Below are 206,724 nucleotides of genomic sequence, written 5' to 3'. Positions count from 1 at the left end.
AGCGTGCCGTGACTGCAAGTTCTTTAGACTGTTAAGCTTAGGCACTCTTTCAAAGTTGGTTGAATGAATGAATGAATGAATGAATGAAAACTTTATTAACAGATTGCAGAATGGGTACAGTGCAGTACAGCTCAATACATACAATTGTTAAGGGGATGCAGACCAGAGAAAGACTTTCGTCTTGTTTCCACCAGGGTCCCCCATTTCCAATTCATCGTAACATATATGACATACATGACATACAGATAGACAGTACTGCTACATCTATACATTTATGACATACCAGATTTGCAATTACAGTACTGTATTTGTGATACAAAAAGAGTCCAGAAAGAAAAGAGTATATACATTAGGCGTAGAAACTGTACATTGGATTGGGTAGGTGGGGGTGGGACTGTACATTGGAGGTGGTTGGGGGGGGGGGGGGGGGGGGGGGGGTAGGAGTGGGGGGGGGGGGGTGTTGGCGGGGGTTGTGTTCGGACATTTACAGGGGCCAGTTTCGAGTTGCAGTCTCCCTTAGGTGTTTTTTGAGAGTGTTTTTGAAAGTGGGTAGTGATTCACATTCCTTTACAGCTTTGGGTAGGGCGTTCCACATTGATGTGGCATAATTGCTAAACGTGTTTAGTCCCTTGTTTGAGCCGAATCTGGGTTTAACATGATTTGTGGAGCTCCCTCTGGTGTTGTGATCGTGGTATTCACTGACCTTTGGGAAGTATTTAGTCATGTACATGGGTACCTTGGTCGTGTAGTGTATCTTGTAGACCAGGCCCATTGCAAGTTGCTGTACTCTGTCGTCTACTCTAAGCCATCCTAGGTTGTCAAAGTGGGCAGGGGTGAGGTGGGTTCTAGGAGTAAGGTCAAGCAGTAGTCTGACCAGTTTGTTTTGAGATGTTTGTAATTTTGTTTTTAGCGCCTTTGAGGTGCTTTGGTACCATGAGGTGCAAGCATAGTCGTAGTACCCTTGAATGAGTGCTCCTGCTAGAGTCTTCAGGGTATTCTTGTTTACCAGTGAGGAGATCCGGTACAAGAAACGAGTTCGTTGGTTGACTTTTTTTATTACATTGGATGCCATTTTGTCACAGGAAAGATTTGCCTCTAGGATGGAACCCAGGTAGGTAATATCTTCTTTCCTTGTGACAATATTGTCACCCACTGTAACTGAGAAGCCGTCGGTCTTGCTGAGTTTGTTATTTGAACCGAAGAGAATGGACTCTGTTTTGCCCATGTGTAATGATAGTTTGTTATCAGCGAGCCATATGCAGATTTTGCTTAGTTCTGAGCTGAGGGTTTTTTCAACCTGTAATTTGTTCTTGTCAGAGACCAGCAGGGCTGAGTCGTCCGCAAACAGGAACAAGTTGCAGTCACAAGCTGACGACATGTCATTTGCATAAATTAGGAACAGTAGCGGACCTAGTATGCTTCCTTGTGGAACACCACAGTTTACTGTGAGGGGGGGGGATAGGGTACCGTTTACCTCCACCATCTGCTCTCTCCCCTCCAGGTAGGATTGCATCCAGCTCACTGATAGACTATCAAAACCAATTGCTTTTAGCTTGTCAATCAGAATGGTGTGATTGACAGTGTCGAAGGCCTTTTGTAGGTCCAGCATGACCATGCCGCAGTATTTGCCCGCGTCCACCTCTTGTTTGATGTGGTCGTTTAAATAGAGAAGGCATGTGTCAGTGGAGTGGGATGTTCTGAAGCCAGATTGGAATTCGTAGATTAGATTTTTTTCCGCAAGGTATTTTTCGACCTGTTCGTATACAATTTTTTCCATGACTTTCGAGATGGAGGTAAGGATAGAAACAGGGCGGTAGTTGCCTGGGTCTAATTTACTGCCTTTTTTGTGCAGAGGGGTCACTCTCGCTATTTTGAAGTCCTTGGGGACGTGTCCCTGTTTTATAGAGAGGTTTATTATGTGTGTGATGACTGGGGTGATGGCGGCTGCTGAGTCTCTGAGGAATTTGGAGGGGATGTTGTCATGGCCAGTGGCCTTGTTAGGTTGGAGGGCGCTCAGTTTTTTGAGTACCTCATCTGTTGTTACCATTTCCAGTTTGAAGTCGTCTTTGTGGACCCCTAGGTTTTTGTAGTAAGCTACTATGTGTTCTACCCCATAATGCCCTGAGTGGGAGGGTAGTTTGTTTACCAGTGTTGTGGCTATGTTTGTGAAGAAACTATTTAAGTAATTGGCTACATCCAGCTTTTCTGTGATGAGCGTGTTGTCCGTCTTTATGTTTATGTTTGAGAATCTGGTTTTAAGTTTTTTACTGCAGCCTAGTTGGTTATTGAGTAATTTCCAAAGTTCACGCGGTTTGTTTTTGTTTTCCTCGGTTTTGTCATTGATGAATTTTTTCTTTGCTGTTTTGATCATGGAGTTTACATCATTTCTTAGTCTGTTTCTTTGCAGTTTGAGTTCAGTCACGTGGGCTTGGAGTTCACTGCTCGTGCTTATGTTAAGCTTTGACTGACTTTTACGAAACTCAGAGCATTTTTTGTCTCTGGTTTTCATAGCGGTCAGTATTTCAGCGTGCATCCACGGCTCAGCGCGATTTTTTACCCTGGTGGTTCTTAGGGGGGCCATGTTGTTTAGTATCGTTGAAAATTTGGTTTTGAAGCCAAGCCATGTTTCTTCAACCAGTGTACCATTGAGCTCATCTGACCAGTCCAGACCCTCCAGTTCAAGGTTAAAGGCCTCGCTAGAGTAGGTTTTTAGGTCTCTAGATGTGACTGTTTTGTGACAGCCAGCCTTTTGTTTTAGCTTTTTGCGGGTACAGAATATCATATAATGATCACTTAACCCGCATGCTATAACCCCTTTATTGGCGATCTTGGACTTGTCAGAGGTCAGGATGAGGTCAATGGTAGTCTGAGTTGACTCACACACACGTGTGGGTTGTGTGATTAGTTGGCTGAGGCCGTGCAGATCACAAAACCTATTGTAGGATTTGAAGACGGGTGCATCTTTTTGTTGCATATCCGTGTTCCAATCCCCAATAAGAATCATTTCTGTATCCTCAACTCCAGCTAAGCACTCATCCAACACGTCATAAAAGCCATTTTGGTCTGGCGGTCTGTAAATTGTGCCGACTAGAACAGATTTAGCCCTTTCAAATAGAATTTCTACAAAAACAGTTTCAATAGCCTCATGATCTAGGTCTGTACGGTTAATAAATTTGGTGTCTTGATGGATGTACATACAGACACCTCCTCCATGCCTGTTCCTGTCATTGCGGACTAAAGAATAGTTCTCTAATTCAATTTCCGGGTCTGTTACTGATGGGTCCAGTTTGGTTTCTGAGAAACATAGTATGTTTACCTTTCCGCTACTGAAATGATTTCTTATTTCTGCCAGTTTGTGCCTGAGGCTATTTACATTAAGATGAAAGATATGTAGTCCGTTTTTATCTGCTGTGTCGTCTATATCATTGAGATAAAGGTAGGATTCTTCTTCTGTGGGAAGGGGGGGGGGCTCTGTGATGTCCGGAGGGGGGGTGGGGGATCCTAGTCCGTGTGGTTGATCTTGTGGCGGTAGGTGGGGAGGGGGGGATGGGGTCCTGTGTTCATTGATGTTAGGAGGGGGGGTGGGGATGATCCTTTGTCCTCTGCTGGTGAAAGGAGGGGGGGTGGGGGATCCTTTGATCAAGGTGGGTGTCCCGCGACGGGAGGGGGGTGGGGCTGTGTTGTTATTATTTGGTCCGTGTGTGGGAGGGGGGGGGTGTGAGATTCTTTGTCCTGTTCATCTGCTGGCGTCGCCTGGTGGTGGAATTCCGTGGGGAGGGGGCATGAGCCAGGGGCTGTGTTGATTCCATCCCGCCGGCTCCCTGCTGTGGAGACTATGATAGCATGCACAATAATGCTGCATGTACTGCATATATATTTATACTTACCATATGTATATATTTACTGTCTGTACATACGCATATATAATAATTGTTACATATCTGTAGATACTATCTATCTGTACATATCTCTTACCCACTCTTACTATAGTTGTGCTGCTCATCAGTATGACTTACTACCATAGTGTCTTTGTACCTGTATCACTGTACATATTAATACTACAACTCTGTACATACTTCTGATTAGCACTATTACTACCTGTAAGTAGTACTAATTTATATATTTTATACCCAGTTTAATCACCTGTACATTATATATTACAATTGCACTTTACTGTTACATCTGCACTCTGGTTAGATGCCAAACTTATTTTCGTTGTACTGTACCTACTTGTGCTGTATGATGACAATACATTTGAATCTGATCTAATATAATACTAGGTTCCTGCAGTAAGTGTAATATAAGTAACAGAGGTTGCAGTTGGAGATTAAGATTGCTCTGCCCCCTCCCCCTCCCCCTCCCCCCACCAGCTCCACGTCACGCGGAAGTTCAGTGGGTCAGCAGGTTGCCGTCTCTCGACACTGTTGGTCTCAGGACTAAAGTTACTTGTTAACATGTAGACCGTCACTCTGAAACAGTCGACGAGAGGGAGAAGGTAAGAAACTCTCATTTTCGTGAACAATATGTTTTACAGACTCAACGAATAAGTAGATATATATCTTTAAAAAAAATAGTTTTACATTTTCAGAAAACATTGAGCTATACTGAGCTATATTGAGGTAATGTGTACTGTAATGTGTACTATATGTGTGTACTGTAATGTGTACTATATGTATGTATGTAAATAAAACAAATTAAAATAAAAAACTTAACGTCTTCAGGGGTGGGGCCCGACCGACTAGCCGCTTCCGTGACTGCGATGTGCAAGCAGTTGTAAAAGCTCGGGGTGGGTCCGAAATATATCAGATATACATTTCAAAGGTAGCCAGCGTTCAATTAGGGTTTCAGACACGCACACGGCGGGGTTTGAAAGCTCGGCGTTGCTAATAAACATTTTAAATCATTTTTATAAACTGGTCAACACTGCTCAAAACTGCTGTATTTCCGTATTTGGCTGTCTGGCGCGCCTTCATGAGGGGTGGGGCCCGACAAGCCTGTGCTTGAATGAATGAATGAATGAAAACTTTATTTAACAGATTGCAGAATGGGTACAATACAGTACGGCTCAATACATACAATTGTTAAGGGGATGCAGACCTGAGAAAGACGTTTGTCTTGTTTACATCAGGGTCCCCCATTTTCAATTCATATAGACATTTATGACATACACAACATACATGACATTTATGGCATAGGGACATATAGGTATTTAGTACTGATACATTTGTGACATAGGCGGTATTCAAATATACAGTACTGTTACCCCTAGATCCTGACAGAGTATATACATATGATGGGGAGGGGACTGTACATTAGGAGGGGGTGGGTGGGTGGGAGGGAAATATACATACGGCGGGGAGGGAATATATACATGCGGTGGGGAGGAGACTGTCTATTAGGAGGTGGTGGGGGTTTTGGGCATTTACGGTGGCCAGTTTCGAATTGCAGCCTCCCGTAGGTGCTCTTTAAGGGCGGTTTTGAATGTGGGCAGGGATTCACATTCCTTTACAGCTTTGGGTAGGGCGTTCCACATTCTCCCTTCAGCCCTTTCGGACAGTTGGACAATGTTGCAATAGCAGCTGGTAACACTTTGGTGATTTATGGAATGACCGTTGTTATGTGTCCAAAGCCCGAAATAAAAAATAACTGAACTGAACTGAGCTGAGCTGCTGGGGAACAAACCCGGACGTGGCACGTACCTTTACCTCAAGAGAGACACACTTTTCTGATGGCCTCGCCCAAACCCTAACACTAACTTTAAAGTGGAAATGAAGCAGTGCGATAAATGCATATTCATAGCATCACATTAGAATTTAGATAAGCCACAGAAGAAGTCACGTTATAAAAATAAGCAGTTTCTAAGAAAAAACGATTTGTTGTGTACATTTCTGAAGCATTTAGCATTATGGGCGCGGCCATTTTGTTGCTGACGTCATGCCACTGGTTGGGTTTATACACTGCTGGTTAGCTGCCTATAGTGAATGGGTCAGTCAGTAAATAAAATGTTGCCTACAAAACAACGGGACCGCGGTGGTTCTGTTTGTATTGCTCCTGGCTGTTCAAACTAATTTTACCATGTGAGAGAGAGGAAAGTTGGTTAATTTCCACAAACTACCAGTGAAAAAAACAGTGTTGTTGACATGTTGGCTCGGGCTGGCTGCACTCAGGCGGCGCGACCAGCCTGTTGGACAGGGAATGAGGATCTGCAGAGAACACTTCATTGCCTCGGATTATGTTGTTGGGGGTGGAAGGTTTGTCCAGAAGACCACTAATCAGCTGAAGCCGGACGCGGTTCCCTCGGTCTTCGACAGACAGACCGGCGTTAGCTCTCAGGAGCGATCGCTAGCTAGTTGGCACCAGCCGGGGACCGGCGTTAGCTCTCGGGAGCGATGGCTAGCTAGTTAGCACCAGCCGGCGACCGGCGTTAGCAACCGGAGCGTCGCGGAGCATTCAGCCTGCTGGCTACCTAGACCCACTTCAACCAGCGTCGCGGAGCATTCAGCCTGCTGGCTACACAGCTTGTCGGTGTGCTGGAGCCTGGAGCCAGCTACCGTTAGCTTGCAGAGGCTCCAGCACACAGACAAGCTGTGTAGCCAGCTACCGTTAGCTTGCAGAGGCTCCAGCACACCGACAAGCTGTGTAGCCAGCTACCGTTAGCTTGCAGAGGCTCCAGCACACCGACAAGCTGTGTAGCCAGCAGGCTGAATGCTCCGCGACGCTGGTTGAAGTGGGTCTAGGTAGCCAGCAGGCTGAATGCTCCGCGATGCTCCGGTTGCTAACGCCGGTCGCCGGCTGGTGCTAACTAGCTAGCCATCGCTCCCGAGAGCTAACGCCGGTCCCCGGCTGGTGCCAACTAGCTAGCGATCGCTCCCGAGAGCTAACGCCGGTCTGTCTGTCGAAGACCGAGGGAACCGCGTCCGGCTTCAGCTGATTAGTGGTCTTCTGGACAAACATCCCACCCCAACAACATAATCCGAGGCAATGAAGTGTTCTCTGCAGATCCTCCTTCCCTGTCCAACAGGCTGGTCGCGCCGCCTGAGTGCAGCCAGCCCGAGCCAACATGTCAACAACACTGTTTTTTTCACTGGTAGTTTGTGGAAATTAACCAACTTTCCTCTCTCACATGGTAAAATTAGTTTGAACAGCCAGGAGCAATACAAACGGAACCACCGCGGTCCCGTTGTTTTGTAGGCAACATTTTATTTGCTGACTGACCCATTCACTATAGGCAGCTAACCAGAGTGTATACACCCAACCAGCGGTATGACGTCAGCCATGACGTCAGCAACAAAATGGCGGCGCCCATGTTGAAAACAGGGATATTATATTATATTTTTCAGACAAATAAGATAGATTTCACATTTGATTATAGAACCCTGTCTTACACAAGGTACACAACAAACAAACTAGGATCACATTGCTCACTGCTTCATTTCCACTTTAACCACACTGTTACCTTAAACTAACCCTAACCTGTTACCATAAACAAATAATATGCAGGTACTATTGTGAGTAACATAGAGTCACAATACCTCTTCAACCTCCACACCTTGTTAGGACTAGTGCAGTCACCACCCCAGTTTCTCTACGTTAGCGAACGTTAATTGAACGTCAAAAGCAAGTACGTCTGCGCTGACGTGCGGTTGTTGAGAGTGATTGATTGAAGAGTTCCTTGTTTCGTTATCAACGTGAGAGGGGGGGGGGGGGGGCGAAGTTACCGAACGTATATCGATCAGGTAGGAATATCTTGTATTGATCAGGTTAGTAGATATTGTACTGATCAGGTATTACAGATCATATCCGCATGAAATAAACTAAAATGTTAAAACCCATTTAGACTGTTTCTCATTCCTGTACTGTTTATACTCTGCTCCTGTGTTGTAACCCAACCCCCTCCAATGTACAGTAAATGACCAAGTATGGTTTTGTCAATATTCCAATGTACAGTTTTGCTTGTACAGTTGTACAGTGTCCCCCCCCCTCCCCCAATGTACAGTCCCCCCCCCCCCCCCCCCCACCTACCCAACCTCCTCCAATGTACAGTTTCTACGTCAAATGTATATACTCTCTTTTCTGGACTCTTTTTGTATCACAAACAGTACTGTATTTGCAAATCTGGTATGTCATAAATGTATAGATGTAGCAGTACTGTCTATCTGTATGTCGTGTATGTCATATATGTTATGATGAATTGAAAATGGGGGACCCTGATGTAAACAAGACTAAAGTCTTTCTCTGGTCTGCATCCCCTTAACAATTGTATGTATTGAGCTGTACTGTACTGTACCCATTCTGCAATCTGTTAATAAAGTTTTCAATCAATCAATCAATCAATTTATTTATCCTTTATTTATCCAGGAATGTCCCATTGAGATACAAGATCTCTTCTTCTAGGGAGTCCTGTCAATCAGACAGCGTTTGCTCTGTACCTACCTGTATTCCAATAATGGATTTGTCCATACCTGAGATCCATAGATGTCCCTAGATAAAAGGTCAAAATACTGAGGATAAGGTGTAACAAATACAAACATAGTTCAGTTATTGGGTTGTAATGCTAAAATGCGTTTCAAATCTAATGGCATTACATAACTATTTACAGCTTTTAGGTAACACAAGTGTTATTGATCTAAGCGATGGTTATTTCAACATGTAAATGCAATAATAAACTGCAGAAGAAATCAGTCGACAGTGTTTTTAGCAATTTGTAAAAAAAAAAAAATTATTTCCATTGCCGAGAACCAGTCCCATGGCCAAATGATGGTTGAAGGCGTTATCTAGAAGAAAGCACAAACATAATTTCTGTTAGGCCAGTACAGCTCTTGTGCATGAATCTCTTCAAATAAGGGACAATAATAGGACAAGTAATATTTCTGTTGCACACAAGAAATTGGCCGCTCATCACCACGGATCAAACTGAGGTTGAGAAAGGGCAGGGACATCTCCACATTCTTAAAAGGTTATCATAAATCTGAAGTGGACCCAACACACAACTTGGCACGCATTACGCATAACAACATGGCCTAAGCTGATATTCAAACCTATGATTGTGAAGGAAGTAGGCAAAAGCACTACCTACCAAATGGTCCAAATGGTACCAGTGTGTGTGTCATGGTTCCTGCCAGGCAGCGCTTCCTCCCTCTCTCTCCATCTCTCTATATCCAAACACAACCGTGATAATTAGATAATTTAGGATTAGATTTAGACTATAGATTATATATTCCAACTATATTTATTGTAGGGCAAAATAACTGATATACATACCCTCATCTCGCACCTTGTTGCTCATATGCACATGTCCAGAGTTAATAATATTGTATATTGTTTACACTGCCTTTTTATTCTATTTTTACTTCTCCACTGTACTATAAGGCCTAACAAAATTAATTGTTGGTTTCAGGTTGGTTGTCAGTTTGGCCATGGGTAGGTAGGGAATTTATTTTATTTTATTTTATTTTTTTATTTTATTCTTTCCCACGGCGACTATGGATAGGGAATTTCTTTATTTAATTAAAATGTTCACAACAACATGGATGCATGTACTCTGCCAGCATGTTTAATATCCATAATACTAAATGTTTGACTAAGATTTCTATGAAACTTTATTATAAAAAAAAAAAAAATCAGATTTTTTTTTTTTTTTTTTTATATAATTTTTTTTTTTAAACTCATAAAATATATTGGGTCGCACCTAAATCGGCAGGGTCGGTCGGCAACCTGAAACCAACTATTAATTTTATTAGGCCCAATTATGTGACCTGTACCTCTATGTCTTCTACTACCTGTACCTCCCCTCCCCCCTCCCCAATCCATGCTGCTGAATTTATCTTATCTTATGAATACAAGGTAATAATAAGGCGTACCTTGTAATTGCATTTCTCCATCTTTGTTAAAGTTGTTTGCTGCGTGCTAACTAACTGCATCTGCTTTTGACGTTCAATTACCGTTCGCTAACGTAGAGAAACATCAGACGTACTTCGAGATACGTCAGACGTACTTCGAGATACTTCCGTACTTTCCGCCAATCAGCGCGTGTCCTGTCAGCGGCAGAAGTGTGGTGTGGCTGGCGGAAGTTGCCCGTGAGCGGATATCTCCGGGGAGCGTCTATATTAATCCCAGCCGAAGAGTGCAAGAGCGCTTCCGCATTTTGCCCTCATTGGCCCCGGTAATGCCCTCCAAATGCGCATTTTCTTTTTCGCCGCTCAGACGCCGAAATGGAAATGGAATACATGTATATTATCGCGACGCGGACCAGATTCACTCGCAACGCCATAACGTTATTTCCCTGTACATTGCAACGTTAACACAACGCAGCTGTCAACTGTACTTTACATATTATCCAAACAAGGACCACATAACGCCATAACACACCATAACGTTATTTCCCTGTACATTGTAACGTTAACACAACGCACGCCATAACGTTATTTCGCTGTACATTGTAACGTTACATATTATCCAAACGAGGACCACATAACGCCATAACGTTATTTCGCTGTACATTGTAACGTTAACACAACGCAGCTGTCAACTGTACTTTCATAACGCCATAACGTTATTTCGCTGTACATTAACAACGCAGCTGTCAACTGTACTTTCATAACGCCATAACGTTATTTCGCTGTACATTAACACAACACAGCTGTCAACTGTACTTTGTAATGTTATGTTATTTCGGGCATTCATAACGTTATTTCTCGCGACTGTACATTGTAGCCCAGCTGTCAACTGTACATTGTAACGTGCAACTGTACTTTGTAACAATGAGTCAGTAAATAGTTGACAAGGATTAAAAGCAGTCAAATGTACAATAGGAGTTCCAAGTACATTGATGCTACGTACTATAGCAGTGTGACATATACGCCTATGGAAACCTGTGTGACTGACTGTGTTGCAATTAGTCTAATGTCGCAGCAGAGAGCATCACACCTGCTATTACCCACCTAATCAATCTCTCCATTGAGCATGGGAAGGTACCAGCAGATCTAAAGAGTGCTAGAGTAATCCCACTCTATAAGAAAGGTAATAAGTCAGACAAGGGTAACTATAGACCAATTAGCATTTTAAGTATACTATCAAAAGTCATGGAAAAAATCATTCATGAACAGATCAATACATATTTAGTGAGTAACAATATCCTATTTGAGCATCAGTCAGGCTTTAGACAATCTCATTCCACTGAGACTTGTCTGGTGTATTTGACTGACTGCATCAGAAAGGAGATTGATGCAAAGAAATTCTGTGGAATGATCATGTTCGACCTACAAAAGGCCTTTGATACGGTTGACCATAGTGTCCTTTTATTTAAATTGAAGGCGATTGGGTTTAGTTGGTCAGCGTTGAACTGGGTCACCTCATATCTATCAGGCAGGTCTCAGATGGTAGATGTAAACGGGACCTACTCCTCAGCCAAGGCGATCACCTGCGGGGTGCCTCAAGGGAGTGTCCTGGGGCCGCTCTTCTTTCTCATTTACATAAATGATATGAAGAATGCCTGTTCATCAGACCTTTTTCTTTATGCGGATGACTCAGCTATTCTGGTCTCCCATAAGGACTTGGCAGTAGTGGAGAGGACCCTTAGTGAGGAGCTATCAAATGTGCAGACATGGCTGTCAGATAACAAACTATCTCCATCTAGGAAAAACAGAGGCCATCCTGTTTGGATCAAAGAAACGGCTTGGTAAAGATATTGAAATGAAGGTAAGAGTAGGTGAGAAGCAAATAACAAACAAGGATTCTGTTGTATATCTAGGCTGCATACTGGACAAACACCTTACAGGAGAGGCCATGGCTAAAAAAGCCCACACTAAAATCTGCCAGAAAACGAAATTCCTAGCTAGACAAGGGAAACTACTGGACCAGGCAACACTAAAAATGCTAGCGGGCGCATTAGTACAGAGTCACTTTGACTATGCTGCCACCTCCTGGTTCAGTGGCGCTCCACAGGTCCTGAAAAATAAACTTTAGACAGCTCAAAACAAATTAATTAGAGTAGTCCTTAAACTACCTCCACGCACTCACCTAGGGCCAACTTTCTTTAGGCAACTAAACTGGCTTCCGGTCAATAAAAGGGTAATTCACATCAAATTAGGTCTCACACACAAGATAGTTCAAAATACAGGTCTGAAATATCTATCTAATTATTTTAATCGATTCCGTGACAATCATTCATACTCCACTAGAAGGAGCAGTACGGATTTTATTCTGCCAAGATTTAACTCCCTAATGGGCACAAATACATTTTTATATTCTGCAGCACTGGAGTGGAACAAGCTTCCAGTGGCCCTGAAAAACATCGAAGAGGGGGGAAGTTTTAGACGTGCCACAAAGAAATGGCTAGCCAGTGAAGTATAGAATAGCCATAGGAAGGAGAGGGTAGGAAGTGCTTTTTTTGTATGGGGTTGCTATTATGTTTTATTCTGTTTTTTATTATGATGCTCTATGTTTTATTATGATGCTCTATGTTTTATTATGATGCTCTGTTTTAGTATGTTTTATTATGATGCTCTATGTTTTATGATGTCTGTCCATGTCCAAAATCAGGGACCACGATGGAAATAAGTGCTTGCACTTTCTCATGTTTTTATCCCTTGGATGCTGTCTTTTACTCCACAATAAAAATCAATCAATCAATCTACCCACAGCCATAAAAAAAATGTAATCCCTACCCACCTTCAAAACCGCTCTCAAAGAGCACCTACGGGAGGCTGCAATTCGAAACTGGCCACCGTAAATGTCCCCCCCCCACCCCCTCCTAATGGACAGTCTCCTCTCCCACCGTATGTATATATTTTCTCCCACCCACCCAACCCCTCCCAATGTACAGTCTCCTCCCCCTCATATGTATATATTTTCTATTAGGATCTCTGTTTAACAGTACTGTATATTTGCATATCGTGTATGTCACAAATGTAACAGTACAGTATATCTGTATGTCATATACAAGGACTTTGGACTACTTAAAATAGACTCCCCCTTCCACCTGATGGACACATATCACCTGTACTACTATTATTTATTATTTATATACATATAGAACTGCTCAACATGGATTTTAATATATCATGCTTTAAGTACTGTAGTTTAAATGTATTTTTTTTTAATATATATATAGTGGTCTTTTTACTGTAGTTTTAATGAAGCTGGTGTTTTTTTTATAGTGGTGAGTGTCTATGTATTGTGACTGTATGTTTGTCTTTTAACCACTGCGCAAATGAAGTTCCGAAAGGAAAATAAAGTAATTTGAAGTTGAAGTATAATGTGAACATGTCATAAATGTCATGATATATATATCTGTATATCTGTATGTTTTGTATGTCATAAATGTCATTATGAATTGAAAATGGGGGACCCTGATGTAAACAAGATGAACGTCTTTCTCTGGTCTGCATCCCCTTGACAATTGTTTGTGTGTATTGAGCCGTACTGTATTGTACCCAATCTACAATCTGTTAATAAAGTTTTCAATCAATTCAATTTCAAAACAAAACAAAGGCTTCGATGGCGTCCTATAATTCCAACCCATTATGCGGTATTATGCCGCCTCCTGCTGGGCTTTCTATGGCATTACATAGAAAACCTGAACTGAATTATAAACTTTCTTGGACCCTAATGAATGAATGAATGAATGAATGAATGAATGAATGAATGAAAACTTTATTTAACAGATTGCAGAATGGGTTCAACACCTTGTCACTGGTCAAGAAGGCTCAACACTGTCTCTTCTTCCTGAGGATCTGTCTCCTCAGATTCTTGTGAACTTCTACCGGTGCTTCTTTCCCTCAGCTGTCATCTCCCTGAACTCTGTGCCACGATGGCAGCCCCCCCCCCCCCCCCCCCCCCAACTATATAAACTCTGACTCCATATGTGCCAATACCACAATGTACAGTTTCTTCCCCCTCAAATGTATATACTCTTTTTTTAGAAACTCTGTCTCTTAAACAGTACTGTATATTTGTATATTGAAAATGGGGGACCCTGGTGTAAACAAGACGAAAGTCTTTCTCTGGTCTGCAACCCCTTAACAATTGTGTGTATTGAGCCGTACTGTATTGTACCCATTCTGCAATCTGTTAATACAATTTTCAATCAATCAATAGGCTCTGTTACTCATACTGTGCAAACTGTAAACTCTTGTCTATACTCAATTTATACCTGCCTACTGCTTTCACTGTCTACAACTGCCTTACACTGTAATCATAACTACCTACCTCAAACTATAGTCTACCCATATAACTCTGTATGATAGCATGTAGAATAATGCTGTATGTACTGCATATATATATATAACTGAATATACCTGCTATATATATACCTTTCTATATACAGTACCTACTTATACACCTGCATATAACCTATAACTCTGTATGATAGAATGCACAATAATGCTGTGTATACCGCATATATATATATTTATACTTACCATATGTATATATTTACTGTCTGTACATACGCATATATAATATTTTTTACATATCTGTAGATACTATCTATCTGTACATATCTCTTACCCACTCTTACTAGTTGTGCTGCTCATCAGTACGACTTACTACCATAGTGTATTTGTACCTGTATCACTGTACATATTAATACTACAACTCTGTACATACTTCTGATTAGCACTATTACTACCTGTAAGTAGTACTAATTTATATATTTTATACCCAGTTTAATCACCTGTACATTATATATTACAATTGCACTTTACTGTTACATTTGCACTCTGGTTGGATGCCAAACTTATTTTCGTTGTACTGTACTTGTGCTGTATGATTACAATACATTTGAATCTGATCTAATATAATACTAGGTTCCTGCAGTAAGTGTAATATAAGTAACAGAGGTTGCAGTTGGAGATTAAGTTTGCTCTGCCCCCTCCCCCTCCCCCCTCCCTCCCCCCACCAGCTCCACGTTACGCGGAAGTTCAGTGGGTCAGCAGGTTGCCGTCTCTCGACACTGTTGGTCTCAGGACTAAACTTGTTAACATGTAGACCGTCACTCTGAAACAGTCGACGAGAGGGAGAAGGTAAGAAACTCATTTTCGTGAACAATATGTTTTACAGACTCAACGAATAAGTAGATATATATCTTTAAATTTTTTTTTTTACATTTTCAGAAAACATTGAGCTATACTGAGCTATATTGAGGTAATGTGTACTGTAATGTGTACTATATGTGTGTACTGTAATGTGTACTATATGTATGTACTATGTATGTATGTAAATAAAACAAATTAAAATAAAAAACTTAACGTCTTCAGGGGTGGGGCCCGACCGACTAGCCGCTTCCGTGACTGCGATGTGCAAGCACTCCTTAAAAGCTCGGGGTGGGTCCGAAATATATCAGATATACATTTCAAAGGTAGCCAGCGTTCAATTAGGGTTTCAGACACGCACACGGCGGGGTTTGAAAGCTCGGCGTTGCTAATAAACATTTTAAATCATTTTTATAAACTGGTCAACACTGCTCAAAACTGCTGTATTTCCGTATTTGGCTGTCTGGCGCGCCTTCATGAGGGGTGGGGCCCGACAAGCCTGTGCTTGAATGAATGAATGAATGAAAACTTTATTTAACAGATTGCAGAATGGGTACAATACAGTACGGCTCAATACATACAATTGTTAAGGGGATGCAGACCTGAGAAAGACGTTTGTCTTGTTTCCATCAGGGTCCCCCATTTTCAATTCATATAGACATTTATGACATACACAACATGCATGACATTTATGGCATAGGGACATATAGGTATTTAGTACTGATACATTTGTGACATAGGCGGTATTCAAATATACAGTACTGTTACCCCTAGATCCTGACAGAGTATATACATATGATGGGGAGGGGACTGTACATTAGGAGGGGGTGGGTGGGTGGGAGGGAAATATACATACGGCGGGGAGGGAATATATACATGCGGTGGGGAGGAGACTGTCTATTAGGAGGTGGTGGGGGTTTTGGGCATTTACGGTGGCCAGTTTCGAATTGCAGCCTCCCGTAGGTGCTCTTTAAGGGCGGTTTTGAATGTGGGCAGGGATTCACATTCCTTTACAGCTTTGGGTAGGGCGTTCCACATTCTCCCTTCAGCCCTTTCGGACAGTTGGACAATGTTGCAATAGCAGCTGGTAACACTTTGGTGATTTATGGAATGACCGTTGTTATGTGTCCAAAGCCCGAAATAAAAAATAACTGAACTGAACTGAGCTGAGCTGCTGGGGAACAAACCCGGACGTGGCACGTACCTTTACCTCAAGAGAGACACACTTTTCTGATGGCCTCGCCCAAACCCTAACACTAACTTTAAAGTGGAAATGAAGCAGTGCGATAAATGCATATTCATAGCATCACATTAGTATTTAGATAAGCCACAGAAGAAGTCACGTTATAAAAATAAGCAGTTTCTAAGAAAAAACGATTTGTTGTGTACATTTCTGAAGCATTTAGCATTATGGGCGCGGCCATTTTGTTGCTGACGTCATGCCACTGGTTGGGTTTATACACTGCTGGTTAGCTGCCTATAGTGAATGGGTCAGTCAGTAAATAAAATGTTGCCTACAAAACAACGGGACCGCGGTGGTTCTGTTTGTATTGCTCCTGGCTGTTCAAACTAATTTTACCATGTGAGAGAGAGGAAAGTTGGTTAATTTCCACAAACTACCAGTGAAAAAAACAGTGTTGTTGACATGTTGGCTCGGGCTGGCTGCACTCAGGCGGCGCGACCAGCCTGTTGGACAGGGAATGAGGATCTGCAGAGAACACTTCATTGCCTCGGATTATGTTGTTGGGGGTGGAAGGTTTGTCCAGAAGACCACTAATCAGCTGAAGCCGGACGCGGTTCCCTCGGTCTTCGACAGACAGACCGGCGTTAGCTCTCAGGAGCGATCGCTAGCTAGTTGGCACCAGCCGGGGACCGGCGTTAGCTCTCGGGAGCGATGGCTAGCTAGTTAGCACCAGCCGGCGACCGGCGTTAGCAACCGGAGCGTCGCGGAGCATTCAGCCTGCTGGCTACCTAGACCCACTTCAACCAGCGTCGCGGAGCATTCAGCCTGCTGGCTACACAGCTTGTCGGTGTGCTGGAGCCTGGAGCCAGCTACCGTTAGCTTGCAGAGGCTCCAGCACACAGACAAGCTGTGTAGCCAGCTACCGTTAGCTTGCAGAGGCTCCAGCACACCGACAAGCTGTGTAGCCAGCTACCGTTAGCTTGCAGAGGCTCCAGCACACCGACAAGCTGTGTAGCCAGCAGGCTGAATGCTCCGCGACGCTGGTTGAAGTGGGTCTAGGTAGCCAGCAGGCTGAATGCTCCGCGATGCTCCGGTTGCTAACGCCGGTCGCCGGCTGGTGCTAACTAGCTAGCCATCGCTCCCGAGAGCTAACGCCGGTCCCCGGCTGGTGCCAACTAGCTAGCGATCGCTCCCGAGAGCTAACGCCGGTCTGTCTGTCGAAGACCGAGGGAACCGCGTCCGGCTTCAGCTGATTAGTGGTCTTCTGGACAAACATCCCACCCCAACAACATAATCCGAGGCAATGAAGTGTTCTCTGCAGATCCTCCTTCCCTGTCCAACAGGCTGGTCGCGCCGCCTGAGTGCAGCCAGCCCGAGCCAACATGTCAACAACACTGTTTTTTTCACTGGTAGTTTGTGGAAATTAACCAACTTTCCTCTCTCACATGGTAAAATTAGTTTGAACAGCCAGGAGCAATACAAACGGAACCACCGCGGTCCCGTTGTTTTGTAGGCAACATTTTATTTGCTGACTGACCCATTCACTATAGGCAGCTAACCAGAGTGTATACACCCAACCAGCGGTATGACGTCAGCCATGACGTCAGCAACAAAATGGCGGCGCCCATGTTGAAAACAGGGATATTATATTATATTTTTCAGACAAATAAGATAGATTTCACATTTGATTATAGAACCCTGTCTTACACAAGGTACACAACAAACAAACTAGGATCACATTGCTCACTGCTTCATTTCCACTTTAACCACACTGTTACCTTAAACTAACCCTAACCTGTTACCATAAACAAATAATATGCAGGTACTATTGTGAGTAACATAGAGTCACAATACCTCTTCAACCTCCACACCTTGTTAGGACTAGTGCAGTCACCACCCCAGTTTCTCTACGTTAGCGAACGTTAATTGAACGTCAAAAGCAAGTACGTCTGCGCTGACGTGCGGTTGTTGAGAGTGATTGATTGAAGAGTTCCTTGTTTCGTTATCAACGTGAGAGGGGGGGGGGGGGGGGCGAAGTTACCGAACGTATATCGATCAGGTAGGAATATCTTGTATTGATCAGGTTAGTAGATATTGTACTGATCAGGTATTACAGATCATATCCGCATGAAATAAACTAAAATGTTAAAACCCATTTAGACTGTTTCTCATTCCTGTACTGTTTATACTCTGCTCCTGTGTTGTAACCCAACCCCCTCCAATGTACAGTAAATGACCAAGTATGGTTTTGTCAATATTCCAATGTACAGTTTTGCTTGTACAGTTGTACAGTGTCCCCCCCCTCCCCCAATGTACAGTCCCCCCCCCCCCCCCCACCTACCCAACCTCCTCCAATGTACAGTTTCTACGTCAAATGTATATACTCTCTTTTCTGGACTCTTTTTGTATCACAAACAGTACTGTATTTGCAAATCTGGTATGTCATAAATGTATAGATGTAGCAGTACTGTCTATCTGTATGTCGTGTATGTCATATATGTTATGATGAATTGAAAATGGGGGACCCTGATGTAAACAAGACTAAAGTCTTTCTCTGGTCTGCATCCCCTTAACAATTGTATGTATTGAGCTGTACTGTACTGTACCCATTCTGCAATCTGTTAATAAAGTTTTCAATCAATCAATCAATCAATTTATTTATCCTTTATTTATCCAGGAATGTCCCATTGAGATACAAGATCTCTTCTTCTAGGGAGTCCTGTCAATCAGACAGCGTTTGCTCTGTACCTACCTGTATTCCAATAATGGATTTGTCCATACCTGAGATCCATAGATGTCCCTAGATAAGAGGTCAAAATACTGAGGATAAGGTGTAACAAATACAAACATAGTTCAGTTATTGGGTTGTAATGCTAAAATGCGTTTCAAATCTAATGGCATTACATAACTATTTACAGCTTTTAGGTAACACAAGTGTTATTGATCTAAGCGATGGTTATTTCAACATGTAAATGCAATAATAAACTGCAGAAGAAATCAGTCGACAGTGTTTTTAGCAATTTGTAAAAAAAAAAAAATTATTTCCATTGCCGAGAACCAGTCCCATGGCCAAATGATGGTTGAAGGCGTTATCTAGAAGAAAGCACAAACATAATTTCTGTTAGGCCAGTACAGCTCTTGTGCATGAATCTCTTCAAATAAGGGACAATAATAGGACAAGTAATATTTCTGTTGCACACAAGAAATTGGCCGCTCATCACCACGGATCAAACTGAGGTTGAGAAAGGGCAGGGACATCTCCACATTCTTAAAAGGTTATCATAAATCTGAAGTGGACCCAACACACAACTTGGCACGCATTACGCATAACAACATGGCCTAAGCTGATATTCAAACCTATGATTGTGAAGGAAGTAGGCAAAAGCACTACCTACCAAATGGTCCAAATGGTACCAGTGTGTGTGTCATGGTTCCTGCCAGGCAGCGCTTCCTCCCTCTCTCTCCATCTCTCTATATCCAAACACAACCGTGATAATTAGATAATTTAGGATTAGATTTAGACTATAGATTATATATTCCAACTATATTTATTGTAGGGCAAAATAACTGATATACATACCCTCATCTCGCACCTTGTTGCTCATATGCACATGTCCAGAGTTAATAATATTGTATATTGTTTACACTGCCTTTTTATTCTATTTTTACTTCTCCACTGTACTATAAGGCCTAACAAAATTAATTGTTGGTTTCAGGTTGGTTGTCAGTTTGGCCATGGGTAGGTAGGGAATTTATTTTATTTTATTTTATTTTTTTATTTTATTCTTTCCCACGGCGACTATGGATAGGGAATTTCTTTATTTAATTAAAATGTTCACAACAACATGGATGCATGTACTCTGCCAGCATGTTTAATATCCATAATACTAAATGTTTGACTAAGATTTCTATGAAACTTTATTATAAAAAAAAAAAAAAATCAGATTTTTTTTTTTTTTTTTATATAATTTTTTTTTTTTAAACTCATAAAATATATTGGGTCGCACCTAAATCGGCAGGGTCGGTCGGCAACCTGAAACCAACTATTAATTTTATTAGGCCCAATTATGTGACCTGTACCTCTATGTCTTTACTACCTGTACCTCCCCTCCCCCCTCCCCAATCCATGCTGCTGAATTTATCTTATCTTATGAATACAAGGTAATAATAAGGCGTACCTTGTAATTGCATTTCTCCATCTTTGTTAAAGTTGTTTGCTGCGTGCTAACTAACTGCATCTGCTTTTGACGTTCAATTACCGTTCGCTAACGTAGAGAAACATCAGACGTACTTCGAGATACGTCAGACGTACTTCGAGATACTTCCGTACTTTCCGCCAATCAGCGCGTGTCCTGTCAGCGGCAGAAGTGTGGTGTGGCTGGCGGAAGTTGCCCGTGAGCGGATATCTCCGGGGAGCGTCTATATTAATCCCAGCCGAAGAGTGCAAGAGCGCTTCCGCATTTTGCCCTCATTGGCCCCGGTAATGCCCTCCAAATGCGCATTTTCTTTTTCGCCGCTCAGACGCCGAAATGGAAATGGAATACATGTATATTATCGCGACGCGGACCAGATTCACTCGCAACGCCATAACGTTATTTCCCTGTACATTGCAACGTTAACACAACGCAGCTGTCAACTGTACTTTACATATTATCCAAACAAGGACCACATAACGCCATAACACACCATAACGTTATTTCCCTGTACATTGTAACGTTAACACAACGCACGCCATAACGTTATTTCGCTGTACATTGTAACGTTACATATTATCCAAACGAGGACCACATAACGCCATAACGTTATTTCGCTGTACATTGTAACGTTAACACAACGCAGCTGTCAACTGTACTTTCATAACGCCATAACGTTATTTCGCTGTACATTAACACAACGCAGCTGTCAACTGTACTTTGTAATGTTATGTTATTTCGGGCATTCATAACGTTATTTCTCACGACTGTACATTGTAGCCCAGCTGTCAACTGTACATTGTAACGTGCAACTGTACTTTGTAACAATGAGTCAGTAAATAGTTGACAAGGATTAAAAGCAGTCAAATGTACAATAGGAGTTCCAAGTACATTGATGCTACTTACTATAGCAGTGTGACATATACGCCTATGGAAACCTGTGTGACTGACTGTGTTGCAATTAGTCTAATGTCTCCTTCCTGTACTTGAAGCTTTCCCTTGAACTCACTAGCGAGATGAGAGACCGGTGAGAAGATGCAGGAGATATATCACAGTTGTTGTTTTAATAGAGCGAATGTTATGGCGTTATGTGGTCCTCGTTTGGATAATATGTAAAGTACAGTTGACAGCTGCGTTGTGTTAACGTTGCAATGTACAGGGAAATAACGTTATGGCGTTGCGAGTGAATCTGGTAGCGCTTTAATATGGCGTGTTCTGTGATTAATGTGATTGACCAGCGTTAATGTGATTGACCAGCGTTGCGACCAGCGTTGCTAATATGAACCAAAGGCTTTAATATGGCGCGTTCTGGCATCTGTGATTAACCGTGTTGAATGGGGGTCTGAACCAAGCGAGGACCTCATGCGCGGCGAGCACCTGGGCAAAGGAAAAGGAAATGCGCATTGCTTACCGGCGAATGGGGAAGAATGCGGAAGCGCTCTTGCACTCTTCGGCTGGGATTAATATAGACTCCTCCGGCGATGCAGCTGGACCCTATTGGCACGCAGGGCTCTGTGGCTCTGCAGATATACCCTACTATGGGCAAAGACACAGCTCGTCCCGCGATTGGCCACTGACGCGTTTGCCCAATCAGAGAGCGTCTGCCAGAAATGCGGATAGGTTTAGAAATAACGCGGTTGGCGTCTCCCGACACTGTTGGTCTCAGGAGTAAACTTGTTAACACGTAGACCGTCACTCTGAAACAGTCGACGAGAGGGAGAAGGTAAGAAACTCATTTTCGTGAACAATGTTTTACAGACTCAACGAATAGGTAGATATATATCATTAAAAAAATGTGTTTTACATTTTCAGAAAACATTGAGCTATACTGAGCTTTATTGAGGTAATGTGTACTGTAATGTGTACTATATGTAGGTTATGGAAGGCTGTAATTGTAACGTAGCTTGCGCGAAGTGCGAAACATTTTACCTTTTAGTTTTGGTTGCACGCAAACTGTCCAGGTTCTGATTTCATATACAAATAAAGAAGTTCGATGAAAAGGAACGTTTCTGTTTCCCAAAATATGTTTTAGGATATTCTGGCAGGACTGGCTGAGAGGGGCCAGTGTTTTTTTCTCCCAAATCAGTGTGGGGTGGATTACCTGAAGCCTCAGGTGATCGGGTCACGTTGTTATGCCCAGGGGCAGGGCTCGCTGTGGCTTCACGGATGCGATCTTCCAGAGCTTCTGAATGACTGTTATCTTCTTCCTGCTCCTTTGCCTCCGTCGGACCCCCCCCCCCCCCCCCCCACACACACACACACAGGCTGCCTATAGGAATAATTCTGCATATGCCCACATATATTATTTATATATAAATGCTAAATATTTACATCAGACATGTACAGACAATGTACAAACAAACAATAATTCTACATATTAGGTACAGGCAAGCATATGGTGTTAGAGTTCTGCAGGGATGTTGTTCACAAGTTATTTCTTAACCATGTTTTGAAGTGGGGGTGGGTGGGGGCGGCTACAAGCATAGTCGTAGTATGAGTGCTCCTGCCAGAGTCTTCTTCAGGCCGTCTGGAATGTTAAGTGTCACCACACCTATCCATTGACGGTCGGCCGACCCCAGCCCCCCCAGCCCCCCACACACACACTCAATACATACAATTGTTAAGGGACTGCAGACCAGAGAAAGACTTTCGTCTTGTTTACATCAGGGTCCCCCATTTTCAATTCATCATAACATATATATATGACACGCACAACATACAGATAGACAGTACTACATCTATACATTTATGACATACCAGATTTGCAAATACAGTACTGTTTGTGATTGCTTTGGGTAGGGCGTTCCACATTGATGTGGCATAATTGCAAAACGTTTTAGTCCCTTGTTAGAGACGAATCTGGGTTTAACATGATTTGTGGAGCTCCCTCTGGTGTCGTGGTATTCACTGACCTTTGGGAAGTATTTTGACATGTACATGGGTACCTTGGTTATGTAGTGTATCTTGTAGACCAGGCCCATTGCAAGTTGCTGTACTCTGTCGTCTACTCCAAGCCATCCTAGGTTGTCAAAGTGGGCAGGGGTGAGGTGGGTTCTAGGAGTCAGGTCAAGCAGTAGTCTGACCAGTTTGTTTTGTGATATTTGTAATTTGGTTTTTAGTGCCTTTGAGGTTTATTGTTGTTGTTTATTGTTTAAAAGGATCCCCATTAGCTGTCACCTAAGTGGCGAGCTAGTCTTCCTGGGGTCCACACAGAAAGACAACAGAAAACACAAAACATAACAACATGAGATACATATGACAATCACAATTAATAATGATAATCTAAAAACAGTAAAACACATATTTAAGTAGTGCATTCTCAGGTGGTATTTGAAAGACACTTTACTATTCAATTTACTTATGTTCAGTGGGCAGTTATTCCAATGATTGATGGCACGATAAACAACAGTCCTCTTTAAAGCATTTGATTTTGGCCGTGGTAACATAATCTGTCCATCATCAGCTGACCTAGTAAAATAAGAATGAACCTGACTGCATCTGACAATTTGTTTGTATAAGAAAACAGGTTGAGATGAAAAGACAGTGTTCCTGAAAAATGTAACTGTGTTGAAAACCAGCCTAATCTCTACCGTTAACCATGAGAGTTGCCGGTGCATTTGGTCTTTAGTGCCTTTGAGGTGCTTTGGTACCATGAGGTGCAAGCATAGTAGTACCCTTGTATGAGTGCTCCTGCCAGAGTCTTCTTCAGGCTGTCTGGAATGTTAAGTGTCACCACACCTATCCATTGACGGTCGGCCGACCCCAGCCCCCCCACACACACACAGGTACACAGGGAAAAAAATAAAGTAAGGGATAATGTATAGCTACGAGGTCATTGTCGCAAAATAATTGACCGACACGGAGTTTAAAATACCGAGCCGCCTCGGCGTGAGTATAGCTATCAGGGATGCACCGATATGAAAATTGGCCACCGATACCGATACCGATTGTTCAACTAACACTATCGGCCGATACCGATACCGATACTTGTGGCAAAAAATAAGTATTTGTAATTTTTTTTTTTTTTTTTTTTTTTTTTTTTTTAATGAAACTACTGTATATTTGTATGTTTGTATTTGTAGGCCTCTTTACTTACTTAAAAAAAGGAAACATCAAGAAATATGTTTATGGTATCACTATCCCTCTCCCAGTATCCTCTGGCGGCCTGCAGCGGGATACTATTTTCTCAACCAGAGCTTTCAACCAATGCAATGGAACCATTCTGGCGGCCTGCAGCGGGATACTATTCTCTCAACCAGAGCTTTCAACCAATGCAATGGAACCATTTTGATTGACAGTCGATTCGGCCAATTACGCCACACCGCTAGCACCCACCTCCTGCTGTTCTTACCACCAATCGGCAAGCGTTTATTCATTTTCTACTTTCGGGGCATGCCGCCATTGATCTGCTTGCGACTCGAGAGCACAACAAACTTAACGTAGCTAATACCTTAGCTGCCCGGCCCGCCGACCAGCGCTCCACAGCATGACCAAATGAGACATAATGATTTTACTGCAACAAATGTTATAATAAAACAAAGCCTTTCTATACATTTGTCTGGTTGAAAACTTTATTAACAGATTGCAGAATGGGTAGTTTGGTACGGAATGAGCAACGGAATGGAACTGAGCTATGAACGGAATAATGCCTTGCTTACTTGTTGTGTTCGGGTAAATAATATGCTGATGTTATATTGAACGTGTAACACTAACTATATAACGTTATTAACTAACTAGCTACCGTACCGGGAGCTCACGTTGATGCCTGGATGGTGCTAACTAACTAGCTACCGTACCGGGAGCTCACGTTGATGCCTGGATGGTGCTAACTAACTAGCTACCGTACCGGGAGCTCACGTTGATGCCTGGATGGTGCTAACTAACTAGCTACCGTACCGGGAGCTCACGTTGATGCCTGGATGGTGCTAACTAACTAGCTACCGTACCGGGAGCTCACGTTGATGCCTGGATGGTGCTAACTAACTAGCTACCGTACCGGGAGCTAGGGCTGGGCGATATGGCCTAAATATGATATCACGATATTTTCTGACCTTTCGGCGATACACGATACGCATCACGATGTTTTTCTTTTTTTCCCCAAACAATTCATTTTGAGGCTTACCAAGACAGTATTTGAGTTTGCAAGCTAACATTAAAGACAAAATAAAATACCCATGCATTTAGCATTTTTATATTATATATTAGATTTAGATTATTGGATTATTAGATTATATATTGCATATATTTAGCAATGAGATATTATATGATTTAGATATGAAATATGATGAATTGAAAATGGGGGACCCTGATGTAAACAAGACGAAAGTCTTTCTCTGGTCTGCATCCCCTTAACAATTGTATGTATTGAGCTGTACTGTACCCATTCTGCAATATGTTAATAAAGTTTTAAATCAATCAATCAATCAATAGGATTTTAGCATTTTTATGAAACTACTGTATATTTGTATGTCTCTAAATGTTTTGATGAATTGAAAATGGAGGACCCTTATGTAAAAAAGCCGAAAGTCTTTTTCTGGTCTTCATCCTCCAGTCAGTCCACTGTTGTTGTATTGAGCTGTACTGTATTGTACCCATTCTGCAATCGTTAATAACGTTCATTCATTCAATCATTCAGCCGGCAACAGAATAATTTTGATTGACAGTCGAGTCTGCCAATTACGTCACACCGCTTGTACCCGCCCTGCTGTTCTTAGCACCAATCGGCAAGCAGCGCTATTCTTTTTTTACATTCCTGAATGCCCTCCTTTGATTTTAACGAGAGCTCAGCTCAACGACAACAACAACAGCTCACCGCAGCCGACGAGTGATTACTAGCGCACCGCAGCATAACAACGAGGCATAATGATTTTACTGCAACAAATGTTATAATAAAAGCCTTTCCATACATCTGTCTGATTGAAAACTTTATTAACAGACAGCAGAATGGGCACGCACAACTCGGCACGGACTGAGATATGAACAGTAACGCTTGCTATCTATGTCGTCATCGGACGTTGCTATGTTTGGGTAAATACGCTGATGTGTAACTATATAACGTGTAACTATATAATGTTGATGCCACAAAACGAATGCCTTTGTTAATCATAAGTACTAACTTTGATGCAGTAATGTGTGTGTGGGAGCGGCGTTGTTCAAAAGTTTGAACGGGGTGGACCAGATTGACGCGACACAATCCTCTTGGGCAAAACATCACGATATCCACGATACGTTAAAAAAGTGTATCGTTAATGAACTGTACCCGATATTTATATAATATCGTCATATCGCCCAGCCCTACCGGGAGCTCACGTTGATGCCTGGATGGTGCTAACTAACTAGTAGTGGGTAGTTGGGTACGGAATGAGCAACGGAATGGAACTGAGCTATGAACGGACTCGGAGTAATGCCTTGCTGCTATGGGTAATAATAATATGCTGATGTTATTGTCCGTGTAACACTAACTATATAACGTTAATGCCACAAAACGAATGCCTTGTTAATCATAAGTAGTAACTTTGATGCAGTAGCTTGTGTGTGTGTGTGGGGGACGGCGGGCGTTGTGCAGGTAGGTCGCGAGTGAATTATTTTTTTTTGCCTTTTGACGCTACACAAATTGATGGTTATTTATCGGCGACTGCTATCGGCACATTTGAGCTTATCGGCCGATAGGCCGATAGCAGTCAACAAGGCACTTATCGGCCGATACCGATACCCGACCGATATATCGGTGCACCCCTAATAGCTATACATTATCCCGCTTATTACATGGCTAACTTACTAACAATATACCTAATTCATTTGACAAATCGCAGTTCTGTGGCTCGGTCAGCCCAAATAAAGTTATTATTATTATCGCGGGCAGCCCGGCAGGTGTGTCTGATTGGCTGCACTGAAACAGTGTGTGTCAGTGGGGCTTGATTACTCCAGCTGCGAAAAACAATAATCACCGGTGGTTATCGAAAAATAATAAATTCACCGCTGTCGGGGGCTATTGACCAATCACAAGCAAGCATTTCGGCGAATGTGAAAACGCCATGTAATAAATAAAAATAATGTGTCGACTGGTCTGGGAAGGCACAGCCTACCCGTGCCTTACACACCCGCCGCCTATGACTATATGTGTGTACTGTAATGTGTACTATATGTATGTACTATGTATGTATGTAAATAAAAAATTATTAAAATTAAAAACGAGACGTAAGTCTTCAGGGGTGGGGCCCGACTAGCCGCTTCCGTGACTGCGATGTGCAAGCACTGCTTAAAAGCTCGGGGTGGATGGGCGGCTACGTGGCGTAGTGGGCAAGGCGCTCGCCATGAATGACTGAGACGCTGGGCTTGCCTGTTCGAGCCCAGCGCTCCACATTGCTTTCAGTTTAGCTGGTCGTTCATACTAATACACATTGGCCGTATTAGGGGGTGGGAAACTGATGGGTGGGGATCGGGCGTTGTGGACAGCGACTCCTACAGGTCGGTTGGTGCGCCTGCGCAGTTGAATCAGGAAGTGTCGGGGGCAGCGTGAGCCTCCCACGCGTTACTCCTCGCCACTGAGAGATCGAGCTGCGCAGGTGAAAAGATGCGACTGCTGTTACCTCAAGTACCGGAGGGGACTTGTGCTATGTATGACTTAGTCCACATTGCAGCCGGCTTGTGGGAGGCAAGAAACAGCGTTCGTGACAGGGGAGGGTTGAATTGGATGATACGAAATTGGGATGGGAGAAAATATAGAAAATGGGAGAAAAAGTGAAAAAAAAAAAAAAAGCTTGGGGTGGGTCCGAAATATATCAGATATACATTTCAAAGGTAGCCAGCGTTCAATTAGGGTTTCAGACACACACACACGGCGGGGTTTGAAAGCTCGGCGTTGCTAATAAACATTTTAAATAATTTTTATAAACTGGTCAACACTGCTCAAAACGGCTGTATTTCCGTATTTGGCTGTCTGGCGCGCCTTCATGAGGGGTGGGGCCCGACAAGCCTGTGCTTCTCCCTTCAGCCCTTTTGGACAGTTGGACAATGTTGCAATAGCAGCTGGTAACACTTTGGTGATTTATGGAATGACCGTTGTTATGTGTCCAAACCCCGAAATAAAAAAGAACTGAACTGAACTGAACTGAGCTGCTGGGGAACAAACCCGGACGTGGCACGTACCTTTACTTCAAGAGAGCAGTGGCGGCTCGTGAATTCTTCACGGGGGGGCGGAATTAATTAGTATCCCCCTCTATCTCTCCTTCTCTCTCTCACACACAGCGCGACGTGGAATCGATTCGTTACACAATCAGACCAGTGGCGTAACTTTGTTCCTAGCGGTGGGGGGGACATATTAGGGGGCGTGGTCAGTGACGTCGCAGGGGGGGGGGGCGCCCCCCCTTCGGCAATTTTTTTTTCTAATACCAGGTGTGCAATACGCATTTTCCCAGGCGGTGGCGCCTCTTGTAAGAGGTGGTCATCGTGGAGCCAGGGCTTGTCCAGCTGCACGTCCGCTAATTTAATATAATGATACTAGTGAAAAATGTTTAACTCTGTCAAAATAAACGAGCTGCATAGGCATAATAAACTGTAAGCGACATATACATGTTTGCACTGTCTTTTTTCTATTATAAAGTGCCTCTCGAGACTCGGGTGCATAACACATAACAGATCAGTCATTTGATTGTAATGCAGGTGCTCGCATTATAAATCGAATGTATTATTATTATTATAACACATGAACAGATCAGTAGGGTGGGCATTTGATTTGCAATGAGTTTGTATCTTGTTTGCAAATCTTGCAAATGATTATGTCTTGCTGATGGACTCTGTAAACACGCATTTGTCATGTCTTATGAACCACGATTATTTTCAAGAGAAACAAACCGGAAACACACCTCGGCTCGTCTGACGACCCAAGCTATTATTATGCAAAGACTATACTGTAGCGAGTGGGTACTTGGCCCGTGCAGGGCAAGAATGCGACCCCCATCTACTAGAGCCATATGAAATCCGTTTTATTTTTTTCCAAATTCCATTTAATTTTTTTCCAAATTCCGTTTTTTCCGTTTTAATATTTCAGAATTCTGTATTTTGCTTTGTACGCTCATTTTACCATCAGAAATAGTGTCTAATAAGTGGGAATGAATAAATGTCCACAATTTAATAAGATATAACAGTCCATTTAATAGGGCTGTCTTAAATACTTCGAAGCTTCGTTCGATGGGCATGGGATTCGAATATGAAAATAAAATTTGAGTATTAAAAAAAAAAAAAAAAAATTATATATTTTTGCAAAATCAACTCTGCCTCTCTTTGTTAACTACAACAAGCAATGCTGTTTGTTATTTAAGATGAGGTCGGACTCTGCACTGACAGATGTGTTCATTGTGCTGATTTTATAAACCCTCCAATGACGGCTTACAATATTTCATGAAAGCAAAGTGTTTTGTTTGTCTAAGATTTAAAAAGGTTTAAACTTTACAGCACTGACCAAGTTGAACAAAGTGCTGTACAAGTCCCACAACATAAAAAAAAAAAAGATTTAATTTGATTTTTTTTTATAGTTGATTCCATTTTTATTACTCAATTCCGCGATTCCGTCCGCGATTCCGTGATTGCGGATTCCATATGGCTCTACCATCTACTGCTCTTTGCATAATAATAGGACAGGTAGTCAGAGACTCAGCTCAGAGACAATCAGCAATTTTCTGTGTGTGGTCCTAGTGCTGGGCGTGCGGTCGCCGCGGTCGTCCGTTTATTATCCATGTATTTGGACGGTAAAACGTGGGGGGTACAATAACTGCATTCTGAAAACATGCCGGGGACACTTTCCGATGTCCCCGGCGTAAGTTACGCCCCTGAATCAGACCTAGTATGTGTAGTATTATATACCAAGAATAACTTCAGTATGAGTACAGGGCTGTACACATATTTTGCATATTGTTAAACGAGCCAAGGCTAGCTATTAAACTATCGATATGAATCGAAAACGTGGGACCCTGATGTAAACAAGACGAAAGTCTTTCTCTGGTCTGCATCCCCTTAACAATTGTATGTATTGAGCCGTACTGTATTGTACCCATTCTGCAATCTGTTAAATAAAGTTTTCATTCATTCATTCAAACATAGACGATATTGAACAAGCCATAATCCACTTATTTTCAATCCAAAAGAAACTCCACTCTCTCTGATCAAGTCAATAATGAACACATTTGTATAACTTGTCATTTTAAACAAGTTACCATTCATTGTCTGGTTGATTATGATCCACCCGCGACGAAATTAATGACTTAGTTCAACAAAAACACAGCATAAAGAGAGTGAGAGAGAGAGAGAGAGAGAGAGAGAGAGAGAGACCGAATTAACTCACTGTTTACGTGGTCGAGGAGGGCTTGATAAAGTGTATAATTATGTCCACTGTTGTCCCCAGACTGTTGATGTATATCCACTCTGTCCAGACTGCATCCAGCAGCTATTAGCTTGTTGTTAGCACAACACAACAGTACTGTGATGAATGAATGAATGAGTCTGTCTTTGCCCATTTCCGCGTCGAACAAACAAAAAACTGACGTCGGCCAATCAGAGAGCGTCTCCGAGAAATGCGGCTACAGAAATTATAGACGCTGCTTGCTTTAGACCGCTTCAAAACGCGCCCGTCTTCCATCATAATACATCATATTTCAACGCACAGCGCGTTACGCACTGATTGGCTGCGACGGATACAGCGATGAAACAGTGCACGGCGTGCACGCGCACTCAAATCGTTATTGCGTCTAGCCCGAGAGAAATGCGGCTAGGAGAAATGCGGCTACGGTAACGGAACGTATTCTCTATCAGACAGTAAGTCACTTCCTGTTCAGGAAAACGATTATTTATATTTGATATATTAACGTTATATTGTGCATTGGAAACACAAACATACTTAAAATGAGTAAATATTATTCATTTTAAACATGTTTATATTATTTATAGGGCTATAAAACAAAAAAAAAATGTCTTATTCTTCTCTCTTTTAACCAGGGTTAACCAGGGGGGGCGGCGCCCGAGCGCCCCTAGTGGCGAGCCGCCACTGCAAGAGAGACACACTTTTCTGATGGCCTCGCCCAAACCCTAACACTAACTTTAACCACACTGTTACCTTAAACTAACCCTAACCTGTTACCATAAACAAATATGCAGGTACTATTGTGAGTAACATATAGTCACAATACCTCTTCAACCTCCACACCTTGTTAGGACTAGTGCAGTCACCACCCCAATCCCTCCCCTTATGCTACTACATTTCAAGAATCGGAAGGGCCTTGGATTAATCCATCAAAATATTAGAAATCTACCTAAAAACTATTCTAGTTGAACAGACAACCCCAGATATTTTGGTTTTGGGTGACACTTGGCTTGGAGAGAATATTGATAACTCAGATTTGGCTCTTTGTAATTATAATGGACCGTATATAGTTTCATGTCCTATCTACACAGAAACGCGTTTTTTGGCGTTTTGTTTGTGGATACGGCTGAAACGCAAAATTGTGTTTGCGTTTGGAGATACGCAAAAAAACGAGTCGACAAACAGCGTGTAGTCAGCACGCTAGCCGTTGTTGCGAAAACGCCCATGCGCAGTAGATACCATCTGCGTGCCCTTCCGGTGACAGCAGAGTGTGTGTGTGTGTGTGTTTGGGACAGAGCTCCGTGTCCCAAATAGCTTCAGCTACCATGTGTTGTCAAGTTATTGTTATAAGGACCCCAGTCCAAGCTACAACAGTCTGCATTCCCTTAACAATTGTTTGTATTGAGCCGTATTGTATTGTACCCATATGCAATATGTTAAATAAAGTTTACATCCATTCATTCTGCTAGCATTACCGATGGCATGAGCAGCTGGCTAACGTGAGCTATCAGGATTCAGACCCTGTTAGCTCAGAGTTCCTCTTTCAACTTAAGAAGCATTAAACAAAATGGCCCAGTCATCTATTCACCTTTGTTTAATACACACAGCGTTGTCTCTAATGTTATCTAACTACTGATAGCTCGCGATATCATCAGTTTTGATGCTGGCTAAGTAGCGTGAGCTAACGTTAGCTTCTAGCCACAATGCTATATTGTTATAATGGCATACTCCATTGACGTTAGCATGCAGCTAACAATGCTACAATGCTACCGATCGTTTTTTTGCCTAAACTATCCGCTCTTGGTGGTCACTTGTGTTGATGTTAGTTTTGTTTCATCAACAAATGACAGGCAGAACACACAGTGAATGTATCCGTTTTGTTTATTGCACTTTTATTAGGCTTTGCTGAAAAAAGAATTGCTGCATTGAGCAAGATGGTGGCGCGGCATAGGCGCCTGCCTTATTGACATTTTGCTGGAGCTTCCAGGAAGTGTATTGGCACATTCGTTCTGATTGGTTGAAATTGCCTTCATGTTTGCCACCTACTGCCACCTACTGCTTTGGCAGTGTACTACATCAGTGTGCTCTGGTGACAAAAACGAAAAAAAAACGAAAGTGTGACTCGAGGCGCATGACGTCGCGGCGATACGCGGCGATGCGTATAAGAAAACAATACGAAGATGATACGAAAGGTGTAACCTCAGCCTTAGTGACATCGTCACTATATCCCAAAATGGCCACTAAGGGGCAGGGTTCCCACTGTTTATTAAAAGCTTTTGAATAAAAGTCAAATATATCAGACCAGAATGTGTGTAAGTTGGGACAAGACCAGAGTTGATGTGTAAGGGTACCATCTTGATTTTTACATTTGTTACACAGTGGTGATACGCTAGGATACATCTTATTCACTTTCACCTTTGAGTAGTGCAACCTGTGTATCACTTTAAATTGAATCAAGTTGATTCTAACATTTACAGAGCACCGGTGAATATTTGTAAGACATGTTTCCCAGAATTCCTCATTGAGGGGTATCCCCAGTTCTGACTCCCACTCAGTCCTATATCTTTCTGTGCTAACTATTACCTGATTGAAAAGTGTCTGGTATATTATTGTCACCGCCCCTTTACTACCTGGTCTAACATTAATTATATTTTCCAGTGCTTGATGCTGAGGAATGTCTGACCATGTATCTACATGAGTCCTTACGAAGTTCCGTATCTGTAGATAGCGGAAAAAATGTGTTGACGGTAAATCGTGTTTGACCTTCAGTTGCTCGAATGATAGGAACTGGCCCTCTTGGTACAAGTCCTTCAAGCTCCCTATACCCTTCGCCTTCCACTGAGCAAACCCTTGGTCCATAGTGGATGGCTTAAAGGCATGGTTATTACAGATTGGAGTGTCTGTATACATATTTGGAGCTTTCAAGTATGTTTTAATCTGTTTCCATACCTTCAAGGAGCTATGTACTATATAATTCCCTTCATATAGTGACTTGTTTATCTTGACAGGGCTATTCAAAAGGGCTAGGAGAGAGGTTCCCTGACAGGCTGCTCGCTCCATTGAGAGCCATGCAGGAGTGACCTCCTCCATGCCCTCCGTAAGGTTAGCACTTCTCCAGAAAGCCATATTGTTTAAATGTGCAGACCAGTAGTAACATTTGAAATCTGGAAGACCAAAGCCACCCTAATTTTTTGTTTTACATAAGTGTTTTTTGCTAATACGTGCAGCTTTATTCTGCCAAATAAAGGGGATTATAATCGAGTCTAATTTTTTGAAATACCGCTGTGGTATGAATACTGGAATTGACTGAAAGATGTATGTAAATCTCGGAAGAACCACCATTTTAACAGTGGGAGGGTCTCCAAAAATCAGGACAGTGGGAGGGTCTTCCAAAAATCTATATTCTGTTTCAACTGTTTTATTTTTACTTTCCAATTCTCTTCCAGTAAGAGTTCAGGTTTTTTAGTAACGGTCACTCCTAGGTAAGTAAATCTATCTTTGGTAATCTTAAAGGGGATAGAGTTCAATGAGGAGCTATCCTTATTTATTTGTATTGGCATTAATTCACTTTTATCCCAATTAATTTGAAAACCTGAAAGAGAGCCAAAATAATTAAACACTTCCATAATTGGAGGAAGGGACTCCTGTGGGTTAGATGCGTATAACAAAATGTCATCTGCATACATTGATAAATGATGCTTTTGCCCTTTTATGGAGACAGGTGATATTCTAGGATGTTGTCGAATTTTTGTAGCTAGTGTTTCTATGACTAAATCAAAAAGATAAGGAGAGCATGGATCTCCTTGCCTTGTCCCACGGTATAGTGGAAACTGAGAGGAAATATCCTGGTTAGTAACTACACTTGCTGTGGGATGAGCATACAAAATCCGTATCCAGTCAATAAATACCTTCCCGAAACCAAATGCCTCTAGGGTCACATACATATATGGCCACTCGACCTGATCGAAGGCCTTCTGAGCATCCACTGAAATCACCACTGTCTCTGTATTGTGTTTCGTATAAAGTATATTGAATAACCGTCTTAAATTGTAATAAATATGTCTATTAGGAATAAAGCCTGTTTGATCGCTGAGTTGAACAGACAACCCCAGATATTTTGGTTTTGGGTGAAACTTGGCTTGGAGAGAATATTGATAACTCAGATTTGGCTCTTTGTAATTATAATGGACCGTATAGGTATAGGCAAGGGTGGGGGAGTAGGAATTGATGTCATGTCTAGTCTTCCAGTGACGATTTTAAATGCTGTCTCTCTCCCAAAGTGCTTTGAGTTTCTTGCTTTAAAGGTTCAAGGTGGTCTTGATTCTATGACTGTGGTAGGAGTGTACCCTCCTCCATCAGCACATCCAGATACTAAGCTGCTTTAGTGAACATGCTTTCTGAATACTCTGCTGATGAGTTGCTTGTAATGGGCGACCTACATTTGAATTGGCTGAGTGATGTTTCTTTGCAGCTTAAACATTTAATGTGTGGCCTAAACTTAAGCCAATTGATAGTAGCACCAACTAGGCCAAACCTCAAAGATCACTAAGTCCACTCTGATATACCTTATTTTCACTAATAAGGTTGATAAATATCCTTCTAGAGGTGTTTTTGAGCTAGGTGTAAGGAAGTCAGGGTCTCAAGTGGTGTCAAAGAGGATTTTTTTTAAACTTTGATACAGAGAGGTTTATGGGTGACATAAATGTCATGTCTGAGCCTGAGGTTCAGGTAGTCTTGTACTCACGTATAGACTAATTTAATGCTGTAGTAAATAGACACGCTCCATTCAAGAGGGTTCGCATTAAGGACAGAGTCACACCATGGTTCAGCCCTGGGTTCTCTCCATTGTTTAGGGATAGGAATGAATGAATTAATGAAAACTTTATTTAACAGATTGCAGAATGGGTACAATACAGTACGGCTCAATACACACAATTGTTAAGGGGATGCAGACCAGAGAAAGACGTTTGTCTTGTTTACATCAGGGTCTTGTGCTCGGCGCTCTGGTGACTCAACACTGGCTTGCCTTTCATCTCACTATATGTCTTGTGTGTGTATGTATGTGATGAATAAACCTCTTGAATCCTTTCGTCAGATTAGGAACAAGTGTACAAATGCTGTAAGAAAAGCAAAAACAGACTATTACATTATTCTAGTTACAAATGCATATTCTAATCCTGCAATATTTTGGAATGCAGTAAATGTAAACAAAAACAAATCCTCCAATTCCCCTCCCACCCATATTTAATTCAACAACCATGAGATCTCTGATAAGAATGCCATCTGTCAGTTATTTAACCAGCATTTTGCTGAGACAGGACTTCTTTTTGGCAGACATATAACTGGGTCTCTTTCAGCTGCTGCAACTGATAGTCGGGGTCAAATGTCTCCTCATTGAAATTTTTCTCTCATCCCATTTACACTTGATGAGGTTTATCACGTAGTAGTAGCATTAGACAACTGGTGAAGATGGCCTGGAGCAGTGGTCACCAACCTTTTTAAGCCCAAGATCACTTTTTTTTTTGGTGGAGGCAAGATCTACCTATTGAAGCGTTGAGAGAAAAACTCAGCCAAGATTGTACTTTAAACTAAATTACTTTTATTTGCCTGTATTCTAATTACATGCAATGCTTTGGTCCAACATTAAAACGTCAAAGTAGAACTGTAATATGTACTTTCTCAGTCAGTGCTAAGTGCAGTCCTCTTATGCAGCATCACTTTTCACATCAAAACAAAAGTAGAACTGTAATGTGGACTCATATTATTAACATTAGAACATGCTAATTGTAAATATGTTTGTCAAAGTAGAACTGTAATATGTACTTTCTCAGTCAGTGCTAAGTGCAGTAATCTTATGCAGCATCACTTTTCACATCAAAACAAAAGTAGAACTGTAATGTGGACTCTCAGGGAAAGATTTTTTTTTTTTTTCATTTTTTTTCCGGGAAATATCTACAGGGAAGGTCTCAAAGATCGACCAGTCGATCGCGATCGACGGGTTGGTGAATGGTGACCACTGGCCTGGAGGCTTACTTGATCAAACTGGCTGCTCTAGTTATTACTGAGCAGTTGACTTGCATATTTAATATCTCTGTTGCCTCTGGTAAGCTTCCTCCTTGAGTGGAAATCGGCTAGCGTACTCCCACTACATAAGGGCGGTGAGAGAGTTAATTTAGTATAGACCCATCTCTGCCCTTTTTGGCAAAAGTATTGAGTCACTAGTAAACAATCAGTTCAAACATTTTCTTTCAATTAACTCAGTGCTTAGTAGGGGCAGGCACGTGCACACATAGAGGCCAAGGGGTGCTTGAGCACCTGCCTTTTTGAGCCTCATCAAAAAAGTGCCCCTTTTTATTTTTTTTTATTTTTTATTTTTTTTATCGTTACGCATATAGACTGCCCTTCCAACTGAAAAATGTCAGGATAGAATCAAAATATTAGGTAAAGAGGGAGAGATGCCCCATATTCCATTGCAGTTTGCACGGCCTCCTCAGCGTGCCTCTCCGTGGATCTATATATTTTATGCATAGCGTGGGTGGTGATGATGATGATGATAGAAACCGCTGTGGCGCATACAGTTGAATGCTGGTATTACACTCATTGAGGGACACGAAGAAGTCAAGTCCGATGGGATTTGGGAATCTCAAATACAAATCGGGATTGGAATAAAAAATGCATTTATATTAAACAATACAGAATATACAGCACTATTTTATCACCAAAACCCCCCAAAAAGCATAAAAAGGGGGCCCCCCACCCGAAAAGGGCCCTTAAAAATCGTGCTTGCGCGCTCGGATAATATATACACACAAGTGTAGTGCCCTTTTCAGCCTTTGAGCACCTGCCCCTCTAAAGTCCTGTGCACGTCCCTGAGTAGGGGTGTAACGATTCCACCTCACAACGATTCGATTCGATTACGATTCTTCAGGCAACGATTCAATGCATCATGAAATCTCTTCATTTGATCACGATTTGATTCGATACATTTTCTATCAGTTAATTCCCCAAAACATTTTGAATACACAAATGTGGCTGGGGGAACTGATTCACTCAGCATGAATGGACTATAGGTCAATAAAAACAATACACACAAAAAACCATTAAAAAAAATAATCTTTTAATTTTGATTAATTTAGATTATAATCGATTCTAACATATTCAAATCGATGCATCGAATCGAACACATTAGAATCGATGCATTTCGATTAATCGATGCATCGTTACATAGTGCTTAGTCCTCATCAGTCTGGTTTTAGAGGGTTAAAAGCCTAATTGTATTTTTTATTTAGTTAATAAATGTCTTGTTGTAATTCCTTATATACCTAATGTAGCGCATCTTCTTGAAGCAGATTCAGCTTTTTTTGCTCTGATTTGACTTCAGTTTAATTGCATTGTTATACTGTTCACATGTGTGGTGCCATCAGTCATATATAAGTAAAGATAAAGTTTGAATGACTTACTGAACTGGTTTAATTTCACACCACACTGCTTGTTTGTTATTTCAGCACCAGGCACTGTCCACCGACTTTTTTCATGTTGAGCAAGCGCTACATTGCACCTCGCTGCCTACCTGTTATTCACTCTCAACACGGATAAAACAAAGTATAATAAGCATTCTTTAGGTTGTGGTAGTTTCTCTATTTGGACATTATAGCTAACATCTAGCCTAGTTGGCCAGAATAATTTTTTATTTAATTCTTTTGAAAATAATCTGAGGGGCCAGATATTATTGCTGGCGGGCCAATTTCGGCCTGCGGGCCGCCTATTGCTGACCTGACTCTAGTGCATCTAGGTTTTGGCAGTAAAGACAATGGTGTAACGGTCAGGAGGACACAGGAATGGATTCCTGAACTGTATTCGTGGTCCAGCAGGATGTATTTGCACAGTTCAATATTCGGTACACATTCCTTTAGCGGTTGTTGAGAGTAAATTAGTTTGATTATGGCCCCTATGATGTCATCTATACCTGCATCACTGTACATATTAATACTATAACTCTTTTAGACTATCACAACTGCAAGCAGGCAGGCTACACAGTATATGACTATATACTGACGGACAATCTATATACTGAAAAGACACTTTTTATGCCACTGTGCATGGGAATTAATATGAAATGCTGATGTGAATGTCTCTTTCCTCTGAATAAAAAAATACTATAACTCTGTACATGCATCTAATTGGCACTATTACTCAGTACAAATTTATATAATATAGACTCAGTTTAATCACCTGTACATTGTATATTACTATTGCACTTTACTGTTATTTTTGCACTCTGGTTGGATGCCAAACGTCTTTTTGTTGTACTGTACTGACGATACATTTTTATCTAAATCTCATAGTTAAGCCCCGGGGGGGGGGGGGGGGGTGTACAGGCATGGGCAGGGTAATAGAATGTAGTAAATACATGTAGGCAATAGAATGTAGGCAATAGAATTATAGTACAACTAAAAATAAGCAGTGTAATAAACGGTATAATTAACTCTGAATATGAGAATATGAGCAAGTAAACAGTGTAATCAAAGGTGCAGATGAGGGTCTGTATGCCCTATCTGTTATATTATATGTTATAATAAATAAGGTTGTCATGGGGCTATCCCATGCCCTATAAGTAGGATGCGTCATTCACACACCACTCTATGTATAATAACATCTTGCTGGCAAAGAATTGTGGATTGTGTTCTCTGAGTTGTAATGGTTGCCCTGGCATTTCATGCTAGCCAAACATTTAGCTTAGGCTTTTGGCATTGTTTGTATCTTACATGCTGGTATGCTGGTAAACCCCATGCACAGCAGACAAACACATTCTGTTGAATAATAACATGTTATGTTTATTTAAATTGTTTAGCAAATACCCTGTTTTGTCTCTGTGCTCACACTTGGTTCATTGTAGAATCTCTGGCTGCCCAACCAGAACTGGGAGAGGCCAAAGCCTTTTCTGGAGGGGGGATCCGGAAGGTACCAAGTGTGGTACAGAGGGGGGTTTTCATAATGAGAAGGGAATAGACTTATGAAGTGCCCTAAACACCTTTAGTGTTTTGTGATGGTAGGTCAGTATGGAGTGATGTATCCATGTTGTACAGAATTATTTAAGGTGTAAAATAATGTCTGTATTGCTTAGGGGTGTAAAGATACTCGTATCCGTACTAGGGGTGGGGAAGAAAATCGATACGTAGTAGTATCGCGATACTTTGCGATACAGGGACGCCAAGTATCGATATTTAATTATTTATTAATTTCGTTTTTTTCTTTTTTGTATAAGGAAGTTGCATTCAGATTGGAATATGACTGTAATACAAACAGTTCAGTTTGTCAGGTACATGCAACACAGATTACAGTGTTTACATCTGTCTGCTTGAGAAAATACCAATAAAGATGATTGAAGTGAGATAAACAGACTGAACTTTATTTGATTAGATAAAACATGTTGACAAAGTTTTACTTTGCAGTTGAAAAAAGGTAATAAATCTCAATATATTAGGGATGTCCGATATTATCGGCCTACCGATATTGGCATTAAAATGTGATATCGGAAAATATCGGTATCGGTTTTCATACTTTTTTTTTATTTATTTTTTTAAACATTTCTATAACCTTTATTTACCCAGGCAAGCAAGTAAGAACAAATTCTGATTTTATTTATTGTCAAAAGTATGCATAATGTTATGTTAATTCCACAACAAGACATATGTAATGTTAATTACCTGAAATTATTACATTTTGGGGGGGGGGACCCTGCATATATCGGTATCGGTTGATATCGGTATCGGAAATTAAGAGTTGGACAATATCGGTATATCGGTATCGGTAAAAAAGCCAATATCGAGCATCCCTACAATATATCGCAATATTAACACTTTAACTGCCAGAAGACGAGTTTAGGCGTCCTTCCCCGCCATGCTCAAGTTGCCGAAGACGCCGTAACTCGTCTTTGATATCAATATTTCAAAAATCTGTGATCGGATTCATATTTCCCATCCGCTGGCCTGAGACCCACCAAAAAGCCCCACTGAACCCTCTAGCGGTTCAAGAGCGCCATCTGGTGGCCGATCGGCGCAATCGCCAAACAGGAAGTTACTTGGACGATGTGCTGTTCACCCATATTACTTCCGGGCACTCGGTATAGGTTCCGGCACTCTAGCTCGTCACAATACATAGCGATCCGTTGCCAATAACTCGATAAACAACATGATTTGGACGTATATACTATTATACAAGCTGGAAATGGACCGGATATTTTTACATCCCATAATGGAAAACTGTCTACCCCACGCTGATCGCCCAACGGCCCGCGGAGACTGGGGTGAGTTTTAGCGTGTAATATTTCCGTGTTCGACACTAACTGCTATGATGAACATTTGACCCACATTAGATGAATGGTATAACGCTGCCCACGGAATTATAAACGCCCCCTCGCCCATCCGGTCAACATTAGATGACGTGTAGTAACTTCCAGAAGTCCGTCCAGTTGGATTTTCTTATATCGCGCAGATTGCTATCAAACTGTATTTGATCATCAATATAATGCATTTGGGGCTATAAATCACGTTCTGGAGAAAGCTGCAGAAAGAGATGAAAACATACTTATACTTTAGATCATATTTTAGTATGAATATGTGAATGAAAAAGTTTAACGTTCATACACCCTGAACAATACATATAGGACATTGAATGGGCCCTAATAATGGCAATTTAGCAATAGAATTTAAAAAGTTATAGCCCTGCAAAGAAGGGGAACTTCTCCATAGACAAATAGAGCTGGCAACCTATGGTATATCATGAATTTAGCCTTAGGCAATCAAAGTGTTAATATCGCAATCCATACCGAATCCGTTTCAGTGTGTACCGTACCGTACCGAACGGTTGTGTAGTGTACCGAACAAATACAACGGTATGTTAACCACTAACGACTGCCCACTGGGGGCTGTTTTTTTCACAATCTAATATAATTATTATTATATATATATTTTTTACAAGTCTATTATTTTTTCCCCTTTATTACAGGAAAAAAATTATTTAACATTTCTATTGTACATTTTCCATCTTTTTTTCTTTTTTTCCCTTCATTTCCCCTTCCCCTCCCTGATTCCCACCCCATCCCCCCCACACCGAGGTTGTTGACAAACGCATCTGCAAAACATACAAACACATAGCATAGATGTTGCTGGGAAAGACACCAACAACAATATCAATCCGACCCATCTGCATTATGCACAATTGTTTAGATAAAAAGAGATAAAGAAAAAACGATACAAGTCTATTATTAATTTCAATATAGAATATTTGTTAACAGCCCTACAAGTAAAATTAGTTACTGCACACTACATCACCCGTGAGTGGAACATGGAAAGCCAAACTTTCCCCCACTGTACCGAAAACCCGTACCGAACCTTGACTTCAAAACCGAGGTACGTACCGAACTGTGGTTTTTGTGAACCGTTACACCCCTAGTATTGCTTAATTGATTGATTGTAATTTGGGTTTGTCTCTGTAGGAGGAGCTTCCAGGATAAAGCCTGGGATAGAAGATCCTCTCAGGGGGAAGAGAAAGTAGAAGGAGAAGTAGAAGCAGGCTTGGAAGAGAGACACAGCCTTGCTGGAACTAGTTCTCATAGCCAAGGGCCTAGTTGTTGTGTGATATTTAGTTTGTATGTAAAGTTGAATAGTTTTGTATTTTTGCTCTTATTTTCAAATGGAATTTCTTTATATGTAAATGCTATGTTATTGTAATTAGTTTGGCTGCAGCCTGTTTTTCCACTGGTGAACAAAAGAAGAGAAAATAAAAACAAACCACCGGGTGTTGACGACCTTCCTCAGACTCTATTGTTCCACCGCTTGGCCACATCCTAACAATGGTCAATAACAAATAAATATACAGTGATATAAACAGTTACCATCCAACAATCTAAATATACCGTGATAAACATTTTATATCCATACCCACCGGGTGGCACCCCCCCCATATTGTATCACTTGTGCTATAAGCTTTGAATAAACTATTTTTCTTTTTCTTTTTATATATTTGTACAGAAAGACGGCAGACACTGAAGTCAAACGCCTGATGGAAGAAGAAGCTGAGGACAAGGTGCAGGAGAGGAGGACAGAAGAGAGGGATGATAACATGGAAGGTCCTCCTACTAAAGAAAACACGGATGAGTCAGCAGAAGGGTGAGAACGCTCTTTCATCTCAAGATAATCTGTTGATATCCTAGAGTTCCATAGTAAGTACCTTTTTATTCCTAAAGCACATTTTAAACAAAGTGATGGCACTATAAATAAAACACAGTAAAAACATGGTAAAAAAGAAAGCAATACATATACGACAAATACGATTAAACAAGTACGTTTACAAGTAAATATACAACATGAAACCGAGTAGGTGTGAGATCAGACTATCCAGGCTAAAAAAGCCCAGTTTAAAAGCTAAAAGGCCTGGCAAACAGGTCTGCGATCAGGTAGGTTTATACCATCAGACCGGGGGAGGACCGAGCCCTCCGACCCTCCCTAATGGAGGGATACCCTCCCTATTGGAGGACGGGAGGGAGACGGATCCGACCGTGCGAAGAGGAACTCAAGCAACTCAACGCACAGGGTGAGCAGATCGTGGCTTGACCCCACGACTACGCACACGCACAACCCGCATGCCACCAGGGAACGAACGGAAGGAACAACCCTTGTTACTGCCCCCAAAATCACGGGGTCAAGAGCAACTCAACCCCGTGGCAAGGCCGTAGCAGCGGAGCGCGAAGGAAGACCCAGACCCACTGAAGGGACTGGATCCCCTGGAAAAAGGGGGGCCCGGAGAGGTCAATGACGCCAGGCATCAAGACCCCACCAGGCGGTCACTTAGTGACACCGCCCCCCACATCGCCAGCGTATTCGGACAGGGCCCCTCCAAGAGCGGGCCCTTTCCCCCAATAGTACACCGCCTGGCACACTGACCCTGCAACACAGGCAGTCAGCATGGCCGTAAACCATTCAAAAGGTTAACCAACGGAAGCAGGCAGCGCACCGGGGAAACCAGGCAACAGGCTGTAGACCCGAGCCTGGAGCACTGCGGACGAGACAGGCGCCAAAGGGGTCAACTGAAAACAGCCCCCCCGGCGGAAGGGGCGTATGCTGGCGTTGTTGCGCACCATGACAAAGCCTCCATCAAAAAAAACCCACCCAGAGGGGTCGAGGCAGAGAAGGCTGACACGATTGGCAGACGTCATGAACGTGCAGGGGCACACTCAACCGGGTAACCCGGGAGTTGACTCTGCTCCAACACACCAGGGAATCAACCACCATCTTGGTACCACATACGGTGATTGTTCCTATAACCCCTCAAGAAAAAAGGGTTATCCCAGGCCTACGGTTTCAACGAAACATTACTTCGGACCGGGCCCGGCGGCTCGGGAAGCACACAGGGTTACCAGAGGAGGTCCAGAAGACCACCCCAACAGCCCCCTCTTCGCCATGCATGAGAGGAGCGAAAGAAGGAGAACCAGACCCTTATAATAGTGCCAGGTACAACGTGTACCCAACAAAGGGTCTCCATAACGCCTAACCCCGTGACACCCGGGCCGACCCGGCATTTTTCCCCCCGAAAAAAGCACAAGTCCCTCAGGGTACCAGAACAGCACATCCCCGGCGGACAACGGGTTAACTAACCTGGACCAGCGCGACCAGAACCAGTCCCGTGTCCTAACCACGCCGACATGCCCACTCCAGGAGAGGGGGCAGGTATGCGTGTTGATCTAAAACATGAAAAGAGGGCGCCACCCAGACGGTCCTATTTATACCGCGCTCAGTGGCCCACCCCAAGGGCGTGAGACCCCTCTACTATGTTCTGATCTATTCCGTTAACATCCCCCAGATATGAATGAGAATCCGTCGAGACCCAGTAACAGGCTCTCGGAAGAGGAAATAATCCCACATCCCAGTTGCCCTATAAAAACGCTGTTTTAACAACAAGCAACCAAGGCGTACTAGCCTCCCGCATGATTCTTAACAGAAACACCCCGAGCCAGCACTATGTATGCGTCGGGACCCAAAACATATCAATGGACAGTCTAACCAGACCCCACATTGATCCTTCAAGGCGCCTGGGAGAACGACAAGAAGGTTGTCGTGCTTCATATTCTCCACTCTTTTTTATTAAAAAAGAAAAACACCGACTGACATGAATCCCACGTGACGCAGCCGAGGGTAAAAATTGTTTACATTTTTACATCCCGCCACCTTCACCACAGAGGAGAGACGGAACTCCTCAGAGAGACTTCCCACGTGAGCCATAGATTGAAAAGTCACGGTAACATTGAGTCATGTGACCAACCGACTCAAGTTACACGTATATCGAGCGTAGTAGAACAGTAAGTTCCTACGCTCTGCCCCGACAACTTGACAACAATAGACCGTACATATGGGTCTAAACTCACGGAAGCCGGCGTCTAATAGAAACGAGCCTAGTGACGTTTGTTATGACGGGGGGAAACCCAAGACTCAATCGCCTGTGATAGGTGCGGAGTCTGGGAAACCCTTCCCCCCCCCCCCCCTGTGCCAAGCTGCCTAACAGCTTGACCCTGACCGAATGAAAAGAGAGTCCCAGAAACCCCCTGACCAATCAGAAGAGGGAAGGAGGGGTTTATCCGGTACCCCCTCGCAAGCCCAACCCTCGCATATGACAACAACAGCCATATGATACCTTCAGTAGCAATGCCAATGGATAGCGCAAGCTAATCCAATGCACGCTAGCCACAGACGCATCTGTGAACAGGGTTTATAGCAAGGCCAAGTTGTGTGTGTGTGAACCCGACACCCGTATCTATGTTGTAAGACACAGAAAATCTGATAGAGAGAGAGCGGCTGAGCTGTGATACGTTTTCATAAGAGCATTACTGCAAACCAACACAATAGTGTTGCATCTCAATATCACTGTTTAAGCAACAGAGCACACAACTAACCTCTACCTTTATGTGAAGATTCAGGTCGAGGCAGAAAAAACCCTTTTTCAACCGAGTGTAGGCTGCAGCCCTTGCTTAAGCTCTAACATGAAGTAACGTCTAGCCCTCCTATCAAACCCATACTAGCGAAAGATTCACACGTTGCATCCCCATCATATGTTTGGTGAATAAACACACAGTTTGTTAACAAAAAATACAGTCCCTCCTTAGGAGGGACTCTTTATTTTTCAACAAATCATAGTGGGGCCGGGAAGGGAACAGGGGGGGACCACACAGGGAAAAAGTCAACTGAACTTTAGCAACGCCTGCCACGAGCCGCGTGGAGCCCCGGAGGGACGGTAAACGATCGGCGGCTGGTCTCGACGATCCCTACCGTCACCTCCGGGTGTAGATGGGCCGGCTGCAGTGGCGGAGGCGCCCTCTCTCCTCCTGGCCTTCTTCGCCGAAGGTCCAGCAGTGGCGGTGGTACTGTAGCAGCGGCGGCCATGGCGGAGGAACCGCAACGACGCGGCGGCCGTCTGACTCCACCGGCAACATCGGGCGGGGGGAAATGAGGCTGGAGCACGGAACGCTCCTCCTGCATCTCCCTGCAGGTTGAGGTCATCAGCTGCAGTGCCGACCCGAATAGTCCAGCCTCGGAGAGGGGTGCCGTCAGAAGGGGAGTCCTCTTCTTCTCCAGCACACGCGCCTGCTCCAGCCAAAGGTGGCGCTGGATCAGAGTGGCCAGGGCGCGCACTTTCCCAGTGGCTATAGCCTGCGGCTGAATCAGATGCAGGATGGCTCCTGCCGACTGGGCGAGCTGATCATGCTGTAAATCAGTCAGCTCCGTGCCGCCCGTCAATATCCCGGACATGAATCTCGCCAGCTGCGCAATGTTGGAAGTGGCAGCTAGAGATTGTGTCCCGGAGATAAATGACTGGTCACTCCAATACACCAACCGCCTCGCCGATTTCCCTTGGGGAACCGGCTTCCGTAACGGCTCCCACACCACCTCAGGACAAAGGAGCGCCGCCATCGGCCTATCAAGCCCTCCTTCATGCCGTCTACCAAACCCGCCACCCGCGTGACTTGCACGTAGGCGGGAGTAAGGCCCATGATGTCGGAGACCACCTGTCCCTGACGGACGTAGGCCGCCATTGAAGGGAAAAATGGGTAGACAACGTCCACCCCTCTCACCGGGCGATGTTGCCATAGATGACCTATGAGATCATCAGGGACAGGAACAGGCTGCGGCAGCGGCACGCCGTTTGTGACTGCCGCCGCCGCCATGAGCTCGGGGAACAAAGCACGCAGTTCCCCCTGCATACTTTCCCCCTCCGAGCCCGCGTCCCTCACATGCAGCAGACTACTGGTTAAGGAGCCACATTCTGATGTGGTTGATGGCAGGGCATCCCGCCGCCGAGTCGTAGGTTCTAACCCAACATCTGCGGACGAGGAACCCCAAGGAGACATCTCACCCCCCTCCAGTGTTACCTGGACGGGCGGGAGACATGTCTCCACCGGGCCTTCAAACAAGAACCCGTCCGCCTCTATCATGTAGTCCTCTGTTTCCATCGGCCATGTAGAGACAGACGCATCCTCATCCGGCTCCAGAAACTCACCAAAACCAGGCCGTTCGTGTCTGCAAGCCACCATCTTGCGACGGGAGCGAGCTGACGCAAAAAGTTTGCGTCTCAAATCCCCCGCAACCAAAGGCACCGGCCGCCCAACAGCGGACGACTCCCCGGAAGCAAAGGAACCAGAGCCGGAACCAGGCCATCGCACAGGAGACGGCACTGGTGCACCAGCTCCTTGGAGAGGCAAACTACCCATTGGACGCCTACCGGGCGTGGCTGCGGACCACGAGAGAGGCCTCAACCCCGCTCCAAGACGCACGACAGAGGCGGCAATGGAGAACCGCTGGTGAAGAGTGGCGTTGCGAGCGCGACCCTCCGAGGTAGACATTATGACTTAGCTTTTTTCTTATGAATATATGAGCGAAGAAAAAAGCAAGAAAAATTTAAACCGTATCAACTTTCTTCAACTAACAACCTTGTCAAGTGTGGGTATCTACCGAAGGCACTTCCTTGTGGTGAAAGTGAAGAAGGAGGCGAGTAGGTGACCACACACCTGCTTATGAAGGTAAGCAGATAGGGGTGTGGCCAGACAAATGTTGGTATGTAAAGGTACATTGTGGAATTTTTTATTCAGTGCTCGTGCACGAAGTGAAGTGCGTGCAGACTGACGCTGAGCGGAGCCAGAATGAAATAGAACCTGGTAAAAAGGTAGGTTATTAACCTGGTAAACAGGTAGGTTATTAACCTGGTAAACATGTAGGTGTCATGGTTTTTGCCTTATTTCACCTTTCTGTGAGGGACAGCTGTCTATTTTTGCTTTATTTCACCTCTCTGTGAGGGATAGTTGTCAATCCCTGTTCCCTGTGGTTAATTGCCTCATGCGTCGGCAGGTGTGTGGGCTTGATTGCACCTGATGCAGTGCAGCTGTGCCTATGGCCATGTGGAGTCTATTTAAGTTTGGAGATCGCAGTGTCAACTGCTTTTTCATTTACTAGTGTTGGCTGTCCTTTTGGTCACGCTCATTATATTGAAGTGTAGTCTGATCTCTGATTCAGAATTGAGCTTTATGGTAGTCATTCTTATTTTAGGCTACTCATGTGATTCTACACATAAACTCCCTTAGTGGAGGTTTATTGTTTAACTTTTTCCAATATAAACTCCTTTATTAGGAGGTGTCCTTGTGGCTTATTTACTTTTATACTATACCTCTTTATTTACTGTTTTTTGGGACTTGATTTATTTTCTTAATTACTCACTTTGAGATTTCCACCTGTAAAGGTTGTTTTCGGTTGTTGAATTTTTTCCCTCTCCTAAGATATCTGCGTAAGCAGTCTAGTGGTTGTCCATTTTACGGATAACTTTAAGAGTCTGTTATCTGCTCATGACCCACACACACACAGCCCTTGATTGATTGATTGATTGATTGAAAACTTTATGAACAGATTGCAGAATGGGTACAGTACAGCTCAATACACACAATTGTTAAGGGGATGCAGACCAGAGAAAGACTTTCGTCTTGTTTACATCAGGGTCCCCCATTTTCAATTCATCAGGACATATATGACATACATGACATACAGATAGACAGTACTGCTACATCTATACATTTATGACATACCAGATTTGCAAATACAGTACTGTTTGTGATACAAAAATTGTCGAGAAAAGGGAGTATATACATTTGACGTAAAAACTGTACATTGGAGGAGGTGGGGTTGGGTGGGGGGGGGTTGGGTAGGAGGTGTTGGGGGGGGAAACACTGTACACCTGTACAAGCAAAACTGTACATTGGAATATTGACAACCATACTAGGTAATTTACTGTACATTGGAGGGGGTTGGGTTAGGATATTTACAGGGGCCAGTTTCTAATTGCAGTCACCCGTAGGTGTTCCTTGAGAGTGGTTTTGAAAGTGGGTAGTGATTCACATTCCTTTACAGCTTTAGGTAGGGCGTTCCACATTGATGTGGCATAATTGCGAAACGTGTTTAGTCCCTTGTTTGAGCCGAATCTGGGTTTAACATGATTTGTGGAGCTCCCTCTGGTGTTGTGATCGTGGTATTCACTGACCTTTGTGACCTTTGGGAAGTATTTTGACATGTACATGGGTACCTTGGTCGTGTAGTGTATCTTGTAGACCAGGCCCATTGCAAGTTGCTGTACTCTGTTGTCTACTCTAAGCCATCCTAGGTTGTCAAAGTGGGCAGGGGTGAGGTGGGTTCTAGGAGTAAGGTCAAGCAGTAGTCTGACCAGTTTGTTTTGAGATGTTTGTAATTAACAGGTAGGTTATTAACGTGGTAAACAGGTAGATTATTAACGTGGTAAACAGGTAGGTTATTAACCTGGTAAACAGGTAGATTATTAACCTGGTAAACAGGTAGGTTATTAACCTGGTAAACAGGTAGGTTATTACTATTAACCTGGTAAACAGGTAGGTTATTAACCTGGTAAACAGGTATATTATTAACCTGGTAAACAGGTAGGTTTTTACAGGGAGCACCTCACGGTCGCCCGTAGTCTTCAGTCTTGACTTGTATTCATGGTTATGTTTCAACTAACTGAGCGTCCCGCTCGAGCCTATTGGGAGATATTCGTCTTCCGAGCGCTTATTGCGCATGCCTTGAAAAAAATCCAGTTGCACCTGCATTCGCCCGTGGCCACGCCTGCTCCTGTGTTTCCTTAAAACACAGGGTGGGGCCACTCCTATGCCCATCTCGTTTTTTTCACGCGTGATTCTTGCTAGATGCACCTATCAGTCAGTGGAAACATTATGAAGAGGAAAGAGAAACTAAAGAACGTTGGACTACCGCCGGAATTCCCCCAGCCCCCGGGTTTTCCCCAGCGCGTCCGGATGGGATTTCGGCCCTACGCTGGACTTTCTTCAGATTCCCGCAGTGGACTGGCGAACGTCGCACGTTTTGCCCAGACATGGTAGAGTGGCACCCCGACCGGAAGCCGACGCCGAGGGGCGGTGTGGATGGAGAGAACGTTGAGAGCGGGGCTCGTGTTGCAATTTGCACACCCCCACCCTCCGTTTTTTGGGTTCTGAAACACTCTATTATCAGAGTCCACGGCAGCGGCAGCCCTGGCCGACGAGATTCAATCTCTGTTGGCGAAGCAGGCCATCTTTGCGGTCCCACGGAAGGACGCGATGAGTGGTGTTTACTCCCGATATTTTCTGGTGCCCAAGAAAACGGGGGGTATCAAACCCATACTGGACCTGTCCACGTTCAATCGCTTGATTGCGGTGAAAAGGTTTAGAATGTTGACCATCAAACACCTGTTATGCGCTGTCAGAGTGGGAGACTGGTTCACCTCCATAGACCTCAAGGATGCGTATTTTCACATCCCGATCTTCCCTCCTCACAGGAAATACCTGCGCTTCCTGTTTTAGGGAATAGCGTAGGAGTACCAGAGACTGCCATTCAGCTACTCTCTGGCCCCTCGCACTTTCACCAAGTGCTTGGAGACCGTGCTGGGACCAATGCGTCGTCAGGGAATACAAATTCTATTCTACCTGGACGACATTCTGGTCCTCAGCCGGTCGGAGGAGGTCGCCAGGTCTCACACCAGGCAGGTGGTCGAACACCTCACCAGCCTCGGTTTTGCTGTGAACTGGGAGAAGAGTACTCCTCTTCCCAGCCAACAGGTGGAGTACTTGGGCTTGATTCTAAGCTCAAGGTCTATGAGGGCAACCCTCTCAGAGCGGCGTCGAGAGGATATTCTCGGTGCGCTCAGGGGGTTCCCTCCTGGCAGGACAGTTACGGCGTGGTTCGTGATGCGCCTGCTCGGCCTGATGGCATCTGCTCACTCTGTGGTCCCGCTGGGCTCTTTACGAGGAGGATACAGGGGTGGTTTTTCAGTATGAAAATAGACCCTGTGAGAGGCAAGTGGAAGCGGCTGAAAGTCCCCGCTTCAGTGCTGGGGGACCTCGACCACTGGGGGGCGGGGGCCCTCACCGGCAGGGTCCCCATGGGCAGCAGGACATCGCACGTGACAGTCTTCTCCGACGCCTCCCTCACAGGATGGGTGGGGGACATGTCTGACCAAGGCGGTAGGAGGCAGCTGGCCTGCTCGGTCTGCCCTACATATCAATGTGTTGGAATTGAAGGCAGTGCTTTTAGTCCTCAAACGGCTCCGCCCTCATGTGGTGGGCGAGCACGTTCTAGTCAGGATGGACAGCACGACGTCGGCGTCATATATCAACAGACAGGGGGGAGTGCGCTCTCGCAATCTGCGCAGCCTGAGGGCTCTCCACATCCCCGGCAAGGAGAATGTGGGTGCAGATTTGATGTCACAGGGAGGTCCCCACCCAGACGAGTGGGGACTACATCGAGGCATAGTCAGACAGATCTGGTGCCAATTCGGGGAGGCCGTGGTGGACCTGTTTGCGAGCAGTCAGTCCTACCAGTGCCCCCTGTGGTTCTCAGTCAGTCGGAAGGACAACCCCCCTCTGGGAGTGGATGCTATCTATCTGATAGCCCAGCTGTTGGAGCGGGTATGTCAGGAGTGCAGGACTTTGATCCTGGTTGCGCCGGACAGGGGGTCAGCCGTGTGGTTCCCGGCCTTGATTCAACTCCTGGTGGCCCCGCCGTTGCCTGTCCCCTGGTCGCCACGGGCGCTCTCTCAGGCACGCAGCACGTTGTTTCGGCTGCCTGTCTTGGGGCAGCCTCTAATGGCTTGGCTGCTGAGAGGTTGCATTTAGAGGGGATGCGTCTTAACACAACTGTGATTAACACCATCCAGAATGTGTGCGCTCTGTCCACTACCGCGGTTTACGCAGGGAAGTGGCGTATGTTTCAGGAGTGGCGTGAGGCTGAGAGCCTGGACCCGGTATCATGTCCCCTGAACTCTGTTCTGTCCATCCTCCAGTCTATCCTGGATAGGCTGTCGGCCTCGACAGTGAAGGTGTATACCGCGGCTATATCTTCTTGTCATGTGGGCTTTGAGGGCAGAACGCTGTTCAGCCACCCTCTCATGAGACGGTTCCTGCTGGGTGCTTCAAGCCTGTTGAACGCGCTCTGTCCCCAAGCTGGGACCTCCAACTGGTCCTGGGGGGACTGTCCGTCCGCTGACGGTGTACCTTAGGCACACACAGGACCTCAGGGCTACCAGTCAACTGCTTGTCTGTTACGGTGACCTCAACACGGGTAAGGCGCTGTCCAAGCAACGCCTGTCACATTGGTTGTGCGAGGGCATTGCCCTCTGCTACACTTTGGCCGGACAGGTTCCCCCCGCAGGTGTCAGGGCACACTCCACTCGTGGAGTGGCAGCCTCTGCTGCCCTGCTTGGGGGGGCCTCAGTGGAGGACATCTGCGCTGTGGCCTCCTGGTCCTCCCTGGCCCCTTTTGTCAGGTTTTACCTCATGGACATGACTGGGGGTCTCCCAGACAGTCCTGAGTACCGGGACTTCTCCTGCACCCAGGCATCAGGTGGGCTAGCAGGAGTGTGTGGGTGTGGACCGCAGAGTGCGTTTTTCACACGCGGTCCCACTCACGTTGTGCGTCCTAGGGTGACTGATCCCTATTTCGCATTTTGGTCGGAGTTGACTGCGCCCCCCCCCCCCCCCCCCCCCCCCTCGTTAGGACGGGCGGGGGGACGGGACTCCCACTCCTCCCTGTTCGATACGGGGTCCTCAGGTGGTGCATTTGTCGTGGCTGCGCATCCACTCTCCCCTTTTGATCCCAATAGGCTAGAGCGGGACGCTCAGTTAGTTGAAACATAACGAAGGTTATCCTATAACCCTAGTTATGTGAATACTGACTGAGCGTCCCGCTCTTCACGCCCTGAGGACCCTTGACTGTTTTTTTTACGCGAGAAATTCAGACTCGGAAGGGCATAGGAGTGGCCCCACCCTGTGTTTTAAGGAAACACAGGAGCAGGCATGGCCACGGGCGAATGCAGGTACAACTGGAGGTGTAGTCTGACGTCACTGGTTGTTCCACCCGTATAGGGATTTAGCATTGGGAAAATGGATTATCGGCTATTGTAACAATTCTGCCGCATGAACATTGGCAAGCTTTCCATTTTTGCACAAAATGAGTTCCCTTCTACCACTAACATGATTGTTTAAGCATTTTTGGTTGAAACAAAGGTAGTTATAAGCTTTTTAATTTGTCGTAAAAAAAGAACTACAATTACCATTAGGCAGCCTGTTGTTCAGTACGCAGCCGCTATTGGCTGTCACCTTATCCCTGTCACGGGTCATAGTACCAAGCTAGCTAGCTAACGTTAACGTTACCCTGCTAAATGCGATTATGTAGCATTATGTCTACTGTCGTGAACCATTTTAAATCGGGGCATGTAGAGGAGTTTCGGGAACGAGTAAAATGTGCAGGTCCTCTTCTCAGACCTGTGGGGCAAAGCACTGCACGCATAATGCCGGCTAGCAAGCTAGCTAGCTACACGCCACGGCATGTTGATACGATAGTAGCCCCTTTCGTGACTGTGATGCACTCGGTGCATCACAGTCACGAAAGGGGCTACCACGATAGCTAACTAACGTTAACGTTACAAGCTCAAACACCTTATAACTACTACTACTGTCGTGTCCATAAGTTCCCTGGCAGAATACTTTGTTTGTGAGGACAAACGTATACAAAGAGGAGAGAACCATTTTAAATCGGGGCATGTTAGGAGTTTCGAGAATGCCGGCTAGCAAGCTAGCTAGCTACTAACGTTATAAACTATACACAATATGTACAACGACACAATGATTTACATTAGTATTTACAGTGATTTAATATGCAGCGAAATAACGTTATACGATTGAAATTATAAATACAAATATGGTAACGTGGTTGTGGCTTTTACAAATAGTGGTTAGCTTTAGAGATAAATGGCTATGATCACGGAGCACTAGTGTTGGGTGAAACAGATACTAGCCACAGATTCAGGGTCAGTTATTTTCCCATTGTACGAATTGTTAAGCTTATGGAATGTAAGGGACATCTGATCCTAGGTCTGTGACTGACTACAGGCAAGAGGCAGGCTAAGCTGTGGTGACGTCAGTCAGCAGCGCGAAATGGTAGTGTAGTTTCTCAGTGAACGAAAACATTAACCTTGTTATTTTGCTACCTTTACGATTAATTGCGAATATTTTCACGTTGAGCTATAGATTGTGGATGAATACGCACAGAAAGGTACACCATGCCAACGTTAATGCTTTATTTATTGTGTGTTGAGAATGTGTTGTGTGTTGAGAATGTGTTGTGTGTTGAGAATGTATTGTGTGTTGAGAATGTGTTGTGTGTTGAGAATGTGTTGAGATTAGAATGTATTGTGTGATGGATTGTGTGTTTAGAATGTGTGTGAACTTGTGTGTTGAGAATGTGTGTTGTGATGTGAATGTGTTGTGTTGAGAATGTGTTTTGTGTTGAATGTGTTGTGTATTGAGAATGTGTTGAGAATGTGTAGTGTGACGAGAATGTGAGAATGTGTTGTGTTGAATGTATTGTGTGTTGAGAATGTGTAGTGAATGTGTTGTGTGTTGGGAACAGTGTTGTAGTACTCGAGTCCTGCACAGATTTTCAGGACTCGTGACTCGACTTGAGCACTGATGACTCAGACTTGGACTTGAGCATTGACTGCATTCGGACTCAGAAGGTGCCGGCAAGGACTCGGACTTGTTAATTGATAAATAGTTATTATTATTATTATATTTCTTTTGTAATGGGTCCTAATCATTTGGCATAAGATATTGATGGCTATATTAATACCATAACATTATTTAATTGTGTGCAAGGGCAGACACGTGTGTTCCACCTAGGGCTGACCTTCGAATTTTTTTCGGCATTCGTAGCTTTGCGGCCGAGATTCGATTTTAATTCGAAGCTTCGAGATTAAGAAAATAAAATAAAAATAAAAATATATATAATGTTATTTTTTTTACTTTAATATTTTTTTTTTATGTTGTGGACTTGTACAGCACTTTGCTCAACGTTGTTGTTGTTGTTGTTTTTAAATGTGCTATAAATAAAGTGGATTGGATTGGATTGGATTAATTAATTAATTAAATGAATAATGAGTCAGGAGCTGCGCTGCCTGGGCGGCTGCTCTCCGTTACACAGCCAACGACATTACATTACATAATTATGTTGCAACCTTCATCTACAAAGCAAATCAAATCAAATCAAATTTATTTGTAAGGCCCGACAACACACGTTAATGTCCCCATGGGCCGGACATGTCTTCTTTAAACAAGTCAAGAAGAAAACATCTCAATAAGTCAAGAACAAAACAAGAACACCATGAAGTCCAAACATTTCAAATAAATGCAAAATAAATAAATGCAACACTCTCAGACATATACCCCACGCGAAGGTAAGGAAAAACTCACTAGAACCTAGCAGTAGGAAAAAAATGCACCACAGGCAGTGTGGAGGAGAGAAACCTTAGAAGGGCCATTCAAGGGGTGATCTCCCTTCTTAGATGTCAGTGATAGTAGTGTTGCTATAAAACAGGCAGACAGTTCGAAGGCATGCACTCATATGTAGTGAAACACAGATAAGTGCATGTGATACCAACTGAACATTTTGAAAGATTAAAGATAGAGCTGATAGCGATAGCAACTGAACATTTTGAAAGATTAAAGATAGAGCTGATAGCGGATCTATTTGAGGCAGATAGGGTCGCATCCTCCTGGTCTTCATCACAGGACGTCCAACACTCCGGTCATCACTCTGAGACGGCCACTCACAGGGAGACAGGGAGATGGGACAGACAGTTCGCATGATTGTGATGGGCGGACATAGCTATAGATACAAGTGGTAGGCATATATGTGAATAGAATAGATATATGTAGTAGGCATATTATGTGAATAGAATAGAAGTACTTAACCCAGTGATGAACGTCTGAACCACGTTGACAGACCACGGACAGAAGACGGTAAGAAGCTGATCCATGGCCTCGGTGGTGCACGTAGAACAGTCACTGCAATCTTGGCCAAGACCCAGAGACATCCACCACCTTGGTCAGCACTACGAGCAGGGACGTGCACAGGACTTTAGAGGGGCAGGTGCTCAAAGGCTGAAAAGGGCACCTGTGTGTGTTTTAACCGAGCGCGTTATGCGCGCAAGCCCGATTTTTCAGGGCCCTTTTGTGGCGGGAGCGCCCCCTTTTTATGTTTTTTGGGGGGTTTTGGTGATCAAATATTGAATATTGAACTATAATAATCAGTGCAGGAGCTCACTTATCCTTGAAAGACACTTTTATCACTGACTTAAAAGGCCCATACATCTCCATAAATGTTCAGGGGGGAGGGAATAAGTGCTTACCCTACAGACCCCAAGAAGTGCTGTATATTCTGTATTGTTTAATATAAATGCATTTTTTATTCCAATCCCGATTTGTATTTGAGATTCCCAAATCCCATCGGACTTGACTTCTTTGTGTCCCTCAATGAGTGTAATACCAGCATTCAACTGTATGCGCCACAGCGGTTTCTATCATTCTATGCATAAAATATATAGGTCCGCGGAGAGGCACGCTGAGGAGGCTGTGCAAACTGCAATGGAATATGGGGCATCTCTCTCTCTTTACCTAATATTTTGATTCTATCCTGAAATGTTTCAGTTGGAAGGGCAGTCTATATGCGTAACGATAAAAAAATAAATAAAATAAAATTTAATAAATTCTTCAAAAAGGCAACTTTTTATGAGGCTCAAAAGGGCAGGTGCTCAAGCACCCCTTGGGCTCTATGTGTGCACGTGCCTGACTACGAGACAACGACTCAGAGAGAGGGGGGGGGTTGGGACAGGGGTTTGAGAGTTCCCATGTTTGTAGTGGGCGGAGATGGAGCAATAAATACATGTAGTGAGCATAAGCAATTAAGCATACATGGTGACAGTGGAATCATAGTATATAAGAAAATTGTGAAATTGTGTAATAGATAGAACTACTGCAAGCGTATGGATACAGGATGAGATACAAGACAATAGCTCAGGGCCGTATGCCCCGGGGGGCAGGAGAAGCCGCTCAGAAGGTTCAGCACTGCAGGCCAGACAGAAGGCAGTATGAAGCTGTTCCATGGGACCGGTTGAGACAGAGACAGAGGTTAAAAAGGTTCTCCCATGTCTGCAGAAAAGCAGACATGGGAGCAAATAGACATCCTAACTAAACTAGACAGATTAATCTAAGGGTCAGTCCCCGACCAGGTGAGATCAGGGTAGGTTGAAGTAGAGCAGGCGTCTCAAACTCACGGCCCGCGGGCCATTTGCGGCCCGCAGGATGATATTTTGCGGCCCCCTACTTGACATCAAAGTTTAGTGTTAGTGCGGCCCGCGCGCAACCTTTTGCCGACCCGTTGCGCGAGTTGGGCGTTTTATTTATTTTATCACTTGTAGCGCAGGCTCATGGCAGCAACGTTAGTGGTACTGTAGCTAGTAGCATAGTTTTGCCAGCAGGCAGCTAGTAGAAAAATATGGCATGTTCAAAGATGGCCAGTAAAATAAAAGTCAACAGTGAAAATCGCTGCAATTCAAAGGTGAATGGTCAATGGACTGAAAAATATGCGTTCATCCTCCCTCCAACCAGCACAATGTGCCAAGAAACGGTAGCTCTTGTGAAGAGTGGCAATTTGAAACGCAATTTGAAACGCCAATACGAAACAAAACACAGTTATTTTGATGCAACCTTTCAGCACTAAGAACCACAAAAATAAATGGAATGAAATCATCATATCAAGCTGCAAGCAGAATTATTGTTAAAGTTATGTCACACCGTTATTGAAATCATCTGGGGTGACACGCACCACGTGCACGCGCGCTCCCGGCGCGTGCGCGCGCTCCCGCAAATGCGCATTTAATGTCCCCTCGCTAGGGCACAGACTAAAGACAGTGCCTAATTGCCTCTACGAATGGAATGTAACACGTCTTCACAACAAGTTAGGTGTGAATGTGTCTGAGAACGTATTTAACACACCTGACGACCGGCGCTATTGATATGCAAATAGCGAGTACTTATCATGGGGTGGCACACCGTGCTACCCCGTCCCATGAACAACGCATGCCTGGTCACAACGATAAAAAGCAACCAAGTCCTCACTCAGTGGCATGGGTGTTGGCTAAACACAAGAAGCCATTCTCTGATGCATACATAATAAAATAATGTATGACTGAAGTGATGGAGACCATGTTTGAAGGCAAACAAAAGCAAATCCTCCTCAGATAGCACAGCAACCAGAATAACTGAAATACTGGCTGATGATTTCATTAAACAGCTTTGTGATAGAATAAACAAAAATGCACAGTGCATTTCCATAGCTGTGGATGAGTCCACTGACACCACTGAGAATGCTCAGTTGCTGGTGTTTGTGAGGTTTTATGATGAGGCAAAAGGGTAGTTTGTTGATGTATTAATACATTTTTGGAATACTTGAAACCCTTTTTTTGTGGAATATTTGATGCGGCCCAGCCTCACCCAGACTCTACCTCCAGCGGCCCCCAGGTAAATTGAGTTTGAGATCCCTGATAAGATGGGTCTTAAGCAGGGATTTAAAAGCTTCGACGGCAGGTAATTTGTTCCACAGGTAGGGAGCATGGAAGACGAGGGCTCTGTGGCCGGCGGATTTCTTTTTAACCCTAGGAATCGATAGAAGCCCCGCATTTTGTGAGCGCAGAGCACGAGCGGGCGAGTATCGAGAGATGAGATTGGATATAGATAGAGCGGTGCAAGCCCATTTAAAATGTTGTAGGTGAGGAGTAGCACTTTAAAGTCAGATCGGGCTTGAATAGGAAGCCAGTGTAGGGCGGACAAAACTGGTGTGATGTGATCAAATTTTCTAGTTTTAGTTGGTATCCGTGCAGCCGCATTTTGCACGAGTTGAAGATTTTTGATGCTTGAATTAGGTAGGCCTGAAAAAAGTGCATTACAGTAGTCTAGACGAGATGAGACAAAATCATGAATTATGGTTTCAGCATCAGCCAGAGTTAAAATGGGGCGAATCTTTGCGATATTACGAAGATGGAAGGAGGCAATTTTGGTGACATTTTTTATATGTGCATTAAATGAGAGTGAGGAATAAAAAATGACTGAGGTTTTTTATGGTGGAGCTCTGGGATACGTGACAAGTATCAAACAATTATATAAATATTTATATGTTATTTATAAGTTAATAGAGACAATGGCAGAATTCGACTTCATTTTTTACTAAGACATGTTTTTATATACTAGAATACTAGAATTGTCAGTGCTGTAAAGTTTATACAGGTGGGTTTTGAGGCGAGCTTTGAAGGTGGAGAGTGTAGGGGAGTCTCTGATGGACTGGGGGAGGGAGTTCCAGAGTCGGGGTGCAGTGCGAGAGAAGGCCCGATCTCCAAAGTTTTTAAGCTTGGATGTCGGGACAGTGAGGGAGGCAGTGGAGGAGGACCGGAGGGAACGGGTGGGGCGGTAGGGAAGAAGGAGATCAGTCGGGTAGGGGGGGGGCAGGCTGTGGAGGGCTTTGAAGGTGAGGAGTAGTGTTTTAAAGTTTATGCTGTGTTTGATCGGGAGCCAGTGGAGGGAGTGGAGGACAGGAGTGATGTGTTCGCGGGACCGGGTGTTAGTGAGGAGGTGGGCGGCTGAATTTTGGACCATCTGCAGTTTATGGAGGGAGCGGGAGGTGATGCCAGTGAGGAGGGAGTTGCAATAGTCCAGGCGGGAGGAGATGAAGGCGTGAATGAGGGATTCAGCAGCAGGGGGGGAGAGGCAGTGACGGATTTTTGCAATGTTGCAAAGGTGAAAGTAGGATATTTTTACGATGGAGCGGACGTGGGGGTCAAATGAGAGGGTGGGGTCAAGGAGGACACCAAGGTTTCGGACTAGGGGGGAGGGGGTGATGGTGGAGTCGTTGATGGTGAGTGTGATGGGTCCGGATCTGGTGAGGGTGGTTTTGGTGCCAATAATGAGAAGTTCAGTCTTGTCACTGTTAAATTTGAGGAAGTTGTGAGTCATCCAAGTTTGGAGTTCGGTAATGCAGGATTCGATGTGACTGAGGGGTGGGCTGTGGGGGGATTGTGTACTGATGTAGATTTGGGTGTCATCAGCGTAGCAGTGGAAGTTGAGGTGGTATTTACGGATGATGTGACCGAGGGGGAGAATGTAGCAGATGAAGAGCAGGGGGCCAAGCCTGAGCCTTGGGGGACCCCCTGTGTGACTGGGGGTCACACAAGGGGTCACAACATTTTATTTTCCCATTCGAATCCTATGCCCATCGAACGAAGCTTCGAAGTATTTAAGACAGCCCTAGTTCCACCTACATGCGGATTCATGTCGACACCCTCATGTTCAGTACTTCAGATGCCTAAAGAGTTGCCCTGAATCCTGCGCTTTGTCATTTATGTTTAATGGAGACCTTTTTTATTTGTACGTCAGCTCTTTGACTGCCAGAGTGGAGTGGACTCAACCTTGATGACTTGGACTCGGACTCGGGTAATGCGGACTCGACTCGGCTCTGGCTCTTCTTTGGTGACGTGGACTCGGACCCGAATACTGGGGACTCGAGACTCGACTCAGGCTTGAGATTTGCCTTTCTTTTTCCTGTTGTGAAGCACTTTTAGCTGCAGTTTCTGTATGAAAGGTGCTATACAAATAAAGGTTATTATTTAGTGACTCGACTACAACACTGGTTGGGAATGAGTTGTGTGTTGAGAATGTGTTGTGTGTTGAGAATGTGTTGTGTGTTGAGAATGTGTTGTGTGTAGAGAATGAGTTGTGTGTTGAGAATGTGTTGTGTGTTGAGAATGTGTTGTGTGTTGAGAATGTGTTGTGTGTTGAGAATGAGTTGTGTGTTGAGAATGTGTTGTGTGTTGAGAATGTGTTGTGTGTTAAGAATGTATTGTGTGTTGAGAATGTGTTGTGTGTTGAGAATGTATTGTGTGTTGAGAATGTGTTGTGTGTAGGGCTGTCAGTTTATCACGTTAATCAGATTAATTAATTACACAGCAAATTATCGCGTTATGAAAATTAACTCAAAATCTATTACAAACAATAAATAAAAATAAAATTAATTTATAATCTTTTTTTTATCTCATTCATTCCATAAGAACGTAGAATACACATTTACAGACTTTTTTTAATATGGTCCATTTGCATGTTCTTGGTATCTGATTCTATAGGGACATCTATGGATCTCAGTGAATGTATTCCCATTGTCAGAAATACTGTGTCTGTTACTAGGCTTGAGTAAATTGTAATGAACCAAATGACAATATCAATAAATATTTTTTTTATCTTTGACTGTGAATAACACCATGCTCACATTGACCAGACCTGAAAAATGACTTGGGGTCACACAAGGGGTCACAACATTTTATTTTCCCATTCGAATCCTATGCCCATCGATCGAAGCTTCGAAGTATTTAAGACAGCCCTAGTTCCACCTACATGCGGATTCACGTCGACACCCTCATGTTCAGTACTTCAGATGCCTAAAGAGATGCCCTGAATCCTGCACTTTGTCATTTATGTTTAATGGAGACCTTTTTTATTTGTACGTCAGCTCTTTGACTGCCAGAGTGGAGTGGACTCAACCTTGATGACTTGGACTCGGACTCGGGTAATGCGGACTCGACTCGACTCTGGCTCTTCTTTGGTGACGTGGACTCAGACCCGAATACTGGGGACTCGAGACTCGACTCAGGCTTGAGATTTGCCTTTCTTTTTCCTGTTGTGAAGCACTTTTAGCTGCAGTTTCTGTATGAAAGGTGCTATACAAATAAAGGTTATTATTTAGTGACTCGACTACAACACTGGTTGGGAATGAGTTGTGTGTTGAGAATGTGTTGTCGTGTGTTGAGAATGTGTTGTGTGTTGAGAATGTGTTGTGTGTTGAGAATGTGATGAGTATGTGTTGAGAATGTGTTGTGTGTTGAGAATGTGTTGTGTGTAGAGAATGTGTTGTGTGTAGAGAATGTGTTGTGTTAAGAATGTGTTGTGTGTTGAGAATGAGTTGAGAATGTGTGTGTTGAGAATGTGTTGTGTTGAGAATGTGTTGTGTGTTGAGAATGTGTTGTGTTGAGAATGTGTTGTGTGTTGAGAATGTGTTGTGTGTTGAGAATGAGTTGTGTTGAGAATGAGTTGTGTTGAGAATGTGTTGTGTGTTGAGAATGAGTTGTGTTGAGAATGTGTTGTGTGTTGAGAATATGTTGTGTGTTGAGAATGTGTTGAGAATGAGTTGTGTTGAGAATGTGTTGTGTTTTGAGAATGTGTTGTGTGTTGAGAATGTGTTGTGTGTTGAGAATGTGTTGTGTGTTGAGAATATGTTGTGTGTTGAGAATGTGTTGAGAATGAGTTGTGTTGAGAATGTGTTGTGTGTTGAGAATGTGTTGTGTGTTGAGAATGTGTTGTGTGTAGGGCTGTCAGTTTATCGCGTTAATCAGATTAATTAATTACACAGCAAATTATCGCGTTATGAAAATTAACTCAAAATGTATTACAAAAAATAAATAAAAATAAAATTAATTTATAATCTTTTTTTTATCTCATTCATTCCATAAGAACGTAGAATACACATTTACAGACTTTTTTTTAATATGGTCCATTTGCATGTTCTTGGTATCTGATTCTATAGGGACATCTATGGATCTCAGTGAATGTATTCCCAGTGTCAGAAATACTGTGTCTGTTACTAGGCTTGAGTAAATTGTAATGAACCAAATGAGAATATCAATAAATATTTTTTTATCTTTGACTGTGAATAACACCATGCTCAAATTGACCAGACCTGAAAAATCTAAGCAAATTAATAGATGGAAGATGATTAAACAGAAGGTTTTGTAGATACAGTACTGAATTCTGCCATCCGGACACATGCAATTTGAAATATGATTATAGAATATAGAATATCGGGCATAAAATGGTAATGCGATTAAAATGTGATTAATTAGATTAATTAATTACAAATCCTGTAATTAATTAGATAGATTTGTTTAATTGGCTGACAGCACTAGTTGTGTGTTGAGAATGTGTTGTGTGTTGAGAATGTGTTGTGTGTTGAAAATGTGGTGAGAATGAGTTGAGAATAGGGATGTCCGATATTATCGGCCGATATCGGCATTCAAATGTGATATCGGAAAATATCTATCTATCGTTTTTTATTTTTTTTTTTTTTTTTTTTTTTTTTTTTTTACATTTCTATAACCTTTATTTACCCAGGCAAGCAAGTAAGAACAAATTCTGATTTTATTTATTGTCAAAAGTATGCATAATGTTGTGTTAATTCCACAACAAGAGATATGTAATGTTAATTACCTGAAATTATTCCATTTTTTGGTGGGGGAAACCCTGCATATATCGGTATCGGTTGATATCGGTATCGGAAATTAAGAGTTGGACAATATCGGTATCGGTAAAAAAGCCAATATCGAGCATCCCTAGTTGAGAATGATCCAGATGTCTCTAAATATTATATAAAATATTAGATTAGATTAAAATGTATGGTCATCATACAGCACAACTACAGTAATAGTAATATACAATAATAATAATAATATGATATAAGCTATGAATAAACCTTTTATTTTTTTAATGTATTTGTACAGAATGATGGCAGACACTGAACGCCTGATGGAAGAAGAAGCTGAGGACAAGCTGGAGGAGAGGACAGAAGAGAGGGATGATAACATGGAAGGTCCTCCACTAAAGAAAACACGGAACGAGTCAGCAGAAGGGTGAGAACGCTCTTTCATCTCAAGATAATCTGTTGATATCCTAGAGTTCCATAGTAAGTACCTTTTTATTCCTAAAGCACATTTTAAACTGTAGTTGCACCAAAGTGATGTATGGCACTATAAATAAAACACAGTAAAACATGGTAAGAAACAAAGCAATACAAATACGACAAATACAATTAAACAGGTACATTTACAAGTAGGTAAATGAAACAGAGTAGGTGTGAGATCAGACTATCCAGGCTAAAAAAGCCCATTTTAAAAGCTAAAAGGCCTGGCAAACAGGTCAGACATCAGGTAGGTTTATAACCTGGTAAACAGGTAGGTTTATAACCTGGTAAACAGGTAGGTTATTAACCTGGTAAACAGGTAGGTTTTTAACCTGGTAAACAGGTAGGTTATTAACCTGGTAAACAGGTAGGTTTATAACCTGGTAAACGGGTAGGTTTCTAACCTGGTAAACAGGAAGGTTATTAACCTGATACATAAAGTAGCTATAATGAGTCAATAGATAAAAAGCAGTAATGGCATGTAGGTTACTCACCCTACTCATGTAGGCCGCCACACTACACAGCATTTATAGACATAAATAAACTGCATGGCTCATCTCCCACTCTGGGTATTCAGTAGGTGGTGTCAACTACCCATGTGACCTGAGGATACTAGTAAAATATTTTGAAATATTCAATTGCAAATAGAATCAATTGTTGTTGATTTTTCTATAATTTAGATTCATTGACGAATTGATAACATAAGACAGATTATTCAATAACAAAATAATCGTTAGTTGCAGTATACAGGTATACTATATACCAGGGGTCAGCAACCTTTTTGACATGGAGTGCCTGTTTGAAATATAGTTGTAACTAGTGTGCCTCAACAATATTCCATGCATCGTAATTTTTTCTCTCATAATCAGGTCTTTTTAATGATAATTTTTACATTATTACATCATTATTGTTATTGTTATTATTAACAATATTATTATGATGGTTGTATCAACCCTAAATCTGAGTTGGGGGGGGGGGAATGCAATGCAGACAAACAGCTGCATACAGTGCGACCATTTCACTCACATTTGCATTTGCCCATTCATTTTTGGACACATCACACACCATCGGTGTGTGTACTGTACGTGTGCTGTCATAGCTCCACCTACAGGCCTAATGGAGAACACCAGGAGAACACCAGGATGTGAATGGAGGGTGAATGTGAGGTATATCGTGTAAATAAGTTTTTATTGATCGCAAGACTACACTGTAAAAAAAAAATTATTAGTTACCAGAACTTAAAAATATTGAGTTCAGTTACTGTGCATTAAGGTTTTCAGTTTTCAATCCATAATAAGTTAACAGAAAAATAAGTACACAACCACATTATTTCAACCTAATAAAACTATGTTTATTGTCATTGTTTTAAGAACACAAGTTGACTTGGTAATACTCACATTTTGAGTAAAAAAAATGGCTTTTAACATGTGCAATGTTCAATGAAATAGAAAAATAAATAATACAATTTGTTGATTAATCCCACTGGTCACAATGGTGACGTAATAATGTTTTTGTTATAAGGCTCTGCAAATGTTACTGAATGATGTAGCAATGTATTTCCAGCTAAATTGAAATAATAAACAAATAAAGGGTCTCAATTAAATATGTGGAAGTAAAAAGAACCTGTGGGAGGAAAATAGTTCACTATAATATTTCAAAGCAAAAAAAAAAAAAAAAAAAAAAAAATTAAATAATTTTTTTTTTTTTTTTTTTTTTAGTGCTGCCCCCTGTGCCTATGCAAATGCCCCCGCGTGCCTATGCAGGCACGCGTGCCTAGGGTTGCCTACCCCTGCTATATACAGACAAATGTAAATAAATATACGGTAAGTATAAATACGGTATACAGCATTATTGTACGTGCTATCACACAGAGTTATATGGGTTATATGCAGGTGTATAAATTGGCATATTGAAAGGATTATATGCAGGTATAATATATTAAATAAAATCGTATATATATATATATAACAGGGGTGTAAAGTACTTGAGTAATTGTACTTCATTACAATACTTAAGTACTGTTTTTTGTGATTTGTAGGGGAGAACGGGGATGGTTGTCACATGGGTAGGTTGTCACATTCATTATATTTCGCTACCAAAGGGTGCTTTCTCCCATATTTTGGTATGGAAATGTCCAGAATTGGGATCAGAGCTCACCTACATAGTCTTCTTTGGAGTAAGACAGCTGAACTTTAGGTGAGAGGACTTTTTGTGTTTTTCATGTGGAATTGTAAATATTCAGCTCCTCAATATTTTTCTTCTAGGCATTTACACAACCACCTCAAACTGAACCTAAGCAAAACAGAATTGCTCCACCTGCCGGCCAAATCATCCCCCCTGACTGACCTTTCCATCACAGTCGAGAATGCAGCTGTGACCGCGTCCCCGACCGCCAAGAACCTTGGTGTTGTCCTCGACGACCAGTTGAACTTCTCTGCTCACATCGCAGCGACAACCAGAACCTGCCGATTCCTCCTGAGCAACGTCAGAGAAAAGACAAAAGAAGCCACCCAACTCCTCGTCCAATCAACAGTCATCTCCCGCCTCGACTACTGCAACGCCCTGCTCGCTGGCCTACCGGCCACTGCCACTAAGCCTCTTCAACTCATTCAGAACGCAGCGGCCCGCCTGATCTCAAACCTACCGAAGTCGGCCCATGTCACCCCACTTCTTAGGGACCTGCACTGGCTCCCCATTGCTGCACGAATCCGCTTCAAGGTCCTCGACCTAGCATACCGTGCGGCAAAGGGAACCGCTCCCGCCTACCTCCGGTCAATGGTCTCTAACTACACACCCTCAAGACCCCTACGCTCTGCATCTTCTGGCCGCCTCAGACCTACTCCTATCCAAGCTCCGGGAGGGTCATCAAAGAGAAGCCGCCTATTCTCAGTCCTTGCCCCACAATGGTGGAATGAACTACCCACCCCAGTTAGGACAGCCGAATCTCGTCCAACCTTTCGCCGTCGACTAAAGACTCACTTCTTCAACCATTATTTGAATTTAAAAAAAAAATCTAACCCTAACTAACCGTACTGTCATGCACTTGTCCTAATAAACTAACCTACACTGTAGCACTCAACACTTTGATCAACATTGTTGCTCAGCTGATAGAGTTGTGCCCTTCCTGATGGCTTGTCGTACAGAACTTGTAAGTCGCTTTGGATAAAAGCGTCAGCTAAATGACTAAATGTAAATGTAAAATGTAATTGGTTTATAATGAAACAATTGTTACCCTTAAAATGTGTGAAGGGAAAACTATAGTTTAGATTGTTGTTGGCTAACTAACAAATTTTTAGATGGTTGTTAGCCTTGATACTAGCAAGACATTCCAGTTGGGGTTAGTCGTCACATTTTCTTTGGGGTTGGTTGTCACATGTGACAAGCACATGACAGTGCTTTTAATGAGCACAAGACCGTTTCTTCACCAACTTGGAGGTGATGGATGAGCTGAGGACAGGCAGAGCAGAGCCCAATGCACCCCAGCCCACCTACCAAGCCTAGTACATCCCAGCCTAGACCACCTGCCAAGCCTAGTACATCCCAGCCTAGACCACCTGCTAAGCCTAGTACATCCCAGCCTAGACCACCTGCCAAGCCTAGTACATCCCAGCCTAGACCACCTGCCAAGCCTAGTACATCCCAGCCGAGACCACCTGCCAAGCCTAGTACATCCCAGCCTAGACCACCTGCCAAGCCTAGTACACCCAGTGTACTCCACCCCAGCTGGAAAAGGCAGCCAGCAAGAAGAAGAAACGGAAAAGAAAGAGACAGGAGGAGTCTTCATCAGATGAAGATGATTGTTTTTGTTTGGTTTGTATGGAAATGTTCTCCAACAGCCGTTCAGGGGAGTTATGGGAGAAGTGTTGGACAAGCTCTGCTTAGTTGGAGTGCCCAGACCCTACATTTGCCATCACTGTAACTCAGATAGTGAATGAGTGTAGCCTAGTTGTGTTGGCTATTATTGTTAGGCCTATTTATTTTGTTCTTATTTTATTATATATGATGGCCTAAAGATATCTTTCCTGTTTATGTTCATGTTAAGATGCATTAAGTTGTGTATTTGTCAACTTGTCAATGCAATTCAACTATCAAATTTAGTTCTTCCTTCTAGCCTTCTTTTTAAGATTTTTCCCATTAAAACACATAGTGACAACCAACCCCATAGTGTGTGACAACCATCCCTGTGATGGGGTTGATTGTCACAATGTGTCAGAGTGTCTTTAATAGGTAATTTCCTCTTTGTTACAATATGTTGGAAAATGCGAGGGATACATACTTCAAGCCAACATCTTAAGCTTCAATTTAATGTAGGAATGACTATTGAAAGATGTTTTGATGATGAGCAATTCACACTAGAGTAAAAAGTGACAACCATGCCCGTTCTCCCCTATTTTACTCAAGTATTATTAGGTTTGTATACTTGTACTTTTACTCAATTACATTTCAGAGAAAAAAACTTAACTTTTTACTCCTTACATTTAAAATGCACACCTACAAAGTACAAAGTACAAATCTCGCAGGTCCAACCATTTTAATTAGTATATTTGTTTCTCTGGCCGAACTAACGTTAACGTTATTAATCCTGCGGCCACACTTTATTTAAAAACAGCCAATCAAATCCGCATCAATGGAAAATGAACCCGCCCATACCCATGCTTATTGGTCCTTGTGCAAGACTAGAAAGCGGGGATATTTGATTAAACACCTGCTATCAGAAGAATAGACAGTCAGAAAAAAAGTTTTTTCTTTTTACTACTAAAGTAGATTTTTTAAATCTTTTCCACCCTTTTTTTTTCTCCATTTTTCTCCCATCCCAATGTTAGTCGTTATGCCAATTCCCAATCCCCTTCCTGGTCGTTGCGCACTCTACCCCCTACAGTCGGTCTGGGAGAGTGGAGGCTATCACATGCTTCCTCCGACACATGTGTAGCCAATCAACCATTCACACTACCTCCCTTAGATCCTTTCCTTGCTGAGGAGGCGCCCCGACCGAACTGTAGGAGTCGCTGTTTACAACAACCAGGACCCACCCACCGGCTTTCCCACCCTCTAACACTGCCAATTGTGTTAGTATGATGGCCGGCCAAGCCGGAAGCAACACAGAGAGCTGGGCTCGATACCAGTATCTCCTGCGTTAGTGACGAGCGCCTTGCCAGCTGCGCCACCCAGCCGCACCTAAAGTAGAAACTTTTAAACTTTTACTCAAGTGTGTTTTTAGCCAGATACTCTGACTTTTACTTGAGTACGATTTTGAGATGGTACCCATAAGGGGCGCAGTGGGCAAGGCGCTCGCCACTAATGCAGGAGACGCTGGGTTCGAGCCCAGCTCTCGGCGTTGCTACCGGCTGGCAGGTCGTTCATACTACCACAATTGGCAAGTGTTAGAGGGTGGGAAAGCCGGTGGGTGGGGATTGGACGTTGTGGACAGCGACTCCTACAGGTCGGTTTGGTGACGCCGGTGCAGCGGAAGCAGGAAGTAGCGGGGGCAGCGTGAGCCTCCCACGCGTTACTCCTCGCCACAGAGTTCGAGCTGCTGCGGTGAAAAGATGCAACAGGCTGCCTCCTCGTGTACCGGAGGGGACACGTGATGCAAGGCTTCTGTCCTCACTACAACCGACCAGTGGGAGGCATAGTCTAGCAACGTTCAAGACAGGGGAGGGAAGAATTGGATAATACAAAATTGGGATGGGAGAAAAATAGAAAAAATGGGGAGAAAAAGTGGATAAAAAAAAAAAGATGGTACCCATACTTTCACATAAGTATAATTTCTGGGTACTTTTTACACCTATACAAATATAATCCTGGATGATGCAGACTATGGGAAACACCTCCAGAGTTTAGAGCAGAGGTTGATCCAAAGGTTGATTATTGAGGAATATAACGAGTAGGGATTAGCTTCTTAGGTCTTATGTCATCATGGTGTTTGTTAATATGCATTCTAATAATAATAATAATTAACATTGTTGACAGAACCTGGCTATGGGGCGACAATAATGTGGTCAAGAGGCATGGTTTCTATCTTTAGCCTTTGCCGTGGTTTATTCAGTCACATGTTAAACAGCAGCAGTACTAGAGTTCTCCTCTCTCTGAGAGGCAGGTGGGAAAGAGGTAGAGGGGGAGGAGACATCTCTTTATATACTCGCCACCTGGTGGTAGCATGAGTGGCTCCGCCTAGAGCGCCCTCTAGTGGAAACAGATATAAATATGCAGTTAGACAGTTACTTACAATCCTACATATAACCTCTAACTTTTACACTCCCACTTAGGGTTGTATAGCACACTGTATAACGTCTCCAAAAACAATTTACAAAGAAAATAATACAATCCAGAACATCAAAAAGAATATGGCAGTCAATATTTACACACCAAACATGACCTCTGCAAATCTCTTCAATTTCAATTTGGAAACAGGTTTTCTCAGTGTCTGCTACCATGTCGTCCGTTGGACAATAAATCAATGTCATTCTTTCTTCTCTGATGACAGATCTGATGAAATTATATTTTATATTGACATGTTTACATCTATGTCGGCACACTGGGTTCCTAGCAATCACAATGGTTCCCTAGTTGTCCTCATAAACAACAGTCTTCATATATACATAGTGTCCATCACTTCGAGCAGTTGTTCTAGATAAACACATTTCTGCATTGTCATAGCTAGAAACATTTACTCGGCTTCACAAGTTGACAGTGTCACTATGGGTTTTAAGCCCTAAACCCTCACTGCCCTTTCTGAAACACAGCTGTTCGTCTGCTGTACCTTTGGGATAACGAAAAACATGTTTTTGACATAGTTCAATGCTTCTCTGTGGGGTCAGCAAAATGCTGTGATTATTTTTTTTACTCACTACAAAACATAGGTCAGGGCAAGTACAGGTTGTCAAACAACTGAGGCTACCCACAGCTTCTCTATACATCTCTTACATCAGTCAAAACATTTCAGGATCTTTTCCACATAATTAAATCATTTAGAACTTGGTAAATTATCCACCTCTGTATTTAAACATGGGATCCATTTCTGTATTTAAACATGGAATCCATTTCTGTATTTAAACATGGAATCCACTCAGGTATTTAAACCTGGAATATCCTCCTCCTGCATTTAAGCAGTGTAGCCACCCTCCTTCCGTATTTAAACATGGAGTACCCTCCTTCAGCATTTAAGCAATTAGCTACGAACCTTACTTTGTACTTGTCGTGGCCAGGGGTGGATTTAGGATTGTAGGAGATCCGGGGCTTAGCCCAGATCTTTTTTACTTCGACACCACAACCTTTAACTTATACCACCACCTTAAAGCAGACAAAAGGCACTAGAGAACACTTAAATTCACACCCTTTAATTAATGAAGCAAACTATAATAATTTATAATAATAATAATAATAATAATAATAATAATAATAATAATAAATAATAATAATAATAATAATAATAATAATAATAATAATAATAATAATAATAATAATAATAATAATACACTGTTTGTATAGCACCTTTCATACAAGAATTGCAGCTCAGTGCTTCACAGCAGTACAAAAAGACAGGCATAAAATGAGCACAACATTGGCAGATCAAGAGCAATGCATAAAGTGCAGACATAAAGCATAAAATAGATAGCAGTAAAATAGACAAAGTCAAGGTAAGACATAGAACATTAAATCACATCGTTTTTCATATTAGGATCTAAGATCTAGGGTTAACTCGCCGAACGTTGAGCGCCAGGACCCCCGAAAACCAGAGTATAGTCGGGTTTTCATCGTTGTTTCTTTTATTCGATATTTCCATTCATAAAGACATGCCGGCAGCCTGTGTTATCATTGGGGATGGGTCTGAGGCTACGTTTAGACGAGCGTTTTGGGATGGAAGTCTGAACAGAAACCGCAAAAGTCGTCTTGCGGTTGCACTTTTAATTTTGCGTTTAGACGAGCGTTTTGGGGTGAAATTCTCCGTGCAGACGACGCTGTAACGACGGAGCCCCGCTGTCACACGATTGGCGCATATGTCACATGACGTGCTGTGAAGACCCGCCCTACTCTGCCTCTGATTCGCAGACTGTGGATGGGGAATGTGATTGGACCAAAGCAGAGTCACTCACAGACAGTGGGTCCACTCACGCCGCGGGACAGATTCTTGTGTATTTAACCCTTTCACTGCCACACGACAGCCGGTTGTGTGATAGTAAAGGGTTAACCTTCTGTCGTGTGGCAGTGAAAGGGTTAAAAGTACTGCCAATGTAGCCTCCAGGTGATCGCCATGGATAGAATCAGACATGCTTTGTTTACGCTTCTAGGCTACTGGCGGCGCTGGCGCATGCCTGTGATGTAAGCAGTACGTGCGACCAGAGCCGTGACAACCCTTTAGTCATCGTTTTATGCGGTTTTGACAGTTTAGACGAGAGCGCAAAGGTTTAGCGTTTCTAGGAATTCCACCCTGGAAGGTAGTCTCACTTTTTTGCGGTTTCACCCCGTAAAAACGCCGTTTCCGTATAAACGAAAGGCACATCCGAAAAAATATTTTTGCGGATTCACCTGCTAGCGTTTCCGTCTAAACGGGGCCTGAGATCTCAAAAGCTATGTTTCTAAGGTGGAAGAATTATGTTTTTGTCAACTTGTTGATTGTGATTTAAAGCTTAGGTCTGAGTCTACCATAACACCAAGACTTAACTCACTTAAATACAGTTAGCAGCTGGATAGACTACAGATGAAAATTAGCTTCTGCTAAATCTGGTGCAAACATATTTTCATGTAACAATGATTAATTGTCCAAAAATAAAAAATAAAAGAAGTTTAATATTTTATTTTTATTTTTGAAAATAGATTCAGGGCTTTTCAGAAAACATTCGGGGCTTGAGCCCAAGTAGCCACCCCCTAGCCCCGCCCCTGGTCGTGGCCTTCAATACCCTCCTTGATTGAATACACCCATTCCCCTCCCACTGTCTGTCTGCCCTCTGGTAACTTGGTTAGAGTAAAGGTGTGGTTGTCCTCTAGGGACCTCATCTCCTCATCCATTGCTCTCTCCCATTTACTTGATTCAGGGGACACTATGGCCTCTTTAAAGGTCGGAGGTAACCCACTGACTACCCTGTAACAGTAATCAATGGTGGTAAGTGTACTGTCATCCTCGTCACTTTCTCTCCGGGCATAGTCTGTCAGATACTTTGGGGGTTTGTGTTCCCTTGAGGGATACCTCCCACTGCTTGGGGCACTTGACGTCACCCTCGGGTGCTCCTCGTCATCGACTTCTGGGGGTGGCTGACTGTCTGTCTGCACGACCGTGCTAAGTACCCTGGGTTGATGTGTCTCTGTTTCTTCACACCTTACTCTGGAGTCCAGCTCTGGCTCCTCTGTCTGTGTCTCGTTCTCACATGTTGTCTTTGTGACAAACTTGACTAGCATGTGTTTCTGCACTCTCCCTTTACCGGGATGATAAACTAGGAAAGCGGGGCTTCCCTTGTCGTGCCCTACAAAGAGTCCTTTTTCACATCTGGACTTGAGCTTTCCCCTGTCCTGCAGGTAAGCATGACACACTGATCCAAATTGGTTTCTGGTGTAAGCGGCTTCTTGCACCGCATAATGCCATAGGCTCTTAGGTAAGTTACTGTCTACTAGCTTACACCTAGCCATTTCGAAAAGGGTGCGCCATTTCCTCTCTGCCACTCCGTTCTGGTGTGGGGGATATGGACATGACGTCTCGTGTCTTATCTTGTACCTTCTCAACAGTGATTGGAACTCTCTGTTTGTAAACTCGGTTCCGTTGTCGGACCTCAAGCATCTTACGTTACCATAAGGGGCTACGTCTGCCAGGAATTTCTCCGTGGCCTGGAGTGTGTCACTCTTTGCTTTGAGAAAGTAAACAAACACTGCTCCTGTGCACACATCTGTAAAAGACTGTACATATCTAAAGCCTCCTATGGACTCGTTGCTTACTGGACCGGCTAGGTCCGTGTCAACTAATGCAAGTGGTACCTTTACTTTTTCTGTGGGATTTCTGTTTCTCGATTGAGTAAACTTCCCCATTTTGCACACTACACATTCTTTGTCAGGTCTACGCTTTTCACCTTCAATGTGCATGCCTTCTGTCACTGCTTGCAGTTTCAGTAAATCCTCGTAATTACAATGACCCATAATCTCATGCCATGTCTGAATATCGTGACTGACCGTCACGCTACACATATCATTATTATCATTACACTTGTCGTTGTCATTACACTCTGTTTGCAGATAATACATTCTCTGGTACATCTTTATGTTAAACCGTGTACCGTCAGGCTCTACAAGAAAATGTTTACCTTTAACGAAGAATACTTTGGCACCGCTTGCAGTAGCAGCTATTACAGAGAATAGTCCTTGTGGGAACGATGGTACGTAGAGAGCGTTCTTTAATGTCACTGTAAGCCGGCGCCCCCCACTGTCCGTGAGGCATACCTGTGCGTCTCCTCTTTCTTGCGCCAACCCGTAGGTGCGCTTCCCGTCTGCCAGCTCCATGCTGTGTCTCTCCGGGTGGAAAGTGTTGTCAAAGTTCTTGAACCGACTCCTGTCGTTGATGACGTGGGACGACGCTGCACCTGTGTCCACGATCAGTCTCTTCCTCTGGGCCCGCTGCAGCTGCGCCGGCCTGGCGACGCACGCTGTCCGCTCCCCGAAAGCGAAGTCTTCTTGTCCCGTTATTCTCCGGGCGTCATCTCGATCCGTCTCACGTCGACCGTCGCCGCCATCTTGTCCACAGCCGCCATCTTGTCCGTAGCCGCCGTCTCGTCCATGCGCCATGGTCGTGTTTCTTCATGCACGCTCTGTCTGTGTGCCCCTGTGGATTTGCAGAAGTTACACCAGACAGTCTTTGTGCAGTCGCCAATCCGATGGCCTTTCTCTCTGCATCGCCAACACACCAGCTCCGCCGTGGGCCTGGTCCTCTCCCTTGGCGTCGCTCGGCACCCCCTCCGCGGCGGCTGGGTGGGTATCTTCTGAGGCCTCGAAGTTTCTTAACTTGGCCTTGAACTTTCCCAGCGTCATGTCCGCTGAACCGTGTGTTACCAGGAGTGTGAACGGTTTGTACAGCTCCGGTAGTCCTCATCACCATCGCCATCATTAGCCCATCGCTTGGTGCTTCTCCTGCACTCTTCAATGCCGTCATGGCCTGCTCAGCTCTGATGACGTATTCGGTCACCGTCTCGGTGTGCCCCTTCCTCAGTCCTGTTAGTGTTATGTAAAGGGCCACGACTCGGGGTCTTCCTTGCCCGATATAATGCTCTCTCAACACCCCCAGGCTTTCTCGGCCTTTGTCTTTAGTGTCGCGGAATATAAGCCCCAAGCTTGTGTCGTCGAGCAGTGGCGCTAACTCACAGTATATGTCGGCGTTCTGCTTGTCGTCCACGGCTTGTGCTTCCGCCGTCAGGTCTCCCGTGGGGGCCGTCAAGATCATCGTCTTCAGTCCCACACCGTGCATGCAGCATAACATGCGCTCTTCCCAGAGCTCGTAGTCCTCTGCCTTTCCATTGAATGAGGGCCATTTGCTTCTTCCCTTGGTCGCCATCCTCTTGGTTGATGGTAGGTGTAGCTTTAGCTCTTGTTGGCCTAGCGTCTAGCCACGCGGTGCTCCCGGCGCTAACCTAGCCTATACTTCAGCTAAACTTGCTACCCTTATTTCGCCCCTGCGTGATCTGGGCCCATAACCTGTTGACAGAACCTGGCTATGGGGCGACAATAATGTGGTCAAGAGGCATGGTTTCTATCTTTAGCCTTTGCCGTGGTTTATTCATTCACATGTTAAACAGCAGCAGTACTAGAGTTCTCTCTCTGAGAGGCAGGTGGGAAAGAGGTAGAGGTAGAGGGGGAGGAGACATCTCTTTATATACTCGCCACCTGGTGGTAGCATGAGTGGCTCCGCCTAGAGCGCCCTCTAGTGGAAATAGTTATATATGCAGTTACTTACAATCCTACATAGAACCTCTAACTTTAACAAACATGCATAAAATCCACAAGGTAGATTGTGGAGGACCACATTTAGCCGGCTGGCTCTTCTTAGGTTTAGCCTGTTTCAAAGTCAGACATGGCCTTATATTTACCTCCACACTACCCTCCAAAGTTGTTCCATTTAAACTAATGTGTTTCTACCAGGGCATGCTATGTATACATAAAGAGTGACCCGTTTCCAGACGCTCCAACGGCCATCAGGTACATAACACTGGACCACTCTGTCAAGTCATGGTATTATGGTCAAGTTACTGGTTGTTATGGTGATGATGGTTGTTGTCATAGTGATGCTGGTTGTCAAGTCAAGTGTTCCTTTATTAATCCCCTTGGGGAAATTCAGGGTGACGTTACGTAAACTGATTGGTATAGACCACTGCAACACTTCCGGGATTCTGAAATCAGGGAGGAGATAGCGGGGGGAGCAAATTAATGAATGTGGATGAGAGCCTTGATGTAAGTGGTTGCAGCTACGGCTGTGGGGGCGCTAGAGACATGATCGGATAGACTTTTATGCGCCTGAGTCTCCTGAACACGGCGCGACCAATTCCAAATCGATCAGAACTAAATCGGCCGAGCTAAAGTCCCCTTTTCAGCACCTACTCCCCATACGCATGCGCAGATTGCCAACGGATTCTGAAGGCACTCGGCGTGAATGAATGTAGAATGTTCCATCAGAGGGGGGGAGCTTGTGCCTGCTTCGGTGGTCAGTGTCCTTTCAGCCAAACAGGATCATGGAAAAATTATCCCACTCAATGGCCAGACGCGTCTTATGGCGACATCTACAATTACCTCATTGAGTCTCCAGGTAGACTAATGTTTATATTTAAGTGCAGTGGTCTATAGCCGCTCACACTACCACCACAAGCTCCCCCCTTGAAGTTAACTGGTTGTTAGAGCTGCCGCGGTATTGATATTTTCCTTACCGCACGAATTTGCGAAATATTTTCTACCGCCGCGGTATTACCGCACAGTGCGCACAAAAAAAAAAAGTTTGAATGCATTTTTTTTTTTTTTTAGTAGTCTACTCTTATAGCCTGCCTCTAGTCTAATGGCGCTTTTCCACTGCATAGTACCTACTCGACTCGACCCGCTTTAGGCACCTGGTACTTCGTTCCTTTTCCACTGCAGCCAGGTACTAACTTACTCCGTTTGTCTCCGTGTGGGGACGCAGGCGGCGCCGCTTGTGTACACTGAAAGCTCCGTGGGCATAGATGTCCGAGGGCTTGCAGCAAGCCAGAGTTTAACACAGTTTCAATCATCAATCAATAACAACATTAACCAGACTCTCGTTGCGTCTATTCTGCCAAAGCTAACGTTACCTCTCATTGTGTATTCTACCAAGCAAACCCGGGTTTAACGTTACCTCTCCTCTCGTGTATATCGGCTGACGGTAGCATTAGGCTAATAACAACAACAAACTTAACACATCAGCGATCTTGTTGTGACACTAAACTCTGCGCTCGGTGGTAAATTGGGTTGATGTCGGTTTTGTTTCATCAATAAATAAGGCAGAATACACAGTGAATCCATTCTTTTTTGGTTTATTGCAATTGGTTCTGTCGCAAACAAATCCTGAATGAAATGCATCCTTAGCGAGGCAGTAAAGATGGCGGCGCGGCGTTCTGTTTTCGTTCAGAGGCTACAAAGTGTGACACGTCTCTCTTCTGACCAGTCAGTGGTCTGCAATGTTTCACATGCCTTTTCTGGTACCACTTCTACCCAATAGGGTCGCTTGGAACCGAGTAGGGTATATCTGCAGAGCCGCAAGCCAACTTTATTATTATGATAAAAAACAGCGGTGACGCGGTATTCAGCCTAACTCTGCGGTGAGCGTGATGCAACAGCGATACCGCGGTAATGCGGTTATCGCGGCAGCTCTACTGGTTGTTATGGTGAAGTGAACTGGTTGTCATGGTGAAGTTAACTGGTTGTTATGGTGAAGTTAACTGCATGGTTGTCATGGTGAAGTTAACTGGTTGTTATGGTGAAGTTAACTGGTTGCTGTGGTGAAGTAAACTGGTTGTTATGGTGAAGTTAACTGGTTGTTATGGTGAAGTTAACTGGTTGTTGTGGTGAAGTTAACTGGTTTTTGTGGTGAAGTTAACTGGTTGTCGTGGTGAAGTTAACTGGTTGTCGTGGTGAAGTTAACTGGTTGTCATGGTGAAGTTAACTGGTTGTTATGGTGAAGTTAACTGGTTGTTGTGGTGAAGTTAACTGGTTGTTGTGGTGAAGTTAACTGGTTGTCATGGTGATCAGATTCTCAAGGGTGTATCACAACACCTCCCTGTAGATCAAACAAAGGGAATTTGTTGGTTTCTCACAGGAACATTGGTGTGTGTGTACTATAGGCTGACACAGGAGTGGGTTTTGACTCCTGCTCCCTGCCACAGAAATAATCCCATCCCAATCCCAACTGAGTTTAAAAAAAAATCCCACTCACTCCCACAGAAGACTGACCCTGAGGCAAACTTTTATAGAATCCCACTCCCATCCCTGTTTACTCCCACCCAATCCTGCTCAGTTTTTCTTCCTCAGTATAAAATATGCAGAACTTGGGTCACATCATGTCTGCCTTAGTTAAACATAAAACCACCAGACATTTACATCTAACATTGCACTGTATTTATTGAAGAATAATACTTTCACTCTCATCAGCGGCACATTTGAACATGAACACTGTCCAGATATTTAGTGCAAAGTCACATTCACAAAGTAAGATCAATGTAACATTTGAGTTTGTGTGTGTGTGTATTGGAGAACTCAAAGTCACACAAGAACAATGTAACATTTGAGTGTGTGTGTGTGTGTGTTGGAGAACTCAAAGTCACACAAGAACAATGTAACATTTGAGTGAGTGAGTGTGTGTGTGTGTGTTGGAGAACTCAAAGTCGCACAAGAACAATGTAACATTTGTGTGTGTGTATTGGAGAACTCAAAGTCACACAAGAACAATGTAACATTTGAGTGTGTGTGTGTTGGAGAACTCAAAGTCACACAAGAACAATGTAACATTTGAGTGAGTGAGTGAGTGTGTGTGTGTGTTGGAGAACTCAAAGTCGCACAAGAACAATGTAACATTTGAGTGTGTGTGTTGAACTCAAAGTCACACAAGAACAATGTAACATTTGAGTGCGTGTGTGTGTTGAACTCAAAGTCACACAAGAACAATGTAACATTTGAGTGTGTGTGTGTTGAACTCAAAGTCACACAAGAACAATGTAACATTTGAGTGTGTGTGTTGAACTCAAAGTCGCACAAGAACAATGTAACATTTGTGCGTGTGTGTTGAACTCAAAGTCACACAAGAACAATGTAACATTTGAGTGTGTGTGTGTTGAACTCAAAGTCACACAAGAACAATGTAACATTTGAGTGTGTGTGTGTTGAACTCAAAGTCACACAAGAACAATGTAACATTTGAGTGTGTGTTGAACTCAAAGTCACACAAGAACAATGTAACATTTGAGTGTGTGTTGAACTCAAAGTCACACAAGAACAATGTAACATTTGAGTGTGTGTGTGTTGAACTCAAAGTCACACAAGAACAATGTAACATTTGAGTGTGTGTGTGTTGAACTCAAAGTCACACAAGAACAATGTAACATTTGAGTGTGTGTGTGTGTTGAACTCAAAGTCGCACAAGAACAATGTAACATTTGAGTGTGTGTGTGTTGAACTCAAAGTCACACAAGAACAATGTAACATTTGAGTGTGTGTTGAACTCAAAGTCACACAAGAACAATGTAACATTTGAGTGTGTGTGTGTTGAACTCAAAGTCACACAAGAACAATGTAACATTTGAGTGTGTGTGTGTTGAACTCAAAGTCACACAAGAACAATGTAACATTTGAGTGTGTGTGTGTGTTGAACTCAAAGTCGCACAAGAACAATGTAACATTTGAGTGTGTGTTGGAAAACATGAGTCCAGGAAGTCTATATGTTGCTATGAAGAAATAACAAAGCATCAACATTTTCTGGCTTAAGGGCGGTGCGCCTCTCTTCAATGAGTCTCACTAAACACTAAAGCACCGTTCAGATGGAGTGCTTTTTGCTGGGATTGCCATTAATCTCTTAGCAACTGGCACCAGCCCATCTGACCTGTCCTTCCAGAAGTCGTTTGGCAAACGCAGTCATCTTTGGTTGATTGTCGGCTTTTGTGCCTTTTGAGGCCACTCGTACCTGACTCACTCGCGTATTTCACTAAGACCTCGTACGTATCACAAGCAGCATATTCCGTGTCGACACCGTCACACTCGACTCTCGCAAACTTTTCACAAAGTGCCGATTTCCCGGAAATCTCTTTAAGTTTGACAAACGGGTCCTTGTTTTTACCTTTACGTGACAATTCGGACTTTAACCGCTCTTGGCCAGCCATGGAAGTGTTTGCAATACGCGCCTCCATTTCTCTTGCTCTGCTCAACCTAACAGGCTTGAGGTCACACACATGCAGCACGTTGCATGCCGGATGCAGTACTAGACTTCCGGTATAGTTCGCTTAGCTTGTGATGCAGTGTTGGGTGACTGAATGAAAACTACAAGGGTGATCAATGCAATGTTTAACTCAATGCTGGGGAGAAATGTTCAAATATCGATTTGATTTGAAATAAAATATAACTGCATCATGGTTCCTGCTCCCGTTGACTTTTACTCCCGGTCCTGCCCAATCACGTGATTAAAAGTGAGTGAAAAAAATGTCATCCTCTAGTGCAGGGGTCGGCAATCTTTCTGACATGAAGTGCCAGTTTGAAATGTTCTTGTTAACTAGTGTGCCATAACAACAATATTCCATCCATATAGGCTACATGCATCGTAACAGCATTTTAAAGACACATTTTCTCTCATAATCAGAGCATGTACTTCATGTGTGATAAGATCTGCTCACAGAGGTACGTTGACCCGAAGACCGTCAGCAAAACCATTGCAACGTTCCGTAATCCGTAGACAGCTGACCTTCTTTACTTTAGCTTTCTCAGCTAGCGTGGTTGCCATCATGACATCTACAACTATACAGAATTGATTATCATGGGAAATGCGAGCAGGAGGCCGTAGTCTACCTTCAATCAAACTAAATAAAATAAAAAAAGCCGTGCAACAGCCAATGGCTGTTCAATAGGTAATTTGACATGCTAGCTGTTACAGGGGTGTGCAAAAAAGTCGACTTACAAAAAATAACCTGTGGGAGGATTTCAACAAGATAAATGCGACAACAGTCCACTAAGTCCAGTGCAAAATATGAAAAGCGAAGTTTGTAAAAATAAATAGATATGAAAATGCTGCCACGTGCCTAGGGTTGCCGACCCCTGCTCTAGTGTGTACTTCTGTACTCATCACTCTATGTTTTGTGGTCCTTTCCATTCTGACAGGCTGAATCTGAGCGGCTCCACTACAGAGAAGAGAGGTGAGAACAGCAGAAGGGGTCGAGGGGAACAGATGAAAACCATGAGAATGAAGTGGTTTTAAAAGTACAAGTAAACTAAATGACTTGGTTAGAAACTGTGTGCTGAAAACTGTGTTGCATCTTTTCCTCCAGCGCCTGACGACATGGAGAGAGCTCAAGAGAAAACTAAAGTCCGTCTGAAGAACAAGTACGCGTTTATCTATGAGGACACAGCAACCAGTTCGTCCTGCTTGGAAAAGGTCTACACGCAACTCGACATTATACCAGACATCGACAAAAGGGATTTGGTTATACACGAGATTCTGCACAAGTTCAGTATCAAAGGGACAACCCCATCGTCAAACAACAGACTCGACTGCCTTGACCTCTTCAAGCAACAACTTCTCAACGGTCGGTTGGTCAAAAGGGTAATGACGAAGGGCATCGCCGGAATCGGGAAGACGGTCGTCGTCCAGTGGTTCTCCTATCAGTGGGCAGAGGGGAAATCCAACCAGCATATTGATTTCATCTTTGACTTAACTTTTCGGGAGCTGAACATGCTGAACAAGACCGTGTACTCTCTGTTTGAACTTCTCTGTCACTTCGCCCCTGAGCTGAGGGAGCTAGAAGACCCACAGAGACTTGTTGACAAGCAAGTGCTCTTCATCCTCGATGGTTTGGATGAATGTAGATTTCCACTGGATTTTGTTGGGAACAAGTCTGTTCACGATCTAGCTGAAACATCGACCGTGGACGTGCTGCTGACGAACCTCATCAAGGGGAACATGTTTCCCAATGCTCTGCTCTGGATAACCTCCCGACCTACAGCAGTCAATCGGATTCGTCCCAAAGACATCGACCAGATGACAGGAATCCATGGCTTCACTCACCAACAGACAGAAGAGTACTTCAGGAAGAGATTCAATGATGATCGGGCCAAAGAAATCCTCTCTCGCATCGAAGGAATGATGAGCTTCTCCTTCATGAGCCACATACCGATCTTCTGTTGGATCATTGCTGAGGTGTTCCAGAAAGGGCAGGGTGACCAGAAGAGAGAAACCATCACAACGATCACTGAGTTGTACAGTCATTATCTGCTGATTCAAACACAACGGTCAGTAATGAGATACGAGGAGTACAAGACAGAGGAGATGGATCTAAAGGAGATTTTGGAATATAGGCCCTTTGCCATATTCCTCAAACTGGCCCAGTTGGCATTCGAACAGCTGGAGAAAGGGAACATCATTTTCTACAAAGAGGACCTGAGACGATGTGGACTTGATGTTGACAATGCGTCAGTGTTTTGTGGACTGTGCTCAGAGATCCTGAAGCAGGAGTGCGGCCTCTATGAGGAGAAGGTCTTCAGCTTTGTGCACCTGAGCTTTCAAGAGTTCCTTGCTGCTGTTCACGTGTTCTACTGCTGTATGACCAAGAACATCGGTGCTCTGAAGTCTGTCCTGGGGAATGTGTCTGCAGATCTGACCTGCCATGAACTGATGAAGAGGGTTGTGGATGAAGCCTTGAGGAGGAAGAACGGACAGCTGGACATGTTGCTCTGCTTCTTTCTCGGGATCTCTCTGGAGTCCAATCAGACCCTCCTACAAGGCTTTCTGCCACAGACCGAGAACGGCTCCAAGACGGCTGAGGAGATGAGAAGATACATCAGAGAGCCACACGTAGGGGACATCTCGCCCGAGAGGCAGATGAACCTGTTCCTCTGCATGTATGAGATGAAGGCACAAAGAGTTCAGAATGAAATCCAAACATTCCTGAAGTCTGGCGCAGATCTGTCACCCATTGACTGTGCAGTGCTGTCCTCCATGTTGCTGATGTCAGAGGAGGTGGCTGAGATCAACCTAGTTGCAATATGTCACTGGGTTGAGGAGGAGAAGCATCAGGGGCTTCTGCCAGCTGTGAAGAACTGCAGGAAGGCCACGTAAGTATCAACGGGAAGTAACACTTATTTAAAATGCATACATAAAAAGAAAACATTCATAACATCTCAATAAGAGATTTGTAACAGCCTGTGAACTTCCACCTCAATGTTTACTCTCAGTAAAATAGTCTATTACACAAACTAGAAGTCACGAGTCCAGTAATGCCTGAGTTGATTTACACTTAAAACAACATCCCCTTTTTCACTCTATGAAATGGTACTGAAATGGTCTCATTTAAGCTCTTATTCATCACCATTATGGCTTCACCAAGACTGCCAGAGTTCCAAAAGAGGTCTTGTGCGTCTGCAAAGGTGCATTCAGTACTATTTGTGATAGTTTGGAATGAAGACCATGTAGACTCAACCATAAATTATGTAATTGGTTCGTAATTGAGTGCACCTTTTTAAAGGCCCAATCAGTGATCCAAACGTAAACACACCCACAGCACACAAACAAACAAGAAATAGGAATCGAGACATTTTTTCATTCTCTAGCTGATTGACTGAGCTCTTGATAACGCTAGCCAACAGGTAAATATGAGTTTTTAATTGTATTCATTGTATTATATGGCTGTAAAATGTTTTGTTAACGTTGGTTATGTTTGTAAACACATGAGTGAATCAAATCTATATACAGTACCCATATTTACAAGGTTAAGAAAGTTGAAAGTAGCATATCTACACATCGAACTCTACAAGAATGAAGGAGAATATACCCAACATTATATGGTGAAAATCACAGATTGGGGCTTTAATGTATTTTTTCTTCTGCTACTACAGACTATACGCATACGAAGACATGGACATTCTGAAGTCCATTGTTCAGGCAGAAGACTCCTCCCTGAGAGAGCTGCACCTGGTTGCCAATCCAAAAGGAGCCACAAAAGGTCTTTGGCCTGTCCTCGCTGCTCTTCCAGCTCCCGGCTGTAAACTGGAGACGCTCAGGTCAGACGTAGATCTTAAACAAACCGTTTCTCTTGACACTCATGACTACACGTCGTAATCGCCGTCAGGCTTTGTTTCATTCACATTGCGCCCAGTTCTTGGTGAATGACGCCGCGTCATCCTGTTTCCACAGATTGTCTGGGTTTCTTCTAGGCCACAAGGAATGCAAGTTGCTGACAGGTGTCATCCAATCAACACACTCTCTCCTGAGAGAGCTGGACTTGAGATGCAGTTTCCTGCCCCATGACGATGATGAGAGCCCTTCGATTGCTCTTTCTACTGCGCTGATGGATCCAACCTGTAAACTGGAGAAATTCAGGTAAGTGTCTTTAGTGGTGGGTTTCTGTTTTGTGGGGGGAAGGGGGTCCTCTTCAGTCTTCTCCAAATCGATGGCCGAAGAACAAAGAAGAACAACAAAGAACTCTTCGGCCATCGAAATATTACTCAGCAGTTAACAATGTAATTTCTGTTACTTTTAGGATGAGCGGTTCCCACCTAACAAGTGAAGTCTGCAAGGCGTTCACCTCAGTTCTCTGTTCGAAGTCCCGCCTGAGAGAGTTTGATCTGAGTTACAACGACTTGCAGGATTCAGGAGTGAAGCATCTCTCTGCTGGACTGGGGAGTCCAGACTGTAGACTGGAGATACTGAGGTATTAACATACGATCACGCTCACGGTACAATCTTTACTTATTTATTGCATTGTATAATTGATTGATTGATCTTTATTTATCTTACATACAAATCGCAGTAAAGACAAAATGCAAACGTAAACAAATGAGTCCGTCTTCATCCGTAGAAAAACAAACAAGGAAGAGTTGGAGAAGAGTCTGAAGGAAGCACAGTTCTAGTTCTGCCCCTTTCTTACAATATCATAACATTTAAAATACAACTGTCTTTACTAAGAGAGAGAAAAAAAATTAAGGTTAAAAAACAAGACCACCATTTTTAGTTTTGAAGAAATCAAAACATTCCTTGAGAGCAACTATCTATAGTTCCTCAGTTCTGTATTGTGTCTATCAGTGCTTTTTTGTATCTATTTTTGAACTGTGCAACGTTACAGTTTCTATTTTTCTCCCATCCCCCAATTTTAGTCGTTATGCCAATTCCCTTCCTGGTCGTTGTGTGCATTGCCCCACTGTCGGTCTGGGGAGGGTGTAGACCAGTGGTTCCCTTAGTGTGGAGCAGAGGTACTGCAGGTGGGGCGTGAAAAATAAATGAAGAATAATATTAATTTAGCACCAAAACTGATAAACACCAATGTCAACAAAAATGTACTGACTGTCATGGGTTATTGTTTATACGGAGCACATTCAGAAGCCTAAATATGTTTTGCCACAAAAGGTGTTATTGTAAGTTTGTGTTTCAGGGCAGGCTAGCTAGCTATTGTCCAATTGAATGAGTGAATGAATGGGAATCGAAGAGAGAGTGAGACGTAACGTTATGCTAGTCTGCATGAGAGGAATTTGTGAGGAATCGAACAAAAATGGAGACGTTTCTGGTAACAGCTAAAAGATAAGCAGCGGAGCCCACAAGTACTTCAGCTACACAATCTGAACTCATTGGACAGAGAGCTGTGGGCATACGGCTGCCTTTTGCAACATCCTACCTGTGTGAGGTCGGCTTTTCTGCAGTGGCCTCCATCAAATCAAAATACAGATCGAAGTTGAACATTGAGAATGAACTGAGTCTCAAAACAACTACCCCGCTTTGAGAAGATTTGCAAGGGAAAGCAAGCACACACAAGTCACTACATGTGGAGTCACCAGCTGCTTCTTTTCACCTGACAGCGAGGAGTTTCACTGGGAGAACGTAACGCGTGCAGAGGTTCACGCTATTTCCCCCAGATCCGCTCCCTGCTGAACAGGTGCCCTGACCGACCAGTAGGAATTGCTGTTTGCAACGACCAGGACTCCCCCACCGGCTTCCCACCCGCTAACACTGAACACTGCCAATATTGTGTTAGTAGGGACGACTGACCAAGCTGGAGGTACCGCTGACAGCTGGATTCGATCCCAGAACTGTGCTACGTTATTGCTCTGGTTCGCAAAAGGCTACCCCACAAACTGACATGCACATGCTTTTAAGAACGGTGCGGACAGCTGGATATTTTAAGTTAAGTTTCCCCCTTAAATCATAACTTCCCCCTTAAATATAAGACAGTGTTTTATTTCTGCAAACTACACCAGAAGAAGTGGGGTTGTCTTATATTGGCTGGTTGTCATGGTGATGATGGGGGGTGACTCGATACGGGGGGTGACTAGAGAAGTGGGGGGGGGGGGGTGACTCTAGAAACGGGGGGTGACTAGAGAAGTGGGGGGGGTGACTAGAGAGGGGGGTGACTAGAGACGGGGTGACTAGAGAAGAAGGGGGTGACTAGAGAGGGGAGTGACTAGAGGGGGGTGACTAGAGAGGGGGGGTGACTAGAGAAGAAGGGGGTGACTAGAGAGGGGGGGCGACTAGAGGGGGGCGACTAGAGAGGGGGGGTGACTAGAGAAGAAGGGGGTGACTAGAGAAGTGGGGGGGTGACTAGAGAGGGGGGGTGACTAGAGAAGTGGGGGTGACTAGAGAGGGGGGTGACTAGAGAGGGGGGTGACTAGAGAGGGGGGTGACTAGAGAAGTGGGGGGTGACTAGAGAAGTGGGGGTGACTAGAGAGGGGGGTGACTCTAGAGAAGTGGGGGGTGACTAGAGAGGGGGGTGCCTCTAGAGAAGTGGGGGGTGACTCTAGAGACGGGGGGTGACTAGAGAGGGGGGTGACTCTAGAGACGGGGGGTGACTCTAGAGAGGGGGGTGACTCTAGAGAAGTGGGGGGTGACTCTAGAGACGGGGGGGTGACTAGAGAGGGGGCAGCGTTGCCTAATGGTTAGAGAAGCGGGTTTGTGACCGGAAGGTCGCCGGTTCGATCCCCGGGACCGGCAGGAAAAACCTGCCGCTGAAGTGCCCTTGAGCAAGGCACTTAACCCTCAACTGCTCCAGTGGAGTTGCTCAGGCCAATAGTGTCGGACTGTGGTTGTACTGGGCAGCTCCCAGGTATGAATGGAACTGTGTGAATGTGAAACAGGGCGTAGCTGAAAAAGAGCATCTGTGCTCAGCGAACCTACCCTGGGTAAATAAAGGTTAAACAAAAACAAAGAGGGGGGTGAGGCGGTAAATAAAGTTTGCTTTTGGAGACATTTAGCACATTTCCCGGTAAGCTAATATGACATGTTTGGTATCAATGCAAGATTCATACGATTGATAGATGAGAATTAGGCTGTAGAGTCACAGAGGAAGGCTGTGCTTCTCTTTTAAATCATTCTGCAGGCTGTAGTCACAGAGGAAGGCTGTGCTTCTCTTTTAAATCATTCTGCAGGCTGGCAGGCTGTAAAGTCACAGAGGAAGGCTGTGCTTCTCTGGCCTCAGCTCTGGGCTCCAACCCCTCCCACCTGAGAGAGCTGGACCTGAGCTTCAATCACCCAGGAGACTTGGGAACAAAGCTGCTCTCCGATAGACTGAACGACCCGAATTGTACACTGGAGAAACTCAAGTTAGTGCAGTGCACATACTGTTATGCATGGGGAATTATTACTTTGAGCAATATTATTAATCTAGTTACTTTCATAGCCACGCTGAAGGTCCCTGGTTCAACATCTGTTCTTCTCTCTTCACAGTTTGGACCATGATGAGGAGCACTGGATCAACCCACAGCTGCTGAAGAAATGTAAGGATTTGACATGTTTGATCATTTTACTCATCAACATTTTTTATTGTTTTGACAGAACAATGGTGGACCGTATAAAGAGCAGCTACACACATGATCATTTTGGTGGCATGTTGCTGCGCTAGTGCTTGATAATAGGCTTGTTTGAGATGACTGATTGCTCACCGCGAAAATAGCAACACGTTCTCATCAGAAAACGTAAAAAAAGTACTAATTTACCACAGGAAAAAAGGTACATGTACATTATGTTATAACCACAAGTAATAAAATAAGTATCGGCGAAAGTCCATAACAAACAACTCGACCAGGAGTCGAACAAACAATGATTATGATCACGGGCGAGTTCTCTCACCACTAGACACCCACGCTGATACAAACACAGCAATACTATGATGAAGATTCATTTGAACCTTTAACGGTTATGCTTAAGATAGAAAATTAGTGTAAAGGTTATGGTTAATTTAAGGTAATAGTGTGGCTATGTTTTTGAATTTTTTATTTTATTCGATTTTATTAGGAAAAAGTATCATACAGGGCTCGAAATTAACTTTTTTACTTGGTAGCACTGGTGCTCCCAACTTCAAAAGGTTTGGAGCACCAGCAAAAATTTAGGAGCACCAGCAAAGATTTAGGACCACCCACCAAAATGTAAGGAGCACCAACAATATAAAATTATATGTAATCAGGGCCTGGAATTAACTTTTTGACTCACCGGCCAGTGGTAGATGGGGAAAATCTACCCGCCAAGTATATTTCTTACCGGCCCAAGAAAAAACACATTTTTGTGTCACATATATATCAAATGTAAAGACTAACTCAAAAGATAACACACATATACTGTACATATGACACATATAACGATATATAATAATAATAATAATAATAATAATAATAATAATAATAATAATAATAATAATAATAATAATAATAATAATAATAATAATAATAATAATAATAATAATAATAATAATAATAATAATGCAGGACCTCTTTAGGGGTCTTTATTCGGCATGCAACGAACTGGACATGCAATGGGAGCGGCACACACACACTGGGATACACACACACACACACGTGCATTGTCTTTTTCTCAGTCGCCGATGCGATTGAGTCTCTGCACTTGACCCATCCCGTCTATGTGTACATGTAAGTAAGTACCGATAACTTAATATAACGTTCAGAAACAGCAGCAGTCTTTCAAGTGTATTTAAAGGTATGTGCTTGTTTGTCAGGTATATGTACAGAGATCAGTACAGTACAGGTAGTGCAGGAATACTTGCATGATTGACGGCCTTTATGGTGGTTGTATTCCATTGGATGTCCTTTTCTGTACAGTTGCACATTGCTGTACTCCACCCAGTAGGTATGGGAGTTTTCCGTTATTTGTCATGTTTTCAAACTCTCTTTGGGTGTTTGCAATTCATGGGAAGTCTCTAATATCTTGGTACAGTGGGCAGGTTGTTAGAAAGTGTAGCTCTGACATGGCTGTTAGCCTAGCCACAGAGGGTCTTGAGGAGAGGCGCCGATTTAATCCGGGATACAGAGATGCAGCCAATGTGACAATGGCTCTGTTCATGGTCACGAATGGATTCCAGCTTCATTGATTTACTACCGATGACAAACGTGTTGTTTCTGTTTTTCCTTTTGACATACTTGCGGCACACAGAACAACTCATCACTACAGCCCAGCGTCATACTGTAGCCAGTCTCTTGAAACACCGCTATCTCCAAACTACCACTCCTCTCGAAACTTTCTTTTGTTAGGTGGTCTCGCTCTCGCTGCCGCGGTGGGTTTTCTTTTTAGCCGTCGGCTTACTCCTTCCATAGTTCCACATATTTGTAACCCATTTAACGTTATAGCAGCCAACGCTAGCTCCCTACAGTGCAAGCAGGCGCCACGGGCAGTCAGGACAGAAGAGTAGCGGATGTGACGTCGGTAAACAAGCCACAAATTAGGCCTGTCGTAAGACCAAAACACACCACAGTTTTAATTATTTTACATTACTATTTTGTTACCCGCCACATGGCGGACAGCAGTGGTGCGTTATTGAAATCAACTGGGATTGCACGCACCTAATGGCGCCACGTGCACGCGCGCTCCTGGCGCGTGCGCGCGATCCCGCGAATGCGCATTTAATGTCCCCTCGCTTGAGCACAGACTACAGACAGTGCCTAATTGCCTCTACGAATGGAATGTAACACATGTCATTCACAACAAGTTAGGTGTGAATGTATCTGAGAACGTATTTAACACACCTGACGACCGGCGCTATTGATATGCAAATAGCGAGTACTTATCTGGGCTTGCACGTAGTGCACCCCCGTCCCATGAAGAACGCATGCCTGGCGGACAGACCACGAAAGGGAGTGATTGAAGGCTAATCTTAACTAATCTAAAATCAGCATTAAAGGTAAGAACGTCAAGCTCATGTTTGATTGGTTAGAATGGTCACTGTCAACTCACAAGGCACATACTGAGTGTACAAACTAGCAAATGTACAGAGAAAGGGACGTTCGGGGAGGGGGGGAGGAGGTCGCACCAGAACAATTATTTGCACTCGCACAAATGCTCCCAATTATTATCTTAGTCTGACATAATCGTAATAGTCTTGTTGTGATTTGTTCTTTTGAACCTGATAAGGGCTCTGTCTCTACTCCTGATGGACTCCAATATCTCCTGAGTAATTTAGTTTGGCAGTGTTCTGCTTTACCCCAATGTGTTTAATTGGAGCCAGTAAATCCAGCACTGATAGAAATGTCTCTTTAAAGAGATTCCATGCCTCATCTTCGTCTTTACTGCTCAGTATGTCCATCCAATTTATCTCACTCAGTGATTCAATAAAGTGGTCTTTTGAATAGTGTTTCATTGTCCTTGTTTTTACATAATCCCTTTGAGCGTGGGGAGCTTTAGTGCGTTTGCGGGTACAATATAACCATATGCTCACTGAGGCCATAGGCTAACACTCCTGACTGGCTAATCTTCTCTGAATCAGATACCACGATCAGATCTAAAGTTGTTCTACTGCTGACACAAATACGCGTTGGTTCTTTTATCAGTTAGGATTAGGGTTAAGTTATAGTTAGTTTAAGGTAACAGTGTGGTTAAGGTAACAGTGTGGTTAGGGTTAAGGTTAGTTTAAGGTAACAGTGTGGTTAAGGTTAGTTTAAGGTAATAGTGTGGTTAGGGTTATGGTTAGTTTACAGTGACAGTGTGGTTAAGGTTAGGGTTTGGGTGAGGCTATCAGAAAAGTGTGTCTCTGTAGTCTTGAGGTAAAGGCATGCGAGTGTCCAGGGTTCATCTTAGTTTCCCGTTGTTCATCTTAGTCTGAAGCCTAGTAAGCCTGATATCTCCCTTAGTCTGAAGCCTAGTAAGCCTGATATCTCCCTTAGTCTGAAGCCTAGTAAGACTAATATCTCCCTTAGTCTGAAGCCTAGTAATCCTGATATCTCCCTTAGTCTGAAGCCTAGTAAGACTAATATCTCCCTTAGTCTGAAGCCTAGTAAGACTAATATCTCCCTTAGTCTGAAGCCTAGTAATCCTGATATCTCCCTTAGTCTGAAGCCTAGTAAGACTAATATCTCCCTTAGTCTGAAGCCTAGTAAGCCTGATATCTCCCTTAGTCTGAAGCCTAGTAATCCTGATATCTCCCTTAGTCTGAAGCCTAGTAAGACTAATATCTCCCTTAGTCTGAAGCCTAATCCTGATATCTCCCTTAGTCTGAAGCCTAGTAAGACTAATATCTCCCTTAGTCTGAAGCCTAGTAAGACTAATATCTCCCTTAGTCTGAAGCCTAGTAAGACTAATATCTCCCTTAGTCTGAAGCCTAGTAAGCCTGATATCTCCCTTAGTCTGAAGCCTAGTAATCCTGATATCCCTTAGTCTGAAGCCTAGTAAGACTAATATCTCCCTTAGTCTGAAGCCTAATCCTGATATCTCCCTTAGTCTGAAGCCTAGTAAGACTAATATATCCCTTAGTCTGAAGTCTAGTAAGCCTGATATCTCCCTTAGTCTGAAGCCTAGTAATCCTGATATCTCCCTTAGTCTGAAGCCTAGTAAGACTAATATCTCCCTTAGTCTGAAGCCTAGTAAGCCTGATATATCCCTTAGTCTGAAGCCTAATCCTGATATCTCCCTTAGTCTGAAGCCTAGTAAGACTAATATCTCCCTTAGTCTGAAGCCTAGTAAGACTAATATCTCCCTTAGTCTGAAGCCTAGTAAGACTAATATCTCCCTTGGTCTGAAGCCTAATCCTGATATCTCCCTTAGTCTGAAGCCTAGTACGACTAATATCTCCCTTAGTCTGAAGCCTAGTAAGCCTGATGGCTCCCTTAGTCTGAAGCCTAGTAAGACGAATATCTCCCATTAGTCTGAAGCCTAGTAAGACTAATATCTCCCTTAGTCTGAAGCCTAGTAAGCCTGATATCTCCCTTAGTCTGAAGCCTAGTAAGACTAATATCTCTGGTTAATAACATCTGGTTGATGTGCGGTTTCCCATGTGGGGGACCAGGTTCAGATCCATGTTGTTACACACAGACCCACAGCAATTGTATGAAGTGTAATATTTCTATCTGATTTAACAGGATTAAAAAAGTAGAGTTTTAGTCACCAAACATGTGTGTGAGCTTGTAAACTTGTGTGGATGAAAACACAGAGACTCAAACACTGGATGCTTCACACACACACACACACACACACACACACACACACACACACACACACACACGCAAAGAGACTCTCACACCGGATGCTTCACACACACACGCACACACACAAAGAGACTCACACCGGAAGCTACACACACAGACACACACCGGATGCTACACACACACACACACACACACACACACACACACACACACACACACGCAAAGAGACTCTCACACCGGAAGCTACCCACATAGACACACCAGATGCTTCACACACACACACACACACACACACACAGACACAGACACAGACACACACAGACACACGCCACACACACACACACACACTTTGTTACATGTCTGGCTGTGTGACGTCAACTTGTCAGCATGAAATAACCGCACCAGGATAGCTTAGCAAGTAGATAATCAGACGTTGTCGCTTTTGGAATTTACTCCACACCCATTTATTATTAAAAACATTGAATCAGGGCTATGAAATTACAATGCCTGGTCATACAGCATTCATTCAATGTACATAATCAACAAATAGTTTTCACAGACACAAGCCACATCGTTGAGAAGCATCCAGCTGCACAGCCGGAGAGCAAGGCTCCCAGGGCCGCGCTTTGGGGGCCGCGCTGTGAGGTCCGCGCTGTGGTTGGAGTATTGCGGCTTGGTCTCTGTGCACGAGACTGTGAGGAACGTGCGAAAACAATCGAAAGTAAGTAACGTTAGTGCATAACTAACACTTTAATAACTAAAAAGGAATATAAATATAGGAGAATTTGACAACCAAATTAACTATGATGGCGCAAGGGATTGAGATATAATAATTATTGTGTCTAATGGCACTGACTTCAACGACCGTAGCCTAAGTATTAACCTGCAAAACTAATCGTTAGTCCAACATTAGTTTAACGTTCTGTTATATTTCAATTGCCTTACTTACTTACTGCCTAAATATATGGTAACGGTATACTCTTGCTATACAGTATGTGGATATGATAAGTAAATGTATGATAAGATATGATGAAGTAAATAAGGAATGGTGAATATTACATGTATGTGTATACTGGATATTAACAGCAGTATTATAGGCATACAGCAGTATTGTACAGCAGTATTGTACAGCCAGCAATATTATACATTATTATACATGACTATTCTATGCAAGTAGGCTATGTCTAAGCTATTTTACAGTATTATACACGACCTATGTGCAATATGCATAAGACTATGAGCTATATGTGGGTATGTCAGGTTGTCTTGTGGTCAAAGTTATGTATGTGGAATCGTATAAGAATGTTCAATTTGACCAATTAGGCCCTTTCTTTTTCTAGATGCATATCACCATTAAAAATGGTGAATCTTGATGCACCACATGCTGCCAGCACTTTCATTGCCCTTTCTGCAATACATCCTTATTCAAACGAACAAGGTTGAGAGGTCCATTTTAAGCAGGCAGTTTCCTATGAAGGTAAAGTTGGCCAACATTCTCTGGGAAATGCAAATGGGTTTACAGTAGAGACCATTAGAGAAATTAATCAAAACTAACCCTTCTGTGATGTCTGTGGCAGGTAATAGGTATATGATTCAGATGTTGTAGCATATTCAATTGACAAATGATCTCTCTCTCTCTCTCTCTCTCTCTCTCTCTCTCTCTCTCTCTCTCTCTCTCTCTCTCTCTCTCTCTCTCTCTCTCTCTCTCTCTCTCTCTCTCTCTCTCTCTCTCTCTCTCTCTCTCTCTCTCTCTCTCAGGGGAAGGAGTCCAGCTGGCACTGCATAGCTGTTCCTCCATCCATCCACCTATCTATTCTTCCCTACCTCCTTGTCAATAAAAAAATATAAACAAATAAAGCCGTTCCGTCCTCTGAGCTTTTAAAATTGACAAACTGGTTTAGGCAACTTAGATCACAAGTCAGTTTTGGGAAAGTTATGTGAACACAGAAGAGCTTGTGATAACGGCTGCAGTGGCTACTTTTGTGTTATATTGTTAAGATATTGTGTGAGCAAATACAAATAAAAATACATTTTATGAAGTATAGTTAATATAACTATATATTAATTTGAATGTAATGTATTAATGTATACTAACTATACATAATATTTTTAATTAATGTATAGTTAATTTACTCATACAGTATGCACATCCTCTGGCCTGTTTGTAGAACTTCCCTGTGTTGTTGACAAAGCTAAACCCTATTGATATGAAGTCGAATGGGAACATGAGAGGATTCAAGATTCAAGATTGTTTATTGTCATGTGCACAGTTAAACAGACAGTTTGCCATACAATGAAAATCTTACTTTGCTAGTCTCTGTTCAGTATTGCACTACTGAGTTATTTGCTGCTATGTTTCAATATAATAATAATAAGAAGAAGAAGAATTATAATTAATACTTTTGAGTTTTTATTTGTTAGCATGGAAAAGCAAAGAAACGTGATTGTCAGTTGTGTATACAGAGCTCCAGATTCAGCATTGAAGGACTGCATGGAGGTGTTATTTGCCCAGACTCAGAAGGTTACATTCATCTGCGGGGATAAATCACTGTACATTCTATATTGCTCACTAATAAATACTACCATATCTGAACTACTGTGTGGAGATTTGGGGTAACACTTATAAAAGTAACTTAAAACCATTATGCACACTACAAAAAAGAGCAATTGGGATTATCAATAAGGTAGGATATCTGGAACACACAAACACACTGTTTTTAAAATCACATGCCATGAAACTCAGGGACCTGGCTGAATTTAAGACTGCACAAATCATGTTTAAAGCACGAAACAATTCACTCCCGGGTTACTTTTCGATCGCGTGACATTGTTCAGAAAGTTTGGTGCACTTGACAAATCGCTGTGTGAAAGCAAACCGAACCAAATTAAGAATGCAACCTAACTGCACCCCCCCCCCCCCAGTGACAAACATGGCACTCTGCACCTAAATAATAATGTAATAAAAACGTGGGTTATATCATTAGCAGGGAAAACTGCTGTTTGTCAAAATGCCCTTCAATAACCAACTGCACAGCCGGGGTACAAAAGAGTAACAACTGTATTAGATAAAAGCACCAATGATGATCAGATCATAGTTACAGGGGACACGGGGTTAATAATCAGGCACCGTAAAGTGCTTCTGTTATAAGTAACTGATCACAGTCGATATACAACAATATGGAACACACAATAGTGGATACAATGTAAAATGGGTTAGGGTCATTACAGGGTTAATGCCCAATCGCCTCTACGAGCGGAACGTAACACATTTCATTCACCAGTTTCGCAGAATGTATCTGAGAAGAAGGTATTTGAACACGTGACGACCGGCCGCGTTGTTATGCAAAGTGGTGCGCGTGCAGCGCGTTCCTGTGTGCACGCGCGCGCGCACCAATAATGACCCGCGTGGGTCCCTGGCTGCTGCTCCTCCTGACGTCATCACCCGCGCTCACTCACTCGCGTCACAATAACAACACAAATATAATAATGCGCACATGTTGTGTGTGTGTGACTGTTACAACTTCTGATTAGTCATCATCACTTTTATTTGTTATTTCTTGTTTAGATGACCGTCGACTCACAATGGATCCCAACACAGTAAGTGAGTGGATCTTACTGTCCGAGGGGAACAGAAGAGCGAGGGCGACACCTGAGCCGCAGACATATCCTGATCACCCGGAGAGATTTGACCGCAGTCGGAGTCCTGAAGTGCTGTGTGGAGAGAGTCTGACTGGACGCTGCTACTGGGAGGTAGAGGTCGAGGGAGGTGGTGATGTAGGAGTGGCGTACGGGAGCATCGACAGGAAAGAAGAGCGAGTGGACTGGAGGGACAGAAGCAGCAGCGACAAGCTCTGGTTCTGTGAGATTTATCCTGTCGAGGCTGGTTCTGTCTTTGTTTTCAATCACAACCGTGGAGAAGACCCCGTGTTAGTCCCGGGTCCCCGCCTCCCCCTCTACAGACTCGGAGTGTATCTGGACTGGCCCGCTGGCATCCTGGCATTCTACCAGGTCTCCGCTGATGACGACACACTGACCCACCTTCACACCCACAACACCACGTTCACTGAACCCCTCTACCCGTGGTTTAACCCCAATATCGAGGAGGGGGTGACCTTGTGCAGAGCATACCAGAGTAATGACGTGAGTATTTCTGTTGGCATCTTCCTGACCTGCATATACACTGTATATATCATTGTCAAATTAAGTGTTGATAGCGTGGATTAGTTACCATGAAGAGATGCTATAGCATTGAACGAATGAATGAATGAATGAAAACTTTATTTAACAGATTGCAGAATGGGTACAATACAGTACGGCTCAATACACACAATTGTTAAGGGGATGCAGACCAGAGAAAGACGTTTGTCTTGTTTACATCAGGGTCCCCCATTTTCAATTCATAGTGTAATAATAATGTGTAATTGTGTAGTGTGTAATTACTGAGAAAGTTGCCATCGTTAATATAGTACGGTACTTTGATTTAAATGTCTCAAGCTATAATCTTCTGTGCAATAATATACATTTCCTTCGTTTTTTTTTTTTTTTTTTTTTTTTTTACATTTAAAAAAAAATTATAAACCTTTGGACATTTTCCCCGGAGACAACCGAATGAAACCAATAGATAAGAGGTTGCTGTTACAATGTCATAAAGATAATAAAACTGGGATTGCACTCGCTATTTGCATATCAATAGCGCCGGTCGTCAGGTGTGTTAAATACGACCGGCGCTATTGATATGTAAATAGCGAGTACTTATCTGGGCTTGCACTTAGTGCGCCCCCGTCCCATGAAGAACGCATGCCTGGAGACAACCGAATGAAACCAATAGATAAGAGATATGTCATAAAGATAATAAAACCCCACGTTATCAAAATAGATTTGACTGTGACGTATGGGAATTCTACTTTGGTCAAACTTTAGCACAGTATTGATGTTGGTATCTTTTAGAAAACAACACGTTCTGTTCCTTTTTTGTATTCCAGTCCTGGACGAGCTTCACACCTGACGTGTCAACTGTCTCTACAAGCACCGTATACAAGTAACCACATTTTAATACAGGCTCTTCTGTTTCCCCTGCCCTTCAAGACGTTAACATTTGAATCTGTACAAATTCTAAATAACAATTTACTTTGAATTGCCATACTTGGTTTGAATGACTTATATGTTATAGAAAGTGGAGTATACACACACAGTAAATTTCGCAGAGTAGATTTTACTCAAACTGAGTACATTTTACTCAAACTGAGTAACATTTTAGTAAGTTTGAGTAGTAGTAGTTGAGTAGTTTGAGTAAAATTTACTCTGCAAAATTTACTCTGTGAAATTTACTGTGCACTAAGCCTAATATCTCCCTTGGTCTGAAGCCTATAAGACTAATCTCCCTTAGGCTGATGCCTAGTAAGACTAATATCTCACTTAGTCTGAAGCCTAGTAAGCCTAAAATCTCACTTAGTCTGAAGCCTAGTAAACCAGACCCACAGCAACTGTATGAAGTGTGATATTTGTATTTGATTTATCAAGATTAAATAAGTAGAGTTTTAGTCACCAAACATGCATGTTGTGAGAGTGTACCTCTCTGCTGTTCCAAGAACTATAGCTATTCAGATAGAGCCCTAATGTTTCATGGCTTTAGAAAGGAACTTAACTTCAATTTGAGCAAAGCTTGGATGTGTTCTCTATTGCACGTGTGCCTATATTGGGACAGAATTATTGGACTGGAGGAACTGAATATATTGCTATCATTATTAAACGTCAGTTTCTGCATCACTGTAGGGAAAACAGACATTAGTATAAATCTGATTCTTTGGTTATAACCTGCATCTGAATCGTTCTGATACAGGTGTTCCTATGGTGTCTCAGGTTCAGGTTATATAAACACACATACTAATAATTATAGAGCCAACGTTATAGTTGTTTGAATCTTTGCCCCAGATTCAGGTTATATAAAAACAGATGGTATATAAAGCCAACATCATGTAATCTTTCTAATACAGCAGTTACTATTGTGTGCCCCAGGTCCAGGTTGCCCAGTGCAGGTGTGTTCGAGTGTGATTCCACAGGGCTGGTGTTTGGAGTGGAGGGGGAGAGGGAGGTGCAGTACGAGACCGTCCAATGGGACGAGAGCCTCCTCAAGTCAGCTGGCATGACTCCTGCAGGTCCTCTGTTCAGGATCCAGTGTCCTCAGGGCTCTGTCTCCCAGCTACAGCTCCCACACTGTTTAACTTCAGATTCAGGTAAGTCAGTGTTTGTTGATGACAGATTGCTAATTATTTGCACATTATTAATCTAATAACCTTATGAAACGGTAGCACTTTGGGCGACATTGTTGACATGACATTATACATAGGAAAACTATATAATGCCCCAAGTCTTCATACAGTACACTCACAATATTTGAATAGATGAGATTCAAAACACAATGTTTATTATATATTAATAACAACAACAGTTTGACACAGTGTTAGGATGCATCTCAAATGGATATTCGGGGTCTCAGCTTTCATTGATATTTGGTGATTATTTGAAGAATATAACTGACATTTATTAAATCAATGATTTAATTAATAGATTTTTACCAATGCAAGGAATGCACAGGAATGTGCCTTAAGGCCCTCCCATAGTCGAGCGGACCATACACGGAGCAAACTCCCGCGGGCTCAAAGCGGACCGAAAGGGTACTCAAAGCAGACCCACAGCAGAGTCCAAGTGCGAAGCTCCTATTTTCTGACGTGCGGACGTCTGCGGTGCCCACTTGGTGTCACACAAACTGGCGTGAGGTGTAAACTGGTGTAAACTGGCGCGAGACATGTAGGAAATTGGTCCACGGAGATCCGCTCGACTATGAAAGCTCAAAGAGTCCAGTGGACCTCCGCAGAGTCCAGTCCGTGTACAGTCCGCTCGATTATGGTAGCACCTTTAGGGATACTCAGTACACTCAGCACATAGGTCTGCTGTCAAACAATACACTCAGCACATAGGCCTACTGTCAGACAATACACTCAGTACATAGCCCTGCTGTCAGACAATACACTCAGTACATAGGCCTGGTGTCAGACAATACACTCAGTACATAGGCCTGCTGTCAAACAATACACTCAGTACATAGGTCTGCTGTCAAACAATACACTCAGCACATAGGTCTGCTGTCATACAATACACTCAGTACATAGGTCTGCTGTCAAACAATACACTCAGCACATAGGTCTGCTGTCATACAATACACTCAGTACATAGGCCTGGTGTCAAACAATACACTCAGCACATAGGTCTGCTGTCATACAATACACTCAGTACATAGGCCTGCTGTCAAACAATACACTCAGTACATAGGCCTGCTGTCAAACAATACACTCAGCACATAGGTCTGCTGTCATACAATACACTCAGTACATACTATAGGCCTGCTGTCACACAATACACTCAGTACATACTATAGGTCTGCTGTCACACTATACACTCAGCACATACTATAGTCCTGCTGTCACACTATACACTCAGCACATACTATAGGCCTGCTGTCACACAATACACTCAGCACATACTATAGGCCTGCTGTCACACTATATACTCAGCACAAGGGTCTGTTTGCCCTATCGGTTATATTGTGCGTTACAACAAATATATTATTTGAATCTGAATATATACTATGAGTAAAAGTAAACAGTATACACAAGGTGCAGTATACACAAGGTACCCTAACTGGCATGATATACGTCATACGTTGTAGTCCGTGCAGGTTTTGGTGGTTAAGAGTCAGACATTCCTAGTAATGCATAATACAAAAACAATAGAGAAACAGAGGTATGAAACAACGTACAACATACGTACAGCATACGTGATCACAGAGGTATGAAGCAACATTTCTGTTGTCCTCCACAGCGCTGTCCTGCGATTATCTGTCGTTAGCTGTCGTCCACATCACCGATGATGGGTTGATGACCATCTTGGAGCCGCTGAGGATTACCCGGACTCACGTGGTGGTGAACGTACCACACCTCTCCTTCTTTGGTTTGACATGGCGGCTCCTCGAAGGGATGTTCCCCTCACTTCGATCAATGAGCAGCCAGATTCTGCTCCTCGTCCGACCACCAGGGCATGAACACAAAGTACTGGACGTGTTTCTGCTGCCGAGCAACGTGCTACATAAAGACGTAAGTTAGGGTCCAGTTAGGGTACCTTGTGTATACTGTTTACTCGTACTCTTAGTATACATTCAGATTCTAATTCTGTATTGCCTATTGTAACATATAATATTACCGGGGAGGGAACGGGGTGGGAGTGAGGTGGGAACGGAGAGGGAACGGGGGGAGGGATAGATAGATAGATAGATAGATAGATACTTATTAATCCCCTTGGGGAAATTCAGGTATCCAGTAGCATCTCAGTCAGTTGACGGACAATAGAGAGCGATAAAAAAGGACAACCAATGCAACAAACAAACAATGAAGGTCAGTGCTGAAATAAAAAGTTCCAATGAATTAAATAAATAAATGGTGAGCTGTCATTCAGGTACGTGATCTATGTCTGGACAATCTACCATTTGATTATGAACAACGATCTAACATCTACCTCTCGGGCGACGCGGGGGATGCGCTATCCTTGCGGAGTGTCGGGGCTGGAGCGGCGGACCTGGCGGCGTCTCTATATTAATCCCAGCCGAAGAGTGCAAGAGCGCTTCCGCATTCTTCGCCGCGCATGCGCATGAGGTCCTCGCTTAGTTCAGACGCCCCATTCAACACGGTTAATCACAAACTCGAAACTCCGTTAAGCTCCAGAGAGAGAGGCTGAAACCCACAGTTCTTGCCCGACGGATGGGAGCCGAATCGCGGATCCGAGTTTTCTGATGAATAGCCCCAAAACATGGAGGTCGCGAACGGCGCCGGCTTCACTGACCAGAGCTCACAACAGGATACACAACAAGGTGCACTACATATAACCTCATCGCATGCACCTTGTTGTGTATCCTGTTTATTTTTCGTCATTATTATATTCAGAGTTAATTATATTGTTTACACTGTCTTTCTTCTATTATAACCCTGCCCATTCCCAAATCATATTCAGAAAGTATCACAGAGACTTCTATTGACCAAGGAATTAGTTATTATTAGTAAGACACAACATTTCCGTAGTAATTGACCACCAGACTCTTTCTCTTAAGGCATTAACTGGGTTAATTAATATAAATGTTATATTGTAACTGTCTAGTTACACATTGGTTCCGAAACATGTATGTTCCAGGCTGCAATTAAAACTTTGAATCTGAGAGAGCTCTGGTCAGCGAAGCCGGCGCCGTTCGCGACCTTCATGTTTTGGGGCTATTCATCAGAAAACTCGGATCCGCGATTCGGCTCCCATCCGTCGGGCAAGAACTGTGGGTTTTCAGCCTCTCTCTCTGGAGCTTAACGGAGTTTCGATTTGTGATTAACCGTGTTGAATGGGGCGTTTGAACTAAGCGAGGACCTCATGCGCATGCGCGGCGAAGAATGCGGAAGCGCTCTTGCACTCTTCGGCTGGGATTAATATAGACGCGACCTGGCGATGGAGTCGGCCGGGCGGCGCGCTTCCGTGGCGGAGAGCCCGAGCGAGGGCGTGCTGTGTCCGGGCTGCGTGTACCTGTTCCGCAACAGTAAGTGACTTCCGGGGTAGGCCTGATTGGCCCCGACAGGCACGTGACGCGGCAAACTCAGGACGCGCAACGAGGCTGCTGAGAGCTGTCGCGCGGAAATAGGCTGTCTATTGCCATTCTCTAACACAAACTCTAACCTTAACCAGCTCCTTAACAGCGCCTAAACTTAACCGTTCTAACCTTAACCAACTCCGAAACAATGCCTAACCTTAACCTTAACCTTAACCATGCCTAACCTTAACCATAGAAAGAATATTGCCATTCTCTAAGACAAACTCTAACCTTAACCAGCTCCTTAACAGCGCCTAAACTTAACCGTTCTAACCTTAACCAACTCCGAAACAATGCCTAACCTTAACCTTAACCTTAACCATGCCTAACCTTAACCGGCGAAAGAATACACGTTAAAAAAAAATCACGTAAAAAAAAAAAGATTTGATGGGATTCGAACTCACCAACAACGGACCGCAGGATCGCAGGACCGCTGCTCTGCCAGGTGAGCTATAGCGCCGAATGAGAGTCATGGCGTATTTGGACGGTTACGTAATTCCGTAAGCTCTGCCGCTCGGCTCCGCGGAGCGTGCCGCGCGGCAGAGAAAGTTGCGCGTCACGTGCCTGTCGGGGCCAATCAGGCCTACCCCGGAAGTCACTTACTGTTGCGGAACAGTTACACGCGTCCGGGCTGCGCACCTGCAACGAGCCTCGGTGTGCGGGGAGGAGCTGGCGGCGGGGGAGCTACCCGAACGAGGACTTCGGCGGCCGTGAGCGTCGGTGGAGGCCCACCCGCTGATTCCTCGGGGCAGCGGGGTGACAGCGTCCCGGAGAAAGCTCCGAACACCAAGAGTGACTTCGTAAACACTGCATGTAGTCCTAGTAGGCAAGCACCAGATGTGCCAATCAAACAAAATAGCGCGATAAGTCAACAGCGAATCAAAATGAAGAATAGAACTATAAATCCTGCAATCATCAAACGCAGAAAGCAGGACTTCTTTCAAACTGTCAATCAAGCAAAAATACTATGGGATCCAAGTGCAAAACCGAAGGGGTTACTTGGAGGCCACATAAACATTTGCAGCATCATTGGGAAATGTGAACAAATCCAACATCTCATTAAAGACTCGAATTTGGACTATTTGTGTCCGTCAGAGACCTGGCTACATAAAAACACACTGGGGGAAAAAAGTGCCTAGAAATCTGTGTGAATGGCAATATTACACAGGATGGACCTCAAATTGCAACAAGTTTTAATTCCTATTTTGTAGAGTCGGTGCAGACTCTGCAACAGAGCTCCCCTACTAATCTGAGTGTCTCCAGTGGATCAAAATCAGCCTGTCTTTGAGCTGTGTGAAATCACTGTAACAAAAGTGACAACAATTATAAATTCCTTGAAGAACTCCAAAACCAAGGATGTGTATGGTCTAAACACCATGCTACTAAAAACATTTAATGAATGCTTATCTGGACCAATATCAACTATCATAAATAGATCCTATAGTGAAGGCCGTTTTCCCAGGAGCATGGAAGGAAGCTATAATAACCCCCATCTACAGTACAAAGCAGGTAAATCCTCTGAGGTAGCTAACTATAGGCCAATTAGCATTTTACCTGTTATTTCCAAAATAGCAGAGAAACACATAGCAGAACAACTAACAAGTCACCTTAGCACCAGCTCCGTTGGACTGCACCCCATGCAGTTTGGTTTTTAGGGCAAAACACTCAACAGAGACTGCAATCTGCTTCCTCCTGGAGAATATTAAATCTAAGCTTGATAAGGGGGGAGTTGTTGCAGCCGCATTTTTAGATCTAAAGAAAGCCTTCGACACTGTGGATCATGGTGTCCTGCTCACCAAGCTTTCTCGGTACAACTTCTCCCCTAATACCATCACATACATGAAGTCTTATCTTGAAGGTAGAACTCAGAGAGTATCCTCTGCCCTTAGCTGTGGTTTTGGTGTCCCCGAAGGATCTATATTGGGACCGCTGTTGTTTAGTTTATATATTAATGATCTTCCAGCTGTATGCAATAATACGGTAATTTATGTCCATGCAGAAACCAAGCAGCAAGCTGCAAACAAGTTAACAGCGGTAATGACATCGGTCACTGAATGGTTGACTAACTCATGTCTGCATTTAAACACCAAAAAAACTGTTTGCATGTTTTTTACAAAGAGGCTGATGAATACTGTCTCACCTGATGTCTATGTCAGAGGAGAAAGGTTGACAGTTGTATCCGAATATAGATACCTTGGGATAAAAATGGACTCCAATCTTACATTTAAAAAACAAATCAAATCGGTAGTAAACAATGCAAAGTTTCACTTATCAAACTTCCGTCACATCAGAAACTCTCTGTCAACAAAAGCAGCAGCACTGTATTTTAATGCCATTATTATGTCACACTTAACATACTGTCTGACTAGCTGGACACAAGCCTCCTGTACAACACTACAATCTGTACAGGTAGTTTACCATCAGGCTGTGAAAGTTCTGGACAGGAAAACAAACAGCCACCACCATTGTTATAGCATAGCAAACCAGAACCTACTGAGCTGGGACAATCTTGTCAAATTCAAAGATGCCTGCCTTACCTATAAAATCCTACATGGCTTGGCTCCTCCCCCCCTCTGTACTTTCATAAAACAGAAAGCATCTGCTGACAGATATACCAGGTCTGTAGTCAGAGGGGACTGTGTAGTCCCAAACAGGAGGTCTGCTTTTAGTCAGACAGCCTTTTCCGTGAGAGCAGCCCACACCTGGAACAGTCTGCCAACACGGCTCAGGGAGTATCAAAGTTACATTTCATTTAAAACTAACTTAAAATCATGGTTGAGAGATGGTCAAGTGTGCGACCATTTTAACTGAGGGGTTGTATTGTAAATGTATTTTAATGTATTTATTTGTATGTATTTTAGTGTATTGTAACCTATACTGATGCCCAGGTCATGAGAGAGAGGATACTAGGAAATTTATTTTGTGTTTACTGCAGAGCGGAGGGACTGGGAGACCCATGTTACTCACTGGCTGTCAGAATGTAGAGCTATTATTTTAACATGTAGACCAGTTATTTTAACAAACGAGTGGTACACTTGTTTCTGTGAAGTACAAGCGGACACTTGTCTTGCCAACTCATAGATATAGAATAATGTATCTGAATGAATGCAACCTTCTATTTCTGTGTGCTAACTGAATCAAATTGATTAAATATAAAAAAATGTATACTAAACTATCCGATCCAATTTTTCCGGTTGAAGGTATACGCACAGCATGAGGATAGCACAAAAATCACGATCTCAGCCAGTTGTGTCCTGATCAGAGGCCAAGACTACAGTCTGAAGTGTGATCCAGAGACGTATGAACTGCAACCTGAGGTCAGCATATCCCACACACACACACACAGGCACGCACACACACACACACACACACACACACACACACACACACACACACACACACACACACACACACACACACACACACACACACACACAAACACGCACGCACGCATGTCTCCCAGTCCCTCCGCTCTGCAGTAAACAGCCATCACTGATATAGAGTGTCTGGTCAGTAACATGGGTCTCTCAGTCCCTCCACTCTGCAGTAAACAGCCATCACTGATACAGAGTGTCTGGTCAGTAACATGGGTCTCTCAGTCCCTCCGCTCTGCAGTAAACAGCCATCACTGATATAGAGTGTCTGGTCAGTAACATGGGTCTCTCAGTCCCTCCGCTCTGCAGTAAACAGCCATCACTGATATAGAGTGTCTGGTCAGTAACATGGGTCTCTCAGTCCCTCCGCTCTGCAGTAAACAGCCATCACTGATATAGAGTGTCTGGTCAGTAACATGGGTCTCTCAGTCCCTCCGCTCTGCAGTAAACAGCCATCACTGATATAGAGTGTCTGGTCAGTAACATGGGTCTCCCAGTTCCTCCACTCTGCAGTAAACAGTCATCACTGATGCAGAGTGTCTGGTCAGTAACATGGGTCTCCCAGTTCCTCCACTCTGCAGTAAACACAAAATACATTTTCCGGAATCCCGTTCTCACGTTATCCAATCAGGAGAGAGAACCCTAGATATTTTTACATTCAAGAAATCTTGCCAAGCCAAATGTTCTAACTGCACTGGCAGGTAATTTTCAACAAGCACCGCATAGACTCAGACTCAGACACATTGCATGGAATAAACTTGTAATTTAAAGGTTCAGTCCACGTGGTCCTCATTGCCAGCCGGACAGAGTGAGGACTGTGTAGACTCAATCGCAACGGCTGTGTCTATGCGGTCCTCATTCTAAACAATCGAAAATCATTAGTGCACAATTAAAGGAATATGAATTACCGGTATATAAATGTTTTATTGCTTTTGATCTATTACAATTACTTTGTCATCTGTTCTCAGAGGGAGCAGTTTCGTCAGAATTATGGACCAAATTACCATCCGACATTTGAAGTATTCATGGATCCAAACGCAAGGAAGGTTCGATTGACGATAAAGGATCCACGTTATGACGATGTTGTTTGGAAACGACTTGTTCCACTGCCAGGTAAATTCACTCCTTGAATGGAATGATCACAGTTATCAGAATTATCAGTTAAGTAATCTTTTGTTAAAATAAGTGTTAAGCAGCTCTACATTCCAACAGCCATCACTGATATATGGAGTGTCTGGTCAGTAACATGGGTCTCTCAGTCCCTCCTCTATGCAGTAAACAGACATCACTGATATATAGAGTGTCTGGTCAGTAACATGGGTCTCCCAGTCCCTCCGCTCTGCAGTAAACAGCCATCACTGATATAGTGTCTGGTCAGTAACATGGGTCTCTCAGTCCCTCCTCTATGCAGTAAACAGACATCACTGATATAGAGTGTCTGGTCAGTAACATGGGTCTCTCAGTCCCTCCTCTGTGCAGTAAACAGACATCACTGGTATAGAGTGTCTGGTCAGTAACATGGGTCTCCCAGTCCCTCCGCTCTGCAGTAAACAGCCATCACTGATATAGAGTGTCTGGTCAGTAACATGGGTCTCCCAGTCCCTCCGCTCTGCAGTAAACAGCCATCACTGATATAGAGTGTCTGGTCAGTAACATGGGTCTCCCAGTCCCTCCACTCTGCAGTAAACAGCCATCACTGATATAGAGTGTCTGGTCAGTAACATGGGTCTCTCAGTCCCTCCGCTCTGCAGTAAACAGCCATCACTGATATAGAGTGTCTGGTCAGTAACATGGGTCTCCCAGTCCCTCCGCTCTGCAGTAAACAGCCATCACTGATATAGAGTGTCTGGTCAGTAACATGGGTCTCCCAGTCCCTCCGCTCTGCAGTAAACAGCCATCACTGATATAGAGTGTCTGGTCAGTAACATGGGTCTCCCAGTCCCTCCACTCTGCACTAAACACAAAATACATTTTCTGGAATCTTGTTCTCACTTTATCCAATCAGGAGGGAGAACCCTAGATATTTTTACATTCAATAAATCTTGCCAAGCCAAATTGTCGGACCATCTTTGCAGTGTGGAGCTCTCTTTCCTGATTGGATAAAGTGAGAACGAGATACCAGGAAATGTATGTTCTGTTTGCTGCAGAGCTGAGGGACTGGGAGACCCATGTTACTGACCAGACGCTCTGTATCAGTGATGGCTGTTTACTGCAGAGCTGAGGGACTGGGAGACCCATGTTACTGACCAGACGCTCTGTATCGGTGATGGCTGTCAGAATGTAGAGCTACCGCAGTCTCAGGTCCACGTCCAACTGAACACTGAGCAGCTACTTCCACCGGGCGAACAGACTACTGACGGATAGACTCACATGAGCAGACACACACAAAAGCACCTCCAGTGACTTACACAAGCACACTTATTACACGCAGGGCCACCGCTAGGGGCGTGCGAGCAGTGCGGTCGCACAGGGCCTTGCGAGAAAGAAGGGGGGCCTCGCAAAAAAAATATATAAATTAATTTTTTTTTTAAATAAAAATAAATAGAATGTTAACACTTTAACCGCCGAAAACGCCGGACTCGTCATTCCCCGCCATGCTCATTCCGCCGAGGACGCCTTAACTCGTCTTTGATGTCAATATTTCAAAAATCTGTCATCGAAATCATATTTCCTTTCCGGGGCCCTGAGACACAAGTGTGATCTCCTCTCAACTCTCTAGCGGTTCAAGAGCGCCATCTGGTGGCCGATCGGCAGATTGCCAACCGGATATTAACCTTTGAACCAGTAGTACTCATGCAAATGTGGTCCGGCCACTCTCTATAGCTCCCGCGACTCCATCTTGAAACACTGGATAATAGATCGCTCGCCCTAACTCAATAAACAACGTTATTTGGACGTATATACTATTATACAACCTGGAAATGGATCGGGCATTTCTACATCCCATAATCGAAAACGGTCTACTCCACGCTGATCGTCCAACGGCGCGAGGAACATACGGTAAGATTCAGCGTTATATTCTAACGTGTTCAATATAAACTGCTATGATGAACATATGACCCACTCTGGATGAATCATCTAATGTTGCCCACGGAATTATAAACGATCCCCCGCCCATCCTGTCATCATCAGATCATACGTAGATCATTTTCATCTCGCGCCGATCGCTACCAAACTGTATTTCATCATCAATATAATGCATTTAGGGCTATAAATCACGTTCTGAAGAAAGCTGCAGAAAACGATAAAAACATACTTATACTTTAGACCATATTTTAGTATGAATATGTGAATGAAAAAGTTTAACGTTGCTACACCCTGAACAATACATATAGGACATTGAATGGGCCATAATAATGGCAATGTAGCAATAGAATTTAAAAAGTTATAGCCCTGCAAAGAAGGGGAACTTCTCCATAGACAAATAGAGCTGGCGAGGGATGGTAAATTATGAATTTAACCCATGGCGATCAAAGTGTTAACAATCATTTTCCATCACAGACCTAAAATCTAGTTTTGCTTACATGCTTATATATCTCTCTCTCTCTCTCTCTCTCTCTCTCTCTCTCTCTCTCTCTCACGCTCTTGCTCTCTTTCGCTCTCTCTCTCTTGCTCTCTCTCGCGCTCTCTCTCTTGCTCTCGCTCTCTCTCTCTTGCTCTCTCTCTTGCTCTCGCTCTCTCTCTCTTGCTCTCTCTCTCGCTCTCTCGTGCGCTCTCGCGCGTTCTCTCTCTCTCTTGCTCTCTCTCTCTCTCGCTCTCTCTCTCTTGCTCTCTCTCTCGCTCTCTCGTGCGCTCTCGCGCGTTCTCTCTCTCTCTCGCACGCTCTCTCTGTCTCTCTCTCTCTCTCTCTCTCTCTCACTCTCACTCGGTGTGTTGCATCGTGCAGTTTGTGACGTGTGTACTAAGCTTATAGAGTTTGATTAAAATAAGGCAAAACTGCAAATCTGCATGTCGTGCTTGAAAAATTAACCTGGCTTTAAGCTTGTTTAGCAGGTTCCAGGGGTGTTTTATGCATTTTCCCTGTTACTGCCAGGTGTACGACTGTAAAGGTGCATTGCCACTAAGCCTCGGGCAGCGCTATTATTTAAGAATACGTTGACTGTATCAAATCAAATGTATTTATAAGGCCCGACAACACACGTCAATGTCCCCATGGGCCGTACACGTCCTCCCCAAACAAGTCAAGAAGAAACATCACATCAAATCAAGAACAAAACAAAAACACCACAAGGTCCAAAAAAAATTAAGAATCATGTATCATATGCCCAGCCTCGGGCAGCGCTATTATTTAAGAATACGTTGACTGTATGCCCAGCCTCGTGCAGCGCTATTGTAGCTGAGGGGCTACAAAACCCGGACTGTATTAAAGATTGTTTAGATTAAACCACTACTAAATATTATTACTTGCCAGACAGTACAGTTAGGTAAATATGGCAGACACTCAATTGACGGCACGGGGACAAGGATATCAAGTTTACAGTATTTTAATAGTAATATCAATATACAACTGAATTATTACGTTGCTCTTTAATAGTAGAATGATAGTAGAATGTCAGAGTATCAAAGTCAAGGGGAATGAATAATTCCTAGGTTAAGAATACTCGACCGGAGCTCTGCATGGAGTGAGAGAAGGCGATACAGGGCAAAGCGAGGGGGATAGCTGGAGACGATGATTTCCCCCATGGAGTTGTAAGCTCCAGAGGAATTGAAGAATAGTCGGATACTCCTGTGGTCACTGAAGAAAAGGGGGTCTCGTACGGATCCAGTCCTTGTAATCCAAGTGCCCGATGGCAGGGTTAATAGCTCTTAATCCAAAGCCCGATGGCAGGGATGGTAGCTAGCTAGCTTCGTTTGTACTAGAAGCTAGCCCGATGATGGTCTTCAGGGAGTAGTTAGATCCAAACGCTGATGGTCTTAACTATGCGCTTCTCCACGTTACTTCGCTTACACAAGTCACTATACTGCGCCAATAATGGTTCTACAATATTATGGTCGTATCTAAGTAGCTACTAGCTATCCGTAACGATACACCGCGGGTGGGTCTGTGTACAACGGTACCGAACGTATTACAATCTCGCTCGGCTGCTTCTCCTGTTCTGCTACTGCCGACTCATTACTTCCACTGCTCACATGTTCACTCGTTCTGCTGTTAGGTTAGGTTACTTCTCGTTTCTCTGCTTTAACTTCCCACGGCTGCTTGCGCCTTCTACAATATATATACTCAGAGTGATTTCTAGAGCGCAACCGAATTACTTGTCCGGAATCAATGCGCCTGCTAAGGGCATGTCTGAACTTGCCCGGACACGTCTTTGAACTTGTCTGAGGGGCGCGTCTGCTGGCGCCTCCAATGTCGAGGGCGGTGCCCAATGCGGCGAGCGAATAATACTATGATTCAAACGGAAGCTTAAAGGTATATAGCTTATATATATAAACAATATACAAGTTATACAAAATAATAAACGTAGATTCTCAGTGTTAATCTGGCCCTTCAGAACAGCTATTATTTAAGAATACGTTGACTGTATGCACAAAAAAACTATTTATCATTTAATTTTTTTATTATATTATTATTTTTATTTTTTTACCTTTTAGGGGGGGGGGGGGGGCTCGCGTTTAAATCTCGTACAGGGCCTCGCATTTCTCCCAGACAGCACTGATTACACGCACACACTGCTGCTACTTACACGGTAGAATAGTCTTTAAATACCCATATTATTGTATAGTTTGTATAGATCGTTGTGTATTGTTGTCTACAAAACTACTACGGTTGAGGAGCCAGGAAAAACAAGCATCTCACGTTTTTCTGAATATATGTACATTTAACCCTTTCACTACCACAGCGCAGGTGTTTAACCTGTAGTGTGGTAGTGAAAGGGTTAACCTTCTGTAGTGTGGTAGTGGAAGGGTTAACATTTTGTAGTAAAGGGGTTAACCCTTTGTAGTGTAGTAGTGAAAGGGTCAACCTTCTGTAGTGAAAGGGTTAACATTTTGTAGTGAAGGGGTTAACCCTTTGTAGTGTGGTAGTGAAAGGGTTACCGTTCTGTAGTGTGGTAGTGAAAGGGTTAGCCCTTTGTGGTAGTGAAAGGGTTAACCTTCTGTATTGCGGTAGTGAAAGGGTTAGCGTTAGCCCTTTGTGGTGTGGTAGTGAAAGCGTTAAAAAAGCTGTGACAATAAAATGATGCGAGTCTGAGCCGGCTCTGTTTCTCCGTGTCTGATGCCCCGTTTCTGTCCCTTCCCCTCCAGATGGACAGGCAGCCGTGGCAGGAGGAGACGCCGGCTCCTCCTCTGCTCCTCGTCCTCCTGCTCCTCCCTCAATCTCTGCTCAGAATGGTGCAGTCGTCACTGCTCATAACATGACTGGCAACACTTTTAATGGACCGGTTAACTTCACTTCTGCAGCAGGACACCAGCCAAATCATTGATGCAAATGTAAGTGTTGGCAAATTGTTAGAGAATATAACTTAAAAAAAAAAAAAAAAAAAAAAAAATTACCTCAGATTTATTATAATGTAATACTTTTTTTCATATCACATCATACAGATTTTGGCCGTTTATCATGCACATCTCGCCTTTATCTGTTTTGAGCAGTTCTTACGTACTTTCCTCTCATCTATTTCAAATCAAACCTTTTACTTATTAAACTTTTAAAAATAAAATCGTATTTGTTTGTGACACAGAGAATCCAAACACAGTATCTATACTTGATTGATTGAAGTCAATGGGGGGCAAAAGAAAAACAGCAAAACTATATTAGATTAGATTGAAATGTATTGCCATCATACAGCACAAGTACAGTACAACGAAAAGAAGTTGGCATCTAACCAGAGAGCAATAACTATACAATGTACAAGTGATTAAACTGGAATATATATAAATGAGTACTACTGAGTAATAGTGCTAATCTGATGCATGTACAGTGTTACAGTATTATTATGTACAATGATTCAAGTATAAATACACTATGTTAGTAGCCATACTGGCCAGTGGTTAGGGCTGACCTTCGACTAGTCGAATAGTCGACTCATCGATCGAAAGGAGCCGTAGTCGACTGCCAACCTCTCAGTCGAATGCCAGTCGACTATCTGCACATTTTGGCCTATCATAGTCGACTATAGAAATCCTTAGTCGGGGACAGGCCTACCAGTGGTATAACTAGTAAGAGTAGGTAAAGGATATACAGATTTAGTATATACAGATATGTAAACAGGAATATATGCAGGTATATTGAGACAGGTGTGGATAAATATACAGTAAATATATATATAGTATTATTGAGTTATATTGGTAGTCTATAGTTAGAGGTAGGTAGTTAAGATTAAGGCAGTTGTAGACAGTGAAGGCAGTAGATCGGTATAAATCGAGTATAGGCAACAGAGTTCAGAGTTCATACAGTGTGCAACATAGCCTAGAGTATAGGCAATGGAGTTCAGAGTTTATACGGTATGGGGATGGGGCTGTCATCATGGTACAGAGTTCAGAGAGATGACAGCTGAGGGGAAGAAGTTCATGAGCCTGCTTGACTTGGAAGAGGGATTTCTACAGCGCCTCCCAGAGGGTAGGAGGGCAAACAGTGATTGGGATCCTTGCCAATGCTGCATGCTTTCCTCAGACACAGCTTGTGATGAATAGTCTCAATTGCAGGGAGTGATGTAACAGTGATGCGTTGGCAATTTTATACTACCCTGTACTATGTACATGTCAAAATACTTCCCAAAGGTCAGTGAATACCACAACCACTACACCAGAGGAAGCTCAACAAATCATGTTAAACCCAGATTCGGCTCAAACAAGGGACTAAACACGTTTCGCAATTATGCCACATCAATGTGGAACGCCCTACCCACATTCAAAACCGCTCTTAAAGAGCACCTACGGGAGGCTGCAATTCAGGTCCACCTCCAACAGAACACTGAGCAGCTACTACAGTCTCAGGTCCACGTCCAAGAGAACACTGAACAGCTACTACAGTCTCAGGTCCACATCCAAGAGAACACTGAGCAGCTACTACAGTCTCAGGTCCACCTCCAAGAGAACACTGAGCAGCTACTACAGTCTCAGGTCCACATCATCCAAGAGAACACTGAACAGCTACTACAGTCTCAGGTCCACCTCCAGGAGAACACTGAACAGCTACTACAGTCTCAGGTCCACCTCCAGGAGAACACTGAGCAGCTACTACAGTCTCAGGTCCACATCCAACAGAACACTGAACAGCTACTACAGTCTCAGGTCCACATCCAAGAGAACACTGAGCAGCTACTACAGTCTCAGGTCCACATCCAAGAGAACACTGAGCAGCTACTACAGTCTCAGGTCCACGTCCAAGAGAACACTGAACAGCTACTACAGTCTCAGGTCCACATCCAAGAGAACACTGAGCAGCTACTACAGTCTCAGGTCCACATCCAAGAGAACACTGAGCAGCTACTACAGTCTCAGGTCCACATCATCCAAGAGAACACTGAACAGCTACTACAGTCTCAGGTCCACATCATCCAAGAGAACACTGAGCAGCTACTACAGTCTCAGGTCCACATCATCCAACAGAACACTGAGCAGCTACTACAGTCTCAGGTCCACCTCCAAGAGAACACTGAACAGCTACTACAGTCTCAGGTCCACATCATCCAAGAGAACACTGAACAGCTACTACAGTCTCAGGTCCACATCATCCAAGAGAACACTGAACAGCTACTACAGTCTCAGGTCCAACAGAACACTGAGCAGCTACTACAGTCTCAGGTCCACATCATCCAAGAGAACACTGAACAGCTACTACAGTCTCAGGTCCACATCCAAGAGAACACTGAACAGCTACTACAGTCTCAGGTCCACATCATCCAAGAGAACACTGAGCAGCTACTACAGTCTCAGGTCCACATCCAAGAGAACACTGAGCAGCTACTACAGTCTCAGGTCCACATCCAACAGAACACTGAGCAGCTACTACAGTCTCAGGTCCACGTCCAAGAGAACACTGAACAGCTACTACAGTCTCAGGTCCACATCCAAGAGAACACTGAGCAGCTACTACAGTCTCAGGTCCACATCATCCAAGAGAACACTGAGCAGCTACTACAGTCTCAGGTCCACATCCAAGAGAACACTGAACAGCTACTACAGTCTCAGGTCCACGTCCAAGAGAACACTGAACAGCTACTACAGTCTCAGGTCCACATCCAAGAGAACACTGAGCAGCTACTACAGTCTCAGGTCCACATCCAAGAGAACACTGAACAGCTACTACAGTCTCAGGTCCACATCCAAGAGAACACTGAGCAGCTACTACAGTCTTAGGTCCAACAGAACACTGAGCAGCTACTACAGTCTCAGGTCCAACAGAACACTGAGCAGCTACTACAGTCTCAGGTCCAACAGAACACTGAGCAGCTACTACAGTCTCAGGTCCAACAGAACACTGAGCAGCTACTACAGTCTCAGGTCCAACAGAACACTGAGCAGCTACTTCCACCGGGCAAACAGACTACTGACGGATAGACTCTGAATTATCACATGAGCTACACACACAAAAGCACTGTAACCTTTTCACTGCCGCACTGCCAAACGGTTAACCCTTTCACTGCGACAATACACAGAAGGTTAACCCTTTCACTGCCACACAACAGCCGGTTAACCCTTTCACTGCCACACTACAGAAGGTTAACCCTCGGTAGTGTGATAGTAAAGGGTTAACCTGTATTGTGGCAGTGAAAGGGTTAAGTGACTTAGACACCACAAGCACACTTATTACACGTACTGCTGCTACAGTACTTACACTGTAGAATATCTTTATTTTTTATATATATTTTATCCATTGTTTTTTTACCCTGTATTATTGTATAGATCGTTGTGTATTGTCTACAAAACTACTACGGTTGAGGAGCCAGGAAAGACAAGCATCTCACGTTTTTTTTTTTTATATATGTACTTTTAACCCTTTCACTACCACAGCACAGGTGGTTAACCTGTAGTGTGGTCGTGAAAGGGTCAACCTTCTGTAGTGTGGTAGTGAAAGGGTTAACCTTTTGTAGTGAATGTGTTAACCCTTTGTAGTGTGGTAGTGAAAGGGTTAACCTTCTGTAGTGTGGTAGTGAAAGGGTTAACCTTTGTGGTAGTGAAAGGGTTAACCTTCTGTAGTGTGGTAGTGAAGGGGTTAGCCCTTTGTGGTGTGGTAGTGAAAGGGTTAACCTTGTGTAGTGTGGTAGTGAAGGGGTTAGCCCTTTGTGGTGTGGTAGTGAAAGGGTTAACCTTCTGTAGTGTGGTAGTGAAGGGGTTAGCCCTTTGTGGTGTGGTAGTGAAAGGGTTAACCTTGTGTAGTGTGGTAGTGAAAGGGTTAACCTTGTGTAGTGTGGTAGTTAAAGGGTTAACCTTATGTAGTGTGGTAGTGAAAGGTTAAAAAAGCTGTGACAATAAAATAATCTGAATCTGGTTACTTAATAAACGTCTTTGTCTAACTGGTTACTTAATAAACGTCTTTGTCTAACTGGTTACTTAATAAACGTCTTTGTCTAACTGGTTACTTAATAAAAGTCTTTGTCTAACTGGTTACTTAATAAACGTCTTTGTCTAACTGGTTACTTAATAAACGTCTTTGTCTAACTGGTTACTTAATAAACGTCTTTGTCTAACTGGTTACTTAATAAAAGTCTTTGTCTAACTGGTTACTTAATAAACGTCTTTGTCTAACTGGTTACTTAATAAACGTCTTTGTCTAACTGGTTACTTAATAAAAGTCTTTGTCTAACTGGTTACTTAATAAACGTCTTATCTTCCAGATCATGATGTAGGTCCCGGTCCAAGTGGAACCCAGGTGCCGTCCCAAGTGGAGGAAAGGCTGCTCTCTGGTCGAACACAATTTATCAAGAGAGCGTCTGACGATCTTTTGGACACGTTGTTGGGTGAACTTCTGAGACAGGGGGTCATAAACGATGGTGAAATGGAGGCAGCCATGGACACGAGAGGCAGGGCGTCCAAAGCACGGTACACCATTGACGAGGTGCGACGAAAGGGAAGAGAAGCCTGTTCAAAGTTTGAAACCATCATTCACGACCAAGACCCTAACCTTTTCAGACAGCTTATGCTAAGCTGAGAGAGAGAGAGAGAGAGAGAGAGAGAGAGAGAGAGAGAGAGAGACCATATGCCACCTTGTGGCTTTACTTTTTGTATATACAACGAACTCGATTCTTGTACCGGATCTCCTCACTGGTAAACAAGAATACCCTGAAGACTCTGGCAGGAGCACTCATTCAAGGGTACTACGACTATGCTTGCACCTCATGGTACCAAAGCACCTCAAAGGCGCTAAAAACAAAATTACAAACATCTCAAAACAAACTGGTCAGACTACTGCTTGACCTTACTCCTAGAACCCACCTCACCCCTGCCCACTTTGACAACCTAGGATGGCTTAGAGTAGACGACAGAGTACAGCAACTTGCAATGGGCCTGGTCTACAAGATACACTACACGACCAAGGTACCCATGTACATGTCAAAATACTTCCCAAAGGTCAGTGAATACCACGATCACAACATCAGAGGGAGCTCCACAAATCATGTTAAACCCAGATTCGGCTCAAACAAGGGACTAAACACATTTCGCAATTATGCCACATCAATGTGGAACGCCTTACCCAAAGCTGTAAAGGAATGTGAATCACTACCCACTTTCAAAAACACCTACGGGAGACTGCAATTCGAAACTGGCCCCTGCAAATGTCCTAACACAACCCCCTCCAATGTACAGTAAATCACCAAGTATGGTCTTGTCAATATTCCAATGTACAGTTTTGCTTGTATAGTTGTACAGTGTCCCCCACTCACCCCTCCTACCAACCCCCCCACCCAACCAACTCCAATGCACAGTCCCCCCCACCTACCAAACCTCCTCCAATGTACAGTTTCTACGTCAAATGTATATACTCTTTTTTTTCTGGACTCTTTTCGTATCACAAACGGTACTGTATTTGCAAATCTGGTATGTCATAAATGTATAGATGTAGCAGTACTGTCGATGAATTGAAAATGGGGGACCCTGATGTAAACAAGACAAACGTCTTTCTCTGGTCTGCATCCCCTTAACAATTGTATGTATTGAGCTGTACTGTACTGTACCCATTCTGCAATCTGTTAATAAAGTTTTCAATCAATCAATCAAAAGCAATTATGAACACCGTGAGACCTAATGGAACATAGCACAATTTAAGAAAAAAAAAAAGTCTTACATTAGAAATAGCAGTTAGCCAAGCCAAGAGTAAGACTTCCTACCGAATCAGCTCCTAGAAAATGACAGAGTATATTGTCTTCCTCTGTCTGTCGATTGTTGCTGAATTGAGATATCAGGCTGATAAAGTTCCAAACTCTTTCACTCTGAGAGATTCTGAAATGATATATTTTTTTACCCTTAGCTGCCAGAGTTGTACCCTTCCTGCTGACTTGTTGTACACAAATTGTGAGTCGCTTTGGATAAAAGTGTTCAGCTAAATGTAAATGTTTCAATAAAAAGTGTATTTTTGCATTCATGTCAGCATGTGGACTGTGTTTCTGAGGCTGTCGGATGGTGTGTGGCCGTCTACCTCTGACATATCTCCCAGAGAGTGGTGCGCTCAGCTGAGCGTACTACAGGTATTGCACTACCACCCCTGCAGGACTTATATAACAGGAGGTGCAAATCCAGAGTTAACATTGTAAATTGTATATTGCATAGTAGTGTATATAAGAACCAGTTTCTCAGGAACCTAGCATGTCTTTTTTTTACCATGCATATCTTGTGTCTTATCTATTTTATTTTTTCTATGCCTATTTTATTATTGTATTTTGCACAATCAATGCGGGCAAGACCACCCACATTTCACTGTATGCCCTGGTATGTATGTGACAAATAAACCTCTTGATTCTTCTTGATTCTCTCTCTCTCTGTGTGTGTGGGGGGGTCTCTACCTCTGACTAGACCTTTTGGTGTGTGGGGGGGTCTCTACTTCTGACTAGACCTTTTGGTGTGTGGGGGGGTCTCTACCTCTGACTAGACCTTTTGGTGTGGGGGGGTCTCTACCTCTGACTAGACCTTTTGGTGTGTGGGGGTCTCTACCTCTGACTAGACCTTTTGGTGTGGGGGTCTCTACCTCTGACTAGACCTTTTGGTGTGTGGGGGTCTCTACCTCTGACTAGACCTTTTGGTGTGTGGGGGGTCTCTACCTCTGACTAGACCTTTTGGTGTGGGGGTCTCTACCTCTGACTAGACCTTTTGGTGTGTGGGGGTCTCTACCTCTGACTAGACCTTTTGGTGTGTGGGGGTCTCTACCTCTGACTAGACCTTTTGGTGTGTGGGGGTCTCTACCTCTGACTAGACCTTTTGGTGTGTGGGGGTCTCTACCTCTGACTAGACCTTTTGGTGTGTGGGGGGTCTCTACCTCTGACTAGACCTTTTGGTGTGGGGGGGTCTCTACCTCTGACTAGACCTTTTGGTGTGTGGGGGTCTCTACCTCTGACTAGACCTTTTGGTGTGTGGGGGGTCTCTACCTCTGACTAGACCTTTTGGTGTGTGGGGGTCTCTACCTCTGACTAGACCTTTTGGTGTGTGGGGGTCTCTACCTCTGACTAGACCTTTTGGTGTGTGGGGGTCTCTACCTCTGACTAGACCTTTTGGTGTGTGGGGGGTCTCTACCTCTGACTAGACCTTTTGGTGTGGGGGTCTCTACCTCTGACTAGACCTTTTGGTGTGTGGGGGTCTCTACCTCTGACTAAACCTTTTGGTGTGTGGGGGTCTCTACCTCTGACTAGACCTTTTGGTGTGTGGGGGTCTCTACCTCTGACTAGACCTTTTGGTGTGGGGGGGTCTCTACCTCTGACTAGACCTTTTGGTGTGTGGGGGTCTCTACCTCTGACTAGACCTTTTGGTGTGTGGGGGGGTCTCTACCTCTGACTAGACCTTTTGGTGTGTGGGGGGGTCTCTACCTCTGACTAGACCTTTTGGTGTGTGGGGGGTCTCTACCTCTGACTAGACCTTTTGGTGTGGGGGTCTCTACCTCTGACTAGACCTTTTGGTGTGTGGGGGTCTCTACCTCTGACTAGACCTTTTGGTGTGTGGGGGTCTCTACCTCTGACTAGACCTTTTGGTGTGTGGGGGTCTCTACCTCTGACTAGACCTTTTGGTGTGGGGGGGGGGTCCTGGTTTGAAAAGGGCCACCGGTGATGTCATCGGGGGACATCGAATCCTTGTCTTAATTACAACTCCGTGAAATGTAGATGAAAGAAGTGACCTTGTCTTTACAGGGAACTGCTGCCTTATCATTTCACTGAGCTGTAATTAACACAAGGATTAAATGTCCCCGATGGCATCACTGGTGGCCATATTCAAACTAATTTGCTCTCAATAACTGTCAAACTAAATTAATGTGTGCAAACCGGTTTGGAGTTTTTGGATGTGTGAGATTAGGTGCAAAATAAACCAGTGTTTTCTGGTGAAGTGCCCCTTTAACATTCCATATAGCTCACCATTTTGTTATCAACTATGCGGTGGCTATTGATTAGGGGTGTAAAGGTATCCGTACCGTTCCAGTGTGTACCGTACCGAACGGTTGTGTAGTGTAACGAACGAATACAACGGTATATTAACCACTAACGACTGCCCACCGGGGGCTGTTTTTTTCACAATCTAATATAATTATTATTTAAAAAAGAATTTACAACTCGATTATTAATTTCAATATAGAATATTCGTTGACAGCCTTATAGTTACTGCACACTACATCACGCCTGAGTGGAACATGGAAAGCCAAATGTTCCCTCACTGTACCGAACCTCGACTTCAAAACCGAGTTACGTACCGAACCGTGGTGTTTGTGTACCGTTACACCCCTACTATTGATACAAAACCCTAAAGAACACGTTCTTGGAATATTCTAGGGACTATTTTCAGGCTTGAGAATATTCAGTTGACATTGTGCTTATGTCATATATATATTATTTAATTGGGGACATTGACCCAATTTAAAAGTTATTGGTAAATATTATTACGGTACAATCATCATATACCCAGGTCTTGCTCGAAAAAGAGATCATTGATCTCAAGTGACTACCTGGTAAAATAAAGGTTAAAATATATATATATATATATATATGGGGACATTGTATAGGTGGGTTTGTGAATAGAACATTGAAGCTAGCCTAGCTTAGCCGGAATGAATGGAAGCAGATACGGACACGCTAGCCTAGCCAATAACACCTCTCCCCCTGAGCTTTAAGCTAGGCTAGCTGGTCCGTATCAGCTTCCATTCATTTGTGCTGAGCTAGGCTAGCTTGTGGCCCGATAGCTTTCCGCTGAACATCCCTCTTTTTAGGGAACACAAACCAAAAGGGAACTGTGGGTAGTTTTGTTACTGCTCGGATCGAAACAGAACGATATAGAATGTTAGACACTGGAAAAGAGTTCAAACTATATTTATGCATTTATTGAACAATCAGAAATAATAATTACATTAATCATCGGGTGGTCCATGGATCACAACAGGCTTTTCTGACAGCAGTGCAGGGCAGCAGAGTGGAAACGAAGCGTCCTCTCCTTCTGCTCCATGGTCTGATCTACTCGTCTGACCGAGGGGCGTCTTCGCTCGCTGACCATCCAATATGAGACACCTGTGCGTTTTCCCATACGATCCAGTTCGGACGACAGGGTTCTCAAGGATGTGTGGAGTCACGTAACAAGAGAGATGCACAGGTGTCCGACCTGGGACTGAGCAGGCACCAGGATGAAAGGGCCTCTTTAACCTTTGACCTTTGACTGACCAGGCAACCACCAGTCAGGAGGATGAAAGGGCCTCTTTAACCTCTGACCTTTGACTGACCAGGCAGCAGTCAGGGTTAGGGTTACTCTGGAGAAGACAGTCAGCCCATTGCCCATGATGTTGGCCTGTTCCTTTAACACAATGGTGAGCTTTGTGACAAACAATAAACCAAAAGAAATCCCCTTTGAGGAACTTTAACTTGATTAATAGGGAGGATGGACTTCACATGTTCATTAGGCTATTTCACAAGCAAAACGCATCTATAACAAAGATGATAAGTATGAACAATGAACCATGTATATTGTATCATATCAGACTGTCAGGGTCCCCACTCTCTTTGAGAATGTCCCGGAAGCATTGTGTCATAAAGACAATACTGGGCCGACCCTTTTGGCTTGGCGGCTTGTAAAAGCATGAATAAATATGTGATTAAAATAATCCATAAATGCAACACCTTTTTCCCAGTTGGTTTGTCTGTTCATCTATAAATACACCATACAAGCAGTTTGTCTGTTCATCTATAAATACACCATACAAGCAGTTTGTCTGTTCATCTATAAATACACCATACAAGCAGCTTGTCTGTTCATCTATAAATACACTATACAAGCGGTTTGTCTGTTCATCTATAAATACACCATACAAGCAGTTTGTCTGTTCATCTATAAATACACCATACAAGCAGCGTGTCTGTTCATCTATAAATACACCATACAAGCGGTTTGTCTGTTCATCTATAAATACACCATACAAGCAGTTTGTCTGTTCATCTATAAATACACCATACAAGCAGTGTGTCTGTTCATCTATAAATACACCATACAAGCGGTTTGTCTGTTCATCTATAAATACACCATACAAGCAGCGTGTCTGTTCATCTATAAATACACCATACAAGCGGTTTGTCTGTTCATCTATAAATACACCATACAAGCAGTTTGTCTGTTCATCTATAAATACACCATACAAGCAGTTTGTCTGTTCATCTATAAATACACCATACAAGCAGTTTGTCTGTTCATCTATAAATACACTATACAAGCGGTTTGTCTGTTCTTCTATAAATACACCATACAAGCAGTTTGTCTGTTCATCTATAAATACACCATACAAGCAGTTTGTCTGTTCATCTATAAATACACCATACAAGCGGTTTGTCTGTTCATCTATAAATACACCATACAAGCAGCGTGTCTGTTCATCTATATTAAATACACCATACAAGCGGTTTGTCTGTTCATCTATAAATACACCATACAAGCAGTTTGTCTGTTCTTCTATAAATACACCATACAAGCAGTTTGTCTGTTCATCTATAAATACACCATACAAGCAGTTTGTCTGTTCATCTATAAATACACCATACAAGCAGCTTGTCTGTTCATCTATAAATACACCATACAAGCAGCGTGTTCTTCAAACGGGGTCGTCGTCTTGATCTTACTCCACGGTCCAGGACAGCACATGCTCACAAACATCATTTACTCTACGATCAGTATTGACACATTTAACCCCGTTGTAATTCCTCCTTTTTCAACAATGCAGGGTTCCTGATGAAGTGTCTCACAATCATTCCAGGTGACTTCTCCCTCACTGCTGACTGTACAATAAGGTCCTCTTGCCTCCTCTTGTCGTGACCAGCACTGCTATGCTTTTCTTTAGTATTTCAAACAATGTACATGGCCAAGTTGAGCGGTGCTGCTATAAACATTCCTACCAACAGTCGAGTTTCAAACTAAATACACATCTAAGTTTACATAGGAGAGGTGAGTAATAGGACGGCTACGTGGCGTAGTGGGCAAGGCGCTCGCCACGAATACACAGCGCTCCACATTGCTTTCAGTTTAGCTGGTCGTTCATACTAATACACATTGGCCGTATTAGGGGGTGGGAAACTGATGGGTGGGGATCGGGCGTTGTGGACAGCGACTCCTACAGGTCGGTTGGTGCGCCTGCGCAGTAGAATCAGGAAGTGTCGGGGGCAGCGTGAGCCTCCCACGCGTTACTCCTCGCCACTGAGAGATCGAGCTGCGCAGGTGAAAAGATGCGACTGCTGTTACCTCAAGTACCGGAGGGGACTTGTGCTATGTATGACTTAGTCCACATTGCAGCCGGCTTGTGAGAGGCAAGAAACAGCGTTCGTGACAGGGGAGGGTTGAATTGGATGATACGAAATTGGGATGGGAGAAAAATATAGAAAATGGGAGAAAAAGTGGATAAAAAAAAAGGAGAGGTGAGTAATACTATTAAAAATCTCCGGGACAACACACACTTTAGCCACAGGATATTTGGTCATTTTACTACATTTTCCAGGTTTTCCATGACTGGAAATCTAGTCTCTGAATTCCCATGTTTTCCAGGACCAGTGGGAACCCTGGACCACGAGGTGCAGTGTTGATGCAAAATAAGTAACAGACACATTACCAGTATGATATACAACATATCCCTTTATTGTTGATACTGGTACCACCACTCTCCCATTCCAGGAAAAATAATACATCATGAAAAACATAATGATTGTATTTATTTATTTTTAAATCTCCCACCAAATCATAATTTGTGATCTTTCTTCATCGTCTCTCTGTACAGCTGGAGGCTAAAGGGACAATGACAATATTTTACAGGCAAACTGAGCATTAAAAACCCCAGTCGTTCTCCCATTGGTCAGGCCGGTTAGGGGCGGTTTGTAGTGAGTTGGTACAAGCGCCACTGTTGCTATGGAACGAGACAGAAATGCATCTTCAATAACAACAACAACCAGAAGTTTCAAAACAACATTCTGCCTGACTCCTGACTGTTACAAACACATACCGGTATCAAACAGGTGATGGATCCTAAAAAGAAAACCCTTGGGATTCCAGTCGTGTGTTTTAATACGACCTCTTGTACTGAAACACCGGAAGGATCCACAGGATCCAGCCTATTCCGTTATGCCATCTTTTGACCAACAGGGGGCCCCGTTACCAACTGCCGTTTATCCACTAACTCTTGTGTAGCGATGGGACTAACGGAACGTTACCACGACCAGTGTTAGAATTATGTGGGGGCCAATGGGGGCTCAGCCCCCATAGATACATCTATACATTTATGACATACCAGATTTGCAAATACAGTACTGTTTGTGATACAAAAAGAGTCCAGAAAAGAGAGTATATACATTTGACGTAGAAACTGTACGTATTAAGCTGTACGCTAAGGTACTAGCCATCAGACTTCAAAAGCATATGACATCTTTAGTTCATCCTGATCAGACAGGCTTCATAAGAGGCCGCCTGATCACGGATAATATTAGACGGTTACTGCATGTGATAGACGCCAGCAAGGAAGCTGTACCTCCTGTAGCTGTATTATCCTTGGATGCAATGAAGGCCTTTGATAGGTTGGAATGGTCTTGTTTATGGGCAGTACTTGGAAGGATGGGGTTAGGAGATGGATTTATTAATATGATCAAAGTACTATACACAGACCTCCCCAAACTTCCCTGTGTCGCGTTCGTCCAGACAGGGTTGTCCTCTTAGTCCCGGACTGTTTGCTCTATCTCTAGAACCTCTGGCACAGTATATAAGACAATCCCAATCCATAGAGCCGATTTAAATTAAGGGCACACAGCATCATATCAGTTTATATGCGGACAATGTAATAATGTTCATGCAAAACCCTACCACCTCACTACCTCACCTTCTCAAGGTAATAGATGATTTTGGCAATCTATCGGGATTTAAGATAAACTGGCCAAAATCGGCCTTCCTTCCACTTAATGTGACTGCGAAGGCTACCTCACTCCCAGTAAATATACCAATGGATCATAGAACACTTTAGATGTCTTGGAGTTGAAATATTCCCCACTATTTGCCAAACGGTGAAGTATAATTATACCGGATTCCTAGATAGTATCACAAACGACTTCGGCAGGTGGTCAAAACTAAAAAACTCAGTACAAGCCCGAGCATCAATAGTTAAGATGGATGTTTTGCCTAGAATCAACTTGTTCAGTTCAATGTTGCCGTTACCCCCTCCTGTTGGTTACTGGCAAAAATTACAATCCGCCGCATATAAATTTATTTGGAACAATAAACCTCCACGAATAAAAAGATCCACTGCACAGAGAAATAAAGCCGACGGGGGTTTAGCATTCCCAGACTTCAGCTACTATTTTAAAGCGTTCTCTTTAAGACCACTGATCACCTGGTTTGATTCTCAAGCATCTGTATCCTGGAGACCATTAGAGGAGAACATAGTGGCACCACATAGACTGCAGGATATAGGATACACCAACTTATCAATAAGCAATGCAACTTGAAATTTGGACCTCTTATTACACATGTGATTCGGATATGGCGTGGCACACAGAAAATGTTTACTAACCAACATAAATGGCATAGTCATTCTCCCCTATTTAATAACAATTCACTCCTTATTGCACAACAACCTATCAGATTTACCAAATGGGAAAAGAAGGGCATACATACATTGGGGGATGTCTTCAACGGCCGGGGTTTTTGCAGCTTTAAAGATATATCTAACAAATTTAACCTCACCAAATCCACTTTTTAATTAATTTCTATCTACAATTAAGAGCAGCTTTAAGGGCTCATGGAGTCCCATTAAAGGTGCCACTTGAGCACCACAGATATCACAAATTCTTTTATGGAAAGGAGACATCGAGAGGCTTCGTCTCTGATTTTTATCGTCACTTACTTACGTCCTCATATGAGGTCCTTCCTCTAGACTTAGTCTGGAGGAAGGATATACCAAACTTGGAAGTAGATTTTGATTGGGATGAAGTTTGGGCAAACGTACGGCTGTCATCACGCAACCCGGATCATCAACAGATTAATCTTAATTTTATTCATAGGACTTACTTAACTCCTAGACGTTTGCACCTAATGGGGCTTAAACAAGACTCTCGATGCTCCTTATGTTTAAACGGTGATATTGGTACATTTATGCATATGTATTGGGATTGCCCTCCTGTTAAGATATTCTGGGAAGAAGTAACCACGCAATTATCAGAATTTTTTTTTCTGACCATACCTGTACTGCCTTCTGTATTGTTGTTGAATGATGTTTCTCAGTTAGCAGCCTCTATACAGGTAAAGAGACTCATTTTGTCCGGTCTTACGGCTGCTAAAAAGCTGATAGCATCACGCTGGATTCAACCGGATAAAATGTGCCGGAAGGTATGGGTTCTTACCTATCTCGATGTGATTTATCTAGAGATATCTACCGCACGAATTTTAGGTGTTAATGAAGCCAGCATAGCAATCTGGTTAGATGTGGTGGAGAGGATAAAGGTTAGCATATGAATTTGTAATTCCTGGTGTTAAACGAAATAATGGATGGATTGTCCAAGAGGGGGTCCTGGGGGGGGGGGGGGGGAGCGAGTAAGAGCATAATGTATTGTATTGTATTTATTATGGGTAAATCTTTTAATCTACATTTATTTTGATTTAAGTACTGGACTGTCATTATAGTTATTATTATGTCAACCATAGTCCTGTGATTTATTGTGGATTTCTACTGTTAATGTATTGTGTGTCTGGTTTTATGTAAAAAAAAGGGTAAATAAAAAACATTTGTTAAAAAAATAAAAAAAATAAAAATGTACATTGGAGGAGGTTGGGTAGGTGGGTGGGGTTGGGGGGGGGACTGTACATTGGAGGTGGTTGGGTGGGTGGGGTGGGGGGGGGGCGGGGTTGGGTAGGGGGTGGGTGGGGGACACTGTACACTGTACATTGGAATATTGACAAAGCCATACTTGGTCATTTACTGTACATTGGAGGGGGGTTAGGACATTTGCAGGGGCCAGTTTCGAATTGCAGTCTCCCGTAGGTGTTCTTTGAGAGTGTTTTTGAAAGTGGGTAGTGATTCACATTCCTTTACAGCTTTGGGTAGGGCGTTCCACATTGATGTGGCATAATTGCAAAACGTGTTTAGTCCCTTGTTTGAGCCGAATCTGGGTTTAACATGATTTGTGGCACTCCCTCTGGTGTTGTGATCGTGACCTTTGGGAAGTATTTTGACATCTACATGGGTACCTTGGTCGTGTAGTGTATCTTGTAGACCAGGCCCATTGCAAGTTGCTGTACTCTGTCGTCTACTCTAAGCCATCCTAGGTTGTCAAAGTGGGCAGGGGTGAGGTGGGTTCTAGGAGTCAGGTCAAGCAGTAGTCTGACCAGTTTGTTTTGAGATGTTTGTAATTTTGTTTTTAGTGCCTTTGAGGTGCTTTGTTACCATGAGGTGCAAGCATAGTCGTAGTACCCTTGAATGAGTGCTCCTGCCAGAGTCTTCAGGGTATTCTTGTTTACCAGAGAGGAGATCCGGTACAAGAATCGAGTTTGTTGGTTGACTTCTTTTATTACATTGGATGCCATTTTGTCACAGGAAAGATTAGCCTCTAGGATGGAACCCAGGTAGGTAATTTCATCTTTCCTTGTGACAATATTGTCACCCACTGTAACTGAGAAGCCGTCGGTCTTGCTGAGTTTGTTATTTGAACCAAAGAGAATGGACTCTGTTTTGCCCATGTGTAATGATAGTTTGTTATCGGAGAGCCATATGCAGATTTTTCCTAGTTCCGAACTGAGGGTTTTTTCAACCTGTAACTTGTTCTTGTCAGAGACCAGCAGGGCTGAGTCGTCCGCAAACAGGAACAAGTTGCAGTCACAATTATGTCATTTGCATAAATTAGGAACAGTAGCGGTCCTAGTATGCTTCCTTGTGGAACACCACAACTCAACTCGTTATTATTTTGAGCATATATTGCAGAAATACAGGAACGTTTTGATTATATTTAAAAGGCTTTGCCATTGTTAAACGTAATAAGTGGAACCCCGAAGCTGTAAGCAGAATACAAGTCATATGAACACCCACGATATAGTGTTCTTCCCCCTTCCTATAAGAAAGAATAAAAAACGCATTGCAACGAGAACAGAGGTTATTTGTTGAGTGTATGTGTATTACAAAACCCTTGCAATAAATGTGTCTTAAATGAATGAAAAGCATACATGCTCTGGATACAGAGCATATATCGTGTGGGTGATATCATGACTTGTATTCTGCTTACAGAATTTCACTTATTTAGTTTTACAATGTCAAAGCCTAAATCAAAACATTCCCGTATTTCTGCAATCTATGCGCAAAATAATAACGAGTTGAGTTCTAACAAAGAACGTATTACATGCTGGTAGGCTGATAGAGTAAACTATGATATGAATATGAATATGATATGATATAAAGGTATACTGGTCCGTCTGCGAGGATAGCGAGGACTCAAGTCGGATAGCCATTAAATGCAATTTGAGAATATAGGCTATTAATGCAAAGCGACGGCCTATAGCCTATACATATTATTTAATGTTTTCATAAGCGTAAAGATACAACAGCTAGATTAATGATCAAGTTAGTTTACTGTATGCAGGCATCGCAGGGCTATGTGTTATTATGCGCAAGTTACTGTTGCATAATGTAGGCTATGGGCTGGCTGCTATTATATGTAATTCATATAGGTTACCTAATCCCGACAACAAAATAGATTGTATCATATGCCTCTACACACATTATATTATACACATCATATTATATCTTGGTTCGGCAGCGCCTCTGTGAACAATCTCTCAGAGTTCGCTCGGGTCAGTCCATTATTTCACATCCCATGGGGGTGTTCCATTACCATATATGGATAATCAGGGCGGTTCTGGTATGCAAATGCATACAACTGTGCACAAGCTGCAGCGTAGGATCAAAGTGATATTTATCAAGACAGGTGTGCGTACGACCTGTGTACGCACGTGTGATAAATCCTGTTTTTTTTGTGCGTACACACATTCTAAATTATGTGCTTAAGAACAAAGATAGAACACTTTCTAAGAATTGTTGATAAATGAGGGCCCAGGAGCCTAGCTCAGGTGAAAGAGATGCTCTCCAATAGATTTAAGATGAAAGACCTTGGGAGGTTAAAACACTTTCTAGGTATGGATTTTGAGCAGTCTGCCAATTGTGTAACAGTATCCCAGAAGAGATATGTGGAAAAGATTCTGAAACGTTTTGACATGCAGGAATGTAGAACAAGGGATACAGCATGTGATCAAAAGCTGGACTACCAGGAGGATGCTCAGAAACTGACAGATGTAAAAATGTACAGGGAAGCAGTGGGTAGCCTCATCTATTTGACGACATGTACTCGCCCTGACCTATGTTTTGTAGTGAGTAAGTTGTCACAACATTTTGCTGATCCCACAGAGGAGCACTGGATTACGGTAAAACATGTTTTTCGTTATCTTAAAGGTACAGCCGACAGACAACTGTGTTTCAGAAAGAGCAGCGAGGGCCTAGGGCTTAAGCCTACAGTGATGCAAACTGGGCAGCTGACACAACAGATAGAAGGAGTACACCGGATATTGTGTGAGTTTGATTGATTGATTGATTGATTTTTATTGTGGAGTAAAAGACAGCATCCAAGGGATAAAAACATGAGAAAGTGCAAGCACTTGTTATTTCCATCATGGTCCCTGATTTTGGACATGGACAGACATCATAAAACATAGAGCATCATAATAAAACATACTAAAACAGAGCATCATAATAAAACAGAGCATCATAATAAAACATAGAGCATCATAATAAAACATAGATCATCATAATAAAAAACAGAGAATAAAACATAATAGCAACCCCATACAAAAAAGCACTCCCTACCCTGTCCTTCCTATGGCAATTCTATACTTCACTGGCTAGCCATTTCTTTGTGGCACGTCTAAAACTTCCCCCCTCTTCGATGTTTTTTAGGGCCACTGGAAGCTTGTTCCACTCCAGTGCTGCAGAATATAAAAAAGTATTTGTGCCCATTAGGGAGTTAAATTTTGGCAGAATAAAATCCGTACTGCTCCTTCTAGTGGAGTATGAATGATTGTCACGGAATCGATTAAAATAATTAGATCGATATTTCGGACCTGTATTTTGAACTATCTTGTGTGTGAGACCTAATTTGATGTGAATTACCCTTTTATTGACCGGAAGCCAGTTTAGTTGCCTAAAGAAAGTTTGAACGCAAACAGCTCATTGGTTTCGTGGAAAACAAAGAAACAGCCCACCGTGGCTTTATCAACTTGTGAAGCCGAATATATGGCTCTAGCTATGACCATACAGGAGTGTATCTACCTGGAACAACTGCTCGAAGGGATGGATACCTATGTATACAAGAAGACTGTTGTTTATGAGGACAACCAGGGAACCATTGCGATTGCTAGAAACCCTGTGTGTCGGCAGAGATGTAAACATGTCGATATAAAATATAATTTCATTAGATCTGTCATCAGAGAAGAAAGGATGACACTGATGTATTGTCCCACGGACGACATGGTAGCAGACGCAATGACGAAACCTGCCTCCAAATTGAAATTAAAGAGATTTGCAAAGGCCATGTTTGGTGTGTAGATATTGACTGCCATGTTCTGTTGATGTTTTTGTGATTATATTATTTCCTTAGTAAAATTTTTTTTCCAAGAAGTCAGCCAGTATGCTAAAAAGTGGGAGTGTTGAAGGTAGAGGCTCTGTGTAGGATTGTTAGTAACTGTCTAACTGCATATGTAACTGTTCACACTAGTGCCTGTCTACCTGCATATATCTGTGTCCACTAGAGGGCGTTCTGGGCGGAGACACTCTGGAGTACTACCAGGTATAAGTAGCTGTGTCTCCTCCCCCTTCTTTCTCTCCCCCCAGTCTCTCAGTAAGAGAGGACTCATGTGTTACTGCTCCTACCATGTGAATAAACAAACCAAGCCAGTTAAAGGCTAAAGACTGGAAACCATGCCTCTTGACCACATTATTGTCGCCCTATAGCCGGATTCTGTTAACAGGGTGGCCCTTAGAATGGCTGCCACTTCTCCAGTGACTGCAGCTTCTGAGAGGAGCTTCTCAAAATTGAAGCTCATTAAAATACTTGAGGTCTACAATGGACCGGCTCAATGGCCTGGCTATGAGTATTAAAGGGGAACTATCTTATAAATGGCCTTTTTCAGTGTTTAACATTGTTTCCTAGCTATGTGGACTTATATTAATATGATCTATGTCTCTAATTCTCATATTGGCGCATTCTTCCAATTCTCCTCTCACAATATTCACCCTCACTGAGTCATCTGAAAATGTGCTGATTTGTGATGTCAGAGACACTCAGCTGCATAATAATGTGGCCCTATGTGGCATCAGGCCACACAGTGGTTGGAGCCCAGCCTCAAAACGGCTTAAGATCTTGAGGTAGAACATTTTTGTTTTTGAGTACTTGATTAGAAATATAAGACAATGAATTAAAAAAAAATTACAGAGGTGTTCCATAAACTCACAGGAATTGTGTAAAAGTGACCAAATAGTGAAAGAAATAGTAAAATAGTTCCCCTTTAACAGAGATGTGTCTAGCAAGCTTTCATATGATGACATTATTGATGTTTTTGTAGCAAGGAAGTCAAGGCATGTCCGATTTTAAGGCTGCTCAAAGTAGGGTCCCATTTCATTGTTGAAACAGAAGTGAATGTTCCCCAGCCGGTCTAAGGAAGTGGTGAATGATCACAAATGTTGTCTGTCTTGAATATGGCTCCTAATAGACACAATAGAAGGTGTAAAACTGCACTATTTATGGGAGTGTACAAACATTAACAGGGAAAATCCAATTCAAATTGATTGCACTTAACATGCAAATACTTGTCGGGTTAAATTTGGAAGACAAATGCATAACTGATCTATAGACGCACCTGACACAAAATGCACACATTATTTTGTTAATGTTAATTATATTGTTTATAGTTTTATTATTTTATGTACATTTCAGTTTGTTTTAATAATTGCAATTTAAAATGTGTCATTTAATTCGATACATTCAGTTCTAATAAAAATCTTTTTTTTCTTAAAGATATTAGTGGTGGTGATGGTGTGTTTATGTTTAGTAACATGACAACTTGTAATAATACGCATAGTGTAAAAAATAAATCTATTAAGTTAAGTTAAACTGACTAGAGTCTGCATTGGTCACATTATACACTGTATGAGGAAAAATACACACGAGAAGAATTTGAACAGGTCAGCTTCAAGTGACTTGAAGCTCATTGATCAAAATGGATGTCATGCTTAGTTTGACCGAACCGCCCCTCTGGAAAATCCCATTGGTTATTACAAACGTCAGTCCATTCACAATCCTACTGCAATAGGCCACTCGCTTGATGGCCGTGTCTTCTTTGGAACCGCCCTACCCCGACATAATCCCCGACACCTCATTGGTCGAATTGGGCATCCGTCGACGCCCTCGAGAGAAAACGTCGGCGCGTCGTCATCATTGGCTCGATCGCGAAGTCAATCACGAAGACAGCTCGCGGCGATTGGTTCCGCCCGCGTGTCCCTCACCCAACGTGCGTGCGTGGATTGGTGGCGCACGGGAGCGAGGCGCGCGGGCGGAATCCTTCCATGGGGCTCGAGCTCTGTAGGCTCGACGGAGAGCGAATGTCGTCATGAGCGCCGGTGGGTAGGAATTAAAACATTGGTGTTGTTTATATTATTACATCTGTACTTCGTGTGTGTAACATTATATCAGCGTTGAACAAGACACACGTTGGCCGTTGTTGTGTGTTTACGAACGAGAGTATTCGAGGTTAAATCGTCAACAAAAAAAAGAAAGGAAAGGCAATGTACTTCCGGAAAAGGGCTAACGTTATCAAAGAGGAGTTTGACTCGGTAGCTAGCTACATGCTACATGCTACATGCTAGCTAGCCTGTTTAGCTGACAAGAGGTAACGTTGCAGTGGCTTGTGTTTAGCTACAGTTAAAAGCAGTAACACCTTTTGGTGTTCCCACGTTGAAACAGAACGGGGTTGTCTTGTCTTTGTGTGTGTGTCGCAGTTTAATTAGCTAGAGACACTGGCTAGTTGTGTGAAGAGACCCGCTCGCTAGCTATGTGTCCGCCACACAGTATTACTAACTAGACGGAACAGCAGCGACGAGTTTGATGATGGCGGCGCTGTTTCCAGGCCTCGGGATTTTTTTTATCCTCCTTCCAATCGTGCATTACTAATTTACTACTAACGGGACTTGAAGACACACACACACGGGTCGTGGTTGCATGTGTGACCCCGTTATCTTTAGCTGTTGTGGGAAAAAGCACCATTTCCTGATGAATTGAAAATGGGGGACCCTGATGTAAACAAGACGAAAGTCTTTCTCTGGTCTGCATCCCCTTAACAATTGTGTGTATTGAGCCGTACTGTACTGTACCCCATTCTGCAATCTGTTAATAAAGTTTTCAATCAATCAAACCATGCATTTATATGCCGAGTGTAGCCATTGCCTGTATTATTGCATTAGCGGTTCTGCAGACATTGCATGCGAGTTGAGTTCCCCACAAGACATAATTTTTAAAGCCAAGAGAGGAGAAGAAGCAAAGTAGCTCCTCAAAGTGGTTGCAAAGTTGAGATGTTTTCATTTCTGTTGATGCATCTCTGCGATGCAGCTTTTCAGCTATGTCGCATTCTGCCTGCTAAATTAGAACGGATAGCATCTCAAATGTCCTCTTTTAATGTTCTTTGTCAGATTTTTAAAGTGCAGTGTTGCTAGATTAGCTAGTAAGTGTAGCCCAATTTTGGGTATTCGGTTTATTATAATTAGGGCTGACCTTCGAAGCTTTTTTTGGCAATCGAAGCTTCGGGGCCGAGCTTCGATTTTAATTCGAAGCTTCGAAAAAAAATTAAAAAAAAATTAAAAAAAATATTTTTTTTTAATCTTTTTTTTTTAATTTTTTTTTTTTTTTTTTATCTTATGTTGTGGGACTTGTACAGCACTTTCGTAAACGTTGTTGTTTTTAAATGTGCTCTATAAATAAAGTGGGTTGGATTAATTAATTAAGTAGCCCCTTTCGTGACTGACGCATCCAACAAGGTTTCACTCGGCTGTGTGATTTAATTCAAGGTGGATCGCTGTTGTCGTTTGAACAACTTCAGATTTCATGGGAACTACCAATCCCCCAAATCAAGAATGTTTAAGATGAATGAAGTAAGATTTTGATTATTTGAAATATGGCCTGTGTAGACTAAACTATGCACAGAATTATGTCAGTCTACAAGGTCCGAATTCTACATGGTCCGGCAATGTAGACCTTGTAGACTCCACTACAGACCAATTATCAGTGAATGTTCATGCATTTTTAAGAAGGGCAACTTCCACAAAAAAACAAAGAACTCACCAAAACATCTCAGTAGCACCTTATCTAAATGTTATATTTCATATATGGAGATTCATATTTATTTATGTATTGCATGCATTTCTACATTTTATTTCCTATTTTGTTTATTCATCCCAGTATCTTTCTTTCTTATGTGTGGAATTCTACAAGGTGCGCGCACACACACACACACACACACACCTACACACACACACACACACACTTACATTTAGTCATTTAGCTGACGCTTTTATCCAAAGCGACTTACAAGTTCTGTACGACAAGACAGCAAGAAGGGTACAACTCTATCAGCTGAGTAACAATGTTCATCAAAGTGTTGCGTGTTACAGTGTAGGTTAGTTTATTAGGACAAGTGCATGACAGTAAGGTTAGTCACGGTTAGATATTTTTTTTTTTTTTTTATCATTTCAGATAATGGTTGAAGAAGTGAGTCTTTAGTCGACGGCGAAAGATTGGACGGGATTCGGCTGTCCTAACTGGGATGGGTAGCACACACACACACACACACACACACACACACACACACACACACACACACACACACACACACACACACACACACACACACACACACACACACACACACACACACACACACACACACACACACACACACACACACACACACACACACACACACACACACACACACACACACACAATCGAAGTAAAAAAAAAAAATTGAAAAAAAAAAAATTTGAAAAAAGAAATTAATTTTTTTTTTTTTTTTTTTTTTAAACTTCGATTTTTTTTTTAATGTTCGAAGCTTGTGCCATCGAATCGAACGTTCGAAGCTTCGAAGCATTTAAGACAGCCCTAATTATAATAACCCCCGTGTTCAACTCTTTGGCCAAAAGCATCCTGAAACAAGCATCTTGGATTGTGTTACCCCAAATGTGGCCTGTTCATAGTATTCCCCTGGCGTTGTATGCATTTCCTACCGATGGGTTACATTGCGAGAACACTGCTCATTGGCCACGTTTAGTCGATTGTATGTACAGTATACCTTAAAAGTAGTTTATAAACAAAATGTTGAGACATTCTAGCCCTGACCGCTTTGGCTGAGCTGTTTGATTTGCTTTCATCTGGCGTTTGATTACAAACAAACTTGATTACAAAAGCCCTCTGTCCAGGCTGAGAAACTAACTTTCTCAACCACCACCAGCCACATTGGCTTGTCGCTTCATGAATTCGCATACGCTTATATAATTCTACCAGCCGAACGGAAAATGTACATTGTTTACCTGCCAACGTGTCTAGTAGAGTAGGGAAACTTGGCAGCCACCGTCAACATGAACCAGCCTTTGCCAAGTGGCTGGTGTTGTCTTCCTACCCTGCTGATGTTTGCCAGTGGAGATGGGCCTGAGATGATGAAATGGAAATGTGTAGTTTCAAGTTTTGTTTCATTTGTCACATATAAGGTACATACAGGAAATGCTTGGTTCTGTATGAGCCCCCTGAGATTGTGCAGTAACATTTTAAGAGTGTGTGTGTGTGACTGTTAGGGGTGTAATGGTACACAAAAACCACGGTATGTACCTCGGTTTTGAAGTCGAGGTTCGGTACAGTGGGGGAAAGTTTGGCTTTCCATGTTCCACTCAAGGGTGATGTAGTGTGCAGTAACTAATTGTACTTGTAGGGCTGTCGACGAATATTCCATATTGAAATTAATACTCGACTTGTAAATTATTTTTTAAATAATAATGTTATTAGATTGTGAAAAAAACAGCCCCTGGTGGGCGGTCGTTAGTGGTTAACATACCGTTGTGTTCGTTCGGTACACTACACAGCTGCTCTGTACGGTACACACTGAAACGGTTCGGTACGGATACGTGTACCTTTACACCCCTAGTGACTGTGTGAATGCATGCATTGCGTATACCTGGTTGCAGCTATTGCAGATTCGCACGGGTTTGATTAAGCAATACCAAACCAATACGAATGCTGATTTATCAGTGCAGCCCTACTGTAAAGCATTTCACATTTCAGTGATGACTGACTAAAACTACTACTGCTGCTACTACCACTAGTATGCCTACCACTATTACTACGACTTCTATTACCACTACTACTATTACTACTACTACCACCACTACTACTGCTATTACTACTACCACCACTAAAACTACTACTGCTACCACTATTACTACGACGTAGTCCTATTACTGCTGCTACTACTACTACTACTACCACCACTACTACTACTAAATAGTAGGGCTGTCCCCAATCCTGTTTTTGGGATTCGAACATTCGCCAGGGTTTTTCGAATGGACATTCGAACCATCGTTTTTAATCATGCAAAAAGAAAATCTGGTGCAGTACTGTCAAGTCTTAGCGCACATGTACGCATATAACGTAGCGCATTGCTGCGTTAAGAGTACTGACTATGTACTGGTCACGTGAGGCTTCAATAACGTTTGTATGATAATCCATTTTGTGAATCCATTTGTTGAAACAATCTTTGTTGGCCGACGGCTCCTGCTACCTTAACGTTAGCAAGCTAAAAGGCTGCGCTCTAACGTTACATAGCTTGATTAACGTGCATAACATAACTTACCGGTGTAACGTTAAGTAACTTGTGTTCCGCTGGGAAAGCATCAGCATCACTGCATACTAGGGATGCTCGATATTGGCTTTTTTACCGATATTGTCCAACTCTTAATTTCCGATACCGATATCAACCGATATCGATATATGCAGGGTTCCAGGGTTCCCCCCCCCCCAAAAATTTAATCATTTCAGGTAATTAACATTACATATCTCTTGTTGTGGAATTAACACAACATTATGCATACTTTTGACAATAAATAAAATCAGAATTTGTTCTTACTTGCTTGCCTGGGTAAATAAAGGTTATAGAAATGTAAAAAAAAATTAAGATTTTTTTTGAAAACCGATACGATGTTTTCCCGATATCACATTTTAATGCCAATATCGGCCGATAATATCGGTAGGCCGATAATATCGGACATCCCTACTGCATACACTTGGTTTAATCCAAACGGCCGTTCGGAAACGTTGTATTATGAAATAAGACGGGTGAGTGCAAGTCACTCAACTCTTTTTTTTGCATGTGATTAATTTCCTAATATGACGCTACTGGGTGACCCCTCCTCATCTCACTAGACTAGGGCCTAACAAAATTAATAGTTGGTTTCAGGTTTGTTGTCAGTTTGGCCATGGGTAGGTAGGGAATTTATTTTATTTTTTTATTTTATTCTTTCCCACGGCGACTATGGATAGGGAATTTCTTTATTTAATTAAAATGTTCACAACAACATGGATGCATGTACTCTGCCAGCATGTTTAATATCCATAATACTAAATGTTTGACTAAGATTTCTATGAAACTTTATTATAAAAAAAAAAATCGTTTTTTTTTTTTTTTTTTTTTTTTAATATATAATTTTTTTTAAAAACTCATAAAATATATTGGGTCGCACCTAAATCGGCAGGGTCGGTCGGCAACCTGAAACCAACTATTAATTTTGTTAGGCCTAGGGGTGGCTAACCAGTCAGAGACCTAAGAGCCACAAAAATGACTGTGGTACCACAAAGAGCCACAACATATATACCAGCGTTTCTCAACCTTTTTTTCAGTCACAGCACCCTTCATGTGTTTATAGTTCCCACCCTCTGGCCTCTGAAGTTGCTAATGTCTTTTTAATTTTCGCCTCACAGGGTTAACCTCTTAAGCCCGAGCGGTCCGGTACTGGACAGCAAATTACATCGGGCCATAAATCCATCTCTACAGAATGTATGAATTAATGTTGCGTTTTCTTTTCAAATGTAGCCAAGAGTAAAGACCCTAACCCTGTCAAAACGGCACTCAAGTGTATATTTTCAGCATTGCGTTTGTTTACCAATGATTTTAACTGTTATTAGTGAAATATATGATTATAGAAATCTCAGGGCATTGAGTCGGAAACCGGCGCATATTGACAGGAGGAAGTGAGTGTAGTCTTTTGAAGGAAGAGACTAGGGGTGGACGGTATATACGGTATAAACGGTATGAATTTGCTCTACGGTATGGATTTTGACTATACCGTATATACCAGTAGACCAGCTCTAAAATAGCAATGACGTCGTGTAACCACAGCGCGACTATTTCACTCGTATTTGCCCCTAAAAATAGATAGAATTAGTCATAGATAATAGATGTATGCAAACTGTAAAAAGTTATTTAGGAGCACAGAGCAGTGGGCGTGTCAACACGCAATTGTCATTTCATAATAAACACAGAAGCAAACGAGCTCTTCCGCCCTGCGTTTGAAGGCTGTGTGACAACTTCTCTCGCGAATCTCGCAGTTTCTATGTGTAATGTAAACTCTGCGATGAGTCCAATGGTCTAACAAGCTTTGCATCCTCGCCATTCTGTAATGCCCACATCGCGCTAAAACCTTATGTAATGTTAACTGTCGATGTAGCCTCAGCAAGCTAACGTTGGCTGGCTCCACTCCTACTGTAGCAGCCTGTTGATGTATTAGCCTCAGAAAGCTAACGTTAGCTCGCTCCACTCCTACTGTAGCAGCATGTTGATATATTAGCCTCAGCAAGCTAACGTTAGCTCGCTCCACTCCTACTGTAGCAGCCTGTTGATGTATTAGCCTCAGAAAGCTAACGTTAGCTCGCTCCACTCCTACTGTAGCAGCATGTCGATATATTAGCCTCAGCAAGCTAACGTTAGCTCGCTCCACTCCTACTGTAGCAGCCTGTTGATGTATTAGCCTCAGCAAGCTAACGTTAGCTCGCTCCACTCCTACTGTAGCAGCCTGTCGATGTATTAGCCTCAGCAAGCTAACGTTAGCTGGCTCCACTCCTACTATAGCAGCCTGTCGATGTATTAGCCTCAGCAAGCTAACGTTAGCTGGCTCCACTCCTACTATAGCAGCCTGTCGATGTATTAGCCTCAGCAAGCTAACGTTAGCTGGCTCCACTCCTACTATAGCAGCCTGTCGATGTATTAGCCTCAGCAAGCTAACGTTAGCTGGCTCCACTCCTACTATAGCAGCCTGTCGATGTATTAGCCTCAGCAAGTTACCGTTAGCTCCACTCTAGCAGCCTCCTCCCTCCCTCTCTCTCTTACTCTGTCTCCCCCATCCCTCCCTCTCTCTCTGCTAACAATCCTGATTCGATTCTTGAACCTATTTAATTAAAAAGGAAGATATTGATGGATTGGACATTAGCTATAGTATAGCTCAGCAGCTGTAACAGAATACCAGCTGCCATACCAGTGTTTTACCCCTTCAGAAGCATTTATATAGACATTTTAAGATAAGTTAATATACCGTGATATAGGGGTGGACGGTATAAACGGTATACGGTATAAACGGTATGAATTTGCTCTACGGTATGGATTTTGACTATACCGTCTAAACCGGTAGTGCAGCTCTAAAATACCAATGACGTCATGTAACCACAGCGCGACTATTTCACTCGCATTTGCCCCTAAAAATAGATAGAATTAGTCATAGATAATAGATATGTGCGAACTGGAAAAAGTTATTTAGGAGGCTTCGCGCAGTGGGCGTGCCAGCCCCTACCGCACGCATGTAAACACGGATCTAGTAGTCTAGTGGGACGGGACACGGGAGCTCAGCTGTCGGCGGCGTCTCCCTGAGCTAACGTTAGCTTAGCTACCGTTACAAAATGACCCAGTCAACTATTCACTTTTAGTTTAATACATGATGAGGCATTGTCTAACCGAACGGTATCTAGTCGGCCAGCTACCGATAGCTCCTGACATCAACAAACGCTCCACAAAGTCTAGTAGAGAGAGACGTGTGTGTGCTACCTGTTAGCCGTTAGCTCACGTTAACGCGAGTTAGTTCACCGTTCAAAACGAAATGTCCCATTGAACTAAATAATTCACTGAGGCGTTGTATTAACGTTATATATCCGGCTTAGCCGGATAGCTCCTGATATCAATGTCTTATAACACTGATTCGATGCGTATTCGAGCTGAGGGCTTGCTAACGTTATTCCAATATAATAGGGTCCAGGTGCAGCGCCGGAGAATCCTGGCCGTAGCTCTGCTCGAGGCTACTGAGTATAGGTCCAGGTGCAGCTCCGGGGAAACCTGGCCGTAGCTGGAGGCTACTAGAGTACACACAGACAGTGGAGCTTGTTGCGTGGTGGCGATGTCTCGCAGATAATACAAGTACAAGTCTAATTATATAATATATATATTTTATAAAAAAAAAAAAAAAATTATATAAAATAAAATTTTTTTTTTATCAAAAACGATTATACCGTGATATATACCGTTACCGTCTATGCTTCAAATTATACCGTGATATAAATTTTAGACCATACCGTCCACCCCTACCGTGATATAGGGGTGGACGGTATGGTCTAAAATTTATATCATGGTATAATTTGAAGCATAGACGGTAACGGTATATATCACGGTATCAGTGTTTCAGTTAGAATTATATAAAGGCTATATAAAGAATGACATCGTCAAGGCATGTAGATTTATAATATTTTAACTTAAAACTAGGCTACTTTTGCGTATACAGTCATTATATTCCAAATAAAATAAGTCCCGAGTCGAGACTCCGTGCTGCTCCCAACGAATCCCAATAGTGTATGCAACTGCAGAGCCGCAGAGCAGGGGCGCTTTCAGGTCCGGTCACAGGCCCGCTCAACAGCGCCCCCCACCCAACGGCTGAATTGCCAATGGCTGAATTGGAGTATTGCACTGTGCAGGCACAGCGGCCCCGCTCTGCCGGCTCTGCAGCTGCATGCTTCTCGCAAGATCCAGCATCTAGGCCCGCTGCCCAGCCGTCGTTATCAGAACACTACACCCATATCATAATGTTCACGGCAAACTGTAGTTGATCACCAGGTATGTTTTTATTAACGTAGAATAATTCATATAAGAAAAACGATAGGGAAATCTCTTACCTTTCTCCACTGGTTAAAAATGCCAGGAACTGAAATAGAAACTTGCTGTGCGCCGTGGTGATATGTGTTTATTATGAAATGACAATTGCGTGTTGACACGCCCACTGCGCGAAGCCTCCTAAATAACTTTTTCTAATTTGCACATATCTATTATCTATGACTAATTCTATCTATTTTTAGGGGCAAATGCGAGTGAAATAGTCTTGCTGTGGTTACATGACGTCATTGCTATTTTAGAGCTGCTCTACCGGTTACAAGGTATAGTCAAAATCCATACCCTAGAGCAAATTCATACCGTTTATACCGTCCACCTAGGGCTGGGCGATATAACGATAACGATAAATATCGCGATATATTTTAATAATCGATATCGAATATCGTTTTTTTTTTTTTTTTTTTTTGGACTTGCAACAGGGCAGTTTTAAAACCAGAGACAGTGGACAGACTTGCCTTTCTTGCCTGCAACTTAAAGTAATGGCTTTGCTTGTCCAAATGACAATACTGACCAAATTGAGATTTATTTTTCTCTTGTCCATTTATTTTGTTTGCTTTCTAATTTAAAATACAGTTTGAAACCGTCTGTACACAGTAGGCTATGTGTGCTAGCAGAGCTAGTCTCCAGTCACGAGTCACGGTGCACATGTGCGGTGGTTTGTCCACCAAAAAGCGCCAAAAGATCGAAAATAAACTAGCAGAGCCAGAACTGTTCAACTCCCCTGGAGCCACAGCCAGCAGAGAAGCCGGTTTACTTTAGCTTTTAAACCAGCTGCAGCCTGAGAACTGGAGTGTGAGGGGATGTAACACTAAAGATGGCGGCAATGACAAAGAATTGCTGCAAAATAAACATACATCTGTTGTTTAAAAAAAAAAAAAAAAAAAAAATATACTTATAACAATTTTGATAATTATCGATATCGAGAAATATGATAACATTATCATATCGTTATCGCGATATGATTTTTTTCCATATCGCCCAGCCCTACGTCCACCCCTACCGTGATTAGGGATGGGTACCTTTCACATTTGAACCGATACCGGTACCTGTGAATTAGGGCTGCACGATTAATCGTTTTTTAATCGAAATCGCGATTTGGAATGATGCAATTATCAAATCGCCAAGCCTGCAATTAATTTTTTTTTTTTTTTTTTTTTTTTAACCAGGAAGTCCCATTGAGATACAAGATCTCCTTTGCAAGGTAGACCTGGCCAAGATGACAGCAATAACATTTGCAATACATCACACAGCAATAAAATGTGCGATACATCACACAAGAACATAATAAATGTGCATGTATACAATACATCACATGTAAACACAAAGCAGAATAGTCTACATGATAGTAAAAGTGTATAATACAGGGTAATACAGTAATTTTGCAGTTGGGACCCGACTACAGAAAGCAGCAACATTCTTCTTGTAATTTTTTTTTTCAATATGTTATAATCGCATCGCAAATCGCAATCGCAATATCTGTCAGAATAATCGCAATTAGATTATTTCCCAAAATCGTGCAGCCCTACTGTGAATCGATACCGGTACCCAACGGTACCTTTTTTCGGTACTTTAGTCTCAAGAAATTTAATTTACCCACCTCAGTCGTAAAAAAAATCCAAACTTCAAATAACTACAATTTCGACAGTTTTCGGCTTGTCATTGCTCCAACTGCTTTGTTGTTGAATCAAGTCAAATCCTAGGTAAGCATATATTGTGCGTGTGAACGTTGACATGAAAAAAAAGTAAAAAAAAGAAATTAATAAGAAATTATTATTATTATTATTATTTTTTTTGGTTTCTCACTTGATTCGATACTCGGTAGTACCGACGTGTTTCGGTTCGGTACCTCAAAAGTACAGAATTTGGTACCCATCCAACCGTGATATATACCGGTACCGTCTATGCTTCAAATTATACCGTGATATACATTTTAGACAATACCGTCCAGCCCTAGAAGAGACCCAGGGCTTTTGAATTTTGAAAAACGACACTACCCAGCTCACGCCAGCCCCTGTCAATCATCTGACTTTTGGATAAACTTTTTTATTTCTCGGGATTATTTCCCACAAACCTGAACGTTATTGCCATACGTTTCTCTACCTTTCTGTGAACGTCTAGCAAAAAACTAGAGATGTTCCGATACAATTTTCCCCCTCCCGATCCGATTCCGATACCTAAGCTTTGGGTATCGCCCGATACCAATACTGATCCGATACCAGTAAAAAAAAATATATATATTTTATTATATAAATCATAATAATTTATTTTTACAGCTACCGTTTTATTATATATATACTGTTTTTTAGTAATAACTATAAAGTAATGGTATTTATTCAACAGGTGATTGTATAGATTAGTATTATACAACTATGCTCAAAAAAGTTCACCCACGTGACATTGTTGTGACATTGATTCCACACGCACGGAGGTTACACGTTGCATTTCCTATCCAGTCGGCTCCGTTTAGGTTAGCTACTGTAGTAGCAGATGCTCTGTTGTGATTTTTAATGCACAATAAATATTCAAATCAAATCAAATTTATCTGTAAGGCCCGACAACACACGTTTATGTCCCCATGGGCCGGACACGTCTTCTTTAAACAAGTCAAGAAGAAACATAACAATAAGTCAAGAACAAAACAAGAACACCATGAGGTCCAACAAATTTCAAATAAATGCAAAATGAATGAATGCAACACTCCCAGACATACCCCACGCGAAGGTAAGGAAAAACTCACTAAAACCTAACAATAGGAAAAAAATACACCACAGGAGGAGAGAAACCTTAGAAGGGCCATTCAAGGGGTGATCTCCGTTCTTAGATGTCGGTGATAGTAGTGTTGCAGACTGACAGTTGGTAAGCATGCACGCATGTGTGTAGTGAAACAGATGAGTGCATGCAATAGCAACTGAACATTTTGAAACATTTCAACATTGTCTTTTGAGACTCCGCCTCAGACTCTTATCATTTGGCACTAAAAGCTAAACATTGTCTTGGTATCATGGCTGTCCGCATTATGTCATTAATTGCGTGCATGTGTGCGAGAGGTTGATCAGTTAGCCACGTTAGCATGAGCTAGCCGTTAACGCGAGCTAGGTTAGATGGAAACAAGACAATATAACGTTACTAGGGCTGACCTTCGATTATTTTTTTGGAATTCGAAGCTTCGGGGCCGAGATTCGATTTTAATTCGAAGCTTTGGGGAAAAAAATAAAATATATATACCGGTATATATATATTTTTTTTTTTATGTTGTGGGACTTGTACAGCACTTTGTTCAACTTTGTCAGTGCTGTAAAGTTTAAACCTTTTAAAATCTTAGACAAACTAAACAGTTTGCTTTCATGAAATATTGTAAGCAGTCATTTTTTAGGCTTTATAAAAGCAGCACAATGAACACATCTGTCGGTGCCGAGTCCAACCTCATCTTAAATAACAAACAGCATTGCTTGTTGTAATTAACAAAGAGAGGCAGAGTTGATTTTGCAATTTTTTTTTTTACATAATTGATTTTTTTTCCATATTCGAATCCCATGCCCATCGAACGAAGCTTTGAAGTATTTAAGACAGCCCTAAACGTTACTGGTGAAAAAGTGATTTACCTTGGAATACTCCTTTGCCAACTTGCTGTACTTTGCTTGCAGGTCTGCCAGCCATTATTGCTGGATTATGAATAGCCACAACTTTAGCCAAGGTAACGTTAAAGCTAAAACTAGCTTTTCGGTTAGCTCTTCAGCTAATGCTAATAACACCAGCAAGCGAATACATCAGAGCTCCCTGTCACACTGCTGTCGGGACGATGGCATTTAAGAAAGTATCTGCTGTTAAAATGACAAATGGCATTGCCGCTTTAATTCACGGTCGATTAAAAACACGTTTGTTTTATAATGCTCACTCTCAGTAGGAGGATACAGCACGTGTTGTTTATAAATGACGGCATATGGTATCGGAGCGCAGAATTACATTACATTTAGTCATTTAGCTGACGCTTTTATCCAAAGCGACTTACAAGTTCTGTACGACAAGTCATCAGGAAGGGTACAACTCTATCAGCTGAGTAACAATGTTCATCAAAGTGTTTCGTGTTACAGTGTAGGCAGGGACCGAAACTAGAGAGCGCCAAGCGCCATTGGCGCTCAGTTTTTACGTTTGGCGCCTCCCACTGAGAGGTCTGACCGCCGTGTGGCGGGCAATCAAATAGTCATGTGAAAACCGAAAATCATGATCCAATTCTTTAGCAGAGTTCTCACTCGCTGTCTCAGCACAGAAATGCAGCGCACTGCTGCTGCTGCTCCTACCCCTGTATGCCTGCATGTAAACAGAGGCTATTGCCTCACCGTGACGTTAGTCTAGTCAGTGTGGGACCTTTGTGAGATAACGTTAGCTACCGTTACAAAATGACCCAGTCAACTATTCACTTAGTTTAATACAAGAGGCATTGTGTAACGTTATCCAGCCGGCTAGCTACGGATAGCTCCCGACATCAACAAATCCTCCAGCAATAGTCCAGTGCACAATACCTCCGTTGGCTAGGTAGCTCACTAGTCACTACGAAATGTCGCAGTAAACTAAATAGTTCACTGAGGCGTTGTCCCAACTCCATCCAGCAGTAGCTACAGATAGCTCCTGACATCAATGTCCTACAACAACATGCATATTCGAGTCCCTGGCTTACATCGCATGAGTGAGGGCTGCTGAATAGGGTCCAGCTGTAGCTCAGGAGAATCCTTTTGCATGCTGAATGTAGCCTTTAGGGACCAGCTGCAGCGCCGGAGAATCCTTGCTGGAGCTGGAGGCCACTCGAGTATACAGTGGAGCTGTTTGCAGACAGCGAGGTGGCGATGTCTCGCAGATAACACAATCACAAGTAGTATGATTATATAATGTATATATTTTATTAAAAAAAATGTTTTTATATAAAATAATAATAATTTTTTTTTATCAAAAAAAAAGTTGGCAGGTAAGAAATATGCTTGGCGGGTAGATTCTTCCCATCTACCCGCCACTGGCCGGTGAGTCAAAAAGTTAATTTCGCTCCCTGAGTGTAGGTTAGTTTATTAGGACAAGTGCATGACAGTAAGGTTAGTTAGGGTTAGTTAGATTTTTTTTTCTTTCCCCCCCCCCATTATTTCAGATAATGGATAATGGAATTAGAGGGTACTCACCGATACCAGCATTTTAGGCAGTATCGGAGGCATTTCCGATACTCGTATCGGAACAACTCTACAAAAAACGGTGTTACAATCTGATGAAAAATGGTGGAGAAATGTACATTATAAAAAGTAACTGTACTTACAGTAGATTTCATTCACGGTTTGTGAATCACGCCTGGTGATACTAAATCCAGATTGAACTCTGCCATTGGAAAGGGGAGATTTGGCCCAATCCATAGATGTGCGACTTGGCCATAATAAGGTCATTTATAGGGCTGATATTCTATAATCATATTTCAAATTGCATGTGTCCGGATGGCAGAATTCAGTACTGATCTACAAAACCTCCTGTTAATCATCTTCCCTTTATTCATTTGCTTAGATTTTTCAGGTCTGGTCAATTTTAGCATTTAGTGTTATTCACAGTCAAAGATTGTGACTGAGGAAGGCTAGACTCTGAGGAAGACTAGACTAGACTCTGATGAAGACTAGACTAGACTCTGAGGAAGACTAGACTAGACTCTGAGGAAGACTAGACTAGACTCTGAGGAAGACTAGACTAGACTCTGAGGAAGACTAGACTCTGAGGAAGACTAGACTCTGAGGAAGACTGAGGAAGTACATTAAATAGTCAATGTACCACGGCCTACTTTTGGCTCAAGATATTTGAATGAGTTCTAATAGTGCCTTGTCTTTACATAGCTTTTTAATTAGATTCAAATTCATTGCCATTGTACTAGGGGTGGGGGGGAAATCGATACGTAGTAGTATCGCGATACTTTGCGTGGCGATACTGTATCGATACAGGGACGCCAAGTATCGATATTTAATTATTCATAACAATTTTATTTGTATTTTTGTATAAGGAAGTTGCATTGTTAATTTCAATACCTGTAATAGTACAGTAGTCCACACACACAGACGCATGGAATATGACTGTAATACAAACAGTTCAGTTTGTCAGGTACATGCAGTGTTTACATCTGTCTGCTTGAGAAAATACCATGTTCTGCAATAAAAACGAAAAAACTTTGAGCTTAAATTTGAGCAAAAAAAAACCAAAAATAATAATAATATCGCAATATTTTCAGCGTATCGTGATATATTTAGTATCGCGATACTATCGTATCGTGACGCAAGTATCGCGATAGTATCGTATCGTGAGGTCTCTGGCGATTCCCACCCCTACATTGTACAGTACAACGAAAATAAGTTTGCATCTAACCAGAGTGCAAGGTAACAGCACACTTTGCTGTTACCTTGCACTCTGGTTAGATGCAAACTTATTTTCAATATAACAATATATAGCGATTCAATGGAATATATATAACTAGGCTACTGAGTAAATATGTTAATCTGATGTATATACAGTATTATGTACAGTGATACAGGTATAAATACACTATGGTAGTAAGCCATATTGCCTATTGGTATAACTAATAAAGAGTAGGTATGGGATAGATATAGATATCGTATGTAGTGTGTACACTGCACAGAGTGGATATGTATACAGTAATATATACAGTATATTGTCAGGGTTTCAGTAGCCTAAATCCTGTGTGCTTTATAGACTATTCAACCCATAAACCTGTGGTCGTGACAAACTCGCCACATAAAAGGAAGCCTAACCTCACAAAAGGTTGAAAGGTGCATGTGCGCCTCTTGAGTAGATAAGAATGTGCAAATTATATCAGATCCTCCCCCCAAACAAGCTTTTAATGGTGTCCTGACTCAGACCCCTTCTTACTGAGTGTGACCTCTGCACTAGCAGGGACAAGATGATCGCCTGGGGAGCGCTCCTGCTTATATGCACTAATTATTAGGGATGCACCGAATGGGAAATTCTTGGCCGATACCGAAAATAGGAAACAGTTGGCCGAAAACCAAAGGCCGAAAATGATTAATATAAATATATATGTTTTTTTTTTTGTTTTTTTTAGCTACCTGATTATGGCAAAAGACATGATTATGGCTAAACTTAACTTAAATAATATTAATAATCACTATTATGGGCCCATAAAACATTTATTCAGCACTTTTGAATGCATACATTAATTCCAGACTGTTAAGACTAAAAGACTACAACGATTGATGACGACTTCCTGTCCTCGCATTTCCATTTCCGGTTTAACGATACATTTTCAACAACAGATTGCTGCTAATTAAACACTTCATTTAAACGGAGTAACGTTAACGTTATGTCGAGTTCATACGTGTAGTGTAGTATGAACTCGTCATAACGTTAACATTACTCCGTGTCCACTGTTGCTGCCACTGTTGCGTCGCAGATGGATGGTACACTGTTAGCTCCGTAGCTAATCCGCTCCTAGACTACTGATAGCAGTACCGTTAACGTCGGAGCTGATCACTACTCCGGTTTTTTCTAATTTAGTTTAGAACCGGGTTTCGGGGGGCATCCCTACTCCCAAGAGGAGTTAGTTATCACAGGCTGTAGAATGCAGGAAGAGCTGCCAAGCTGCTCACGTTACATGTTGCGCATGCTACCGGTATGTCTGTAGTCGCGTTTTGATGACGCCATCACAACAACACGTTATTTGACTTTCGGTCATATATTTTCGGTGCTAAAACCCTTTCGGCCGAAAGAGCCGTTTTAACCATTTTCGGCCGATAATTTTCGGTGCATCCCTACTAATTATTAATTATGAGTCACTGCAGTTTAAATGCAGACACTACATCACATCCAGGGTCCAGGAATGTAGTTAAACTCACGTCACCAACCTTTTAAGCTGATCCGTACTATTGGAATTCATAGTATAGATTATAGTAAGTAGAAACCGATTGACTCAAGCCTGGAAATAGAGCCTATTTGAGGAAATAAAGCAAAATAGCCTAATATAATACTATTCACTACAGAGTGTCTTTAGTGGTTGTTGCTGTAATCAACTAGAGGTCATAGTTCACCATAGGTACGTACTAGGGTTGCAAATTGTAAGCACTTTCCTGACTCTATCATTGATGACGTTAACAAGCAATTAATCGATCAATTGTAACTAGGGATGCTCGATATTGGCTTTTTTACCGATATACCGATATTGTCCAACTCTTAATTTCCGATACCGATATCAACCGATACCTATATATGCATTACATATCTCTTGTTGTGGAATTAACACAACATTATGCATACTTTTGACAATAAATAAAATCAGAATTTGTTCTTACTTGCTTGCCTGGGTAAATAAAGGTTATAGAAATGTAAAAAAAAAAAAAAACTGAAAGAAATTGAAAACCGATACCGATATTTTCCGATATCACATTTTAATGCCGATATCGGCCGATAATATCGGTAGGCCGATAATATCGGACATCCCTAATTGTAACTAAAAATACCAAATTTACCAAACGATAACAAATGCATTCGTTTTCGCAAAGGGTTTATTTATACAGCAGCGACATATTGCATTCTTGCAACATTGCATGGCATATGAAACATAGAAATAGGCCTAGACATATTAAAACACATTTGTCTCGACTCTAAACAGGCGAGCTAAATAACAGATTACGTGCATAAAACACTGAAATCTGAACTAACAAAGCCAACAGCGGGAAGCCGTCAAACAAGGGTGGGCCGTCTGAAGTTAACGTTACATAACTTGCATGCATAAACTCTGAAAACAACCTAACGAAGCAACAATAGTATTTTTAATGAGGCTATTATTATTATTATTATTATTATTATTATTTTGCAACAAGATAGCCTATGGAACATAAATATGTCTGAGACTGACTCGCATGCTTCTATCGTTAGTTAGCAAAACCGCAGTGGTTGCCAGCCCTCAGTCTAGCTCTCCTCGATGCGCGAGGTGGTCGTGCCTCAGAATGGGATATGGCACGCTGGCTCAAGCAGGTTTATCGTTTGCTGAAATTAGTGATGCACCGATGTGAAAATTGTGCCCGATACCGATAACCGATATTAATATTGCTGTTCTGGCCGATACCGATATTTACCGATGTCGATATCTCTGTATAGAAAACACTTTTTTATGATAATCAAATAAAGAGCTATTTTCCAAAACGCATACTTTTTTTTACTTTTGTAACTTATTTTCAGAAATTACTGATATTTTGAAACTATTTAAGGCCAAAACATGTAAAAAGAAAATATATATAAATATCGGCCCTATCTTGATATCGGACCGATACCGATGTGTAAAAAACGGCCATATCGGCCGATATTATATCGGCGGCCGATATATCGTGCATCACTAGCCGAAATCCTTCGCCGTCAAGTAAACCATATCGATCATGCCGTTTTCGATATAAAGGCGCAGACTGGCTTGGGTTATTATTTTTTTCAAAATCAACGCTGCTCTTAGCCTGCTTAACTGTGCAAGTTGCCGTCACTCATGTTTTTACCCCTTGCTTATTTCCCAGACACGGAGTCGCTTCCTCGTCATACAGTAGCTATATTGCTCCCTCTATCTGTTCATTGAAACATGCTTTGAAAATACACCATTCTACTGACTCCTACAATGTAATAAGAGACCGACAACGTTGTAACATATCATTGATGTTTGATCGAGTAAATGTCATGTGTTCGAGTAAATCCTTAACGAGCAAGCAATCGATCTTCAATTAATTGATACGATAAGATGGGTTATTCCTTTATTGATCCCCTTGGGGAAATTCAGGCATCATAGCAGCATGGGGGAGGGGAGGTACAGGTAGTAAAACAAGCTGTAAACAATATAACAAGTCAATATAATTAACTAACTCACTGAAATATACAGTATTCACATAAGGTGCAGTATGCATAAGGTAGTGTTATTGTCCTTTTTAGGTTCCTAGTATAGTTAGTTGAGTGTCGGGGGGGGGGGGGGGGTATGAGTCTGTGACTGAACGTGCTTCTCATCTTGACTAGCTCGTCGTAAGAGGGGGTGGGAGGGATTCTCCAGGATAGCAGCCAGCTTCCTTCTCATCCCCCTCTCTGCCATCACCTCTAGTCTGACCAGCTCGACTCCCACCACGGAGCTAGCCTTCCTCACCAGCTTGTTTAGCTTGTTGGTGTCCCTCGAGTTGATGTAGCCCCCCCAGCATGCCACAGCATAGAAGAGGACGCTTGCCACTACAGACTGGTAGAATGACTGCAGCAGTCTATTGAAAACATTGAAGGACCTGAGTCTCCTCAGGAAGAACAGCCTGCTCTGTCCCTTTCTGTAGAGGGCCTCTGTGTTATCCGGCATCCCTAGTACGTACAATGTATTGACGACCATATCGTTATTGGTCGATGATGATGGTTTTTCATGCGTCTAGTAATGCACCGATGTGAAATTGTGGCCGATACCGATTACTGATATTAATATTGCTGTTCTGGCCGATATTTACTGATGTCGATATCTCTGTGTAGAAAACACTTTTTTATGATAATCAAATAAAGAGCTATTTTCCAAAACGCATTTTTAAAAAACGTTTGTAATTTATTTTCAGAAATTACTGATGTTTTTTTTTTTTAAATAAATAGAATTTTATAATTTTTTTCTTAATTAACACTTTGGTTGCCTTGGGTTAAATTAATGATATACCATAGATTGCCAGCGCTATTTGTCTATGGAGAAAGTCCCCTTCTTTGCAGGGCTATAACTTTTTAAATTCTATTGCTACATTGCCATTATTAGGGCCCATTCAAAGTCCTATATGTATTGTTCATTGTGTAGCAACGTTAAACTTTTTCATTCACATATTCATAGTAAAGTATGGTCTAATGTATAAGTATGTTTTCATCTCTTTCTGCAACTTTCTCCAGAACGTGATATATAGCCCCAAATGCATTATATTGATGATGAAATACAGTTTGATGGCAATCAGCGCGATATAAAAAATTCCAACTAGACGTACTTCTAGAAGTTACTACACGTCATCTGATGTTGACCGGATGGGCGAGGGGGCGTTTATAATTCCGTGGGCAGCGTTATACCAATCATCTAATGTGGGTCAAATGTTGATAAAAGCAGTTAGTATCGAAGATGGTAACGTTACACGCTGAAACTCACCCCAGTCTCCGCGCGCCGTTGGGCGATCATCGTCGAGTAGAAATTTTATCATTATGGGATATATTATTACCCGGTCCATCTCCAGCTTGTATAATGGTATATACGTCCAAATCATGTTGTTTATCGAGTTATTGGCAATCGATCGCTATGTAGAGTGACGAGCTAGAGTGCCGGAACCTATCCCGAGTGGCCGGAAGCAATACGGACATCTAGCACAACCTCTACTGCGCTTCCTGTTAAGCGCTTGCGCCGATCGGCCACCAGATGGCGCTCCTGAACCGCCAGAGAGCTCAGTGGGTCCTGCTGGTGAATCTCAGGCCAGCGGAGGGGGAATATGAATCCGATTCCAGATTTTTGAAATATTGATATAAGGACGCTGTACAGCGTCCCCCGGCAACTTTAGCATGGCCAGCAATGACGCTGTAAAGCGTTTTTAGGCAGTCAAAGTGTTAAAATCGGCCCTATTTTGACATCGGAACGATACAGATGTGAAAAAAATAATAATAATAACTGAGTAATTGATTACTAGTAGCTATGAGAAAAATCAACCTTAAATTATTAATAATTTTTATGAAAAATAATAATATTTGTTTCACGTGTGTAAGATTATAACTGTTTGTTGGTTTCCTTAAACATATACGTGAATGAACAAAATTAAGTAAAAAAATATATATATATATTCAAATTATTTCTTTTTGGAGCCCCCCCCCCCCCCCCCCCCCTTTACGAGTAATACACGATCACTCGAGTATAGCATGCGATCAATATCAATCGATCTGGATTTTTATTTAAAATGCCCATCCCTAGTATATCGACAAACGTATGTCGCCTGGTGATAGTGATTTTCTTATTGATTGCATTAGTCTGCAAAAATTGGGCCGATGTGAACAACTGATGATCATTTCTCTGTCTAGCTGCTGTGTGTGTGTCTTTTTCTTTACCAAGCTGTTTGTTTAGGTAACGTTACTTGCATGTGACAACGATGCAGCACAGGATTGTGGGCTAACGTTGTTTCAATATGTACAAAATTACTACGTACAAAATTTTTATTAACATAGAAATGTGTTTTATTTAGACGGATCATATCAACATTGGTAATATCAGTTATCGGTTAACAGAAATGTTAATCTCGGTTATGATATCATTATCTGCATCCTAGTAGTTGCCCTACATTTTAATTTACAGCTACAGTAAATGGGTTTCGGCGGTTATTGTCATGTGCTGTGATCATGAGGCGTTTATAGTCTACATTTAATTTGACTGAGTGTAACGCTCTGTGTTTCAGGTCACCAGGACAGCATGGCCACCAGTGTTGCTGTCAGTCCCAGCGAGTATCTCCAGCCTTCTGCTACGTCCTCACAAGTGAGTAGAGCTGTCCCCTGAAGCCTGTTTTTGGGCTTCGAACTTTGTCAGGGTTTTTCAAACAGACATTTGAACCTTAATTTTTTATTAGAAAAAAAGAGGTAAAATATATATATATATATATTTTTTTATAAAATATCCTCACACTAAATCCTCAATTTGAATAAAGTGATTAATCTGATTAAATGAGTCTTTTTATTTATTTATTAAATCAACTTTCTTTAACAGCTTGAGTGCCAGCAGGGGGCGCAGGATTTAGCGCTTGAGTGCCAGCGCTCTATTCAATGAGAGGGCGAGCACATTTGCGAACGCATAAACTATATCTTAAATTATGGCTATGTGTCTAATACGCCCGTCGCTTATCAATGACTTGCTTGCAGTCAACATTGTCGAAACGGATTGTTTTTTTATCGGTACATTTCCGTTTTATACCATTTTGAAAAACGCTCGTTTTTTGAAAATTTCCAGAAAAGAAAAGTGATTCTACAGGAATCGCCCTTTACTGGAATACACAAACAACGTGAAATTTTTTGGCCTATTTATGAATCGTTTTCAAATAAACGCTAGATTATCGATAGTATATGTGTACTTAAGCACGCTAGAGAAGCGGGCTGAAAATCGATTATCTTATTTCCTGATCAGCGCTAACGTCATACACACACACACACAGACACGTTGATATATCTGTGAAAAAAGCTCTGATTATCCCAAGACTGGTAAAATAGATTCCTTACCTCAGATCAGATGTTCTCCAAAAAGATTATTCCAATTCCTGATCGCCATTCCAAATATCGATCGCGTTTATTGATCCAACGCTGGGTTCTTGAAACACATATTCCACGCTGTTCTGAGGGACCACAAAGACTGCAATCGGCTCGGATTACATGCCTGACAAGTAAAATGTGGATTCCGGATTTTCTTTCCCCCATGCGTTTTCATTCAGTCCAATCCAAAGGGTGCATTACCATCCGGGAGACGATAGGGGGCGGTATTTTCCCTGTTCGAGCTCAGAGAGTCCCAGTGGTAACGTGAGGCTAGATTGATGAAAAATGAATGGAAATCGCTAATAAAAGAAATGACTATTAAACATTTTTATTTCTCGTCGTTGGCACTCAACGCATGGCATGAACTAACAAGATTTCTCGTGGCTAAGTGTTAATGAATATACCTCATCAGTTTCGTCAACATAAATAATCCAATAAGGGCACGGTTGGCACGAAAGTGATGGTGACGTCTTGATGGAACGCAGAGTGCCAAGCCGATGCAGACAGGCTACATCATTTATGATAAATGTTTTATACAAAATTGTATGATGAGTCATATACTATAATAGTATAATATTAGTGTAGCCTAATCTTTATCTGCAACTATGAAGAAAAACCCCATTGATTTAAACTAGTGCTGTCAATCGATTAAAATATTTAATCTGATTAATCGCATGATTGTCCATAGTTAACTCGCGATTAATCGCAAATTATTCTAATTTTATTTTTTTATTTGATCTACTAGGGATGGGCGTTTTTAACACTATGGTCGCCAAAACCGCCGTACGACGTCTTTCCTCGCCATGCTCATTCTGCCAAAGACGCCGTACCACGTCTTTGATATCAATATTTCAAAAATCTGTGATCGAAATCATATTTCTCCCCCGGAGACTTGAGATCTACTGTTGAGCCCCTCTCAACTCTCCAACGGTTCAAGATCGCCCAGGGCGGAAACAGGAAATGAAAGCTGGTGCTCATTTCAATTCGGTCCGATCACTCGGTAATAGTCTCAGGACTCGAGCTGATCACAACGGATAGCAATCCGTTACCAATAACTCGATAAACAACATGATTTGGACGTATATACTATTATACAACCTGGAAATGGATAGAATATTTCTACACCCCATAATAGGAATATTTCTGTTCCACGCTCATCGCCCAACGGCGCGAGGAAGCTACGGTAAGATTCAACGTTCTTTTTTTAACGTCTTTGATACTAACTACTCTAATGATCATATCACCCACACTAGATGAATCATCTAACGTTGGCCACAGAATTATAAACGACCCCCCCCCCCCCATCCGGTCATCATCAGATCATACATAGTAACTTCTAGAAGTACGTCCATTTGAATTTTTTTATCTTGCGCATATTCCTATCAAACTGTATTTCATCATCAATATAATGCATTTAGGGCTATAAATCACGTTCTGGAGAAAGCTGCAGAAAACGATAAAAACATACTTATACTTTAGACCGTATTTTAGTATGAATATGTGAATGAAAAAGTATAACGTTGCTACACCCTGAACAATAGATATAGGACGTTGAATGGGCCATAGTAATGTCAATTTAGCAATACAATTTAAAAAGTTATAGCCCTGCAAAGAAGGGGAACTTCTCCATGTTAAATAGGGCTGGCGAAGCATGGTAAATTATGAATTTAACCCTGGCGATCAAAGTGTTAAGAAGAATCCAGATCGATTGATCGCATGCTATACTCGAGTGATCGTGTATTACAAAAAAAAAAAAAAATTGGAATATCATTAAAAAATAAATGTTTACTTAGTTTTCTTAATTCACATATATGTTTACGGAAACCAACAAACGGTTATAATCTTACACATACATGTGAAACAAATATGTAAAAAAATTAAACATTTTTAATTTTCTTTTTTTTCATAAAAAGTATTAATAATTTAAGATCGATTTTTCTCATAGCTACGAGTAATCGATTACTCACGCCCATCCCTATTATCTACCTTAAACGGATATTTTTCAAGTTCCAAGTTTTAATACTCTATGAGTATACAACATGAGTCAACAAATGCTTGCTTTATGCATCAAATTCAAAACAGAGTGATGCACAAAATAACTTTGAAAATAATCATTTAAAACAATGAACAAAGTGTGCATGAAATAATAGGGGAACAGTGTTTCCCACAGGATTTTTAGAGACTATGGGGGGTGAACCTCCGACCCTCTAGGCGGGTCCGCGGGCATGCCCCCCGGAATTATAGTTTTTTTTGTACATTTTAAAGTTAAATTCATCAATCTGGTGCACTTTGAGAGCAAAATAAAGAGGCTAGATCTATGATGAACTTTGTGGTCAAAACACAAAATCGACTAGACTAGTGTTTCCCAATCCTCTCCTCGAAGCACCCCAGCCGTTCAATGTATTTGTTAAATTCCACCACCAGCACACCTGATTCAACTTAACTAGCCCTTTATTAGTTGAATCAAGGTGTGCTGGTGGTGGAATTTAACAAATACATGGAACGGCTGGGCTGTCTCGAGGAGAGGTGTGGGAACCACTGCACTAGAGCAGACATTTGAGCCATCAAAGAAATTAAGCAAAAGTGGTTACCTGTGTTGAACTGGTTTATTTTTTAGAAAATAAAAAGATATAGTGGATTACTATTACGACTACTACTGATACATCTCTATTGGCAAACTTTATATTTAAAAAAAATTGTAAAATATATATATATATATATATATATATATATATATATATATATATATATATATATATATATATATATATATTAAAAAAAAATCCCCTAGGTAATTAATGGGAAACCCTGGGGAAAGAAAACGTTAGGAACTTGTTACATTCACCCACACAAGGGCTGAGGACTCACCCCCCCTCTCTCTCTCTCACACACACACTCTCCCAGCTCTCTTTCTCTCTTGCCCCTTCCTCATCTCTCACCCCCCCCCCTCTCTATCTCTCTCACACACACACACACACACACACACACACACACACACACACACACACACACACACACACACACACTTTGAGTCAGAAACAAACATAGTATCAATGACAGTATCAATAATACACCTGAGTGAAGCCTAAAAAAAAAAACGTTAAAAGTAAATATATATACCATATATTTTTTTCTAAGGTAAATCGTGAGTTAAAAAAAATGGTGGCGTTAATAGAATTGTGCGTTAATACCGCGTTAACTTTGACAGCCTTAGTTTAGACAGAATGAATAGACGCATAAAAAAGATGAATGTTGATTTAGAATTCGAATGTCAACATTATGAATGAAGCTTCGAACTATTCGGTACAGCCCTGCTGCCCCACTACACACACGGGCGTTTCACGTGCTACTGCTATTGTTGTTGTTGGGCGTATTAGCCATCCCGCTAACCGGACTCTGCCAGATGGTTTGTTTTCACATCTGGTGATCTGGGCCGGAGCTGCGGCGGGGTCGTAAAATATGCATTAAATATGCACTAATTTGCATATGACGTTTGGGTATAAATTGCCAGATTTTTCAAAATGGTTTCATTATGTTGACACATGACACAGTGAACTTTGTCCAAGGGGGATTGTGGATATGTATTTTTATCATCCCATAAATCTGGAAATGCTGTCTAGAGTAATAAAAAAATCTATTTTCGCCATGTTTTTTGGTCTAAATGTACTATAAATCAGGCTATGAATGATATATCAACAAACCCCTCTGTAGAAAGATGCAAGGTATATATAGGAAGAAATATGGAAAGTATGGTGTGTGTAGGTGCTATGGAATGGTAGATTTTGTTTAAGTGTGTAAGAAAAACGCATAAAAACTCATTTTTTGGAAAACGCCTTCAAAGTTCTGTATTGTAAAATGCCATACATTTTTTTTAAACAGCTATTTACAAACACAATACCCAATCAAACCATTAGTAATAGACAACCTAAACACATGCCTGATAACTTAATAATAATAATAATAATAATAATAATAATAATAATGATATTGAACTGAACAGAACTACACACAGGCTACAAACAGTGTAGTAACAGTCAGTGTAGTACAGTGTAGTACCCCCTAATAGGCAAACAAATATTTGAATAGATATCACTATGAATTTGTTTATGTACCGGTACATATAAACTAAGAAAAAATATATTGCAAGTTTTCTGAATTTTATGTTTATATATGCAAATGAGGCACTTCCCCATTAAATATGTGCACATTTATGGATGCAATAAGGATAAATGAAGTAAAATAAACAACTAAATGTTGTGTTATTGACGTTTTATTGTCACTAGTTTCAGAGAAGACATGTTTAGGAAGCAAAATATAACAATCTCAAAATCAACCAAAAAAAGTATATTTGCCTTAACACTTTGATTACCCAACCCGTGTTTTCTCGGGTTTACCCCCCGCGGGTTGAATGCCCACTCACGAGAATTCTCTTTTTTTTTCTTTTTTAATTTTTTAATATTATTAGCGATCTGAAATCATATTTCATCAACCAAGTCTACCGTTGGAAAATCAACCACTCCAGGCGCTCAGATGTGAAAAAAGCGCCCCCTGGTAATTCACCCTTTTGGATTGAACTCAATGAAAATTAATGAGAAAAAAAAAACCCGGAATCCACGTTTTACTTCTCAGGCAAGTAACCCGAGCCGATCGGACTCATTGTGGACCATCAGAACAGCGTGGAATACATATTTCCAGTACGCAGCGTTGGATCAGAAATTGGAATTATCTTTTTGGAGAACATCTGATCTGAGGTAAGGAATCTATTTTACCAGTCTTGGGATAATCGGAGCTGTTTTCACAGAGATATCAACGTTTGCCCTATGTGTGTGTGTGTGTGTGTGTGCTGATCAGGAAATGAGAGATTAGATTTTTCAGCTCGCTTCTCTAGCGTGCATAAGTACATGTATACTATCGATAATCTAGCGTTTATTTGAAAACGATTCATAAATAGGCCGAAAAATTACACATGTTTTTTGTGTATTCCAGAATATTCCAGTAAAGGGCGATTATTATATAATCTTTATATTTTCCTGAAACTTAAAAAAAACTAGCGATTTTCAAAATGGTATAAAACGGAAATGAACCGATTATTAAAAATAAAAATAAAAATCCGTTTCGACAATGTTGACTGCAAACAAGTCATTGATAAGCGACGGCCAGATTAGACACATAGCCTTAATTTAAGACATAAATTATGCGTTCACAAATGCGAGTGCTATATCTAGAGCTGCCGCGGTTACCACATTACCGCGGTATCGCTGTTACATCACGCCCACCGCAGAGTTAAGCTGAATATCGCATCACCGCTGTTTTTTATAATAATAATAATAATAAAGTACCCTGCTCTGTCGAGGTTCCAAGCGGGTAGATGTGGTACCAGAAAAGTCACGTGAAACACTGCAGACCACTGATTGGTCAGAAGAGAGACGCGTCACACGTTGGAGGGTCTGCACAAAAGCAGAAAGCCGCCATCTGTAATGCCTCGCTTAGGATTCATTTAATTCAGGATTTGTTTGCAGCAGGAACAAGTGCAATAAACAAAAGGATGGATTCACTGTGTATTCTGCCTCATTTATTGATGAAACAAAACCGACATCAACCCAATTTACCACAGAGCGGAGAGTTTAGTGTCACAAAAAGATCGCTGATGTGTTAAGCTTGTTGTTAGACTAATGCTAACGCTAACGTCAGCAGATAGACACGAGAGGTAACGTTAAAGCTTGTAGAATAGACACAATGAGAGGTAACGTTAGCTTTAGCAGAATAGACACAACGAGAGTCTGGTTAATGTTGTTATTGATTGATTGAAACTGTGTTAAACTCTGGCTTGCTGCAAGCCCTCACGGACATAGCTATGCTCACGGAGCTTTCATGCTGTACACCAGCGGCCCCGCCTCCCCACACGGAGACAAGCGGAGTAGTACCTGCAGTGGAAAAGGAACGAAGTACCAGGTACCTAAAGCGAGTCGAGTAGGTACTATGCAGTGAAAAAGCGCCATTAGACTAGAGGCAGGCTATATGCTATGAAGAGTAGACTACTAAAAAATTAAAGAAAAAATGCATTCAAACTTATTTTTTTTTCTGGTTACCGCGGCGGTAGGAAATATTTCGCAAATTTGTGCGGTAAGGAAAAAATCAATACCGCGGCAGCCCTAGCTATATCATTGAACATTGAAGGGGGTGGCGGCATTCAAGGGGGTAAAAAGGGAAACATGGCCGGCATGGAAAGTGTTAATATGCACATACACTTTTACGCAAGACACTTTCTGTAAATAATTAACTATAATTTGATCTTACCTCATTTTATATTTTATTGAATTTTATCTTACTACTTATTGTTACTATTAATTATACTATAATTATTTATTTTTATTTATTTAATTTTTTTTTACATATAAGATAAGATATTCCTTTATTGATCCCCTTGGGGAAATTCAGGCATCACATGTATGTGTAAGATTATAACTGTTTGTTGGTTTCCTTAAACATATATACCGTACTTTTCGCACTATAAGCCGCACCTGACTATAAGCCGCAGCAGCTAAATTGAATGATGTGTACATATATAAGCCGCACTGGACTATAAGCCGCATGTGTTTTAATGTTTAATTACCATATGTAAGGAGTGGAGCCTGCGGCTTAATTTGACTCGACACAGGAAACCTCACCCGGCCCGGACACGGAAAGGATTGACAGATTGATGGCTCTTTCTCGATTCTGTGAGTGGTGGTGCATGGCCGTTCTTATATTGAGCTTTAAGTTCCCACCTCTACAGAGAATGACTCCCACCGCTACAGAGAATGACTCCCACCTCTACAGAGAATGACTCCCATTGGGACACAATACTGTCGGACAAATAACAAGAATTAACTCTTTTACAAGTTGTATTAAGTAAATAAGGGAACAGATAAATAACATTTCAATGCAGTAAAAAAAAGCAATATTTCGATTTTCGGGTTTTGTCCACATATAAGCCGCACCGTTATATAAGCCGCAGGGTTGAAAAATGGGGGAAAAAGCCGCGGCTTATAGTCCGAAAAGTACGTTACGTGAATGAACAAAAATAAGTAAAAAAAAATAATAATAAAAAAAATATGCGAATATATATATACCGGTATATATATATTTTTTTCCCTTTTAGAGTAATACACAATCAATCGAGTATAGCATGCGATCAACCGATCTGGATTTTTCTTTAAAATGCCCATCCCTAATTGTTACCATTCTTGTATGTATGTATTTCTTAATTGTGCACCGTTGAGTCTGAGCTCGAAACACAAACATGTCATTACCTGCAATGCCCCCCCTGTATTGTTGTCTTTGAAGAACTTGAACTTGATAGAATATAAAGCATCTATCAAATTTTAATTTCCTCTTTTTTTTTTTACATAGAATATAAAACAAAACATGACAACACATAATAATAACAACAACATTAGACAAAATGATGATAACAATAATGACAATAGAATAGATGCTAGCTTTATTATTCCTAAACGGCTGTGTCTGTTGATTGATTGATTGATTTTTATTGTGGATTAGAGCCATCATCCAAGGGATAAAAACATGATCAAATGCAAGCACTTATTTCCATCATGGTCCCTGGTATGAAAAAACAGGACATACATCAACATAAAACAACATCATAAACATTAAGATACAATATCAGGGCTGTACGCTAAGCTTTTTCACTAGGGGCACACTTGCCCCTAAATGAGAAATTTAGGGGCAAAAAATATTTTTTAGGGGCAAATTTTTAACAATTGTACCATTATTTATATCGATTGTTTTTGATTTAAAAAAAGAAAAAGAAAAAATAATTATTTTATATAATATTTTTTTAATAAAATATATATATTATATAATCATACTTGTAGTTGTATTATCTGCGAGACATCGCCACCACGCAACAAGTCTAAATGCTCGCTATATGCAACCAGCTCCACTGTCTGTGTGTACTGAGTAGCCTCCAGCTACGGCCAGGATTCTCCGGAGCTGCAGCTGGGCCCTATACTGTAGCCTCCAGCTACGGCCAGGATTCTCCGGCGCTGCAGCTGGTCCCTATTGACTATATTCAGCGTGCCCTCAGCTCGAATACGCATCGACTCAGTGTTATAAGACATTGATATCAGGACGGAGCTATCTGAACTATTTAGTTTAATGGGACGTTTCGTTTTGAACAGTAAGCTAACGCAAGCTATCATGCACTACTAGACTTACTGGAGCATTTGTTGATAGCTATCAGTAGCTAGCCGGCTGGCAGGCTCACCGAGGTCCCAGTGTTTACAACAGCCACGGGTGCGAGAGGGCTGGAGGAGGAGCAGACGCCGCAGCTCGCTGATCATACCTGCTGAGTGCTCACTGCTCAGCTCGCGTGAGTGACGTCATCGCGTCATCACACGCCTTGGATAATTTAGGAGTGAAATGCGAATCCAAGGCTTGAAAGCACTACTCGCAAGCCCGCCCCCAGATAATATTTACCAATCGCAACGGCCAATTAAAGGGGCAATTCGCGACGATATCATCGCACTGTACAGCCCTGAATATGCATATACAGTTGAAGATAAGAGAATAATAAATAAATATGCTACCCTCTCTTTCCTATGCCGATAGCCATGATCGTACATGTTTTTTTAAGCCAGTTAACCCGGGGGCCTGTTTAAAGGCCCACTTGCATGTTGTATTTTTGTTCAATAAACAATGTGACTAGGCCAACGGTGACTTTCATGAAGAGGGGAAAACATTTTATCAAAATTGACCCAGTTTTAGCGTTTTTATCAAACATTTTGTCCGCCCAACCACCACGCACGTGGATATTTCAATCCATGGTTCATAACGTGCGCGTGTCATCTTAATGATGACGTCACTGCAGGCAGGGCACGAAATTAACTTTTTGACTCACCGGCCAGTGGCGGGTAGATGGGAAGAATCTACCCGCCAAGCATATTTCTTACCTGCCAACTTTTTTTTGATTAAAAAAAAATAATTCTTTTATATAATTTTTTTTAATAAAACATATATTATATAATCATACTTGTAGTTGTATTATCTGCGAGACATCGCCACCTCGCTGTCTGCAAACAGCTCCACTGTCTGTGTGTATACTCGAGTGGCCTCCAGCTCCAGCAAGGATTCTCCGGCGCTACAGCTGGACCCTAAACTCTACATTCAGCATGAAAGGATTCTCCTGCGCTGCAGCTAGACCTATTCAGCAGCCCTCATGCGATGTAAGCCAGGGGCTCGAATACGCATGTTGTAGGACATTGATGTCAGGAGCTATCTGTAGCTACTGCTGGATGGCGTTGGGACAACGCCTCTGAACTATTTAGTTTACTGGGACATTTCGTAGTCACTAGTGAGCTAACGTGGGCTAACATGAGCTACCTAGCCAACGGAGGTATTATGCACTGGACACTTGCTGGAGCAGTTGTTGATGTCGGGAGCTATCAGTAGCTAGCCGGCTGGATAACGTTACACAATGCCTCATGTATTAAACTAAAAGAGAATAGTTGACTGGGTCATTTTGTAACGGTAGCTAACATCAGCTCACGGAGGTCCCTCTGACTAGACTAATGTCACGGTGACTGTCCGACAATAGCCTCTGTTTACATGCAGCATACAGAAACCGGTGCGGGAGGGGTAGGAGCAGCAGTGCGCGGTGCGCTGCATGTCTGTGCTGAGACAGCGAGTGAGAACTGCGCTAAGAATTGGATCATGATTTTCGGTTTTCACATGACTATTATTGCCCGCCACATGGCGGGCAGACCTTTCAGTGGGAGGCGCCAAACGTAAAAACTGAGCGCCAATGGCGGGTGGCAGGCTTTAATTTCGCCCCCTGACTGCAGGTACAGGGCAGCAGGGGGCCTGAGAATCACAGGCAGGTAGTGGCAGGAAGCAGAGAGCCTTCTTGTTACTACTAGGATCTAGAATCTGTTTCACCTAACACTAGTGCTCCGTGATCCTAGCCATTTATCTCTAAAGCTAACCACTATTTGTAAAAGCCACAACCACGTTACCATATTTGTAATAATGTAAATCATTGTGTCGTTGTACATATTGTGTATATAACGTTAGTAGCTAGCTAGCTTGCTAGCCAGCATTCTCGAAACTCCTAACATGCCCCGATTTAAAATGTTTCTCTCTTTGTATACCTTTGTCCTCACAAACAAAGTATTCTGCCAGGGAACTTATGGACAGTAGTAGTAGTTATAAGGCGTTTGAGCTTGTAACGTTAACGTTAGTTAGCTATCGTGGTAGCCCCCTTTCGTGACCGAGTGCATCACAGTCATGAAAGGGGCTACTATCGTATCAACATGCCGTGACGTGTAGCTTGCTAGCCGGCATGATGTGTGCAGTGCTTTGCCCCACAGGTCTGAGAAGAGGACCTGCACATTTGACTCGTTTCCGAAACTCTTTTACATGCCCTGATTTTAAAATGGTTCACGACAGTAGACATAATGCTAACGTTAGCGGGGAGAGCGGCGGCTCTTGTTATTACATTCACCCTGAGAAATGTGCTTCATATGAGAAATATTAAAAGTTTCAATATATGTTTGCACATTAGTATACATTCAGTGTTCGACTTACGTAATGATTAGCTCCATTCTGGTCTGAAACGCCGACGATAATCCTCAGTCACACAGCAAATAATTGACGTTATCCAGGTGAAAAGTTAGTCTGAAAACTCCGCCTCCAGCCTGCTGCTTCATGAGTTTTTCCTCCACGCGGAATGTCCTCCTTGCAAACATTGCAATTGCTGTTGGACTGGCTTGACTTTCTATTTTAAAATGCTTAGTTCCAAACCTCTAGCTGCTCAAGTCAGTGGATAACCGTGTTTCGGGAGCGACGTGTTGTTGTGATGTGAGCGTGTAGCCGGTCTAAATTAAAGGGAATGTGTTTGTTGTGGACAATTATTCTTCCCTGTGTGACAATAAATACATTAATGATATATTATATGTAATTTAAAACCAAAACTAAGGCCTCCGTATGAGTTTAAGACGTGAACATGGTCATGTTTGTTGAATAATAATAATTAAAAAAAAAGCGTATTTAATTTTTTTTCCAGATCCCGATCCTCTGAAAAGCACGTGATCGGATCGGGACATCCCTAACTATGACCCGGACGGGGATCAGGCGACAGCCTAACGGACATTTTTAACCCTTTCTGAGTGGAATTTCCGGCGTCAAAAAAAAAAAATAAAAAAAAATGAAATTAGATGCCAACGATGTAAACTACCCATAATTGAAGAGTAGGGTTTAACCGGCACGTTGGGCCTTTAATGCTGCCGAGTGGGCAGGCTGTTCAGAGGAGTAAAGGAAGGTCTGCCGGCCGTACCAAGTGAGTTTGAATCTAAACCCAACGACGTGTTCTGTTCCCTCAGGACTCCCAGCCCTCGCCCCTGGCTCTCCTGGCCGCCACCTGCAGTAAGATCGGCCCGCCGGCCGCCCAGGTGCCCGCCGCGCCGCCGCCCGCCCAGCCGCAGCCCCGCCGGCTCCTCCCCATCAAGCCCGCCCCCATCGCGCCCGCGCCGCCCAAGAACCTGAGCTTCCTGTCGGCCAAGGGCAATCATGTGATCCAGCTGCCGGCGGGCATGGGTCAGAACCACAACCAGAGCCCCATCGTGCTGACCATCCAGAGCCCGGGCCGCGGCCCCTCCTCCTCCTCCTCCTGCGCCTCCTCGGCCGGCAACATCCAGTACCAGGTGGTGCCGCAGCTGCAGGGCGGGCAGACCATCCAGATGATGCCCCAGGGGGGACAGATCCAGCTCATCCCCGGGACCAACCAGGTGAGGAGGGGGGGGTGGAGAGGGAGGGGCAGGGGGGAGAGAGAGAGGAGAGAGAGAGAGGGCAGGGGGGACAGATCCAGCTCATCCCCGGGACCAACCAGGTGAGAGGGGCGGGGGGGAGGGAGGGGGGGAGAGAGAGGGAGGGAGGGAGAAGAGAGAGAGAGAGAGGGGGCAGGGGGGAGAGAGAGAGGAGAGAGAGAGGGCAGGGGGGACAGATCCAGCTCATCCCCGGGACCAACCAGGTGAGAGGGGCGGGGGGGAGGGAGGGGGGGGAGAGAGAGGGAGGGAGGGAGAAGAGAGAGAGAGAGAGGGGGCAGGGGGGAGAGAGAGAGAGAGGGCAGGGGGGACAGATCCAGCTCATCCCCGGGACCAACCAGGTGAGGAGGAGGGGGGGGGTAGGGAGGGGGGGGAGAGAGAGGGAGGGAGGGAGAAGAGAGAGAGAGAGAGGGGGCAGGGGGGAGAGAGAGAGAGAGGGCAGGGGGGACAGATCCAGCTCATCCCCGGGACCAACCAGGTGAGGGGGAGGGAGGGGGGAGGGAGAGGGAGGGAGGGGGGAGAGAGGGAAGGAGGGAGAGAGAGGGCAGGGGGGAGAGGGAGAGAGAGAGGGAGAGAGAGAGGGCAGGGTGGAGAGGGAGAGAGAGAGGGAGGGAGAGAGAGAGAGGGGGGAGAGAGGGGAGAGAGAGAGAATCGGAAATTATCGGTTTTAAAAACTATTTTATTTACATTTATTTATCCTTTATTTACCCAAGCAAGTAAGAACAAATTCTTATTTTATTTATTGTCAAAAGTATGCATAATGTTGTGTTAATTCCACGACAAGAAATATGTAATGTTAATGAAATTATTCCGTTTTCGGAAATTAAGAGTTGGACAATATCGGTATATCGGTAAAAAAAAAAAAGCCAACATGGAACATCCCTACTACAAACCATATCCTGATGAACCTTCTCCCCCAGGCCATCATCACCACGGCGCCCATGGCCATGCCGGCCACCACCGCCGCCACGCCGCAGAGGACCGTGGCCATCAAGCCCTCCCCGCGCGGCCGGAAGCCCAACCAAAACCACCACAACATCCTGACGCTGCCGCTCAACATGGTGGCCACCGGGGAGGTGGGCGGCGCCCAGATCGTCACGGAGATGGCAATGGCGGCGGCGCCGGCCACTCCGGTGAAGGGCCGACGGGGCAGGAAGAAGAAGGTGGTTTTGGCTCCTCCCCCGCAGCCCGCCTCCCCCCCCGAGCAGCAGATGGAGACCATACTCATAGAGACGTCTGATAACATCATCCAGGTGGGTCCTGGAGTAACTACTTAGCTAACCCGTCTGGAGTAACTAGTTAGCTAACCCGTCTGGAGTAACTAGTTAGCAAACCCGTCTGGAGTAACTAGTTAGCTAACCCGTCTGGAGTAACTAGTTAGCTAACCCGTCTGGAGTAACTAGTTAGCTAACCCGTCTGGAGTAACCAGTTAGCAAACCTGTCTGGAGTAACTAGTTGGCTAACCTGTCAGGAGTAACTAGTTAGCTAACCTGTCAGGAGTAACTAGTTAGCTAACCCGTCTGGAGTAACTAGTTAGCTAACCCGTCTGGAGTAACTAGTTGGCTAACCTGTCTGGAGTAACTAGTTAGCTAACCTGTCTGGAGTAACTAGTTAGCTAACCTGTCTGGAGTAACTAGTTAGCTAACCCGTCTGGAGTAACTAGTTAGATAACCTGTCTGGAGTAACTAGTTAGCTAACCTGTCAGGAGTAACTAGTTAGCTAACCTGTCTGGAGTAACTAGTTAGCTAACCTGTCTGGAGTAACTAGTTAGCTAACCTGTCAGGAGTAACTAGTTAGATAACCTGTCTGGAGTAACTAGTTAGCTAACCTGTCTGGAGTAACTAGTTAGCTAACCTATCTGAAGTAACTAGTTAGCTAACCTGTCTGGAGTAACTAGTTGGCTAACCTGTCTGGAGTAACTAGTTAGCTAACCTGTCTGGAGTAACTAGTTAGCTAACCTGTCTGGAGTAACTAGTTAGCTAACCTGTCTGGAGTAACTAGTTAGATAACCTGTCTGGAGTAACTAGTTAGCTAACCTGTCTGGAGTAACTAGTTGGCTAACCTGTCAGTGTCTGGAGTAACTAGTTAGCTAACCTGTCTGGAGTAACTAGTTAGCTAGTTAGCTAACCCGTCTGGAGTAACTAGTTAGATAACCTGTCTGGAGTAACTAGTTAGCTAACCTGTCTGGAGTAACTAGTTGGCTAACCTGTCTGGAGTAACTAGTTAGCTAACCTGTCAGGAGTAACTAGTTAGCTAACCTGTCAGGAGTAACTAGTTAGCTAGCCCGTCTGGAGTAACTAGTTAGCTAACCCGTCTGGAGTAACTAGTTGGCTAACCTGTCTGGAGTAACTAGTTAGCTAACCTGTCTGGAGTAACTAGTTAGCTAACCTGTCTGGAGTAACTAGTTAGCTAACCTGTCTGGAGTAACTAGTTAGCTAACCCGTCTGGAGTAACTAGTTAGATAACCTGTCTGGAGTAACTAGTTAGCTAACCCGTCTGGAGTAACTAGTTAGCTAACCCGTCTGGAGTAACTAGTTAGCTAACCTGTCTGGAGTAACTAGTTAGCTAACCTGTCAGGAGTAACTAGTTAGCTAACCTGTCTGGAGTAACTAGTTAGCTAACCTGTCAGGAGTAACTAGTTAGCTAACCTGTCTGGAGTAACTAGTTAGCTAACCTGTCTGGAGTAACTAGTTAGCTAACCTGTCAGGAGTAACTAGTTCGCTAACCTGTCTGGAGTAACTAGTTAGCTAACCTGTCAGGAGTAACTAGTTAGCTAACCTGTCTGGAGTAACTAGTTAGCTAACCTGTCTGGAGTAACTAGTTAGCTAACCTGTCTGGAGTAACTAGTTAGCTAACCTGTCTGGAGTAACTAGTTAGCTAACCTGTCTGGAGTAACTAGTTGGCTAACCTGTCTGGAGTAACTAGTTAGATAACCTATCTGAAGTAACTAGTTAGCTAACCCGTCTGGAGTAACTAGTTAGCTAACCTGTCTGGAGTAACTAGTTAGCTAACCTGTCTGGAGTAACTAGTTAGCTAACCTGTCAGGAGTAACTAGTTAGCTAACCTGTCAGGAGTAACTAGTTAGATAACCTATCTGAAGTAACTAGTTAGCTAACCTGTCTGGAGTAACTAGTTGGCTAACCTGTCTGGAGTAACTAGTTAGCTAACCTGTCTGGAGTAACTAGTTAGCTAACCTGTCTGGAGTAACTAGTTAGCTAACCTGTCTGGAGTAACTAGTTGGCTAACCTGTCTGGAGTAACTAGTTAGCTAACCTGTCAGGAGTAACTAGTTAGCTAACCTGTCAGGAGTAACTAGTTCGCTAACCTGTCTGAAGTAACTAGTTAGCTAACCCGTCTGGAGTAACTAGTTGGCTAACCTGTCTGGAGTAACTAGTTAGCTAACCTGTCTGAAGTAACTAGTTAGCTAACCTGTCTGGAGTAACTAGTTGGCTAACCTGTCTGAAGTAACTAGTTAGCTAACCTGTCTGGAGTAACTAGTTAGCTAACCTGTCAGGAGTAACTAGTTCGCTAACCTGTCTGGAGTAACTAGTTAGCTAACCCGTCTGGAGTAACTAGTTAGATAACCCGTCTGGAGTAACTAGTTAGCTAACCTGTCTGGAGTAACTAGTTAGCTAACCCGTCTGGAGTAACTAGTTAGCTAACCCGTCTGGAGTAACTAGTTAGCTAACCTGTCTGGAGTAACTAGTTAGCTAACCCGCCTGGAGTAACTAGTTGGCTAACCTGTCTGGAGTAACTAGTTAGCTAACCTGTCTGGAGTAACTAGTTAGCTAACCTATCTGGAGTAACTAGTTAGATAACCTGTCTGGAGTAACTAGTTAGCTAACCTGTCTGGAGTAACTAGTTAGCTAACCCGTCTGGAGTAACTAGTTAGCTAACCTGTCTGGACTAACTAGTTAGCTAACCTGTCTGGAGTAACTAGTTAGCTAACCTGTCAGGAGTAACTAGTTAGCTAACCTGTCTGGAGTAACTAGTTAGCTAGTTAGCTAACCCGTCTGGAGTAACTAGTTAGCTAACCCGTCTGGAGTAACTAGTTAGCTAACCTGTCTGGAGTAACTAGTTAGCTAACCCGTCTGGAGTAACTAGTTAGCTAACCTGTCTGGAGTAACTAGTTAGATAACATCACATTTGTGATGATGGCATCACAAATTATTGTTAAAAAACAGGCTAGCATATGTATGATTAGCAACAACACTGATTTTGATGGATTTTCAGTTTTTTTGTAATGTCGGATTGAAAATAATACAATCTTTTATTCAACTTCAGCCCTGATCATAACACCACATATTAATTTTTTAATTCTAACCCTTTAAATGCCAGTGTGTGTGATGGCATATATTTGCAATATATCAAATGCAAAGTAGATTTTTATGGGGGGGATTATTACAGGCCAATTACAGTAATGTTATGTGTCAATGATTAGCAACAACAGTTTTTTGTAAGGGTCCCGCCTCCACCAATCACATGCGGCTCCTTTTGTGCGTGTGTGAGAGCGAGAGAGAGAGAGAGATAGTTCTCCAACTTGTGTGAGTTGCAGTGATCTCCTGGTTGTTCCCACCTCCTGGTTAGCACCTTTAACCTGCTGGTACACAGACACCCTGGATCACACCCCCTGTCTGTGTGTTCTATAGCACCTTTAACCTGCTGGTACATAGACACCCTGGATCACATCCCCCTGTCGTCCTGTGTGTTCTATAGCACCTTTAACCTGCTGGTACACAGACACCCTGGATCACATCCCCTGTCTGTGTGTTCTATAGCACCTTTAACCTGCTGGTACATAGACACCCTGGATCACATCCCCTGTCGTCCTGTGTGTTCTATAGCCCCTTTAACCTGCTGGTACACAGACACCCTGGATCACATCCCCTGTCTGTGTGTTCTATAGCACCTTTAACCTGCTGGTACACAGACACCCTGGATCACATCCCCCTGTCGTCCTGTGTGTTCTATAGCACCTTTAACCTGCTGGTACACAGACACCCTGGATCACATCCCCCTGTCGTCCTGTGTGTTCTATAGCCCCTTTAACCTGCTGGTACACAGACACCCTGGATCACATCCCCCTGTCGTCCTGTGTGTTCTATAGCACCTTTAACCTGCTGGTACACAGACACCCTGGATCACATCCCCCTGTCGTCCTGTGTGTTCTATAGCCCCTTTAACCTGCTGGTACATAGACACCCTGGATCACATCCCCCTGTCGTCCTGTGTGTTCTATAGCCCCTTTAACCTGCTGGTACATAGACACCCTGGATCACATCCCCCTGTCGTCCTGTGTGTTCTATAGCCCCTTTAACCTGCTGGTACACAGACACCCTGGATCACATCCCCTGTCTGTGTGTTCTATAGCCCCTTTAACCTGCTGGTACATAGACACCCTGGATCACATCCCCTGTCGTCTGTGTGTTCTATAGCACCTTTAACCTGCTGGTACATAGACACCCTGGATCACATCCCCCTGTCGTCTGTGTGTTCTATAGCACCTTTAACCTGCTGGTACATAGACACCCTGGATCACATCCCCTGTCGTCTGTGTGTTCTATAGCACCTTTAACCTGCTGGTACACAGACACCCTGGATCACATCCCCCTGTCGTCCTGTGTGTTCTATAGCACCTTTAACCTGCTGGTACACAGACACCCTGGATCACATCCCCCTGTCGTCCTGTGTGTTCCAGGCGGGCGGCAACCTGCTGATCGTGCAGAGCCCGGGCCAGCCGGCCATGGTGCAGCAGGTGCAGCTGGTGCAGCCCAAGCACGAGCCCCAGATGGTCCAGATCCCCCCGCAGGCGCTGAAGGTGGTCCAGGCCGCCTCCGCCACCCTGCCCACCGTCCCGCAGAGACAGTCTGCGCCCCCCTGCCTGCAGATGGCGCCGTCGGACGCCTCCCCTACACAGGTACCGATCCCCCCCCCCCCCCCCCCAGAGGGAGCTGCTTATCCCCAGCCGTCAGTGACCTCGGTGCAACACTGACCCATCCATCTACACTCACACATCCACATGCAGCCATTACAACAGTCACTTTAGACACTTTAACCCTTTCACTGCCACACATCCACATGCAGCCATTACAACAGTCACTTTAGACACTTTAACCCTTTCACTGCCACACATCCACATGCAGCCATTACAACAGTCACTTTAGACACTTTAACCCTTTCACTGCCACACATCCACATGCAGCCATTACAACAGTCACTTTAGACACTTTAACCCTTTCACTGCCGCACATCCACATGCAGCCATTACAACAGTCACTTTAGACACTTTAACCCTTTCACTGCCACACATCCACATGCAGCCATTACAACAGTCACTTTAGACACTTTAACCCTTTCACTGCCACACATCCACATGCAGCCATTACAACAGTCACTTTAGACATGTTAACCCTTTCACTACCACACTACAGAAGGATAACCCTTTCACTACCACACTACAGAAGGATAACCCTTTCACTACCACACTACAGAAGGATAACCCTTTCACTACCACACATCCACATGCAGCCATTACAACATTAACTTTAGACACTTTAACCCTTTCACTACCACACTACAGACGGTTAACCCTTTCACTGCCAATGGACAAAGGGTTAACCCTTTCACTACCACACTACAGAAGGATAACCCTTTCACTACCACACTACAGAAGGTTAACCCTTTCACTGCCAATGGACAAAGGGTTAACCCTTTCACTACCACACTACAGAATGATAACCCTTTCACTACCACACTACAGAAGGTTAACCCTTTCACTGCCAATGGACAACGGGTTAACCCTTTCACTACCACACTACAGAAGGATAACCCTTTCACTGCCAATGGACAAAGGGTTAACCCTTTCACTACCACACTACAGAAGGATAACCCTTTCACTACCACACTACAGAAGGATAACCCTTTCACTGCCAATGGACAAAGGGTTAACCCTTTCACTACCACACTACAGAAGGATAACCCTTTCACTACCACACTACAGAAGGTTAACCCTTTCACTGCCAATGGACAAAGGGTTAACCCTTTCACTACCACACTACAGAAGGATAACCCTTTCACTACCACACTACAGAAGGTTAACCCTTTCACTGACAATGGACAAAGGGTTAACCCTTTCACTACCACACTACAGAAGGATAACCCTTTCACTACTACACTACCAAAGGGTAAACCCCTTTATTACCACACTACAGAAGGTTAACCCTTTCACTGCAACACGACAAAGGTCTAACCCTTTCACTGCCACACTACCAAAGGGTTAACCCCTTCATTACCACACTACAGAAGGTTAACCCTTTCACTGCCACACGACAAAGGTCTAACCCTTTCAATGCCACACTACAGAAGGTTAACCCTTTCACTACCACACTACAGAAGGTTAACCCTTTCACTGCGACAATACAGAAGGTTAACCCTCTCACTACCACACTAACACAGGGTTAACTCTTTCACTGTGACAATACAGAAGGTTAACCCTTTCACTACCACACTACAGAAGGTTAACCCTTTCACTGCGACAATACAGAAGGTTAACCCTTTCACTGCAACAATGCAGACGGTTAACCCTTTCACTACCACACTACAGAAGATTAACCCTTTCACTGCCACACGACAAAGGTCTAACCCTTTCACTGCCACACTACAGAAGGTTAACCCTCTCACTACCACACTACAGAAGGGTTAACCCTTTCACTGCGACAATACAGAATGTTAACCCTTTCACTGCCACACGACAACGGGCTAACCCTTTCACTGCGACAATACAGAAGGTTAACCCTTTCACTACCACACTACAGCAGGTTAACCATTTCACTGCAACAATACAGAAGGTTAACCCTTTCACTGCCACACGACAAATGGCTAACCCTTTCACTACCACACTACAGCAGGTCAACCCTTTCACTGCGACAATACATACGGTTAACCATTTCACTACCACACTACAGAAGGTTAACCCTTTCACTACCACTGTTAACCGTCTGTAGTGTGGTAGTGAAAGGTTAACCTTCTGTGGTGTGGTAGTAAAGGGTTAAACACTATATTTGTTGATCTATTTATTACTAAAGGATTTGCACTACCTCTCTACCTCATCATTGCATTTTAGCATTTTGTACTTTAGTTTTATATTTTGTATATTTTGTATAGTGTTTGGTCTTTTTTCTTTTAACTTTTTTCACTGTATGAAGCGCAATCCCAGGAGGCTCACATAGAGGACCAAGCATTTCACTGTAATGTACCTTTTTATATGTGACGAATAAAACAACACTTGAAACTCGAGCTTGAAAACTTGCTCCGACGCCTGAAGTTCCCCCAAGGGTTTGAATAATGTCCCGTCTCGACCTCAGATCCTGTTCAAGACGGCGTCGGGCGAGTGGCAGACCATCCAGCTCCAGGAGACGGTCTCCACCACCACCACGAACCCCGCCACGATCGCCACCACGACCTCGCCGTTGGTGGTCGGCACCAAGCGCATGCTGGCCGGCGGGCGCAGGGAGAGGACCCTGGCCAAGATCGCCCCGGCGGGGGGCCTGATCCCGCTGACCGCCGCGCACATCTCCACCACGCAGGGCGTGCAGACCATCAACATCAACGGGGTGCAGGTCCAGGGGGTCCCGGTCACCATCACCAACGCTGGGGGTGAGGCCTAACAAAAATAATAGTTGGTTTCAGGTTGGTTGTCAGTTTGGCCATGGGTAGGTAGGGAATTTTTTTTTTTTTTTTTTTTTTTTTTTATTCTTTCCCACGGCGACTATGGATAGGGAATTTCTTTATTTAATTAACCCTTTCACTGCCACACGACAGAAGGTTAGCCCTTTACTATCACACAACCGACGGCGATGCTCCATCATTAGCATCATTAGCTCCGCGGATGCGGAGCTAATGATGCTAATGATGGAGCATCGCCGTCGGTTGTGTGATAGTAAAGGGCTAACCTTCTGTATTGTCACAGTGAAAGGGTTAACCGGCTGTCGTGTGGCAGTGAAAGGGTTAAAATGTTCACAACAACATGGATGCATGTACTCTGCCAGCATGTTTAATATCCATAATACTAAATGTTTGACTAAGATTTCTATGAAACTTTATTCTTAAAAAAAAAAAAAATGATTTTTTTTTTTTTAATATATAATTTTTTTTTTAAACTCATAAAATATATTGGGTCGCACCTAAATCGGCAGGGTCGGTCGGCAACCTGAAACCAACCATTATTTTTGTTAGGCCTGAGGGTGTTTTACATGATAATATCAATAACGGGGGTGTGACGACCTCGCAACGATTTAGATTCGGTTACGATTCTTCAGGCAACGATTCAATGCATCATGAAATCTCTTCATTTGACCACGATTCGATTCGATACATTTTCTCATCAGTTAATTCCCCCAAAAAAATGTAATACACAAATGTGTCTGGGGGAACTGATTGACTCAGCATGAATGGACTATAGGTCAATAAAAACAATACAAAAAAAAAGTTTTTTTTATATTTCGGTTAGAATCGATTCTAACATTTTCAAATCTATGCAGTTGAGGGGCGGCTGGGTAGCACAGCGGACTAAGCGTCTTGTCTACCACCGCAGAGACACTGGTATCGAGTCCGGCTGTCAGCGGTGCCTCCGGCTTGGCCGGTCGTCATACTGGCACAATTGGCAGTGTCGGCGGGCGGGAAGCCGGTGGGGTGGTAATCTGGTCGTTGTAAACAGCGACTCCTACAGGTCGGTCAGGGCGCCTGCACAGCGAGGGAGGGAGGGAGGGAGATGGTGAGGGTAGTATGACCTCCCACACGTTACACTTCACCAATGAGAGTCCTCGCTGCCAGGTGAAAATAGGCCGCTGGCTGTCTCCTATGTATCGGAGGAAGCATGTGATGGACTTCAGGGCTCCCTAGACCGACCAGTGGGGGGCACATGCGCGCAACGACCAGGAAGGCGAGGGGGGAATTGGCATAACGACAAAAAAAATTTGAATGGGAGGAAAATACAGAAAAAATAGGAGGAGAAGAAGTGGACAAAAAAAATTGGGATTGATGCATTGTTACACCCCTAATTAATAATAATAAACTTTACTATAGTTGTGTGTATAGATGTGTCTCTGTGTGTATAGATGTCTCTCTGTGTATATAGATGTCTCTCTCTGTATATAGATGTCTCTGTGTGTATAGATGTCTCTCTGTGTGTATAGATGTCTCTCTTGTGTGTATAGATGTCTCTCTGTGTATATAGATGTCTCTCTGTGTGTATAGATGTCTCTCTGTGTATATAGATGTGTCTCTCTGTGTGTATAGATGTCTCTCTGTGTATATAGATGTCTCTCTGTATATAGATGTCTCTCTGTATATAGATGTCTCTCTGTGTATATAGATGTCTCTCTGTGTATATAGATGTCTCTCTATGTGTATAGATGTCTCTCGTCTCTCTGTGTATATAGATGTCTCTCTGTGTGTATAGATGTCTCTCTGTATATAGATGTCTCTCTGTGTGTATAGATGTCTCTCTGTGTGTATAGATGTCTCTCTGTGTATATAGATGTCTCTGTGTATATAGATGTCTCTCTGTGTATATAGATGTCTCTCTATGTGTATAGATGTCTCTCGTCTCTCTGTGTGTATAGATGTCTCTCTCTGTGTGTATAGATGTCTCTGTGTATATAGATCTCTCTGTGTATATAGATGTCTCTCTCTGTGTGTATAGATGTCTCTGTGTATATAGATGTCTCTGTGTATATAGATGTCTCTCTCTGTGTATATAGATGTCTCTCTCTCTCTCTGTGTATATAGATGTCTCTCTCTGTGTATAGATGTGTCTCTCTGTGTGTATAGAAGTCTCTGTGTATATAGAAGTCTCTCGTCTCTCTGTGTATATAGAAGTCTCTCTGTGTATAGAAGTCTCTCGTCTCTCTGTGTGTATAGAAGTCTCTCTGTGTATAGAAGTCTCTCGTCTCTCTGTGTGTATAGAAGTCTCTCGTCTCTCTGTGTGTATAGAAGTCTCTGTGTATAGAAGTCTCTCGTCTCTGTGTATATAGAAGTCTCTCGTCTCTCTGTGTGTATAGAAGTCTCTCGTCTCTCTGTGTGTATAGAAGTCTCTCTGTGTGTATAGAAGTCTCTCGTCTCTCTGTGTGTATAGAAGTCTCTCTGTGTATAGAAGTCTCTCGTCTCTCTGTGTGTATAGAAGTCTCTCTGTGTATAGAAGTCTCTCGTCTCTCTGTGTGTATAGAAGTCTCTCGTCTCTCTGTGTGTATAGAAGTCTCTGTGTATAGAAGTCTCGTCTCTGTGTATATAGAAGTCTCTCGTCTCTCTGTGTGTATAGAAGTCTCTCGTCTCTCTGTGTGTATAGAAGTCTCTCTGTGTGTATAGAAGTCTCTCGTCTCTCTGTGTGTATAGAAGTCTCTCTGTGTATATAAGTCTCTCGTCTCTCTGTGTGTATAGAAGTCTCTGTGTGTATAGAAGTCTCTCGTCTCTGTGTGTATAGAAGTCTCTCGTCTCTGTGTGTATAGAAGTCTCTCGTCTCTCTGTGTATAGAAGTCTCTCGTCTCTCTGTGTGTATAGAAGTCTCTCGTCTCTCTCTGTGTATAGAAGTCTCTCGTCTCTCTGTGTGTATAGAAGTCTCTCTGTGTATAGAAGTCTCTCGTCTCTCTGTGTGTATAGAAGTCTCTCGTCTCTCTGTGTGTATAGAAGTCTCTCTGTGTATAGAAGTCTCTCGTCTCTCTGTGTGTATAGAAGTCTCTCTGTGTATAGAAGTCTCTCGTCTCTCTGTGTGTATAGAAGTCTCTCTGTGTATAGAAGTCTCTCGTCTCTCTGTGTATAGAAGTCTCTCGTCTCTCTGTGTATAGAAGTCTCTCTGTGTATATAGAAGTCTCTCGTCTCTCTGTGTGTATAGAAGTCTCTCTGTGTATATAGAAGTCTCTCGTCTCTGTGTGTATAGAAGTCTGTGTGTATAGAAGTCTCTGTGTGTATAGAAGTCTCTCGTCTGTGTGTATAGAAGTCTCTGTGTATAGAAGTCTCTCTGTGTATATAGAAGTCTCTCGTCTCTGTGTGTATAGAAGTCTCTCTGTGTATATAGAAGTCTCTCGTCTCTCTGTGTGTATAGAAGTCTGTGTGTATAGAAGTCTCTCTGTGTGTATAGAAGTCTCTCGTCTCTGTGTGTATAGAAGTCTCTGTGTGTATAGAAGTCTCTCTGTGTGTATAGAAGTCTCTCTGTGTGTATAGAAGTCTCTCTATGTGTATAGAAGTCTCTCGTCTCTAGGGATGCCCCCCGGACCCCGGTTTTGAACGGGAACCGGTACTATATTAGAAAATACCGGAGTATTTATAAGCTCCGACGTCCTCGGTACTGCTATCGATACTCTAGAGAAATTATTATTATTATTATTATTATTATTTAAAAGTTGCGAACGATCCTCTCTCTGTCTCTGCACGAGAAGCGAGCCGCAGCCAGCGAGTCAATTATTACACACACTCCTCGCGAGTCGCTCGCTAGTGCTACACATAGACATACGGGTACTACATACGGGTACTCCTTAATGAAAGTTCTGTCCCCGACGCCCCGTGCTATAGCGCGCTGCACACAGACAGCAGCTCTGCATGCACTGAGTCGTGATCATGGCGGATAGAGCGAAGCGTTCTAAAGTATGGATATACTTTACAAGGGTCAATGCCGACAATGTACGTTGCCACAAGCGCAACAAAACATTTGCCAGTAAGGGTGGCAATACGAGCAACCTATCAAAACATTTGTTGGCAAAACATGATATTAGCGTGCAGAAATGCGCCGTATTCGACTGCCTTGCGCGCAGTGGTCCATCTGCATCCACGTCCACTGCAGCCGGTAAGCCAAGATACGGAGTTTCCTAGGCTAATAACGAATTATTACAAATAGGCTAATAAACAAAATAATTGTTTAGCTACAAATACTACAATCTAAAAACTTTTTATAGATCGTCAAGCTGAGGCGTCAGCCACCAATGTGTCCCAGGCCAGTGAGCCCAGGGCCACCACACATCCTCCCTCTACCTCCACCACCCAAAGTCCTTTCTCCCTAGCAGCTAGAGGAAGGATGACAGAGGATAGGGTGAACGAGTGTCACTGTTCTGTTAGCCTTTTGCATTTGTTGTTTATTATAAAAGTCTATAATTCAGAGTCAGACACATTTAAAACATTGTTGCTGCTGTTGCTGAAGAAATTATATTAATTTATTATATTTATTTATAAAGTTATATAAAAGAACATTGCTGCTGCTGTTGCTGAAGAAATTATATTTATTTATAATACTTATTTATAAAGTATTAAGTTGTATAAATAATAAAGCAATGTCGATTCTGTTCTTAATTAATTGTCTTTTTTTCTTGCAAAAAAAATAATCAAAAAGAACCGATAAGAGTATCGATAAAGTACCGAACCGTTAAGCAGTATCGATAAAAGTAGTAGTATCGATAAAATCCTAACGATACCCATCCCTACTCGTCTCTCTGTGTGTATAGAAGTCTCTCTGTGTATAGAAGTCTCTCGTCTCTCTGTGTATAGAAGTCTCTCGTCTCTCTGTGTGTATAGAAGTCTCTCTGTGTGTATAGAAGTCTCTCGTCTCTCTGTGTGTATAGAAGTCTCTCTGTGTGTATAGAAGTATCTCGTCTCTCTGTGTGTATAGAAGTCTCTCTGTGTATAGAAGTCTCTCGTCTCTCTGTGTGTATAGAAGTCTCTCGTCTCTCTGTGTGTATAGAAGTCTCTCTGTGTATAGAAGTCTCTCGTCTCTCTGTGTGTATAGAAGTCTCTCGTCTCTCTGTGTGTATAGAAGTCTCTCTGTGTATAGAAGTCTCTCGTCTCTCTGTGTATAGAAGTCTCTCGTCTCTCTGTGTATAGAAGTCTCTCGTCTCTCTGTGTGTATAGAAGTCTCTGTGTGTATAGAAGTCTCTCTGTGTGTATAGAAGTCTCTCGTCTCTCTGTGTGTATAGAAGTCTCTCGTCTCTCTGTGTGTATAGAAGTCTCTGTGTATATAGAAGTCTCTCGTCTCTCTGTGTGTATAGAAGTCTCTGTGTGTATAGAAGTCTCTCTGTGTGTATAGAAGTCTCTCGTCTCTCTGTGTGTATAGAAGTCTCTCTGTGTGTATAGAAGTCTCTCTGTGTGTATAGAAGTCTCTCGTCTCTCTGTGTGTATAGAAGTCTCTCTGTGTATAGAAGTCTCTCGTCTCTCTGTGTATAGAAGTCTCTCGTCTCTGTGTGTATAGAAGTCTCTCTGTGTATAGAAGTCTCTCGTCTCTCTGTGTGTATAGAAGTCTCTCGTCTCTCTGTGTATAGAAGTCTCTCGTCTCTCTGTGTATAGAAGTCTCTCGTCTCTCTGTGTGTATAGAAGTCTCTCGTCTCTCTGTGTGTATAGAAGTCTCTCTGTGTATAGAAGTCTCTCGTCTCTCTCTGTGTATAGAAGTCTCTCGTCTCTCTGTGTGTATAGAAGTCTCTCGTCTCTCTGTGTGTATAGAAGTCTCTCTGTGTATAGAAGTCTCTCGTCTCTCTCTGTGTATAGAAGTCTCTCTGAGAGGCTGTGTGTATAGAAGTGTCTCTGAGCGTGTGTGTGTATAGAAGTGTCTCTGAGCGTGTGTGTGTGTGTCTCCTGTGTCCGGCCGCAGGCCAGCAGCACCTGACGGTGCAGACGCTGCAGGGCGGGGGCCTCCAGCTGGCGGGGCCCCAGGGGGTCCAGGTGGAGCAGACCCTCACCCTGGAGCTGCCCAGCCAGCCCGGGGAGAAGAAGCGCCGCATGGCCTGCACCTGCCCCAACTGCAAGGACGCAGACAAGAGGCAAGTCCCCTGGACACTGGGTCCTTAGGCCTGACAAAATAAACTGTTTGGTTCCTGTTGGTCGTCAGTTAAAGGTCATGGGTAGGTAGGGCATTTATTTTCCCCACGGCGACTATGGATAGGGAATTTTTTTATTTAATTAAAATGTTCACGATAACATGGATGCATGTACTCTGCCAGCATGTTTAACACTTTAATCGCTGATGACGTGTTTAGACGTCATTCCTCGCCATGCTCATTCTGCCGAAGACGCCGTAACTCGTCTTTGATGTCAATATTTCAAAAATATTTCTCCTCCGGGGTCCTGAGATATACTGCTGATCTCCACTCAACTCTCTAGCGGTTCAAGAGCGCCATCTGGTGGCCGATCGGCAGATCGCCAACAGGAAGTGACTCGTCAAACAGGAAGTGCTCATCCATATTTCGTCCGGGCACTCGCGATCATTAGCCGGACTCTATCTCAACACACTGGATAATCAATCGCTCGCCCTAACTCAATAAACAACGTTATTTGGACGTATATAGTATTATACAACCTGGAAATGGTTCATCAGGATCAACATCCCATAATCGAAAACTGTCTACTCCAAGCTGATCGTCCAACGGCGCGAGGAAGATACGGTGAGTTTCAACGTTATTTTCTAACGTCTTCTATACTAACTGATCTGATGATCATATGACCCACACTAGATGAATGGTATAACGTTGCCCACGGAATTATAAACGCCCTCTCGCCCATCCGGTCAATATCAGATGATGCGTAGTAACTTCTAGAAGTACCTCCAGTTGAAATTTGGAGCTATAAATCAAGTTCTGGAGAAAGCTGCAGAAAACGATAAAAACATACTTATACTTTAGACCATATTTTAGTATGAATATGTGAATGAAAAAGTATATCGTTGCTACACCCTGAACAATGGATATAGGACATTGAATGGGCCATAATAATGGCGATGTAGCAATAGAATTTAAAAAGTTATAGCCCTGCAAAGAAGGGAAACTTCTCCATAGACAAATAGAGCTGGCTAGGGATGGTAAATTATGAATTTAACCATGGCGATCAAAGTGTTAATATCCATAATACTAAAGGTTAAAATTAGGGATGCTCGATATTGGATTTTTTACCTATACCGATATTGTCCAACTCTTAATTTCCGATACCGATATCAACCGATATCACATTTTAATGCCGATATCGGCCAATAATATCGGACATCATTTCTATAGAAATAAAAAAAAATTAAATCATTTAAAAAAAAATAAAAAACCCCGATACCGATATTTTCCGATGTAATGCCGATATCGGCCGATAATATCGGACATCCCTAGTTAAAATACAAAGACACTGTACTACAAAAGTACAATGTACAAAGGTAGTAGTATTAAAAATGCCACCCCTAAATACTACTCACTAAATATCCTGACGTCGGAGAGCTGTGCAAATATTGTGCAATACTTGCTTTTTATATATTCTCATTGTTGACATGGACTGCACTTTTTTACTAAGATTTAACTAAACTTTTTGTTTGTTGTTAAAAAAAGAAAAACATTTGTATTTTTTTTTAACTCAAAATAAATGTGGGTCGCACCTAAATCTGCAGGGTCAGTCGGCAACCGGAACCAGGATCCCTAGTGTAGACCTCCAGTGGATCCCTAGTGTAGACCTCCAGTGGATCCCTAGTGTAGACCTCCAGTGGATCCCTAGTGTAGACCTCCAGTGGATCCCTAGTGTAGACCTCCAGTGGATCCCTAGTGTAGACCTCCAGTGGATCCCTAGTGTAGACCTCCAGTGGATCCCTAGTGTAGACCTCCAGTGGATCCCTAGTGTAGACCTCCAGTGGATCCTTAGTGTAGACCTCCAGTGGATCCCTAGTGTAGACCTCCAGTGGATCCCTAGTGTAGACCTCCAGTGGATCCCTAGTGTAGACCTCCAGTGGATCCCTAGTGTAGACCTCCAGTGGATCCCTAGTGTAGACCTCCAGTGGATCCCTAGTGTAGACCTCCAGTGGATCCCTAGTGTAGACCTCCAGTGGATCCCTAGTGTAGACCTCCAGTGGATCCCTAGTGTAGACCTCCAGTGGATCCTTAGTGTAGACCTCCAGTGGATCCTTAGTGTAGACCTCCAGTGGATCCTTAGTGTAGACCTGCAGTGGATCCCTAGTGTAGACCTCCAGTGGATCCCTAATGTAGACCTCCAGTGGATCCCTAATCCCTTTCACTGCCACACGACAGCCGGTTAACCCTTTCACTGTGGCAATACAGAAGGTTAGCCCTTTACTATCACACAACCGACGGCGATGCTCCATCATTAGCTCCGCGGATGCTTTTTGTGTGATAGTAAAGGGCTTAACCTTCTGTCGTGTGGCAGTGAAAGGGTTAATCCCTTGCAGGGTCAATATGATTCTGACATGTGACCTATTTTCATAGCAGATTTCATGATATGTATATATAAAAAGTGATATTATGGTGAGATTACATTGATATTTACCCTTCATACCTGTAGATATGTGGGTCTAACTGTGTGTGTCTCTCTGGTTGTGTGTGTGTCTGGTTGTGTCTCTCTGGTTGTGTGTGTGTCTCTGGTTGTGTGTGTGTGTGTCTCTGGTTGTGTCTCTGGTTGTGTGTGTGTGTGTGTCTCTGGTTGTGTCTCTCTGGTTGTATGTGTGTGTGTCTCTGGTTGTGTGTCTCTGGTTGTGTGTGTGTGTGTGTCTCTGGTTGTGTCTCTCTGGTTGTGTGTGTGTGTGTGTGTGTGTGTGTCTCTGGTTGTGTCTCTCTGGTTGTGTGTGTGTGTGTGTGTGTGTCTCTGGTTGTGTCTCTCTCTGGTTGTGTGTGTGTGTGTGTGTGCCTCCCTCTGGTGGTGCCCCCCCCCCCCCCCCCCCGCAGGCCCGGTGAGGTGGGGAAGAGGAAGCACATCTGCCACATCGCCGGCTGTGAGAAGACGTTCCGGAAGACGTCTCTGCTGCGGGCGCACGTGCGGCTGCACACCGGGGAGCGCCCCTTCGTCTGCAACTGGGTGTTCTGTGGCAAGAGGTTCACCCGCAGTGACGAGCTGCAGAGACACGCCCGCACACACACAGGTACACACACACACACACACACACAGGTACACACTCGGAGAGACACAGTGCAGAGACACGCCCGCACACACACAGGTACACACACACACACACAGGTACACACTCAGAGAGACACACACACAGTGTAGAGACACGCCCGCACACACACAGGTACACACACACACACACACACACACAGGTACACACTCAGAGAGACACAGTGCAGAGACACGCCCGCACACACACAGGTACACACACACACACACAGGTACACACTCAGAGAGACACACACACAGTGTAGAGACACGCCCGCACACACACAGGTACACACACAGGTACACACTCAGAGAGACACACACAGGTACACACACACACACACACAGGTACACACTCAGAGAGACACAGGTACACACTCAGAGAGACACACACACAGGTACACACTCAGAGAGACACACACACACACAGTGCAGAGACACGCCCGCACACACACAGGTACACACTCAGAGAGACACACACAGGTACACACACACAGGTACACACTCAGAGACACACACACAGTGTAGAGACACGCCCGCACACACACAGGTACACACTCAGAGAGACACACACAGGTACACACACACAGTGCAGAGACACGCCCGCACACACACAGGTACACACTCAGAGAGACACACACAGGTACACACACACAGTGCAGAGACACGCCCGCACACACACAGGTACACACTCAGAGAGACACACACAGGTACACACTCAGAGAGACACACACAGGTACACACACACAGTGCAGAGACACGCCCGCCAGGGTTTCCGTTAGAAAAAATTGTTGCCGGTCTCCGTGACCTGCAAGATTTCAATCTACCGGACAAATGAGATTAATTCCGGTCATAGTTTATTGAGCTTTAAAACAATTGATAGGCAGGCTATATAAAGAATGTCATCCTCAAGGCATGTAGATTTATTTATTTACTAGGCTACTTTTGCGTATACAGTCATTAATATATTCCAAATAAAATAAGTCCCTCGATACTCCGTGCTGCTGCTGACTTGAAATAAAATAGACCGCGTATGTGGGCAGTCGGTCTGACACTAAACAGCAGTCTGTTATAATCACATTTTTATGAGCTAACGAATTCCGTTATATTGGACATTTGTATTAATTATATCAAGCGAAGAACTGAGAAATTTTGCAGAGAGAGACGGCAACATTATCGTGGGTTTGCGTGATGTATATCTCCACCTCCCAACGACTTGGTGCTGGTCATAATGTCCGGTGAAAACAACTCCCTCCAAGCACAACTTGACCACCCGAACCGTACCAAAACAGGCCAAAATTAAATAGCCCATGCGACGAACGATTCATTACATTCGTTTCATCGTTGCTCCACCAAGCAGCCGGTCCAACAATGAAAGCTGTTATCAGCGCGAGCCGGCCGCAGTTAGTTTGCAAGAAGCATCCAGCTGCAGACCCGCAGAGCAGCTTTCCAGGTCTGGGGACCGCACTGTGCCAGCAAAGCTGGTGGGTTCTGTGGGTCTGCAGCTGCATGCCTTCCGCAAATCCAGCAGCAAGCTCTCGCTGAGCGAAGCAACGACAACAAACGCAATGATTGTTTCGTTCATCGCATAGGCCACCCAACTCCAGCCCATCCAAATACAATTCAAATAATCAAACTGTGCCCAGAGGGAACTATTTTCACCGGACACTATGACCGGAGAGATTAAATATGTCGGACTTCAACAGATTTTGCCGGTCAAATACCGGTAATTACCGGCTAACGGAAACGCTGACGCCCGCACACACACAGGTACACACACACAGTGCAGAGACACGCCCGCACACACACAGGTACACACTCAGAGAGACACACACACAGTGTAGAGACACGCCCGCACACACACAGGTACACACTCAGAGAGACACACACAGGTACACACTCAGAGAGACACACACACAGGTACACACTCAGAGAGACACACACAGGTACACACTCAGAGAGACACACACACAGGTACACACTCAGAGAGACACACACACAGGTACACACTCCGAGAGACACACACACAGTGCAGAGACACGCCCGCACACACACAGGTACACACTCAGAGACACACACACAGGTACACACTCAGAGACACACACACACAGTGTAGAGACATGCCCGCACACACACAGGTACACACAACCAGACACACACAGTGTAGAGACACGCCCGCACACACACGGGTACACACACACACACACACACGGGTACACACACACACACACACACGGGTACACACACACACACAGGGCTAGATCCACAAAGAATGGAATATGTTAATAAAACTTTCATTCAATCAATCTGCACAGTGATTGATTGAATGAACATTTTATTAACAGATTGCAGAATGGGTACAATACAGTACGGCTCAATACACACAATTGTTAAGGGGATGCAGACCAGAGAAAGACTTTAGTCTTGTTTACACCAGGGTCCTCCATTTTCAATTCATAATGAATTGTAAATAAGGGGGTGCAGCTTGCTCCGTGCAATCCATTCTTTGTGGATCTAGCCCACAGTGTAGAGGCACGCGGGGCCTTTAATATTCACGCCGCCAGGACACAGAATAATAAGAATAATAAACAAGTTCTAAACCTATCAAAGACGGGTAGCATCATTTTCGGTTCAAACCATACTCTCAGTATGAACCCAGTCAGAGTATGGGATCCACACTCTTGGTGAAGGTCCATGTGGACTGAAAGGTTAGTCTTCATCCAATAATTGTCTCCCATCGCAAGAACAGTGTGTGGGAATTCTTTAATTTCTATATAGCACCTTTAACAGCAGAGGGCGCTGATGGCCCCCTCAGTGCCAGTGCTTTATCCAATGTAGGATAGGACTTATTTGCGAGTGCTTAAAATATATCAAATGTAATGGCAATAGATCTAAATAACACGGTGATCGTCAATGAGTTGCTTCCAGTCAACATGCACAAAACGGATAATTTTGTCATACATACATTTCCGTTTATACCGTGATGAATATGAATATATTTCTAGAGCGTTCCGTCTCATCTCAATAAACTCCAGCAAATCGAGCTTCAATGTATTTCGTTAGATATTTCAAATAAAAGCTAGATTATCGATATTATATCTGTCATCATGGGCGAACAGAAGCGGGGTCTGAAAAATCGCTTCTCCGTACTTTGGTCGGTGCGAACCTCACACACACACACACACGCTCTGATGCCGGTGAGAGGAACATCTGATTAACCCAAGATTCGTAACATAAAGTCCTTACCTCACATCTGATGTCCTGCAAAAAGATTAATCCAATTCCTGATTGCCATTCCAAATATTGATCGCGTTTATTGATCCAACGTTATATATCCAAAACACATAATCCACGCTGCTCCGAGTGTCCCCAGTCCATGTGTTATAACGATACTGCATGCCCGAGAAGGAAAACCTGGACCGCACTTCTTAGATTGATGCACAGCTCCAGCCAGAAGGATTCCAATGATGTGCAATACCATCCGGGAGAGACGTTAGGCGGCGGTATTTGCCCTTTGCGAGCTCAGACCCATTCCCAATGATAACGTCAGGCTGGATGGATGAAAAATGTATGGATATAGCCAATAAAAGAAATATCAATTAAAACCCGAGATATCTCTGGTCTTGGCGCCTAGAGCATGGCGAGTTAACCCGAGAAATCTCGGGGGGTTGGCCCCCAAAGGGTTTTAAGAAAAAGCAATAAACAAAAAGCTGTCTGTGATATGCAATAAAACCAAGTCCTTTGTGCCCCCCCCCCCCTCCCAGGAGACAAACGCTTCGAGTGCAACCAGTGTCAGAAGCGCTTCATGAGGAGCGACCACCTGACCAAGCATTACAAGACACACATCAACACCAAGAACCTGTGAGGCTGAGGCTGCTGCCGCGTGCCGCGCCCCCGTACGCAGACCACGCCTTCCTGAACTTAACCCACCCAGGGGGGGGGGGGCTGGCTGTGGGAGAGGATACTAAGGGGGTGTCCCCTTGTCCCATAATGGGAAAACTCCAAAAGAAAAGGCCCCACCCTACCCCCCTCCTACCCCCCCTCCTCCCAGACGCTGTGTAGTGGCCTGTTGTTGTACATATACCGACCCTTCCTCCGTGGATCCTGAACTGTTTCAGCACATTTGTTAATATTAATAATAGTTTTTGTAACTGTTGCTTCCTCGACGGATGGCTAGCTATCCCCCCCCCCCCCACCTTAGATAAAACACGCAGGATGGCGAGACGGGCGGGGGGAGGGGGGGGGGGGGGGCGGACTAGGAGGCGTCGCCTGAAGACGGGCGGTGAAGAAGCTGAAGCTTGGACCCCCGGCGACGCCGTGCCAATAACGCAGAGTCCGGTGTCCAGACAGTCTCGTCTGACCCTCGCCTACACAGGACTCCAGGCGCCCTCCCTCACTCCCCCCCCCCCCCAGCCCTCTCTGTCCACTTCCTGTTCTCCTTGGTTTTTACTTTAATTTTTTTAAATATTTTGTTGTTGTTGTGGAACATTTAGGGGGCGAGGTTTGTCCGTCGATCATCGCGGGGGCAAACATGATGAATTGAAAGCCCCCCCCGTTTAGAGCTCCGTGTAAATCCTTCTCTTTTTACCTCACCGGAACGGTATCCCGTCATTTCGTTTTGCCATCGATTCAGCCGTTGCACATTATACAACATTATTTTGAGTCTCTTGGACCGATTTTTTTTTCTTCTTTTTTTTTTTAATCCTGTATATCAAAGGCGTTGAGGACCATTTACATGGGGGCGGGGGAAACTCCCCTCCAGCATCAGACTCTAGAAAGCTCTAGACTAGGTTACAGTAGTTGTTTCGTCTATATGCATACCACCATACATATATATATATATATATATATATATATGTTAACTCACACATACAGTACTTAACTGCAGGGCGGGATATGTCGATGTTTTTATACCTTTCAGTGGAAAGCAGACGCTTCAACAATCGCAGTAACAATGTTATCTTGGCTGCTGGGGACGGCCATGGTCGTTCCAATATTCCACTATTCTAAATGACGAGGCGTCGTGACTATAGCCAATAGACCTGTCTCAAACCCTGCCCCTTTTCTTGATCCTCCAATCACAACTGTCGCTTACCTCGGACAAACTTGGTTTGTCCGAGGTAAGCGACAGTTGTGATTGGAGGATCAAGAAAAGAGGGCAGGGTTTGAGACAGGTCCATTAGTTTTGTTTGTGTCGACCGCACAGATTCAGCCGCTGAGTTTTCTTTTTCCTCTTCTCTCCTACGTTCAATAAATTTGAACAGATTGGATTTGTTTTCCTTATTTATTTGACCAATGAATGGAAAAACGGTCACAGTTTTGATGATTTGTTTCAGTGACAACGAGGATGACCGAAGACCTTTAGGCTACATTACGAGTGCACTACACACTTTTGTTTTTGCTAGTTTGGTGGTTAACCCAAGAATTGGCCAGATTTCTTTTCAAAATAGAAATTGAATATCGACATGCCTTCAAAAAATGCCCATCCCTACTGGCTACCAGTATGGTTTCTCTTGTGGTGGTTTGTACTTTGTAGGCTATGCATCACTGTTCTACAATTTGATTTCCAACACGTCGGCCTGGCTTGACAATCATGTCACAAGATGCAAAAAAAAAAACTCAAACGAACAACAAAGGTTTTCTCAGGCCTGTGATGGGTTTGTACATTATATTATCAGCTATGTGATAGCTTTACGTCTGAATTAACTCTTTCAGTTCCTGCAGAGAAGTGAAAAAAGCAGCAGTGAAACCTATTGTACAGTAACTGTTCATACTACTTGTTTCTGACATTTGCTTAACAGGACTGTTCATTTTTCAAATCTGCTGATCATTCTGTTAACAACACGGTAACCTTGTACATTAAAGGGGCCCTTCACCAACAAAAAAAACAACGCCGATTTATTTTGCACATAATCTCACACACTCATCCAAAAACTAAAACGGTTTTGCACTCATTCGTGTAGTTTGACAGTTATGGAGAGTAAATGAGTTGAGAGAGACATGGTATTGCTATTTTATTCATGGAGCTGTAATTAACGCAACACAAGGATTCAATGTCCCTGATGACATCACTGGTGGCTAGGGCTGGGCGATATGGCCAAAAAATGTTCACGATAATATCGCGATAACATTTTTCATATCCTTCAATATCGATAATTATCGATATTTTTATTAGTATTAAAAATATATATATATATATATTTTTTATTGTTATTTAAACAACAAATGTATGTTTATTTTGCAGCAATTCTTTGTCGTTGCCGCCATCTTTAGTGTTACAGCCGCTCACACTCCAGTTCTCAGGCTGCAGCTGGTTTGAAAGCGAAAGTACCAAAATAAAGTGGCTGTGGCTCCAGGGGAGTTGAACAGTTCTGGCTCTGCTAGTTTCTTTTCTATCTCTTGGTGCTTTTTTGGTGGACAAACCACCGCACATGTGCACCGTGACTCATGACTGGAGACTAGCTCTGCTAGCACACATAGTGTACAGATGGTTTCAAACTGTATTTTAAAGGTGACATGCATTATAAATGTCTTTTTTCAGTGTCTAGCATTGTATTATAGTAATAGAAGTTAGTATCAATGTGTTTGTGTCTCTAAATACCATATTGGCGGATTGCCGTCATTCAGGTCATTCATTTCCTGGTCCATTTTAATCGGGTCGTTCTGATTTGACTCGCATGGTGACGTCACGTGGCGAGGATGGAGCGGATAGTGATCCGATTGGCTCTGTGGTTGTAGCGCACCAAACGGTTTGACAGAGCGAGCGAGAGAGAGAGGGAGAATCAGATAGACCCTTGCGACAGAGCACACATACACACACACACGCGCGTCGCGCTGTCGTCTCTCGGTCTGTCTCCCCCTCTATCTCTCTCGATTCGGGAGCATAAACGCCCCGTCTATAGCACAGTGGAAGACTTCCTCAAACGGGAGAGGGAAAGAGAAGGGGACCTGTGTATCTCGCACACAGCTCTATTTTGCTTTTGAGTACTACATTAGAAATATAAAACTGATTTTTTTTTTTTTTTTTTTTTTATGAACCTTACAGATGTCTTCCATAGACTCACAGGAATTGTGTAAAGTTGCCCAAATAGTGCTAGGAATAGCAATGCAGGTCCCCTTTAAATTGGAACGCAAGCAAAATAAATGGACAAGAGAAAAATAAATCTCAATTCGGTCAGTATTGTCATTTGGACAAGCAAAGCCCTTACTTTAAGTTGCAGGCAAGAAAGACAAGTCTGTCCACTGTCTCTGGTTTTAGAGCTGCCCTGTTGCAGGTCACAATTACAAAAAAAATTATTATCGATATAATTTGTATCGATTATTAAAATATATCGCGATAATTATCCTTATCATTTTATCGCCCAGCCTTACTGGTGGCCACGTTCAAACTCATTTACTCTGCATAACTGTCGAAGTAAATGAACGAGTGCAAAGCTGTTTAGAGTGTGTGCGTTTGTGTGCAACATGCATCTGAATCGTTTCTTTCAGTGAAGTGTCCCTTCACTGAATCGGATCTTTTTCTGGGAGTAACTTGGATTATATATACGTCTGGAGACCCTGTATGGCCGCGTGAGATGGATAAGAGCCTGCTCATATTTATGTCTGTATCGTATGTCTGAATATGTATTATATGTATATATATATATATGTGTGTATATATATATATATATATATACACACAATGCGTGTCTGGTGAGACACAGTTAAAAAAAAATGTAGGGTAAAAAAAATTAAGTTCCACTGCCTAGTATTGTGGGCCGGCCTGGCTGGTCTGAGGGAGTGAGACTCTGTACAGCGTGTGTGAGGAATCAAATCTAATGTGACATTGTATAGCTTCATTCCTGCTTTATACAAGACTTCTAGAAGGGTCCCTTTTCTATTAAAAGATGCCTTAGACGGTTGCACCCAGTATTTAAAGAGATTTGATTTCTTAATTCCAGGAAACGACATTTGTTAGGATTAATTATTTTTTTCTTTTTTGTTTGTTTATAACTTGTTACCATGTCGATGTAATGTGCACTGACTAGATTCCCAGGTTACAAAATTTGTGATTTTAATTTTTTTTTAAATTTTGAATTGTAATTTAAAGTTTGAGACCCCCTCCTCCCCTGAGACATTTCTTCTTCTGTTGGTGTCTGTGAATGAAGCGCTCGTCTCTCCGAGCCCCTTGTTTTCAACCTGATGTTCCCGATCCCTGTGCTCCTTGTATGTCAGGAGATCCCAACAGTTAATTTTCTAACTTGTATTAAGGTGCTTCGACAAGAGAGCGCAGAATCCTTTTCTACTGTCACCCCCTCAATAAAGCATCCAAACCATCTTGTATTGTCCGTTCTGTGTGAGTTGAGTGATAGTTAGTTTTAGTATATGATGCACGGCGGAGATGAAAACAATACGAGGAAATGGGCGAGGACTTGGGCTGTGGAACTGAAAGCTGATGCACGGCGGTAGCGAGTTGAGTGATAGTAGTATATTGAGCGAGTAGTGCGCCGATAGTAGGGCTAGCGCGATTTGGGCGCTGAGAGGCCAATCAGGGTGCGCAAACCGAACGCGGAAGGACAACCGCCTTGGGTAAAGTATTCACGCGCCCCGCCCGCGTCTATACCAAAGGTAGCCGCATTTCTGGCAGACGCTCTCTGATTGGCTGACGTCAGTTTCTACACTGGTTAAGCTTAGGCACTCTTTCGAAGTTGGTTAAGGTTAGAGTTGGTCTTAGAGCGTGGCGATAGAATGCCAGGTAGTTTGCAGGCTGTTTGACGTGGAAATGGGCAAAGACACAGCTCGTCATGCTATTGGGCGCATGAATTAATTAATGAAAATGTTATTAACAGATTGCAGAATGGGTACAGTACAGTACAGCTCAATACACACAATTGTTAAGGGGATGCAGACCAGAGAAAGACTTTCGTCTTGTTTACATCAGGGTCCCCCATTTTCAATTCATCAGGACATTTATGACATACAGATAGTCAGTACTGCTACATCTATACATTTATGACATACCAGATTTGCAAATACAGTACTGTTTGTGATACAGAAGGAGTCAAGAAAAGTGAGTATATACATTTGACGTAGAAACTGTACATTGGAGGAGGTTGGGTGGGGGGGGGTTGGGTACATTGGGATATTGACAACCATACTGGGTAATTTACATTGGAGGTGGGGGGGGGCACACTGTATAAACAAGTAAAACTGTACATTGAGGGGGGGGGGAGACACTGTACAAACAAACAAAATTGTACATTGGACTATTGACAAAACCATACTAGGTAAATGACTACATTGGAGGGGGTTGGGTTAGGATATTTACAGGGGCCAGTGTTGAATTGCAGTCTCCCGTAGGTGTCCCTTGAGAGAGGTTTTGAAAGTGGGTAGTGATCCACATTCCTTTACAGCTTTGGGTAGGGCGTTCCACATTGATGTGGCATAATTGCGAAACGTGTTTAGTCCCTTATGGGGTGGGGGGGGGGGGTTGGATAGGAGTGGGGGGGGTGGGTAGGAGGGGTGGGTGGGGGACACTACCACTGTACAAGCAAAACTGTACATTGGAATATTGACAAGACCATACTTGGTAATTTACTGTACATTGGAGGGGGTTGTGTTAGGACATTTACATGTCACATGACCAGAAACGTCTGCCAGAAATGCGGCTACCTTTGGTATAGACACGCCCAGACGTTGGGCTTGCGGCTCTGCAGATTTATGCTATTTTGGGACATTTATTTTGAAAAGATTATTCCGCGTCATCACGAGTCGACAACGCGTTCTATTGCTGACGTCAGAGACTGGGAGGAACCTTTATATTCCAGCGTCTTCGCTCAGTTCGCTGTTGTCTGCAAGAAGCCAGATCTTAAAACGGGTATTGAGAGTTTGCTTTGTTATCATAATATAATGCATTGTAACTGTATTCGCCAAGTTGTTGAATTACGTTTACCACAGATTCGTTTTTATAAGAAATCTTTGTTTTTTTGGACAGCAATAAAACAAACTTGCTACTGCTAGAAACGAGCTGCCACTATAATCGGCGTTAACTTTTTGTTTACATTGCTTACGTTAACTGATTGATTGATTGATTGAAAACTTTATTAACAGATTGCAGAATGGGTACAATACAGTACAGCTCAATACACACAATTGTTAAGGGGATGCAGACCAGAGAAAGACTTTCGTCTTGTTTACATCAGGGTCCCCCATTTTCAATTCATAATAACATATGACATACACGACATACAGATAGACAGTACTGCTACATCTATACATTTATGACATACCAGATTTGCAAATACAGTAGTTTGTGATACAAAAATTGTCTAAAAAAGAGAGTATATACATTTGACGTAGAAACTGTACATTGGAGGAGGGGGGGGGGGGGACACTACACTGTACATTGGAATAATATGACAAGCATGTATATACACTCCTTTTCTGGACACTTTTGTATCACAAACAGTACTGTATTTGCAAATCTGATATGTCATAAATGTATAGATGTAGCAGTACTGTCTATCTGTATGTCATGTATGTCATATATGTTATGATGAATTGAAAATGGGGGACCCTGATGTAAACAAGACGAAAGTCTTTCTCTGGTCTGCATCCCCTTAACAATTGTATGTATTGAGCTGTACTGTACTGTACCCATTCTGCAATCTGTTAATAAACTTTTCAATCAATCAATCACACAAGAAGGTATTGTAACAGTTGGGCATTTTTTTTTTTTTTTTTTTACAAATGTCAGACTCTGAAAACTCTTTATTCGCCATGCAACGTTAGTTACAAAAAGAAGCCATGTGTCTGAATGTCTGACCTAACGAGACAGTTTACAGGTTTTTATGACCGGTACACATTGGCACAGTGAGGCCAACTTGCATACAGCCTTGGCTTCAAAATGGTACCAAATATGAGCTACTTTGAAATACCCAGTAACTACTAGTAATAATCGATGCAAGTTCATGTTCAGGGATTTCCTAAATAGGCCAGTGGACCAGTAAGAGTTAACACAATGTACACCCGTTCTAGTGTACGACGTCAAATGTATATACTCTCTTTTTTAGACTCTTCTTGTATCACAAACAGTACTGTATTTGTAAATCTGATATGTCATAAATGTATAGATGTAGCAGTACTGTCTATCTGTATGTCATGTATGTTATGATGAATTGAAAATGGGGGGACCCTGATGTAAACAAGACGAAAGTCTTTCTCTGGCCTGCATCCCCTTAACAATTGTGTGTGTATTGAGCCGTACGGTATTGTACCCCATTCTGCAATCTGTTAATACAGTTTTCAATCAATCAATCAATCTAGTAGTAAAGGTTTTGACTGTGGAAGGAGGTGATTGTGGTGGAGATGTCTCATAACCAACCACAGGTGGTTCTTATCTCTCGCTCTCCTAGTGTAATGTTGTTTTTTTTTTTTTTAGACATGGGTGATCTGGGACCAGCTGGAGAAGAATAACGGAGAGGCATGGGTGATCTGGGACCAGCTGCTCTGATCATCTCAGGCCTCTGCCACACTGACGCCCGGGACCCGTTCCCCGTGTGGCAGAACGGGACCGTCGCCCCCTGTTTCAACCAGCTGGTGTTGGGAGCTCTGCCCCACGCCCTGCTGGCCGTCTTCAGTGCCTGCTACCTGACCGTCCCGAGGTAGGTCTCACTCTCACAGCTCCCGCTGGAACCAATAATAAGCCTTTGCTCATTCTGCGCCACGGGTCGGGGCGCCGCCAGAGGGCGCTATTACTACGCCAGCACTGTAAGTCAATGGGGCGCTTTGTTCACTTGCGAGTGCTTAAAATATATCTTATATTACACACTGTAGCACTCACTCCCCACACTTTATATTTATTGATGAAGGATTGCACTACAACTCGTACACCTTACTGTAAATTGTACCTAAATTGTACCTCATCCCATTTCTGCTTTGCACTATATAGTACTGTACATTAGTACACTGCATAGTATTGTATATTATATGGTAACTCAGAACATTGTACATATGTCTATACCGAACACTGTGACCTTTTTCTTCTTCTAAATTACATGCTATACTATGTTATTTGATACTATCTTGTCTAGCACAGTCTCTGGAGCGTAACAGTAAGAAGCATTTTGTATGAAAGTATTCTGTACTTCTGTATGACAACTATTAAAGAAACTTGAACTAGCTATGGGTCTAACACACCCGTCGATTGTCAGTGAGTTGTTGCTTCCAGTCGACATGTACGAAACGGCTTGTTTTTTCATCCGTACATTTCTATACCGTTTTTTATACCGTTTTGAATATGAATATAGTTTTGGTGATTCTTAGTAGGGCTGGGCGATATGGCCTAAAAATAAAATCTCAGATTATATATTTTTTTAAATCCGATTTTTACGATTTTAATCGATTTTTTTCTCTCTTGAAAACTAGAAATTATTCAAATAACCTTTATTTTTATTTGACAAAAATATGCAAGTGCAAACCTAACTTTCACCAATCTTCACTTAAAAAAATAATAATTATAATATATATATATATAAAAGGTTACTCTTGATCAAACAAAGATGAATGTCCCTATTGGGATTAATAAAGTGCAAATCTAACTTTCACCAAACATCACTTTTTGTTAAATAAAAGGTAACCCTTGGGGGAAAAAAATATATGTATTTATTACATGGCGTTTTCACATTCGCCGAAATGCTTGCTTGTGATTGGTCAATAGCGCGCGTCAGAGGTCCGTTATCACACCAAAAGGACCTATAGAGGGAACCATTCACCTCTGTTAATTATAAGGATGAAAGGGTGTACCATCATAATAATATTAGTAGTAATAATATTGACAATAATAATAATAATAATAATGATAAAAATAGTAATAATAATAATAATAATAAATAATAATAATAAATACAATAAAAATGATAATAATGATAGTAAGAATAAAAATAAGGACAATAAGGTCTGGATGTACGGCGTTCACTTATATGATAACCCCTCTCGATTCTCCTACAAATCCATGGGTTATTATAAGATGCAACGAATAAATTATATGATAACCCCTCTCATTTCTCTTATTAAAGTCCAAGGGTTATTATAAGGCACGGAAAATATAAGTAATAACGAACTCTACCTTCCTTAAAAACCGTACGAGTTATTATGGCGACTAATAAAATAGTGACCTACTCCACTCCCTCCAGAAGAGGAGTAAGGGTCACTATTGCAAACATACAGCATAATGACCCTACTCTATCCTGACTCTTTTCATAAGAGGAAAGGTGGACGCGGGGGACTATTTACACAATAACCAAAAGGGTTTTATGACCCCCTCTACTCTCTCAGAGCAAGGACTGTTATAAAAACGACTGTATGAAATAATAATAAAAAATAAAAAGAATAAAGCGGAATTACGTTACATGGTAGCCTCTCTCTTGTCTGTTAGAAACAACGCACGGGCTACTATGAGCTAAATCAAATAGGACACGACCGAGAAAAGAATCTGGAAACTGGAGTGGTCCTTTGAGCCCATAATAGTTCCTTCTTTCGACCTCTAGACCCAGTGGGGTACGTGAGCAAGGGACTAGTGAGTGTGCACTAGAGGCTAACGAAAGTTAGCCACTAAGCGACGGGCTTCTCTATTCCAAACTGGTACAATGTACCAGGGAGTTGTCACTCGCAAACCGCAAACCCCAGTATCTTAGCCGGATCCTGGTCCTGAGTATACCGTCCTCGTAACTGGTCTACGCCCGCACCTTATAAGGTCACGGTGCGCAGGAGTTGAAAAACTGAAACTATTCAAAAACAATTTAGCTACAGGATGACCTCCCTCGCGTCGGTTAGAAACAACGTACTGGCTATTAGGTTTTAAATAAAGCGGAATTACGTTACATGGTAGCCTCTCTCTTGTCTGTTAGAAACAACGCACGGGTTACTATGAGCTAAATTAAACAGGACACGACCGAGAAAAGAATCTGGAAACTGGAGTGGTCCTTTGAGCCCATAATAGCTCCTTTTTTCGACCTCTAGACCCAGCGGGATACGCGTGCAAGGGACTAGTGAGTGTGCACTAGGGGCTAACGAAAGTTAGCCACTAAGCGACGGGCTTCTCTATTCCAAACTGGTACAATGTACCGGGGAGTTGTCACTCGCAAACCGAAAACCCTTACATATATTTTTTTGAAAATCGATTTTAATTTTTCAAAATCGCCCTAAATCATTCATTCGAATTAATCGATAAAATCGATTAATCGCCCAGCCCTAATTCTTAGTAATCCCAGGAAAAGACGCGATAATAGCCCTTTAGTGGAATACACTAAACACGTTTTCATTTTTCGCCTGATTATCGAATCTTCCTGAAATCAACGCTAGATTATCATTATTATCCTTCCCCGTGCAAGAATGAAAAGGGCCCTGGACCCAACAGCACACAGCCACACACACACAGCCGCGATCGCGGTAGAAAGAAATATCAGATCAACGCAAGATTTTATATATAGAGTCCTTACCTGGTATCTGATGTAATGCAAAAGAAATAATCCAATTATCTGATCGCCATTCCAAATACTGCTCGTGGAGGTCCGTCCCACATTACCGAGCGTTACACATGAACGGGCGGGCGGGGTTAGTGTACCATGCCATCGTTGTAAAGGCCTGCCTCGTCTGAGTATTTAAACCCCGCCGATGTGTTGCTCTGTGGGACGGGGTTGCACGATGTGCAACCATGCTTTTGTGAGCAGAAGCGCGTGCACACAGGAATGCGCTGCACTCGACTGATGCGCCAACTCGCTAAGTACCCACTTGGCTACTTTGCATATCAATAGCGCCGGTCGTCAGGTGTGTTCAAATACGTTCTCAGATACATTCACACAAAACTTCAGAATGAAATGTGTTACATTCCATTCGTAGAGGCAATTAAGACATTCCATTCGTAGAGGCAATTAAGCACTGCCTTTAGTCTGTGCTTATGCAAGGAAACATTTATGCGCATGTGCGGGAGCGCGCGCATAAATCAGCAATCAGCAACGCAACACTGTTTAAACCCCGCCCGCACGGCTCGGATCGTCCCAGAAAAGAAACTACACCATTTCTAATGGAGTGCAATACCAGCTGGAAGGCGTAGGTGGCGGTATTTGCCCTTTTGCGAGCTCAGACCCATTCCCAATGATAACATCAGGCTGGATGGATGAAAATGAATGGATATCGCTAGTAAAAGAAATAACGATTAAAACCCGACTATACTCGTGATTGGCGCTGAACATCGGCGAGTTAACCCGAATATCAACGGGTCTGGCGTTGAATGAGTTAAAGGCGCAATAGAGAACAATAATACACCCACAGAGTTTTAGAAATGTGCATAATAAAAGTATTAAATGGATTCATTCATTTATCATTTAAAAATGGTTGGTGGGTCCAAAATCAATGTTATTGTTTACATGTTGCCTGCATGTATCCCCTCCCTACTCCCTACTTCCCCATTTCCCCCCACGTGGAATGCACCCGATTGGATAAATGACATGCTGGTGCTCTAGTGTGACACCTAGTGGCAGAATGTTATCTATATATAGCACCTTGAAAGCTAATAATGTCCACAGCCTACTTGATACATTAAAGATATAATCTGTAATGACGTCAAACTGCCGGCAAAAGTCGCTTGGTATTTTTGGTATATGGTCAAACATTTTTAGGAATCACCTGAGAGGGAGTGCTGTTATACTGTTATACTGAGGGAGTGCTGTTCTACTGTTATACTGAGGGGGTGCTGTTCTACTGTTATACTGAGGGGGTGCTGTTCTACTGTTATACTGAGGGAGCAGTGGCATCATGTCAGTAAAAGCCAAGGTATGCCAAGGAGGGTAGGTGACTGGGTGGGTGGGGGGGGTCACCCACCCTCCTTGGCATACCTTGGCTTTTACTGACATGATGCCACTGCTCCCTGGTGGATTTATTTTGTCAAATCAGTTGTGCAATAGTCACTTTTGGTGAGTTGACTTGATTCTATACAAATTCACTTATATGACATTTAGGTATGACACAGGACTACACAAGCATTTTTAGTATAGAAATGTGTCAACAGACTAAAGCAGGGAACCACAATATTTTGCATGCGAATTATGCCGAGCAGAATGTAACATCATATAACTGTCTATTATTCTTCTTGCAATTGAGCCCATTTTCCTTAGGTACGGTTCTGAGGTGTGTGTTCAACAGAATGTAGTATCAAAAAGTATGGGTTACTGAATGCCGAACTGCACCGTTATAATCACTAAGCCATTGTAAGACCGTACCTGTGTCCCTGTATCACTTGTCTCTGCTGCCCTTTGGCTAAAAGAAACGTTCATATGTCCATTTTCCTTTTTTTTTTTAATTTTGGTTAGTGCCATACCTTGTCATACCAAAACGATGCCCCTGTGAGGGGGTGCTGTTCTACTGTTATACTGAGGGGGCGCTGTTGTACTGAATATCCATCTTGAATGGGAAAATGTCCCCCATTGTTTGTCTCCACCAGATGCAGTCTCCTCCAGGCCCCTCCCCCCTGCGGGTGGCGCCTCCGGCTGGCCTCGGCCCTCGTGGCCGCCCTGCTCGCCGCCGGAGACGTGGTCCTGGTGAGCCTCCTGCGCCGGGGCGACATGTACCTGGACGTCCTGGCCGACGCCTGCGCCCTCCTGGCCTGGTCGGTCCACCTCGGCGCCGTGGTCGTCCTCCGGCGCTCCGTCGTCGGGGGAACCCGCGGCCCCCCGGCGCTGCCGCTCCTGGTCCTCCTCCTCGTCCCTAACCCGGCGGTCACGCTGGCGGCCTACTGCCGCGACGGCGAGGGGGCGCAGCACCTCCCGGACCTCGGAGCGGCGCGGCTGGCGCTCGCCTCGGCCCGCGTGCTCCCCCTCGCCGTCTACCTCCTGGCGTTCGCGTTCCCCCGCGTGGGCGGCCGCGACGCCGGGCTCGCCGCGCCGTACGTCGACACCGCCGCGGACGGCTCGCCGCTCCTCCTCGCCGCCGCGGAGTCTAGCTCCTCCCTCCCCGACACGGGCGACACGGTGGCGGAGGACGGCAGCGGCTGCCTCTCGCGCCTCCTCTACCTGTGGGTCAACCCCCTGCTGCTGCGCGGCCGGCGCGGGCAACTGGACAGGCCGCGCGACGTCTATCACCTTCCCCGCAAGCTGCGCACCGGCGCCGTGCGCCGGCACTTCCACCACTGCTGGCGGGATGGGGAGAGCCGCCGGGGGGGCGCGGCGGGCAGGCGGGACCGGTGGCCCAGGCCCGTCGGGAGGAACGGCACCACGTGGACGACGCAGGAGGAGGAGGAACCCTCGGAGCCGGGAGGAGCGGTGGGCCTGGCCACGGCGCTCCGCAGGGCCTTCGGGCCGCGCTTCTACCTGCTCGGGGCGCTGAAGCTGCTGGGCAACGTGCTGGGCTTCGCCGGGCCCCTGCTGCTCAGCCGCCTGGTGGGCTTCGTGGAGGACGAGGGGGCCCCCGTGGGCCGGGGCGTCTGGTGCGCCCTGGGACTGTTCGCCAGCGCCCTGCTGGCCGCCGTCCTGCGCAACGTGTTCGTCTTCGAAGTCTCCAAGGTATTTATTATTATTATTATTATTATTATTATTTATATTTTTATTTCTCTCTCTTTATTTCGCACCATTTCAGCGAAACGGTAAAAAAAACATTGACCACGACAGGAAGTGTATAAAGGTGCCGCGTAGAGGCGAGAGACCCAGACGGGCCTCGACTGATTAGATCAGTTAGATCACTGATTAGAGCAGTTAGATCACTGATTAGAGCAGTTAGATCACTGATTAGAGCAGTTAGATCACTGATTAGATCAGTTAGATCACTGATTAGATCAGTGGTCACCAACCAAGATCACTTCTTTTTTTTTTGGTGAAGGCAATATCTACCTATTGAAGCGTTGAGAGAGAAAAAGACGGCCAAGATTGTACTACTTTAAACTAAATGACTTTTATTTGCCTGTATTCTAATTACATGCAATGCTTTTTGGTCCAACATTAAAACGTCAAAGTAGAACTGTAACGTGTACTTTCTCAGTCAGTGCTAAGTGCAGCATCACTTTTCACATCAAAACAAGAGTAGAACTGTAATGTGGACTTTCTCATATTATTAACATTGACAAACATATTTACAATTAGCATTTTATAAAGTAGAACTGTAACGTGTACTTTCTCAGTCAGTGCTAAGTGCAGCATCACTTTTCACATCAGAACAAGAGTAGAACTGTAATGTGGACTTTCTCATATTATTAACATTGACAAACATATTTACAATTAGCATTTTATAAAGTAGAACTGTAACGTGTACTTTCTCAGTCAGTGCTAAGTGCAGCATCACTTTTCACATCAAAACAAGAGTAGAACTGTAATGTGGACTCTCAGGGAAAGATACAATTTTTATTTATTTCTTTTACAATTTCTTTTACAGGGAAAGTCTCAAAGATCGACCAGTCGATCATTGGATAAAAAAACAAAACAAAAACAAAAGTGAAATAAGTTCATAAAACAATTTTCATAATATTAAGATAATAATAATAATAATAATAATAATAATAATAATAATAATAATAATAATAATAATAATAATAATAATAATAATAATAATAATAATAACAATAATAATCAAAGTAATAATAATAATAAGGGCTGGGCGATATGGCCTCTAAATGATATCACGATTTTTTTGTGTGGCTCTTATCACGATACACAATAATATATATATATCGTGATATTTTGAAATGCTTAATTTAACCCTTTGATGGATACGGTCACGCAAATAGGATGATTATAATAGTCATAGGTCTGCTTTCAAAAACAATTAAATGAAAAGTTTCAAAAAATGTAAAAGACTAGTCTACTGACACACTAATACAGATATTTTTTTATATTAACATCTAAGACAATTTAGATGAAAACTCTTTGGTGCCTATAAGACTTTTGCACAGTACTGTGTTTTCTATCCACTTTAGCCAAAAATACACACACACACACACACACACACACACACACACACACACACACACACACACACACACACACACACACACACACACACACACATACTGTATGGATGAGGGTTTGTGCAAAACATCACGATGTCCACGATACGTTTATTAAAAAGTGTATCGTTAACGAACTGTATCCGATATTAACATCGTCACATTGCCCACCCCTACCACAAGGTGTCGCTGTCGGCGCGCGCCGCCCTGGTGTCGACGATCTACGGCAAAGCGCTGCGGGTCGGCGGGGGGGGCGGCCTGGCGGCGGGGTTCACCCTGGGCGAGGTGGTGAACTTCATGAGCACGGACACGGACCGCGTGGTCAACTTCTTCAACGGCTTCCACGAGCTGTGGAGCCTGCCCCTCCAGTTCTCCGTCGCCCTCTACCTGCTGTACCTGCAGGTGGGCGTGGCCTTCCTGGGAGGGCTGGGCGTGGCCCTGCTGCTGGTGCCACTGAACAAGCTGCTGGCGGCGCGCATCCTGCGAAACAATAAGCTCATGCTGCGGTACAAGGACAGCCGCGTTAAGGTGAGTTTCCGATTGATGGATTGAAAATTGTATTTTTTTTTTTTTTTTTATCTCTTTTTCCCCCTCCATTTTCCTCCGATTTTCTCCCATCCCAATGTTAGTCGTTATGCCAATTCCCAATCCCCTTCCTGGTCGCTGCGCACTTACCCCCCACAGTCGGTCTGGGAGAGTGGAGGCTATCACGTGCTTCCTCCGACACACGTCTAGCCAATCAACCGCTTCTTTTCACCTGGCAGCGCGGATCCTCCCCGAGAGGGCGTAGCGTGTGGAAGGATCACACTATCCCACTCAGCTCCTATCCGCGCTTAGCAGGCGCCCCGACCGAACTGTAGGAGTCGCTGTTTACAACGACCCGGACCCACCCCGCCAGCTTCTCCCACCCTCTAATACTGCCAATTGTATTAGTGTGAACGGCCAGCCAAGCTGGTGACAACCCCGGAGCTGTGAGCTGGACTCGAACAGGCTGGTTGGTGACGAACGCAATCTCCGCTACGCCACCTAACCGCTATTGAAAATTGTATTAACAGATTGCAGAATGGGGTACAATACAGTACGGCTCAATACACACAATTGTTAAGGGGATGCAGACCAGAGAGAGACTTTCGTCTTGTTTACATCAGGGTCCCCCATTTTCAATTCATCAAGACATAATATGACATACATGACATACAGATAGACGGTACTGTTACATTTAGACATTTATGACATACCAGAGTACAAAAAGAGTCTAAAAAGAGAGTATATACATTTGAGGGGGAAGAAACTGTACATTGGAGGTGGGGGGGGGGGAGGGGGGGACTGTACATTGGATGTTTCTACAATGAATGAATGAATGAATGAATAGTTTATTTTTCAACATGTCTTCTTTACATTCCTCTAAATAAATCATAATATCAAGCTTTGTCAAACAGAATAATCAGAGTGAAAAAGAAATGATAAACAAAAAGTCAAGAGCAATGTAGTTAGTTGACATGTTCAAAAAAGGAGTAGAGGGAAGCTGAGCTTAGTGTTCCCTACCCCCTTACGTTTAACATTTTTCCTCCATAAATTTTACTTGATATAACATAATTTAGTATAATACATTATATAATATACATTTTACTATAGTAAAAAAAGAAATTTAGTCGCTTGACAGCAGTAAATACAATACAACAACTATAATGCTGTATATACGTATATATAGTTTCAAGTTTCTTTAATAGTTGTCATACAGAAGTACAGAATACTTTTATACAAAATGCTTCTTACTGTTACGCTCCAGAGACTGTGCAAGACAAGATAAGTATGAAATAAAATAACATAGTATAGCATGTAAATTAGAAGTAAAAAATGAGGTCACAGTGTTCAGTATAGACATATGTACAATGTTCGATGCAGAGTAGACGTAACTGAGTTACCATATAATATACAATACTGTGTAGTGTACTAATATACAATACTATATAGTGCAAGGCAGAAATAGGATGAGGTGCAATTTAGGTACAATTTACAGTAGGTGTACGAGTTGTAGTGCAAATCCTTTATCAATAAATATAAAGTGTGTTTGTGTGATCTATATTTATTCTTGCCGTATATATATATCTATCTGTATATATATATCTGTCTGTACATACCTGCATATAATCCTTTTTACATATCTGTAGATACTACTATGTCTATATGTACATATCTCTTACCTACTCTTACTAGTTACACTGTTGGCCAGTATGACTTACTACCATAGTGTCTTTATACCTCTATCACTGTACATATTAATACTACAACTCTGTATACATCTGATTAGCACTATTATACTCAGTAGTACTAATTTATATATTTTATACCCAGTTTAATCACCTGTACATTGTATATTACTATTGCACTTTACTGTTACATTTGCACTCTGGTTGGATGCCAAACTTCTTTTCGTTGTACTGTACTTGTGCTGTATGATGACAATACATTTGAATCTAATCTAATCTAAAGGAAGTTAAGGAACACACCAACATTTTGGGAAATTCACTCACCATCTTCTCCAGACTCTAGCCTAGCTTAGCACAAATTAATGGAAGCAGATACGGACCAGCTAGCCTAGCTGTTGGACAAAAACACGTCTCTGAGAGTTTTAAGCTAGGTTAGTGGTCCTTATCCACTCATTAATTTGTGCTAAGCTAGGCTAGCTTTCAGTCGGATAGCTTTCTACTGAACGCACAGAGAATTGATCTATCTTCTATGACTGACTCTGGAGAAGACGGTAAGCGCGCATTTCCCACGATGTTGGCCTGTTCCTTTTTAACGTTGATTTCAGGAAACCCGAATGCGAGCTTTTCTTAGTACAGCTTCTTTATGCATTTGGGATATAAATGGAACAGGAATCACTGCGTTCTATATATTTTGTGCACCATTTAACCCTTTCACTGCCACACTACCAAACGGTTGACCCTTTCACTGCGACAATACACAGAAGGTTAACCCTTTCACTGCCACACAACAGCAGGTTAACCCTTCCACTGCCACACTACAGAAGGTTAACCCTTTACTATCACACTACCGGACGGTAACCCGAGCCTCTCCCAGAGTTTTAAGCTAGGCTAGCGTTTGCCACCATGTGGCTCTGGGGGACATGTTTATAATGTAATAATCATCTGTAATTAGGGATGCTCGATATTGGCTTTTTTACCTATACCGATATTGTCCAACTCTTAATTTCCGATACCGATATCAACCGATACCGATATATGCAGGGCCCCCCCCCCAAAATGGAATAA

At 43.1% G+C, this 206,724-nt stretch overlaps 3 protein-coding genes across 4 annotated transcripts in view; all 3 read left to right on the top strand.

Moving 5' to 3' along the window:
- Positions 1–42,835: 42,835 nt before the first annotated feature.
- LOC311231558 (NACHT, LRR and PYD domains-containing protein 3-like) lies at positions 42,836–118,425 on the top strand. Of its 2 annotated transcripts, none has more exons than XM_084318181.1 (16): positions 42,836–42,932; positions 81,294–81,328; positions 81,461–83,243; positions 84,024–84,188; positions 84,322–84,507; positions 84,668–84,838; positions 87,540–87,713; positions 87,838–87,887; positions 96,100–96,674; positions 97,517–97,572; positions 98,550–98,767; positions 100,413–100,684; positions 105,411–105,527; positions 106,553–106,697; positions 111,828–112,013; positions 116,360–118,425. In XM_084318181.1, exons 1-15 carry the CDS (start codon positions 42,886–42,888, stop codon positions 112,004–112,006), a joined length of 4,173 nt encoding a protein of 1,390 aa, XP_084174307.1. In that variant the 5' UTR covers positions 42,836–42,885; the 3' UTR covers positions 112,007–112,013; positions 116,360–118,425. The 2 variants fall into 2 exon arrangements, with proteins under 2 accessions (XP_084174307.1, XP_084174306.1); XM_084318180.1 differs by lacking the exon at positions 42,836–42,932 and adding an exon at positions 63,798–63,912.
- Positions 118,426–132,796: 14,371 nt separating this feature from the next.
- sp2 (sp2 transcription factor) lies at positions 132,797–189,476 on the top strand. Its single transcript, XM_084318184.1, has 9 exons — positions 132,797–132,870; positions 153,938–154,014; positions 166,160–166,564; positions 167,521–167,853; positions 172,298–172,516; positions 174,963–175,254; positions 181,223–181,391; positions 184,275–184,468; positions 188,247–189,476. The coding sequence occupies exons 1-9, from the start codon at positions 132,861–132,863 to the stop codon at positions 188,345–188,347; spliced, it is 1,800 nt and encodes a 599-aa protein (XP_084174310.1). The 5' UTR covers positions 132,797–132,860; the 3' UTR covers positions 188,348–189,476.
- A 4,817-nt stretch (positions 189,477–194,293) lies between these two features.
- abcc10 (ATP-binding cassette, sub-family C (CFTR/MRP), member 10) overlaps positions 194,294–206,724 on the top strand; it is a 93,612-nt gene continuing 81,181 nt past the window's right edge. The window contains 4 exon segments of the mRNA XM_084319444.1: positions 194,294–194,338; positions 195,902–196,124; positions 200,960–202,016; positions 203,633–203,977. Of these exon segments, the coding sequence (XP_084175570.1) occupies positions 195,946–196,124; positions 200,960–202,016; positions 203,633–203,977 (1,581 nt within the window). The 5' untranslated portion in view covers positions 194,294–194,338; positions 195,902–195,945.

This window comes from Notolepis coatsorum, assembly GCF_963971535.1.
Source record: "Notolepis coatsorum genome assembly, chromosome: 7".
Taxonomy (NCBI): Eukaryota; Metazoa; Chordata; class Actinopteri; order Aulopiformes; family Paralepididae; genus Notolepis; species Notolepis coatsorum.
The sequence above is the reverse complement of the archived record's forward strand: the minus strand, read 5'-3'. Positions and strand labels throughout refer to the sequence as shown.

Bases quoted from the DNA above. Each gene is read 5' to 3' on its own strand.
- sp2 (XM_084318184.1), top strand. The intron at 154,015-166,159 runs GTGAGTAGAGCT...CTGTTCCCTCAG, and splicing joins CTTCTGCTACGTCCTCACAA to GACTCCCAGCCCTCGCCCCT. The intron at 166,565-167,520 runs GTGAGGAGGGGG...CTTCTCCCCCAG, and splicing joins TCATCCCCGGGACCAACCAG to GCCATCATCACCACGGCGCC.
- LOC311231558 (XM_084318180.1), top strand. From the start codon at position 63,809: ATGGAAGAAGAAGCTGAGGACAAGCTGGAGGAGAGGACAGAAGAGAGG. The intron at 63,913-81,293 runs GTGAGAACGCTC...CCATTCTGACAG, and splicing joins CGGAACGAGTCAGCAGAAGG to GCTGAATCTGAGCGGCTCCA. The intron at 84,189-84,321 runs GTCAGACGTAGA...CTGTTTCCACAG, and splicing joins TGTAAACTGGAGACGCTCAG to ATTGTCTGGGTTTCTTCTAG.